This window comes from Planococcus citri, chromosome 4 (assembly GCF_950023065.1).
Source record: "Planococcus citri chromosome 4, ihPlaCitr1.1, whole genome shotgun sequence".
NCBI classification, from domain to species: domain Eukaryota; kingdom Metazoa; phylum Arthropoda; class Insecta; order Hemiptera; family Pseudococcidae; genus Planococcus; species Planococcus citri.
In genome coordinates, this window is record NC_088680.1 from 52,940,345 (window position 1) to 53,168,800 (window position 228,456).

Here is a 228,456-nt window from a genome sequence, read left to right on the forward strand (position 1 = left end):
AACGTGCAGTCGTGCAAACGTGCAGTCGTGCAAACGTGCAGTCGTGCAAACGTGCAGTCGTGCAAACGTGCAGTCGTGCAAACGTGCAGTCGTGCAAACGTGCAGTCGTGCAAACGTGCAGTCGTGCAAACGTGCAGTCGTGCAAACGTGCAGTCGTGCAAACGTGCAGTCGTGCAAACGTGCAGTCTTGCAAACGTGCAGACGTGCAAACGTGCAGACGTGCAAACGTGCAGTCGTGCAAACGTGCAGTCGTGCAAACGTGCAGTCGTGCAAACGTGCAGTCGTGCAAACGTGCAGTCGTGCAAACGTGCAGTCGTGCAAACGTGCAGTCGTGCAAACGTGCAGTCGTGCAAACGTGCAGTCGTGCAAACGTGCAGTCGTGCAAACGTGCAGTCTTGCAAACGTGCAGACATGCAAACGTGCAGACATGCAGACGTGCAGACCTGCAGACGTGCGTGCAGACGTGGGTGCAAACTTGCAGATGTGGGTGCAAACTTGCAGATGTGCGTGCAAACGTGCATACTTGCGTGAAAACGTGCAGACGTGCAAACGATCAGGCATGAAGCACAACGTAGCGCGTGTAGCGCGCCGTTTTACAGTGCTTCCCTCACTCTGCCCGCCTATAAACGAAGCGCTTTTGTGCTCATATGTCATATGCAGGTGCGGAGTAGTGCAGCTGTACTATTACATGCTGAAAAATATTTTTGAAGGTGAAGATTAGTGAAGATGCCAGTCTCCTGTATATATTCTTGGGAGCCGGAATACTGTAGAATGACTATTCATAGTTACATATATAAATTTATGTATAAATTTGTGTCACGCTGAACTCGAAAGCTCTGAACTTCAAGTCGAAACTTATGATGGCAAAATATTGCTATGATACTGAAATGGAAAAATTTTTAATTTGGTCAAAATCGATTCAGCTGTTTACGAGATATGAACGTAAACGTTACGGATAAGCTGAAATGGGTAAGCCGCCCTTATATCTCGCAAACGGCTCACCCCCAATAAACAGATGGGGTGGTTAGAGTGTGTAGGTTGCAGATCGGTGCGCCGGAGGTCGGGAGATCGAATCCCGCATGATGCATGAGGCATAACTTTTTAGTCAATTTTTTTTTTAATATTACCTACTTAAATAATTTTTTTGCAATCAAAAATCAAAATTGTTTCAAAATTTCGAGTATTAGCATCGCAAATTAATAGTTATTTTTGGTGAATGGTAATTTTTTTCAAAACAAAACGTAGAATTTTTGACAAATTTCCACTAACTTTTGATAATTTTTTTTCTGGTAAATTAATATTATTTGTAATTTTTGTATTGTAATACCTACCTTGTAATTTTTGGTAAAAAAAACATCCAACTTTTGGTAGATTACTGGTAACTTTTGATAAGTTTTTAAAAATAAATTACTGGTAGTTTTATTTGGTAATTTTTTTGGTGAATTACTAGTAATTTTTGGTAAAGAAAATTTTTAATTAGTAAATTATTACTTATTTTTGGTGAATTACTGGTCATTTTTGGTAAAAAACGTACAACTTTAGCAAATTACTGGTAATTTTTGATAATTTTTTTGATTTATGAATTACTGGTATTTTTAGGTAAAGTACCAGTAGTCATTGGTAAATTACCAATAGTTTTTAGTAAATTACCGGTAATTTTTTGTAAATTACAAAAAGTAAATTACTGGTAATTTTTGGTAAATTACCGACAGTTTTTGGTAAATTATCGGTAGTTTTTGGTAGATTGTCAGTAGTTTTTAGTAAATTGTCGGTAATTATTAGTAAATTATCAAACGTTTTTGGTAAATTACTGGTAATTTTTGGTAAATCAACAGTAATTTTTGGTAAATCACCGGTAATTTTTGGTAAATTGTCGGTAATTTTTAGTAAATTATCAAATGTAAATTACCGTAATTTTTGGTAAATTACCTGGTAAAATCAGTTTGATAGAGAAAAGTTGGTTGATCTTGCGCGCTGCGCAAGATTTTATTTCTAACTACTTTTTTTGTGTTAATTTGAAGAAACACGTCCATCCAGAAAGCGACTTTGAAAATAAGTAGGTATAAATACCTATACTTTTATACCACTCAAAGGACTAATGAATTTGAAATTTCCCATCATCACGAGTAATTTCCTCCATTCAACGTTCAAATACCGCCGAGAAAGCCACTATCAGAAAATTTTTTACGAGAGTTTAAATTGAACTCATCCTCCTTTCGTTAGCGTTTATTGAAACGTTGATACCCTTTCAGAGAACCATAAGCCACTTAAATTATTAAGCCCAGCTAAACTTGTTACATCGAAGTAGGTAGTATTCGATATCTATACAGTATTCATTGGCCGTCTGTCTATAGGCTTACCTAATGAAACGGCTCCGGTGTGCTTCCTGTTAAAACGTCGTAGTATTACAACTGTGTTCCGGGGGTAATAAAACATGATCAAAGGTAGGTTGACTTGAGACTACACAGTACGTATAAAATCAGTCGATCCTTTGAATAAGCCATAAATATACCTATACATATGTAAATGGAGGACTTTAGCGGGTTTTTGTATTGAAATGTGTGCCTGTGTAGTATAGGAATTTAGGAAAGTTCAGGTTCGCGGTGTGATACGATAGATGAGTAGGTACACTACGCAGGCGTTCTGGCACCGTCTACGGTTCGAGCAAGTCGTTATCAGTACGATTTATCGTAACGTTTCGAGTACTATTTTACGGTCAGTAAATCGCCTGAACGTATCGTGTTATGCAACATTTTCAACGCGGTGAGTATTTTTGAAAATTTTACTTACGTGTTTTTATTTGCCTTTTGTGTACTTCTCTTCGTTGCTTGTATTTTTATTTTAAGGTTATAGAGAACGTCCGGCTATATTTTTTTCTCAATAATTCTAATCGTTTTAAATTTTTATGTATCTATTTTTATGATAATTTTTCGATAAAATTTCAAACTGGGAGGAAAAAATTTTGTCGTGAAATTGGTCGTTGTCGGCGGCTCTGTTCGGCCGGATGAATTTTATTAGCGTCTCGTTTCAATTCATTGTGTACTAACTTGTTGATTTGCTAAGACTTCGTGACGTAAAAGTTCTTATGAAATGCTTTTGCATCTGGAGTAGAATCTCATATGAATTTTAATAATTTTTTTCAACCTAATTTTTTCATTAAAATAGTGGAAAATTATCACATGTGTTTCATACCTATTGCTGATTCAATAATATTATCTAATCGTATAAATTCTTGATGACTCATTTCCGCACATTCGTCATTTTTAGATAACGAAAAATTCTCTCTCGGTCAATTTTTTCAAAAAAATTTACTGAATCCTGCTTTGATAAAATAAAGCTAATTATTTTTCAACTTGTTTCAAAATATGACACCTTTATTGTCTATAATCCTATACGTATTCCCTACAGCATCCACAAATGGCCTTTTTTAATCATTCTACGTAATTAAAGCGCGTCTATGTGAAGTTTTTTTTTTATCGGTCGATAGTATTTTTCCATGTTCGTTCGTTATACTTAATTAATATGCTATATTGATCGTCGTCATCTTTGATAGGGTACATATAATCGTCAATAGACTTATTTGAAAAAAAAAATCATATACTTTTACGTCGGTGTCGTTATATAGAGTGAACCAACGTAATATACGATATTCGATGTATCGCCTTTAACCATAGCAAATCCATCACGAGACCAATTTTTTGATTCATCTTAACATTTTTTGTGTAAAAAAAAAAATGGCTAGTTTTGAAACGCTGAGAAGATTTTTCGTTCGTAATGTGAGTACATTTTGTTTTTCCAATCTACTGGTATTCGACGAGGAATCGTCCCATGTAAGTCATATTTCTTACATCGAACGATCTCGATTTGGGTTTTTTAAGTGGCTGGACTCGGAATTTCCACTTTTTAAATAGAACTCAGCCCTATAGTTTGACAAATATATCGAGTAACATTCGTCTTACGCGTTTTCTTTTTTCACTTCACGAGTGACGAAGACGAGACAATTCTTGGTAGTAGGAATATCATTTTTATATGTAACTTACACATACACATCTTCCTTAATGGATGTTATTCGTGCGAGTGTTTTTTTCTCTCTCATGATGGTGAAAAAAAAAACATTCTTGAAATGTTTCTGAGATACATGTAATGCTTTATGACTAACAAGACTCCTTTGAGTCTCTGAGTTTAAAAAATATGACGATTTTTGCATTTTAAATTACGTATTCATTTTGGTATACGGAGTGATTCAGAGGTCGCGTGGTTCCTTGCGCGAAGCAAGTATGCAATATATCATTCATTCATTCGTTTGTATTTATATAGCACACCAAGCACCATGATGGAGGGTAGGGGTACTATGTGGTTGAAAATGTAATAAATTAAACCACCACGATGTACCTATATTAAAACGAGTGTCGAGTAAGCGACCTAGAAAAAGCCTCTTTCATAAATAATGTTGGCAACGAATTCATATGTACTGATCTGATGACTGCATGTGGAATGCAGTTTATTTCTTTGACCTTCGAGCTGTCACAGTGGTGATGTATTTCAGTAGAATTTTCAGTCGATTTGATGGGGAAGTAGTTTTGAAGAAGAAAGTTGAAAGTTTATTACCCTTAAGTCGGATGCCAAGGAACATGAACAGGTTCCGTGGGCTGCGGCTGTAGCTTGATTTAAAGGAATTCTATTGTTAGGTTTAAAAATAGGAGAATTTTTTCCTCAACTTTTTTATTCGAGATTCACGAGTGATCGAAATTTTTTATTTTTAATTAACTCACTCGAAATATTGCTATTGTAAAAATGAAATGAAAATGAATTAAAATACTCACTCACTTTTGCTCTGCATTTGACGAGTCTTCGAAGCATAGAAAGGCCCTGTTTTTAGATACAGACGACTGAAATTGGTAGACATTTAAATTGGGGTTTTGTTCATTAATTCTTTTGGCATCCAAATTAGGTAGATATTGTATTATCCTTCGCCAGAAGAATCGTCCTAAATAAAGTAAATGTCATCGATGAACTCTTTATAAAATATTTGTTCGTGTTTTGATAAACTTTTGGTACCTTACGAGTATAGCTCTGATGATATTTTCTGACTTACTTTGAAATTTGAAACTGAAATAATTACACATTAAATAAAAAACTAAAATTTAAACAAAGATTTAGTGGTCCTGTTCAACTTTCGAGGTAATGGATGTGTTTTTTACTTCATCTGAATGTACCTACTCATATGAAAACTCTTCAATTTTGCAAGTACATACATACATTCAAGTAAGAATTGAAATGGCCAAGGGTGGAAGACTAAATTTATGAATTATGTATTTCTTATAAGAATTCTTTTTTAATCAAAAAATTTTTTTTTCAATTTCTTTTTGAAAAAAAATTAAATAAAGAAAAAATGTATATTTTAATGCCTGTCGTGCCTCTGGCTTTTATAGCAGTGAAAGCAAGTTAATGGAAATAAAATTTAGTTTCAACTTTTTGTAAAATATGCATTTAAATTTTGCAGTTTAAAAAAAACTTTTTCGAGCCTTTCTTTCAACCCTTTTCAAAATTATTTTTATTTTTTTTATAAGATGAATTCTTCATTTCTTAAAGAAATATTGTATGTATTGAAAAATTGTATTTAAAAAAATGAAGACCACACAGAAAGAACCAAACAAGTCAACAATTTTCAAAAATGAGTTCAATGGTCAAAATAAATTCACACTGAGAAGTAGGTAAAAAAATGCAGTCCAAGTAGATTTTGAAAAATTTGATTTTTGTAATAAAAATGGCCTTTAAAAAATAGATGAGGGGGGAGAAAAGAGCCGAGACCAAATCTGAGGTGAAATTATGAATGTGAAAATTTTTCATTATGTCATCTGATAATCGATTTTCATTGAATTCACGTTGTTGCAAAACATTAATTTTTCGAGTTTTTGCTCAATTTTTTCACGAAAAGAGTGACTTTTCAACTCGTAAGATGCGTATCTTTTCATTTTTTTTTCTATTATACCTCGTGTTGTGATTGTGAGATGTTGTGTGATATATTTCCAGTCATTATTTTTCTGAAATTCAAATTCAATAGGTAGAAAATTTGAGCATTTTGATACTTTAAAACGACGTGACACAAAAGTTTAAAAAATTGACTTGTCTGGTTCTTTCCGTACGTATGTACTTTTTAAATATAAAAACCTGATTGTTCAGTATTTCATTTTTATTTTTTTAACCCAAGATTTTAAAAATCTCTAAAATGCTTCCAATTTTTGAACGTTTCAGTATTGCTTCAATAAATGAAAGGACTTCCTTTCTACACCCATCCCCTCCTGCGGCGCTATACCATCAAAAGCTAAACGTAGTCCAGGGCAAGTGTAATTTTTTGTCCCCTCTAAAATCCTCCTGAAAGAATGAGAATTTCTGAAATAGAGGATCACAGTTTGTAACTTGTGAGTTTTTGAACAAATTTTTAATTTTTTTTCATTTTAATATTCCTACTTACTTATCTAAAAATCGAAATTTTTGCGGTAGCTAATTTCAAGTATTTTAGGTTCTTCAGAGAAACCGAATCGTAGGGAAATTTTCACCTTTGTCCCTTCTTTTTTTCTAGAGCGAACTTTTTTAATAACCTAGCTCTTTTGGAGGTGAGAAATTATGAAAAAATTGATTATCTAGATAAGTGGAGTTCTGCGCCAGAAGGGGTCATTCTTTCTGATGGTTACTTACGTTAAACTCGCGTTCGGTCAAAAAAACAGTGTGAATCATTTTTTGGTGCATTCATCTCATTTTGTGGATAATTAACAACATTTTTTCAGAATTTTTTATTTCGAAAAAGGACCTTTAAAAATGTCAAATATATTTTTTTCACGATTTTTCCCACTCTTAAATAAGTAGGTACACCATCAACCTTAATCATAATAAAATATGATGCGCACATTTGAAATAAAAGATGTATTTACACGAATACAATATAATAATTAAAATATGTACATTAATTCAAACGAAAATAAAATTGCCATAATGCGAATGGAAAACGTAATAAATTCAAACAGAAATCGGATATTCGAATAGAAAATTAGAAAAGTCATCGGAGGTTTTTTGTTGACTTTATGATCTCAATAATACTACGAATTACGAGTAATTACCACAAAATAATCGAATACAAACAATGAGGCGAATTTTACATTATTTTCAACACTTTCCCTAATTTGAGAATTATCAAGTAATAATCTAAATTCTAAAACTACTCAAAAATCTAACATGATGAACGATAATCATGTTTCCTCAAATTCGGTTGATGTTAAAAATGCTTCGATAGCGGTGATGAACTCGGATAAGCAACTCGACAGCTACCTGGATCCACAAATCACCGCGTCAGCATTTTCGAATAGGTACGCCAGTTGTCGAGTGAAACGGACTCAGACATCCGGCAAATTCAGCAAAGCTGGAACGTTGGAGCTGTCTTTGAATTACGTGATGTAGACAGCTGACGTTTTCGGTGGTAGGATTTTCCAGAGAGATTTTGACATGTCTCTGGCGATGCAACAGCAGCTTGTTTGCTGCTAATCAATGATCGAATGGAAATATCAGACTTATCAATGTCTGATGACTTTCCCGGAGATCTAGAACGCAAATCCAAAGCGTTGTTAGCGGCTATGGAACGGATCGCGGTGTCCATTGGGTCTTTCGAATTAAAATGATTTTGGCTTCGAACAGCTTCCCCATACAATTTCAGTGAAGCTTCTATTTCAGCCGTGAAAATCTCAATCTCAACGCAATTAGCGTGATCATTGACATCTTGAGATTTCAAACGATTTTTATCGCGTGAATTTCTTCATCTAGACAGAAGCTCAGTTTCTTCTAGATCATCGTTGATAATATCGTTAGCGTCATTGAATTCGTCATTCTTGAGCAAAGAACTATTCGATGATTTCGGTGAACTTTTCGGAGTTGATTTGGTAGAAGATTTTGGCGTAACAGGCGATGACTTCAACGTAGAAGGTGCACTTTTCTTCTCATCACTTATTTCGGTATAGGTATCGTTATCAATCGGATCTAGCAAATCTCGATTGATCGGTAGGGTAACTTGTTGGTCTCAATCTCGAAGTTTCTCGTTGAAGGTGACTTCTTTCGAAATGACAATGTCATATTTTGCTGGTATGTAAACTCGATATTGCTTGTCACCATCGTATCCGACGAGGTAACCTTCAAGTACTTTTTTATCCAGGTTTCGACAAGACTGGATCGTAACGTTGATGTAACATTTTGAACTAACAATTCAAAGATGTTTTATTTGCGGTGGTATACCAAACCACATCTCGTAAGGAGTTGAACCATTGATCGATGATTTGCCTACTTGATTCAGCAAATACGAAGCGGTGGTAACAAGTTCAGCCCAGATTTCAACCGGATATGTAATCTCTGGATTAGAATATTTCAATGTTCTCGCCATCTCGACGATCGCACTGCTACCGTCAATTTTTCCAAATTGGAAAATATTTAGTAGGTATAGGTATGGGAGTAAAGCCTCCTCCTTAAGGAAATTTTTAAATCATGGATAGGTCCTGATTTCTATATTTAATATCTACAGATCCTTACAAGACGAAAACAGTCGCTAATTATGCTCCTTCCTTCAATTTTTTCTCATGAAATTCTACTCAACAACAGAATCACCTCAATCACCTCGTAAAAAAAAATTTACCCACACTATCGCAAATAACACCTATTAAATTAAACGGTACCAAATTCCAAGCCTGTTTTCCTCCTTTTTTCATTTTACAGCCGTTGATCGCATTTCGAACCAATTTTCCTCATAAAATTATTTTCGCATTTAGCCGACTCGACTCCTCATAAACAAGTCCCAATAAACAAGTCGAAAGCGTTGTTCGTCAAAACACATGGGCTAAAGCTAAATTGTTCCTCTCTCTACAACGACGACGATGTAGATGTATTAAATTTATCGAACCTCGTACCGAAAATTACAAACAACAACAACATCGTCAACCACCATCACCATCACCATCACCGCAAATGAACTATACTACGTTAAAGCACACGACAACGATACGAGGAGAATTCCTGCGTACTGTTTCCACGAAAAACATTTTTCGCCGAAATGCCATCAAGTTGTATACGATGAAAGGTGGATGAAAACAAAAAACTCATTTGGAAATTCCTCATCGAACGTGATACCTTTTTTATTCAGGCTATAGTTTCAAGTGCAGAGGGAAAAAACCGAGTATATGATGGTCAAAAATAGCAAACATTGTTACAAAGTTGACGAGACAAAAAACTCAACTTTATATAAAAAGCGATAAAAAAAGCTCAATGCAGGGTATACCGTAAATCGTGGCGAAGATTTTTTTCAAGGTTAATCGAGGAAAACATCTAAACTGATTTGTTTTTCGTCTTCGATATATTACTTTATATATACGAGAACCTCATGTGGATTGGGAATGAGAATGGAATAGTACACAATACACATACGTATGTACGATACAGAGCGAGCGATACAGAAATAATAGTTATTTATATATCGTTAAAATCGTGACGCTTTCACGTCGTAATATTTGTTTATTTCTTTTGGCGAGATGGTACCTACGTATTTGTTTGATGGAAAGAGAGAGATTGAAATCGAGGTGGTAATTTTTTATCGATATGTCGAACTGTAAATTTGATGAAATGTGCTCTAACCGAGATGCTGAACGAAGCCAACGAAGGTTTTATACGCGTGTTAATTGTTTCCGGCTCGTGGTGTTCAATATTTGTTATTTTGCGAGTGTAGGTTGAGGGTTTTTTTTACCCTGATTTTTTCCCCGAGTAATTTGAAATGACGTTTGTCCTTTTATCATTGGCATTTGCCAATCCCCGTGTGTCTGCCTGTGTGTTCTACAATGAGAAGTAAATTCCATTTAAATTGTATTCCATTTCTACGTCGCACATTACCACATCGAATTGCGCGTAATTCGTTCACCTACGTACCAATTTATTGACGATTTAAACCTGTGCATACCTATAGGTGCATTTAAACGAGCACTGCAATATTTTTTTAATTGAATTCGATTCGATGGAATTAAATTCGAGTACGTAGTCGACAAACGAACGGTAAATTTTACACTTATATCGATTCTGCAGAAGCAAATTACCAGATGGAAATTGCTGTAGAGCTTTATGCTGTATGTTTTCTATGTTCCTCGAATAATAACGTATGTAGGTAGTATGAATATCGAGTGCTTCACCATCATACGTCAAATAATTTAACCCACATTTTTATACCTACGTAACTTTTGAGAAAAAAAAATCTACTTCGTAGCACTTTCACACTAAATAAACCTTTTTTCTAGTTGAATGGAAATGGGAACACTATTCATAACGATTTTAAAAAATTCGTACAACCATTGCACGACGACCGCGACCGCATCGCGGTAAGAAAAACGAGCACTTTTTCCTTAATAATTCAAAATTTTATTGTTATTATCGTATCTTACGCGCCATTTATTCCCCATTCCGCGTGCAGAATACTCAGCAAAAAATACGAATACGTGAAATTTTATTCAATCGACGCGGTACAATTTGAAAAAAAAGATAATTGAAAATGATCGTGATGTCGAGAAAGTAATTGCGTACCAAGTTTAATGTTACGGTACGGTGGGTAGGTACTTGTTGTAGATGAAGATTAAATCGGGGGTTTTAACGATGGTCATTTTTGTTTAATTTTTATCCATTTATTGGTATTGGTAAAAGTTTATGGGGATTGAAGAGATGAAAGTTTTTTAATCGATTTGAGCAATGAGTAAATGAAATGTTAATGCATCTATCCTACTCATTTGTGAGAGCAATTTCCACCGTTCGTTTTATTGTTTAATAGACGATTGAAGTAGAAGGAAGAAAACAAGGAAGTTATTCGATGTACTTTTCGTGAAAAGGAAAATTCTTCGATGTCTTTCTCTTTCCTATAACTTATCTTTAGAATTTGTGCGAATTTGAATGAGCAAAGTTCCGGAAATAAGGAAATAAACATTTTTTATTAACCTGTTGACGTTTTCAGATAAAAAAATACTTTGAAAAGTAATTCAAGTATTGGAAATGTTCGGTTTGAAAATTTTCATTCGAGTGCCTGCCTGTTTAAAATTTTCAAAAAATAAAAAATAAAACTCTCACTTGTCAACAATTTAAATTTCAGTATGGGAAAAATAAAATGTAGAAATTTCAAACTTCGAACTTCCAAATCCCTTATTTATTTCAAAAATTGAAAAAAATACCGTTTTTAATTTTGGAAGGCTTCATTGTTTCTCTATAATTAGGCACATATTTTTTAATTTATTCTGAAATTAGTAGGCACCTATTGTATAATTTTATTTGAAACATTCACAAATTTTTTCTTGAGGAAAAAATGAACCTCACAAAAAAATTTTAGCTCGCGAAAATGTGAAAAACCGCTCATTATGAGGTTTGAATTTTTCAAAATGACATAAGTATCATTCGTGAGGTACCTCTACCTGCCTAGTAGTATGAAGTCATACTTCAAATTCATGAAAAAAGATTTTTGAAAAAAGCACCGAAAAATTTTTCTGGAAAAAATGTTAAAATCCTCAAGTTAAACAATCTCTTTATTATTTATGAATTTTTGAAAATCAAAAATTGTTCTACATCAAAAAGGTCTAACATAAGGTACCAACTTTCAAAAATTTTCAAATCTGATGCTTTACAACTGGTTTGGTGTAAATTTTTAGTAAAAAAGTAGATTTCAAAACTTTGAGGGGGGGGGTTGCCTATTGAAATGGTGACAGCAAATTTTCAAAACTTAGTTAATTGAAAAAATCAACTTGGATGATTGGAAATTTGATTTGGAAAATTTTTGTAATCTTTTTCTAAGAATCCAAATTTTAGGGATCTCAAAGACGAATTATAGGAAATTTCCTTTTCAACAATTGAAGAAAGTTGTGAAAAACAATAGGTAGGTAAAGGAGAAAAATTATGCCAGGTGACTTTTTTATTTGTAAAAATATTTTTCGGGACAGTTTCTTAATTTTTTTTTGAATTTGAACAATTTTTGAAACTTGAATCAAAAATAAAAGACGGTTGAATTTTTTGATTGATGGCATCAAAATTATTATTCTCAAAATTGTAACCTTCAATGCCCATATTTTCATATACACTGTTTTTTTTCAGTCCAAGTTTGATGCAATGAAAAAATTGGCGCTGACTCGAAAAAAAACCAAATTGAATCCAGAAAAATTTTCGAAAAAATTGATATGAGTAGATGAATTAATTTGATTTTTTGAATTTGTATGTTAAAGTTGATTTTTTCGACTTTTCGAAATATTATAGGTACCTTCTACTTACCTACCTCAATATTTTGTAAATTTTTGTAACTTTTAAACTACATATTTATGCCACATTATTTTAGTTTTTTTCAACGTTCTTTTGGTTGAAAAATGTATCTATAATTATTTATTTTTCGAATGGGTACCAATTAAAATTTTGCTACGTCAGAGGTGGTTGTTTTTTAAAAAATGCTTTATCCACTTTCAAGAAAAAAATTTCATCTCTTCAGTATTATGATTTCTCAATGCATCCAAATTATTTTTAGAAATTCACAGGGGGCGGTAAAGGTTCCACTTTTTCATCATTAAAGCTTTTCTGATCAAAACGGAGCAAATTCAAGAATTAGGAAGTGAAAGTGTTAGCATTTCACTTTTTTGATGTTCATTGTTTTTTGAGGGGCCCAAGTTCTACTTTTTAAAATTATTTTATTAAATGAAAATTTTCAGATAAAAATGGATTAAATTTTAAGAATTCAAATATGAAACTGTAAAAGCTTGATTTTCTTGATTTTTTCGATTTTTTGAGAGCTGTGGAGGGGGTTAGTGTTCCATGGGATGATTTACTTATTTTTACCTACATTTTCACAGAAGTATTTTTCATAAAAACTTACAACTTTAGAATGATGAGATCTAAAAAAAAAGGTGCATATACAATTTAAATTAAGTCCACTAAAATCCATATTCTAGGTAGTTATGAGTTTATTTTTTTCAAGACGTAGGAACTAAACTGAGCTGTTGGAACTAAAAAATTTTCCATTTTGAAAATTGTACCAACCCAACTCACTGATTTCTTCATATTTTTCAAAAATTGGTGTATCTGACTAGCACCAAATTATTTTTCACCGAAGAAACTGAAAATTTCATTGCGTGGTCTTCTCATCCGAAGTAACAACTTCAGTTCAGGGAGATGGATGGGAGCAAAAAAATTGAAAAAAAAGTTCTATTTTCCAAATATGTACATTTGATATTGGTTTCGGTGCCTTTCATTAACATTAATTCAAATTAATGTAAGCCTACTCAATTATGATACATCTTGTACACATGAAAGGATTATGCATAAACTGTTACAATACTAAGAATATCTTTCAATGTCATCAGTCTGCAATAAGATATGGCTGTTTACACAGAGCACAGTTGCTTATTGTATTCTCTACTAGGTAAATCAGTTGGAATGTTGAATTTCTCCACAATAATATTCGTACCATTGTACGTGAAGCGATTCAGAGAGATATGTACCTACCTACTACCTACCTATATCATTCTACTGAGTAAATTTCAACCTACGCCTGCCTAGTGGATGGTATCATTTTCGGGTTGAAATTTAATTTTCCATACGATTGTTAACACACTTTTATGATACGAGATGTTTCTGTATTTCTACGTATAGTCGTACACTGCTGAAAGTCGATCTTGAGGAAATTATGGGCCTGGTATTATAATACTTACAGAGATACATTAATTCATGTTTAGATATGATTTTTATGCGAAGATATTCTAACACAAATATTTGCCAATTTACCGCGACGACGTAGATTCAAGGACCGATATTTTCAAAGGCCGTTGTATCGAATCGTTTGCAGCCGAATGCCGAAATAACCGAGACAATTTTCACGTGTTCGAGCGTTGATGCGTAGGATGGTTGAGAATTTAGTGTCGTCTGCGGTAACGATTTTCAACTTGGGAGCGTATTATAACTAATAGATTAGCCACAAGGGGGAAAAGAGAAAAGACTAAAAGTAGGTATAACACCTTCGAAAAAAAAGCTAAAAATTCAGTTAATAATTTATAACGTATGTACATGTTATCTGCGAATTGTAACCGTTGCGATGACAATATAACTTTCGTGCTGTGTTTTTGCCACATGTATCTAGATAGGTAACCTTAGACCTATATCTATTGAAAATTTGATGTTTGTCGAAAAGGTTTCGGTTATATGTAGTCAGACGCGATGTGATTGATAAGATTGATAATCCTTTCGTCCCAATTCGTGAAAAAGACGTTTTACCATATAACACATGTTATGCAAATATACGCCTTATGTGAACCTTTTCCATCATCGGATTTCCCAACACGTTTCAATACGTCGTAAAGATCGGAAATATTCTGAAATGACAACGACAAGATGGCATATCGCAGCACAGCTTGCACTCCTCATCGCAAGCTGCGTTTGCCTTTGTCGACATAATAAAACCACAAAATCGTATGTATATTTTTGTTTAACCATCAATCACACTGCAAATGTGTGACGAAATGTTGAGTATAAGTTTCGTATTTGTTTCTTCTTTATAATTATTGTACCTACCTACTTATATGACCCATTCGTTTCGTGATTTTTATCGTACTAAATCAAGAAGCTTGGGGTCGTTTGATGAATTTCATTTTATGGGACTTATTTATTAGTACAGGTAAATCAAAATGGAATCAGAAATATAGGAACGTATTTTATTCGCAGTAGAGATGTCCAATATCGAGAAACGTTCTTTTCTTCTCAGAATCCAAAATTACTATTCGTGAGAAGAAAGTTCAAAAGATATTCATTTCAAAAGAAGTTATTCCTGCTTACCTAAGTAGGTACGTACAAATACAAAAAGGAATGCCGTTTTGATTCCAGAATAACTCAGTCTCAAAATCTTAAAACAGGGTGTGGATGTTTTCACAATAAAAGAGGATGATTTCTCTTATAACATGTTCTGTTCTGGTACCTATCAATGCACAAATATATTTTAACATCTCCCCTCCACCATTATTACCTACTCTAAAAGTATAACTTTTGAAATGGAAAATCGACAGAATAAGTTGAAGTAGGCATTTATCAATATAATATCAAAAATACTCTCAAATCAAGTCCCAAAAGTGAGCTTTCCGATCAAAAGTACATTACGATCAAAAATTTATTAATTGAACCCAAAAAATCAATTTATTCGGGATTTCTAACCCTACTTATGATCAACCATATTATTCAAAATGAGAAATTGATTTTAATTTTTGAAATAAATTCCGAATCAAAAAATGGATCACGATTGAAAAATGAAAATTGATGAATCGATCCCAAAAATCGATTCATTTGCGATTTTTGACTTCATACGATGAGATATGCTCGTACTGAAAAATAAATATCAGCTTTGAAAATACACTTTTGAATCAATAATTTGATCACAATCGATAATCGATTAATCAAATCCTAAAATCGATTTATTTGCAATTTTTAATTCCACATAGGTACTTCCTAATTAATTATGTTGGAATTAAAAATCAATTTTAGAGACTTTCGGGTAGAAAATTTATCATAATCAAAAATCGATTGCCTAATCAAGTCCCAAAAATTGATTCATATTTTCGATTTTTAATCTCAAAAGATCGAATGTGTTGAAACTGAAAAATTTGGACTTAAACGCAGACTTCCGAATCACAAATTGATCATGGTCAAACGTCGATTAATTGAATCACAAGAATCGATTAATCGAATCACAAAAATCGATTAATCAAATCACAAAAATCCATTAATTGAATCACGAAAATCGATCAATCAAATCTCGAAAGTCGAGTAATTGAATCACAAAAATCGATTAATCGAATCACAAAACCCAATTTATTTGTAATATAATTATGATCTCTCATGATGGAACAGCCTAATATGATTAAACTGAAATCAAAAGTCGATTTCGATCGAAAATCGATTAATCGAATTGCAGGAAATCGACTTATCTGCAATTTTTAATTCCATGACCAATAAACTTCAAACTTGAAAATTTAGCATTTAGCAGCTTAAACATGGACTTTCGGATCGAAAATTGATCATGGTCGAAAATCGATTAATCGAATCACAAAAATCGATTTATTTTCGATTTTCGATCTCTTCTGATGAAATATAGGATTGAACTGACAAATCAATTCAAGTCTCAAAAATAGACTTCCAGTTCTGAATCAAAAATCGATTTATTTGCAATTATTTTTAATTCCATGATCAGTCATGTTTGAAATGAAAAATCAATTTTTTGAGACTTCTGAACCAAAAATTGATTCATTGCGATTTTTGATCTTGTATGATGTAGGGCAGAAGAACATATTCTTTGGCATATTTTTTTCTGTGCTATTAGGTAGAGAATATCCAACACATCTTTGCGAATCAAGAGATTTCGAGTCGAATAAGCCAATGTTATTTGGCATATTTTAGCATATTTTGACCATAAATGCACGTTTTAGCATATTTTTACCTGTTTTAGCGCATATTTCAGCATATTTAATCAATTTTTACAGTTTTTCCCTCTTTTTGGGGAATATTTTCAAAAAATTTCAAAATTTCACTTCTTTGTATATTTTTGAACACAAACTTTTTTGGGTGGATTTTTTTGTAATCTTTTGTAATTTTTTGAACACACATTTTTTTGAATGTAAAATGTCAACACTGCATAAAAAACTGCCTCAAAATATAAGATTTATCACTTTATCAAAATTATTATTGTTACCTTCGAATTCACTTTGTTTTTCCCTGTAAAATGATACCCATATTGTGTAGGAAATGATGGGAATATTTTGGCATATTTTGACTTTTTAGGGAATTTTTTGGCATATTTTTGACAAAATTAGCGCATAAAATATGCGCATATTTTCAGTTTTTTTGAGCATATATTCTTCTGCCCTAATTTGATGAGATATGCTCAAAATGAAAAATATACACATATTTTGAACCTCAAAAATATATTTTCAGCTATAAAAACTCGATTATGATCAAAATTTGATGAATTTAATCACAAAAAATCGATTCATTTGGGATTTATGATCTCGTATGGTCGAATATGTTTGAACTGAAAAATCATTTCGGTTTCAAAAAAAAACTTTGATACGAATATTGTTTATGATCAAAAATCTACTGATTGAAGGTTAAAAATCGATTCATTTTATTATAAGTAGATCATGTTTGAAATCATCATTCAATTTTGTTTCGTTTCATTTTTGTTTTTGCTCGATCAGATCGTCAATTTTTATATGTGATAGATAAGATTTTTTTGATCACTTCCAAAGAATTTCACAAGAGATACTTACGCTTACGCATAAAAAACCACCACAACTCTTCCTCTTCTTTCATCTTTTGTCTGCTTCAAAAAGCTAACCTTTTGAACAGTATTCTTCTATCCTGACCTACACACCATTTTATAAAACAGAAAGTAGGTATAGCTTCGCAGAAAATACCTAAATGTTAATCGTGAAAATGTTCGTAAGCCGACAGAAGGACCTATTTCCCTACATTTAAACATATCTCGAATGTATTATACCTTTATTTGGTTGTTTACACTTTAAGCAGAATATAAAGGTCGTAGTAGTCTGAAAGTGGTTTGCCATAAGTATGTCGTAGTCTGTATCGGTATCATCTCTCCACCGCCATCTTTTTTCCAGCCAACTGCGCGTAAACTTTTGCACGAATGTGGAAATACCTTCGAGATTTGTCCTATCAGCAGTTTAAACGTTTTATAACTACTACCGGCGCGCCGTCAAAATATACGGAAAATACTTCGAATATTCCATTATGCTTGTATTTTGCCAGCGAGATGAACACGTCAGCATTATTCATTCGTTACATTAGGTAAAATAGTATGTAACTGCATGCGAAGAAAATTTCGCGATTTGAACTTTGAAGGGATAGCTTCTATAGGTTCCTGGAAGTAGTACCTATACACCTACATAATATTATGACAATGTTAATAATAAATGCGTGTTTTATGATTTATTTGTTCACTTTTACGCATATTTTATCGAAATCCAACACAGAGAGGTGCGGAACTTACACGACACCTTCTTATTTATGTACGTATTAATTCGTACACGATATACCTACTGCGTAGTTTCGGTTTTGGTGGTTGTGGTATGAGGTAATTTTTATCGACGTTTAACGTGTGGTAGGTATGTACACTACATCAATTTGAGAAAGTCTCGTTAGTTCGCCTTCGTCGGTTAAAAACTTCAAAAGGAACTAAGATATAATATTTCACCCGACTTAAACGTAATTTGAAGTAAATTACTTACCTTCGTGACGACATGTTTGATTTATTAGGATAGGATGTTATACTGTACATATCGATTTTGAAAGCACGTAATTCCAAAATTTTAGCTTTATGTAAGTAAAGGATAGATAGCGAAGATTTCATTACATTAATCGATTTTGAAATGTTATACTGTGTGTTTCACTCGACATACCCGATATTTTAACCGATGATGTGGCAACACTAATTAAATACGTGTAGGTAGGTTCGTCGTCGAGTTTCAGCTTCGAAGGGGAAATTATGCTTTCTCGGTACGAATTTGTATTTTTTTTTTCAATTCGCAGTTGTTGTAGGTGCTTATAATCCGGCTTCTACAGTAATTATTCAAATTGGTGAGATGAAATGTAGGGAATAGCAGGGATGTATTTTACCTCGCGATTCTGTGAAAGGTGACTGACCTTTGTCGGTGTATTTACAAATGTAGCGAGTGGTGAATTAGCGAGCTGAAACTGAAAGACGGTTTTGATTTTAGTTTTATTTAACTAGCGAGAAGTTTTCTCGAGAAAAATGTGTTCATTGGGGAAGAGCTTGGAAGAGTGTTTATTCAGGATTAGCTTATATTTTTGTATACAGGCAGCCCTTTCTGTGAATTATTTCATTTTTGATGCTGTATTTCAGAAATTTTTCAAAATTATGAATCTTCAACTTTTTTTAAGGAATATGTTTTAGAGTGTAAAATTAAATGGAGCTACCAAAATTGAAATTAATGAAAATTTTCATTTTTTCCTGTTTTTGAGACGAAGTTGTCGACTTCGTTCTGCGATTAAATTCACTCCAAGATTTTGTAATGAGTAATATGACAGATATCTAACTCTGGTCATGTATTTTAGAAACTTGATTACCTAATTTCATGACGCTGGAAACGTACCTATACCTATTTCACTTGTAGGGGGATGTGAGATCGCGTCGCGCATATGAGAGCCTTTACATTTACGTCATGTTCGTCATGTTTTCGTTGCACTGGTTCGATCTACCTAACGGTACCTTATAACGGAACTCTCATATGTTGGCGCGCATCTCACATCCACCCTTATACTCATAGCTATGAATTAATGTATGTGTTTCTTTTACTTGACCATATATGGTCATACGTTTAGTTCTGCCCTGGCTAGATTTTATATAAATACAAGCTCTAGCCAGGGTAGAAAATCAGTCTTGTACATTTTTCTAATCGAATAACATCTCTTTTAAACTTGGTGTTGCTCTTTGACTTGACTCAATCACGCTATCGTTTAGTTCTCGCGCTCTCTCTCTCTGTCTCTCTCGCTCTTCCTTCCCTCTCACGCTCATTCATCTATACGCAGGCCGTGGGGTATGTGTATATTTGTACAAGTGTGTTCTCTCTCCATTCTTTCTCTCTCGCACCTGTTTAACTACACGAGGGCCCCGTGGTACTTGTGTAGTTGTAAAGGAGCGACGTCATTATTTCCTTTTCTTTCGCGACTCGTAAGAATCGCGCTCTGTTACATATCCGAACGGGCCGCGTGGTACGGACGGATATTTTCCTAATTCTCTCGCGATTCGAACGGGCCTTGTGGTACGTACGAATCACACTCTCACCAATACCTGAACAGGCCGCGTGGTACAGACAGGTATTAACCCTATCCTAGTGATCCGGACCACGGTACGGGTCTCCTTGCGATTTGGATGGGCCTTGTGGTACATACAAATCGCACTCTCACCAATACCCGAATGGGCCGGGTGGTACGGACAGGTATTAACCCTATCCCAGCAATCCGGACCACGGTATGGGTCTCCCAACTTTTTAGAGACATCGTAGGTGTTATTTGGGGTTACTGGGTACGCAGTAGGTCGCGTCAAATTCGCGGGCATTGCGGGAAATACTCTGCCATATAATCTACGACCGCATAGGTCGACCAGGGCCTCAGTAGGCTTATCGTTACCGAGACACTCACTTTCCTACATTCATACATTCGAGTATATAACTCAAAAGTAGGATGTGCAGTGGGGTGGGGTGGTTCTTATTTACACTGATATACCTATAGTGGATTTTTTTCCTCGATTTTTCCTGCTCCCACTCCCCAAAGTTGTTCCATTTGATGAAAAAATAAATTCTACGAAGTTCCAACCTCCTGTAAAAAAAAGTGGTGCCAGAATGCCCCCCAATTTTCCAAAAAATATTGAAGTATGTTGGAGATTGTGCGTTAAAATGACCCCAAAAAAATTTTCAGCCTTTCACGTGCTCCTGCAGTGGAACTGTGGCCCCCCAAAGTAGGACCATTTGGGGGAAACGTTGTTTTTTGAATTTAAAAGTATCAATACCCATTTTTTTCGAAAACGAGTAGCACTCAAAAGGTGCGATTTGAGATTATGAATCGAATAGCGCGATTTTTTGATTTGACCCTAGCTAACCCCTCCAAAAACGCTTGAAAAGTTACGAATCGGCGTTTTTTCCGCTAGGTATTTTAATTGAAAATATACTTGGTCGATTTAGACTTTTAACGTGATTTTATGATTGATTATTTTTTTTTGGGTGTTTATAATTACAAGATTATTCCACCCGTAAGGGGGGGGGGGTTAGATTTGGTTTGTGAGATTAGTTTATTACTTTTCACATTGAAACAAGTGAATATAGACCATATTCGAACAATATTGTCCATATCTTAAAAACGTAAACAATTGGTAAATTTCGAGCCGTTGTCGCTTCTTATCAGTAAATTTTGGGGCAAATATCCTGAAAAAAGTATTACTTTTCGGTTTTTTTCTCGCGAGTAAATAAATTTTAAATTAAAATACCGAAAAACTGAAGTATTTTCGACCGAGAATTCATTTTTTCTGGTTAGTTTTTTAAAATTTTACATATTCATGGAGAATTCTTTAAAAAGTGCCGCTTTTACGTGATATTTGCCCCAAAATTGAAGAAAAAGGTACTGATAAGGACCAAATCCGCCATGTTGTGACGTCAGTCAAATATGGTCTATTCGGCTCGTATTCCAATCTCTACTTCTCTCCCTTTCCTGAGGTCGCCCCCGCCCCATATTCCAAACTTTCCTACCACCTTGAATTCCAACAAGAAAAATCATGGAATAAATGTTGTTTCTTGGAGAATTTTCTAAATTTTGGTTCTCACAAAAATTTCATTCGGCGCTACCCATGGGCCCCAGATTACCAAAAACAATTTCCAAAAAAAGTTGAAGAATGATGTTTTTTCATTTTTTATTTTAAGCTGCCATAAAATCTTGCCTTTGGTCAAAAAGGCCAAAAGTCTTTCCCCTTATTCGCCACAATTGTCTAAAATTCTCGCTTGATTTGCGAAAGTTTTCAAAAATCCTGCTTTTCTGACAGAACACCCATAACATTTTACCTTTGGTCAGGATTCCTGTTCTTCATGTTATTTTTTTTCAAAGGGACACAATTTCTTTTGCCAAAATTATGTGCTTTCAAAAAAAAGTTGTGATTTGTTCCCAAAAATGAAACAATGTGCTGATTTTTTTTTAAATTGAATTTTCAAATTTTTCTTTCATTTTTTCTAAGAGTGAGAGTTTTGTTTTTCCGCGATTTTTTACAGTTGTCTCTGAAAATAAGGATTGTGGACCAGAAAAATTCCAACTTGAATGAATTCCCAAAAAAAAATAATCAATCATAAAATCACGTTAAAAGTCTAAATCGACCAAGTATATTTTCAATTAAAATAGCGGAAAAAACGCCGATTCGTAACTTTTCAAGCGTTTTTGGAGGGGTTAGCTAGGGTCAAATCAAAAAATCGCGCTATTCGATTCATAATCTCAAATCGCACCTTTTGAGTGCTACTCGTTTTCGAAAAAAATGGGTAATTCAAAAAACAACGTTTCCCCCAAATGGTCCTACTTTGGGGGGGGGGGCACAGTTCCACTGCAGGGGCACGTCGGAGGCTGAAAATTTTTTTGAGGTCATTTTAACGCACAATCTCCAACATACTACAATTTCAGCGAAATTGAGACCATATACATAGCAAATTATTGTTTTATCACAGGGGAGGTGATAAAAAATTTCTGGGGTGTGTTTTGGTTTAAATGGGGAATATTGGGGTGCAATAGATTGATAACAATCAAAAATTTAAAAAAATTGCATCATTTTCTATTTTTCAATTTTTTGAAAAATTGGAGGGGGGGCATTCTGGCACCACTTTTTTTTTACATAGGAGGTTGAAACTTCGTAGGATTTATTTTTTCATCAAATGGAACAACTTTGGGGGGTGGGAGCAAAAAAATCCCAACTTCGAAAATAAGGACCACCCTAAATTGTGCAGAGTTCTTATCTTTGACATTGTTGTTCTCCTTTTCTTCACAAATCACGAATATGTCTCTCAAGCAATAAATTTCGAGAACCTTGTGTGTCAGTATAAAGTGCACTTACTGATAACTCTGAATAAGAAAAATCTGTACCATTTTGTATAAAAATACTCATTTGATGCATTTCAAAAATGTAACTTGAATCAACACACTACACATCCTTCACATCCATTCATGTGTAGGATAACTCGAAGTATCTCTACGATATTTTCTCAACTTGATCAAGATACCTACGTTTGGTATCTACCTACTCTCTTATGTAAGCAATTCAATGAGATCGAATTCCTCGTCTCAAAACGACCTTGAAAAAAAATTTCAAATTCCATGTACCAAATTTCTATTCGAATCTTTCGATGAATCTAGTACACACATACATAAGTTATAAAGTTCTCTATTTTTTTGTACAAGTATTTAGAAGAAAGAAAAAAAAATAACTCGAGCACCACTACAGTCTGTTCATCCGTTATACATCACTTGGCATTTCACGTTCTAAATTCCGTATGCTACCCTCGCTTACATAAACACCGTGAACTTATCACGTTAAAAACATCCTTTCTTCCACTTCACAGCGTTCTTCTTTTTAAACAAAATATTTTTCTAAACACACGTCGTGTTGTGCTGAGGGTAAAGGTTTAAAGGTAAATTAACAACGTATGGTTGAATATTCAGGTCATTCTATTTATTTATTGCTGAAATATGTGTGCTCAAGTATTCACCTTCATTTCTTCCCTTTTAAGCAGAAAAGTCGAGCTAATTTTGCCAGATGTTTGTGAAAAGGGAACACGTACCTATTTCTTCCTATAAGCATTTTCTATTGGTACATATGGTTAATGAAATGGATGAGATCTGAAAGGTATGACCTTGTATGTAGTTTGAAAAATGGCGTTAAGCTCAATGTATAAGGAGAATTGTGCTGACCCAAAAATATTTCTGACCTATTTGATTAGATTTTTGATCAAATCTGGACTTTCTCTGAATTCAATTTGATGCTATGGTTTGGCCTTGGGATATTTTACTGTTGATGGGGGGAAGGGGGGAGTCGAAGACTCGACCAGGGACCAGGGAATCATGACCTACTTGATTAGATCTTTGATCAGATCTGGGCATTCTCTGAGTTCAATTTGATGCTACCGTTTTTCCTTAGGTAGGATAATAAACTGTTGAGGGGGAGGGGCAAATACTCGACCAGGGACTAGGGAATATAACCCTCATCCCATCAAATTAAAAGTTTCCAGAAGTATAAGTCGAGCTTAATTCTTTTGAAAATAAATTCATCAGAGAAATGATGGAATTATTTTTACTTTATGCAAATTTTTGTGTTATTTTTCCGGGTTAAATGAAACCAAATTAGCGAAAGCTGAATGATAATTGAAAATTTGCAATTATGATTTAATTAACTTATTACGTTGTCGGTTGTAGAGATTCGTTAGCATTAAGATGAAAAGTTATTCACTTAGCTTCGAGCAGATACATTGAGAATATATTTAACTTCATAGATATCCTATGTTAATGTACGTATAGGCTATAAAGATGCATTGTTATCGATAATGTAAATGGATCCTTTTGATTTGAATCATTCATTCATTAAGTATTCCTTTGAACGGGTGGTGTGTTTTGTTTACTCGTATATTTTGATAAAATATTATTCCATCATGTTGTATTAGCGAAGCCTAAACATTCTCGAATCTAATCGTGTAAGGGTAAAATTTCAATTCGCGTATATCAAGTCGGAGAGTAGGTAATTTATTTTCACTCAAAAGGAAACCCACTGAAAAAAAAAAATCACTAATAAAATATAAAAACCAAAGCATTAAAACATACAAATTTCAAGAACTTTGCAAAACTTTGATATAAAACAAATTTTCAGTTCGAGTGTTATACGTAAATATATACCTAGTGAAAAATTGAATTTACAGCTTATGTTGAAGTTGTTAAACTCGAACGCATTTAATATCAGTTTATTCACCCCAGATGAATGAAAAAATTTTCCAGTTGCCTTAGAGACTTTAGACATAGCTAAACGGCGTAATTTAATTTACATGTTTTCCCAGTCGAATTTCGTTCTAACCAAATATTCAAGATGTTGGAAAATTTACCAGTGAAAAGCTTAAAGAAGCGACTATAATTCGTATCGTATGGTTTTAGTCACGCGTTCGAGATCAGGTGTCTGTGTACACGATATGGTAAAAAATTCGGCACGAAATCTCATTTGGGTCATACCGAGTCCGGTTAAAATAATACATTATTGCAATTTCCATTTAGGTTACAGTATGTGGAATGGATTCGGATTTTAAATTTTCCAAGGATGTAGAGAAAACACCGCTGCGTACCTATATAAACCCAACAGAGTTACCGTCTTCAAAATCAATGATCCGGTTAAGCTACAATGTTTTTGTTTTTAACTTGGAAGTTGGAACTCTAAGTAAATAAAATCTTTGATGTTGTTAGGTCCACGCAAGTTTGAAAATCTTACTGCTTAGCGTGTTTGTTTTGTTAAGAAAAACACGCTCATCCTATAATCTCCATAAAGTTTTCAAGTTTATTCCACACCTGTCAAAAAATCGATGGCGCGGATGATTCGTTTATTTGTGCAATTCCTACTCCCAACTCAAAAGTGTGGCAGTTGTAACTTGGATGGTAATTTATTATAAAAAGTTGAAAATGAGTTTAGGGATGTTCTCGCAAAAGGATGGTTATTAACACTTTTCTATTCTTATTCTAAGAGGTAAAGTTTTCCGCAACGGGCACGGGCTTGATTTGAATTTCAATAAGAGATGCATCCGGGAAATGGTGTGATTTTCAATATACGTAGGTACTTTACCTACCTATTGTCATTGTTTATATGGAATCTGTAGTTTGGTTTAATTTATAATTTTCTGCGGAGGAGTGAATTTGTAAATTCCGATCTTTCTCGTGAACTTCAATGGTGGAGGGGGGGGGGGGGGGTGTGAATGATGCAGAGACATGCCCAAGTTGACAGAAATATTTCTATTCCAAACAAAACGACATCGCGAAAGAACATGACATACCTTAATATCTCATTGATGGTCAAAATTTTAGGAGATGAAGTTTATTTTTTGAGGTTTTGAGAAACCAAGAAATTAAAAACGAAAAATGAAATCAAAATCTGAACACGAAATTCAATGATAATGATAATTTAAACAGTTTTTTAAAAAAACTTACAAAATAAAAGTGTAGGTACAACCAGTAAGTAGGTAATTCTAAAAATAAGTTTAAAACTTAAAATGAAATTAGAAATTGAAACTGAAATCATAAATTGGACGAGGAATAAAAAATTGAAAATGAAATAGGAAACTAAATTTAAAATCTAAAATCGAGAACGGTGCTAGAAATTCTGGATATTGATTTAAAAGAAGAAAATTGAATCAAAAAAAGCGAGTGAAACCCAAAAATTTTAAAAGTAAGCCTAAAATCAAAAACTGAAAATGAAATCAAAATATAAATAATTAAACAAAAATCTGAAAATAAAATTGAAAATTCTGTAAATTTGACTTAGAATTTGAAATAGAATGAAAAAATGGAACTTGGGAGCATAATCAACATCTCAGAGGATGAAATCAAAAGCTAAAAATGAATAGAAAAAAATCAAAGTAAAACCAACAGATCGGAAATAAAAAACTCAAAACTATCGATTGAAAATTCTTGAAATTTGAAATAAAATCAAAAAAGAAAGAAAACCATCAACCCTGAAAATAAAGTCAGAAAATTAAAACAAAAATTGAAATCAAAACCTGGAAACGAAAGTTGAAATCAAAAACTGAGAATGGAAATTGAAATTAAAACCTGAAAACGAAAATTGAAATCACAAACTAAAAATAAAAATTGAAATCAAAAACTGAAAACAAAAATTGAAATCAAAACCTAAAAACGACAATTAAAATCATAAACTAGAAAATGAAAATTCAAATCAAAAATAAAAAATGAAAATTGAAATCAAAAACTGAAAATGAAAATTGATATCAAAAACTGAAAATGAAAGTTAAAATTAAAACTTTGAAAACGAAAATTAAAATCAAAACCTGAAAATGAAAGTTGAAATCAAAAACTGAGAACGAAAATTGAAATCAAAAACTGAGAACAAAAATTGAAATCAAAACCTGAAAATGTGAGTTAAAATTAACACCTGCATTAAAAAATTGAAATCAAAATCTGAAAACAAAAATTGAAATCAAAAACTGGAAATGGAAATTGAAATCAAAAACTGAAAATGAAAGTTAAAATTGAAACCTTGAAAAAGAAAATTGAAATCAAAACCTGAAAACGAAAGTTAAAATCAAAAACTGAGAACAAAAATTGAAATCAAAAACTGAAAATGTGAATTAAAATTAAAACCTGAATTCAAAATTGAAATCAAAATCTGAAAACAAAAATTAAAATCAAAAACTGGAAATGAAAGTTAAAATTAAAACCTTGAAAAAGAAAATTGAAATCAAAACCTGAAAACGAAAATTGAAATCAAAAACTGAGAACAAAAATTGAAATCAAAATCTGAGAACAAAAATTTGAAATCAAAAACTGGAAATAAAAATTGAAATCAAAAACTGAAAATGAAAGTTAAAATTAAAACCTTGAAAAAGAAAATTTAAATCAAAACCTGAAAGCGAAAGATGAAATCAAAAACTGAGAACAAAAATTGAAATCAAAAACTGAAAATGTGCGTTAAAATTAAAACCTGAATTCAAAATTGAAATCAAAATCTGAAAACAAAAATTGAAATCAAAAACTGAAAATGAAAGTTAAAATTGAAACCTTGAAAAAGAAAATTGAAATCAATACCTGAAAACGAAAGTTAAAATCAAAAACTGAGAACAAAAATTGAAATCAAAAACTGAAAATGTGAATTGAAATTAAAACCTGAATTCAAAATTGAAATCAAAATCTGAAAACAAAAATTAAAATCAAAAACTGGAAATAAAAATTGAAATCAAAAACTGAAAATGAAAGTTAAAATTAAAACCTTGAAAAAGAAAATTGAAATCAAAACCTGAAAACGAAAGTTGAAATCAAAAACTGAGAACGAAAATTGAAATCAAAATCTGAAAACAGAAATTTGAAATCAAAAACTGGAAATAAAAATTGAAATCAAAAACTGAAAATGAAAGTTAAAATTAAAACCTTGAAAAAGAAAATTGAAATCAAAACCTGAAAACGAAAGTTGAAATCAAAAACTGAGAACGAAAATTGAAATCAAAATCTGAAAACAGAAATTTGAAATCAAAAACTGGAAATAAAAATTGAAATCAAAAACTGAAAATGGAAATTGAAATCAAAAACTGAGAACAAAAATTGAAATCAAAAACTGAAAATGTGCGTTAAAATTAAAACCTGAATTCAAAATTGAAATCAAAATCTAAAAACAAAAATTGAAATCAAAAACTGAGAACAAAAATTGAAATCAAAAACTGAAAATGTGAATTAAAATTAAAACCTGAATTCAAAATTGAAATCAAAATCTTAAAACGAAAATTGAAATCAAAAACTGAAAATGGGAATTGAAATTAAAACCTAAAAACCAAAATTGAGATCAAAACCTGAAAACGAAAATTGAAATTAAAAACTGAAAATGGAAATTGAAATCAAAAATAGAAAACGAAAATTGAAATCAAAAACTAAAAACGAAAATTGAAATCAAATAAATCAAGTGAAACCAAAAACAAACTACGAAAATGAAATTGAAAACTAAAACTAAAATCATAAATTGAAATTGAATTCTAAAAACTAATAATGAAATCAAAGACTAAAACTCGTTTAAAAAATTAAAAATCAACTGAAAAGAAAACATTGAATCAAAACCGAAAATGAATGGAAACTTCTGGAAATTCGATTGAAAATGAAATTGAAATTAAAAACGAATAGTGAAACAACAACTCTGAAAAAAAATATCAAAAAATCAAAAATAAATAAAAAACTGAAATTGAAATCAAAAATTGAAAATAGAATCCAAATCTGAAAATTGAGTGAAAACTGAAAATTAAATCAGAAACTAAGTAAAATTCATAGGTACACCCAACAAAAATTCAAAATCAAATCAAAAACAATAAATTGAATCAAAAATTGAATGTAAAATTGAAAATTTTGAAAATTTGACTGAAAAATGAAAATGAAATCAAAAAATGAGAGCAAAACAACAACTCTGAAAGTAGAATCAAATCTGTATACCTACTAGCATTGTAATCAAAAACTGAAAATAAAGCTTTAAAACGAAAAATATGATCAAAAACCGAAAATGAAATTAGAAATTCTGGAAATGAGATATCTAAAAAACTAAAAATGAAATCAAAATACGGAAATGAAACTAACAATAACTCTAAAAATAAGTAAAATTAGAAAACGATAATTGACAACCCTGTAAATAAAACCAAAAACTGAATAAAATGACAGAAAATTTTGTAAATCAGGTGCATTGAAAACTGAAAAAAAACTGGAGACTGGATATGAAATCAAAGTTTCTGAAAAAAATCCAGCTTTATACTTACTTATCCAAAGTCACGTGGTTTATTTAAGGCACTCTCAAAAATTAAAATTGTTGGCGAAATATGGCAAACCATCGTCCTCTTACAGTCTTACGAGTAGTAGAAGAAGAAGTGGGGAAAAGTTTTGACAAACATTTTCAAATTTTTCCACTTACACGAATCGTGCTACTCCGAAAAATCTAAAAATAATTTCGGCTTCATCCAACAAAATATGAATAAATGCTCACGTACATATCCATAAATTCGTCAAATACCCACCTATATTTGGAAAATATCTCATTTCGCGACTTTTCCTAGAGTTAAACCGGGACAATTTTCGCACTGCAAAATATAAATAAATCGTTTATTAATTTACCTCGGAATCATCTTTCATTTACAAAACGTCTCGTTGACACGAGTAGGTATTAGATAAATTCATCGAACGTGTCCAGAAATGGTAAAATTCTACGTAACCTAGAAACTTTTCCGAAGATAAAACATTCGGACTGAATCGTCGATTAAGAAATCTTCTCGACGGATTGGATTTTTAGGCCACGAACAAGACCGATTTTGAAATACTTTCGGCCGCCTAAAAACCCCCCTGGTGATGATTGTAATTCGTTTAGGGTATTATTTTACTGTATTTTTTTTACTCCGGCTGTTTTTCTGTCTCTGGAGTATCCAAGTTTTTGTTTATTTAACTTTGGCTTTGGAAATTCGTCGGCGCAGCAATCGAATAACGAATTGGAGTCACGTTTTTTTACGCTTAAATTGTTTTATTCGATTGAGAAAACTAAATAAAAATATTCTCGAATACGATGGCGGCATCCTCTTGTTTGACGGATATTAAATTTTTTACAAATTGAATTTTTTCTTCTCTCGGTTGACGTGTTTTTACAAGATGACAAAACGCTGACCCGATTAATGAAACACCAACCGAAAAGTATTTAATACGGGTATAAAAGAGAAAATCAATATAACATAAGCCGACTCGGATAATATGCTTTACCTAAAAACCGATTTGTAACGAATGTCTCTCATGTCCTCTTCGTACAATATAGATTATAAAAATGCCATCTTTCTTCTCTCTCACTTAAAATCTGTCCTAGAGAAGGACGACGTAGGTAAGTAGAGGAAGGTACCGGATGATGATAAATTTCTTCTCGTTAATTATAATTTTTCCGTGGCTTGTTTTGTAAACAATACTCGTGAATTGTTGGAATACGCGATAAGAGAAACAAAATATTCAAGTGGGGAATAAGTAGGTAAGGTACTCAAAGCTCGAGAATTTTTTTTCCTTTACTCTTTCGCGTACGTTTTATTACGCGAAGCGACGCAATTTAATTAATTACAACCTTATCTCGTTCGCAGTTTTCTTACATTTTTTTTCTCGCCATTTTATGATTAATGCTGCTTAAAAAAATATATTTCGAATCGAGTAATTTTTCTGTGTACGTTTTCGTATTACTCGTATTTTTGTTGTTTCTTCAGCGCAAAAGTTTTCTCATTTTACGCATTTTTTTTTCCAAGACGATGACGAATTTTTACTATATTGGGAAAAATTCGAGTGGGATAGGACAAAGTTATGATTTATGCGGAAAATTTTCTTTCTCAAATTAGCACATCGGTTCTCTACTTATGGCAAATTTTCTCGTTATCGTAATGGAAAAAAATTTCAAGATGGATATTCGTGTCTAAATTTAATGTAACGAGATATACCTACCCTAATTTTCACACACCAACAAGTATCTAATTAATTGTCAAATTTCGCCAACGTTTGTCTGGCTTCCGAAGCGTCGAGAGCTAATAATTCCAGTTACTTTTTCGTTCGAGTTGTACGAGGGAATTAAAAAAGCGAAGGAGAAAAAGACATCGGGAATAAGAAATATTAAATAATTACATTATCCGTGTCTGTAGTCGTTCGTTATTTTGAAAAATCTCACTTAAATTTAATCATCTTATTTTTTTTTCAACAATCCTTTGTATGCAGATTTTTTAATAAATATAATCAAACTGTCTGAACGTATTTATTGTTAATTGATTTAGTAACCGTTTAGTACCCTCTTTATTTTCTCCAACATTTTTTTCATTTTTTTTTTTTTTTTTCAAGAGCAAGTTGAACATTTTTATGAAAAAAAAAATGGCATCCCAGAACACGAAAGTACGAAATCCTTTCTTATGATGGACAGTTGGAAAAATGAACACCAAAACATTTTAATTCCCCTCAGACTATCAATCTATATTTCATTTTATAGATAGTTTTATAATTTTCAAAAAGTTATTAATCAATTTAAGCAAGTATTTTTTCTTCAATGAAATGCCATCCCATAAGCTTCTAAACAAGAATGACGAAAAAATTTCGAGAGGCAATTTTTTTCATTCAACAATTTTATAAATGGTATGAGAAATTGTTATAGGTACTTACCTACTTATTTTAATACTTAGGTACTTTTCTATTTGACTTGAAAATTTCGATTCGGGGAGGATACATTTTCAGGAAAAAAATTGAAAAATCAAACAACATTTCGTCACCAGTACTCTAAAAATTGCTAGAAAAGTTTTTTTAAAAAAAGCCAAGTAATTTTGAAATGCGCACCCATAAAATATTTTTTACAGAATTTTTACTCAAACAGAATGCACGTGTCACCTAAATTTATGAAAATAATTTGTACACGTTCTAATAGAGTTGAAGTACTTTGCAGACTATAAAACTGCGCTCTCGATCCATCGAGAAGAGCATTTGAAAGTCGATAAATTCGGAATATTTCGACGTAATCTCGACAAAGAATTTTTTAATTTGCAAATTCTATAAATGGGAAAACTTGTATGGCTACTTTATTATATTATTATGGCTAATAAAGAGATAAGTTTGGAATACGATGTACACACTAAGACGACTATAATACCTCGAGTCCTTTCTCAACAAGGATCACTTTATGAGGAATTTTTTTTTAATAACCTCGTAAAATTTTTCATACCGAAAGGTTCCGTTTTCCGGGAGCAATATTAATAATGTTGTAGATGGCACCCTGATAAACAAAGTGGATATCTGTGGCCATTTTTTTTCCTTTTCGAAGAAACCCTCGAGTATATCCTCTCTACTACTGACTTTTGTTACTACATTACATTTTAACTGTTAAATGGAGTGTTACATTTTCGCTACTTCGAGTAAACATTTGACCAAACGTGGTGTAAGAGCACCAGCGTACGAGTATAACCTCGTATATAACTAACCACATTGTAAAAAATTTATCACTTCTGGGTTCTTATTTCGCTGGCTTTTCCGGGATGACGAATGGGTAAGATGAGAGAGAATCATTGAGGCAAGTTTGTTTTGGATTTATCACGTTATTAAAGCGTGTTTATTGGCGGGATTGTTCGTTTAATACGTCCCATTTTCATTTTCGAATTGCCTGGGATGGTTTAATTAAGCCGCACTACACGTCGTTGTTTATCCTCATATTACCGCAATGGGTTTGTTTACAACGTATTAAAATGTTGCGATAGATATAGTGAGGATGTTCGTTCTTTGTGATCCATACTAAATTCACAATATATTAATGGAAAACTTGTATTGCAGGTTTTCCACAAGATAATTTATTTTGGTGGCGATTTTTGAGCTCTAAGTTCTTGGTATTCAGTGTTTGTGATGATAATGATATGATAGACTAAATTTTACATACCTAGATTGATGTAAGCTGAGAAATGAATTGAATTTTTCCAACAGAATTGAAAGTCCCAAGTTTTTCTGGTCCAAAAAAGTTGGAAAATCCATTTTCATTTCAGAAATTTAATCTGAATGTTCAAAATTCCAAGAAATCGAAAATCGTGGTGGAGGCTCCAGAATAGCTTGAAATTGTAAAATTACAATTTGGGAGGGGAGCATTCATGCATATGGCAGTTCGTGTCCATATTTGCCAAGTTCTCACTACATGTGGCCTTCTCCAGATCCGACCATCTTTTCTCTCTCCCCTCCACCAGGTCTACATTCATCACATGTGTCTCCCTCATAAAACTCCTCCTGGACTTTAGCCTTGGGGTCACCTCTTTTACACAAAAAAAACTTCTTTTAGAGTAATATTTTGGAAAACTCCAACAAGAGAATCTTGCAAACCAGTCTTTACTGAAAATTATATGGTAACAGCGCCATGTGAGTACACAGTACACACCTACCTACTTACTACATACAGGGTGCGCAGAAATATCATGTACCTACCCCTAAGAAAGTTTTCTGCTAAATACTTCGGTTGCTCACAGTGAATGATAATAATGATAGCACATTATTGGTTGTTGGACTGAGACAATAACATTCCACCAATCATAGGTATGCATCTACATATTTCACGTTGCCAACCAATATTTTTAATGAAAAACTTTATTAAATGTTTGTTTATTTTTCTTTCTCCATAGGCAATTAAGTAAACATCAGGTCAATTTTCACTAAGTACTTAATTCATAAAAATAATGTGAAAATTGATTCAAAATTATCCTAAATGTGTGATATCATAATCTTAAATCTATGCCTTTTTCAAATTCTGAAGTTGGATTGATTTTTTCACTAATTTTTTGCTCAAATGAAAATATGTCAAAAATCAATTCAAAATTGTTGCAAAATGGTAGTAAGTAAGTACAGTAAAAGCTTGTTATAACGCTTTCAGTTATAACACTGATTTCTTCCTGTCTCCAGACAACCCCATTTAAAGCAATGTAAAATAATTAATCGCTCTATAATGTTCATGAGTGATTATAAATCGCGTTTTAACGCTCTAAAATTCAGGAAAAATCACATTTTTTTCATAATTTTAACGACAAAAACTCAATTTTTTACGAAAAGGTTGATTTTTGTCTGACTTGGTTACCTACCAGCCATGCCAGATATATCACGGTGATACCCTACTGACAAGAAAAACGCGGTTAAACGCTTAAAACTGAGACCGCGTTTTTTAGTGCCTTTACACCCGGCGTAATCGTGTTAACGCCGTGCGTAATTGCTTTTATGAAAGACCCCCTGGAGTGTGAGATGGCATAAACGCAGTGCGGATGCAGTGGAAAAACGTGGTCTACTTCAACAAAACTGGTTTCAGGTAGAACATTGTGACAGCGGATTTGAAAAAAGCTAGCGGATTTGATAAAACGCGGGCGTAATAGCTGAAAAGTGAGACTAAAACGTGTAGGGTAGGGCTGCTATCTAGGCCTCCGCGCTTGCCTGGTCCTCTTTTAGTCGCCTTTTACGACAGGCAGCGGGTACCATAAGGATATTCTTGACCCATCCCTACACTGGGGTAAAATTTTAACAAAAATCATTTATATCATTATTGCAGACATCAAAATCAAATTAAAATTTCAGATTTTTTTATTTCCAACTGGAACAGTTGTTCAGATTTAAAAAGTTCACATTTCCGCTTCTTTTATATCACTCTTCTTGCTTTAAAATGAGAATTCGCGTTATTACACTCATCAGTGTTAAAATGAGACTTTTGCTTATAACGTTTTTCCGCTTATAACGCTCTTTTTTACCAGTCCCTTGAAGAGCTTACAAGCTTTTACTGTATTATACAGTGGACTGGAGTCTCGATAACTCGAAACTGAAGGGAGAAAGAGTTGACTTAAAGTTATCGGAGTTTTTGAGTGATCAGAGTTCGAGTTATGAAAGATCGTTTTTGGTATATTTCGAGTTAGCAAAGTTTGAATTAGATGACTTAAAGTTATCGGAGGTTTTGAGTTATCTGAGTTTTTGAGTTTTCAGAGTTCGAGTTATGAAAGTTCGTTTTTGGTATACGAGTATTTTGAGTTAGTAAAGTTTGAATTAGATGAATGTTTGTTTTTTTTTTTTTTTTACAATGGAATGAAATGGAAACACGTATTATACCCGCGTGTATTTGACTAAAATGTACATCTTTATGGACATAAAAATGTACTTAGGTATAAGTAACTCCGATGAGTTTGTAAAAGAGGTTTGCATCAATGAGATTTGCATTTACAAGTTTTTTCAACAAGAAATTCGAGTTATAGAGGCAAAACGTTACCAACATTCGACTTACAGGTTTTTTTCGAGTTATTGAAGGTTTTGGGCTTTTTACATGAGTTAAAGAAGTGAATTTTACATATGGGGAGTTGAAGGGAAACAGACTTTGCTTCAAGTTAACATAGTTTGAGTTATCGAGACTTCACTGTACCTAATTGATAATTTTTAAATCAGAAGTTGGATCTATTTTTCATCTATTTTTTACTTTGATGTGAGATATTTATCAATTTTTCCTTGAAAATAGACATCATTAATTCAGCATATAAGCGTTGAAGTTGATTTAAGCCGATTATCACTCAGAAATGAAAATGGTGTGAAAATTGATTCAAAATTGTTATTTGTGCTGTTATAGTTAATCAATAGCATTTTTGAATTTAAAAATTTGAATCAATTTTTAATCAATTTTTTGTTGAAATGAAAGTAGTCAAAACTTGACACAAAATATTTATCAATTTTTTTCTTAACAATATAAAAATTTTTCTGCACATTGAAGTTGAATTTGATTTTGACTATTTTTTGCTGAGAAATGAAAGTGACATTGTAACAGAGGACAGATATCTTGAGACACCTTATACGATTCTGAAGATCTTACTCAATTGTTCTACCAATATCAATAGATGATGAAAACCAATTTTTCAGGTACCTAAAACATTCTAAAAAGTTGTAAAGAATTCAAAAGATCTAATATTATTTTCTGTATTCTTGCAAAAATGGTATTTTTATTTTTTTAAGGGTTCGATACATAGATGATAATATCATTAGTACGTTGGCAACATGGCTATTGAAAAAAAAAAAAAAAAAAAAAAAAACATTCCAAAAAGAAGAGACTTTTATTTCATCGAACATTTGCGAACATTCTCAAGAAATTTATTAATCTGACCCTCGACCAACTTGACTACAAATTACCTCGGTATCTCTATAGCTTGAACGAAAGATAGGTTGATAACTTTTTATCATACAAATATTACCTACCTACGCAGAACTTGCAGTTTAAATTGCTCGTAATAATATGTATTTTCTCTCCTATAAATTTTTCTTCAACGAGTCTATATACCTACTTGGTGTAAATAGAATTTAAAATTAAATGAAAAATAAAAATTCACAAGAGGGCGAATAGGTATAGGTATGATATTCAATGTATGAATCCCATTTAAATTTTATCCTAGAGATAAGTTGGGTGAAATTATTTTATGGCTTGTATGAAACGGCAGGAAAAAATGTAATTTTTATTCAGACTTCAGGGGCCAATGAAAAAATTATTTCAGAATTTTCGCTTTAAAATATAAAATTGAAAAAAAGAGCGAGCAAATTGATTACCTATTACAATGTAATAGATACCTACCTAATGTAAGTACAAACTCGCAGCAAGTTTTTCCAACGTGAAAATAACTGCCTGAGCCTTTGCTTTTATAAAATGATATTTTATGTGGGTGTACGTTGAGGTAGGCACTATACTTAAGTAGATGGTTTAGGTATCTCATTTTACGTACTATGAAATTATACTGTGTTCTGAAAATGTTCTCTATATTAGATTCCTGAATGGTAATGTACGTAGGCTCTCATACTATGCATGCTTATTTGTGAATAAAAAATAGAACATAAGGTACCTATCTATTCAATATTCATTTTCAAGGAACTATTTCTTGATTTTCGTTCCTCCCTTTCGACTACAAAAATATTCGTAGGCAGACATCATGAAATAAAATTTGTTATTTTATGCCTTGAAAATATTTTTTCACCAGTCTAAATAATTTCATCAGTGGCAGAAGTGTCTTTAAAACGATTTATTTCAAGAAATTAAAGCCATCCATGAAACAACATTCGCGGCGTTCTCCCAGACTAAACCTTTACAACTAATTTCAACTCATAAGCTGATTATACTTACATTTTAAAGCATAGACTGAATCATTTTAAAGGAACGCTTAAACTATACATGCTGAAAATTACTCATTATTGTTGTTAAGTAGATTACATAAAATACCTACGTAGTCTCGCTCTATGTGGCAGATACTTTGTTAAATATACCTACTCAAGCAGTCATTCTTATAAACTCCCAAGAAAATTAAATATAAAAACAAAATTTCACTCTACTCCCCCGTTTTTTTTTTTAAATTTTTGTGCATCGGAGTAACATAATATAGGAGTTACAAATTAAAAATACTTACTCCTTTCACACTCCAATGATCGTTTTAGCCGAGATGAATTGTTTTCTCAAGCTTAAAAATTACCTACACCTTGAAATCTATACTGAAGAACGATAAAGATGTCGCAAAATAAGGTCCCTAATAAGAAACCATTTCGGTATTTTTTTTCTCTCCTCAAAGATCACTGAACCCATAAGAATCGTATATGAAGGTGGTATAAATCTTGGCAGTGAGCAGACAAACGTCTTTGAAAAGGTAGCGAGTTGCGAGCTTTTTGTATTATTTGTTGCGGCGATGGAAATGGCAAAACGGTATGTTGAATGTTTTTTCTCTACTCGTATTTGCCAATCTCGCGAAAGCAAAGGTATTAGAATAGGGGATAATTTATTTAATGTGAAACTAGCTCGGAATGAGCTACGTTTTCTCATTTGTGTGTGTGTTCTTTCTTCATACGTTGGTCTAGACCATTCAACTCTTTGGACTAGAAAAGTGAAAGTTTCAAATTAACTGATATCTTGGGATAGTTTGGTTCACGCTGTCGACCATAATTTTATTTTTTAAATGGAAAAATACCGAGTTCCAATGTTGCTTTTTCGATAGAATTGAAGAAGAATATACCTACAAGTAAGATTACTGAGAAATTTTCCATTTTAAACTGTCTGGTATTTAATTAAAAATTCTTATCTCGAAGACACTGGAAACTGATGAGATTCTCAAAGTACCTAAGGAGGTAACTGTGTTAAGAAAATCGATAGGTTTTTTTTTTTTTTTCGTGAGGCATAAACATTTTTTCTACTTCATTTTTATACTTGATATTTTTAAAGAGACTATTTAACGGCTCTCTCAGTCAAGTTATGGATTTTTAAGGAGAAAAAAATTTCTCCGAAGAAAGTTCTACTGCTATAAAATGTCGGCTATAAGGTCGTTAATAAGAGGTAAAAAGTCGCCACAGTGTCAGCCCTTTACTTCTCTTACTTTCCGAAAATATCTGATAAGTACATCCATTTTCAGTTATTCTACCATTTATTTCAAAAATATAGAAATAAAAAAAAATTATTCAATAAAAAATTGATTCTCGTAAAATTTCTTTTAAAAAAGGTTCGAGCCCAAATTCACTTTAGTTTCTTACCTTCTTACTTACGTTATAGTTATGATGTTATATGTATTGCAGTGCTTCGAAATTGTGAGGTCTAAATGTGATGATGTGAAAATGCATCAACCACTTGAATCAAAAAACAAAAAAAAATGCAAGCAAATTTTCAAAATTTTGAATTTTTTAAACATTGAGCTTTTATTTGAAAGGGGGGAGGGGTTAAACATTGACCTAGAATTTTGAAATTTTTCTTACGTCTTGATGTCAGTTGTGGTCATTTGAACGCGATTACTTTCAAGGGTGTAAATTGAAAAACGACCCATCCTAGTAAGTATCCACTCAAGTATAAGGTACTTAACTCACAGTTCCATTATCTACTAATCAAAAGAAATATTTAGTTGGATTTTGCGCTCCGGAATGAGCATTGTAAGCACCTATTATGTACAACAATGATCAAGAATTCCAGCTTATTTCTCAGCACTGCAGTCAGCTTCGACAACAATGTTACCATTAAATAGCAACTTTTTGCGTGTTTTACAATAGGCTAGGCTATTCGAGTGAAAATTGGCCAGAAAAAAATTGCACGTGGTGAAAGATTTACCCTTGAAGATTTACAACCGATACTTAATAGATGTTTAAAAGCACTAGCTGCGTAATTCATTCGCAAAAACATCATTTTATCCAAGATTTTCTAGCTCAGTAATTGCTTTTATCGTGATTTTTAACGACAGTGATGTGAATGTGCGTGAAAGTTTTGTAAAATGTCAAAAATAACTATAAGCTTACATATTTTAAACGTTCGGAAAGTCTTTTATTTTTTCGCGATAAAAGTTACGAGTAGTTTCTGTGTGAAAAATTTTGTCGCAAGGAAATGAGATTTTAATATTTTTTCCCAGGTAGGCTACTTTTAGAGTAAAGAGAAAGTACATGTTTGTTGCGATAAATTGCAAAATCGATTTTCTTTGCTTACTGATAAAGGTGTTTTGTAAAAATAAGATGCGATAGTTGCAATAATGGCATTTAGTAGGTAACCTATTTCGCCATAGAATTTTTCTCTTTTTGGTCAGAAATAATAACAAAAGTTACCACACAGAAAATACCCAACTTGCTCCATCATTTAATCATATTTCACATTAACATTAAAATAGGTCAGATAAATTCTAGCTGAATCATTTGAACTTTATATAGGTCTAGGTATTTTCCGAAACGCTTTTCATTGGTAGGAAAAATCGAATAAAAATTTATATACTACGCGGAGAATAAACGAAACAATTTTTCATTTCGAATAAAAGATTTTGGCGAATTCGTTTTAAATATTCTTATATTGTGAAATATTACAGGTGATGTGTTTAAGGTCATGGGCAAAAAAGAGAAATGTAATTTTTACCACATATATAAAAGATTTAATATTTATCACGTTTCGCTGGACTGCTCGTGTCGAAGATATCCCAAAACCGTATTTTCTTTCTGAGAGTTTCGCAGCTGTCCCTTTCCTGCTTAGGGGTTTTTTTTCTATAACCAATATATCATTAAAATTTACAGCTTAGGCGGTTTAGAATTCTATTTTTTTCCTCGATTAGTATTGAATTTAAATTTATAGTCGTGATAGAGTTTGTAAAAAAGCCAAAAAGGCGTTTCTCGAAAGGGTTCTTGATCTCAAGATGAACTAGGGTCATTAACATGCCATCTGGTGAAATATGTATTAACGTTTCAATATGTTGGAAAAAAAATATAAGAAAAGTACAAGTTCGCGTGAATAATTCCAAAGTATAATGTACGAAAATTCGCGAAAAGTTCGCTTCCTCGGTATCGTTGATCGAGCATCATTGTGTCATGCTATTTCAACGTTGTCCTTTTACGACTAAGTATAGGATACTCGAGCTAAAAATACTCTTCGTTTCGCGATGCACGTTTACATTTTTGGTTTTATTAAAATTTTTCATGCGGTGAGCTCGTAATGGAACCGAATATTTTCTCGAATGAGACGCGAGTTATGTAAATTTTCCCTTTCAGTAATAAGGATGCATATATTTCATTTTTACATATTTTATCCACGAATTGTATAACAATCTGCGGTGCAATACGTAGTCTTTATAATTTTTTAAAGATTTTCTCAAAGAACTTGCAGGTGAAAGAAAGGAATAAAATTTTTAGAACGTTGTGAAGGGTTGGTAAGAGATCGAAAAGACGAAAAATATAACTTTGCATTGAATTTTTTATCTCCTCGAGCTCTCCTTGCAGGCGAAAAATTCAAAAATGCTCATAATAATTACTTTGATAAAATGACAACAAATTTTAAACTTTCGTACTTTTTTTCAAATAAAATTATATCAGTTTCAGAACACTGTCAAGAGCCAAAATTTGGACCCGGGACAAATTGTAAAGATTTTTTGGGGGAGGGGGAAGGGGTTCGACTGGAAATTTGCTGACTGATATTGGGGGAAAATACAAATTTTGACAATAGATACCATCTAGCTAGGCGATGTTTTTTTCAAGCAAGGAGTTTATTTTCTGGCTTTTAAAATTTTATAATTTAAAAGATTTTTTAGGAGTTAATTTTGAAGAATAAAAGAGAAGTGGTCCAAGTGAGGGTGAATAAAGCTCTTCAAAATTTGTATTTCGAGAGCTTTTTCCCAATTTTTCAGAGTTTGCATGAGTGGTTATCAAAATAGGTGAAATAAAGACAAACCAAATAAACTAAATTGGGAAGAGCAAAAATAATTCATTTACTGCTTTGCAATTTCTGAAGACCACTAAGAGTAGTTCTCCGAATAGTACTATATAGGCAGGTAAGGCATATGTGGATATAACATATGCCCCTCCAAGGTTTGCTGTGATGTGGCATCTTCATCAGCCATCAGAGACAACCTGTACAACAATGACCATGCTAATTTTGATGTGAATGTCGACTTATCCTTATTGGTCACTTTTGGATGCCACATGTCGATGTGAATTTTGACCCTATGTCGAGCCAATTGTTGATGCAATTGTCGACCAATGCTGATTAGGGTCAAAATTTACATCGACATGTAGGATCCAAATGTGACAGATGTGGATGGAATGACATTTTGACATCAAAATTTACATCAACCTCCTGCTACATAAAATTATGAAATTTTAGTTTCAAAATTGAACATTTTTTTCCAAGAATGATTAATTCTTAGGTAGCCATTGCTTGTGGTGAAAGCAGCATCAACTCAGAGGCTATCTCCGAGAAGTACAGACAGGAAATATGTACAATCTAGAAGTTGATCATGGAAGTGGACTAGCCATGTAGATAAGCTTACAAGAAAACTATCATCTTACAACTACCTTCTCTATCAATTGAAAAAAACAGCATCAATCGCTACACTAAAAGTAGTTTACTATGGGTTGTTTTACTCTAATATGTCATATGGACTTGCATTCTGGGGAGGAAATAAAACCCTTCTAGATAGGATATTCCTTATCCAAAAGAGAATAATTAGGACAATGTTCAACTTAGCCCCTACCCAATCCTGTAAGCAAACCTTCATTGATGAAAAAATTATTACAACACCATCCCTATAATATATACTGCAGGTATCAATAATGATAAAAAATAATATTATTCAGCCTTCAATACTGACCCATAACTTGTAATACCAGAGGGATAAACTCAATCTTTGCAGATCAGATGAGGACTAAAGTCAACAGGGAAGGAATAGATACTATGGCAGTCAAAATCTGTAATAGTCTCCCTCCTCAAATCAGAGATGTTCATAATACTAAGTTATTTAAAAAAATTCCTTCAAAAATGGCTATAATCAAGGAGGCATTTTATTGTGTAGATGAGTTCCTGGGCAAACTATAACCCTCTATTGAATTATGTTTATATTTATTACTTTATTTATATTATTTCATTTTGTTTTGTTTTGTTTTATATCATTCATTTCATTTTATTGTATTGTTGATCATTGTAAAGTTGCTCTGTAGGCTCTATCGATGTAAATGACCATGTAAATGCCGCTTGCGGTACCTTACAATAATAAACTTGATTTGATTTGATTTATCTAAGAGTACTAAACTAATACATTTTCATGTCAACAACATGTCAATATTAATGTTGATGTGAAATTCGACATCAACAATTACATCCATATCAACATAATTTTCCAAATTTGAGAAATCTTTGAAAATTTTGTCGATGTTGGTGTTGATGTATTTGTGGACAATCAACTTTCACATCGACATGACATTGACAACTCCAAACTTGGGAAAAGTGAATATTTTTATCAATGCCATTAAAAATTTGTTTTTCTCTTTAAACAACATAATATTTTTAAATGTTTACCAAACTTTTAAATACTAAAACAGAAATTTCAATTCTGAAAAATTGGTCGACATAGTTGTAGATGTAAATTTCAAGCATCAAAATTAACATCTACATGATTGTCAAGATAATATGTGAGGGCGCATACGGAAAGGGACAATTCGACCAAAAAAAAAAAAAGTTCTCTGAAATTGTTGTAGGAACTCTAGGGTTCCTACAACAATTTCAGAGAACTTTTTTTTTTTTTTGGTCATAAGGACCCTTTCCGTATGCGCCCTCACATATGCCAAGGTATTAGAAATAATGAAAATTTTTTGGAGATTTTCATTAACCCGACTTCTTAATAGACAGAAGATTCCTACCAAATAACTAATTGGTTACTTTTCCATCATTATGTTGAAAAAAAACGTAGTTGATGCAAATGTTGACGTCGACAATTATAGTTGTATGGGAAGCACAGATAAGTAGCTGTGTCTAGGGGGCAGCTCCGAGTAGGACGACATAGGGTTAGGTACCACAAAGAGTAACTCCAAATAGGACTATATAGGCAGGTAAGGCATATGCGGACATAACACTTTCCTTCAGTAGATTTTTTGATTTTGCAGCTTTGGAAAAATAATTGTAAAAAAGGAACAAAATAAAATTCAGCATCTTTTCAAAACAGGAAAATGAAAATATAAAAATCTGCTGGAAGCTCTGAAAAGACCTAAAACCTCCATCAATCGATTTGAAAAGTCAAAAATTAGGTATGAACCAAATTCTAGCTTTTTAACTCAGTTTGATCAAATTTGGATTATTTCATAAAAACCAGGCAATTTTGGATTTTTTCAACTTTGCCAAAAATTTAGAAATGAAATCCAGAAATTGAAAATCTGTTTCGGTGGTGTATTTTTGTACATTTTTTGGCTTTGTTGCGTTTGATCCAAAAACTGTCTGCTTTTTGGGAAATTTTTTATTGGAGAGGGGGGAAATAGCTGCAAAAAAACGTGCAAACGTTCTTTTACTGGGCAAATTGTCCCCTTAGTCCCCCTCTCAACGGCTCTGAATTCAGTTTTAATAATTATTTCGTTTCGACCTATATTTTTGAGCCACCCCGGAGGCTTCAAAAAATTTTCAATTTTTTCCAGAAATTTGAATCACACTTACTTTTAAAAGCCCCAAAGAATTCGAGAGATTTCAATTTTTGTTCTAAATGCATGGAACTGGAAGTGAACCAAAACTCCACGTATAAAATTTGCTCCAACACTTCGTCAACTGGATTCGTCGATAAATTCTACCTGAAAATTTGCTTGCCAAAAAAGAAAGAGAAAGCTTTCTAACCTCATCTTCTTTCCTTCCTATCAAGTTTTTTATCGTACTTATACTTACTACTTAGTCCCTACGAGTGAATTCATGATCTTATACGTAAGTGCCTTAGGGACATTAATACTACTTGGAAAGCGAATTAAGAATGCTTTCTTGAGAGATTTTTGAAAAATACGATAAAAAAGGCGATAAAATGTATAAAAAGCATTCGGAATGGCCATTCGATAAAATTGTGAAAACATATAATTCGAAGTTAACGTCGTATATCTGTACAGCTCTCGATCCGCAAATACCTCGGTATAATGTTATTTTACAGTTTGTTCTCTATAAACCAAAATAGGGTAATTTCTGGTTATAAGGCGATAAGAGAACGAGAAAAGGTAAGTTTGGCCAAAAGTAGATACTTTTTATGGCGAGTAAAATGGAGAAAAAGTATAGCTTTTCTGTAAAACGAGTCCAAATTACAGAATAGGTATAGATAGAGATGACCTTGATAACACATGTAACGCTGAATGTACATATATTTTATAGGAGCTTGCGAATAAACAAGTAGAACTAAATTACACCGGTAGATAATTATTCTATGAATGTGGCGCGAAAATACAATTGGAGAATAGAATATGTATCTCATAGGTAGATACAGGATAGGTGCATATAGTACCTACCTGAACTCGTGTTTCAAAAGCTAGAAATTGTAATAGAATAAAATTCACTTCGCTTTGATTTCTTTTTCTGAAATTTCAGACACCTGCTTTGAAATTTGGTTTATAGAAAACTTCGAGGTAGGTTTATAATTAAAAATCGTTTAAAATACACCTCCAAGTGAGTAAATAACAGTTACCTTTATAAAAGCACAAAAAGGTAGCCAACGCAGAAAATCTGTTCGCCTTCGCCTTGAAAACTGTATCAGTAGGGCGCGTGGACATTGAAGATAATTAATGGAGATGGCCGAATGGTCGTATCACGCCCGTCTCTTCTTGTCTGGGGGACCAGGGACTGAAAAGCGAATTTCTCTTTTAAGAGATTGATGATACGAAAAACGCCCACCTGATTTCGTTGATGATGATTCAAATTGTCTACTATCGAATTAAAATTGTCGAAATTGATTTAAATTCTGGCTAAACATCAAGTGGAATGGAAACTGCGCAAAAAAAAAAAACCATACGCAACTTATCGAAAATTTCATCATTTTTAAAGCCTTCTGTCCACTATGAGGAAAAATCAGCCTGGCGGCCTATAGATAATTTCGAACTATCGTAAAGTTCGGTCTTAATAAATTACATGGTGTTTTATGCAAGCGATAAATTCACGTGTTGCTTTTTGCGTGACCGAACGCAAAGTTTTTATTGTTTTCTTTTACTACATTTTACAAATTGAGAGATTTGTTTACGTCGTACACGCTTATCAAACGTATCACTAAACTTGTACCATATACGAGTTTAAGTAACGCAGCTCGCCGAAATTTCAATAATTAATCTTTTATACGCGGAAAAGTTAACCGCAGCATTAAGAACCACACAGGCAAGAATTTCGATTCATGTTGCATTCATCACTTTCGGTGCCCCATGAGGAATAATTTTCCGTGTCGAAGATTCTCGTCGACATTGTTTTCGTCGATGAACGTGAAACGAAATCAGTTCGGCAGATTTGACGTATTGTTTTTCTGCCCCTTATATTTTGTTGTGCTGTGTAGATACTTACTATACTATAAAATCGCGTGTATAAAATTCAAAATCCAAACAAAACTTTTTGTTGATGTTTACGTCGTCGTGAATTCTTATTAATTTAAAACGCCTTTTACGCTTATATCGGCAACGCGTTCTGCATTAACGTCGGAAAATATTTATTTATAGCATTATGTTGTCTAATTTCCTCAAACATAGGTCCAAAATTACATTACGTTGATAGTAAGCATACACATAACGTTAATGAGATGAGATACTTACTCGTATAGTCGAAGGAAAAATATCGAAAATCCGAGAAAGGGCTAGAAATTTATGGAATATAGCGTAAGAAAATACGAAAAATATGTCCTCAAGGTTAAAAAAAAAATATCATGGAACACAGCATGTTTTCTTTTCTTGTATTCTCATTTGGCGAATGTATAAAATTTCGAAGGAAGTGAGAGGAGTCATCTCCGCAGGGTGTGCAAATTTTGAGGCGGATTGTTTTCAAAAATAGACTACAGGGTGTCTCATGTGTTGGCAAGATTCTAGTAAAAAATTAAGTGCCTACTCGGTAAAATTGAGCTTTCTATTTTTTTTAAATTTCAAAAAAAAAAAAAATCAATCGCACTTTTTAAGTGAGATTTTTTACATAGTGTGTATAATTTTGTCTATTTGTTTCGCAATATCGTCAGTTTTCCCCAAAAAATCTATTTTCTACCATAACGAATTTGAAAATTGTAAACACAAATTCTTTCGTTGTTAAAAATGTATGGGGGGAGGGGGGTACCAAGGGCTCTGAAAAAATTAAAACAAAACAATTTTCCATCAGAAAAGTGCAATTCAGTATGTTAGACATTCTTCCAAGAGAGAATACCCGAAATAAATGTTTTCTAGAATTGTCTTTGATGGTCCTGCAAGAGCAACATAACCACATTCTGTTTCAGGTTTTTTGATGCATAAATCGAAAAAATTACAGCAAAGGGCCCTTTTTACCTATCTTATTCTGAACGAACTGATTTTCAAAAAATGAGATATAAGCATCTCCAAGAGAAAAAAAGTGAAAATTTTAAATTTTGTTTAAAAAGTTGATGAAACCTTTTGTAAAAAAAAAATCATAGCCAAGTGACTTCAACAAGACGTGAGAAAAAATACAAATTTTCAAGTCAATGTTTGCTCTCCCTCCTCCTTCCCCACACCAATAAGAGCTTAAAGACGTTTCGAATAAACGATCAGCAAGCTTGGCGTGCGTTTTATTGGCAGCTTTTGCAACCAGATATTCTTAAATAAATCTGTATCAAAGTTCTCACCTGCCAAGGTACGAAGTTTGCCAATCATTTTTTGGTTCAGCGTTTTTCTATATTCTATGAATAGATTTTTAAGCATGTTTCAAGGGTTTTATGAATATTGAATGTTGACAAATTATTGTGCTAGAATTTCACTAATATTATTGGTAAAAGTTTCAATGTTATTGTCTTTCACTTGTTTTTGTCATTTTAAGCACATTTTCATAGTACATTATGCAATTCTTGATGAGCTATTGACCAAATTTTTTGCCCTCGGATATTTTTCCTATATTCTAGAGACTTTCAGCTGTCAATTAAAAAAAAATCAGCACTCCAAGTGCCATGATCAGACTCTGGACTGTTTCCAATTGTTCGGGTAATTAAGTATAAAATTCAAATTTTTCTTTCAACTTTTGAAGCTCTACATTTTCTTATCTGCTGCTTTGGCAAGTAGGTAATCACCTTTTATTTATTTATTTTTTTGAAGGTTCTCTGTTATGTAAAGTTCAATTTTCCACCTCACAGCGAGTTATTTTCATATCAACTGGAAGTGCTGAAGTTTTGAAAATTTAAAATTTTGATTTCCTAATTCAACTTCAGATAATAATCCAAAAGGTAGATATGAATTTAAAGATAATTTCTTCTTGTTCATTGCCTTTGAACTTTCCATAATTTATTCATATCTGATAGTGTACATCCCATGCAGAAAAATAGTACTACTAAAGTAATACTAAAAGCAGTACTACTTTCAGTAGTACTAAATTGAGCAATTCAGTTCTACTGACAGTACTACTAAGAAGTATTATTGTAGTAAGTACTAGGTACTGAAAAAGTATTACTGCAGTATTACTAGGACATATTACTGCAGTACTACTCAAAAGAACTGTACCTAGTACTACATTTAAAATTTTTAAATTAATTTTTAAAAATATTGAGTACATTTGGCACGATTCATGTTATTACTAATCGTTTTACATTTTATCCATCGAATCATTAATTCATATACCACCCAATTCCATTAACGAAAATTTCCTACCTAACCTGAGATTCGAACCTGCGACCCTACGTTCCTAACTGCATAACCTTAACCACTAGACTATGGGGACTTCAATGGATATAGCACATTTTGAACAACATATGCACATTATCCTTGTTATTCTGAAATATTTTCATTTTTTTAAAAATTGCAGTACATTATTAGTAAGGAAATTGTTTTAATGATATCAAATATTTTTTTTGCTGCATCAAATACCGCAGATAGCAATTTTCTTTACGTTTTGTCAGTTTCATGCAATTTTGAGACAAATGATGACACTTTATAGCGCATATTTTTGCATATTTTTGGAATAAACAAATGCAAATGCTTATTTCAGTTTAAAAAAACGTTGATTTTGAGGTTTTTTTTAGGTCGTTACAGCTTTTTTGTGGGGGGAAAAACAGCAAAAATCAGTTTGAAAAATGGGAAAAAACAAAAATTTTAAAATTGTCAATACAAAAAAATCAATGTTTTTTTTATAGCCCATAATAGGAAAATTAAAAACGATGATCGATGCATTTGTGTTTTAAAAAAAATTAATGTTTGACGTTTTTTTAGGTTTTTTGATAGCTCATTGAAAATACATACCTACATTTTGATACCTACCTATAATGGAGCAGTTTTATAGCACTTATTTCTGCTGTTTTTGGTTTCTTAGCACAATAATATTAATGAAATGCGTTTTTTTTTTTTTTTTTTTTTTAGATTGTAACCACTTATTATGAGCGCTTTTTTTTGCTGTTTTTCGAGCATATAGAAATAATTGCCGTATTTATTAGCTACTTAATTTTTTAAATTTCAGAAAAAACGTGTGCTGGGCAGGTATAATTGAAATTCGAACTCACATACCTATTTTTAACAAACAAGTTTAAGCTTGAACATTGACCATAAAATGAAAAATTTGTCTAAAGTAGTATTTAGAATGGTACTATAGTACTACTTGATACCACAATAACGAAGTAGTACTGAATAGTCTTACCTAAAGTAGTACTGGAATAGTACTATCGCATTACTTGGTATCCCAATACTGAAGTACTACTGAATAGTTATACAGAAGTAGTACTGAAGTAATACTAAGTACTACTTAGTTCTACAGTACTGAATTAGTACTCAATAGTTTTACAGAAATAGTACTGAAGTAGTACTATAGTACTACTCATCTATGATTTTCTTGCATGGGATGTATAATGCTCTTATTTGTATTATTTCATAGACCCTTTCAATGCAGCCTCTGATAGAATCGAACTAATTTCCTTTTTTTTCTATCTTTATCAAGTTCTAATTCATTTAGAGATTTTACTAATTGAGTACCTATGTACTTGAATTTATCATTCCACCTGACTATTTCTCAAACAGTGTTTAGGTATTTTGAATTATTCTAATACGTAATTGAATCATTTAGGTACTGCACTACATTAATGTAAACTTGTGATTTTATGCAGTCTTGTATGTGTCTCACCTATGATCGTTCATATGATATCAAGAGGACAAATAGAAGAGTATAAGGCTTAGTTCATCACATTATTCATTGGAAATTATGGAAACTTAGCCAGCTGTGCATTGCGCATTTAGAAAAATGACGTTTCTCAAGGGTGAAAATTCAAATCCTTGCTAAAAAATTTGGTAATACAACTTCTGGAAAACTCAAAGCCAATTATGAGAATCCTGCTCATGGCCGGAAACAATCAGTCTTGATGTAGCAATTGTGAAAATAAAAGTCTCATAGCATGCTATTTCAATCAGTACTTCTACATACTTACTGTTAAGGCTTTTTCCTTCTTCTCCTTCTTCTTCTTCCTAGATAGGTCGTTGTTTCATTTCAACATCGAGGGTAGTTTATCCTTGATTTTTGATTCGGAATAAGAATAAGGTAGGTACCTGTACAACAATAACCATGCTAATTTTGATGTAAATGTCAACCCATCCACATCCGTCACTTTTGCATGCCACATGTCAATGTGAATTTTGACCCTGTGTCGAGCTAATTGTTGATGTATTGTCAACTGATGTTGATCTGCATTTATGTCAACCATTGGCTCGACACAAGACCAAAATTCACATCGACATGTGGCATCCAAAAGTGATGGATGTGGAAGGATTGACATTCACATTGAAATTTATGTCAACCTCCTGCTTTGTAAGGTTATAAAATTTGGGTTTAAAAATTTCAATTTTTTTTTCAAAAATGATTTCCTCTGACGTGGCTATTGCTCGTGCTGAAAACATCATCGATGCAAAGTCCACTTCCGAAGAAGTTTGGACGAAAAGTCTGTATAGTCAAAAAGTTGAACAGAAATTCCTTATATCAAAGATGGTGCAATACTTTATCTAAGAGTACCTACTAAACTAAACCATTATTCATGTCGATGTTAATGTTGATGTGAAATTTGACATCAACAAATACATCCACAATATCAACATCATATCATCTACAACTCCAAACTGTGGGAAAGTGAATAATTTCATCATTGCCCTAAAAAATTTGTTTTCCTCATTGAACAAGATCATATTTTTGAATGTTTACTAAACTTTTAAACACTAAAACAGAAATTTTAATTCTGAAAAATTGGTCGACACAGTTGTAGATGTAAATTTTGAGCATCAAATTTTACATCTACATGTCGAGATGGCATGTCAAGGTATCAGAAATAATGAGAAAATTTTGACAATTTTCATTTACCTGGCTTTTGTGAGGACAGAAGATTCCTACTAAATAATTAAGGTGCACTGGGGCAAGTCAGAATGATTTTTCGCAATTTCAACTTTGACCAGCTGTTACTCCCCTTCTAATGAACCAATATGAATAAAATTTATTATGTAGGTTTCCATAAGGGTTCTTAACCTATGGTGAAAATTTGAGCGTGATTGACACAATAGCTTTCGCTCAGTGGAATAAAATATAAACTGTTCTGACTTCCCCCAAGAGGTAAGTCAGAGCAGGCTAAACTTTGCAGAGGCGTAGATCACAAACGGAGTGTCCTAGAAAAATTGCATGAAAACAAAATTGTAGAGAATTTAATTCTTTTTGAGATTACTCTCATAAGATTTTCACTAGGATGCACGGTTCGTCCGCTATATGTGAAAAACTAAGAAGTAGAAAGTCTGTACTTTAGAACAAATTCAAAACAAGTTTAAAACAATAACAAAATACAATTGAACCAAAGACATCTAAAATGAAACTGAATCGCGAAAATTTTTATGCCGTGATGAAGTAGGGGTAGTACCCTCAAGTCACCTTTAGTGGCACTTTGCGAGATATAAACCTCTAGGCGCTAGAGCAAGTTTTCTAACTTACCCCGAATTCCAACTTCCCCCGGTGCACCTTAATTGATCAGTTTTCCATCATTATGTTGGAAAAATATGTAGTCTATGTAAATGTCAACGTCGACAATTGTTCTGCAGGATGGACTATTCTGATAGTAAATAAGTCAAAGAATCCGTTTTTGAGGGTTTCAAAATTGTTCGCGAATATTCAGTCACATTGGTACATGCTTCTTTGATGAGGTATGAAACGTGTGATAATTGAGCATGTTTTCAAATTTGAAGTAGGAACTAGTGTGGCTTAAACATTACTTATTTATGGTGTAGACTATATTTCAGGTAAATTTTTTTCCAAATTTGAAAAAAATGTCTATCCTCAAGCTGGACCTATCCTCAACCGGGCTTTTATTTTCTTGATTAATTTAGAGAAAATAGACGCATTTGGGCGCTACCTATGGCCAGTCGAAATTTGATGTTCATCATAGACAATGCTGATTTACTCACTTATTTTAGTGTTGCAAAAACAATTTTTCTTGATTTTTTTCAAGTTTTCATAGCCTTGATTGTTATTTGTAATTTTCAAGTTGACTTCGCTCAAACGTTCACGATAGGTAGGTACCTATTTCTATTTTCCTGAAAACTTTGAACACTCCCATCATCCGCCTTGCAATTGTTCTTCGAAAATTATGGATTGTACCATTCTTCATTTCTCGTTGAGGTCTATACACATAAAAAATATTTTGAAAAATCGCCGACCCCGAAGGCAAAAAGCTCGACGATTTGACATGGAATGAACCACAATGTAAATAGCCAACCAATTAAATAATATAACGCGAGGGGTCGTCTGATCTCAAATAAAATCCGACAAAAAAGTACCATAGTAAATTTAAATATCCTTTGTGATCACCGAGCTGTTAATTTCTGCTCGATTTGAGCCTATTGCAGCCTATATTATACCTACGAAGAAACCTCAAAATTTTCCGGAAGCACTAAACAATGGACTGAAAAATATTCCGAATCGATCTCACTGCTTATACCTACCTAAATTTAACCCTGCAGGTATGCTGCTTTGATAAACGAACGAGCTCAAGGCTGATGATATTTTTAAACCCCTAAAAACTCGTCTTTATTGTACTCGTATACGAAAGAAATCGAAAACGAAGTTTTTTGATTCGCGGTTACCCAAATAAACCGCATTCTTTTTACACAGAGGTTTCGAAAACTTCTTAGTAAAATATTTAGGTAGGTATAGGTATTGGAAATATTCTCGAGTTATGGGCACGTGCGCGTTTTCGTTTTCAAAGTTCAAAAAGAAATTCGTTTAAAAGCAGCGAGATCGTTATCGATGAGTTTTAATTTATAGCACTACAGGAAATACCTTCTTCAAAGTTATGCTCGCTGGAATGAGTAAAATTCCTCCAATTACCTCTCCAGCTACGTATACCTACAAAAACCAAGCGCATGGCAAACTGGTCGCTTACTTTTGGCACTTTTGAATACGTATAATCCTTTTTCAGGTACACTAGAGAATGGAAATTCTCCATTATCAGTTCATCTAACAATGAAATTAAATTTAATGTACTTGAAAGCAGCCAACTTAATCCGATTTCCAAGATAAGTTTTGCACAGAGTTGACTGTTGAGAGGCAAAGCAAACTGCGCACTAGATTTCCAACTGCAGGGAAAAAATTAATTAAAATCAACTACGCGATTTTGTAATTAAAAGTTGAAAATTCAAAATATCCTACCTGCCTGTTCGTGTTAAGCTTTTCGTCGCTGGATAAGCGACAAGCGTGTATAGCGAGGAAACAGAGAGTAAATTGTGCAAAATAAGTTTAAGACAGCATAAACAACCCCTACGACACGATTTTAGTCTCAAAATATAGAAACGAGCCAACGAAACTAATAAAATTTTATTATCGTTTCAAACCACCCTCATCCTGCTAAAAAAAAACGAAAGGTCGACATTTATCACCGCGAGGGTGAAATTTTCATTTTCTCAGGTGAAAATACGAAAACATTATGAAATCTTTCACGTGCTTGATGTTTGAAATGGCAATTTTTGCCACTTCGATAGATGAAAGTGCCTGCCATATTTCCATCTCCTTTAGTAATAAGGTACCTTTGTAGTACGCAATAAAGGTGATTGGCCGATGTCAAAATACTTTTTAAATTACCATCGTGTTTAATAGTCGGGTTCTTTGGCCCCCTTTTTTTATTCGCAATTTAATAAAATGAAATTGCTCGAATGACGTTGTTTTTTTTTGTTTTCTCGTTTTACAGAAAATGACATCGGTCGTATTTATCGATAGTTGGAGTACAATTTAATGAATTTCATCCATCCGAGAAGCTAGTAAAATGACCCAACTGACTTTTACCGAAGTGGAGCAATGGCTGGACAAACATACCGATTTATGTCAAGATTATTTCCTCCGTAAAGCAGAACTGATTCTAATAAATAAATGGCTCTCGGCTCACGGATTCGCCACCATCAACGATTACTTGAGCGACTCTCGACGTAATTCCAACGACGCCACATCGAGTAATTTTTTCAACAATAACGCCGACGATGTTCACTATTCGAATCAGCAAATACCACATATTCTCGTCAATGGCAATGCAAATCACCACAAACGAACCAATTCCAAGAAATGCCTAAGGCACGATTTCGCCCGATGTAAGAGCAGAAGTTTCGTCAAAAGCAGCGATTCAGGAAACTGCATGAATAACAAAGAATCCATTTCAACGAGTCGCAGATCGTCGCTGAAAGATATGAGAAAGTAAGCTATACGCTCTTTTCATTTCATTAACACGCTCGTGTTAACATCGCGATTCTCGCTCAAATCAAAATAATAATATGCTAATGCGATAAAATTTTAATTTTCGAATCGAATACAATGTTTATCTGCGTCGCCGTACTCGTCGTTCAAATTATATCTACACGCTTTTCTCAACATCAACAATCCAGATTAATTTCAAAAATTGAAACTCCTACCTTACTTACTTACATACTTATTTTATGGCTTATATTCGAGCAGCACGCTAGGACGATTTTTCCCACGATGAAAAAATCTTAACTCGAGAATTTTTTTTTCATTCGTATCACGATTATTATCTGCTAAATGGCAGAAGTTTTCGAGAGAAAATTTGACAATACCTGAAATATACGGCAGTTTTTCAAATCTTTTAGCAACTTATGAAAAGATATTTTTTCATTGCTACTTTTCATCGACGATATTTCAATTCTGGAAAAATATTCGCTTTTTTTGTGTGCTACGTGTACGAGGTGTACAGATATAACTCGAGAAGAACTAATTTTATTAAAAAAATAAATTTCATTGTAGGTAGGCTAACCTTTTCCAAAAATAATATTCTTTTATGATGGAGGAAAAACTTATAACGTGGAGCCTTCCAATGACCTTGGACAAATTTCCACTTTCGACGATTCCTTTTTCTTACATTCTCAGTTGTTGTGATGGTAAAAAATAACAAAAAATTTATCGAAGAGAAAAAAGCATAACTTAAATGCTATCGAGAATTTTTTAAATTGAGATTTTTTTCTCTCATAATTTTGTATTATTGCAGCGAAAAATTGTATGTACGTACCTATCTACCTACACATATTTTAATTTAGAACCCAAACTTAAATGAGCAAAAATTATGATATTACGTAAAAACGTGTATTTTTGAGGGGAAAAAATATAGTTAAAATGGGCGTAAAGTTTCCTTCTCAAGGAAAATTTTAAATCACGGATATGTTTCGACTTGAGTATAATTTGAGTACCTAATTCATTGATCACTAGGGCAACCCAAAATATGCTCTCATTCAATGTAAAATATTCAATATAAATATATTCGATTTTTTGGGGTGAAATATTCGACAAAAATATTCGATTACCCCTAAAATATTCGAAAATATTCGAAATCAAATTTGGTATCGTTTCACTCGCCTTTACAAGCACATTACAAAAATGGCTACATCGTTGGGTTTTGTTTCCGAAATCACATGCACTATTCGCAATTTCGCAAAATGGAACAAAATTGTTCAATTAAAATTCTCTTTTGATCGTCAAAAAAAAAAAAAAAAAAAAAAATCGAAGCTTAATTTAAAATTCAATCTTCATCATCATTTCATCAATCATCAATATCATCATCATTAAAAAGAGCCATTTTTTTCATCTTCAAAATTCTGTGAAAATGACATTTCCTGTGTTGTGATTCTCAAAATGCAAAAATTTCCAAAATATTCAAAAATATTCGATAAATTGCGAAATATGTGGTAATTTTAGACAAAAATATTCAAATAGCAATCAAATATGTAAAAATATTCATTTTAAGGCAAAATATTCGAAAATATTCGAAATGAAGTAGGTCTTAAATGAAAGGCAATTTTCTGAAACGTAAAATGATTTTGTTACATTTGTAATCGGAGTGCAACAAAAAAACATTCAAAAAAATATATTGGGTTGCCCTATTGATCATCCCCTCCCCTAAGTCTAGCACAATATCAGAAAATCAACGAGATTTTCCCCATATGTTTTCAAAATTCTGATATAATGTCAGGAAGTAAACAATATTTTCAATTGTTTTCAAAAGTTAACATCTCAACTCTCGAAATGTCGATCGATGCTCTCCAAAGTTTTTCAAGTCTGGCATACCTAATGTCATAAGTCAACTGAACTTTTTTCCAAGCTTTCAAAAGTCAACGTTGATTTGCACTTCTTTTTGAAAAATTGATCGTGACGTATTTTGTGAAAGGAAAAGCTCGAAAATTTTGATGCATTTTGATAGTGATTAAAGAAAGAATTTTGGAACAAAAATCATAAGGATCGGAATATTTATATAAAAGTGAATTTCCGGTCATTGAGGTGCCATTAAAGTCCCTCGGTGGCGTAGTATGGTAGAGCCGCGGACCTCCGTTCACGAGGTACCCGGTTCAAACCCAGCTACAGAGGCAAGCTTGTGCGTGTAATTAAAAAATCTTTCGTGCAATTATCAAGATTACACGCCAAGTACTGGGGGACTACCAGTTTAGCCGAGCTAACAGATAATGCACGCCATCTGTTAGCAGAATCAAAAAGCTGAAACTGGTTCGAGCGTCTACATATAGAGGTCAACACTGAGGAGCTCGGGGTCTCTAAACTACCCGGCTAGCTCCAAGGTGCTTGTGTAGATGTCACTACAAAGCAACGGGAAACTACTAGTGGAAGCTCGAAACAATGTCGATTCCCCAGAATAATCGCAGTGGCAATAGGCATTCGCCTCACCCTGTTAGGGTACCACAAAAATGCGATTTCCAATGTGCTGTAAAGGACAAGGAACCACGACGACGAGGTGCCATTAATTTTTTTTCAGGAGGAGGCATAATTCCTCAAAAATGAAGCATTTCCGAGACATTTGTCAAAAATTGTGAAATTAATTCACTTTGACTGCTCAAGTTTCCATCAGAAACTTTAGTTCTTAAATCTACAAAGGTATTTTTCAAAAAAAAAAAAAAAAAAAAATGAAATGAAATGAAATAAAAACATTTTTTGAATTCTGTTCACGTTTACTCATACATTTTACATAATAATGCAATTTTCGTTCATTCGAGATGTTATTTCAAAGTTCCTTTTCATTGGAATGCAGTTTTTGGTAAATTTCCTAAACGGTCCCATCGTTGTAAAGGGTTTCCAATTTTCTTGAAATGTAATAGGTACTGAAGCAAAATATGACTCTCAAGTTGCGAAAATAGAAAAATATGGATTAAACATCTACACCGAAAATATGCAAAATTTCAGCTCCATTTGACCTGTGATGGGAAGGGGTGATTGAGGAGGGACAATAAGTACGTAAGTACTATAAAAATCAGAAACGAAAATGTGTCCAGTTCAAGAATCATTAATGGGCGATGAAAGGCTCATTTTTTGAAATGAATGAAATACTCGATAAATTTCCAAATTTTGAGTCCCCTTGCCCACTTCCTCTCTTTACCCCCGATTCACTTCAGGTTCCTCATAACTCAACTATTTTTAGATCAGTTGTCTTAATTACCTAATTAAGTCGTAAAAAAATCTCTAATTGGGCAAATTTTTACTGTTTTCAAATTCTCCCTTCCTCGCTTCAATTTTCTGATTTTAGTGCTAAAATTCTGCTTTCCTTTTTTCTCCACAAATGGGGTCTCATGACTTCAATTATCATGATTTTTGTGTCCAAATGTTTCTAGTTCATTTATTTGGAATTTAAATTTTGTATTCACAACAATAATTTTGTCGATGAACGAATTTTTACTGTTTTCAAAAATTTTGGGGACTCCTTTCCCTCATTCTTCATTACAAAATGGGATCTTGTGAGGTCGATTTTCTGATTTTATGATGGACAATCGTAAAAGAATTGAATTCGATGAATGACTTCTGCCTTACCCTCTTTCTGTCACCTACTTCTGATTTTTCCTGACTAGATTTTTTTCGTTGAATTATTTCAATTCAGCAGCTTAAAAAATTCTTTCATGGAACAAATTTCGACTGTTTTCAAAATTTTTTGAGCAAACACCCCCCACCCCACACGTTAAAATTGAGCATTTATGAGGTCATAAGAATTCTTTAATTCATAGGTGGGTACCTACCTAGTTTTTATATGTGGTTTTTGGCTCAAAGAAGTACCTAAATGTGACAGTAAAATGTAGGTAGGTACCTATAAAAATGTCTGGAATTTAATTTTCAAAATTTTGAAGAATTTTAACCTTATCTCCTCCCCTTACCTCGTATTTCTGAAGCCTCTCCAATTGACTTTGAAATTACCTAGGTATTCAAATTTTCCAGGCTAAAAAATTCGTTCAATAACCCCATTTTCAGAGTTTTTAAAATTCCAAGGGAAATTACCTCATCAGTATTTCTAACAGCATTTTATTGAAAATCTGGAAATATTTCTGAAATGAACCTATCTTCTCGTTTTAGTATCTAAAAATTTAATGGGACGACAAAATGCGCAAAAATGACTGAAATACTGATTTTCAAAATTTTAGGAGCATTTAACTACTTGTCCTTCTCTGTCCTCCAGCCCATTCCTACAAAGCTCTTTCACTTCACGTGATTGCGAAGTATTTATTTCAGTTTTTAGTCGAAAAAATGTTTTAAATCAGGCAACTTTTCAGTCTTGTCAAAAAGGGGCACATACAAGATGTCTGGTGAGTGAATGTCAAAACTTCAGATTTAGATATAACCGGGCACGACTTGAAATAAACGTTATAAATGGACAAGTTAACTATTTTTGAAATTCGAGGGGCAACTGAGCTTTGAAAAAAAATCGAGAAAAACGTATTTATGACCTTGGGAATGGGTAGTACTTTGGAAAATGAACAAATTTTATCATTATGAATTTTTGATCAACTTTGAAATCAAAGGTGCCAGAAATATTTGTTACTTTAAATTTTTTTTCAATATTGGGCTTTCTCGTCAATTTATTGACAAATTGGGGGAGGGGAGGAGGAGATTTTTTTCACATGTCGTCTACATATTGGTGAAACATTTAAAAAGTGCAAATATATTCATTTTTTAGGTTTCCGCTTTTGTTTAAAACGGCGGCGAAATTTTTTCAATATGTTTCACTCTTAAAATTATTGCACGAAAAATGGCATTTCTCGTCAATTCGTTGACAAATTGGAGGGAGAAGGATTTTTTCACATGTTCGTTTACATATTGGTAAAATATCTCAAAAGTGCAAAAATGTTATTCATTTTTTAGGTTTTTGATGGTATTCTTGCAATAAAGTGCAAAACTTGTAATTTTTTTCTCGAAAATGAAGAAAAATGCAAGTCTAATTTTTTGATATGTTATTCTACATAGAAAGGACTAAAACTGAGAATTTTTCAGAATTTTTACTCGCCAAGATCATGGTTATATTCAAACTATGAGTTTTTAAGTCGATTTTTTTAGATTTTTGAAAATGGCAACACTGATTTTGACATCATTCGTCGATTACCCTCTCAAAGTACTACAATATGAAAAAAAGGTCAAAATTCTATACCACGTACAACCCAAGCGAATTTGCAGCTGAAATTTTCCATTTTTGGCCATTTTGGAGAACTTTGAACTTGAAGCCTCACAGCTCCGCCAAAAAGAAATTGAAAAAATGTCAGGTTTGCGTCATTTGTCATCGTTTGATGACCTCGCATATGATCTGATTTTGAAAAAAATTGAAGACCCCTCGAGCAAAAATCTACCAATTTGGCATGGAATGACCCAAAGTATATTTTTTTACTATTTAAAAATTTTTCAAATTGAAAAAAATTCCAAAATTTTCAATTTTTGTTGTAATATGTAGGTAGTTACTCAAAACTTAATAGACCCTCCATCTAAAATTCTTCCACCTTCAACAACAACCCACCGTCTTACTATAATTTTTTAATTTCCCAAACCTTGATCAAAATCACATAAGCCTAATATTCTACTTCTCCTTCCACAGGTACACATCTCTACCGCCAAACTCCGTTCACATGCTCTCCTTACTAATCGAATCAAAAGTCCACCTACCAAAATGCTCATTACGTCAAAGTGTGAACGCCAAACGTGAAATGCTACGACTACAAGGCGAACGCGAATTCTTCCTTGGCATCGTACGCGATATATCAACCGACTTGGACGTAAAATGCTTATCGCAAAAAGTCGTCGATAATCTAACCGTTCTACTGGACGCAGACGGCGCTTCATTGTTCCTGGTCGACGGACCAAAAGGCAAACAAACTTTAGTATCGAAAGTTTTCGACGTACACAGCGGTGCGAGCAGATTTTTATTATCGGGCGCCGGTTCGAATGCTGATAACGAAGTGCAATTACCTTGGGGAGTAGGAGTTCTAGGACATGTGGCCGAAACAGGAGAAACGGTTAATTTACAAGTCGCTTGCGAGGTAAGAATGAAATTTCATTTGTATTTATTATACGTATGTGAGGAAAATAATTTCACTTACGAGCTTTCTACTTACTACTTACTTGGCAAAGCAGTCGAGCATCGTGTTGGTTTTTTTTACTCGCCGACGAGATGTGTTGTCGTCTGTCGTCTTGTACATGTACCTAATACATACGACGAGCGACGTTGGTACTTCGCAAAATGTATGTAATTTGTTAAATACGAAGTACTGCGAACTTTTGTGTACCTAGTCGCATTTCCCCGGAGACTCGTGATGTTTGAATTAGAATATTCGTCGTGTTCAGTTCATTCCGTCGTCCGGTTTTACTTTTGTCTCCGCCAATGTTCTTTTTGTAGCGTGAAATTCAGGTCGCATCAATCGATTTTCAACCCTGGTGCATTTCATTTCAATGGTTAATCTCGGTCTCGATGTTTGCAAATAATTTAATACAGCGATGGGATTTAATAGTGGAAGTGGAATTAATTAAAAATACTTTCGAGATATGTCCGTTGTATACGTTTTATAGCGAATCTAAAATACGTACTGTAGAATTTTAGCCTTTTACGAGCTCATCTTATCTTATACCTACTAAAATTAATATTGGTAAAATTGGGGCAAAATATCAATTCAGAACGTTTCAACACATCAAAATTTACATTACGTACTGACTCATCATTCTATTGATAAAACTTGCATTAGATATACCTACACATTTGAAAAAAGAATAAACTTTACCAACCTTTATCCAAGACCTTCACCCAGATTCGCCCTGCAAAATCACCATTAAACCTATTTATCTTCTATGCTATTCCTTTTTCTGGAATGAAAGGAATTCAACCAAGATACTCGTAAAATCTACTACACAGATATATAGATATAGGTAGATAGGTGCCAGGCAAAGCACACTGTACCTAGACCTAATACAGCTCGCAGTCTCGTGTCCATTGACGTTAATGTGATTTTTGTGTGGAAAAAGTTTTCTGTGCACAAGTTTTCATGTAATTTGACACAAGGTCGAAAAGAGAATAATTCGAGAATAAATTTTACACGTTTTCCGACTGGGTTACATTCTGTACCAGTTCCATTGTGTACAGACTCGAAAACTGTCATTTATCTTGAATGGCGATTCTTATGTGTTGGTCGAATTAATGATGTTCGCGCAGCGGCGAAAATCACCGGTGATTTATAACGCTAAACAGACTTATTTTATTGGCATCGTTGCCGCGCGAGTCCATTTACATAAACTTCTTGGCGTGAAAAGAAGGGCTTTTCTGGGTGGTATTTGCAATTTTCTGAGTTATAACGGTTGGTTTAAAAAATTTGAAATATAGCTGAAAATGGTAGAATTTTGACCCGTTATTTTTTATAATTTTTTAATCTTCTTGGTTCTCTGAAAAATTTAAGCCGATGTGGCTCCATCAATTTTAAATATGGACTATTTTGCGAGAGAATTTTTTCTGCATGCCTTGGTACGAGTATGTATTCAAAAATGTTGAATGGAAATATATGGAATATTTCAACTCATTTTCTATTGAACTTTGTTGTCAGGCATATTCTAGACAGTTGAAATGTGAATATGAGAAACAATCGAAGTTTCATTTCAATCGGTTGGGGGAGGGGAGGACTGGAGGAGGGTGGTTGGAATGATCGTTTTCAGGTTAATTCATGGACTTGAGAATTGAGAGTTCCTTGAAATTTTGTTGGAGGTTCCTAAACATTTTCCTCGGTAGTTCATTTTTTATGGAGTAAGAATTAGATCCAAATTTTAACATTTTTAGGTAAGAATATACTAAGAATGGCCAAAAAGATTATAGATTTTTCGCATAAACTCAAATTTCATAATTTCAGGGGTTCACATTTAATAGGAGTCAAACATTTTTAAAGTCGAAAGTATATCTAAAATCATTTTCTGCTTGTATTAGTTTAACTGAAAATGCGAAGATTAAAAAAGTTATTATGAGAAAATTCAGCACTACAGACTCAAATTTTAAGACGGTTCAGAATATGACAGAAAAATTGAAATTTGTGAAATTTTTTTGATGACTTTTTTCTAGCTTTCAACGTTTTCTAAAATTGTGGGTTATGAAAAAAAGAAGGAAATTTTAACCTCTTTAACGATATTGAAATCTCTTTTCTTTTCATAATATGTAACTCCAAAAGTAGGCAGGTTTCAAACTTTTCCATTAAAACTGCTCGGTCTTTTCTTTCTTAATTGGAAATTTTCTATCTACAGTTTCAGATCCTAAATTTTTGTTTACTTACGATTTTTGGTAAATTTTTGAAAATTCAAGTTTTTTAAATTTACGAGGTGGAAAGTTAAAATTTAATTTATACCTAGATACCAAAATTGTGACCTACTGGATCAGTTGTTGTTGGTTTCAAATAGTTTTTAAGCCTCACTGCAAAGAGCTGAGTATCGACAAGGCAATTTTTTGGCACCAGAAAGTTATCGACTGGTCGGATCCACTCTTAAAATATGTTGTAATAAATGCCACAAATACGAATCCGTGGTTAGTTGACCCAGTATAATCATTTTTTGGGCTCCAGTGGTTCCCAAAAGTTGCGAATTAAAAAAAGAATTTTAGGAACCACTGAGAGTATTATTTTCAAAACCTTTTTTAGCTCAAAATATCTGTTTGAACCCAGTAAATACATATTATATACGAGGCGATTTTTCTATTTTCGACCTTCGGGGGCAGAATTGGAGGGGGGGGGTTAATTTTTGGAGAATTTTGGAACCACTATTTTGAACCAACCCCTTTGAACCCCGCTAAAAAGAATTTTCACAGTTTATTAGTATCTGAAAGACCTACATCCTGCCAAATTTTGAGCTCAATAAAATTTTGCGCTGGTACTCAAAAATCCAATTTTCCAATTTTTAGTAATTTGGATATTTTGGGAACCCCTGGAAAACTAGAAAGCTGCGATTTGCGCCAAACGTAACGTTTTGAGTCATATATTCAATTATCTAGGTGAAAGCGTTTAATTAAGCTCCTTGTACATTCGTAATTTTGAACCCTTTTTTTTAGAGCCTCCTCCCCACTTTGGACACTCCTAAAAAAGACGTTCATGCATATTTTTTCAAATGAATTGAAGAATTTACATTTAAAACACACTAGTAAGTGCTCGATAATGTTTTTCATTCGATTTTTCCTGTAACTTTCATAATTGATGTTTTTTGGGTCAAATACTGAGATTTTTTCGCAGAGTAAAATCTCAGAATTTGGCCCAAAATAGCTCAAATGTATTTGGGGCATTTATTACAACATCTCAAGAGTGGTCCAGTCGATAACTGTCTGGTGCCAAAAAATGGCCTTGTCGAATACCTACTCCTCCTTTTCAGTTTTCAGATTCTTTAGTTTTGAAGAATTATTGTCATAATGAGATCCAAAATACGAGTAAAATGCAACCCCTAAAAACTCAAATTTATACAGTCTTTGTGATCTTCTTAATGGATCCGGTTGCGATTTTTGAAAATTCATATCTTTCAATTTTTTAAATTTTTTTCTAGGATGTGGATTTTTTAGGGAGGAGGGGGGTGGAAATTTTTTTTTTTTGGCAAAGTATCGATATGGAAAACTGAAATTTGGTTTATAACCCATTTTTGGCCTGAATTATTGGTCGGTGGTTCTTTCAATCTATTCTCAAGTCTCCAGCGAATTTTTGTGAATTTCCAAATTTGGAAAAATTGACATAAAATGTGCTAAAATGAAATTCAGTTCCTATAAATCAGGATATTCCATCTAATTTTGATATCGATTTTGGCACAAATTTTCAAAAATCTGTTTCTACTTATTCAAATTCAAAAATTTCTGCAGTGATAACTGTGATAAGTTATGAAGAAAAAAAATTCTTTCATGAATTCATTCACGTAAAACACTGTAAAATTTGGTTATGCTTTATTTTCTACGAGTGTACTTTAAAAATGGATTGGTGGTCCAAGAATTATTGAATTTTTCAGTTCTCGAATAACAAATGAAGAGTGATATTCCAAAACTCGCTTTGTCCATTTTCAAAACTTTTCAGGAGAGAGGAAAAACAGTTTCCCTTTAAACGGGTAAATTGGCTTTTTAGGCGAGTTTAGCACTTTATTTGGGTGGATTTATGATGTAGGAGTGTAAGTATACATTTCATCTACTAAATACTGCTGAAAAAAATTTCAATAAAAATGGACAAAACGCGTTTTGGAACGTTATTTTTTTTTAAATTTTTAGTGAATTGGCTATTTAGGTGAGTTTAACACCTCATTTTGGTAGGTTGATGATGTAGGAATGTGAGTTAATACTTCATCTACCAGGTACCACTGAAAACCCAACTTTGATAAAAATGGACAAAGCGAGTTTTGGAATATCACTCTTCAAATACTTTTTCAAAACTGGAAATTAGATAAAAACCAAATTTTAGCTAGAAAAATGGTTTGAATTTTTAAAAAATTCGCCAAAAAACCAAAAACAAAATTCAATGCTAGAAATTCTTGCTTGCTTGTGAAGTTTTGGGTCCCCTTTCGATTTAAAATTTTCAAGAGTGAAAAAAGTAAATAGGTGTCTAGTTTGTTGAACCAAATGACATTTTTTTCAAAATTCTCATACTCATGACGTCATCAATTTAAATTTAAAAAAATAAGTAAACAGAACTAAAAAATTGTTCCTCATTATTTTCGTGTTGAGAATTTTTAAACAGCCATTTAATTAAGTATGTGAAAAGAGTAACAATATGCTCGATTTCGATCAAAAATTTTCCATTTTTGGTGGTATTTTTCAATGGTTTAATCATTTTTGCCTTTTTTTGAACCATTTTCATTCTTCAAGTTTTGATTAAGTCATTTCTGCTGCGTCAGGAGGCTATTTAAATTTAAAAATTATTCCAAAAAAGACCTTATTTATCTCATGTCGTTTCTGCGCCAGGAGGCGATGGTAAATTCAGAAATCATTCTAAAAAAGCCAGGTTTTGATCACTTTGTTTCTGCGCCAGGAGGAAATTTACCTTCGAAAATTATTCCAAAAAAGACAACATTCATCTCATGTCGTTTCCTGCTCCAAGAAATCATTGTGTATTAAAAAATGATTCCAAAGAAGGCTAAGTTTTTGAGAAGACTTTACCCCCTCTCTTCCCCCCACCGACCCCGATTGAAATGAAACTTTGATTGTTTTTCAGTGTCACAATTCAACTTTTTGAATATATGTCTGACAACAAAATTTGAAAAGGAATGAGTTGAAAATTTTCTATGTAGAGGACAATAAAATGCTCCTAAATTTCGAAAATCAGCATTTCAGTCATTTTTGCACATTTTATCAATGTCCAATTAAACTTCATTGTATTTTTTTCGATCCTCCCTATACTTAGGCACCTATCGAAAATTTGAAGGAAAAAATTTTGGAATATGTCAATTTCAATATTTAAAATTTTTTTAAAACATCTTTTTTACTATTCTAAAAAATATCTATTTAGATTTCGAAAGTTTATGATGCATAGTTCAACTTTGGCTTTAATAAAAAAAAACAAAAGTTTCTATCCAAAGTACAAAAAAATGCATGCAAATAAGATTTCAAGTACTCAAAAATCCAACTTGAAATGCTAAAGCAGCCCTTCGTAGCTTCAAAATCAAAAACTGGCTTCTCATATCATCCTTTTTCACGTATCTCTGTATCATACGTATAATGAAACCTCACACTCGAAAAAGAAATTTAGAACGAGTACGACGAATAAAAATATATTTATCAAATCGTAAAAAAGTAAACAAGTAATTAAACCTAACGAGAGCGCAGAGCAAAGAAAATTAAACGAAAAGAAAAAGTAAACATGTAATGAATAAATACCTACCTAATGCTAGCAATATTAAAGTTGTAAAATTGAAAAAAGTAATTATTACGCTTTATTCATTTTCAAAGGAAGCAATTTAAATTGACATACCATTTAAGCCTTTGATATACCTCCCTCTTTCATTTAAAAATTATTCCGAAACATCCTCCTCCTTTCTCTACCCATCGCTTTGCCAAAGTGTTAAAACAGGGAACAAATTACCAGGCGGAAAAAATTTCCTAACGAGGCTTCCACGAGGAAAACACATCTATTTTAAAAATTACGCAAAAAAGGAAAAATTGAAATACCCACGAGGAATAATTTTTTACGCTGCCATTTGGGCGCCAGTTACACATTGTTTACTCTGAATATTTATTATTCATATTTAAACACCACGGTTAAATTTGCCAGTAGTTTTAAAATAATTAAAATTCATCCCAACATCAATGACGCGACCGAAGAAGAATTTTTTAAATTATTTACTTTCTGTACTTATAGAGAAAAATTCCTTCTTTAAAAAACGTAAGTTGGGCTATTTCTTTCATTTTTCACTTTCTTCTTCTTCTTCTTTTTTTTTGAATACACCTTTTGAGTCCGAAATCATGCCCGTGCAATTCCAATTCGTATTGTGTGATGTACAGGTACAGTGTGCCTTGTACCTCGATATGTGAAAAATTCTCCGAGCTTTTTAATCTACCCACATAGTTGAAAATCAGGTAAGAAAACAACCGCACGTCTCGGTTGGCTGAACTCGTAGGTGGTAAAAGAGAGGTCGAAAACCGCGAGGTTAAATTTTTACATCGCCGAACGTTGCCCGTGTGAATTTTAAAATTATTTTGCACCCTTTTTTTCTCTCGCAGGATCCGAGGTTCGACGATGAAGTTGATAAGATTACCGGTTACCATACCGATTCGCTGCTTTGTATGCCGGTGAAGAACGCTTACGACGAGGTAATTGCCGTCGCTCAAGTGGTTAATAAGAATCTGGATAATGATCAAGGATATTTTACTGCCAAGGATGAAAAGGTAAGGAGACATTTTTTTTTCACACTAACGAACGAATACCTACGAAAAATCAGCCGTCGCTGGTCTCTCTTTATAAGGTAAATGAACGGAAATAATGCCACTGACGTCACCGTTTGTTTCGATGTAGAATTCGAAACGCCAGCCGTGTCGATGACGAATAAAAAGCTAAAAGTTGCGAGTCGATTTATGAATACGAACGAAAGCTCTACTATTGTGAATTTTCTCGGAACTAGGCTATAGTTAGTATTGAAGGGGTATTCATACCTCTGATGTTTATCTCGATTTTAGCACGTCGCGTTGTTATCGCGAACGTGTTTTCAGACTGTTTTTAATTTCAGTTTGCTCGCCGATTCATCACTTTTCCTCGAATTTTGAAAATAATACCTACGGATACGCCTACGAAACTCGAGTATTTTTATATCTACGGGTTTCCTATCTTTACGACCGCCAGAGTGAATGGATGTTTTCGAATTGGTGATTTTTAATTTTATCGTATTGTTATTGCTGTGTGGCTGGAAAAATTCAATCAGACTTTCAAACTGCTATTAAACCATGAAACCTGCTGTTCCTATCAAATATTTTTGTAAAGTTTTTCAATTTTGATAATAGGTACATACTTATTTGATCAATTTCTCGTTGTTTTCGATCATTTTTCGGGTAATTGGGCATTTTTTCAAAAATTTACTTCGATTTCACATCACTTTGTAGGAAATAATTTTCAGCTGTTTTTGGTAGATTCTTCTTCAATAGTGGTTTCAATCATTTGAGGCATCAGCAGGATACAAATTTTAAAACACTTTATGCAGTTTTGATAAACTTTCATTCAATTTTGATAACATCAATTTTTACCATTATTTAGTAATCAAGAAAAGGCAATGCATCACAACCTGTCGAACATTTTTTTAATTGGGTGGAGGTACATCAAAAGAGTTTACAAAAGTACAAAATCAGCAAAAATTTCAATGCCAAATTGCATTTTGTGACGAATTTTTATTAATCAAATTCGAACAAAAAATTTGAAAAAATCAAAATTTTACCAAATTGATCTACAAAGCTGAAATTTGGTAAGTTCCTTATTTTAGATCCCCGAAATCAATTGTAAACGGTTTTGACCGTTTTTTAGCATTTCTGGAGCCTGCATGGAGATTTTTCAAAATTGAACATTTACACAAAATTTCACCAAATAAAGTTTGAAAGCAGAAATTTTTGGAATACTCTGATTTTAAGATTTATTAGTTGATTTTGGGTGGTTTCCAAGCATTTTGAAATTCCCAGTTCTATTTTAGGAATTCCAGTTGCACAAAAAAATGTTATAAAATCGAATCAGTAATTATGTTGAAATTACAATGCAAAAGTGAGTTTTAGCTACTCAACTTCATTGAGTAAAATTTTATACGTATGTACTTACCTCAATATTTAGAAAACATCCAGAATTTTCTAAATTGCTCAAAACGGTACGAAACAGTTTTAAGTCGATTTAAAAGGGAGGTGGGTCGAAAATATGGTTTTCAGGTTTCTTCATAAATTGAAGAGTGATATTCCAAAACTCGCTTTATGTCCATTTTCACAACTTTTCAGGAAATAGCAGGGATGAAAAGCTAGCCGAAAGCTTAAAGCCGAAAGCTGAAAGCCGAGCAGATTTTCGCACTTAGCCAAAAGCTAAAAGTTTGCAAGTTTCATTATTTCCAAGCCGAAAGCTAGCCAAAAGTTTCATTCTTTTGGCTTTTTTCAAAGGCTTTTTTGCAGAATTGAATTCTCTAAATTCAGAAGAAACAAAAAAATGAAAAAATTTCATTCAATTTTATTTTAATGTGATTTAGTGAAATGAAAAAAAAAAGGAAAATAATTCTAGCAATGAATGTTCTCCACTATCACTAATTATGAAATCAATGTACTTGATCTAATTTTCAATTCCATTTTGTTGTAAATTGATGGCGTATCAGCTAAAAGTTTAAAGTCAAAAGCTTAAAGCCAAAAGTTAAAAGCTAAAAGCTTAATGAAATATAGCTGAAAGCTGTTGAATTGAAAATGTAAGGAAAAGCCCTTGGAAGCCGAAAGTCTGGCTAAAGCAAGCCTTAAAAATCGAGATAGCCGAAAGCTAAACCCAAAAGTTTCAATTTTGAAATTTCAAGCTAAAAGCCAAAAGCTGAAGTTTCATTTTAAGGCTTTTCATCCCTGGGAAAGAGGAAAAACAGTTTCCCTTTAAACGAGTAAATTGGTTTTTTAGGCGAGTTTAGCACTTTATTTGGGTGGATTCATGATGTAGGAGTGTAGGTATACACTTCATCCACTAAATACTGCTGAAAAAAATTTCAATAAAAATGGACAAAGCGCGTTTTGGAACATTATTTTTTTTTAAATTTTTAGTGAATTGGGTATTTAGGTGAGTTTAACACCTCATTTTGGTAGGTTGATGATGTAGGAATGTGAGTTAATACTTCATCTACCAGGTACTGCTGAAAACCCAACTTTGATAAAAATGGACAAAGCGAGTTTTGGAATATCACTCTTCAATTGTGTTAAATGTAGATTTTTTGGAATTTTTGGCTCAAATTTGATTTTTAATAATTCGCCAAAAATCGAGAAATGAACATTCCTATAATGTAGGACTTTCAGCACGATCCAAAAGTTCGCAGGTTTCGCACGTAATCGGGAACAAAATTGAGCTTTTTGTAATTTTCATGGGGTGACTTTGCACAAAAATTCATTAAAAATTGAATTTCTCAGTAACGGTTGAATTGATTTTGATCAAATTTGAAATTTCACAACTAGGCTATATGCCGGACGTTTCGGCATCATCAAGTTCCAAAAGCTCAAAGCTTCCAAGTTTATCGAGCGACTAAATTTTTCTCAACATTTTTTAAAACTCATCACCTAGAAAACAGCTGAACCGATATTGATGAAACTTGAAATCTCACTAAGCCTGCACGATTCCTACAAAATACCAATACGACCCTCATAATTTTTGGTGAATCATTCGTGAACGAACTGACAAATTTTTGGAAAGATCCATTAAGCCAACGAATTTGATCAATTCTTTAATTTATGAATCAATTCGTTCGCGAATGATTCACAAAAAATGATTCAATTCGTTCGTGAATGATTCACCAAAAATTGAGTAAATGAATCGATTCGTTCGCGAACGAGTCATTTATACAAATCAATTCGTTCGCGAATGATTCATCAAAAATTGAGTAAATGAATCGATTCGTTCACGAATGATTCACAAAAAATGTAGCAATTCGTTCGCGAATGATTCATCAAAAATTGAGTAAATGAATCGATTCGTTCGTGAACGAGTCACTTATACGAATCAATTCGTTCGCGAATGATTCACAAAAAAAATTCTATTTGTTCGTGAATGATTCACCAAAAATTGAGTAAATGAATCGATTCGTTCGCGAATGATTCATCAAAAATTGAGTAAATGAATCGATTCGTTCGCGAATGATTCATCAAAAATTGAGTAAATGAATCGATTCGTTCGTGAACCAGTTACTTATACGAATCAATTCGTTCGCGAATGATTCACAAAAAATGAATCAATTTGTTCGCGAATGATTCACAAAAAAATTCAATTCGTTCGTGAATGATTCACCAAAAATAAAAAATTGAGCAAATGAATCGATTCGTTCGCGAATGAGCCACTTATACGAATCAACTCACTCGCGAATGATTCACCTAGAAATCAATCAATTTGTTTAATCACCAATCGGTTGTGAATGATTCGATTCGATTCACTTAGCTTGAAAACTGATCAATTTCTGTATATTATTTATAATAGTTTCACAAAAACCGAATCAATCGTAAATTAATTGATCCGTTTGCGAATGATTCACCAAGACATCAATCAATTCATTTAATTTCCAATTGTTCGTAAATGATTCGATTCGATTGTAAACAGATTAATTGCTATACAAATGTTTCAAAAAAAGTGACTCGATTTGTTCGTAAAAGATTTTTATTTGAAGAAAAGTCGGCCTGTGAGTGTTTTTTTATTCTGTTCGCTGAACTGTTTCAAATCGCACTCTTTTCGCGATTATTTTCCCAGTTTTTTAAATTCGTTTTTTGACAATTTTTTGTAGGAATTGACTTGATGAACCCAAATTTGGACTTCGGACAGCGAGAAATCAGAGATGCCGTTTTTGAAATTTCGAAACTGATTTTCATGATAAAAATAGGTTATAAAAAAAATCTCAAAAATTGGTGGAATTTATACTGAAAACGTTCACATTACGTGTTGAAGGGACCCGGGGTATGAAAACGTGGTCACTTCGGTCAAAATTTCAAGAAAAATTAACAAAATATTTAAATTAAAAAAAAAAAAAAAACTGAAAACGCGAAATATTTTTGAAGAAAAAAAACGTAGAAGGAGAAAGGGTCTTACAAAGAAAGTATCCCAATCCATACCCAAACTTTAGAACCAGACAGAATTAGGGAATCAAAATAAGACCTCAGAATACATCCACAGCAAAAATTTCAGGTGCTTAAATTTTTGGCAAATTTTAGCCTTTAACGTCAATTTGAAAAATTTTGATTTTTTAAAATGAGAAATAAACCAAAGAATTCGCCAATCCTCTAAAAATGAATTTCAGCATTTAAAATTTTCATTGGTGGTGTATTTTTTATGCTCTTTCGATTCTCTTTTGTATGATTCAAAAATTTTTGTGCCGGTTGAGATAGCTCTCTTGTTACCTATATGTAGATAAAAATTAATTTTTTTAAAAGCAACATATTTAGGTAACCCAAATAGGCTTTTTTAATCTTTATACGTTTGCCCTAGATTTTGAAAGTAAGTCATAAAAATACTTTTTAAACTTGAATCAAGCGGAAGCATTTTTCACCTCGGTTACGCCTACTACAATTTATCGCAGCTTTTTCGAAAAACATTTTTTCTTTCTCTCTTTTTCACTTTCACACGCATCGTATCGTATCGTGTATCGTCATCCCTCATCTACGTTCGAATTTTCCTCTTTTCTCAATCAACAAGGTTGAAAAAAATAAAGGGAAAAAAGGTGTTAGACACGTGCCAAGTAGAACAGATGCTCTTGTCGTATATTCGATACATAATATTTCGGTGTAGCTAGTGCGAATGAAACTTGGAGCAAGTTTTACTCAACAGATTATCAAATTCGAAAAACTCTTTTAATATAAGCGAAATACATTATGTACAAGTACTCGTATACTATACGATGACGCTGACACGGTAGAAAAGATTTTTGCGAATTTCTTAATTATCGCCATCTCGGTGACGACGATGACGACGAGTAAACATTTGTGAAAAAGTTGGCAAACTTTTTTAAGCGTACACCTTGCGCCATTCGCGCAATATTTTCAACGTTGACGTATTCATTCAAGCTTATATTGAATGAAAAATCCAGCGACAGCGAGATAACGCCATGGCGCTAATTATGCTATTTTATTAACGTCCATTGTTGCCACAGCATTATCGCGTCTTTTTTTTTTTTTAACAGCTACGGTCTGGCCTTGTTGAATGATGAATTGGTATATTTTGCGGTATTTTTTTACTCGGTATTGTTGGTTTATGATGCATGGTGGACAGCTAGAAGTCAAGATGACTAATTTTTTATTCGTATTCGCTCGTCTGTCGAGTTGTGATAAAATGATAGAAATATTTATCGCTGGAAGCTTTCGAATAGGACGTTGGACGGTTTTCGGTGAACTTTTATCGAGTATTCGGATGAAGAACGATGTTATTTTACATTTTGGTGGATTGTGTAAAGGATTGTGTAGTTGATAGGAAAGAATTTTGGACAGTTTCGTTTCTTATTTTTTGCCTTCTTCTTTAAGCTGAATGATGAGTATTTGGAGTGCTTCTTTATTAATTACGTAGTTCATTTTTAAATCTGAAGTTGAGTTAATCCTTTAAATGGATGCTACTTAAGATCGGCTTGGAGACAGTTTGAAGATATTTTTATCATATAGTGATATTGCTGTGGAAATCCACGAGAAAATAATATAAATCCATTGGCCAAACTTTTCAAGTTTGTAGGGGAGAAGGAGAGTTTAATCCGAGGGAAAAAATTAGAAAAATTAGCATTTTTAATCGAGTGTCTCTAAATTTTCGTCATTTCTGGAGGAGTTTTAAAAATGCAGACAAACTTTATTAAAATGATAAGGAATGATCGATGGGGCAGGTCATCGAAATCACCTCTCCTCCCTTCCTAAATTACGAGTAATGTTTCAAAATGGTGTAAATCAATTCAACGCAGAAACTTTATTCCTCACACCAGATTCTCAAGAGGGCATCTCGAACCTCTAGTTCAAAACTTCCTAATGAGAAGAAAACTCGCTGGCAAGAAGCATTATTGCATAATGGTCTATTTGTAGGCATAAACTCATCGTCAGGCTGTATCTAATCCGAGATTAATTAAGTTCACCGTTCTCGTTGTACATCTTATCTAATGCTAATGGCACAACGGAAAGAACAGCTATAATCCAATTAATCGCACGAGTTGCTCTAGCTCACAAATATCTGCCATATTCAACGAGCGAGAGGATTTTTTCCATTCGAGAGAGAAGGCAACAGACAAGAGATTTTGGCCTTGAGCTGTGTAACTTTTGAATTCGAGCATGACTCGCAGATATCTTGTCAAAGTTTTGATTTCTCTTTGTCGGACTGTCAAAAAAATAGCGAACGTCTCCGGCGGAAGAAGAGTTGGTCGCGAGGGATTCAAAGTACATACAAAACGAAGAACAAGCATCTTGGCTATCCCTTTGGCTAAATGTTATACGAACTGCGAAAGCAAAAGTCACAGTCTATCGAATAAATACGAAACCAAAACAGCTCGTTGAAAGAAAATACTGTACGAGATAACAATACCAGCGCGATAATAAAGTTATAGCATTTTCTCTTCATCTTCGTTTCCTGTGTACGTTGGGCAATTGCTTTATAAAACTATTTTCAGTTTATATCCGCGGATATTTTGCGAGCTATAACGTTATTGTTACCCAATCAGGATTCTGTGTGGAAAAACAATCATCCCACGCGAATGGCTAAATTACACACATGCTCGTATATAAATACGATACGTGTATCTGTACACGACGTGAGGACGCGACCGTCGACGTGGTCGTACCTTGATAGATGAAAATGGTGGAAAATTTGATTTCAGAAATTTCTTCTCTAATTATACCTACATCGTTCTCGTTGATGGCAAAAATACGTGTATCCATATCTACTGCGTAGTTTGGTTTATAAAAAATTAAAATGTGTATGGAAAATCTCTCCTATAAACATCTTAATCGTGCTTTTTATTCGTCTAGACACGTAGGTATAGTGTAAACACAAAGTTTTTAAAATGAAAGAGACGATGACGTGACCTTGGTAATGAATTAGCTCGAGATTTAGGTACCTAGTTCCGTAAAATCATTGGAAAAAATTTACGTTGTTGTACGTAAATGTTCAAAATACTTAAGTTTACTTGGGTATTTATACTGTTATGTTATGTCACGAGTAATGTTAAATTAGCTGTAAACTTTTAAATCAAATCGCATTTTATACGACTAGAATGCCAAGTAGTAAAGGTTTATCCTATAGGCATGTAATGGGCGTTCAGTGCAAAACGTGTTATTTAAATTTATTCCGAAGGCATTTGGAAATTCGTTTTATTTTTGTGAAATCCCATCCATAAGTTGATACGATAGTAGTGTGGGCGAATCGGAACCATGTTCAAAGGACAACCTTTTGAACTGACATTTTTGCGATTTGAAAGAAACCATGCTTGAAAGCGACTGTCTTAAAACTCTTGTAACCAAAATTTTAGATGCTGTAATTGACTTTTGGATTTTTTTTTTGAAAATTTTCTCCTTCCAGGGAGATTGAAAATTTCTGGAAAAAATTGAGAACTTGCTGGAGGCTCCAGAATGACTTAAAGCTGGTAATTTTTGAAAGTTGAAGATAGGAGGGCGTTGAGTTGGAATGGAGGGTTGATTTTTGATCTTTCGAGGACAATTTGGAATTTCTGAAGAAAAATGAAAATTTGCTGGAGGCTCCAGAATGCCCTAAAAATTGATAGTTTTTCAAGAGTGAGGAACGAGAGAGGTGGATTGAGATGAAAATTTAGTTTTTGTCTATACTGGAATTTCTGGGAAAAAATTAAAAATTTTCTGGAGGCTTCCAGAATGCTCTTAAAATGGATAGTTTTCCAAGATTGAGAAACAAGAGGGGCGAATTGAGATTAAAATTTCATTTTGGTCTGTTCAATCGATGGCAACTGGAAAATGGGAAAATTTTTAAAACTTGCTGGAGGCTCCAGAATGGCCTAAAACTAGTATTTTTTGAAGATTTTTGTCTTTTCCAATGAATTTCCAAATTTCTAGAAAAATTTAAAACTCGCTGGAAATTCCAAAATGTCCTAAAAAGAGAAGGTTGGGGAGAGCAGAAGAATGAGTTGAAATTAGTAATATGAATTTTCGCCCTTCCTAAGCAATTTGAAATTTCTGAAAAAAATTGAAAAATCACCGGAGGCTCAAGAATGGCATAAAATGATAAAACTGGTCATTTGTGAGGATGAGGCTCATGAGGCTGAGAAAAGAGGGTGGTTGTGAGAAAATTAACTAGAAGTTTGAGAGGGTAGAAAATGATAATTTTTGAATTTAAGGAGGGAAGACGAGTGGTGTGTTAAAATATAATCTTTTGGATATATTTGGAGCTCTAATTATACGAAAAAGTTGAAAAATTGTTATGAAAACATTTTTTCGAACTCTTTAAAATGCCTGTTCAAAAATTTACAAAAATCCAAAAAATGAACTTTGGCACCCAAAATTTTTGTCAAGTGTGGTTTCGGGCATGCTATTTTAGTCTAGTTTTGTTTCGTTCAAACCGGAGAGTGTCATGTTATACAGAAGTTCCATTGTCAGATTGAATCGATGAGAAATCACGAGAAAATCTTAATTCGATAAAATTCTAATTTTCAACACCCTTTCAGGCCCCCCCTCCCCATTGAAAAAAAAACAATAAAAAATGTTGAAATATGATATTTTAACATATTGATTCCCATTCCCAGAATTTCCCACGAATTTGAACTCACTGGATTGGAATATCGATGTATTTTTTAAATTTTTAATCTCTCTGCAGTGTCCTTTCATGATTATGTATTCGAATTCGGTGACCTAAAATTGAGTAGAATAAACCTTTCACCTTTCATACCACGTTTCTATAAAATTTTCCAAACTTTTTCAAATTGTTGTTTGGGTTTTCCAAGACTAGAAAATTCAAAAATCCACTGAAGGATCCAAACAATTCGAAGCATTTAAAATGTGATGTACCTACTCACAAACCAAATTTTAACTTTTCCACGTCCATTTGATCAAATTTCGAGTTTTTCGTAGACAATGCACTCACAAAATTACATAAAAAAATCACCAAAAAATGAAAAGTAAAATTCAGCGGTTGAAAGACCTGGAGCTGTACTTTTAAACAGGTACTCGTATTTGATTGATTTCATTTTTTAGCATGCTCATAAATGATTAATTTACGAAAATCACTCAGATGTTCACAGATGGCTAAAATTTTAAGAATTCTGTTCGAGTAGCTTTCATCAAAATAAAACTCATACAGGAATACATTCTTTTCCTACGTTTTCGTAGCACGTGTTTGTAAAATATTCGAAAAACATTCTCCTAAAACATGATCAAAGAATACACGATTAAATAAACAATTTAAAACACACGTTAAAAAAATCTCGTTGAACGAAACAGCTTGGCTGTTTCATTTTTTTGAAGGAGAAAACCGAGAAATTTCACATGTCTTGTGTAAGGTAATGTGTAAAATATTTAAATTTTACACCATTAAAAGCCGTCATGAAGGTTACAAATTTTCCTCAATGACGTGAACCTAAATATCTTGTACGTACTTACCTACTTTGTAAATTTTGTACCTACGTAGGATATACCTAATTATTATCAAAGGCTCGAAAACTACATATTGCTCCAGTACCTCTACCTACAGCAGTAGGTCTCATTTTTAATATCTATTTTCTTTCACGAACATCTTGCTCATATACACGGGACGATAGTGGGTAGTACTACAATTTATAGCGAAGAATATACGAATAAGAATCGCGACGCGGGCGCGGGCGGGTTTTGTGATCTGCGATGTTAACTTTACAGATTGTACTCGAATAATATTCAAAAGACGATGATGGAATTCGAGATTATAAAATTCAATTTTACCCACAGCTTTCGGTCTCGCTTTTGTAAATAAGATTAAAAATTGAAAATTTTCAAATTTTCGTCATCTTACGTGTTGCCTGGTGCTTGCGACAGTAAGTAGATGTTACGTGAGAATCGTGTCGTGATTTTAATTCAACTTTTTAAAAAAGCTTTTCGACGGATTGCGGATTATTGTGATGTTCAAAATAGCCATTTTTTTCGCTATCACGTGCTCTTCTGTAGGAATATATCTAACCGTGTGGAAATTTATCAAAATGACAACTTCGTCAAACATCATATTGGGTGATAAACTTTTTCGTTTAAATGTGCAGATTTTGAGAAAAGAACCGAACGACGCGATGGTGAAAATAAAATATATGCTCGATTTGAAATGATCTTGAAGCACCCTCGTGGGTACTTTAGGATATACACTCATGTGTATGTCTGGTTGTCGAATAGAAATTTAAATTCGAATGGAAATTTCAATATTCTTGCATCATTGATAAGACTCAAAAATATCTCAATTTGACCTCTCCCCCCCAAAAAAAATTATTTTACTAAAAATAAATTTCCAAAATTCGAATTTTTCTGTGAAAAGGAAAATTTTTTTTCCAAAGTAACCCGTATGATACTACTAGCACCTGTTGATTATCATTTCTGACCCATATATCAACCTACAATAATTTTTGAAACCGATCGGTCAATTAGAAACATAGCCTGCAGACAAACCAACTGCTAAGGCGTTTCTACCGAGTATTTCTCTCTCATCTGTCTCCATTCATCTTCAAGAAATTACGTTATTAACATTGGTCTACATGTTTTCGTGACGTAATTTTTTATTTTTCTGTATTTCATATTTTCACAACTTTATCCAATTTATTTCAACAATAATCCATCAAGTAAAAGACTGTTGATAATGAAAATGTTTGATTAGACTTTAAAGAATTCCGAGAAAGATTTAAGTATAATATGTACATGCTTCAAATTAAATACGAAATAGACCTACAAATATAAATACTTAGGTAAGCATTACATTACCTCACAGAGGACGAGGGGCGTAAGTGGCATAAAAACGAATTGAGATAAAAGTTTCACCTCCAAATCAGAGTATTCTTGTTGTATTACTTGGCGACAAGTACGTCCTTGAGAATCTTTTTGGAAATCCAAGTCAATACCCGAGCGTTTGATTAATACTTCTGCAACTTGCACGTTGCCTAAAAGTAGAGCCAGGTGTAAAGGAGACGGATTCAGTGGCGTACTCATATTTATGTCAATAGGAGACCGACACTTTTGACAATTTTTTAGCAGAATTTGCGTAGATCCAACTTTATTCTGTACAACAGCGACATGTAACGGTGTATTGCCATCTCGATCAGTAATATTGGCCGAATCGAAATTCTGATGCTTTGTTAAAACCTTGAGCATTTTTCTATCGCCGTGTTGGAGTACTTCGTGGATTGGAGCTTTACCGGTAATTTTATTCAGAATATTTGGGTTGACTGCAGATTTGTTCAGAAGGAATTTCACAACTCTGCTGTTTCCTTTGAATTTACAAGCGATGTCGAGTAATGTACCATTGAAAGGATCTGGGTAGAAGTGAGTGAAATCTTGGAAATTATTTCTCGAATTTGCTAGTTGTTCGAAGTGGGCGAATTTTTGTTGCTGGAGTAGAATCAGTAACGTTTCTCTGTTTTGTGACTTGACTGGAAATTTGGTGTTTTTTGAGTTATCGTCTTTTTTTATCAGTGGACTTTTGTCAGTTTGAAGTGAATCCCACGATGGTGCGATCTGAAAAAAGTTAATACCTATCATGTTCACAATATAATATTTTCATTTTTGATTTGGTACCTACGAGATGGATTAGTAGACTGCAGCTGACTTGGCCAATTTTGACCCATGACCGATTTGAACGAACCTACAAAATATTTCCTGGACTTAAGTTTAAACTTACCTACCGTTGCTTTCTTCTCAATTTCCGAACAACTCAAAAATGTATCCATTTTCTTTGTACTTGCTAGCATTCACGAAAACTCTATCATTTGATCATCGAAGTACGAAGTACGTAGGTACATTTGAAAACAAAAAACACAAAAAAAACACGTAAAACACTTGTTAAATTATTAGTGAGATGAAACCGAATAATTTTTATTGTGAATGCTTCAAATGAGCAAACTTTGTGCGAAAAATATCGGTACTTTTTTTCAAAGTAAGTAGGTGTTTATATCTCGTTGTAATGATGTAATGAGTCATGATGAGTATTTCCATAGATTATTATGTATCAACTTATTGTGTAATTTTTCTCTGAAAGCATGAAGTTTTACGCTGATCTGATCCTTATCAGCTATCACGGCACCTTGTGTTGATAAAATGTTCCACGATACATCATTCATAGTACCTGGAAATGCGAAATCAGGAAACTCGTTATCACAGATGCTCTCGAACATAAAAAAGGGAAATTTTCGTGACAAAATTTCAAGTATGTAGGTATTCATCGGGTTTACACATTCAATTGGGAAAAAACATCACATGGACGATGTCCTGGGAGCTTGGGGTCGATTACGAAAAAAAAATATATGACGGATGATTTTGACCAAATTCAGTGGAAGCATTTATTATGAGTCGAAAGTCATCCAGAAGAAATTTCAGCTTCATGAGGTTCCTTCGGAGGAGAGATATAGATTTTTGAATGAAGCGTTATTTTTAAAAAAAGTGATTTTTTTCGCCCTAGCTCCGGTCTATCCTGCTTTGGAAAAAATAGTGCAGTTCCAAAAAGTAATAGATATTTGAAATTCTGCGTCAACCTAGGCCAATGCCATTGAAATCCAAGACCACCTGTAGGTAGCAGGTTCTACTGAGAGGTTAAAAATTGGCAAATCGCTTAATTTTGGGTGAATTCCTGTTTCAAAAATTTTTTCCTCTCAAATTAATATTGTAAAAGGTATGTATTGAAAATCAAGTGTTTCAAATAACAATATCGAGAAATTACGCCAGGAAAAGCCATTACGAACTAAACGAGTTTTAATAGCTAAAGAGAATAGGCAATTGTCAGGTAAAATAAAATGTCAAAAGAATGTTTGCGAAGTATGCAAATTATCGATCTATACGATCTAGTTAAATATTGAAAATCAATCAATCAATTGAGGTTGTCAGGTCCGGAGTTCTGGCTTGGCTGGAACTTGGATGGATGATAAGTGATCTGTAATAAAAATAATCGCTTTTGAGTACACACATGTACTACTGATTGATCATGCAAGGCTCGTAAATTATCGTAATCAGCCTCAATAAATTCTAATACTTCCAGCTACTTTTAGGAAATTTCAATTTTCCAAAAAACATCATACAACCTTTCAAAAAGTTGCTGGACGCTCCAAAACGACTTGAAATTCACCAGCAGTCAACTTTGTAGCGCATTGAAATTAGTTTGCAGAATGAATTTCGACTTTCCATCTTAGTTTGATGAAATTTTGGAGAAATCTCAAGTTTGGAAAATCTACTGGAGGCTTCAGTGATTTTCAAAAAAGTCGTTGGAGGCTCTAAAATGACTTGAAATTCACCAGAAGTCGTTTTCAGAGGGTGTTAGAATGGGAGTGTAGAGTAAATTTCAGCTTTCCATATCCATTTGATGAAATTTTGTGAAAATTTAAAGTTTCAAAAATCTGCTGGAGGTTTCAAAAACTTTCAAAAAGTCGCTGGAGGCTCCAAAACGACTAGAAATTCACCTGCAGTACTTCGTAGCGTATTGAAATTAGTTTTTAGAATAAATTTTAGCTTTACAACTCCAATTTGATGGAATTTTGTGGGAATTTCGAGTTTCAAAAATCTGCTGGAGGCTCCAGAACTGCTCAAAACGGGTTGAAACCGTTTCCAATCGATTTGGCATGTCGAAAATAGGGTATATCCCAAATTTCAGCTTTCTCGGTTAATTTGGTAAAATTTTGATGTTTTCCCTCATTTTTGGCCTATTCGATTTTCAAAAATTCACCAAAAATCGAAAAACGCACTTTAGCACTTGAAATTTTGACAGGTTATAAATTTTTGCATGATCTTTCGATCTACCTTTGTAAAGTTTGAAAAAGTTCGTGCAAGTCCTATGTTAAAACGCAAAATCTGTGATTTCGGCTGACCTGCCAATCAAAAAATGGCCGCCATTTTGTAAGTAAGGCCAACTCTTTTTTTGGCAAGTTTGTTTCAAAATGTTCCTTAAGATGTACCCTTTAAGAAAAAAGTTGTCCCGGAGGATCGGCGGGGGGGGGGGTGCAATTACTCCTATAAAAATAAGGAAATATTTTGGAGTACAGTAATGACAATTTTTTGTTCATTAAGTACTGCAAATTTCAAAAAATGAAAAATAAAACAAGAAATTTTTAGCCATTTTTTTAGTTTTTTTTTTGAATTTGTAATATTATGAATTTTCTTTTAGGTATTTGAAAAAATAAACTCATCACAAATAAAAAATTGATTTTGAATTCCTTTGAAAATTGAATTAATAAAGTGTTTCGTGTTTATATTTTTTTCAAAGCAATTAGGCATGAATTTTAGTCCGATTGGTCGCCCAAAAAGGGGGGGGGGTCAGACGTTCTCAAAATTGCACGATTTAATTTTTAATTAATTTTGCTCAATTTTGTCATTCGAAAAAAATATTGAGGAGTTCACAAAATTGCTCTGTTCAATTTTCTAATTAAAAATTATGAAATGCCAAAAAAAATTTTTAAATTTTGTTCAAATTCCAGCTGTTGGTACGTTGCAGTTGAGGGTCTTCCATTAATTGTCAACAATTACCCATTTTTTTTGGAAAGAAAATATAGAAAAAAAATCAATTTTTTGAATTTTTGAAGGTCTTATCATACTGCAGTATTGGAGGCGATTTGGACCAAATTCAGCGAACACCTTCATCTTGAGTTGAAAAAGAATCAGAAAAAAATGTACCTCCGGAGATACCCCTGGAGGGAAGATGAATTCTCAAAATAAAGGCAACTTTCCAAAAAAAAAAAAAAAAAAACGAAAGAATTTGATAAAAATTTGATAATAATTCGATTTGATGATAATACTCTGCAGACGTAAAATTTATACGTAATTCCAGTTAAAATTCCATAAACGTGACGTATTGTTTCGACTTATTCTACATAAGTGAATAAACGATGATAAATCCTAGCGAAGGCGTTTAATAAGGTTTACAGTTACGTATCTTTACTATATTTACTCATCTAACTAACCGTAAAACAGCTTAGATTTTTGAACGTCGCGACGCGTTCAACTTTCCTTTTCGTCTGTCTCTGTGTACCATACTTACGAGTATCGCGGCGAGCCGAAATTTTAATTCAATTAATTCGACGAGCAACGTCAGATAAATTATGTCACTTTAGCTGAAGTGAGATTATATAACAATGGCCGAGGGAAAACTTTACCAACAATCGTAAAAGCACTCGAGAAAGTGATGAGTTTAACTGACAAAACGCTTAACTCGGCGCAAAAATACCCTCCTCTTATCCAAAAAAGACGAAAAGAAACCAACTGTTTAAAATAAATTAAAAGCTATTCGACGAAAGCTTCGGATTATTTTATCACATCCGGAAAATCTTGACGTACGATGAAAAATCTCCCGTTCGGTATTATTTTCGGATAAAAACTTAACGAATTGGAAAACTCGCGCGATTCATTCGATTGTACTACTTACATTATAGATAGGATGTAAAATTTACGCAAAATGTAGCTATTACCTCTCTTCCTTATACTTGTTTTTTGGCGAGTTCTTTATACAGAGAAAGAAAACAAATACCGAATAAACAGCCCAAAGATGTGAAATTATTTTTTTTGGTATAGATTTTCCACTTGGTCGTAGCGAAAAACTCGTTACGTTTACATAAATATTGCATATTGTGCTATTTTCGAAATATCGTATTTTTATATTACAAATACGTAGCTTGGAAAATATTTTCCTTTGCTTTTTTTTCGACTTATTTTTCAAAGGAATATGATTCGCTTCGGTGCATTTGAGACGAGTACAATAATAGTGATGTGCTTTTTTTCTTTTGTGTTTCGACCAGCGAATAAATATTTTTTATTATTTTTTGGAAAATTAATTTTCTTCTGATTTATATATTGTAGATATCTGCGAGACGTGTATAATGATTTGAACGTTTTTGTCGAAATCTTATATTATTATATTTTATCGTCGCTGAGCATTGAAACGTTTAAATATATTTTTATCCAGAGATGTATGACGTACGTAGAATAGTATTTTTGGAAACGTGTACGTAGAATTTCGGTATTCTCTCTGCGCTTTGAGAAAATTTAAAAATTAATGTTTTAAATGAAAGCATTTTATCGTATCCTTGTGATGTTTATATGGAGATAAATTACATATTTTAACGATATTTAATATCTTTTCCAAACGAAACGTTTCTCGTCAAGTCGTCATGAATGATTTTCTTGTAAGAAATAAGTAAGTAGGTACCTAATTCCATACCTACGTATGCTCGTATACCCCTTTGATATAGGTATCTAGGTATAAGATTTAAATCTTTATACGTCAGTGATGTAAGTGCTTATTCTAGTCTCACAAAGAAAAAGCGCGAAATTAAAGAGAAAAGCTTTCGTCGTCATTCGAGACTGAAACTGAAACCAGCTGCGATAATGAATCCACATCTCGCAGCAGTTTGGGGCGTATCACTCACGCGTGACATTCCAAAAAGAAACACGCTATATGAAAAAAAAAGCTTCCATACGAATAAAAAAAATGTTCCTCGAGTAGAAATTCAGCATTGAGCGATGCCAGAGAGATGTAAATGTCGAATATGTTCACTGTGGTGTGACGCATTATACACTTGCTTTCGTTAACTGTGTGTAACATGGTGGTTGGGTATCTTCATCGAAGGTGGAGTGGTGTGAAACCCGTGCTTTATAAAATTGCCATTCTGTTTTGTGATTTGTTATACGAAAATTATACGAGACTTAATTTTGTTGTTTTTTTGCTCGAGATGCCAGATTAAGTAACTCGTTTTCATCTGGCACCGCATAACAAAAAGCTACTTCATTTTTCCTACACTAACGACGACGATTCTACGCTCGATTAAGAAATTGGTTGCGTTGTATGCTGAAGAAGGCGCGTTCTTTATACGCAGAACTTACATGAATAAGTGAATCAGTGTGTAGGCCCTTTTTCGAGGTTGTATGATTGTTTAAACGTTTGCTTGTATGCAGATTAAATGTTTCGGAATGTGCTATGGTACAGTTGGGAATATTTCGTTCGTGCGTAATAGTGGATGTTTTGATGGGAAAAAAACTAAACCTTTTTCATCCCTCTCCTGAAATTGTTGATTAGTCTACCTATTATGAAAAAAATGATAATACCTAATAAAATTTTAGTCTCCAAATTGAGAATAAAGTGTCGCACCAGGAAATCTCCTAAGATCTTAAAAAATACTTATTGAAATTTTCTCATTTTTACATTCTGACTTTGGGATTTGGTCACTTTTTAGTAGAAAAGTTGATACTAGTTACCTGCATTAATTCTTAAACGTTCAAAAATAGGAAATTATTATAAAATTGAATCACGTTTTTGATGAAAAGTTATGTTGGAAAATTTTCATTATCCTTATAAATTCTCTAAAAATATTTGAAAATACTGAAAAGTGACACCTTTCAGTTACCGATTTTAGCCAATTTTTTTTCAAAAGTACCTAGGAGAACTCCTAGAGTAGTTCACAATCACCACAAAATTTTTAACTGCCCAATCAAAAACTGGGTGTATCATAGGAAGGCCAAAAGTCTCAAAATTTTGATTTATAGTCAATTCCACCAATAAAAAGTGAGAAAAATCTACCTAAAGACTCAAATAGTGATTCTCAGGATATGAAACATGAAAAAGTCATATCGATGGCTTGGTATAAATACCATGTAAGTCCAAAATCCTAAATTTTTCAGGAGAACACAAAAAACGTTTAAAACATTCATATTTCGTTATTTGCAGTTTTAGATTGCATTGTTATATGTTTTAGAGGTCTTAATGGTACGGCCTGATGATATTTTATAGGTTGATAAAATATAATTAGTTGATTAAAGCGCTTTGGAAGGACATACGAGGTTTCTAGAGACAACATACAAGATTTTCATCGTACTTACATACGACTTACGTGGTTTTTAACAAGGACTTACCGAGGTTTTCAAATTTACAATTGATGAAATTCATGTACTTACCTTGTAAGTCGGACTTACATGTTTTTCAATGTTGGATTTTTGCTGATTAGAGCGCTAGGATGCGTTTTAGACTTACAAGGTTTTTAAATTCAGATTCCTCGTTGTTTTTTTTACTAAAGAAACCACAAAAACAGCATTTTCAAAAAAATCTGGACTTACAAGGTTTTTATACCAAGCCATCAATATGGTAGTTATGAGGATTCCAGTACATTTCTCAAATCGATTCCCCTGAAATATATTTTTGCTCAACTACCAAAATCCCAAATTATAAATACCCTAAATCTTCTTCTTATGGTGTCTGGGACATTCGAACTTCTTCATACTCTACCCTCCCATCTCTGCATCAGGTCTTCAGTGCGGCTATTCATTTCTCCCCGCAGCTCCTCTCCAGTGTATGCAGTGCTAGTGCCACACACTAGAAGGTGGTCATCATTTTGTACCTGTCTACAGTCCAGACACTTCACATCATCCTGGATGCCCTATCTGGTATGGTTTACTGCCATCTGGGCGCATCCAGCTCAGATCCTGTTCAGTGTGAGCCACTCTTCATGCGGCAATTTGTGTCCATTTGCCAAGTTCTAGCTACATGTGGCCCTCTTAAGGACCGACCATCTAGCATCTCTCCCCTCCACAGGGTCTACATCCATTACATGTGTCTCCCTCATGAAACTCATCCTTAACTTCAGTCTTCTCCATTGACCTTTTATTCTCCTTGTCTTGACTGCTATTATACAATGGGACATTCTGATGCAAACCTGCCAAATCAAGTTTCTAAAGAATGTCTCTGTGCATTGCGCAAACTCATCTCTTACTTTACCCTGCATTAGTGTTGAGGAGCGGAATGAATTTCGTTCCGGGTGCAGGGTTCGGCTCCGGCATAAAAAATAATTCTGTTCAGGTTTCTTGTATCGTTCCGCTCCGCTTAAAAATATCGTTCCGTTCCGGTTTAGTGTTCCGTTCCGCTCCGACTTTTCTTTTTTGTTTTAGAAAAGGTTGCATTCAAAGTATGTCAGAATTTTCGTGTCCGTAGCAAGAATTTGAGGTTGAAATACCCAAAATTTTGAAAAAATGGTTGAATTCAGAGTGTTTCAAAGAAATTTAAAGTCCATCTCACATAATAGAAGCACCAAAAACACCTAATGAAATTTGGAAGGTTTTACTTGGTGTTTTGACTGTTCAGGATTTGAATTTTTATGAGGCTGAAAATGGTCCATTTCCTGTCATTTACCCAGTCTTTTTATAATTTTCTGGTTTATGGAGGTAAAATTTCAGCAAAAACACATGTTATTCACACTACAGTCTTGCAAAACGTTCAATAAAGGTCAAAAAATGTTGTGAGGTCAGAGCATTAAAAACCCATATTTTTATTCCGGTTCGGTTCGGTTCAGTTTGGTTCCAGTTTCGCTCCAGTAAATTTTTTGTAAGTTGCTCCAGGTTCCATTCCGCTCCACAAAAATTCTCCCAAAAGTTGGGGGTTTAGTGTTCTGGCTTGTTCTGGTTTGGTTCCACTCCGCAACACTGCCCCACATTGATCAGATTTGAAAGTTATCATCTTCCACATGCAATTATACACGGGGTTACATAACCGCATGTTGAGGGTGCCAACTTGAAGGTTTGAATCAAATAATCATGTGATTTCCGATTGGAATCATCGACTTTTATTAACCTAGACCGCTAATCATATGCAAAAAAAACTCCACTGGTTATGTCGCCAACTCTGAGTAATAAACAAATGCAACAGCGCATGCGTCAACAACTGATGATATAATGTGTGTGTGTGTGTGTACATGTGTGTATATTGCTGATAGTAGTTATGTTATGCATGTGCTATGGCCTTTGTTTATTACTCAGAGTTGGTGACAAAACCAGTGGAGTTTTTTTGCGTATGATTAGCGGTCTAGGTTAACTAAAAGTCAATGATTGGAATAGCAGTCCAGATAAGGAAAATAATATAGGTCGATAGTCTTCTCTGGGGGTTACCTGTTTTTGGTGGAACATGACATTTGGGGGGGGGTCTCGTTCTGTTGTTTTTTTTTATTCTTTGTCCTTTCTACATCAGCTGCTACACACCACCTTATCCCAGAAGGTGTGATGCCCCAGTCATTTTCTGCACCTCAGGAAAAAATGACTGCTGAAAAACATGCTACAAGAATATTTTGTAGTGTATTTTTGTCATGTAGGCCTCTACGCTTCTAAATTAAGTGGTGTATTTCTGCATGTTGAAAGAAACCAGCTACAAAATATGCTACGAGAATGTTTTGTGCAGGGCTTGCAAACCGAAACCAAAACCGAAACCGAAACCCCCAAAAACCGATTAAAATTGCTCAAAACCGAAACCAGGAGTGTTATTTTCCCACAACTAAAACCAAAACCGAAACCGGGAGCGTTTATTTCTCAAATTCAAAACCAAAACCGAGAGCGTAACTGTTGATGGGTATGATAATATTTGTACTGTTTTTAGTTTGAATTCGATTAGTTTGTGGTATCGAGTGCGCCACTGTTGTAGCAACGCACTCTAGCTTGCTAGTTACGATATCTAGTTCGAATTGTTGTTGTTATGAACTTGTTTATTATGTATTTATACTCAAATTATATACAGTCCACTGTTCGTGTTGAATTATTTCAAATTTTATATTCGAATATTGAGTAATTATTTCGCGAATAAATAAACATGGTCCTTCGGGCCGGATATAATTCCGGATAAATTGTGTAGTTCGCGAAGTAAAATTCATAAAATTCGTAAAATTCGTAAATTTCGTTCGTTATGTTCGAAATAAAATTCGTTGTAATTGTGCAATTTCGTTGATTGTGCAAAAAATTCGATTGGTTCGTATTCGTATTCGTAATCGTATTCGTTGATTTTAACGTTCGTTGAAAAATGGGTGAATCTGCTGCCGAAAAACAGCAGAGACTTGCTCGAGAAAAAGCTGCTAAAGACAAGGCTGAATATGAAAGGGCTGTCAACAGCAAACGAAGACTGCTCCATGCCTGTGAACGGGATAAAGCTCACCTACAAGCTCTGGTTGAGCAAACAGTATCGAATGAAATGATTTGTCAACTCGAAGTATTTATCGATTCGTGGCGTAAAAACTTGATTGAACTAGAAGCTGTTGATGAAGTTTTGTTCAAAAATGTTGGTACTAGTTTAACTGCCGACGAAATCTTTGAGAAGGAAAAGGAAATCATGAAGGATCGTGATGACCTACTTTATGAACTTAATTTAATCGTTGCTCGAGCTAAAACGTTCGCGGAATCATTGAAGCCTCCGATCGCTAGCAGTACTCCTTCTCGCCGATCTGGTCCAAATACTTCGTTTTCGGATCCAGGTTTTGGATTTTCTCCAACAATTCGATTGAATGGTATTCCTCTACCAAAGTTCGATGGTAATTATGGTGAATTTATCGATTGGTTTAATGAATTTTCAAGTACAATTGACAAAAATGAAGCCTATGATGACTATCAAAAATTGTATTTGTTGAAAAGATGTATGGTTGGTAAAGCAGTCGAATCGATGAAGGACGTTGGTACTGAGGGAAAACTGTATAAACCTACGTTGCAAGGTTTATATAAATCGTTCTTTAATCGCAGGCGAATAATTGCTGAACATTTCGTCAATATCGTTGATCTTCCTGCGATTAAAAACACAAACATTCGAGAAAGTGTCGAGAAATTAAAACGATGTCTACGTGGGTTGAATGCTGCTGGATTAGATACAAATTCGATTTCGCCAATGGTTACATTTTTAACTGCTCGAAAATTGCCAGACAAGCTGAGAATGGATTGGGACACAAGTAATCACGATTATTCAGTGTACCCCTCGTTCGAATCACTCGCATCGTTCCTGATAAACAGAAGCTTTGCCTATGAAACTGCCAATCTAGGCGAGCCAAAGGAGAAAACAAACTCGTCACCTCCTGGTAAACAAAACAAGTCGTCCGAAAAATCGAATCAAGGTGACAAGAAATCATTAGCAGCTGTGAAACAACCTTGTAACATCAAATGCATTGTGTGTGGTGATCCACATTTTCTAAACCAATGTAAAGTGTTTGGTGGAAAAACTGTCAACGAACGCTTTAGTATTGTCAAAGGAAATCGATTGTGCCTGAAGTGCTTCAACCCTTTTCATGGCATAAGCGCTTGTAAAAGACCAAATTGCTCCAAGTGCCAAGGGGCTCACAACGTTTTGCTGCATTGTGAATATGTTGCACCTTCGTCACTCAACTCTAGTGCTGAAACCAATTCGAATTCGTCGTCTCAGCAGTCAAATAATTTGACCAACGATCAAACTGGATCAACCTCAACTACTATGTGCGCCACTTCCTCAGCTCGGAAATGCGTATTGTTATCAACTGCGGTGGTTAAGGTAATTTGTGGAAATAAAATCGAATTAGCTCGAGTATTGTTTGATCAAGGTTCTGAAATTAGTTTGGTTAGTAGGGAGTTTTGTATTTGAACGAAATTACCTATGTTTAAAAGTGAAAACGAAACGTCTCTGGTAGGCATAAATAATACTTCAACTAAATTGAATTTGTCAGTTCGTTGTGTTTTGAAATCTCGTTTTTCAGAATTTTCTATTGCTATTGATGCCGAAGTAATTGGTAAAATTCCATGTAATGTTAATCGTAATGATGTAAAGCCTATTATTGATAAGTTTTCACTCGAATTCGCGGAAAATTTCGAATTACCTTACGATAATGTAGACATATTGTTAGGTAGTGAATATGTAGAATTTATTTTAGGTGAACAACGTCGTTTTGTTGAAGGTATTTGCTTGCGTGATTCTCAATTCGGAGTTGTAATTTCTGGTTCCCATTCGAATTCAAAATCTGCCTTTTTTGTTCAGCAGAATACTTTTTGTGGTTTTTCTAATGTAGAGTTGTCTCGTCAGTTTGATCGGTTTATGAAAATTGATGAAGTTTCTGAGGAAAAAACTTTGCATGATGAAAAGATCGCCGAATTCGAGTTAATTAACAAGCATTTCGAAGATACAGTTGAAATTGACCCTGAGTCAAAACGTTTTGTTATTTCGTTGCCTTTGAAACCAACTGTAAATTTATTGAAAGGTTCGTTTTCGAAAGCAAAATCGATATTTCTGAGGTCAGAAAAACGTTTGTCTGATGTTGCCAAAAAGGCATACGACGACATTTTTGATGAATATTCGAAGCTAGGTCATATGCAGGTAATTTCGAATGTACCTAGACTAGATGCGTATTTTATCCCGCATCATTTGGTCACAAAAATATCTCCTGGTTCTGTAAATTATCGTATTGTTTATAACGCATCCTGTAAGGATGAGTCTGGTACTTCGTTAAATGACCACCTGTATGCTGGTCCAGTTATTCAAAAGGATCTCTTCTCTCATTGTATTCGTTTTCGCGAATTTATTTGGGCTATTTGTGCTGATATTTTTCGCATGTACCGTTCAATTTTGGTACACAAAGATGATAGAAAATTTCAATCTATTGTTGGTAGGTTTGAAAGAGGAGAGATTAGTATTGCTGAACTGACCACTCTTGTGAATGGTATAGGTCCAGCTGCGTGGATAGCTACGAAATGCTTAGAAAAAACGGCAGAATTTACTCGTTATTTCCGGCCAATAGCGGCTGATTCGATCGCGAAAGAGTTTTACATGGATAATTGGATGTCTGGTGCTCGCAAAATTGAAGATTTGATTGAGTTACAGAAAGCTGTACATTTTTCTCTTGCGAAATATGGGTTTAATTTGACCAAATATCAAAGTAACTCGCCTGAAGTTCTTTTGACACTTGATTCGTCACTTGTAGAACCCTTGAAAACGAAAATAATTGGTGGTACCGATTTTGTGTATGTTTTAGGGCTAATTTGGTCTCCAGAAACTGATTCGTTGAGTATCAATGTAAAAATTGATGAACTCCCTGAAATCATCACAAAACGTGTGATGCTTAGTGATACTTCTAAGCTATTCGATATTTTGGGTATTTTGGCACCTGTTTCGGTGAGAGCTAAATTAATTTTGAAAGAGCTTTGGTTAGAGGGGAGAACTTGGGACGAACCTGTGTCAGATGAACTGAAAGATGCATTTTTAGCCTACAGGGCTGATTTGCAATTACTTGATCGATTTTCTATACCTCGTTGTTTGTATCTTCGTGTAGAATACCCTGAAAATTGTACTCGTCAGCTTGTTATTTTTGCAGATGCGTCTACAAAAGCCTATGCTAGTGTCGTTTATTTTTGTTCGATTGATCAAAATGGTCAAATAAAAGTTGCGTTTGTATGTTCAAAGGTGCGAGTTGCGCCAGCAAAGAAAACGCTACATATTCATCGTCTTGAACTTATGGCCGCTGAGTTAGCTTCAATTTTGGGGAAGCGTATTGCAGGAGAATTGAAAATTGAAGCAGGGAACGTCTTGTATTTTTCCGATTCTCAGGTAGTACTTTCGTGGCTGAAACTAGATCCGCTTAAACTTAAAATTTTCGTCTGTAATCGTGTGAAAAATATTGGTAAAAATTCGAATTTGCAAAACTGGTACTATGTACCTACCAAAGAAAATCCAGCGGATCTAGGTACTCGAGGTATTTCGGCTAATGAGTTTTTTGAACAAAATTTGTGGGTTTTTGGGCCAACGTGGCTCAACAATTCTGATGAATTTGAAAAAATAACCTCATGTACGTTCGATTTGGTACGTGAGATACCTGAATTAACCAAAGTAGGTATGGCTATTTTTATCAAGGATGAAATATTCCTACCTATTTTGAGCCATGGTTTATCTTGGTATAAAATTATTTCGGTTGTTGCTTTTGTTCGTAGATTTATTTTTAGATTACGATCTGAACGGCTAAAAACGATAGCCAATCCAAACCGTAAAGATAGGATATGTGATCGTAAGTTAGTAGGTATCAAGCTGATCCTACCTCTAGTTGTACCGTTAGAAACGTGTGAACGCAATGACGCCTTTATTACCCTTGTTAAACATGTTCAACGAGAACATTTTCAAATTGAAATCCAGTGCTTATCTTCTAGTGAAGATAGTCACGTAGATAAGAAAAGCAAGTTGTTCGAATTAGCTCCGTTTCTCGATCCAAATGGTATTATGCGAGATGCAGGTCGCTTATCAGCTGCTGCATTATCGTATGAAAGTAAGTTTCCAATTCTGGTTGATGCCAGGTCTAAATTTGTCGAACGCTATATTGAACATTTGCATCGAGCAAATTATCATGCCTCTCGTTTGTATGTCTTGAACGTTTTTCGTACACGTTTCTATGCAATTGGTAACGTTATTACGGTTATCAAAAAAGTAATTCGTAAGTGTGTTTTATGCACACGTATTCGAGGTGAAACTTTGCGCCAATTTATGGCGGATTTGCCAAGGAGTCGAGTTGAAATAGGTAGACCTTTTGCTAAGATAGGTGTCGATTTAACAGGTGCTATCAATGTAAAATGCACTGCACATCGTGCTGGTAAAATGAACAAGGTTTATCTTGCGTTTTTCGTTTGCTTCGTGACACGTGGTGTTCACATAGAAATTGTCGAAGACCTTACGGCTGATGCGTTTTTAAATACACTCGAACGGTTTATTTATAGGCGCGGATTGCCTAAGGCAATTTACTCGGACAATGCTACGAATTTTATTGGTGTTCGTAGGTTTTTAGAACAGAGCAAACTCGAACGTTTTTTGAGTGAACATTTGGTCGAATGGCATACAATTGCACCTCGCAGTCCTCACCAAGGTGGAATTTGGGAGGCTGCAGTAAAATCTGGTAAGAAAATACTCGAAAAGGCTATTGGTAGCCAAGTTTTGAACATTTTAGAACTCTCAACGATCGCTACAAAGGTAGAGGGTATTTTGAACTCTCGCCCTATTTCATATCGACGTGAAAATAGTCTCATTGAACCTATCACACCTGCCCATTTTTTAATAGGTACGGCGTTGATGGAACTTCCGATTGTTGAGGATTCTAGAACTGTTAATTTACGTAATCGTTATCGCTTATGGACAAGCGTTGTAAATACGTTTTGGTCGTTTTGGAGAAAAGATTATCTCAATCACCTTCGTTGTAGATATAAGTGGAAAGTTGAGGAACGTAATGTTGAGATCGATGATGTTGTCCTTTTCCGCTCGAAAACTGAAGGTATTTTTCAATGGCCTATGGCTATAGTCATTGACGTTTTCCCAGACGAGTCAGGTCTTGTTCGAAATGTAGAATTGAGGTTTGCGAATGGAAGTACTCGAAAAACTTCTGTTCAGAATCTTATTTTACTACCTGTTAAGGATGATTTGTAAAATTTTTTGTAATTCTCGGATTTGTAATTTTTCTCCTGATTTTGTCATTTTTTTCTCGTAACTCGTAATTATGTCAATGTATCATGTAATATGATTAAATTTATGATTGATTTTTGTCAATTGTTAACTTGTTGATAACTTTAACCCGCCGTGCAAAGCAGGAGTGTCGAATGACACTTTTTTGACGTGATAATTTTGACAGTGCGTTTGACACTATTTTGACAATTTCCAACCAATCAGGAAGAGGCTGAAACTGTCAAAAACGCGTCAATACTGTGTCACCAAACCGGTTTTGCGTTAGGGTATCTGACGAGCGTTTCACAACGTCGCATTGTTTTGTCAATTCCTTGGCAAATACCTGACAATATTTTGACGATGTTTTGACCACTTTTTGACACTTTTAGATAATTAAAATGAATTTTTAAAAATCGTGTAATTAATTGGCGAATGTATTTCAACTTTCATTGCCCTTCTGCTACAGATAGGAATTAAGTAGCAACATTGAAATTTGAATTTATCTCCGAAAATTCCTTACCTAACGGGGATTCGAACCCACGACCCTATACATTTCCATCTATCCCTACAACCTACACCTAACCTAACGCATGGGCTACCGCGACATGTTTGTAATGCATGCGTTAAAAGCAATATTGTAAGTGATGCTAGATAGGTACTCATAATTTTTTATGTGCATTTTAAAAACTCTGCGTGGCAGATAAATAAATTAAACCTACCAATTTCCTTAAAAATTGTTGCATGAATAATACCTAAAACGAAATAATTAGGTAGGTATTAATTTTTGATTTTGAAAAAATTAATCAGTTTTCTGTGTCAAAATAAATACGTATATTAAAAAACATGGTAAATAAATGCTCAAAAAAATAAACCCAAATTTAGAATAAATGCACGTAACATTTTTAATTTATTTTTAGGCCTAATACATATGATAAAATACTTCGAAATGAAATATTCATGGATTCCGCAAAGTTACCCTTTTGTGTATATGCATTCAAAATTGATTCAATTTTGTGCATAAATATACCTAAGTACATATTAATCAAAAATTTCAAAGCAGGTATCATTTTTTTTTTTTTACAAAGTACCTACCAATTTACTCCCAATTTTTAAAATAATTTTTCAAAATGTTGGTAAGGTACATAAACATTTTTTTACACAAATCTATTTTTTTAAAAATTTGATGGGCATTAGAACTCAAGAATTATCACAAATCAAAAAACTGTTCAACAAATTGCGATTTTTAATAGGTATACAATAATGTCACCAAAGTGTCGAATAAGGGTCAAAATCACGTCAAAGACCTGTTGTAGTTTCACTACATTGTATGAATCAATTCAGTGTCCTTGAAAAATTGTCAATAATATGTCACATTTGTGCCAATTTTGTGTCATGGATTTCATGACACGAATTTGACGGAAATTTGACTAAGTATTGACAGTGTCAAATCTTCGCCAAACCTGAAACTGGAAAGTAGGTGGAGCTACCTCTATCCCGATTGGTCGAAATTCTTTGACACAGAATTGACGATGTTTTGGCGCGTCAGTTGACAGTAAAATGACACTAAATGTTCGGCGGGAAGTTGTTTAGATTAATTTAAAAATAAGGTGTACCTTATTTTTGAGGGGAGGATGTTGATGGGTATGATAATATTTGTACTGTTTTTAGTTTGAATTCGATTAGTTTGTGGTATCGAGTGCGCCACTGTTGTAGCAACGCACTCTAGCTTGCTAGTTACGATATCTAGTTCGAATTGTTGTTGTTATGAACTTGTTTATTATGTATTTATACTCGAATTATATACAGTCCACTGTTCGTGTTGAATTATTTCAAATTTTCTATTCGAATATTGAGTAATTATTTCGCGAATAAATAAACAGTAACCTATTGAAAACTGAATTGGTTTTGGTTTTGGAATTTTTCAGGTAATTAGCCTGCATTTTTGGTAAAATTAAAGTAAAAACTGATGCTAAAGGTGAAAAGGCATGAAAAATAAAAAAGTTGACAAATTTGGCACTACCAAAGTGCCGCTTTCTAGTCACATACACAAAGTTTTTGAAAAAGTGATCACTTTCTTGGCCTTCTTCCCTCTAAAAAATGAAGAAAAAAGGAAAAAACCAAAACCAAAACCAAAACCAAAACCGATTCTTTTAAAATCAAACCGTTTCAGCAAAACCGGAACGAGAGAGATAATATTTCAAAAAACCTAAACCAAAACCAAAACCGAAACCTTTACTTTTTCAAAAAACATAAAACCGAAACCAAAACCGAGAGCGATATCTATCCGGTTTTCAAAGCCCTGGTTTTGTGGCATGTTTATTCACGTACTCGCTGAAAAACACGCGTAAATGTGGTATTTTATGTGTGTGTTTTAGCTTAGTATATAAATATTTATTCTCTTGACAACATCTGCCCTGATGGTTAGCGTATGAGAGTTCCCCTTCTCGAATAGGGAGACCAGAGTTAGATCCCCAGCTGAGCCAAAATTTTTTTCATCAACTAACAGCAATGGCAGATTTTTACGCTTAGGGGCAGAAAAACCAAATATGCGCTGATTAATGGCCAGATATGTATTGGCGTAAAGTGCCGGAATTCCTGCCGGCGTTTTATGTCATATAAGGGCAGATTTTCACCCAATTGGGACCACATAATTATACTTGGTAGGTGTTTAACACTGGATAGTCTGAGGCATCGGACACAATTCTCATGCTGGTGTTGAGGGCAAAGTTGACCTTCTTGGTGTGTGCGGATCTGTTCCAAGCAGCACGTTCATACTCCGCTATAGAGTAACACGGTGCCATGGCTGTTCTCAAATTTAAAAATCCGAATGTGGTAAAATCTTCAGTGGATTATAATTTTTTAATTTTTCTCCATGTCATGGAAAATGACAGATTTTTTTCATATTTTTATTCTATCCACACCAAGATTAGTTTTGATCAGAGTTGAAAAATTTTGAAGAAAATTGAAAAATTGTCCAAAATTGTCACGATAATACATATGTTAGTTATAACTTTATTCGGTTCGTTATTTTTTATTTAAAAAATTCAAAATTTATGTATTCGTATATTCGTTCAACATTACAGTTATGAACAAACAAAGTAATGGCTGCGCCAACTTGCTCCAGTGAGCTAAATTATTTCGATTAATTATTGGCTATTCACCGTGAAAAAGTTACTCAAAAAGAAAAAAAGGTTACGAGAACTGTTTAAAAACAAATAAAAAATTCTTAGGTGCCTAGGTAAGTAGTTCTGCAGACATATTATTTACAGTTGAGCGAATGTAAACATGGATGTCATTTCATGTGACACGGTGGTGTATTTTTTAAATTTGCAGTAAGTTCCTTATCTCAACAGCATTGAACTGGAATCTGAAAAATATCTGTTTTTGAAAGACATCTCGTAGGTAAAGCTTCATTCGTAGCCGTATCATGAAATTTGTAATTTGCTCTAATTCTCCAAATTCATATTGACAGATGACAGATACATACCTACTCATATCATTACCTATTTAATATCTTATTTTGTTTTCCTTTGTTCTAAAACTCAAATTGTGAGTGGAACAAAAGATTTCCAAAATTGTATCTGTCTAATCACATTTTTCAACAATATTTTGGGTAGTTTTTTGAAAATTTTGGGGCCAAAAAGATACCTTTTTGGATGTGCAGACTCAAAATTGCGCACAAGCTCAGGAAAAACTCAACTTGTAATAAGTGGAATGTATGATTCCCAGAGTTGTAGTTGCCCAATCACATTTTTCGATCATTTTTGAACAATTTTTTGAAAATTTTGGACCTAAGAATACCTACCCTTTTAAATGTGCAAATTCAAAATTGCGCTCAAAGAAACTTCAGAACACAAGAGTTGTGACTATAGAAAAGACGATTACCAAAATTGTATTTGCCCAATCGCATTTCCCAACTTTTTTTTGGGCAATTTTGCAAAAATTTTGAACAAATAAAAACTTGAATTAAAAATTCTGTATTTTAGGTCTTTTTTGGGTGATCTTTCTTCAAAAAATTTGTCTAAAATTTAAAAATACTGTGTTATTAGATCTCCAAACTGATTAGATCAAATCAGAATTGGACAATTGGTTATTTGCATGATCTACCTTTTCTCTCTGAAATTCTGTGGACACTTTTGTCTCGGATTTTAATCAATCTTAAGATATGAACTTTCAAATATTTAAAATTTTGCAAGAAGTAACCTGCATGTAAAAATTTTATGGTCTACTCTCCCCCTCACTTTGTAGCATCAGGATATGAATTTTGTCGGTTATTTCATCAGACCATCGGAAAGAATTCTTTGCAAAATCGAATCATTCTTGATCAAATGTGAATGAATATAAAATAGATCAGCAAATTTCATAGACTGTTGGTGAGTAATTTTGAGACGTCAAAAACTTCACTTACAAATTCTGTACTTTTATGACCAATACTCGAGACATCAAAACTTTGAAAATAATTTCCAAAAACGAAATAAAAAAATTAAACCACCAACCTACTTTTACTTTTTATGGACCGAAGCAATAAAATTTGAAATTATACCACTTGACAAGGGAATTTCCAAAATATCACTATTATGTATAAATTTAGGTCGGTGTACAAAAATCTGGAAATTTAACAAACAGTTGAATTTCTATCACAGGAGTACGATTATTCAGCCATTCGCAATGTTTAAAATCGTAAAGCTGGAAGCCTATTTACGAGTTTTTTTCTCGTCTGCTTCATCCTAAATCCACGAAACGCGAATGTCTTCAAATTAAACGTATTTTTTCTACAGAAAAGAAAATTCTCCTTTTGCTCTTATTTCGGTGTGTTTTTCTTTCACCAAAAATATACCACTTTGAACTCACACGTCGGATTCCTTTTTTCAGGGCTGGTAAACATCGGGGTGAAAAAAATTAACGTTCTGGTTCGATTTTCCAACACGAGACTTCAAAGTACCGCGTATAACGTAATTTCAAGCAAATTTTCAAAGCTTTTTCATCAGGTAACGTTTATAAGACTTTGCTCAAAGGGAAACGTTTCTCGACGAACAAACACTTCAATCAGTTTCATATACAAAAGATCTCGCTATCTGGTCTCCGATTATTATACCACGGTAGGTAGTTGAATTAAAAAATGTCCCAGTTTCGACGATGACGGCGAGAAAAAGAAATAGATGCGAGGTGGGTGTATCTTCGCAACCACTCAAGGGTGTAATTTCGACATCGTAGTAAAACTTAAGGAGATATTTTTGAAATTTGAATACGAGCCAGAGAAGCAACCGAGAGCTAGGGGTCGTAACCTGTGTCGAGTACTACGTCACAAAACGGCAGCAATTTTTTGTCGAATACGTTTTAGTAAAAATTTCTACGCCACGGGAGGAAATTTTTTATATGAAAATTTAGCCCTTATTATGAAACCCTCCCACGTAATTTTGCGGTTTTCTCAATATACGAGTACATATGTATAAAACCACGGCACTGACGTAGGTATTAACATCGTACTGGTGATCTCTGGACCATATCCAATGACTGCGTTGATTTATTCCTTTTGTAATACTATGAGGCGAATTCCGCGTGACCCATAAAAAGAAAAACCACCGCCACGATAAACAATGCGGTCTATATCGTGTAATGTTTCGATGCGTAGTTTCCGTACGTAACGTAAACAAATTGCATAAGTACCCTTTATCAGGCGTAATCCGTTTGGTTTTTTTTGGAAGGTCTGGTCTGTTGTTGTGTAGGAAATCCGCCACGTCGTTTTTTCCCCTTCTGTTTCTGTGATTGCGATGACCTTGTCCTTTCGTTGGATTCACATATCTTGCTTTTTGGACGAGCCAATGTTTTCCAAGAGAGTTTTGTTAACAGCTCGTCGTTCCGTTTAGGGGGAGTATTTTTCATCGCGAAAAGCAACATAATTTGAATTTCAAATATTACAGCGGGTATACCTACTTTGTGTGTTTCGTGTGGTTAAAATGTAAGCGTGCGATGTAGGTATATTATACCTGGTATGGATAGATATGTCCGGTAATCCGAATAAATAGCCGAATTAATAATGGATTGGAATGTGAAAAAATCGACGTGAGGTATTGATCGAAAATTCTACGATGTCTGTGGCATTATAGCTTAAATACGAGTAGTATTTGTACGAATTATGTCTGGTGTTTCGAAGTGAAAGAATAACCTTCCAGCTGGTCACTTCATAGGGTGTACCTTATTTTGCAAAGTGGGAATTTTTTACCTCCCACCCACCAAAGTCGTTACCTCGGGTTAGAAAATAATTCCAATTTCTTATGTTTCCCCGATCTGCAAAAAATTGGCGCCAATACTTAACCCTCCGAAGCTGAAAAAATGAAAAAAAAAGAAAAAAATTAAATTTATCAAAAGTCGTTTTTTATGCGTCAGAATTTTTCTAAATAATTCCCTTTTCAAGAAAAAACTTTCTCCGGTCCTTCAAACTATATTGGGTCCCTATTAAGGAGTCACTCAATGTTGAAAAATCACAAAAAAAATGAGAATAACTCGAAATCAGAGAACATTTTTTAAAAATATTTCATTTGCACGTTAGAATTGTTTTGCTCAAATGTGACACTTTGGGAACAAAAAGAGGACCTTTCAAACAGATAAAGCAAAAATCAATTCTATTTGGTGGTTTGAGGTGGGGAGGGGGTACAAAAAATTTTGGACTTACAACTTTCGAGAATTGGCGTGGGCACCTCAAAAAGAGTGAAAAAAGGGGCTGTCAAGAAGTGTTCTGCTCGGGGATGAAAATTTTTAAAATAATTTGTACCTGCAGACATCAATTTTACATAACCCCTTTTCAAAAAAAAATCCATCCCCAAATAATGTTGGCTCTCTGTATGAAGCACCCAAAATTGGAAAAAATAAAAAATATAGGTATAAAAAATTGATGTCTGTAGAAATTTTTGGAAAATTTTTCAATGTGCAGAATTTTTTCTGAATATAAGCATATTTTCAAAAAAAAACTCTCTTGGACTTCCAAATGATGTTGGTCTCCTTATATGAAGCTCCCAAAGTTGAAAAGTATAAAAAAATATGCGAAATTGATGTCTACAGGTACAAAATTACCTATTTGCAAATTTTTTATCTCTGAGCAGAATACTTCAAAACAGGCTTTTTTCAATTCTTTTCAGGGATCGCCAATTCTCGAAAGTTGTAAGTCAGTAATTTTTTGTACCCCTCTCCACCCCTCTCCACCAACGAGAATTGATTTTTTTGCCTTATCTGTTTAAAAACTCCTCTTTTTGTTCCAAAACCCATATTATTTTTTTGCCAGACTTGCTTAACACGGTGCTGTTTTTTTTTCTGCCAAATTTTCCCAAGTCAAAAAGTGTCAAAAGCGTCAAAAAGTGTAAATTTTTGGAAAAATAGTAAAGAAAAGTGTCCAATTTTGTCAAAATTGTCAGAAAATGTCCATTTTTGGTAGAATTGTCAAAGGGATTCATTTTTGCCAATATCGTCAAACAGTCCTAATTTACTCAGAATGCCCAAAAAAACCACTAACTTTGTCAAAATTGTCAAAAATTGTCGTTTGTTGTCATAATTGTCAAAAAATTCCGTTTTTTGTCAAAATTGTCAAAAAATGCCTTTTTCTGTCAAAATCGTCAAATTGTCAAAAAATACCGTTTCTTGTCAAATTTGTCAGAAATACTTTTTTTTGTCAAAATTGTCAAAAACTACCATTTTTTGTCAAAATTGTCAGAAATAGTCAATTTTTGTCGAGTTGACAAAAAGTTGTGATGTTTTTTCGTCAAAATTCTCGAGAAGTAATTTTTAGATAAAATACTCCAATAGCCGTTAATTTTTGAAAAAATTGATTAGAAATTTTTGAGTTTTTGTCAAAACGTTCTAAAAGCATTGATTTTTGTCGTTTTCCTATCTAAAAAGTAGGTACTCTTTTCGTTTCAAAGTTTGTCAAACAAAATCTCTGTTTTTTACAAAATTACTTAAAAAGCCAATTTGTTTTGTCAAAAAGCCTTTCAAATGTTGACGAAACTCGCCATTTTGATGTTAAATAATCCCAAAAAATGTTTGAGTCGACCACTCTCCACCCCATCCCAAAAAATGTGCCCATACGTGCACAAAATTCAAAATTCTCGTTCTCCGGAGAGGGTAGTCCAAAAATTTTGAAACTTTCATAGAAAATAGTCATTAGGTAGGTGCGAATGTGGAATTTTTTTGGAGAAAAACTTCCATATTTAAGAGGTGGGGGGTTAAAAATCTTAAAAAATTTTAGTAAAAAGTGGAAAGGTCCCCCTCTGTGAAACTTTTTCAAAAATTTGAATTCAAAAATCTGTACAACATGCTTAAAAAATCAAAATCTTACAAAAAAACGCTTTTTTGTGATTTTTTTGCCATATGTTTGGACTTTCAAGGTCAACATTTCGAGAAAAATAAAATTTTAAATAAAGTACGTGAAAAGACACAAAAATGAAAAAATTCCATTTTTGAGCCTCAAATGTAGGGAAAAACAATTCATAGTTCACAAACAGCAAGTAATTTGCATTTCATGAGAGAAGCATGAGATTTTGCTTGGTGCACATAGGATCCCAAAACGAAATTTTCGAGCACGGGAGACACTCGCCAAACTCCATAGGGCGGGAGGGTGCGGAGGAGGAGGGGTCGGAAGGGGAGTTGGCCCTTCGTTTTTCAAACCTGATCAGATTAGATTAGATTATCTCAGATTCAGACATTCCCATGATCCTATTCATTCGATCAAAATTTTGATTTGAAGAAATAGATCTTGCTCCTGCAATTTTAAGATTAGGCAAACTTATCTGCATAAGATCATTAAAAACTGCATAATTACTGGAGAGATTATTTATGTACTTACTTTCATTTATGCTGAAACATCCTGTCAATTGTAACTGTTGAATATTAACGAAATATTATCATTTATTTTTTTCAGTTATTCGAAACATATCTACAATTCGTCGGTATCGCCATAACAAATGCACAAATCATGGAAGACTCGAGAAAAGAATACGAACGCAATAGAGTAAGTACAGACATATATAGCATACTTATTTACCCTTATGTATTTCCTGACTAACCTAAAGAGACGGAATAAAAGCCCCGAAAAAAAAAAGTCATCGACCTATAAGAACCCTGCGACTCTCGAAAGTCGCCGTACCATATACAATAAAACACGTAACTGGAAAAGTATAAAATTTCGTTTGTTTTGGCCAACAAACTTTCGCGGGCGGAAATTTAAAAAGAAATTTTTTCTTAAAAGATAAGCATTGTGTTAGCTCTTCGGTGGCATTTCCGCCACAACGACGGAAACTTTTTCGTAAAGCGTATTAAAAGATTTTCATAACTTAAATTTACAAGGTTTTAAAAACTTTGCCGGAGGCAAGTTTATAAAAACCGACGATAAAACTGATTGATAGTTTTTATTTTATTGTCCCGCCTGAATTTCGCATTATCCTCGTGACATACTCTTCGAAAATAGGTACTCGAATCGTACCCCTTGTTCGTTTAATTTCGTCAACGAGCATCGAACTCCTCCAGACAGATAATACAAAAGCTTGTAGTCGATGATACTTGATATCATAACCAGATGCAGAAAGATTCGAATTCGAGTCTCGGTGTTATTTTTTTTCCTGCATTCTGTGCGTATTCGTATATGCTTTTTTGGCTCATTGTAGATATAAAAATGCCGCATGATTTGCAGCTCTTTGATCGCCTGACCTATAAACTTTATAATCTACGTTATGTTCTTGGCACAGTTAACCTCGTTAGTTCGCTATCGTCTTTAATTTCCGATTCGTTATACAATATACTATATTTCTCACAACCCTCCTCTACAGCCCCTTTATTCTCAATGTACGTATATTAATTTTAACGATATTATATGTTATACGCGAGAAGACGAATTTTATTTACAATTTTATATTTATGCTTTTTAATACAAACGAACCGATTCTAGGTCTCTTCGGCAATTTCCTGGATACAAAGCTAAAATAATCATTTTTTAAATATGTATTCACGTCGAGATGAGATGACGACGATGGCGTCATGTTGTTTCAACGCCATGAATATCTTATGAAAAAGTCTCAATTTACGCCAAGTTATACTCTTGTTTTACGAATCGGTTTCCATATATAAGTATACGAAAATTTTTAAAACTGATGACGTCGTTGTTTTAAAGGGTTATTACGTCACAGGCGAGAGTTTTTCCCGAAATTTTACACAATACGTGTAGATAACCAACAGCATAAAACTCTTGTCATATTGTTTTGAACATACAACAAACCTCGACCAAAAAACTTTTAGCCCAAATAAGGTTCTTTCTCTTATTTTTATCATGTTTTTGTTTTTCTATTCGATGCGAAGTTGAGAGGAAAATGGATATGATGGAGGGTAGAAGGGAGAAATATAATGCTGTACGACTCCTACACCAGGCATTTGAAATAGAGATGGGAGAATTTATATGTCCTTGTGATGAGTCTTGAAGAACATCAATGATGAAATGGATGGGAAGGTTTTGAAGTGAAGTTTATTTCATGATCTTCTAATCTCTCTTAACCCCCTCTACCTCCTTCCTCCAATTTCATTGTTGTGGGATAATATAAAAATTCAAAAAAAAAAAATGTTTCTGAAAAAATAATCACGCAAGTGAATTTTCTGATAATATAAAAATTCAAAAAAAAAAAATGTTTCTGAAAAAATAATCACGCAAGTGAATTTTCTAAGTCGGAAACTTGCCCTGTTGTAAGATCTTATTTTGATTTTAATAAATTAAAATTTGAAGAAAAAGATGAAAATTCTGACATTGTCATGCCTATTTTAAATTAATTCATTTTTAGCTCCTTTAATTTTTATGATAGGCAGCAAGTTAATAATTATAACATTTTTGGCAAATACATTTCCATATTTTTAAAAAAATGTCGCATTTCATAATTACTTAATTACAAAATTTTTATTGTGCTTTTTACTGCAGGCTTTAAACTCAAAACTTGAAATTAAAATTTTAGTACCACCTGAATCACTTTTCATCAAAATTCTCAGAGGATAGGTTCAACAGATTCCCTATTGGGAGAAAAATTTTTTTTGGGGGGCGGGGCTTAAAGAGGAAAATTAACTTATTCAAAATCAGTTATTAAAATGTGAAAATCTCAAAATTGAAAAGTTGGAAGCTACCTACCGATTAAGAATGTGAATAAATTACAGCAAAAGGCTTTTTTAATGACTCATTTCAGCCAAATAATTTTCAAATGGGTATATTCTTATCACAACATTTTTGGTAATTTTAATGTTTTTTGGGTTTATGTACATGTTGATTAGGTACCTAACTTTTTCATTCATTTTTGGTGGTTTTTTTTGTTGTTGAAAATTTCATCGTTAATTTGCTAGTTCACAGTGTTTTTAATTACTTGTAATAGTATAGATGGGAATAAATACGAATAGGTGAATTGATGATAATTACATCGAGGGAATCATTGTAAGAATTATTCCTTAGAGAAGGAATAATTTCCTCTTCCGAACTAGCTCATAAACATGGAGAGTGGTCACCTTTCCTAACCATACTATTCATTTAAATAATAAAGAATGTTAAATAAAACACTCAAGTGAACATTTCATGTCCCAAAAGTTGATGTATTCATGAAATATTACAGATAGGTCGATACTTTCTAAATTATATAAGAAAATATTTTTAAACAGTGCAACTTAATAATACAAGCTACCTAGACATTACTCCTGCGTCTATGTAAGCTTGGTTGCATACTCTAAGTTACGAATTACACATTCGTCTACAAATAAGCATAATCAAGGAGATAATTAAAGTTAATAGGAACGCCTGATGAGATTGCGCCCTTCAGCGTTCCACCTATGTCCATGGTTCACGCTAAATCCCCACGTCTGCAGGCAGATATTTTTGATCAACATATTAATAAAAGTTAATCTAAAAGAAGCATTTGATCGGGGTAAAATCCCATTATAAGAATGTACGCATTAATCTACTCACTTGTGGGTCCCCTAATACTAGGCCCGAGCGTAGATTCTAGTTTTAGAAACACTTTTGTAGGGTTGCCACTTCTCCCAGTCCGGATTCTGGTGAAGGGTCCAAGAGATAAAAAGATAAATAAATGATCCACATTGGGGGTTACGTTAAGCATTTGAAATAAATAGTTATTAACCACCGAAGGTGGATTGAAATAATAAAAGAACTAGCACAACACATTCTAAGTTAAATTGAGTATGATAGAAGACAAGACCCTGTCATTGCGAGTAGCAGAAATCAAGTAAGGAGGCGAGCTCGACGTTCTCAGAGAGATACCTCGAGTTTGCGAATCGTCTATGACGTCAATAGTTCACACATTGTCATTTACTGCTAGGGTAGAGGGATGCCCAGGGGAATCGTATGATCGAAAGATCTAGAATAACCATAATAAGATGACCTTCATGAGGTACATCTTCAAAATGTTGCTTATGCAATATGTATGACATGGACTACCTATGGCAGTCAGGGCATATTTCCCCATTACATGATGACTTCTTGGTGGATTCTGGTGACTTCTGGTGACTCCTTGTGATAGATTCACCAGATGTCACCAAGTGAGTTTTTCAATTTGTTTTAGGCAAATTTATGATGAAAAAATCAGGAGGATGTCCTCAGAGCCTTTGCAATTTTTTTTGAATGCCTGGCGTCTCCTTGGTGTGTTCTGGTGACTTCCGGTGACAGATTCACCAGGAGTCACCACGTGCGTTTTTGAATTTTTTTCAAGCAAATTTATGATGAAAAACTCACAAGGATGTCCTCAGAGCCTTTGAAATTTTTTTAATGCCTGGTGACTCCTTGGTGGATTCTGGTGACTCCTTGGTGGATTCTGGTGACTTCTGGTGACTTTTGGTGACAGATTCACCAGGAGTTACCAAAAGAGTTTTTGAATTTTTTTAAAGCGAATTCATGATGAAGAAATCACGGGATGTCCTCAGAGCCATTGAAAATTATTTTGAATGCCTGGTGACTCCTTGGTGGATTCTGGTAAATTCTGGTGACAGATTCACCAGGAGTCACCAAGTGAGTTTCTGAATTTTTTTTAGGATAATTTATGATGAAAAAATCACGAGGTTGTCCTCAGAGCGTTTGAAAATTATTTTGAATGCCTGGTGACTCTTTCGTGGATTCTGTTGACTTCTGGTGACAGATTCACCAGGAGTCTACAAGTGAGTTTTTGAATTTTTTTTAGGCAAATTTATGCTGAAAAAATCACGAAGATGTCCTAAGAGCCTTTGAAAATTTTTTTGAGACCAAGGTATTTTCTTTTTTACTCAAAATTTCTTTTTGAATTTTTGGATGTCTGAATTAGATAGTTGAAGATTGTGATTAGGATTCCACTCCTCTAAACACCCCTCTCTTCCCTTTCCTGTTATTTCCACGTACCTAATTAAATTTATTCATTTATCAATTTTATAAATCTTCTGTAGGTACAATAAATTTTTTCTAAAACTAAGTTTTCACGTACTTACCTACCCGTAATTTCTTTCCAGAATTTATTAGAAGTGGTACACGATTTATTCGAAGAGCAAACATCATTGGAGAAAGTAATCCTAAAAATAATGCAAAGAGCCCAACGTCTTCTAAAATGCGAAAAAGCTGCCGTCCTGCTGGTGGATGAAAATTCAGACGTGAGTTGATTAATGAACGATTTCACGATATATTTGATTCAAACTCTTAACCCTTTTCTCTTAATTATTATTGATACAATTCCACAGGCAACGAATTTCTCCAAGCTGTTCGAACTCGATTCGCAAATAAGCGGTAAAAAGAAGTAAGTGATATCTGTAGAATAAAAAATAGGAAACGGCTCGAAAAGGCTGACATTTGAAAAACAGAACGTCATAGCAATCGTTTCTGCTTACAGCGGTCGTAAAACAGTAGACGAATGCGGATTAACTAGGTATTTGGCGGGCTTGGCGGAACGAGTGGCCGAAACCGGAGAACCTATCAATATGGGAGAGTATACGATCAACGGCGTCGAGAATGGAATAAAATCGCCGCCTATCAAATCACTCCTTGCGATGCCTATAAGGAATAAAAATTACCAGATAATTGGTAAGTGAAGTTGACGTTAAAAATAGTCTCTCGTTACGTCATCGAAACCTATGTACGATCGTAAAATATCAACGAATTTTTGACGTAATTTTGCGTGCGGCTGTGTGTTTTTTTTCCTTTTGCCATGCCTCGTATTCGTATTGTAGGTTTCTCGACTCGTCGACATCACAATGTAACGATAAATTTGTAGTTTGGCTCTCGGCTGGACGCGAAATTTATATAGTGTAGTCGCGGTAGTTTTCATTTTAGTTATTCGTCATATTTTGACGGTTTATATTAAACGAGTAAATTTAGCTACATGTGATAGAGATTAGCGACGACGACGCGCTGCGAAACTAATTGTATTTTAATGTCAACTTGATGTTCGGATTTATGTGATAACGTTATTTGAAAACTTTGCCCATATTCGAATAGTTGTTACTGTTACGTAGTCAGGCTGAGTTTAGATGATGAGGGGGGAGGGAGGGAGGGAGGGAGGGAGGGAGAGACGCAAGCGACGCTTTCAAATTCTTAATTTATTCGCTCGTGTACCTACTTACTTACACAAAGAGCATTAAATTTGAAAATGCTTCAAATGTCGAGGTGTTTACGAATTCACCTTCGAGATTTATTATTAGGTGCTTTAAATTTTCTCGCTTTGGTAGGTATTAATTTCAATGAAAAAATTCTCTCATTGAAACGCATGGTATCTCTCAGTTTGAAATTTACAGATTTTTTTCCTTGTGTAAGATTTGTAGAAAATATTTTTGTAAAATTTTTTCATTACGAAAGAACCTTTTCGTTTCCATTCCTGGATCGATTTTTCTTCAGATGAGTTTTCGCTCTGAAAAATATATTTTAGTATATCGATCTCTATAAAGTTATGATTTTTTTTTTTTGAAGTGATATTTTGTAGGTAGCTGAAAATAGATGTGCCTATTACATTGATGTAGGTATATGAATAATAAATTTTTTTAATTTCAGGCGTAGCAAGCATTATAAATAAATTGAATTCCACTCATTTTGACGATAATGACGAACAATTGTTTGAGGTAGGTTAATTATTTATACAAGGTGTCCCATTTCAAACGATTCTACGAATTAAAAGGTACCCAAAAAAAGGAACAAAGTGGCTCTGTTGCGTCACAATTTGCAGGGAAAGTTTTTGAGAAGGTATTATTTAGCCTTACACAGATTTAATTTTTCAACGTGAATTAAAATGGGGGGAATGAAATTTTTTAATTCTTCATCATGACGATTTTTATGATCAAATTTCAAAACGTAGTTTCGGGAAAAAGGAAGCCACAGTTGAAAATATCGAATCCACCTTCTGTGTTACAAGTATTTTGACTCAAAACTCAGTGTCGATAACTTCCAAGTTGCAATTGAAATGAGACACCCTGTAATCATACGTAGCTTTACGAATGAAATTTTTGCAAGATTATCAATTTTGCATTATTTACAGGCGTTCACCATTTTCTGTGGTCTTGGTATACACAATACTCTAATGTACAGCGAAATTGAAAAAGCAGTTGCCAGGCAGAAAGTATCAATAGAGGTAAGTCTGCATATCAATCTATGTTGTGGTATCATTGGATATTTTTTTAAGGTTATACCTATTCGTGTTTCTCTAAGACGAAATTCAATTCATGTATATGATCTTTCGAAGAATCGAGAATGCAAATTATAACATAACAGATTACTTTTTGGACATAACATGGTGTAAATCATGTGATATTTAAAACAGTTTATATCCCCTAGATTCATTAAAAAGAGCTTCAGATTTCATGAATTGACAATATATTACAGAAAAGAGAACCCTTCTCATTTGCACGTAAAAATTATCAAAGGTTTAATAGGTTGCTTTAGTGATGACGGGTTTGGATTTGAATTCATAAAAAATATAAAACTGATGAAGTGGAAAGACACTGCATGGATTTAAAAACGTTTTTTATAGTATAGTATTTCTCAAAGAAGGGACCGGTGGGCCCAGAGTGTGAAAAATAGTTGTCTTTCTATTGTAAAATAAAATATTAAAGTTAATTTTAAAATTTTCAGTGAGAAATTTTTTCTGAAAATTTTCAAAATTGAAGAGTAGGTAATAAGGGAAAAAATTAAAAATAATTAAGTTGTTGGATTTCTTAGAACTCAAAATTTGATGAGTACCTATTTAAATTTAAAAAATTATTTATCGAAATTGAAGGAATGTATTGAGGGGTTCCATGAAAAAGGGGCCTTGGTCAATCATTTTGTTGTTTTTTTTTTATATTTACAATTATGTACTTGAAATTATTTTGTTTTTATTACCTAATCAAATCAAATCAAATCAAATCAACTTTATTTTTTGCAATAGACAGCGTTGCTGCATTTACAAAGTCGACTTATGTACTAACATAGGAAATAATCAATACATAAAAGAATGAATAATGAAATTAAATAACATGAAATAAAATGAAATAAATGCGCCATGTATAGCACCATACAGGCATAGGATCAGCACAGATATCCAAATAGACGCATTCAATGAAAATAATAGAAACCAAATAAGAAATAAATAAAAAAGAAAAAAAAACAACATAATTACATGAATCAGAAAACAATACATTATAAAAAAAGTGAGATTTCATGTACATTTATAAAAATTCTTAGAATTATTTACCACATAACATCCAAAAATTATCCGTTATACATAAAAATAAAAAAAGAAACAATGACGCTAGATGATAAATCAAAATTACAAGTAGTTGCTGAAAGTTCAGTTGCTAATGTACTCAGTTATGTAACAGTGTCCATATACTCATCTATTGAATAAAATGCTTTTTTTAGTAGCCATTTTTTCAGAGCTTTAGAAAATAATTTTGTGCAATTGATAATTTTAATTTCAGTTGGGATTTTGTTATAAATTTTTGCAGCCATGAAGTCTATACTAACTTGGTGAAATTTAGTCCTGAATTGTGTGCTATGTAGTTGTTGGCTATTTCTAGTATAATGACTGTGTTGAGGGGTATGTAATTTCACTATGCCTTTCTTCACAATTTGGGATATCAGATATATGTATAAGCAGGGTAGGGTTAAAATTTCATTTGAAAGAAAGATAGTCTTGCATGATTCTGTGACTTGCATTCGATAGATGATTCTTATTGCTCGTTTTTGTATTACAAAAATTCTCTGCATAAGACTGACATTACCGCCCCAAAACACTAAGCCATATGACATATTAGACTGGAACATTCCATAATATGCCATTTTTAATGTTTGCACATTGGTGACACCTTTTAATTGCCAAAGGAGATAATTTATTGATGATAGCTTCCCAGCTAAATAGTCTATGTGATCAGTCCAAGTAAGAGTGGAGTTGATGTACACTCCTAAAAATTTTAGACTTTCAACTTTAGTAATTGGCAGTGCCAAATTTAAATTTTGTGAGCTGTGACCAAAATATATCAGGTTTGTTTTCTCAACATTTAATTTCATTTTATTTATTCTGAACCACTCTACCAAATCATCCACTACCTGCTGTACTGAGATACCCATATTCATAGGAATCAGTGCTGTAGTGTCATCTGCGAATAGGATCAGATTACTCCTTACATTTTTTGGAAGGTCATTAACATAATAGATAAAGAACAAAGGTCCTAATATTGACCCCTGTGGAACTCCTTGCTCAACTGGATATTGATCAGAGAAATGGTATTCTCCATTTATATCTTCTATCTTAACAATTTGAGTTCTATTTTTGAGAAAGGATGTGGTCCAGTCCAAAGCCACCCCTCTAATGCCATACTTTTCTAGTTTACCTAGCAATATTTCATGATTAATCATATCAAATGCTTTTGAAAGATCACAAAAAATCCCTATAATGTCATTTTTGCTGTGGAGATTTTCCAAGATATTGTGAATAAGTTGGTAAATGGCACCTGTTGTATTTTTATTTTTGCAAAATCCAAATTGAGAGCTGTGTAACAGATTATTATCGCTGAAAAATTTAGATATACGTTTATAAAATAAGCTTTCTAGAACTTTGGAAAACACTGATGTTATAGATATGGGTCTGTAATTATTCATGGCACTTCTTTCCCCCTTTTTGAACACAGGTGTCACAATATTGACCTTAAGGATATCAGGGAAGGCTCCTTCCTGAACAGACATGTTGAAGAGGCTGGCTAATGGTTCAGCAATGTATGGCGCTGCTATTTTCAGTATATAGGTATCAAGCCCATGGTAGTCTTTTGAATAGGAATTTTTGAGTGAGTGAATTACATTCACAACCTCAACTGAATTTGTTGGTGCAATGAAGAATGTGGAATTATTGGATGGGTTTAAATTATTCAAGGGATTTTCATCATCTTTCAAGTTTTCAACCTTTGGTAAATTACAAAAGAATTTATTTAAGGTAGAGGCAATTTCCAGTGGATTGGTTACCATACGGTTTTGGTCCATTATATAATCTATACAGTTATGTTTTGTTTTTGTTTTGATAAGTTCCCAGGATGTTTTGTTCAAGTTTTTGGCATTTTGGAGTTTTCTATCATTTGCAGATTTTTTTGCATTTTCAATCAAAGTTTTATATTTTTGTTTAGTTATTTTATATTTTTCTTTCAGGTATGGAGAGTCAAAAGTCTTCTTCATGCTATGTAGGTCCATTAAATTTTGCTTAACAGTTTTTATTTCAATTTTGGTTGGTAGGGGGAATTTTATAAAATTTTTTTGTTTCCTTTTCACTATACCAAATGGGAATGACAAATTATAGTGTGATAAGAACACATTTAGGAAACTCTGAAAAGCTGAATTAATGGTATCTGTTTCACTCCAGCAGTTACTCCAGTTTTCTCCCTCAAGTAACCTGAGAAAAGTTCCCCTAGTGGTATCATTTATTAATCTTTGTTGAGGTTTTAAATAATTTACTTCTTGTACCTGTTCAGAGATATTGAGCATGAACATTACTCCCTCATGATCTGAGATATGTGTTTTACATACTTCAATTCCAAAAGGGGCATCTATATTACTCAGAAAATTGTCCAAACAAGTTTTAGATCTTGTAGGTTTGTTGCATAGTAAGTTCATTTTATAACAAGAGCATAAATCCCGAAATGTTGTTGCAGCTTGGCTATTTGATAGTGTGTTTATGTTGAAATCACCACCTATAATGTTGAGAAAACCATTTTTGGATACAATTTTCATCACAGTTTCTAGATTTTTGAAAAATACATCTATGTTACCTTGTGGTGGCCTATATAGAGAGATAACATTCAATTTTCCCATGATGGATGTCATAGCTGCAACCTCAAAGTCCCCCTCCTGTGATATACAAGTGATATCCCCTCTGTTTTTAAATACAAGTTTCAAATGATTTGATATTAGGATACATGTACCACCACCCCTCTTTATTTTCCTACAGAAATATGATACAACCTGGTAATCACCAATGTGCACAAATGGGATGTTCTCAGCAGATATCCAGTGTTCTGTAATGCATGCTATATGGACACTGTTACATTTCAGAGTATGGCTGAGTAGATGCACCTTGCCAGACATTGACTGCACATTCTGCGTAATTACATTCAGATTAAACTTTGGTGTGTGGGGGGGATTGGATTTCAGGGTAGAAAGGGATGACTTTGTGATGGTATGATATGATTTAGTATTAGCTAAAGGAGGGTGCCGTTCAGCCTCAGAAAGAGGGTTTTCGTGGCTTAGTAATGAAAAGGATAGGTATTCTGGGGATGTGGGATGGAATTGGCTGGCAAAACTGGGATATTAGGATGAGATTGGGTATATGGAAAAGAAAGCTGGTGAATCGTAGGTGGAGGTTGGCTTAGATAAGTTTGGAGGTCTGATAATACAGGATGCATAGGTAGGTGTGCTGGTGTGACAGGATATGTAGGCTGTGCAGAGACTGTATTTTGCACATTCTGGTTTAGGCGCTGTGGGTGAAACTGGCCTGTTCCAGTTAGTGCAGGAGCTGAAGGAACCACAGACATTTTGACAGTAGTGATGCCATTTTGGATACTAGGAGTATGAGGGAAAACGTTCCTGTAATTGGATGGATGAGGTTTATAAGAGGTATCCCCACACAGAGCAGAATTCCTATTAACATGAACATTTTTGGTATTATTCAGGTTACTACTTCGATTTCTAGAATTATTATAGTTACCATTATGATTAGTAATTTTAGAGCTACTAACACCAAGATTAGTTCCATTATGACTACGTTTATAATTAACATTAGATCGGATGTAGGATTTATTATATTTAACACGACGAGGTGCTACACATTCACCTACTCCGGAAAGTTTCATCAACATGATATGCATATTTTTACGAAGTTGAAATTTACCTTCATAATTCAAGTGTCGTCCATGTCTCACATAATGGTAGGTTGGAGGTTTGTAGCAACGGTAGTGTACTCTAGCATGATTCATTACCTGAATGAGGGAGCGCATGTGCAAGTTGACTTTACTAATTTTATCATCAAGGGAGCGTTCCTGGTAGGTGAATGGTATTTCGTATTGTATGATATTTGTCCTTTCAGCCACATTTCTAACTATCTGGATATGCCTATTAATTTCATCAGTTGTTGGAGAGTTAGAACCACCGTATATTATTACAGCATCATTTTTGGTGTAATCTTGAGTGAGAGTGTCTAGGTCACTTGTGCAATCCACAAGTGAATAACCTGGCTTGAAAAGCGCCTCCACATGAATAGACGGATCTACGCGCTGGAGAATCCCTTTCAGTCTTCGTACATGACTGTCTCCGACCAAGAGTACATTTATTTTGCCATTCGACCTGCGCAGCTTTGCTCGGGGTGGTGTAATTACATCATTATCGTCATTTTTAGTAGAGATGTCACCTTGATTTGGATTACATATGATCACATTTGGGAAGATATGCTCAGGTGTAGGATCTATTTTTTTCTCCAGGTCACTGAGTTGTTTTAGCGCTAATTTTAATGCAGCCTCTAGGTCAGCCACTCTTTTCAGCAGATTAGGCAATTCCTTGACGTGTTGATAGTCATTGAACTCTTCAATCTGAGACAGATTTGAGTATTCTGCATCAGAGTCAGTACTAATATCGTCAGCAACGTTGATATCATCAACCAACTTGTAGTTTTCTATGGGGGGAATCGGAGTTGACGTAGCTGCACCAGCGTTGGGAAACCCATCAGTAGTATCAACAGTGATAAGATTATTATCCAAAGCACATTTTGGCTGCAATGAGATATTCACATTCGTCGCAGCAGTTTCCTTTTCAGGTTTCAGTTTGGATGGTAAGGAGATGTTCTTTTTAGTATTAACTGAAACAGAGACATTATGATCATGTTCTTTTCCATTTGAACCAACTAGTCGCGATTTTCCAGGAGAGATCTGGATTGAAGCTGGGCATTTTGAGACTGTGCACTTATAGGTGAAATTTCCATTGACACATTGACGAACTTCTCTATATTTATTTCCACTGTGGTGGAAGTAAGTTACCATTTTTGCCTTTATTTGCGTAGCTGCAACCCAAACAACACATGTATTCTGCTATCCCAGTCTGCACTCTATTGGTCATAAGAGTAACTAATCAACCACAGGACCAGTTCTGTTTAGTACGCCATAAAATGGTCGCGGAGCTTTCTGGTACTAGTATTGAACTTGCAATCAATAACAACACGGCCTTTTGTGGGAACGAGTGTGGTACAATGACTCAACCAATTTTGAGAAAATAGCTCAAATTACGATCCACTTAAGTTAAAACACCCGAATTTCTGCTCACCGTACACACCAGGAAGAGTGGGAACGTCGAAACGATATAAATATTCAGGATCACCAGAAAAATTAGCCATTTAAGTCACTTTTCACGACACACTCGTTATCAGTAAACTATCTGCCCGAGTTCACGAAATAATCGAATTATTTATTGTTTATGCATTAAGAAACCGCCGAATAAGCTACTGAGTAATACACGGACACTTCATGCATCTATATAAACCAATTTGAGTTTAAAAAAATCACGTTTTTTCAGAAATATACGCAAATTATTACGGAGCATAAAACACGCATGACATTCAGTGATATCATTGAAGTGTTCTTCCATGAAAAAAAAAAACGAATTGGAAAATGTTCACTTGTAGAAAAGATTTCAAGTCTATTTGAACTTGTAAAAATCAGTGAAAAAAATTGACCAAGGTCCCTCTTCCATGTAGGGCTCAAAATCCCAACAAAATATCTCCAAAAAGCTTCTTTTTGATCTTTCCTCTCCTCCTCCTCAAGTTTACAAATTTTAGCTCTCAAAAACATAAATTCATAATTTTTATCTCAAAATTTTTTTGCAAGTTCCTTTTGATGATTTAGAAAAGTAACCACCATCATCTTTTGTACTTGGTACTTCAGGGAATGAAAATAAGGGGAGGGAGGCACTTGTATCTTTTAACAGTTGCGATTCAATTCCCCAAGGGGCGCAAGCCCCCCAATTTGGATCAAAATTGAAAAATAAATGAAGAGTATTTTCTAAAACCCTCTGAAAACAAAATATCAGATGTCAAAGTTTAATGAAAATAAAGAAAATGAACCATTAAACTTGAAAAAAAAATTATTTTATTTTTGATTTTGATTTTTGTGATTTTTTAATAAGATGATTGAATGGTTCAATGATCATAAAAAATACACATAAGGTACGAGTTGAAAAATTCTAATCGTTTCTCAACTTCAAACATGAATTAAAAAAACTCTGGGTCAGGATCAAGGTTGCTCTTTAATGTGTTCGAATGCAACTTGAAAGAAAGAGAGTAGGTAAGAGAGAGAAAACAACTACCTGGCTTAACATAGTTCCACACCTCTGTGTTCGTGTGCTCCGCGTTAGGCAACTTATTCAACACTTCATCAGGAATCTCTGTATACAGTTTGCGATCTTTTTTATATGCATTTGGAGGTCATTTTAGGATGGATTCTGGGCCAGATAGTGTCCCAAAAGTACCAACATGGCCCAGGATAAGCCTTTTACATCTACTATTGCCCTGGATTTTTACTTGATTATTATTAGAAAAAATTTTGAAAATACAGAAATTAATTTACAATTTTGTGATTGAGAGAACCTTGTATGAATGATCTCATATACTTACTATTGAGGTAGAAGATATCCAATCCGTGTTATTTTCGGATACGACTCTTACAGTACCTAATTTAGAAACTCCAGCAACCCACACAGATGATATATCTGTATCATTATAAAACTTCTGAACCAAAGTTGGTGAATCCTTTAAATTCGTTTTATGACGTCAATGGGACTTTACAAGAAAAACATACGGTACAATTTTCAAACCCATAAATATCGTTGATTAAAGCAATTAATTTTTCAGGTACTATCATACCATACAAGCGCTTCTAACAAAGAAATAGAGAAATTTTTGGTAAGTAGGTATATATCTTACTTTAGATTAATATACCTACTTTGTACATAGATAGGACAACATATACGACTACACGTAGCATAGTTTAAAAAATATGTATTTTTAAACGGCACAATTCAGCTGTATTGAATAAGTTCTCTGCATAAGAATAATAATTAAGCGAAAGTTGAGCATTATAAATTTAGAATGTAGAAAAGTTTTTGTTTCGTTTAAAAGTCAATGAACCGTTTCAGTACAGTAACTCGCTAGTATAGTATTAATAGTTAAAAACTTCCCTATATTGTTTGTCGTTGCTAATGGAATTTACACTCGAGACCGAATCGCTGTCTCTGGTGTATTTTTTTCCTCGCCCAAGGAAGAATTGGTAACTCGATTTCCAATTCTCGTTCCTATAATCTCGAACGAATAATATTATATGAGTAGGACTAGATTTTTTCAATTTTAGCGACATTTTTCTGATTAATTTTGTACGATTGTGTTGCAGAACTTTCGTGTTCCGTGTGCTGACGAATTGAATTTGTATTCGTTGTCTTTCGATGATTTTTCGTTAAATGAAGATGAAATGCTGTTGGCGTCCGTTACTATGTTTATAGAATTAGGATTAGTTTCAAAATTTAGTATTGATAAAAAGGTATGTAGGTATTTGCAAAATTTCAGGAGGAAGTTTGAGATTTTCAAAGTTTATTTGTTATTTGCATTATTACGTGTATTTTTAAATCATTTACAGGCATTGTACAGATTCTTATTGACTGTTAAACGTAATTATCGAGATGTACCTTATCATAATTGGAGACACGCTTTCAACGTAGCTCAAGTCATGTTTGCAATCCTCATGGTAAATACTTATTGTCAAATTTCTAGATTTACTTTTATAGGTACCTACCAATTTTTCAGCCCAAATCATTTCGGTGCATTTTTAAATAAATTACCTACGACCAGACTCGAGGTTAAAATTTGGATTCAGTTTAAATTTAAAATTAAATCACATCTTGTCAATTCGTGACTACCTACCAATGTAGATGTATTATTTCAAGATGAAAGCGTCTCGTTAAAATTAGACCTTCAGCTACTGCTCGAGAAACCTTATTTAAACAAAAAAAAACCTTTATAAAACTATGAACGTGTAGGCAGATCGAACTTGGCTGGGTTTTTTTGTCACATGACCTACTGAGTTGGATATTTTTACTCGAGTAATTTCACCTTTATTTAAACCTACCAAATCTAGGCTGGTCCCCGTCATTTAAAAAATTATAAAATTGACCTCACGTGCTCAATTTTTTACCCTTAAGAGAGAAATTTACTACGTGCAGTTAGAATTATTTGGATAAAATACAATAGGAAATTTTTTACTCCGTTGGGCAGGATTTTTTACGTATTAGTCGAGCCTGCTTCAAGTCGGTAAATTTTTCATCATTATTCTGGTCACGTTTTGGTCAAATTGAAGGATTTTGTCATTTTTATCTCTGTAGAGTTAAATGATGTATCGTTTTGTTGCTAGAGAATTGTGACGTTTTCAAGGTTCGATTAATGTAAATTTTTAAATTTTTTTACGATATTGTTAAACTTATAGTGGAGATTTTTTTTGTGGATGTCGAATGGGGAATAAATATGGTATAGGGAGCATTATTCACCTTGTTTATATTCAAGGTTGGATTATTGTGAAAAATTTTTAATTTTTTTTTATTTGTGTGAGTTACGTTTCATCGTTAGGTAATGATAATATAAATTATATTATAGAAGTCTACTACGAGGGATTATTTTTTTCTATCCCGCATTTTGTATGAATAATAGATTTATTCTCACAATCAAAACTAATGCGAAAAATAAACTTTACAAGTCTGCCCAAAATCACATGAGATGTCTCATGATTATGCAATTATCTACCTATATCTATTTTTTTTTTTTTTTTTTTTTGAGAAATGTTGCAGATTTTTTACTCACTGTTGAAAATTATGTTTTCATTTTCAGGGTTGCGAAATGAAAGGAACGTTTAGTGATTTAGAAGTATTCGGTATGTTTGTTGGCTGTCTCTGTCATGATTTAGATCATCGAGGTACTAATAATGCCTTCCAACAAAAGTAAGATATTCAAAAATAGGTACCCTATTTTGTGCATCAATGAAAAAATAATTTCAGTTGAATTTGACCTAATGTATTTTATTTTATTTTATTTTTTTTAGAGCTGGATCAGCATTAGTTCTCTTATATGGTAGCACCAATACAATGGAACACCACCATTTCAATCAAGCTGTAATGATATTAAGTTCGGAAGTAAGTCAAATCACTTTTACAATTCGCCATTTAAAAAAAAAGAAAAGAAAAGAAAAAAAGGAGCCTTCTACGGCTTACCTTACATTTAATTACACAGAATAAAAATGTAATTAATTTGCTGTATAGAGTAGGAGGTGACTTTCGCACACGTTAAAACTTCAACAGTTTTTTTCCTCTCGAAAAAGTTGAATGAATATTATTTTAAGTCTCTGAATTTTTTTTTATTTTATGTGATAGGTACCCTACTTTTGTAAAGTTTGCTCGAGTTATTATATAATTGTGGGAAAGTTTATTAAAGTTGAAAACTTGTACAATGTACGTGAAATACGATAAAGAATTTTTTTTTCTCCTTCGCACTGAATGGTTACTGACGAATGAAAACTTTAAGTATAGGAATACATTCGTATTGTTTAAAGTATAAACTGGGAGCCAAGAGGAAAAAAATTCGCCCACGATTATAATACTTACATGTTTTGTGTGGAATTGCGAGAACGTGTGCGAAGGTAGGTAGATGATATTCTTGTGACGAATACTTACGTCAACTTTGCTTCAAAAAATAAAACAAAAAAAAAATGAAAAATAATAAAGTTTAAAGTTGTTGTTGTTGTAGGCGTACCTGCCTAGTTGGTTGGTAAGAATAAAATATACGCGAATTATTGAAACGTTGGTGTATTTTTTGCAGGATTTGAATATCTTTTCGTCATTGTCAGCTGAGAATTACTCCTCCGTAATGAAAGTATTAAAGCATAGTATTTTAGCAACTGATCTCTCAACTTATTTTCTGTAAGTATAAAAATAAACGGACGTAGTAGTTAAGAAAACGTAATTTTAAAATGGTCATGACAGGAAAAAAAATTTAAGGGTCGAAAAGGAAAGTGTATGGATTAGAAAGAATTTCATACCAGGGTGGATCGCGAAAATTTTTTTGAAAAAAGACCAAATTCAGTGGATAGGTACTTTTATTTGAGTTGGAAGTCACTCGAAAAAATTTCAGTTGCGGAGGTGCCTCTGGAGGGAAGATATGGGTCCTCAAAGATGAAGAATTTTCAAAAAAACATGATTTTTTTGCTCAAGCTCCTACTCAACCTGTTTTTGAAAAAATGACCCAAATCCAAAAGATGGTATTTGAGATTTTTCGTCGACTTAGGACATTTCTTCAAAATCTAAGACCACTTTTAGGGTTCTGCTGGGTGGCTGAAAATTGTCAAATCGCTCCTGGGTGAATGCCTGTTCTAAAAATATTTTGAAAAACTGCAAAAATTGTAAAGTTTTTAGTTATTTTCCTCAATTTTCTGAACTTGGCAATTGTAACCAAAAAATTGGCAGCACTGAACTCAAAAATATTTCTCCAGAAAAAAATTCAAAAACACGAATTTACCCAAAGATAAGCAATTATTAGATGTGTTCTTTTTACACGGATTTTGGCAGATTTTCGAGAATCTGGATTTTGGAAGATTTAGAATCCCCCATAATCTGCTTGGGTAGCAGCTTTTGAAAATGGATTTTGGATTCTACTTTGAAAAAGAAGGCTCGAGGTTTTGAAAAATTGGTGAATGTAATCTCAAAAGTGTTGAAAAAAAGAGATTTTAAAAAACGTCCAAAATCCAGATTCTTGAAAATCTGTCAAAATCCGTGTAAAAAGAACACATCTATAAATTTTCAACCACCCAGTATAATCCTAAAAATAGTACACTTGGATATTTAGGGCAATGGCCAGAGTCAACGCAGAATCTTAAATAATATCTTGAAGAACTGGACTATTTTTTCCAAAACAGGCTGGGTAAAAGCTGAGGCGAAAAAATCACGAATTTCCGAAAATTCCTCCCTTTTTGAAGACTCATCCCTTCCAGAGGTGCCTTCGGAGCTGAAATTTTTTCTGAAAGACTTTCAACTCAAAATGAAGAAAGTCTCAACTGAATAGGGAAACATTTTTCTATGTATTTTTTTTTTCGTAATCCACCCTAATCTTTCGTTTTTTTTTCTCAAATTTTTTAAAAATAGAAGAAGGTTTTTGATGATTCTAAAAGGTATTAAAATCATGTTTCAGATTACGTCCACAATTCTTCTCATTGGTCGAATCACACAAATACAGTTGGGATGTGGATGAACATCGCGATATGTTACGCAGCATGTTGATGACAGCTTCGGATATCGCTGCTTCTACCAAGCCATGGTTAATACAACAACGTGTAGCCAGACTAGTCACTGATGAGTTCCTGGTTCAAGGGGATAAAGAACGTAATGAATTGAAAATCCAACCACAAGCCCTTATGGACCGTGAACGTCAGCACGAATTGCCTCAATTGCAGATTCGATGGATCTCAGATATTTGCCTACCTTTGTATACGGTAAGAAACCCTATAATATGTGCATACCTCTTGAATAAAACTTCATTCCTTAATCATATCTCACATTAATACATATTTCCATTTCTACTCTGCAGTCTCTTGGAAAAATGAATCCCAAATTGAACGTTATGGCTGATGGAGCCACGAACAACATGAAACAATGGGCCAATTTAGCAGATGAACAAGCCAACAACCCTACCAATAATTCTTCTTAAGTAGATATGCTCCATAATACCTATATATTTTTTCTTGGACCAATTCGTGGTTATCGATTGGATCAATTGTATAGACGTCACTTAGGCATTTTGTAGTTTGAATGTATGCCACAGTTTTGTACATTTAATTTTCATAATATGTATTAGAGTGCTCCATTTATCTTAATTGTATCTATCTTCATGTTTTTTATTTGAATTTTTTGAATGTTTTGGGGGTTTGTACGTGTACATTAGGTTAGGTTATGTGTATGTATATTGTATATGTGTTGGTTTGGTGGCTCTTGTATGTATAAGTAATCCGACCTGGATTTCTATTTTTTTTTTTTTAATTTTTTTAAAATGATTTTTGTGGTGCAGATGATACGAAATTGCGTTCAATTGTGAAAGCAGTGTGGGAAATGCAGATTTCTTGATTTGGAACATTATTTACCTACTTATCTATCTAGATATTTTTAGAGATCTACATAATGATATTTTTACCTACTATTACCTATAATTTTTTTTATTGCTCAAGATTCTAGATCATAAAGTTCATTATTTTACTTTAGATATTTTGTTAAAATTATCTATAGTAGAAAAATCATGAAGACTTAAGAGCAGATCAAAAAATATCTCAACAATAAATGAGTGTTTTAAATAATGAGAAATTAAAATAGACTATAAATAAACACTTGTCTGGCTGTCGAAAGATCTTCCGGTGTGATATAATCAGTTGAGATGTAATTAAATTAGGTAAATTATGAGCAATTTTTCATCTTCTATACAATTAATTTAAAATTAAAAGTTTTAAAATTCAAAAAGTTTCTTTGTTGGATCAAACGTAGAATTATTTATAAGTAAGTATTTAGATGAATTGTATTTGGTCGTTGATGTCGTTTTTACGTAAAATTATGCCACTAAACTTTTATCAGTGATAAATGAACAGTTTTAGAGAACACAAAAGTAGAATGTACATTAGTTTTTAATTTTATATTATTTGTTTTATTATGTTTACACGAAGTTAAAGTCAAAATTTAATAAACAATTTTTCCATAATATTTTTCATTTCATTAAAAAAAACTTTAAAAAAAACTTTTGACAATTAGGTATTGTTGTTAACTTGTTATGAATGTCCTTTGAAATAATTTCAGAACGATAGGGATTCGAACAGACAACTGTCGCACTCTAGGAAAAAGTAGCTCAAAACGTAGGAACCACGTGAAAAAAGGATTAGAAAAAGGAAAGTTTTTAAATGCGATTATTGTATGCATAAGGATACATTTTCTTTTTCAAAAATTATTTTTGATTCCAAAAGTAGAATATTTCAGCTTCAATAATTAATCAAAAAGTCAATCATATACTCATAAGATAATTATTTACTTTTTTAAAATCTGTTTAGTCTCGCTTTTTTGACGAAAATTTTGAAAAAGCACGAGTAGGTATCATTTTTGTGCTCATTGTCAAGAGAAATCTTGCATTTTGCTAATATTATCGAAGTCTTGCTTTCTGCAAAAAAATACAAAATACAAAATACAAAATCTCTCGCTTTTTGGCAAAATTGCTAAAAAAAATTCACTTTATTTTCTAAAAAGTTACAAAAAGTTTGACTCTTTTTCAAATACCTATTGTACAAGTTTTTTTTTTTTTTGATAGAAAATTCACAAAAACTTGTTTTGATGCTTAACTTTACAAAATATTGCTTTTTACAAAAAATTGTCAAAAATTCTTGGTTTTTCACTGACGAAAAAATGTTTGCCATTCATCAATAAAATAATTACAAACTATAGCTCTCTTGCAAAAAAAAAAATCCAAAAAGTACCTCATTATTCCAAAACTTGTCCAAAAGTCTCGTTTTTTGTCAGAAATTGAGAAAAGTGCCAATTTTTGCCACTAATTACTCACAAAGGGATCCTGTTTGTTGCTAGATTATCCAAAGTCTTGTTTTTTGGCAATACTCTCGCTTTTTAGCAACATTTCTAAGTTTTTGTTTCTTCAAGAATAGCCTAGTCTGTGCTCTTTTTCCACTAATTAACCAACAGCTATACGTACCAAAAGTCCCAGCTTTCTGCTTAAATTTTTAAAATTTTTTGCTTTCTCAGAAATGAGAACAATTTTTGCTTTTTAGCTAAAAAACTAAAAATTTTCTCAAAAAATTCCAGAAAATCTTATTTTTTCCAAAATTATTCAAAATATTCGGTTTATTTCAGAAATTGGCAAAAAGAGTTTCCTTTTGTTAAAATTGTCAAAGTCTCAATTTTTGCAAAAAATTGTATTTTTAGCAGAAATCGAAAAATTGTCATCTTTGTTACAAAAAGCTGCCAAAATATGTTGTTATTTTTGTTGGTTTTTATCGAAAAATTGCAAAATAAGGTACCTAGTGTATCTATGATCACTTGGAAAATTGAAAATCAGAAGATTTCACCTCGATCAATTTTGATCATGTGGCCTTAATAAGAACTTGAGAACATCTAGTTCCTTATGGACTTGAGTATATTTTCTGATAGGAAACATCTGTGTGTCTGGCGTAGTGAATTTTTAGGGTCATCAAAACTTATCAAAACTGATAAAAATTGTTAGGTATGGGCTACTTCATTAAAATTTTATAATTCAGTTTCTCTGTGAAAATTTTAATCAGATGTGTATATCCTTATCAATATAAATACAGCATGGTAAATATCTTACCCTACTTACTGTGAAATTGAAATCATTTTTCATAAATTTATATTTTAGATGAATTCCTAGTTAACTGTAGTGAGTGCCTACTTTTATTTCATTAAATTTACTTGTTGTTACAGAGCCTTCTTTCAGTGACGAAGGTTCGACTAAAGTTTTTCCTCGCGATTTTATAGGAAGTCTCGTATAATATTTTGTGACTATACAACATAATTCATGTTGAGTAAAGGGATACCATCGAAGGTAGTAGTCTTCATAGAATGCATCCTGTTATCATGCTGTGTAAAACAAATTTCATCCAGTGTATTCGAAAAATCAATATCAAGCCCATATTTCGTAGATAAGACAGCGATGATCAAAACATTATTCGAAAATTGTAAAAATACTCCAAACATTATGATCACTTGCCCAAAGTTATTTGGAAAAAGCCTTAATCTCGATATGATCAAACGATTCGCCGAAATCGAAGTTGATAAAAATGGCATTCCAGTACCAAAGACCGAAACTTCAAATTATAAACTATTTTCAAATTCTTCGCTCAAAATATCTCAACATAAAAACCTAATCGATGCGCATTTAGCCGAATATCCAGTTATTTTATTCAATCTGAGTTTAAATGAGATACAAATGGAAAACACAACTGTTGAAAGGATACTTCAAGGATTACGTGAGGCATTAAAAACAACCACCCTGAAATACGAATGGTTATTGAATAAACTGGTTGAAATACAATCAAACGTTGAAAATTCAAAACTTGAGGAACAGATCAGTTTTTTGCAAAATGTGTTGGATATGAATTTGAACCGAGATGGAATAACTACCAGTTTATTACGACTGACCGAAATCGTATACCAATGTTTTCTGAAAAAGGTAATCGTTCTGATCGATGATTACGATGCGGTCATTAATAAGGCCATTTTAACTCCTAATTTGGACTCGGATGCGGTAATCAAAGTCATAAAAACGATGATTGGCAAATTACTCGAACCCTTTTATCCATACGTTAAATTTGCTGTGATCACTGGAATGAATGGGATTTTATACCATTTTCATTTCCTTGAAATGAAAACAATCAGTCATTTCCTTGAAATGAAAACAATCAGCCATCATCGTTTCTCGAGTTCTCCTCTATTCAGTTTTTATTTCGGTTTTACCAATGAAGAAGTGAATCTTCTTCTCAATCGTTTGAATATTGGCCAGAAACAGTCGGAACGAGATCAAATAGAGAAATATTACAAAGGGTACACCGCTCTGGGAAATCTACCCGTTAAAACGTCGACAGAAAAAACAATATTCAATCCTTATTCCATCACGTCGTATTTAGCTGATGTAGTGGAACATACCGGTCCTTCAAAGGATCTAAATTATTGGGCTGAAACTGAACCAAAAGCTAGGTTTCTCGAGAAATTCGTGAAAGCCAGCGAATTTCGTAAATTTATGATGGAACTTTTGCACGATAAAATCATTTTCGTTAAGCATATGCATAATTATTACGAAAATGAACTCGTAGCTTTTAAAAATCTAGTCGATAGAGATTTCGAGGATATCAGTAGTTTCGACGTTTTAACTTTTCTGGCCTTTATGTTCGAGTATGGGTACCTGAGTTATACTCGAGAACTCAATTTTTATCGTATTCCTAATAAAGAAGTAGCTCGAGATATTCGAAAATATTTGTTACTATGGTATAGAAATTCGGTCGCTATTACAGAGGAAGAATTGAGCTCAATTGGAGATCATTTATCAGATGTAATTAACTTGGAAGATGCCCCCGATTCCAAGTTCAATCAGTTCGTGCAAACTTCAAGTCGAGTATTCGAATCGATGGTTTCGAAACATGAAGAGCTTATGCCTAAAAGAGGAGGATTGCAGTTCGAATTACGTTCAATTTTGTACTTAGCAGCGACTGGTAAAGAACGACGAGCTAAAGTAGGAGAAAAGCTCGATAGTGATTTTTATGAAAATTATCCGGATACAGCGAAATTAGTCGTGATTAATGATGAAGGCACAGCTATGATAATATTGATCATGTATGAAGACAGTGAAACCTTGCAAGAGGCTATGCAGTATGTAAAGACCAACAAATTGAATCTGAAACAAACCATCAAGTGTAAGAAAATTTTATCCGTCAATTTACTCAAAGATTTGACTTGGGAGACGGATTATGAAGTAATATTTCTCCAGAGAGAAACGGGTTGGTGATTTGTTGATTTCGTGTACGAGTAGGTACCTATCTTAGAGTACCTACTGAGTACATATGACCTACATTGGCAGAATAAATTTTGACCTTGGGTGAGCTGTACGTTTTTAAAAGCAATAAAAACAAGAAAATATTTATTACACGTACATAGAGTTATTTAAAATTACAAATATTTCGATGGTGTAGGTAAAAACATTACCTACTGATGAAAACTTATCCAATAAACATCCTTCAATCTTATTTCTTATTTTATAATTATTTACATAGGTACCTACCTAGAATTGAAATCCAGCAGAAAAGGCTAGTACAAGATTTAAGTGATCTACATTGCTACATATTCGTTCGTATTCAACTCGTCATACTGTTGCCTACCCCAGTTTCTAACTCTATCGTAATATCTTTGCAATATTCGATTCCGGTACATAAAATAACCCAAACCAGTGCCCAAAATTATCAGAACAATAAACTCGAGCACAAGTGCAAAAGTACTCGTCCCTTTAGTTTTTTCCTCGGGTGGTACTTCTAGAGGTAAACCTTCGTATTCTGGTTGATCGTGTTGCCATTCGACTTGTGCAGAATGATTATTACACCAGTATTTTGTACTCGAGAGATCAACATTATCACATAAACAGGTGTAATTCAGTTGTGGCGATGACGATGAGGGACGAAGTAAACACATGCCTTTGCAGGATGCTTTTTTGCAAGGATTAGGAATCTGTAAAATTCAAATTATTTATGAGTATAAAAATTGCAAGTGTTTTAAGGATCTGGACTAACTTAAATGATCAAAACGATAATTTAAAAAAAAATATTGCAGGATTTTTTCTAAATTCAGTGGGGACGTAAATTTTTCAGTTCCATAGTTCCAGATATGCCCCTGGAGGGAAGATACGTATAGGTTCTTAAAGCGGGGACATTTTCGAAAAAATTATGGGTTTTGACTCTAACCCCTTCAACCAATCTACCTATTTTGAGAAAAATTTCTCAGCCCCAAAAGATATAGTATTTTAGATTCTGCGCCGACTTAGGGAATTTCCATCAACATCATAGACCATTTTTAAGGTTTCACTGGGCGATTGAAAATTTGCAAATCGTTTATTTTTGGGTTGGTTCGTTTTTTGGAAATTTTTTCTTCTGAAATATTTCACATTAATCAAGCTAAAACAACGAAAGATATTATTTCTAAAATTGGGAGAATATTTTGGAATACAGTGATGCCAATTTTCTGGTCATTATTGTAAATTCCAAAAAATTGAGAAAAAGAGCCAAAAAGTTTTCAATTTTTTTTGATTTTTTGAAATTCGTGGTAATGACTAAAATATTATCTCAATTTCAAAAATAATATCTTTCGACGCTTTAGATCAATTACTTAATGTGAAACACTTCGGAATTTTTTTTGTTTCAAAACAAATATTTTCCCAAAAATCAAAGTTTCCAAAAATGAGCACCTTAAAAATTTTCAACTGCTCAATAGAGCTCCACAAGAGGTCTTGGATTTTGATTGCAATGGTTTAGGCTGACGCAGAATCTGAACTACCATCTTTTGTAACTGGGCCATTTCTACCACAACAGGTTGGGTAAAAGCTGGAGCGAAAAATAAACCACATTTTTTTTCAAAAATGTCCACACTTTAATAAGGACTCATAAATCTCTTCTCCAGGGACACCATGAGAGATACAATTTCTTCTGAGAGACTTTCAACTCAAAATGAAAGCCTCGCTGCTCGATTTGGTCAAAATCCTCATACTTTCATTATTTTTTTGAACCAACAATAAACTGTCATGCTTACTTTAGTTTGTTGCACTTTTGGGTTAAATGCATTCAAGTATTTCACTGACGATGCATCTAAATCAGTGATAAACTTTGGGTTGTCTTCAAAATTCATGTAAATGATATTTTTTTTCTCTTCTGTCCAAAAGACATTGCCTTCGAATGTGCTCATGGTGAAAATATTTTTTTGTGATTCTGAATACCAAATCTGAAAAAAAGGAGGAAACTTCATTGTACTGCAAACTTTGATACGAATTGGGTGCCTATTTTGAAATGAGTACGAGTCTGAAGGAGTCATGATTTTAAAAGTTTCAATCTTTAAATGCTGAAATTTAATTTGTACTAAACCTTTGAAATCTATCGTTTGGAATTTCTGATCATTTTGAGAATCCATTGACAGAAAATCAAAATATTTGTAGCTTTTGATTTTTTCTGAATAAAAATGATTTTTTTGGTTGAAATTCAAGTTTTTAGCCCATTTTTGATTGAAAAGTTTTGTTTGGACTGTTTAAAAATGGAATTAAAAAAATTATTTTTTTAATTTTTTGAACTTGGGAAGAGAGCAGCAAAATTGTTACGCATGCGACTAAAAATTTTTGAGATTCAATTTTCATTTTAGAAATGATTAATTCTAAGGCGCCGCAGAACAATAAATTGAGTAAAAAATTATGGATATCAGCGAAATATAAGATTTGAACTGATTTGTGAATTACCTTCCTATTCATTCCATTAAACTGTATGGATTCAATTTCACCCAAATCGCAATCCATCCAGTAAACCCTTTGCGAAGATTCGTCAACGGTCAAAGACATTGGATGACGAAGGCCTTCATGGACCAAATCTGTTTCATCTGATCCATCCATCGACGATTTTATTATGCGAGAATCTTCATACTGATTATGCAAGGCTCTCAAAGAATGGAACAACAATCTGCAGAAAAAATCATTCGTTTTTAGTCTTGATGGTTAAACTAAAATCTACTTTCAGAACAATGAGCAGCCAGAATTTTTCCGAGGGGAGAGCAAAACAATATTTTTTTAGTTGAAATTTGGGATAATTTTTGATAGATTCCTGATTTTTGTTTGTTTACAAAATTTCCATTTGCAAGAGAAGGGATGAAGGGCATTGCCCCCCCCCCGGCTTCTTGACTATACCATTGTCTCAGAACTTGAGATTTACATTACCCGTAACGTGGAGCTAAAGCAATATGACAAGAATCAGTAAAACTCAAAGTTTTAATCAGAGCACATAATTTCCCATCTTTAGAACACACTCCGAGCGCCTTATCAGTTGAAAAATATATGTTACCAGTCAGCCAATCAACATCGATGGAAAATATAATCGGCGAATCTGCGTTAGAAATAAAATTTTGAATTTAGCTTAAAATTTGTTTTAGTTATTATAATGACGAAATTCAATAGGTAGAATATACTTATTCATACGTGTCTCGAAAACTCGACTCGATGCACCGGAGGCAACTGTTGTTTTATACACATAACCTGTCTTTTTATCAGCCACACCATAAAGTATATAGGTATGAGCTGCAGATAGACCTTTACATTCGACATTTTTCTGTATCAGTGAAGTCCTGTTGGTGGCTAAATTGAATGATTTAATATCGCGCTCCGTCGAATATATGAGAACATTTTCGTACGCCACTGAAAAAAATCACCAAACGAATTAATTTTTCAACATAACTATGCGGAAGAAGTTCCACAAGTGATAAGATATACCATTACCGTAAGTCAAACAAGAACGACCCAAAGTGTGAGGCTTGGATTTATAGTTTTCCCCACACGAACACCTCTCTATACCTTGATATTTAACGCACCTGTGCTGACAGGTAGCATCTTTACCACATTCTTCAATCTCTAAAAACCAATCGTCAAATTCATTAGTCAGTTTTTAAATTCGTTTGGGAATCTATAGGTAAATTATCGAAGTATCGTCACCTTTGCATATAGAACTGGATTCGGATTCGGGGATTGAGGCATTACAAAAACATTGAGGACCGCTTGGTGTTGTTAAACAAGAATGGGTACACGTTCGACATTTAAATTCGTCTGAAAATTGATCCCAATTACGAAATTAATTGACCCAGAGGCCTATAGAGAATCCAGAAACACGTTTAGTGAAGTGTTCAAGTACCTACCATATTTCCAACATAGTTCATTCTCATCGGAGCAGTCCCAGCAGTGACATTCACCATCGCAGGTGTCTTTTAAGTCGATGCATTTCATCCTATCTTTGCATAAGAATTGACCTTCTTGATACGTGCAACTTGGGAATTCTGATCGAATTCCTGTAAAGTCACAGAAAATTCGTTCAATAAATTTTTTTGATAATTCAAAGCTTTGAATTCAATTACAAGATATGGCATTATTGTAACAGTACCTTGACGTCTTTCGAATCTAAGTCTTTGAACTTGAGAAAATCTACAAAAAAAAAATAAATTATTATAATTGTAGATTTTTTGTAAGAAAATTTAATTTCCTACTTACTTCGTGTCATTTTCCAAACTACAAACCATATTCGCGAAAAGAAACGGACATAAAATCAATGAAAGAAATTCCATCACATATTTTATAGGTAGCCTAGGTACTTTATAATGTTGTACAATTTTTTGGTATACTTTCAACTCAATCGTCCATTTTGAAAATGTAAAAGCACACTGAATTTATTTTCCTGATTGATTATATTTTAGGATATTCCTTATCCATGTATTCCTATCTAACAAGAAGTAATTTATTTCATCAGTTCTACCGCAAGAAGCAAACTATCTTAATGACCTAAAGTAATTTGATGATTGATGGCAAAAATTGGTAGGTACTTTTACTCAAATAAAAATAAGGTTCATAGGTATTTTTTGATTTGATGTAGCCAGATATTGTAAGATTTCTTATTGGCGACATTTTTGCAAGTTAAAATTTAACCGAGTCAACTGTTGAGAATGTAAAATGATCACCTATTATCAGTCCAATGATATATCCAAATCATTCAGCTGCTTCATAGATAATTTCAAAATTTGATTCGACTGTTATCTGTGATTCAGTTATAAAAAATGATAAGAAGAATTGATTTTTGTACACGGATATCATCAACATTGGCCAATAACCCGCACCCATGAGATAGATCACTGTGTAGTATGTTGTGTATCTCCCCTTTCCCATTTCGTTTGAATACCTATCCGAACAGGGACCAGTTGAACTTGATACGTGAATTAATTGGTGGGTTTTGAAAGGGATTAGGTACTTACTTGAAAATTTAAAATCATTCGGTAATTAAAATTAAAAAACTCAAATTCAAACTTTAAGAGCGAAAGCTCAACTTACCAAGATGAGTATTTACAAAAGTTGAGAAGGCTTCCATTTTTAAAAATTTGAGAAATCACAATGAAAAAAAATTTACAAGGTGTTTTTTTGTGATAAATTTATTTGAAATAGAATCGAGTATCAGGTTCACATCACGTTTTAAGTATCTGGATATTGTTTTATAACTACGAGTAGGTACATCGCTTAAAAATTCTGGTTCATAATTTTATGGGCAAGGCTGAGCTTCACATTAAGCCCACGCATCAAGTTTGAATTCCTTGATTATTTCTGAACAAGGTTTTAACGGATTTGACCTGAAAATAATGGCATATTTTAATAATCGATGTTTCTGAATAACGAAAATTGAAAATAAATATTGCCTACTTGGAATCGATTTTATGAAAACCAGAAGGTTGAGCGGATTGTAAATTATCGCTGGTCAAGCAAACAAGCATTGAGTAGGTAAATTTTCGAACACTGTCCAATTGCGCTATACATGAGGAAAAAACAGGAGATAGAGGATTAATGATGAAATATTATTCGGCTATTATAATTTTCGATCAAGTTCAAAAGAGAAATTCAGAATAAGTACCTGAAGTGAAAGCACCCGGATGTCCGTCGAATTCGTAGAAAAATCGGTCAGCAAATTTATACCTGTAAAATGCTTCGGCAATAACGCAATGAAATGATGGACTGGTCAGCGTTCCAGGTAATTTTTTCTCAAGTAATCCGCCAACGAAGTAGTCTATGTCGTGGACACTGGAATAGACTTGAGCGAGTTGCGAAATTTTCTGGAATTATTATTTTTTTACATGAATAAATTAGGTACAACAAATTTGAATCCTAAAGGTACGAGCCCATTATACTTAGTTGAGAATTTATTGAAAAAAAAAAATGAAATACTTCAATTTCTACGAATTTTCATTCCAAAACATGAATAGAATTTTCAAAAAACTCAAAGGTGCGAATTTTTTTGAAAAAACTAAAAAATTCAAGCAAAAACTTAGGGCACATGTTGAGAACTTACATCAGCTTCCATGACATCTTTCAAATCTTCAAATTTATTCACAGAAGGTAAACCACAGACACGTCTCATGGTACTGTAAGGAGGGACTCCATACTCTCTTCCTCTGTGTATATCAATACTGACCAAATCAATTCCATTGCGTTTAGTAGAATCTTTGTTTTTAAGATGGAATATTGAATTTGTAATCTAGCAAAAAAAAAATACAAAAATTTGGCTAAAAATACATATCATTCAGAATTCATTTTAGTCAGTTTTTATTACCTTTTCAAGGATATACTTATGAAAGACAAAAAGGTGACGAATCTTGATCAGTAAATTTTGAGGATGACTGAGGGTGGTCAACATTTGGCACTTTGCCTCACATGCAGATATGATTTTTTTCAATTTAATCCATTACAGAGGAATTAAAAATTTACAACATACCTCCGCAGTACAAAATTTATCTTGATCATTTTGGGGCTGTGAAATTAAACCTCTCAAGAAATAATCAAAATTATCTTTAGTTTGAAGAATTATACCGGCTCTATCCGCATGATCAGCCAACTGTACTGTACTGGAAACTGTTCTATTTTCTCTCATCATACTGAAATTAATGAACAAAAAAAAAAAATGTCAAGGAAATAAACTTGAAATGTTGTAGACTTTTGAAAAATCAAACTTAATTGTAGAAAATTGATGTGAAATCTTGTAAAGAAATAAAAAAATACTTAAATACCCATTGAAGAAGTCAGAAATTTGCCAAATCTTGTAAAATCAATTGTAGGTAGGTATACTCACTCTTGTAAAATATAGTGCGTAAGTAGGTATCACATATTAAAATATGTATTATACTTGACAAAAAATTTGGAATTCCACATTGATTTTTTTGGGAGGGGGGGGGCGAAGTACTCGTATAGGTACAGATTGATAGATCTATCAGTCTGCTTCACCATTTTCATTCAAAATCTTGATATCAAAAAAACTGACCTGATATTTCCTACAATTGTACTATGAAGTGATCGAAACGCAGCTGCCACAAATTCACTGATTGAGGATGGATTGATGCTTGAATTATACCCTTTGGCATATCCTGATTTCTGAGGAGCCAAGTTATTTTTCTCAACATACGTAGAACCTGATTGGAAGTTACAAATTATTATAAGAAAGGGGAAAAAGTGAGCAAAATTTGATCAGATGAGTCTTCATCTCACTAAATCGAGGGGACTTATTAGTGGATTTTATGAAGAAAAAGAATAGGTATTGCAATAAGTATATATAAAAAATGAATCAAGAAAATGAATATTTCATCAGAAATGAACAAATTGTTTGCTCAAGTGCGAGGTTTGAAAAGTGAACACATAAAGTGAATTGGATTTCTCGAATTTGTATTTTTTTTTTTTTTGTTGCAAAATTGAGTCCTAAAATTTGAAAACAAAGAACAAAAAAACTTGAAAACATTGAGGTAATTAATTGGGGTTCTTAATCTGATACAGTAAATACATTTTGGAACTACCTACATATAGTATGACACAAAAGTAGTGCTCGATGGCTTTTATTTCTAAAGTAGAAAGAGCTAGGAAGGGAGATGAATGAAGATGCGTTGGGTAGGGAAAAATAAGGGCTTTCAAAAGCGACTTTGAAAATTCCAGGTCCATGCACAGGGTGTTTACAAATTTTTTTTTTTTTTTTTTTTGAAAGCCGGTTTGTCAAAAAATTCAAACTGGTTTTTACTGACGCAATGTATTCTACACACTAAGGCGATAAAAATGTGATATGAACTTTTTGAAACCGGTTCTTTAATTTGCAACCAGTTAACAAAACATACCCAAAAATTATTGTAGATAGAGAAAAAAGCTTGAAATACAAGTTGTAGAACGTGAAAAGTTACACAATTTTGTCTAATCACATTTTGAAACTGGTTCATTGGTTCGCATTTAGCAACCAGTTTTTGACAATCACCTAAAAATTGGAGACAGAGAAAAAAGCTCAAAACAAAAGTTGTAGAGCATAAAAAATTGAACCATTTTCGCTGAATGTACATATTTTGAAACCGGTTCATTAATTTGCAGCAAGTTATCGAAAATTACCCACAAATTGTAGATGGTGAAAATAGCTCGAAGCAAAAGTTGTAAGGCTTGAATAATTACACAATTCTGTTCAATCATACATTTTGAAACCGGTTCATTGGTTCGAATTCAGCAACCAGATTTTGACAATCACCTAAAAATTGAAGATAGAGACAAAAGCTTGAAACATAAGTTGTAAAGTGTGATAAATTGAACTATTTTTGCTGATCGGATTTTGAAAATTGCTAATTATAATTATAGGCTAGCTGCGAATTAATGAACCGGTTTCAAAATCTGATTAGCAAAAATAGTTCAATTTTTCACACTCTACAACTTATGTTTCAAGCTTTTGTCTCTATCTTCAATTTTTAGGTGATTGTCAAAATCTGGTTGCTGAATTCGAACCAATGAACCGGTTTCAAAATGTATGATTGAACAGAATTGTGTAATTATTCAAGCCCTACAGCTTTTGTTTCAAGCTTTTTTTCTCAATCTCCAATTTTCAGGTAATTTTTGATCACTGGTTGCAAATTAGTGAACCGGTTTCAAAATACGTTCAGCGAAAATAGTTCAATTTTTTATGCTCTACAACTTTATTGTTTTGAGCTTTTTTCTCTATCTCCGATTTTTAGGTGATTGTCAAAAAAAAACTGGTAGCTAAATGCGAACCAATGAACTGGTTTCAAAATGTGATTACTGATTACATAGAATTGTGTAATTTTTCACGCTCTACAACTTTCATTTCAACTTTTTTCTCTATCTCCAATTTTTATGCATTTTTTGTTAACTGGTTGCAAATTAATGAACCGGTTTCAAAAAATTCATGTCACGTGTTTGTCGCCTTAGTGTGTAGAATAATACATTGCGTCAATAAACACCAGTTTGAATTTTTTGACCAAACCAGTTTTTCAGTTGGTGGACACCCCGTGCATGAGCTTGAAATTTTCAAGGTCGCTTTTGAACGCTCTTATTTTCCCTACTCAACGCCGCTTCATTCATCTCGCTAGCTCTTTCCACTTATAGAAAATGTACTTGAATAAAAGCCACCGAGCACTACTTTTGTGTCATACTGTAGGTATACTACTAATTTAGCTACCTACCCAGCAATACAGGTAAATATTCGTTATAGGTTATATGCTGCACAATGGCGATAACGATTCTTCTAGCTTCTTGGAAAATAATCTCATCCGACCAGTTAGCATGTAAACGATGCAAATCGGTAGCTAATTTATTATGTAATCTCAAAAACATAATTTGCGATGCTGCGATTTCCGTATTCAGATTAACTCTCGCTGCGTCACCTGAAACATATTTTTCCCGTGAGTAAAAAAATGAAGTAGACATGGTAAATATTAAAAAATCTTATCTATTAATATCCGGTGGTGGTGGTTACTGATTATTTTATATCCCTTACCAGCTAAATAACATACATCAGAGGGCTTGGGAAGGTCGCAAACTCCCGTCGAGTTCTGTACATTTATCAAGAAAGTCTTGTTATTTTCGTTCGTTTGAGTTTTTAATAAACCATCGCGGAATGATCGAAGCGAATTCGACTTCTCTTTATCCAAACCATAGATGAATGATCCATCCAAGTAATGAGTAACTGCTGCAATCTTTTGGAAAAATTCATGGTACTCTTATTGCTTGTGTCATATTTTTATTCAAAGATAGGTACCTACTTGAACTTACCTGTTGAGGTACAGATATATTACACCCCATGTTGCTTGTAGTACTGACTCGTTTCATGTCAACACACAGTTGTTTAAATTTTGAGTAAAAAGTATCATTTGACGGGATGGCAATGGGCAAACAAGCAGGATGTGGATTCAAACTTCCATCTTCATTACAACAACTCGCTGCGGGTGCTAAATTAATATAATAAAGGACAGTTAGTAAAATGTAATGCTATTAGCTCAAGAACTATGCTAGAAAACACACAAGTTTAATCTGCTACCTTCCTTCCCCTTTCTTACAGGCCTACACACAGATCTGATTTTGAGTTCATAGAAATGATTTTGCACCTCGTGAATTCAATGCAGAGGTGCAAGAATAAAAAAAATCGTACATATTTCTCAACTGAAATACTTAGCTAACAAAACTAATTATTTTAATATAAGCACCTTGCAGTGTCGCTCGCATTGTGATATCGTGTGCGACCATTTGCCCCCAACCCACGACAGCAAGTGTTGATTCTGCATCTGGGACATCACCATCTGGAAGTAAAGTTGTTCGAACAACTCTGGGATTCGGTAATGGTTTTCCATCTTGACTAAGTCTCATTTGACCTTTACCTAAATATCAGTGAATTACATCAGAATCAAATACCTATTCCCTACCTATTTTAATGCAGTAGGTACATACATATTTGTATATAGTGATCATTTTAAAAAGTAAGAAAATGAAATACGTATATTTTCAGTTTAATCTTGAAAATGGCATTAAATAACTACGTATACTAGATAACTAATTATCAGTATGGTATCCATATTGTATGTATCGTGTAAATTATTGTTATCAGCTTGATTTTTTGCAAGGCTTTCTGTGGGTGTTTTCAAGTTTATCGCGAAATATTTCGGCGTAGCCTTGCAACAAATTGATTGTAAGAATTTAAAACGATAAAAAAAAGTATGAATCACGTGAATTGAAAGTTATCCTAAATTACACTTATTCGACGTCGTTTTGTAAATTTTTCTCAATTAAAGAATTTTTCAACTGAATTCGATTATCTATATGCTTTATAAGTAGGAATTTTGGAAAAACTTGGAAAATGAGAGTTGAATGACGTCCAATTTTGAAACTAGAATTCCCTCCATTTTCGAACATTTCATCTCCACGTTAATTTTTTTTGCACTAAAACAAGATGGAAGGTTGCGTGCATCAGAATTTTTGAAAACTACAAAAATTTTTTCAATCAAGAATCTTTGAATTGAAATTTTTTAAAAATCAATGGATTACTAAAATCATGTCACAGACGATTGATATTTTGTCGACTTATTATTTTTACCTATTTGAAATTCAGATGTTTTGGGCTGACTTTCAGCAAAAAACATACCCATCCATTATTTCAACAATATCCTCGAAAAGGAGACTTTACTCTCATTTGTTTCTACTTTTTTTGTTTTTGGGTCAGGGTCAAAAAATTCGGTACACGAAAATATCCATAAAAATAATCAAGATCCTCATCAAATAAAATTTAGGAGGATTTACACCCCCCTTCCTCCAATGTTTATTTCAATATCTTGACTTCAAGTACCTAAAAGAATGGTTTTCACTTCAATTATTGTATCCAAAAAAATTCCTGAAATGAAACGTTTTAGCAATAAGAAATGAAGTGATACTTACTTACTTAAATATGGACTTATTAATTGAAAAATTCGCCACTAAGGACGTTTAAAAAAGTTTGACCTTCCCTTCTCCCCTCTCTCCCCTTTATTTTTAATGCAAGTAGTAAGTATTTAATGCTTTGAAAAATCTGTAAAATTGAGAAAGTTTGTCTGTAAAACTGGAAACCGTCGGATAAATACTTACCATCTGCGTATGAAGGTGGAAGTAATCGAACTACTGGAGTGTTTGGTGTACCCCAAGCTGGCTTTTCTAAATTATTGCACGAACCATCGTAACTTCTGTACTTTTCAGAAGCATTGCAAGAGATCTTTGGCAAACAAACATCGGCTGAGTTTTGCTGTGCTGTTGATAAGAAGCCTGTGAAATTGTTTTTTGAGTCTGAAAAAAATCAAGCAATTTTCAAAAATGAAACTTCATTGATCAGAAGACGCAATGATATAAATTTACTTACCTGAAAGTAGTGATCTCTTGCTTCTATGAATATCGATTACATTTACATTCTAAAAACCAAGCAGAAACAAATTAAAAACTGAGGTAGGTACCTACTTATTTGGTTATTTTTTAATTCAGACGATTGAATTAAATTAATGAAAAGATTGGTAAGGATCGTGAAAATATTTTTCATAACGTTGAAATTTTTTTTGAAAATGATGTAAGTAATTTATGAAAATGTGAGAAAAATTGTATCAAAAGTTATTGAAAAATGCCAGTACCTTTTTTATAAGATCTTTTGACTGATTGTTTTCTGCAAAGTGAGTAAGTAAGTATATACATCAAAAATTAAAAATTTTTTCATATTATTTAGAAACATTTTAAAACAAATTTTCCATGATTTTTGGAACACATCAAGTATAATTTTACTTATTTTTATGGAATTAAAAAAAAATTGACATAAAACTCGAAATAACTAACATTAAGATATTCCAATACTCTGGTAAAAAAATTTAAGATGAGGTATGGTATTAAAGACTCCTTGAAATAATTTTAAGAAAACTTACCAGTAGTGTAGAGCAAAATACAGAATCGTGAACTAGCAAAAAAGCTGTGACCAAAACAGCCCATAAAATTATTTTAACCATGGTACTTGAATTTTTACCAATTACACGTTTGTCAATAACACTTCATCTACGATTATTAATGCCAGTCGTTGTTATTCAGAATATCTAATGTGAGATTATTCGTCGCGCTTTTTATAACGTAGGGCGTAAGTAGTTATTTCCCTACACTATAAGTATGTATCTAATTGGAGTTCAATATGATTCACAGCTGGGATTTGCCAATTTTATATTTTAAGTCATTACTTAGCAAAATTACTGAGATACGGCAATCAGAGGTAATGAATTCGTTGAAAATATGTTTCGCATTCTTAAAAGCTGATAACTTCGCGTTATATTGTAAAGGAAAAAAAATGTTCAATTCCTCGAATAATTCTTACCAAGACTGTCGTATGACCATTCGGTATCTGCTGCGGTTGTTAGTGAAGTAGGTAGGTAGGTAGGTATGAGATAACAAGAAAGATGAGAAAGCACAACCCGCGATGATTTAATCACACTCGCGGAGGATAATGTTTCTTGTAAATGATGAGATAATCGTTAAAGCAATATCGGCGTTGTTCAGAGAAAATTGTGTTTTACGTATGAATGGCAAGTAAGGGATTGAAATATACACCTTGCATATATCTAGAGGTACTCAAATGATTTTTGAGACAAAGTCTCATCAGTAATTCGATTCGATGAGTTACTAAAATTTGTAAGATCTGTACTCTGGAATTGGCCAAAACTTTGTGTTAAAAATGTAAATAAGTTTGTAGGTACCTATTGTAGGTACCTATACTCGCTAAAGACTTACAGTTTGAAATGTTAACAATCTTGGGACATTATCCCTTTTTTTGCGTTTAAATGTTCAGAATGAGTGAGCTGTTGTAAACATTTCCGAGATGTGGGCAGTTTTTTCAAAGAAAGAATTTCTATCAATTTGAACACACAGTATGGTTTAATAATCGGTTGAAGTGAGGTTTCGGACACCGCATGCACAAATACACTTAGGAATTTTCATGTATCAAAGGGAAAGGGAGATCATTTGTGCTTAAAAAATCATCTAACGTATAAGTCATCGTGAAAATAACGTCATGTTGAAGCCTCCCTCGGAACAGCTTAGGAAAAGTCTTACACAAGATCTTACTCTGCCAGTTCATTAACACAGCTATAGATACGTAGTTACTTTCTGCAAAGATGAACTTTTATCACTACTGCACGTGCCATCACTTTTATTAGATAAATCAAAAATATCTCACGTTACGTATCTCTGAATAAAAACGTAACAAATACTTCCTATTTTTATTGCTAATAAGTACTTATAATCAAACATTTTGATTACAGTAGACAAGAATGTATTGGCTGTGTCTGAGAGTTAAAGTGACCTAAGTACATGCTCATGATTACATACGTAAATGATAGGTATAGCTATTGGATTTACACCTACTTCTAATTTTAGACAGTTGCATTATTCAGACATCTTATATGTACCTATCATAACGTAAAGATGATAGCAACTAAATTTCAAAAATTTCTTCACATGTCCATAAGTTCAGTTACATTTACTTCCCTATGAGGCTTTCTCACATATTCTCGATAAATGACGTAAAAAGTGTAAGACGAGATGACAGTCAAAATACTCAAAATAATTACAGAAATTGCTCCTTCCACGACCAAAATACTCAACATGCTCTCTGCGCGCGGGTCTAACGATAATATTGTGGAAATCGTAGGTTTACCAATTGGAATTTGAAGCTCGTCATCTTTTTTCGTAACAAAACTCTGAGGAAATTTTGTGGCCGGATGAGATTCAGTTGCAGGTGAAACTAAAGCAGGCTTCTCAAGTGCCAAGTTACACTGATGGTTCAATGGTGATCCAAAGTCCGAAACAGATGATGGTGAATGTTGACACCAGCGATTACTATTTGAAGGGGTGAAATTTTCACAAATACAGGAGTAATTCAAGCCACGTGCCGTTGATGAGCTGCTTAATACGCATAAACCATTGCATGATGCCAATGCACAAGGATTTTTTACCTAGTGAACATTGAAAAAGATTTAAGATTTACGAGGACTGAATGATTAGTTCAAAAGTATTTTACTGAAAGAAAAAGTTGTGCGGGTGGATGGCCGCGTATATTACTTTTCCAGCGTGCAGCAGAAGTGGATTATAAGCAAAAATAAGTTTCACAGTTTTGGTACTCCCATCATTATGATATATTGGCCGAGCATGGGTGTTCCATCTAGACTTGTAAATTTCATTGTCGCCTATACTTCCAAACAAATATCCTTCAAATGCGTTAAACGTAACGAATAATTTCCCAAATACCTATGGATACCATGCAAGTTACTTACATTCGTTCGTGAATTTTTTTCATGTGTTTAGGTTACTACGTATAGGTACCTTAATATGTAGCCTATCTATGTAGGTAATGTAAGTATGCAAGAGTGAGGATACTTCGGTCAATTTTTCTTCTTTCTGTAATGGTATCTTTCAAACTAAAAAACCCTAGAAGTTAGGTTTGGTCTCTTTATAACGAGCAATCTTTCCCCCATTCCCACAAATTGGTCACACTAGAGCGAACAATTTTGTTTTTCTACATAATAATCAAAATTAAACCACACGGTTGCAGCTAGTTTTATAAAAGTGGACTACCTATACATTGAGCACTAGAGAAACAAGCGAGAGGTCCGCGGGACCTGGCAAGAGGGTTCCCCAGATTTGGATAAAAAAATAGGTACAGAGATTAATTTGTTTTCACATTAAAATCCTGTTTTACTCTACATAGGAATAAATATAAATCCAAAATCGTTAATTAGAGTTTTTCGATTAATCAAAAATTTGAAAGCAAAAATTAAAGAAATTAATATTTAATTCGGACATCTAGTTTTTTCGGACATTGTTTTTAAAATTAAAATTCTATTTCACTAATAAGTCTCTATAACCCTACAGGAATAAATACAAATTCAAAATCGTTGATACGAGTTTTTAAATGCAAAATAAAAAATATAATTAATTCAATTCGGACATGTTTTTTGGTTGTCTTTTCTTCAACATCATAGAAAAAAAAAATTTGTTATCGTGAATATCTTCGATTTTAATTGTTGGGATCCTAGAAATTGTTGGCTGATAAAACCGAAGTTGAAAACGCTTAGCAAAGAGTGTTGTTGAAGAATGCGAAAGTGACTTGGCAGTACAAAGGTGTCTTATGTGTAGCGTAATACGCAACACTTAAGACACCTTTCTAAATAACGTGGTGCGGCAAAGAATTGGGAAAAATGTGGATCGATTGCATACACCATTAGTCAATCAGCAATCAGCATTCACAGTTCTACAAAAACTGTTGTAACTATTACTGGGTAATTCTCAAAAAAAGGTAAAAATCGTGTACATGGCTTTCTCAAAGGTTTTAGCATGACATTTTTTATTTATTTTTTGGTCCATTCGAGGATCATCCCCCACACATTTCACATATGGTATTGAGATTTTTAGCCCCTCCTTTCATTGGTGTACATTCGATTTTATACCCCAAATGTCCTTCGACTTGGCTGTCACACGCCATGTTTTTGAAAATGAATGTTATAAAGTGTCATGAACTTCATTTTTTTGGGAAAAATTGACACATTCTCATTATCATAGAACACGAAGGTCCATTATTGTGCAAATTGCAATTGCAATAAGTCCATAGGAAGCTCACATTTCACATTTGAAAACTGTCACACACTTTTTGCGCAAATTTTAGAGCAATTTTCAATTATTTTTGCTAGCTTCCCAATCCAACATTTTTTTCTGGTGAGTGGCTGCACTGGTTCATTGTTCTCATAGAAATCTTATACCCCGCACCGTTTTTTTAAAAACTACATTACAGCTCGTTCTGATCGTACTTATCTGTGGAGTTTTGATATTTCGCAAAATCTGTGTCCTTCGGCTTGCCTTTTTATTTACCCTGATGAACCCGCCAAAAACGATAATTGAGAAAGGGAAGTTATTCTACATGATAAGTATACACATTTATTACGTGTTAAAAATCGAATAATGTCCAGTAGGTAAGGCTAGAAACGAAAAAACGTTGAGATTGTCCTTCGGCTTATCCAGCGCCCATTTGTCCTTCGACTTGGCCAAATTTCAGACAGCTGTACTTTTATCGCGCTAGTCGACATATTACACGATAATACAAGCAAAATTTTACATTTTCTTCCTTCCCACACTTCACCTCTACCCCTACCAAAAAAATAAGTCCAGATTCGAACTCTGCGGCCTGAAAAACATAAATCGACATATTACACGGTACCTAATATAAGCAAAATTTGACATTTTCTCCCTCCCCACGCCTCACCCTCCACCTCTACATAGAAAATAACTCCAGATTCGAATTCTACGACCTCGAAAACATGCCAATCGACATATTACACATTGATGAGGGTATAATCCTAATTATCGCCGTTTTAGGGAGGCCGGGGTCCACAGTGGGGGGATTGAATTGAGGCCAACATTAGAAAAGGGATCTGGGACACATATACAAATGATTCCCACTTGAAATTTTCCAAAAAACTGATTTTTGTTTTTCAAAATTATGCACATCAAAATTGACCTTTTTTTTGAGAATTGCCCTACTATTAAGTAGGACGTTAGTGCTTTATATGTACATATAAGCAGTTAGCAAAGAGGCTGTTTGAATGGTCAAAGGGATGCTTACGCTACCCAGTTGAATCATTAAATTTGTATACGATTGAAGCCTATATTCGAATGAGTTATTTCAACGTTTGTATGAGCTTAATTAATTAACGTGCAAAAAATCAAAATTATGATTTCAAAAAAAAAAAAAGATCAAAATCTTTTTTTGAATTAAGTTCTCACTAGCCAAAGTATCTCAACTCTCTCCCCACTTCCGTATAGATTAGCTATTTGTAGAACATGACGAACAATAAACAACTAGGTATACCTAAGTACATTAGAGATAAATTTGTCATTTCATTTTTACCTGTTTCCTGGTCCCCTGGAAGGAAGTCAAATGCAACCTCATTGTTATCGTTTCATGCCAATATACAGTTTCTGTTATTTCGTCGACTGCCAGTACTACTGGAAACTGGTAGCTTCCATCTGTTAGAATTCTACGGTCTGATCCGTCCATATTAGATCTTATGATCAATCTTTCATCAACATAATCGGTTTGTTGGGAGAAATACATCCATCTGTACACGGAGAGAAAAAAAATAGTATTAAATACTATTTCAAAAATAGTAAGTGCGGAACAGGTCGAAAAATAGTATAATTCACTACAAAAAATAGTGATTTTTCATACTATTAGAAGTAGTACAAATCACTACGAAGAATAGTAATTTTTACTGGTTCAAAATAGTAAAATGTACTATTCTGTGTAGTACTTTATACTACTCTTGATAGCGTTTTACCATATTTCATGTTGTTTAATTTCACTATTCTTCAGTAGTACATTTCACTACTTTGCACTATTCCCAAATAGTAATTTCTACAGTGTTTCTTCTTATAGATAAATGTACTGATGATATCATCAAAGCATTTGATCACAAAGAAACAATACTGAAGAAATTACTATTAAAAATAACGGTAGATACCTAAGGAATAAAGAAATACCACAATTTCGTAAATGATTTAAGCATAGAAAAAAATACAAATTATGTAAGACTATCATTGTACGTAAACGCGATGTATTTAAAATCAACAATATAAAACATGGCCTTATAATCACAAAATGAGTACCTACATATGTAGATAGATGCACAAGAAATAAGTATCTTAAAATCAACATCTCAAATTATATCTACAATAATCAACTTGACGTTTTTAAACTGCATACAAAATGAAGTTGAAGTGATTATCCTATTGTACTTTGATTGATATTTCTGCCATATCCTATTTAAAACAAAAACAAACACACATAGGCCTAATTAATATTAAATGAATCTACTTCATCTATGTGTATAGTTTGCACTAACAACATGGCTGACAAATATTTATTAACGTATCTAAGTAGATAAGTAGATTTCATTATTTATATTTTGATGAATTTGTACATACCTTGATGTGATGATGTTGATTTGCAGGAACTATTCAAACCAAAGTTTGATTGTTACCAAAATAATCACTTAAGTATAATCATTAATTATCAAAAATCGCACCTTGAGAACTCACAAACACTAGCACTGATATCCAAAAACCGTTAGATAACTTCATATATAAATTACTATTTATAGTAGTAATTTTAACTAAACAATAAAGTAGAATGAACTCTGATAAGAAGTGAAATTTACTATTTTGAAATAGTGAAATTCATTTACTACTCCATATGGTGCATAATACAGAAGCTCATAGTATATTTTACTATCAATAGTAGTAGGTTTAAAGTACTATGAAAACATAGTAAAATATACCAATTGTGTATAATAAAATTTACTATTTTGGAATAGTGTATTTGACCATTCGAAATTTTTACTATTTTTAATAGTATAAAATGCTACATTCGATTAGTAATTTCTATCAGATGGTTATTTTCACTACAGTTATAGTAATTTCAACTTCAACTGTAGTGATTTGTACTATTCCTTTTTCTCCGTGTAGAAGCCATTTTCATGCAATCATTTCTTCTAAATCACAATTTGAGTTGTGCATACCTACTTTAAGTCGAGGTATGGTCTCCCTTTGACTCATTTTCGACTTTCCGAGCTGATTTCCCAGTTTAATTGAAATTGATTAAAAGCCCTTCATGGCTTCTTATTCTATCTGACGAGTTTTCAAAAATTCAACTCAAATAAATAGAAAAAAATGTCTATAACAGTAGTAGGCCTACTACCTAGGGCAGCTCAAAATTTAGTTCCAAGAAATTTTCCTCACGTCGCATTTCTAAAAATCCAAATTTCTTGCATGTTGAAACCAGTGGGGTTCGAAACGTGCTCTTGGTTAGTCAACATAAAACTGTTTACATATGTACCTACCCAAACTCTGGAGCTAATGCAACATAGTCCACTTTGCAGACATTAATTTCAGCACATATCCGACCATTATTTGAACAAACTGATAATGATTCATTCGTAGTGAAATATATATTGTTAGTTATCCAATCCACTGCAATAGATGTAACGTATGAACCTATGAAATGAAAACTTACAATTAGAGTTTTTATTTTTTGATCCCGAATTCCCATTAACTATGTTAGGTATTTAACGCTATGAAACCAGAAGATACTCGTAGGTATGTATATAATCAGATAAATGTAATTTTGATATTGTTATAAACCTCGCTGGTACTTTGCCAAAATCTCTTGTCTTTGTCAAAAAAAGGAAGTTGAAAAATACTTACGAGCTTTAATTAAAATTTTTTCAAAACAATTTCTTTCAAAAATAAGTAAGTAGGTACTTGAAGGGAAAACGTTATAAAAAAAATCATTACCGATTATAAAGTTTTCTGTATTTTAGACTTCCACTTCACAGGAGAGAATTCGTCGGATCGAAATAACTTCAGGTTGCCCCAAAAATCAAATTTTCGGCTTCAAAAATGAGTTTATTTTTTGTGCATTATCGCGGTCGTAATTCGTAATTCGAAGTTGACGAACAAGTGTTGCACTCTGGTGGTGGAATGCATGAAATATATGTTGACATGCTGAAAGGGGGACATTTCCATACTCACGCACGCTTCCAGCCTTCCACACACGCACAGCTAGTCCAGTAAATAAAGCACTTTTTGGAGGTAAACCCAAACAAAATTGCGACAAAAGATTTTTTTGCTTTAAAAGGTCTAGGATGATGTCCTAAACAACATATCCGGAGCCGCCCCCGATCCACCTGGTGCGTTCCCCCCCACAGTGGATTTTAGCCCCCCAAAACACGTTTTTCGCTATTTTCTCCCCCGCATTGCATTTTAGCGAAAAATGTGCGGATAGATTAAAAATCTACGTCAAATTTCCGATCTAATGATGTATCAACTTCCCTTGTTGGTACAAGGGGGGTGGGACTACAACCATTTAAAGAAGGGGGGTTTTCTGAAAAATGCGTAAAGGCAATAGCCGCCTAAGAGGGGTGAAATGGTCTCCGAGAGCGTTTAGATTGATATTATCATGGAAGGTGGGTACCATTGAGAAACTTCCGCGTGGAAAATTTCAGATCCACTGCCCCTCCCCTTTTTGGGGAACCCCCCTTTTCTAAAATTTCAAAACCATTTTTCTCAGCCCCATGTGGACCGATTTTGAAAATTTTTTATTATGTTGTACACATCCTTTGGAGGTACACCCACAAAAATTTTCAGCCTCCTCCCCTCATATTTACCCCACAAAATGGCGTTTCAAACTTATTTTATGCTTTTTAACAATAGTCAAATTTGAAGGGGCTAAGTGCTCTGGAGAGGTCTAGATGAGGGTAGGAAAAAAGCTGACGTCATATTCGTGCTCAGCGGTATCGAATCATAAGAGAACAACACCCTATTTATTGATACTTAGTTATTTTCCGCAAAATTCCCATTTTACCCCAACCCTCCTTACGACACATTATTACATCATTTTGAGGGGCAAATATGAGGGGAGGAGGCTGAAAATTTTTGTGGGTGTACCTCCAAAGGATGTGTACAACATAATAAAAAATTTTCAAAATCGGTCCACATGGGGCTGAGAAAAATGGTTTTGAAATTTTAGAAAAGGGGGGTTCCCCAAAAAGGGGAGGGGCAGTGGATCTGAAATTTTCCACGCGGAAGTTTCTCAATGGTACCCACCTTCCATGATAATATCAATCTAAACGCTCTCGGAGACCATTTCACCCCTCTTAGGCGGCTATTGCCTTTACGCATTTTTCAGAAAACCCCCCTTCTTTAAATGGTTGTAGTCCCACCCCCCCTGTACCAACAAGGGAAGTTGATACATCATTAGATCGGAAATTTGACGTAGATTTTCAATCTATCCGCACATTTTTCGCTAAAATGCAATGCGGGGGAGAAAATAGCGAAAAACGTGTTTTGGGGGGCTAAAATCCACTGTGGGGGGGAACGCACCAGGTGGATCGGGGGCGGCTCCGGATATGTTGTTTAGGACATCATCCTAGACCTTTTAAAGCAAAAAAATCTTTTGTCGCAATTTTGTTTGGGTCAAACTCTTTATTGACTGGACTAAGCACTCTACTTGTCGAGATGCGATTCTCTACAAAATGTCCCCCTTTCAGTAAGTCGATGGTGGCGCTGCCACGAGATTTCAATTCCGAATACGAGAACATAACCTATCGATACATTGAAGTTCTTACCTAAGTAGGTAGGTAACTTACCAGACTCAAGTACGACATCTGATTTCGTTGTACGGATCAATGATTTTACTACGTGCCCTTTTCTATTTTTACTATCGAAGGTCGCAAAGTATATAAAATCATTAGCAGCAGTTAAAGCAGTGCAGTTGACTCCATGTTGTAATACTTGAAGTTGGGCAGAAGTTTTATTCAAAGATTTTATTTTCGTTGCCGTTGAATAAATTAAAATATTTCCGTAAGAAACTGTAGCATATCAGAAGGAAGAAGTACCTAGGTAATCAAACTGAGTGTCTCTCATACACGTATTACTTGTATAAAGGTTATAGTAGAGGTGTTCACCATTGGTTCGGCATTCGTTATGGGCGTCCAGATAGTAATCTTCATGACAAAAGCACTTAGTTCTGGAACGGTATTTAGAACAAAACTGATCACATCTGGTGTCGGAAAGCGTGCAATCTTCAATTTCTGAGGAAAATGAAGATGGTTTTTATACGTATTCAAGATTTTCTGATAAGGTATACCCTTACTTATGTGTATGGTAGGTATTTAACTTACGTTTGCATAATTCACTTGATTCATAAGTGCTTGAATTACAAGCGCATTCGGGTCCATTAGGAGTAGGTACACAGAAATGAGGACAAGACGCACATGAATTGAAACCTATTGAAACATGTAAGTATTTACCTTAGAGAAAAATTAACTTTTTTGAAATACATTTATCTTGGTAGGTGAATCCTTGGAATCATGTCAGGTAGGTAGCTATATATAAGACGCAGCAAACACCGAATTTTATTGACAATTAAAAAAAAATAGGTAGGTATCCTAGTTTCAAAAATAAATCAAGAAATATCATCTCAGTTTTTTAATGTTTCATACTTATTACCCACATTAAAAAAGGATGTTTTCAGAATTTTTTCGAAACTTTATCTCAGTGGTCAGTGCCTTCATATTTTTATTTCATTTGAGGAGAGATATACTGAAACGGTCTCTAACCATTTTTCAAAATTTTACTCGTTTGATGACCTCGTCTACCTACCGACCTACTTGCAAAATATTTAAAAAAATCAATGACGACTCATGATGCAAATTTTGGCTGACTTGACATAGGTATACTGAGAATAATCCAAGCAGGTACCTGGTACCTAATGCTGTGAATGCTGTTTTTTTCGAACCTCATCAATTGATTCGCTCCACACTACTTTTAAAGTGAAAGTCAGTTCATTAATCATTTAATGGTATTACCTATTTTCATGAAATAGTCTGTCGCATGCAAATATTGAGCTAGCTGTAATAAATTTGCTCATCTTGCATTTCGCGTCAACTTACTTGACTCATATTTTGCACAATTATCCTGATTTTCATCGGAACCATCATCACAATCAAGTCTGAAATCACATGTGTATTCGAAATCGATACATCTTGACCTATCCTTGCACAAGTATTTACCATTGTGTATGGTGCAGTTTTCAATCGTTATTTGGTCACCTGCTTAAATCACCAACAGAGGGCATTTTCATTCAAAAATAATTGCTATAAGGTAATGTACGTGAAAAGTATGAAACCAAATTATTAGGTATGGTAAGTACCGCAGTTTCTCTCATCGGATCCATCTTGACAGTCAGCCTTCATATCACAGCGCTGGCGTATAACAACAATCGTGTAGTGGTCTTGTTCACAACGAAACCAACCTGTGCGGGGGCTCTATAATTGATAAATGTACTGCTTTGAATACCGGATAGGTAATTAGGTACATATTAAATGGCTTGTCTTGATTATTTACATCAGAATCACATCCGAAAGTTTCATCACTCAAATCTCCACAGTCATCAATTCGGTCACAAAACTGTTGGTCTCCAATTAACTTTCCATTATTACACCGAAATGCCTCAACATAATATACCTGAAAATTCCAAAAAATATAAATTACGTAGGCCTGTATAGCATTAGATAGGTACTAATTCATTTGTTAATTTTCTTGTTTCTGATTCATTGTCATTAGCTATCAATATTCATACGATCTCATTATTAAAAAGTTTTTTCATATCAGTGGTAGATGTAAATGTGTCATTGAAAAATAGGGAAATTATCACCAATTGTCATTGAGTTATGTACCTATACGAGTATGTAGCTTATTGGAACCAAACATTCCTACTCAAATGGTGACTATGAATATGAAACGAAAAATGAAAGCAAAAGAAATCGATTTGCCTGATCACTGGGGAATTTTAATTATTGAATAAGTATGTACAATGCTTTCTCCTTTTCCACCTCTTTATTTTTTTAATTTTTCATAAAAATTATTCAAATAAAGAATGAACTGAAAACTGAGAAAAATTAAAATTTTCTACGCCAAGATTTTTTAAAACATTCTTTTGACAGGAAGCAGCGTTTAAAATTTTGTACGGTTACAAAATAAGGAATTGAGCTGCCAAAAAAAGAACATTGAATTTGAAACACTTTGAACCTTACTTAGTAGGTAGGTAATCAATATTCTTAAAATATTCCCTGTTGATGTGAAACACACTGGAACATTATAATGGTAAGCAGAAGTGCAATTTTTCAAATTTTTGAGTTTCAAAGTTTTGTTAGTTTAGTTGTTTGATTGATTGGAATTAAGAATTCAACGAGCATTAATAGGTAAGTACGTAAGAGTTGCGCAGGTGTCATAACTAGAGGAAAATTGGAATTTATCATTTTTATTTGAAATCAATTTTTGAGTAAAATTGGATCAAGGGTTCACTCACCTCAGAAATCAGCCACACGAATAGTACTACTTTACCCACACCTGCACAAACCATAGTTAAAGTACTTATACCCAATTCAAAATTTTTAAATTGTCACACGAAACTAATTTATTAAGCACATAATTATAGGAAACATAGTGGTGTATAACCGTTTTGTTGATAATTCAAATACACATAAATGTGAATGGCCTGTGATCTTATCATTTCTCGATAAAAACTAGCTTCTATTTCCGTTCAAACAATGTAAGAAGGTACCTATGTACATTTTAAGCACTGATATTTTGAAATCAGACAAATGCATAGCCCACTCATTTTTCAATTTTATGAATATTGCAGGATGTACTTTTTATTACATTCATTTGACGTTTACCCCTATTGGTTGATAAAAATTTGTTCTGTTTCTGGGCCAAAAGGGAACAGAATGAAATAAATTTATAATATATTTTCAATCGTTGCCTATTCTTATTTTATTTTACTCGTAGGTATTCTAGAAAGTTTGCCACTACTTTATGTAGCCCATTTTGGGTCATGGATCCAATTTGAATGCCTTTGTGATTTCAGAACAGTTTTTCAATGGGTTCGATCTAGAAGATTATTAAATATCCACAATCATATAGGTAGGTACAAATTCACCATTGAAAAATTTTTCAAAATAAGGAAAGGGTAAAAATTTCTTACTTGGGGTCGATTCTTTGGAAGCCAAAAGATTGAGCAGATTTTATTTGATCGATGGTCAAGCAAATTAACGTAGAGTAAGGTTAGGTGAAATTCCGTATGCTGTCCAATTGTGCTAGATACCTATGTACATGTAAAAGGAAACGTTAATTCATGATCCAATTCAAAAGTCAACTTGTGAGAGGTAGGTACTTACCTGACGTAGATTTTTCGGGATGACCATCGAATTCGTAGAAAAATCGGTCACTAAATTTGTACCTATGAAATGCTTCGACAATAACGCAATTGAAAAAATTGACTTTCCTTTCCTTTAGATTCATTATGAGTATAATGACTGATAATCTAAAAGGTACTTTTTGATTGAGCTGTAATTAAAAGAAGAGGCTCGGCAGTCGTAGGTAGGAGAAAAAGAGTTAGATTCAGAAATTGGGAACTATTATTTCTTCAAGAAGCGCCAAAGCATTTTAGGTGGATCAATAATTCGTTAAATAAAGTGCATAAGTTAAGTACCTAATTTATTATCAGACTTAACCTGTAACCATTACACAAATGTAGTCTAGCGATATTATAGTTCACTTTTTTTTTTACATATCCATAAGTTCGGTAACATTTACTTCTCTATGACGTTTTTTCATGAAATCTCGATACACGATATATAATAAAATAATACTCAAAATGATTACACAAATTGCTCCCTCTATTACAGCCACAATGTTCAACGTATTTTCGCTATGAGAATTCATCTGTAATATTGTCGGCATTGAAGATTTATCTGCGGATATTTGTGATTCATCTCGTTTCGTTGCAAAACTCCGAGACGATTGTGTTGTTGAATGGGATTCAGCTTGGGGTAGGACTATAAGAACTTTCTCAGATCTGGTATCACACTGCTGGTTCGATATTAATTCGGAATCCGAATCAGACGTCACTGAATGGTGACACCAGCGATTTAAAATGTTCGCAAACGCAGGAGTGAGTTAATCCGAGGGTGGTTGAAGATCTGCTCAATAAACATAACCCATCGCACGATGCCAACGCACAAGGATTCGATGCCTAGTTATAAGAAAAGATTTCAGATTTAAGATAAGTCATTCTCTAGTCATGAAAATTGAAAGTTGATATTACTTTTTCAGCACGTTGCAAAAGAGGATTGTAAGGATAAATATGTCTCACTACTGTAGTGCTTTCATCTGTGTGCACTTGATCCGCTTGGTTCCGATATATGCTGCCCGTCTTCCACCATGATTTATAAATTTTATCGTCGTGGTTTAGTGTAAAGTATACGTATCCTTCAAATGCTTTAAATGTGAAGTACGGGTACTCGTGAGAATCCAAGAGATGCCATGTCTAGCAGTACAAATAGGTACATGGTAGATATTCATGAAACTCATGTCTAATCAAAAGAACCTGTAAGTAAGTGATACCTACCTACTCCACATTTAGTTTTATCATCGTAAATTAAACATTGCCCCCTACTTACTTTTTTTTTGGTTCCAAAGAATGAAACTGAATGCAACATATCTGATTTTGTTTCATACCAATATACCATTTCTACTATTTCGTCAACCGCTAGTGATAATGGAAACTTGTAGCTTCCATCCGTTAAAATATTTCTGTCGGATCCGTCCATATTCGATCTTATGATTAATCTTTCATCAATATGATCGACTTGTTGAGAGAAATACATCCATCTGTCGTGAGCATTTTCATGCAATTATTTTTAATTTTTAAATTATTAGACATGTGTGAATGAGCTTAAATGTGTCCAATACCCATTGCTATAAAGGGAACCTTTCGAACCTTCAGGTTTCAAAATATGTTTTAATCTATAGGTAACGTGGATTTTAAACGAGGCCCTAAGAATAAAATGTACCATTTTCCCATTTTCTACTGCCTTTGTTAATTTATTGATTGTCATTTCTGACGTCTTGATGCATATCTATGTACCTATTTTATTTTTCTGAAACTACGACGTATCTCGTGTTTGATTAAGCTGAGTGTATTGAGCCTGATGGATGAAAATCAACTCGGCAACTAATGACTTGCAAAAATCTCAGCCTTAGGATTGAAATAAAACAAGATTGAAAATGAAATGTTCATCTACCCAAACTCCGGCGCTAATGCAACGTAGTCGACATTGCAGATGCCAATTCGCGCACAAATCTGACCATTACTCGCGCATACTGATAATGACTCGTTCGACGTGAAATATGTATTGTTGGTTATCCAATCTACTGCAATGGATGTAACATATGAACCTATAGAATTTGAAAATTAGTGTTCTTAATTATTTTTGATTATTCTACATATGAAGAAAAATTTTTCATTTGTTTTAAAGGTATGACTTTTCGAACCCACCAGCTAGTTCAATGAACGAAATATTTGCTTTTTTAAACTCTCATTTTCATCACGTTGCATTGGAAAACTCGAAAATTTCCAATGTTTCTGAAATTGCACCTACCTATTTTGAATTGATATTAGTCTAGATACCTACGGATTTTAGCTCTTAGTTTTACTTCTGCTTACTCCTTTTTTTGAAAGGCTAAGGATGATTGATCCATATATAGCGACCTAAAAATTTTACCACGAAGGTTTTCGACCATAAAACCCAACTTCCACTGATCGATTGTAAAATGGAGCTGACTCGTTGTTTTCAACCCATAAATGCCTTTTTATAATTGCAAATTACCTCTCATAGGATGAAATTTTAGACGTTTCAAAATCCAATAATGGGAGCCACTTAATCTATCTAACCCAGTGATTCTTCTAACAAGAAGAATATTAGGCACCTATTAAAATTTCATTCGTCAAACTACGTAAGTACCTACCCAAACCTCATAGAAGTACGAGTAGTTAAGTTCCTACCTGACTTAATTATCTCATCCGGTTTTGCTGCACGAATTGATGTTTTAACTATGCGCCCTTGTCCCTTCTTACTGTTGAAAGTCGCAAAAAGCACGAAATCATGGGCAGCGGACAAAGCGGTGCAATTTACGTCATTTTTTAAAACTTGCTCAGAATAATAATAACCGATCCGAGCTTTTATTTTAGTGGCCGTAGAATAAACCAAAATATTGTCATTGGAAACTGTAATTTAACATGAAAAAGGAGGTATATAGTTAAAAAATAGCTAGATGTATTAGTCGGTGGGGCACGAAAAAAAAAGTCCGCGGATTTTGACGCAGAGACCTTCATTTTGAATTGAAATGAATGCATATAAAATTTTAGCTCCGGAGGAGCTTAGAGGGGAGATTTGAGCCTCAAAAGAGAGGGCATTTCCGAAAAAAATCGTAGTTTTTTCGTTCCTGTCGCTACGCGCAACCTGTTTTGAGGAAAATGACCCAGTCCCAAATGAAAATAAGTACATTGTACATTATTGAATTCTGCGTCGACCTATACTAATGCTGTCAAAATCCAAGACCACTTTTAGATACCAAGAAAATGTTTTCAAAACACGAATTTATCCAAAAATAATGCGATTTGCAAATTTTCAACCGCTCAGTAGAACTCTAAAAAAGGTGTTGGATTTTGACGGCAATGCCATAAATCAACGCAGAATATTTCAAATGCTTTCATTTGAGACTGAGCTTATTTCCCCTCAAAACAGGTTGTTTAATGATAAGAGCGAAAAAATCACGATTTATTCAAAAGTACGATCCTTCTTTGAGGGCTCAAATCTCCCCTCCCAGGGTACGGAGCTGGAAAAATTTGTGCGAAACTTTCAACTGAAAATGAAAGTCTCTGCTATAATATTTGATCAAAATCCGATGGATTTTTTTTTCGATCCGCCTATATAGGCAGCTAGTATTTATAGGTAGGTACGTAATAAATCAGTGAACTAATTTTATCATGATGTAAGTATTTTGTGAAAATTGTATAATTACCACGGCTTTGACATGTTTGACCATCATCCCTAAGCAAGTAATTTTTATTGCAGAAACATTCAACTTTGGAACGGTATTCCCCACAAAATTGATCGCAAGCATTACTCGTAGATAAGCCAGTGCAATCTGAAAATCCTGTAGAAAATTGTGAAGATAGTTTTTTATGAGCTACGTTTCGGCTATTTTTTTTTTTTTTTTTAAATTCATAGTGTGTATTTTTATTCAACTTACCTCTACATAATCGGCTGGATTCGTAAGTAATAGAATCACATGTGCATTCAGGTCCATTAGGAGTAGGTAAGCAAAAATCTTTACAAGACAAACACAAACCGCTATCTATTGAAACACGTACACAGTATATATACAACTTGAAATAGGTATTCAACTTTCTTCTGAATAATATAATAATTACAAAGAAACAAATTTTTTAGAAAAAACTTTCAACAGTTTTGCTACAAGTTGTATACCCATGTACTTACTAGCATATCTTGTACAATTGTCTTTATTTTCATCAGAACAATCATCGCAATGACACGTACCATCGCAAGCGTATTTGAATTCGATGCATCTCGATTTATCTCGACACAAGTATTTACCATTGCGTGTTACACAATTATCTTCAGTCGTTAAGTTACCTGTTCGTATGTGCATAACAAGGATCATTTTGTTATCTACCAAATGATCAGCAGGAGTGAAATTAAATAAATAGGAATGGTACCTACCACAGTTTATTTCATCAGATCCGTCCCTACAGTCGCCTTTCAGATCACAACGAAAGCGTACATCTATACACGTGGAAGCATTACAACGAAATTTACCAGCACCGCAAGACTAGAATTGACAATAGTTGTATTTTGAATCAGGTAGGTACTTCGTAGTTCATAAGAAGAAAATACTAATAAGTATATTAGAATCAAGTAAGTATGAATAGTGATCAAATTATACTCATTTTCATTTACATCACGATCGCATCCGTAGGTTTCATCGCTTCGATCTTCACAATCATAAGCACCGTTACAAAACGAATAATCATTCAGTAACCTCTCATCTTTGCATCGAAATGCCTCGATACCTACCTAAAAATTTCAGAAGATAAAAAGTAGTCCTTATTCGTTTATTGATTTTCAATTTTCATATGAACCTTTGAAAAAGGTATAGACTTGAAGTGATTTTTTTAATGGGGAAACGATTCATCCTGCATACCTATCTAGCTTTTCCTACTAGAAAAGTTGGAATTAATTACAGGTAGGCATGTACCTGATGTCTCTGAGAATACAATCATCAAAAAAAAAATTATATCTACTCGTAAGAAAAACATGTTGGTTTCAACTATTTTGAAGTTCTTCCCGAAAATAGTCTTAAAAAATATTTTAGAGCAATTTGTGATTTTTTTTTCAACTACATAATATGTAGATAGGTATCTACATAAGAAGTTAAGAAGCGGGATCATTTCTGAGAAATTAATTTAAATTTCCTACGAAGATCCCGATAAAAATGGGTGTGAAGTCTCCTCTTCGAGGAACGTTTAAAGTCATGGATGTGTTTTTCGGTCCGGTTAAGTATGTATAACTCAATGTTTGGAATTATTCCAAATGGACAGAAAAGTTTGGCTATAAATATCCGAATGCTATTTTTGAAATTTTGACATAATTTCAACAAATCATTAATTGTTTTCAAAGTTTTTAAAATTCAGACTTGATAACTAAAAGTCTACTTCGATGTACCCACATAAAAAGAAATTTCTGAAATTGACAATTTTTTCAAAGTTTTTGATAGTTTGACATTAAGACAAAAATTCATCAACATTTTTTCCAAACATCAACTTTTCTCCAAAATTTTCAACAGTTTGATAACATTAAAATGTCAGAAACTGTGTTTCTTGCAGTTTCTTCCAACTTTTGAAAATCTTACATTATGTCAGAATGTTGAATAATTTTTTTTTCAAGTTTTCAAACGTCAGGGTCACGCAGATTGGCGTTACATGGATCAGTGTCTCGCAAATTTCGGGAAGACCCCCGGCACAAAAATTCATCCATGTCAAAAGCAATTATTGAAGATCTCAAAATTTTAATCACACAGAACGTTTAAAAATATCAAGCTTTAATCCCAAGATTCATGCCTTCTGCCCCTAAATAAGTAGGTAGTCAAAATCGCAATAATTTTGAAACAATGTTGAAGTAAATTATTTCAGTATGTACCTATTCCTAAATTTTTAGTTTAACAAAATCATTATAGGTACATTTAAAATTTAAAAAAAAAAATCACGTTAATAATTGAATAAATTTCAGTGAAGGACCACTCACTTCAGAGATCAGCCATACGAAAAACACTACTTTTCCAACACTTGCGCCAATCATGATTTTAATTATTAACCACCGAAGTTTTCGCATAAAAACAGAAGAGACAGTGTGGCACGAATAACTGTTCATTGTTGACATTAAGTGCATCTATCTACATTTCGGTAACTTTTATCACTCTTTGATAAAACTCACTTCAGTTTCCGTTTGAATATCTTATAACGTTGTAATTAGGTAAGTACATACCTATATTTCGGTATTGAGAAAAGGCATGTACAGGGTTCCCCAATAATATCGAGCTGGGATGGCGAGAATTTTCGAAGGTTAGCAGCATTGAATCAATGTATATATTTTGATTTGGCTCAGCGCTGCCAACCCATGGAAATTGTCGCCAGCTATGCCCGATATTATATATATTATTTATAGGGAACCCTGTAAAGTAGAGTACCTACCATAGAAGTGCCTATTATTATTATTTTTTGCAAAGTTTTCTATGCGCACAATTTTGAGATTCCCATAAGTAGACGACTTTTTTCGGCGATTAGCTGATGAATCCAAAAAAATGTTGACCCAGAATGGTGCGCACACCTACACAGTTTCTATCTTATGTGAAGATGAAGTGTTATCACTATTGACGCACGTGTCATTACCTACTTTGAATAGATAACAAGTATCCTCTGTACTTATCTCTGAATAAAATCGCACTTCCTACTGTCTATGTTAATAATAAATGTTGCATCTGGTGTGTATGCACCTGCGAGAATCTCTGTTGCAATTCTCCTGGCCTAATCGACTAAGGGCAGTAAGGGCCACATGTTCAATATGTCTGTCAATGAGAAGCTCACGAAGCATTCGCGAGTTTATTTGTATAAAATACAAAATCGGTTTCGGCGAAGATAAAAGTAGGTATAGAAGTATTTCGTAAAGAGGTGCAAATTGACACAATTAATTTCAACTCATGGCAGGTGCCTGAAAACAATTTGTAGAATTATAAAATAGAGCTGAAACATATTCTATACTATGCCCAATTGCCCATGGATCCAGTTTGAATGCCTTTGGGATTTCAGAACAGCTGTTCAATGGGATCGAGCTAGAAAATGATTACATATTCACAATCGTACACTTAAGATGAAATTTCTTCATTAAAAAATGAAGGGAAAAAAGGAAGTAGGTAAGGACTGCTTACGCAGGATTGATTCTCCGGAATCCAAAAAGTTGGCAGATTTTATGTGATCGCTGATCAAGCAAATTAACCTAGAGTAGGTGAAATTTCGTATGCTGTCCAATTAAGCTAGATATGTACCTAAACGTTAATTTCATGATCCAACTTTAAAGTCGAATTGTGAGGGTAGGTAGGTACCTACCTAGTATATTTTCCAGGATGTCCATCGAATTTGTAGAAAAATCGGTCACCAAATTTGTACACCTATGAAAGGCTTTGGCAATTACGCAGTTGAAAAAAATGGCTTTCCTTTCCTCTATTCATTATGAGCAATGGCTGATGAGTAGTTTACGCTTTGAAATCTAGAAGGTACTTTTTGATCGAGCTGTAATTATAGGAGAAGAGACTCAGCAGTCGCGGGTACAAGAAAGTGGGTTAGATTCAGAATCTGAGAGTGAGAGCTATTATTCTTCAAAAATTACCAAAGCATTTTTTAGGTGGATCAATAAATTTTTAAATAAAGTGTGTAAGTAGGTAGGTACCTAATTTATTATGAGACTTAACCATTACCTACACAAAAGCAGTAGCGATATATAGTTCAATTTTTGTTTACATATCCATAAGTTCGGTAACATTTACTTCTTTATGACCCCTTTTCATGAAATCTCGATATATTTGTAAGATATAAAATAAAATAATACTCAAAATAATTACACAAATTGCCCCCTCTATTACAGCCACAATATTTAACGTATTTTCGCCATGAGAATTTATCTGTAATATTGTCGACATTGAAGATTTATCTGCGGATATAGTTTGTGATTCATCTCGTTTCGTCGCAAAACTCGTAGACGATTGTGTTGTTGAATGGGGTTCAGCTTGGGATGGGACTGTAACAGCTTTCTCAGATCTGAAATCACACTGATCGTTTGATGTTAATTCGAAATGCGAATCAGATGACACAGAATGGTGGCACCAGCGATTACTAGTATTTGTAGCTTTGAAATGTTCACAAACACAGGAGTAAGTTAATCCGAGGGTGGTTGAAGATCTGCTCAATAAGCATAAACCATCACACGATGCGAATGCACAAGGATTTGCTACCTACATAGTCATAGGAAAAAATTTCAGATTTATGATGAGTCATTAACTTGAAAAAAATTTGCTAGTCATAATGAATTGAAACATTGATATTACTTTTTCAGCACGTTGCAAAAGAGGATTGTAAGGATAAATATGCCTCACTGCTGTGGTGTTTGTATCTATGTGCTCTGTCTCTATATACGATTCTTCATAATATATTCTGTCCCACTTCAATTTGTAAATTTTATTGTCCTGATATCGTGTAGAGAATAAGTATCCTTCAAATGCTTTAAATCCTTCAAATGCTTTGAATGTGAAGGAACGAGACGAGAGTGACCATGTCTAGGAGTTCAAATACATTTAGGTATATTTTCATGAAATTTATTTCCAATCAAAAGAACGTGTTAGTGACTCTTAAATATGGGCATCTACTTACTTTTTTTCTGGTTCCAAAAAATGAAATTGAATGCAACATATCTGATTTTGTTTCATACCAGTACACCATTTCTACTATTTCGTCAACCGCTAGTGATACTGGAAACTTGTAGCTTTCATCTGTTAAAATATTTCTGTCGGCTCCGTCCATATTCGATCTAATAATTAATCTTTCATCAATATGATCAACTTGTTGAGAGAAATACATCCATCTATCGTAAACATTTTTATAGAGTTTTTTTTTTTCATTTTTAAATTAGACATACGTAAATGAGCTGAAATGTGAACAAATAGGTAAGGTATACCCATTGCTGAAAGAGAACCTCTCGAACCTTCAGTTCCAAAATGGACCTAAATCTAGTTAACGTGGATTTTTCAGTAAGGCCTTAAGAATAAATGTACCTACTCTCTCTCTGCACTTTCTACTGCCTTTGTTGATTTATGAATTGCCTTTCTGACTTATATATATACCTTTCATTTTTCTGAAACGATAGGTACCTACATATATTTGATCATTTCAAGCCGAAACATTTTCATCTTTTTGGATTGTAGCCTGATTGGATGAAAATAAACTCGGTGACTAATGATTTGCAAAAATCTCATGGTCAGCGTTAGAATTACTTAGAATAAAATAAGAGTAAAATGTTCATCTACCCAAACTCAGGAGCTAAAGCAACGTAGTCGACATTGCAGATGCCAATTCGTGCACAAATCTGACCATGACTCGCGCATACTGATAATGACTCGTTCGACGTGAAATATGTATTGTTGGTTATCCAATCTACTGCAATGGATGTAACATATGAACCTGTAGAATTTTAAAATAAGTGTTCTTATCCAGGAGCATTATGTAAGAAAGATTTTTAAATTTTTAAAGTTTCGTAATATGACCCTTCGAACCCATGGATTGCAAAGGACGAAATCTTTGATTTTTTTCAACTCGTTTTCATCGCACCTTGTATTAAAAAACTCGAATTGCTGAAATTTCTATGAATAATTATATCCTACCTGACTCAATTACCTCATCCGGTTTTGCTGAACGAATTGATGTTTTAACTATGCGCCCTTGTCCTTTTTTACTATTGAAAGTCGCAAAGAGCACGAAATCATGGGCAGCGGACAAAGCGGTGCAATTTACTTTACTTTTTAAAAGTTGCTCAGATTTATGATAATCACTCCAAGCTTTTATTTTAGTTGCCGTAGAATAAACCAAAATATTTTTATTGTGAACTGTAAGTAACACGAAAAGGAAGGTATAGTTAAGAATAAGTAGGTACCTACTTATAGTACATTATGTATATTAGCAGGTGGGGCGCGAAAAAAGTCGGTGGATTTTGACACAGAGATCTTCATTTTGAGTTGAAAGGAATGCATAAAAAATTTTAGCTCCGGAGGAGCCTCTGGAGGGGAGATTTGAGCCTCCAAAGGGAGGGTATTTTCCAAAAAATTGTGGTTTTTTCGCTTCTGCCATTACACGCAACCTGTTTTGAGGAAAATTACCCAGTCTCAAATGAAAGTAAGAAGATATTTGAATTCTGCGTCGATCTATATTAACGCTGCCAAAATCCAAGACCACTTTTAGGGTTCTACTGAATGGTTGAAAATTTGCAAATCGTAGGTATTCGAATAAATATGCTCTTTAAGGGCCCAAATCTCCCCTCCAGCGGCATCTACGGAACTAAAAAGATTTTGTGGGTAGGTTCCTGACTCGAAATTGAAAATGAAAGTCTCTGCTGAATTAGATCACAATTCAATGGATTTTTTTTGATCCGCCTATTAGGCCTACCTAGTATTTATTAGGTACCTACTTATAGATACCTACGTAGAACAGTGGACTCATTATTATTATAATAAGTATTTTGTGAAAATTGAATAATTACCACTGCTTTGACATGTTTTCCCATCATTGCCAAGAAAGTAATTTTTATTGCAGAAACATTCAACTTTGGAACGGTATTTCCATTCCCAACAAAATTGATTGCAGCGAAAGTCTGATAAGCCAGAGCAATCTGAAATTTCTGTAGAAAATTGTGAAGATGGTTTTTAATGAGCTACGCTTTAGATATATTTTTTTGATTCATAGTACATACAAGTACATATTTGTATTCAACTTACCTCTACATAATTCGCTCGATTCATAAGCAATTGAATCACACACACATTCAGGTCCATTAGGAGTAGGTAGGCAAAAATGTTTACAAGACAAACACAAACTGCTATCTACTCGTATTGAAACACGTATCGTTATACACAACTTGAAATATTCAACTTTCTTTTGAATAATATGAAGTTAGAAAAAACTTCCAAAAGTTTTGCAACAAGTTATACTTACGAGCATATCTTGTACAATTATCTTTATTTTCATCAGAACAATCATCGCAATGACACGTATTATCGCAAGCGTATTTCAATTCGATGCATCTGGATTTATCTCGACATAAGAATTTACCATTGCGTGTTACACAATTTTCAGCCGTTACGTTACCTGTTCGTAATATTAACAAGGTTCATTTTGTTATTTTATATCTACCAAATGAACAGCAGGACTGGCATTAAATAAATATGGTACCTACCGCAGTTTACTTCATCAGATCCGTCCCTACAGTCACCATTCAGATCACAACGAAAGCTTATACGTAAACACGTGGAATCATTACAACGAAATTTACCAGCACCGCAAGACTAGAATTGGCAATAGTTGTTATTTGAATCAGGTAGGTACTTCGTAGTTCGTAAGTAGAAAATGTATCAGAATCAAGTATGAATAATGAATAAATTATACTCATTTTCATTTACCTACATCAGAATTGCATCCGTAGGTTTCATCGCTTCGATCTTTGCAATCAACAACACCGTCACAAAACGAATTATCATTCAGTAACTTCTCATCATCATCATTGCATCGAAATGCATCGATACCTACCTAAAAATTTCAAGCAATAAAGATTAGTCCTTACTCATTTATTGATTTTCATATCAACTTTTTTTGAAGTAGGTAGATAGGTAGACTTGAAGTTATTTTTTTAATGGGAAAACTATTCATCCTGTAAGACCTATCTAGCTTTTCCCCCTATACCTATAGTCTAGTAGCACATGTAGAATTAGACAAAAAAATGGGCTCATTTGGAAAACTTTGGTAGAAAGCTGAATTCTGGTATACAGGTACAGTTTTGTGCCCTAATCAAAGATGTGAGGTGTCCGGTCGTGTCCGAGGTGAGCGTTTCCCTAAATTGTGGATCCTAGCCCGCCAAATTCATTTTTGGCATTTTTCTCCTCAAATATTGATCCTAGCTTAAAAAAGTGAAGTTCATTTTAATCTACAGAATATTTCCTACAAAATGACTATCCAATGGTTGCCGTAACCCCAAAGGGGGGGGGGGTGGAGCTGTCTTTGTTTAAAGAGAGGTTCCTTCAAAGTGATTATAATTTTTCGAAAACCGTTTCTCATGCTGGTATATATTGATAGCAAGTGGATCTGCTCAGATATGAATGCTGACCTCATCCATAATTACCAGTGGACTTCAGACCCACCCCTCCCTCTCCTATTGTCATTATACTTTCACCATATGCATGAAGTGAAAGTTGTTAAGAATGGTGTCATAAAACGAGAAAAACAATGTTGGTTTCAACTATTTTGAAGTTCTTCCCGAAAATAGTCTCAAAAAATATTTTAGAGCAATTTGTGATTTATTCAGTGCATAAGAAGTTAAGAAGCAGGATAATTTCTAAAGAACTTCATTCAAATTTTATACTAAGATCCCGATAAAAATGGGTATAAAATCTCCTCTTTGAGAAACATTTCAAGTCATGGATGTGTTTTTTTGGTCAAGTTGTATGTAACTCGATGTTTGGAATTCCAAATAAACAGAAAATTTAAACTTTTAAACATAAGAATGCTATTTTTGAAATTTTGACATAATTTCAGCAAATCATTAATTTTTTTTAAAGTTTTTAAAAGTCAGATTTGATATCTAAAAGTCTACTTCGATGTAAAGAGAAATTTCTGAAATTAGCAATTTTTTTCCAAGCATCAACTTTTCTCCAAATTTTTCAAGAATCTGATAAGTGATAACATTAAAATGTCAGAAATTGTGCCTCTTGCAGTTTCTTATAACTTTTTGAAAATCTTACAATATGTGAGAATGTCAAATCATTATTTTTGTTTTTCATGTTTTCAAAGCATCTTGCAAATTTCGGAAAGACCTCCTGCAAAAGGAAATATTATTGAAGGTCTCAACATTTTAATTACACAAGAGTTTTTAAAATATCAAGCTTTCATCCAAAGATTCATGCCTATTTTGATTTACCCTTAAATAAGTACCACCATGGGTAGTCAAAATTGCAATAATTTTGAAACAATGTTGAAATAAATTATTTTAATATTCCTACATTTTCAATTCAACAAAATCATTATAAGTAGGTACATTGAAAATTGAAAAAAAATCTTGTTAATAAATGAATAAATTTTAGTGGAGGGCCACTCACTTCGGAGATCAGCCATACGAACAACAATACTTTCCCAACACTTGCACCAATCATGATTTTAACCACCGAAATTTTCGCATAACTATAAACAGAAGAGACAATGTGGAACAAATAACTATCTTGTTGACATTGAGAGCATCTATCTACATTTTAGTAATTTTTATCACTTTTTGATAAAACTCACTTCAGTTTCCGTTTGAATATCTTACAACGTTTGTATATTATAGGTCTATATTTAGGTAGGTATTGAGAAAAAACATGCATAGGGTTCCCAATAATATCAAGCATGGCTGGCGAGAATTTTCGAGGGTTGGCAGCATTGCATCAGTGTATTTTGATGTGGCTCAGCGCTGCCAACCCATGGAAATTCTTGTAAAGTAGGTACCTATGTATGTAGGTACCTTAGATACCCATATTTTTTTGCAAAGTTTTCTATGCACACAATTTTTAAAGCAGACAACTTTTTTTGGCGATAAGCTGATGAATCCAAAAAAAAAAAAAAAAAATGTTGATCCAATAGTGCACACACCTACACAGTTTCTAGCTTATGTGAAGATGAAGTGTTATCACTATTGACGCATGTGCCATCTGTACGAGTTTATTTGTATAAAATACAAAATTTGTTTCGGCGAAGATAAAAGTAGCCATAGAAGTACATACATATTTCGCAGAGAAGTACAAATGACCCAATTAATTTCAATTCATGGTGGGTACATGAAAACAATTTGTAGAAGTAGAATTATAAATTAGAGCTGAAACATATTTTATACTATGCCCATGGATCCAGTTTGAATGTTTTTGTGATTTCAGAACAGCGTATCAATGAGTTCGATCTAGAAAATGATTACATATTTACAATCATACACTTAGGTGAAATTTCTTCATTAAAAAATGAAGGGAAAAAAGTAAGTAGGTAAGGACTGCTTACGCAGGATTGAGTCTCCGGAATCCAGAAAGTTGAGCAGATTTTATGTGATCGCTGGTCATACAAATTAACGTAGAGTAGGTGAAATTCCGTATGCTGTCTAATTGTGCTGTGTGAAAAAATAAATGAGATCGATGAATAAAATACAATTTCAATTTATGACTCAATTTTAAAGTCAACTTTTGGGGGGTAAGTACCTGGTGTAAATTTTCCTGGATGTCCATCGAATTCGTAGAAAAATCGGTCACTAAATTTGTACCTATAAAATGCTTCGGCAATGACACAATGAAATGAAGGACTAGTCAGCGTACCGGGTAACTTGTGTTCAAGTACTGCACCAACATAATAATCTACGTCGTGAATATCAGAGTAAACCTTAGATAGCAATGAAATTTTCTGAAAAAAAAAAAAAAGAAATGGGTAGAGTAGGTTTAATGTTATTGGCTCAAAATAATGAATTTATAAGTTGAAGAACAAAATTTATTCTATCTTACATCAGTATTCATGCCATCTTTCAAGTCCTCGAATTTATTTATGGGGGGCAATCCACAGAAACGTCTCATTTCGGAGTATGGTGGTACTCCGTATTCTCTTCCTCTGTTTATATCCATGCTAATCAAATCGGTTCCATTTCGTTCAGCAAGAGGTTTCGTTTTATTTCCTGTAAATTTATTTGTAATCTGAAACAAAAAATTGATAAGTATTCATCTTATCGTCTTTCATTGTATGTAAATAGGGAGATGAGGAGTTAAATAGGTATGTAGTAATAAAAACATTAAAAACTGTGGTTCTTCAATCTTCGGCCAAAAATGTCGCTCACTCAAGGAAAATGTTACCCTGACCACAGAACCGAATTTTGAGCCATTTTTGAGTCGATATGGAACTTTCAGCCAAAGTTTTACAGTCATTAAATTTTCAACTACCTTTCTACTTCTGAAGCTATTTATGCTGCAGGCTTCAGATCGCCTTAAAAATATGGTCACAATAGATTTGGGAAGTCGACTTTAGGGTGTAGAAAAAGTTCTGAACAAGTTATTGCAAAAATTTATGATTTTGGATTTTTTCAAATCGGAGATTTCTATATTAACTTGCACAAAAATAGCCTACACTTTTCAACCTGTCACCTAGGATTTGCAATTCGTGTGTCCTAATTGATTTGACTTTTTAAATAATTTTTTATCTACTTTTTTTGGTTCCCCGACACACAAGGTGCCAGGGGTTTTCTCTAATAAGCATATTTATTAACATCTTAAATCTATGACCATAAATCTAAATAAAATGTAATAGTTTAATTTATCCCTAATCCAAGATTTAAAATGCCAGGGGAGGGGGAAAAGACGGGTTGTCCACCATGACCCATACCCCCCAGGCGATTGCCAAGGGGCTTCCTTATTCACGCGTGCCCGTCCGGTCAACTGAGTCCCCCCAACCCGTCTCGTCTTAGGGAAGGGATTTTATTAGCATTGACTTTTCAGATATGCACTGCTAGCAGTGCAAAAGCCAATGGTCTTGAACATGGTTCATCACTTGGTTGAGGTTTGGCTTCTATGCATGCCTGAATCTGAAAAATTTGCACAGTGATGTTATACCTCCCTCTGTCCATCAATTAGCCATACCATGGAGGTATAATGTCATAACAGAGCTGGCGCATGCGCAGATTCCAACCCTTGACTAACTATGTTCAAGACAATGGTGGTATGTTAGGCTTATGGGCCGCTAGCAATCCATATCTGAAAAGTCAATTGATTTTAGGGTGGAGAATTTGGTGCCTTGGGGGAGGGTCAACAAGTGTTGGTCTTCCAGCTTCCCTTTGCATTACAAGAGTTTTGGATATGGGGGGCGGGACTTTTGTGAGGCAGCAGGTGCACTTGCTAAGGGCTTCTCACTGGCCACTCACATTGGACTTGAGAGTATAAACTAATAATTACACTAATTAATTTAAGCTGAAAAATTTACGAAAATAGGTACAATTAGTTGAATTGTCCCATTGGATGAAAATCTGTTGATGATACGCCACAAAAAAACACAGCAGGAATTCGGACTGGGCTCTCACAAAGAGGGCGCTAGTGTGTCCATTGTTCTAGAGTTCAGATGGGTCTTTTTTCTTAACCCTTTCTTATCAGTCGAATTTTACCAAAATGTTGGATTTACGAGTTAAAAATGAAAATATGATTCGGTCATGATTAATATGCAATAATAATGTGATGGTAGGGGATGCGCCCACAGCTTCCACCTAGAGGGAATATGTGTTCCCCCGGAGTGGCAGCACTGACTAAGTAGTGCACTCTGTCGGATTAGTTCGAGCTTTGCCACTCCGCCATCAGAGAAGTGTAAAAGCTTTGAGTATATTTTCACTGGTGCTAGCCTTTGGTTGCATTTCGGAGCTTCCACTTGGAATCGTTATTCCAAGTGCTTTTTATAATGTTTGTGTCTTTTATGTGTAACATTCGCGATATCGTCAAGTTGGATTTATATCAGAGAATTTACAATAAAAGTTCTACTTTCATTTGTGGTCATCATTGATCTATTCTGCAGTATTTCTGTACCATTGCAATAAGTGATATCTTTCGTAAGGATATCTGGCAAGACTAGGTTCCCTGGGCTTAACCATATGTAAACGTGGTTTGGACTTTCCCTCTGAGTACCACGGACTGTCCCCCACACCACAATAACCATAAAAACCATGGTCCCCCCATGATTCGAATCCGGATTCGAATCAAGTTTTGTGATTCGAGAGTGGAGTCGAATCCGTTCCCAATTTTGTCATTTTTATTCGAATCTGTCGACGGATTCGTCTTCGGATCCGGAAAATTTTGAAATTTTCTTTAAAAAATCGTTAAAACATCCAAAAAAACGCAAAATGCAAAAATAAATAAAATATTCGAGTAATAATAACATGAATGAGATGAAAAACAGAATCAAATTGTCCCTATTTCTTTGTTTTCAGCACGCTTTTCAGTTTTACCTACTGGATTCAAATCAGATTCAAATCCAAATTCATTGACCCGAATCACCCGATTCCAGCTTCAAATTTGAAACAACTGGATTCGCCCTGATTCGGCGATTCAACAGATTCAAATCCGAATCCAATGAAGGTGGATTCGTAATCGAATCCAAAAAACAGCGGATTCGGATGCATTGGATTCGAATCCAATTTTAGCTGATCCGTGGGGGACCATGATAAAAACAATGTACATCGAATTATTTTTTCAGTGCTAACCCTTGAAATTAATGCTTTTGTAAACGCTGATAAGAATAGCCCCGTCTGAAAAATGTAAACATTCGCCAGCTCACTAGCGCTATTTACATGAGTGTCTGGCCTAAATTGCAACACTTTTTGCCAATACTTTTCTGCTCATGAATTAGCTTGCGTATTTTTTTACGCAATAGATTCTGCCAATTGCGCATATTTTTTACGCAATAGATTCTGTCAATGTCCAATATTCATGAAAATTTTTTGGCTCTGCCTGAGATTGAACCCGGGTCTATGAGTTGGAGAGCGACTTTTCTACTTACTTAACTATTGGGACATGTGATGGAATGAATGCAAATATTAATGAGAATGGAAACAACAAGAATACCAGCCAGGAAAAATGAAAAGAAGATCAACACAAGAGCCCTGGATGACCCAACCAACCAATGGCTGTACCAAAGACGGTTGAACATCATTAGTCAAGAGATACCAACAAGCCAGGACATAGAAAAAGAATGGAAAAATATCAAATCCATTGTGACAAAGGCTGCAAAAGAAAGCTTAGGAATGGTTCCTTGCAGAATTGGGGCGAAAAGAATAAAGAATTGGGACAACGAAATCCAAGAACTCATACAAAAGAAAAGACAGGCATTTAGAAAATTCATGAGCACAAAAAAATGTCATTCTTGAATATGACAGGTTTATATTTTCAGCTGCCTAAGTTGATTACAACATCATCTAGAGCAATTTGAAACTGTTGGAGAAAAGTCCATCTCAGTTTTTTACAAGAGGCTTCAGATCAGTTTGAGAATGGTTGCAATCGATTTGAAAGCCGATTTCACTCTACAAGTGGATTGTCAGATTTTTATCTCTATTATTTACTCATTTTCAGAAAATGAATAATTATGTCAGTAGCAAATTCCCCCATTTAAAAAATTTGCCAAAAATCGAAAAATCAACTTCAGCAGCTCAAAATTTGGTTCTGAGGTCAGGGTGACATGCTCTTTCTGTGAGCCAAAGTTCGACTCAATCGAAATTGACTGTTTGAAAGGTTCTCTTGGTTTTTACCTGGTCCGTGAAGTGGGAATCTTGTTCACTTTGTGGTTGTGTAATCAATCCGCGTAAAAAATAATCAAAATTGTTCGAGTCTTGAATAATACCAGGTTTGTTTGTATGATCAGAAAGCTGTATTGAATTCCGAACTAACCGATTTTCACTGAATAGTCTGAAACAACATGAGTTCAATTGAATTGAAATTGAGATGAGGTCAGGTGTGAGCTGGTAAAAAAAATCGTCATCGGTGAATTTTTTTACTGAAAAATTGATCAACTTTGAATAATGCAGACATAACTCTATGTGGATTCACTATCACTGTTCAATGGGGTGGAAAAATTGTCATTCAGGTAGTACAACTTTTTGACTTTATTAAATTTAAAATGATGTAGGTACTAACTGAGGGCTTCCTACAATAGAACTGTGAAAGGAACGGAATGCAGCCGATACAAATTCGCTGAGTGATGATGGATTGATACTTGAATTATATCCTTTAGCGTATCCACTTTTCAGAGGTGCCAAGTGATGACTTTCTACGTACTTTGGACCTGTTTCGAAAAGAAAAAATTATAAATTTATATAAAACTCACTGCTCATATTTAAAAAAAAAATCAAAAATTGAAAATATCTCCCAGTGAGGTTTCCCAAAGAAGTAGTCGGAAACAATTTTTGATACATTCAGATTTTTCATGATGAGGATAATTCAAATCGAAATATAAATTTACCTACCCAATAACAAAGGCACATATTCGTTATACGTGATATGCTGTACAATGGCGATAACAATTCGTCTAGTTTCTTGGTAAATTATCTCATCTGACCATGTAGGGTGCATACGTTGCAAATCTGTAGCGAGTATATTGTGCAGTCTCAAGAACATTACTTGTGTAGCTGCAATTTCAGTATTCAAATTCACTCTTTCCGGATCACCTGAAGCATATTCGAGTAAAAAATGACATTATATTTTTGAAAATAGGAGCCGAACTTGATACTATGAAGTTTTCTTTACCGGACAAATAGCAGACATCGGAGTCACTAGACACGTCACAGACTTTGGTAGGTTGTTTAGCGTTGATCAAGAATGGTCTACCATCTTCAGCTGAGCGAGTTTTCAGTAATCCGCCTTTGAATTGTCGAAGTGTGTCGGAAGCGTTTTTATTCAAGCCATAGATGAATGATCCGTCCATGTAATGGGTTACCCCTGAAATCTGTTTCAAATTTTCTTAACTCCCTGCTAATTTTTATTCACTTCACAAGAATATGAGGAGAGATGTCTTACTTGCTGCGCTGGCTTTGTAATACATGCTGAATTATTCGCTGTACGAACACGTTTCACGTCCATACACAACTGGTTGAATTTAGAATAGAAATAATCATTTGGCGGAATTGATATAGGGAGACAGTTGGGATCTGGATTGAAACTTCCATCCGGATTACAGCAGGATTTTGGCGCTAAAAGATGTAAAGTAAAATTGGTAAGTATACTTATTTCCATTACCTACGTAGGTAGGTATCTATGTGCAAATTGAAAATAGATTACCTTCTGGAGAAATTGTACGAAAAGCTACATCATGGGCGACCATTTGTCCCCATGACATGACACCAAGTGTAAGATCGGGATCAGGACTTTCACCATCTAGAAGTAGAGTTGAGCGAACATGCCTGACATTTGGCAATGGGCTCCCATTTTTACTTAATCTTATTTTACTTTTTCCTGCAAGGAGAAGGTACTACGAATTAATACTTCGCCACCTATAAGTATTTATGTGCCATAGACTTGACCTTGAATTAATTTCAAAGGGGGAAAAATGCTCGAGTTTAAAATTGAAAATTTCACAAGATCTGGATGTTCAATTTTAGATTCTGATCCGATTTTGTAGTGAATTTGGGATTTTTAAGGATCCCCGGCCATCAATTCAAATTACCTTGATGATCATAAAAATTTCAAGATGAAACTCCACATCTTGTTTTTGATAATTTTTGAAATAGCTTCTACATTTATGTAGATTTTCATGTGTTTAAAATTCTTATTATTGTACTACCTAGATACATATTCCACTTTTTCGAATTATCAGTGATACCAACCGTCTGCGTAAGATGCAGGGAACAATCGAACTACAGGTGAATTGGCAATACCCCACTTGGGGTTTTCCAAGTTATTACAGGAACCATCGAATGTTCGGTACTTGGCAGAAGAATTACATTTACAATCGACTTTTGATAACGAGTCATCACTTCCGTTTTCCTCAGTCGTTGATAAAATGCCTGCAGACAATCATTTTAATAAATGAATAAGTGTAACAAAGCAGACAGGATTTTCAAAAACTGCAATATTTGTGTTCTCATTGTGGGTAAGTAGGTATAGGTTTTGTACTTACCAGCGAAAGGACATTTCTGGGTTTTAAACATTTTCATCTCATCTTGGTCCTTTAAAATAACAGAAGATATCAATTTTTGGTATTTATATGTTCATTGCAGGAGGGTTATTTTTAATTTTCATGAGTTTTTTAAATATTGTTGCTAATGTTTATAGGGATATCATTTCGAATAATTTATGAATATCGACTTACCGAGCTTTTTGAAAACTTTTTCATGATAGTTTGTTTTGATTAATAATTCCTATTTTGGGATTTTGAAAAGCTTTATTTTATTCAGAGCAACTTTTTGGTATTTTTTTTTCTTTTTTTTAAAAAAACAATGAGCATTTTGCAGAAATGTTTGTTTCAGGAAACAGAATAAATTTTGAATGCTCAATATGCTTATGATATTAATGCAATTGTGTGGGTCTTTTTGGTACATATTTTTTTTTTCAAGTTCTGAAAAAAGGGAGAAATTGAGGTGCTTCAGATGCTTGATGGAAAAGGGGCCTTGGTCCATTTTTTTCCACTGATTTTTACAAATTCAAATGGACTTGAAAATTTTTTCCACAAGCAAAAATTTTCCAATTTGTTAAAAGTGGAATAAATTGAGAAAACCCCCTGCAATAATCAAACTTTTTTTTTGCTTGAGTAAAATCATGCACGCATTTTTGAAACCACTGAATGTTGTTTTTGGGAATTTTTCAGCTATTCTTATTTCTCTAGAGAGTGGACTTTAAGATTAGTTTTTATTTATTTATATTTTTAATATGAATAATTATGAGTTTAAAAATTGAAAAAATATCAAAATTAGCATAGGTAGGTGTAGGTAAGTATATAGCTTATTTTTTCATAGAAGTTGCGTTTTCTAGAAAAGTTAAAAATCTGACATTTTTGCAGGATCATTTGAGCCCATTTAATCATCGTTGATCAAGACCCCTGCATTTTCCAAAATTTTGAAAATACCTGACTGAAAAACAACCCAAGCTGTTATCTCGATCTATTATGGGTACCTGACCTACTCTAATATTTCTCGTGAGTCGTGATTTATTTGTAGTTTTAAAACATCCTATTCATATCTATATTTTAAACTCTATTTATACCTACCTATCATTTGAAATAAATTATGGAATTTTCTTTCTACCTTGTCGGGCAGTCCGACCAGACTGCTTAATTCCGACGCAATTTTAATGATATATAATAATAGGTAGGTATTTGAAATTTATGAGTCATTTTTCATAACAAGAAAGTATACATTTAGCATGTGGGTGATAACAATATGGTGATAACGTTATAATACATTTATGACACTTTAATGTGCAGTGGTTTTGAATCATTCTGGTCGACGAACTGACCGATAATTCCTTATTATTCGCTCTTGGCCTCCACCTATGGCCAGTGCACATGTTTCATATTTCTCAATTCCGAATAAGGACCTCTAAACTAAAAGAGGGCCGAAAGGACACCGATAGATGATTTTCTTTCAAATAAATCGTGATTTTTCTTCTTTACAAATTTTTTTACAAATTAATTGATACAGTAAATGTGGCCCATCTTCCTACGTAGGAGGGAGGGAAATTATTACTTGGAGGGGACTTCTAGTTAATGTAACGTTGGACTAGTAAACCATGCCCAAGACCTAGTTCGTCAAGATATGCTTAGCATTGCGGTTAGGTATAGGGCTTACTGGGAACGGTAACGTGTATTCAAATTTATAGAATAGGTTAATGTGGTCGATTTATACTAACGGTATACTTCTTTTGCGAATTCGCGTAAATGTAAATGTGTTGTGCGTTATATTGTTTTAAATATCAATTACAAACAGTTCTGTCTGAAACGTGTTGTTATTTATTCGTTATATCGCGTGTCTGAAGATAGGTAAACGTGTAAATAGGTCTTCATGAGTATCATTCGCGAGCTTAGATAGGATCGGGACCTATTTGGACTATTTCGAGTCAAGTGAACTAAATTACTAGTCGAAGGTGTCGACACAAAATTCCTTTATCAGTGGCGCCCAAACGCGTGTCTCCTCGTGTGTTCTACGATTCGCGATTAGTAGAACAGAAGAATTCTTCCATTTCATCTTTAGAAGAGTTCCGGAGGTGACAAGAACCTACTCTGGTAATACGGTAATTTGTTATATAAAAAGAGTAAGTGTTTTATCCGGTTCGGAATGATTGGAAACAGTCATTCTGATCAGTTTTAACCTTATTTTTAAGTTAAATAGGTAATACCTATTAAGGTTTTACCTCGTAGTGTATATAAATAGTAGTTATTGTGCTAGGTAAAAATTTCACCGTATATTCTAGTGAAAATTTTTGTAACCTTAGCCATAAGAAACGTGTTCGACGTGTGAAAAAAGTGTGCACTGTTGAACACGTTCATGTATCTAGTTTATGACGTTTTATGACCTTCAGTTGGGTAGGTACTTGGTACTGGCGCGTGTCGCTATTGTTCTGCTACGAACCATCTCGTTTTGAACGTTGGATTGTTCAAGTTTGAGCTTTGTCTTCTCTTCGTTTTGCTGTTCTTGTCCTATTCTGAAAATTTTTTTTTACTAATTAGTGTGGTTTCATCGTATGTCACAACGCGAACCTTCGCCGAAAATTAGATTATTACATGAACATCTTGAACGAGTTGTACAGTTACGTTCTCAAATTATAGCCACGAATCGTAATTTATTTCCGAATAACAGTATTTCTAATTTTGGCGTAAGTTTAGATTCGGATAGCGAAATGGGTAATGAAAAGTCTGATCCACCGACGGGTGAGAAAACTTCTGAACCAAACGCTACAGGTGATGTGAATAAAACAACTAGTGTTCATTTGAGACCTACTCCGCCTACGTTTGATAAACCATTTGATCAATTGTCACCGGCGGAAAAATATATGGTAACTCAAACTCAATGGATCAAATCCACTACTGAAAATCTACAGACTTCGATTAATACTTTAAATGACCAACAAAAAAGTACTCACACGTTAGCGAAATCTAATAGTACAAAAATTGCAACGATCCAAAATGAACGAAAAACAGAACAAGAAGCTAGAAAGAAGTTAGACGAGACGGTAAAGACAACTTTGAGTACTCATACCACGGCACTTACTACGAGATTAAATGAACATGCTTCGTTAAAAAATGAATACGAGGCATATACTAGAGAAAACAATTCGACTATAAGTACTTTACGAAATGAATTCAATACGCATCGCCAAAGTTGCATTGATAATGTTACTGCGAATGTCGAAGTTGTGGGTAATTTTGATGGTCGAATAAAAAGTTTGGAAGAGTGGAAAAACAATTTGCCTGAGGTAGGTATGAGTGGAGGAGCTATGGTTCAAACGAGATCTGTAAAATGCAACTCTGAAACTTTACGTAACGCTAATGTACATTTTAGTAATTCCAATAAATTTCATCCTCATCATCATATTGAGAAATTTAAAGTTCAACTTTATGGTTCCAACATACCTCAAAATCAAAAATGTTCATTATTTTTAGGTACAATTGATGATAATATGGACGGGTGTAGATTATGGAAGGATAACGTTGATACGATTAGGGATTTCGCTGTGTTGGAACAATCTTTTTTACTCCAATATTGGGACAAAAAATGTCAGTCGAATGCGCGGAAATATTTTGGAAAAAATTTAGTCGTATGTAGTAGTCCTAGACAGTTTGCTCAATTATACAGAAAATGGCTCGAAACGTTAATTCATTGTGAAGAATTAACTTTAACTAAAGTTCTCGATAACATGACTGAAAAAGCTCCTGAAAGGTATAGATACATGCTCGAACCTGTTAAACACGATAAAGCTCAGTTTGAAGCTATTCTTAACAAGATTTCACTCATACAAGAAGATCCTGACTCTTTAGTCCCAATGGAAATTCGACCTCATGGCACAATCCCTAAACCACCTCCCAAACAACCTCCTAAACCACCTCCACACACTCCTTCGAAGAAACCTCCTTTTGTTCCTCCTAAAGTAAATAAGGAAATGCCTAGAAATCAAGAGCAAGCTTTCTTACATTTACAATCGTTAATATTAGCGTTCAATGAGATGTATGGTCCTGGGTCCTCAGGAACTGATGAAAATCAGGGAGACGAGGAAACAGAACAAAATAACGATAATAACGGTGACGGAGAAGAAGAAGGGGGGGAGGAAAACTGAAATCGCTAGAAAAGAAAGGAGCGATTTCTAGCGGCCAGCCAGCTCCGAGCCTAAAACGTCTAAAAGATTACGAATGGATTGGAGAGGGGATTTTACATTTTCTGAAATATTGTGAAATAGGTCGCACTGAAAAATTACCACCTTATTTAGAAAACCAAATCTCGATCGAAGATTTATATGCAAAAGTTAAAGATGTAAAATTCGAAAAAACTAAATTTTTGATTTCGATTGGTCAAATGGAAATTAATCATTCAGGTAAACCATATGATGTAATTTTCGAAGAATTAAAAAAATTAATCGATCTTATTTGTAAAAAAGGGGCGACTGAAATTATTCTGATTTCTCCGGTTGAAAAACCAACCTTAAAAAATGAACAAGGTGTTTCACTTTCTCGACATATTGCCTATCGTCAAATGTTAGGAAAATTTACAGTCGATGAACGAATTTCGGTTTGGAAACAGCCCTCGTTATTCTTTTTGGAATGTGAAAAAGCTCTTGGTAAAAACGGTTTAAAATATGATCGCGCAGCTGTAGGACCGGATGAAAAAACGATTCCGTGTAAATCTAAATTCTATTATAATTCTAAATTACATAGATATATGATTGCCTACAAAGTATACGATGAATTACTTAATGTTGTACTAAAAGAACTTAACCGTCACGAAAAAGTGGCTGCCAAGAAAACTAGACACCAACCATCCAAAGGAGGCCTTAAAACTCTAACAGAAGAACATCCTTGGAATAGAAAAGGTACTAGTGAGGAACGTAAAAAAGAAATAATTTTGGAAAGTGGGATTCCCCTCCCGCCTTCGAATCAAACGAATACGGATACTGTAAATAATGATTTAAATACTACTGTAAATAATGAGTTAAATACTACTGTAAATAATAATATAAAAAATACCGCTCATACACATACCGATACCGTTAACGATTCGACCCGCCCTACGATTAACAAGGTGGATATCTTGAAGTCCAGGCACGATGCTTCTGAAGATTCAGGCATCGGCTCAGACGAAGACTCGGACGACGACGAATGCATTTTACCATGCAAGGAATTAGGGTTCATTGACCCCATCGATAATGCTAAATTAGAAAAAATTCGTATTAATCCATTAGTGTTTGAACAACTCGTAATGGAAGGTAAAGTAGATGGTCCTTCTTGTGTTATTCCAATGCACTTAGATACCGAACGTATTGCAGTGCAATTGGACACAGGCGCTGTTCCAAATGTTATTTCAAAACCGCTTGTTGAACGTTTCACTCGAGACCACAAAGGCTTTATCGATTATCTTCCTCTCCGTCGTCCGGTTCTTCTGAAACTAGCAGATAACTCTTTAGTTCGAACTATGACTAACATCGTTCAACTCGAACTAAAGTTTGGAAAAATAAAATTGAAAATGCCTTTTTATGTATTGGATTCTCCAGGCGAGACTTGTATTGTAGGTAGAGTTTCAATGAATATTTTAGGAATTCAGCCTATGTTAAAACAACGCCACGCTTACTGCACAGGCAAAAAAGGAATAAAAACTCAATTTTTGAACTTTTTGGAACCTGATGAATATCAAGGAATTAATATCTTTCGATGTCACGTTGATAGACCTTATACACACGAAGTTGTAGGTAAAACGTTAAAATCAACTGGTTTCAAAAGTGAATTTAGCGAAGTTGAGCCTGACCGAGGTCCTGAAGTTTTTATGAAAAATTTTAGGAAACAATGTGATGATATGGTAAAGGCTGGCATGACTTCAAAAGAACGAGCCGATGAAGTTTATAATCATATAACAGGTCGTTGGAAAAATCGTTTCTCTTACAATCCTGGCTTATGTAAGGGTCGTGAAGTCAAGTTTCAATTTCAAAATGGTGAGAAAATTGCAACTTACGGTGAAAAATTTAGGCCGTCTCGTCATTTAAAACAAGCACTTCGTCGAGCGATTGCTAAAATGCTCAGACTTCGGCTAATACGTCCTTCGCACTCTCAATACATAAACACTATGGCGCCAGTAGTAAAGAAAACTGGTGACATACGTGTATGTCTTGATGCTTGTGATCTGAATAAATTTTTGCTGAGTGTTCTAACAGAGGCACCACCTCTAGAAACATCGGTATTCGAAGGTGCAAATGGTAAAGTATTTTGCACACTCGATTTCACCGCAAGTTTTTGGCAAATTGCGCTTTCAGAATGTTCGAAAAAATACACAGCATTCCAATTCGAAGGACCAGTTTTTACGAGTTCAATGTTTTACCTTTTGGTTTAAAAATTTCAAGCGGCGAATTCGTAAATATGATTAACGAAGTCTTGCCTGATAAAGATGGCATTAGCAAATTTGTCGATGATGTTAAAATTTGGGGTAATGATTTTGAAGAATGTTACAAACGATTATGTTACGTACTGGAACGAATAGAACTGTACGATTTAACGTTAAACCCAGATAAATGTGTTTTCTTCACGACTAAAATCGAACATTTAGGATTTATAATTAAAGAGAACGAAATAGCTAAACATCACGATAAAATTAAAATTATTAATAGTTTTATCGACAAACATAAAGATAAAAATGGTAAATTTCACCTCGTATACAAAAAACATTTGCAACGCCTGATAGGTCTTACTGGGTTATACAGTAGATTCATTGGTAGGTACCAACAAATTTTAGCGCCACTTTACGATAAAACTCGTGGAGAAAGCGATAAAATTGACTGGGGACCTGAGCAGGAAGAGGCATTTGAAATTTTAATGCGGGAATATCGAAAAGACTTTAAATTAGCCCCGCCAGACGATGATTTGGATTTGTACCTCGATACTCACGTCACTGAAGACGCGATAAATTCATGTCTGTTCCAGATTATAGACGGGGAATATAAAATTATATTGTTTGTGGGAATTACGTTAAAAGATCATCAGAAAAATTATACGTTATATGATAAGGAGATGTTGGGATTAGTCAAAATTGTTAATAAATTACAACTTTGGTTACACGGGAAACGTATTCACGTACGTCAAAATTTGTTACCTATTGTAAATAAATTCAGGAAATTAATGCAAACACATAGGAAAGCGGCGGGGTGGATTACTGAACTTAATTGTTACGATATTATCTACGATATGTCTATGGGTGTTAAAAGATTATACGAAATTCAAGCACCTGAAATTACTGTAGGCCAAGTAGGTGTTCAGTTTTCAAATTTGCCTCCTCTTGCTGTTGAATTTATCCAAAACAATATCCCAGAGTTGATTCAAAATCTTGAAAACATCGACGCTTTTCAACAATCTGATAAATTATGTTGTGAAATTATCGAAGGGTTAGAAGCACGTATTCCTGCAAATAACAAACAACTGTTAAAAATACAAAATACGAAAAAGAAAAATTACTGCTTAGAAAAGAATATCTTAGGTAAACGAATCCTGTACAAAAAATGGTCTGATGGAACGAAAGTACCAGTTTTACCAGCAGTTTTGTTTGCAGATACAGTAATGTACCTACATTCCACGTACGGGCATATTGGACCAGCCAAATTAGAGCAAAATTTTCGTAGATTGTATTTTAGACCTAATCATTTACAATACATGCGTGATTTAAGCAACTCATGTATTGTTTGTAAAATCAATAAAAATTATGCAATGCATAAAAAGCTCGAATATGCGCAAACCGAAGCATATTCGATTGGTGACGTGTTATGCGTCGATATATTTGGTCCTATTGCTAACGATGAAGGTAAACCAAAATACCTACTCGTTGTGAAAGATGTATTCACATCCCGTACGTGGATTCGTACCATGACTAACATAAAACAGCCACAAATTAACAAGCATATGGAAGAAATTATTAAAAGTATTCACGAAAAAGGCATCGTTATAAATAAAATAATAACAGATAACGGTACCCAATTTACTTCTGATGCGTGGCATATTTTATTGCAAAGTAACGGTATTAAAGTAGGACATACTACAGCCTATAATCCTCAATCGAATATGGTTGAACGTACCATGAGGATTATAGGTGATAAATTAAGAATAAAAATGAACTCTAGTTTTGATCTTTATCGTTCACATTTCGGTTGGCACAAATACGTGCAAGAAATCGAAGATGAGTTGAATAATACTCCGACTTCTTTTGGCTTTAAACCGAACGAAGCATGGGGTATTAAAGACAAGTTAATTATTCACTTGCCTCAACCTGATGCTCCGTTTGATTTTTATTATAAATTAACTGAACAACAAACGAAAAAAGATCAAATGCAACAAAAGTCAATGATAACTGCTGAAATTATGGCTTCTCGTATCGAAAAAGACGAATGGGTTCGTGAACCTGATGGCTGCGTACGGGTAACCGCGGATGGAGCTTGCTCCAGAAACGGTGCACCGGATGCAATAGCCGGAATAGGTGTTTGTTTTTCGCTTACAACGCACAAAAATATTTCAGAACGTATTCAACATCAAAAGTATATAAATTCGAACAATTTAGCTGAAATCATGGCTGTAATTACGGCGATGGAAGTATGTCTTGATCACGACGAAACAAGAGCTCGTATTTATACTGATTCTAAGTACTTAACGAATGCAATTAACGTTAACATATCTACGTGGAAACTTCGTAACTGGAAAAACAGTAGAAAAAGACCAGTACACCATCGTGAATTGTTCGAACATATTCTAGAATTAAAAAAAGATTTTGAGTTTTTAGAAATTATACATGTTTATGCACGTAAAATCGACTACACCAATATTATAGCTGACACTTTGGCAAAAAAGTCAGTTTATACTAATGAGGTTCAACATTTGAAAATCGAAAAAATGTCTTTAAAGCAAGTAATTGAAACGTATATTCGTGAAAAACGTTTAGAAAAACGAATGCACGACGAGTACCTTTTCAATAAGGCACACGTCGATCCTACACCGTTGAATCCCGGTGATTTGGTATTATTAAACGAACATCGTTTAAGTAGTTTCGATAGGGGTACTTCTCTGAAACTATATGCTAAAAGATCAGGTCCTTACAATGTCATTAAAAAGACAAGTTTCAATAGTTATATGTTAGTACATACACACGATACTAATTACTGTACGATATCAAATATTCGACAAATTACGTTATATTTAACTATTGAACAACTTGAGGAGTTACGTACCAACGATTGTCTTAAATCAAAGCTCGATGCACGTACCATTGAGGACAAAATCCGTGATTTTTTAACTGCTCACACTTTTGAGGCAGAATTCGAAAATAACGACGATGTCGAGCTTGATTTGGACGAAGATGTTATTCATCGAACAGCTGAGGATCTTCTTGTCTCCACCAGAGCTCAACGAGCTGAACGTAGACAGGCGCTTAAAGATTCCCAAGATAACGAAGATGCTGAACAAACAGATGATTCTAACAAAGCATCAGGTTCATCGAATAACGATACTAATAACGTAACAAACAATACGATACCTGACCCAACAGCATCCACTTCAGGGGCAAATCTGCCACCGAAGCGAGGTAGAGGTAGACCACCGAAACAACAACCACCGAATACCGAACCACCGACGATCAAACGACCAGTAGGTAGACCTCGAAAAACACCACCGGTGAATACAGGTCCATCGGTTTCAGATAACAGCGATACTGAAGATGATCCAAATCCGCCGGTGACTGATCAAATTTCAACTACTTCTGAAACAGATATTCAAAAAACTGATTTTACTCAGGCAGAAATTTATGAAATTGTTACACACGGTCTTTCAAATGAAGTTATTAAAAAACGTTATCCGAATCGAAACTTTAAGACATGTGATGAACTTATTGAACTTCAAAAGGCAAAGGTCGATGACACTGTTCTTCAGAGTAATTTTATTATAATTACTCCTGATCAATGGTTGTTAAATTAATTAGATATTTTAGAATACACTCACTTTATTATGATATCGTTCAAAGTAGAAATATTTTGCGTTTGTGCTTTTGTTAATATTTTTCTTGAGTTTTGCAGGTTGTTATTTTTCTCTAGTCTTATCTGGGTTGTTTGTGAGCTTCGAGGTATATACCTGAAGAGTGACAGAATGGATAGAAACGTGAGATTACAACGACATGTAAAAGATGCAGGGTATAATAATGAGAATATTCTAATTACAATAAATTTTCAGTCTAACGATAGATCGATTCAGTGGGTTCGAAAGATTCAGCCTAATATTTGGAAGTTTGTAAGAGAACTTACTGAGGAAGGATTACATGATTACGTTGACAGCGCTTTTCCAGGTCTTCGTCGGGAGTTATCACTTTGTGATAATGGTCCCATTACGTCGACTGGAATTGAACCGTTTATATCATGTAATGAAGAATCGGTAAGAGGTATCAAACTTTTGGATTTTGATAAGATTGAAGGGAAAGGCAAAATCAGAAAAAGAGGGTTCAATAGGTCGAAAAAATTGGCAATTAAAATTCCAGTTCACACGACGATTTACTCTTTAAATGATAGATTTACTAATAAAATAAATGAACAATTAGTTATAGATAATTTAGATCCTAGAGAATTCTACGCTGAGTATTTTTACAACTTACCGAATTATCATAGATTAACGATGAATCAGGTTTTGCAGCGTATCGTACACGATGACCGATTTTCACAAACGTTGAAAGATAAAATGTCAGTTTTCATTTCGCAAACAATTGAAAAAAGAATTGAGGAAAAGCGAAATCGAGTAGATGAACCGAAGATATGGACTGAGGAAATGCTCGAGACTGAACAACGGATAAGAGAACAACAGGAACGAGATCGTCCTGCGTATAATAAAAATATGAATTTGATTTATAATGATCCGCGCTACGCTCACTTGAAACCGAGCAAAGATCAATTTAAAAAGAAAAATTATCGAAAAAATTAACATTTGTATTTTAATCAGCTTATCACTACTTTGGTTTCGGGCACCTCATCCACCGTTAGTTTATCTTACAAATTGCACCACATCGTCAGCTTACTGTACAAATCACATGTTCGAACAAGCAGATGGTATAGCGTTTATAGGTACCCTTCCCACCCTCTTTCCATCCACACACTACATGCGATAACATACACCTCGAGTATTCGGTAGCTATCGTTTGTCTTGATGTTTGCTTGACATTTTGAGGCTGTTAGTATTGTACCATTACAGTGATTTCTTTCTCTTTGATAATTTTTACAATTTCGTTTCGTTTACGTGCAAATTTATAACGTCAAAATGTCGTTTCATGGTGCCGGCTGTTTTTTGTATTCGACCACTCGTTCGTCCCACACCGGCGATACATTCGGTGAACCATTCTCTTTTAGTGTTGTTACCGAAGAATGGATGTCAAAATTGCTAGATTGTCTGGATGGGGATGATTTCACAGAGGAGTTCGAAAATTTCGAGAGCTTCGTAGGCAATACGACGTTTCAACTTTGTAAAGGGAGGAATTGCACCATTTTCCGTCGCTTAGGTGAGGGAAAATTGTTCTCCTTCTACCTTTCGCTCAATTCTCTTACGTAACCACGCTATCTAGCGGTTTAGTTCGCGTTAGTGAAGTGTTTCATGTTATCCGATCACAACTTCAGTCAATCACGGACTCACTAAGCGAGAGCTTAGTTTCCATTCGATAGATAGGTCGAGGTGCGGAGCCCTATCAGTACGTTCGACGTATGGAGCACGTACTTTCCACCTTATAATTACTGGGATATGGAATATCTTTTACGTAATGGACTATCGGATCGGATCGTGGTTACTCAAGAGATGAACTGCAGCATCTCTAAATTCTCTTTTTAGAGTCATTCATACTGGACCTGCCCTATCCGGCATGAATGCCCTTGTCCCTGGGTGGTGTTTTCAACACACATTTGCGACTACATGTACTCGCTTCCTTTAAATCAAATCGTAATTCTATTTACGTAATATATTCAGACTATTTACATATAATGCTTAATAACCAATAAAGCTAATGTAACGTTATAGTCGTCCGAGTATTCATTTATATTATTCTATGTGTATAATTTCTCATCTCATATTTATCTCCGAAGAGTAGGTATACGAGGCGGTAAATCGCCAGTGCCTATCTGTGCATAGCACTAGGTATAGGTCTAACTAAGTCGTTAGGGTGAAGTTAGACCATGTAAGACATTAGCACCGCAGGTGCAAATAAAAAGTAAACACAGTCTTTACATTTGGCGCCCAACGTGGGGCTCGAGTGCCATAAATGCCATAAAATTTCCATAGAAATCACGAAGATCCAAGGACCAAATACCATCAACCAAGGTCAACTTCAACACCCATACCTACTTTTCACATGTGTGTGTTTAGTTCATAAGATGTTATTCAATAAGATTCTTGGACCATAAATCACCATAAAGAAGTCATTTACGTAAGGATTTGATCCAACAGTCAATGGATGGAAATATGGTATCATTTATGGTTCGCATTTATTTCATGTGTATTTTTACGTAATGGAAGATGAACCAATTATTTCATCAGTTCGAGAAAAGTTCATGTTTCGAGAAGATAGGAATGCGAGTTCATTACCTATTTATCAAGTATTGATATGGCAGTATACAAGTTTCATATTTCTACTGCACGAACGTTTTCGACTTATAAATAGATGGGAATTTTGACATTACATTATTTTAATGTGTTCAACAACGCGAAGTAGGTACCTACCTACGAGTCGGCGATTACATTCGAGTATTCAGCATTGTTACAACGGAATTACGTTCAAACATGTTACCACGATAACGGAGAAACGTGATTTTTGCTGAATTTAATACAATAGAAATTGTGTTCAAGTTTTTATGGGAAAATACTAATTCTACAGGCATTGTACTCTGGCCTATAATCCCCACCTCCGAGATAATTTATCTCTCACTTTCAACGGAGCTCCGAGCAATCGATACGATATTCGAATCATTATGTCTATTTCTCTCGTATGAAGAAGTTCTCAATATCGTTCCACTTTGCGTAACTTAGCATTTGCTTTCGTTATACTTCCAAACTTACGTTTTTCGTTAGTTTTGTTACAGATACATTGTGTCTCTTGCGTAATTAATTGCATTCCAGTTCAATTCCAGTTCCAGTCAAACGGTTCAATTATTGAAATGGATTCCAACCAATCTAATAACGTGGGAAATGCCAGCGGACAATCCAATGGTCAAAACCAAGGTAACGTTCCAGTCAATCCAAACCAGTCTGGATATTATGTTCAACCTCAAGTTTTCAATCCAAACGTGACTCAGTGGCCTCATCCTCAATACTTTGCGAGTTCCACTCAGATTATGCCTCCGAATGGTCAACCTCCGATACCATATGGAACCCAGGTTTCTACTTTCCAAATCAATCTATGGTTTATGGTCCACCTCAACCAATCCAATACATGGCTCCACCTCAAGGTAATTCTCAGTCGGTCCAGTCAGCACGAGGCACTGTTCAATCTAATCCTCCAAGTCAAACTCCGAGTCAAGCCAATAATTCGATCCACTCAAATAGCAACCAAACTGGCAATACTACTGTGATTCCGAACCCAATTGTTTCTCAACCTGGTACCTCAACTCAAAATATACAAACGAGTTCGAGTACTCAGGGGCAGAATACAAGTACCGACCAAGCCACTCAACCTCAACCAACTAATCAACGTATAGTGAATGGTCAGGGCCATCGCTTTCATCCTAAATCACGTAACTTTACTAAGTATCGAGAAGATCTGAAAGCCGTTAATCAAACTATAGATCTTCCAGTTACGAAAGCTTGTGCGAGGTTTGTATCAGCTCGAGGGTATAAAATAGGAAAAAACGTTTCTAAAGTTCTAAACTTACGTAATAATGAAGAACAATCTCGTACCAGTCGTGCACATAATAGTTTATTAGAAGAGTTACACGAATCTATGAATAGACGCCCACAGAGTCAACCTCCTCAATACCAACCTCCTCAGCAGCAACATACTGCTACACCACCTAATATTTCCAATCAAGAAGAAAGAGAAGAAAGTGCTTTTACACTTGAGCAAACTCTGCAGTGGTGTGATTTTGACAATAGGGCTGCGTGTGAAAACATAGGCAAGGATGTCTCCAACAAAAATTTATCAATAGCTGCTATTTTAGATCCTCCTAGGAGAGAAGGCCAGGCAGTACGTCGAGTTTATAATTTTGATGCTCTTGATCATTCAATGGGATTTGATGGCGTTGAAATAACGGTTCCGACTCCAACCGAGAATACTGAGCTACAAGATCATATCAAATGGTCATTAGAATGCAATGAGGATCGTATCAAATCTACTGAGGATATGCAATTACGGATACGTTCTCTTGAAAAGGAATTGTCAGACACTAGAGAGGATATTAAAGATGTATATAAGAGACTATCTACCCAAATCGAAAGAGGATTTCTATACTTTCGCGAAGCCATGATCAAAGATACCCGTACAATAAAGAATTTATTCCACGAATCATATAAACAAACGCAACACATTAACCATGTAGCATTAAGTGGTATGAGATTGGGCCTTGCTGCTACGGACGAAATGGCAGAAATCAGACCTATGTGCGAAGATTTGTTGGATGCTGCAGCTGACACTTATGAGGTCCTACAACCCATGATTAAACGTTTCAATGAGATTAGTCCAGTCCCATTATTTACATCAAATGGTATACCTAATCCACCACCAACTACTCCACAACCTCAAAATACCAATCCCCCGATTCCAGCAATTATGTACCCACAACCGCCACCAGTATACAATAATACGATTCCATCAAACGCTACGACATCTAACGTCACGTCAAACATTACACCAACTGCTACTAATGTATCAACTCCTAATAACGTTAACACCGTCAACAATGTGGTTGATTTAACTCAAGATCAAACTCCACCAGGTATTGAAATTCTTAAGGAAAGTGGAAGGTTAGCTCAGACCAAGGAAGTTATGGAAAGTATGATTAATAATTCGGGATTAATTTATAAAAAATCGAATGGAGAAGAACAAATTGTGGAATTCCAACTTGGAACGAATCATCTCATGAAGACACCTGATGCTAATCCCAGGCAACGGCAATTAAGTTATGACTTAGACATTGCAGAGAAAAATAATTATAAATTGAAATCAAAGAACATTTTCGACAACAGACACAGGTTGACCAACACCAACTTATTTGAAGTAATTTCCTTTGTCCTCAAATTTGAACAACAAATGTGTAATAAAGGTGCATCCAACTCTCAATATATTGAATTTTTCAACGAACTTTTAATTAGTGAGGCTGCCATCAACTGGAAAGATTCACTCAAAAGATCATTTTCTTTTTATTATAATCATCGTACATCATTCATTTTAACTATGTGGAATCAACAACAACACGAATGTGCAAAAGCACACTTCCGTACGATCAATTTAGCTACCGATTCAACTAAGAGCTGGGCTCTAGATTTTCTAAAATGGTACACTATCCTTGGAGATACTAATATGACCGATGACGATCTTATTTCTACCCTACATTCAGTTGTACCTAACAATATGCAACATCATTTTGGTCTTGAAATCACTTGCAATAGAGTAGCATTCGAAAAACGTATCCGAGATCTAACTATTCGACAGTTACCTACATCGTTACGACAACCCAATTCGTTACTATACCAATCTACCCCAATTCTGCCTGTTAAGAAAAACAAGAAATTCAATAAATTCGGCAAAGGTTTACAATCCAACTCTAAACCCAATCAGAACACCACTGGGGCATCCAATCAATCAGCGGCAGGAAATTCTGGTGCTCAACCGTTTCGAACACAAGTTAATCACACGGAAATCTCCCAGCCGTCATCCTCTCAAACACAAAATGACGGAGACGATTTCCAACAACACCAAAATGATGAAAGTTCAAAAAACGGGGAAGACTCCGACTCCTCCGACGCAGAGGAGGGGACGGGGAACAACGATCAAGAATAAATAATACATTACGTAAGAAAAAAGAATTCCCATTTTCGGAATACGAGTTTTTCGGGGATTCTTTAGCACAAAAATTATCTGAAATAGCCGAATGCGATATTACGTCTTCTTCGATTTTACGTAACGACATTGCAATTCGCGATTTACTACACCAAATCAAGAACAACAAATATAATAAAAAACACGCTATTATTTCATTTGGTCAACGCGAATTAAATAGCAAATTCGTAGATTTCAGTCAATTTGCTAAACTCTCAGATCAATTAATGGCTACTCTCATCGATAAGAAATTCCAAGATATTATTGTTCTATTTCCATTAGTCTTACCACCAAAGAACAATTTGCATCATGTACAAACCACACGATGGCATGCGTTTCAGAAATTATTTTCTGCTTTATCAAAGTTACGTAATGTACGGGTCATTTTCGAAACCTCATTAATTTTCACATCAGTTAATTCACATCCTTCCATTGATGGTAGTTATATCGTCGATGAAGATATGCATGGTAACGTAAAGCCTGATATAACGAAATTCTTCAAAAACAATGCCGGTATATTCTATCCAATACAGCAACTGAACGAGAAGTTGAAAGAAGTTTTCACAGATGTAGCTTCTGATTCCAGTCCGGTGATTATTCGTCCCAAATCCACGAATACCTCTGAAAAAGACAGAACCATCTACAATGAATTATTTGAAGCCAATAGGCCTAAGGAATACGATTATTCAAAACCTAATAATTACGATCCAACGTTTGATTTACCGGTAAACGCTTTCACTATTGATTTTCGGCCACCTATACCAGAACCCGAGTATGAATCTGATTACATTATCAATGCAACACGTGAACAATTAGCAATTTGGTACCACACGTATAAAACAGCTCATCTTAACGCAAAACGAATCCATAACAAGATCATAAATACTGATGAAGATAATATCGAAAAATTAGTCGACATTGATGATCTGGAAATTGGTATCTACGATAACTCCGACGGTTTCTTCACACACGTACCATCTTCTAACGTAATCGACCACAAATACAAGCACGACGGGAAACGTTTCATTAAATCGAAAGATCTTGAAGATAACAAACGAGTACCAGCTTCTGAAACTTTAATCGTAACGAAAGAATCAAGAGTTTTAAGTGATTATGACCTGTATCTTAAGTGTAAAAATATCAATATCAACGACTTTGAATTACCTTACACCAAATTAGTTCAAGGAGTAGCAGGTTGTGGCAAAACGACGTACATATTGAGCAAAATACTCCACGATGGATCCGACTTAGTACTATTTCCAACTAAAGAAGCTGCTATCGATTTCCGTAACCGATTAGCTAAGAAATGGGGACTATCAATAGATGATGTCGAGCTTTTACGTAATTATCGAACTATTGACTCATATTTAATGCATGGGAATGATTATCAATATAAACGTATCTTCATAGACGAAGCTTTACTCGTTCATTACGGTGCAGTTTTATTCGCTATGATGAAGTCACGAGCTAAACGCGCGGTGTTGATAGGAGATGATCGTCAAATTAAATACATTAACCGTTCACCTTTGAGGAAAACACAGTACCAATTAATACCCAATCAATTAATTGATGAAAAAGAACATCTATCAACATCTTACCGATGTACACTTACTACAGCTAAATTACTCACCGATTTATACGATGGCGGCATGTATTCAACATCTGTGGTTCATTCTGAGATGGAAATCTTCGATTACTACTCAGTAGACACTATTCCACGGGTCTCTGGGGCACAATATCTTGTTTTTACGCAACACGAAAAAGCTATATTGGAAAATAGAAAGTTCAAAGTCAATACGATACACGAGTATCAAGGTAAACAAAATGATCACGTTATTATCGTACGCCTCAATAAACACCGCAATCCTGTTTATGAAAGTTTATCCCACGTAATAGTAGCCCTAAGCAGACATCGTAAAAAATTGGATTACCATACCGTTGATTCTAAAGATCTGTTATCATCATTCATTCATCGCACGAGTAACTTTACAATTCACGACTATCGCAGCGTTAGAAAAGGTGATGGAGAAATTCCATGGAAAAATCATAATGAACACACGTTAGATTACCGCAATTCGAACATCAATTATATTCTAAATATTACCCAAAAAGGTGCTCAAAATGATCAATCCGTGTTATCTCAACTGAACCGAACCGAAGTAGAGATCAAAACAACAGTAGTCAGTGTAGGCATTGGGAAAGGTAGTTATCCCGCACAGCTCGACACTGGGGCAACCCCTAACGTAATCTCTGAAGAAACGGCTAAGTATTTGATGGAAAATCACTCCGAAGATATGGATTACATTACATTATCTGAACCAGTGAGTTGTGTATTAGCAAATGAACAAATCGTAGAAACTGCTCATTACGCATTGGTACCAACCATACGATTTGGCAAACACACCTTGAAAATTCCCTTTTATGTGATGAAAAATTGTAATCAAGTATTCTTAATTGGAATGCAAACGATGATTCAACTCGGGATTGATCCTAGAATACACGAAGGAGTAGCTTACTGCCAGCCTACACCAAAACATGATATTGATTCAATACCTTTTCTAAAACCAGAAGAATACGTTACGAAATTGAAATTAAATCATGTATCAATTCAACAATCTTATCTTCCAGATACTTACATGCTATTGAATCGAGCCAATACGTTACGAAAATATTATAAGCTGCCTGAGGGTGTTACTGATACAGGTCCAGAAATTTATCTCAATCGATTACGAGCTGACTTAGATGAAGCTGTATCTGAGAACCGAATCACTCTTCAACAAGCGGATCATGCGTACAATATTTTAGCTCCATTTAAAGACATTTTCAGTAAATTTCCAGGTCGTTTCAAAGGAAAAAAGGAAAAATTGGAATTTAACATACCCGAAAAAGAAATCATTTATAAATGTGGAAAATACAATCCCTCGAAAAAAATGATGGAAGCTGTTAAACGGGAGATTCAAATTATGCTAGCAATTGACGTAATAGAACCTTCCAACTCGAGATATATCAACCCTATCGTAATCAATATCAAAAAGAACGGTGAAATGAGGATTTGTTTAAATCCGGTGGATCTCAACCCAATTTTAAATGAAAATTACAACGAAGCAGGTCTTTTGGATCGTATTATAACGGAATATGCGGAAGCCAAATTTTTCAGCACATTAGATTTTGTTGCTGGATTTTGGCAAATAGTACTTGAGGAACATTTTCGTAAATACTGCGCATTCCAAATCGATGGTAGAGTATATCAATTCATAAGACTCCCATACGGCCTAAAAATATCTTCTGCATTGTTCGTAAATCTTGTTAATGATATCATTCCAGACAGAAAGGGTATAACCAAGTACGTCGACGATATCTTACTTCGTGCAGATACCTTCGAGGAGATGTTGGAATTAATGGTTGAAGTCTTTGAGATATTACGTAAGAATGGACTCAAACTAAATGCCACCAAATCCAGATTTTTCAGAAGAACAACGGATCATCTAGGATTTGATTTGGAACCAGGCATCATCAAGAAACAATCGAAGAAAATATTGAAATTTTTAGAGTATGTCGAAAAACATACAAACAAAAAGACCGGTAAATTTGAGTTAAAAAATGCCAACGAAGTACTAGAACTAATTGGATTAACAGGACTCTACAGGCGTTTCATTCCTTGCTATCAGCAAATTTTACGTAATCTTTACAAACTAACCGAAAAAGGGGAAGTATTCGTCTGGGGACCTGATCAAGAAGAAGCTTTTGAAAAATTGAGAGCAGAATATATCAAGGACTTTGTTTTAATTTCACCTCGAAAAGGATACGATCTATACCTAGACACTTACACGTCATCTGATGCGATGAATGCAGTATTATACCAAACTGTAGAAGGTCAAGACGAGATCGTTATGTTTACAAGCTTTAGCTTTAAGGAACACCAGAAATCGTATACGTTAATCGAACGTGAGATGTATAATTTGACAAAAACAATTCGCAAACTCCAACTGTGGCTACATGGAAGAACAATACATGTAAGAAGTGACTTAAAATCAATCGTAGCCAATTTTGAAGTAATGGCCGAAATACACCGAAAAGCGGCCATCTGGATTACACAACTAAACTGTTACAATTTGATTTACGACTTACGTAAGAAACATAAACGCTGGTTTGGAATTCAAGCTCCGGAAATTACGTTAAATTACTGCAACTTTGCCAATTTAGTATCCATCGAACAAAATGTTGGAGATAAAATCAGAGAACGTCTCATATCAAGCTTACGTAAAATCGATCAATTCCAAAAGAAGGACAAAACTTGCAAAGGAATAACGTATCGATTAAAAGTCCCTGATGAAAGATTAAACCAACGTGATTTAGAAGCTAAGAAAAGATTAGCTATGCGATTCTCAATACATACTCAAAACGGCAAAGAAATCTTGATGTTCAATAACAAAGATGAAACAGTAGTTCCAGTTCTCCCTGATGAACTTTTTACTGATACGATGACACATCTACACGAAGTATTTGGACATGTAGGTGCGAATAAACTGGACACTCTATTCCGACGAATGTACTATTCTGCGAACTCAAAACATTACGTACGTTACCTTACTAGTGCATGTTTATACTGTAAAGCAAATAAGAATTACGGTATGAAGAAACCAATTGAATTTGCTTACGTTAACGCATATCGACTAGCAGACGTCCTATCAGTTGATTTATTAGGTCCTATTGCCAACGAGTCAGATGAACCAAAATACGTATTCGTAGCCAAGGATGTTTTCTCTGGAAAAATATGGTTGCGGTTACTAATTAGTATTAAACAAAAAGCAGTAGCCGATACCATGGAAGAAGTTATTGAAGAAATCATTACGTTAGGACATAAAATACGAAAAGTAAACACTGATAATGCAGTACAGTTCAAGAACAATATCTGGAAGAAGTTACTCAAACGTTATCGTATACAAAATGGAAAATCAACTCCATATAATCCTCAATCGAATATTGTAGAAAGAACGATGAGATTAATTGGAGAACATCTTCGAGTAAAAATCAACCTTGATAGTGATGGAGCTTACACTCACCATGGTTGGCATCAGCATATCAAAACCATCGAAAATGAAATTAATCATCGTCCAAATGAAGTTGAAATAATCCCAGATGAATTGTGGCAATTACCAGAATTTGAAACCGGCCTACCTGTAAATTATGTACCCATCAATGCCAAATTTGAATTAAAAGCTACCAGACGTAAAATTAAAGAAAAGATTTTACCTTCGGTAACCAGTGCTGAGCTTATGGAAACACCATTAGATATGCTAAATGATGTATACATTGCCAACGATGGATATGTGTGGATTTTTGTAGATGGAGCTTGCGCTGATAACGGAAGCGAAGACGCAGTAGCCGGCATCGGAATCTGCTGGCATCCAGAAGGTACTAAAAACGTATCTGAAAGAATCAATCACGAAAAATACATCAACACGAATAACTTAGCCGAATTAATAGCACTGAAAACTGCTATGGAAATAATGTTACGTAATAAAGTCACCAAACTATTGATATTTTCGGATTCGCAATACCTTACTACTGCAATCAACACAGAATACAATAAATGGAAAGCTAATCAATGGAAAAATTCGTCAAACAAACCTGTGTATCATAAAGAATTATTTGAAGAAATTGTAGCATTAAAGATACAATTTGAACATTTCCAACTCCACCATACGTATGCAAGACAGACCGACTACGGAAATTGCATAGCTGATCAGTTGGCTCGTAAAGCTGTATATACAGATGATTTTGACGATTCAAGGATTGATGAGATGACAGATCATCAAGCACTAATCAATCTAAACACAGAAAAACGTAAATTAAAACGACAACAAGAAGAACAAAAGTTCAATGATAAACGAGGAGATTTACGATTACACCAACCTGGTGAACTGGTGATGATCACGAATCACAAGCAATCTTCATCGGATAAAGGAACAACCGAAAAATTGTATACAAAACGTTCTGGTCCATATCTGATCGTCGTACGTGCTGGAAAAAATTGTTATGAATTAGTACACATCAAATTTAGCGAAGATAAGAAACTGATAAGCGTTCGACAAATTATATCTTACCTAACGTTACATCAACAAGAAATGCTGCGTAAAGAACCTAAACTCCGTTCGAAGTTCAATAACAGAACGCTGGAGCAAAAAATGCTGGAATTCACGAACCAAAAAGAACTACTAGAGGAATTTGTTGCTAAATCTTCAACCAAACAAGCCAAAAATAACAACGATGAATTCAAAATGATAAAACGAAGCTTACGTAATAATCTGTCGACTGATAAGCAAGCTGAATTTGACTCAATCCTGAAAGAAGTTGTCAAAAACGACACAGAACGAAACTTGATCAAGTCCACTGCTAACCAAAGATACAACCTACGAAAACGGAATAAAAAACTAAATTATGATGAAAGTATTGCGCATGTTTCAACCAAACAATACAGAAAGCGGTTTCTAGCTATCAATTATCTCGTTGTTAAAATCCTCTCTGACTCTCAACGTACTAACTTCATCAAGTTATATTCATCCGTGCGAAAACCTGAGTGAATTTTTCAAAATTGATTTTGTTTTGGTGCTCACTTACGTAATACCGATTGAACGTGTTGAATTTCACTTGCGAAGAATTCTTCCAGTTTCCAGTTCGTTATTATTTACGTAAATTGTTCCAGCAATATCAAGGTAACGTAATCTCATATACATATAATTAACATCGTCACAATTATGTTATGGAAGTTTGACCGCATGTGTAAATCCACAGATGGCTGACAACTCGACGAATGATTATTCCATCTCGCTTCCAACATGTGGCATTTGTAAGTTTGCCCTCCTGCCAACTCAAACACTCGTAAGGACTTCATCATGTTCTCATGTGCTTCATGAACGTTGCCGTAAGGAAATAATTTATGACTTCGGACCTGAATTCCGCATTCCTACGCCTTGTATGGTGCCTATGTGCACTGGGCAGTTGGATGATCGAACCATTTATCCAGTGACTTTTACAGTGCAACGGTTTCCTCTATTGATCGACGAATCGGAGTACCTAGAAAACATGATAGATCTCGAGCGACAGCTGTCTGAACTACATGTTGAACATACAAACATCCGCAGAGAGAGAAGTCAACTAATGATAGAGCTTCACGAAGCTAATCATCGAAACTTACTTACTGAACGTAGAGAAGCTAATACGATTAACGAATTGCGACTACAGATTGAGCAGTTATCAATAGAAGCACCAAGAACACAACGTAACGAAAACAGACCCTGTGACAATCGGAACGTACTTGCCGAATGCCATCATTTCTTACCAAGGACTTTACGTAATGTAATGGAAGTAATCCGGGAACTAGATTTACATATCTGTACAAAAATACCTCAGACGTTAATGGATTCCAACTCATTCGAACGAGATCACGATTACGCTTACGTTACGAGATACTTAGCAAATTCGCCATCTGGCAGCACTACGACTTACTTCCTAAACAGCGTCATGTGTATGGGCGATGGCCTAGTACACGACTTAGTGGATTTAGCGATTACCAATAACCAAGAAAGAAGAAAAAGATGGAGGACTAACTCATTATCTAGAGCCGGAATCACAAGAAAAACATTAATCGACAACATCGACAAATATTTGATCAGAATACCGCGATCGATTCTAATTTCTTTCGGCGAAGCGCAAATCGACGATGCGGCAAGAAAGCATGAAACCTATGACGACATCAAGGCGATAATAAAACATCTTATCTACCGCGGCGTTAATCAAATATTCCTAGCACCTATACCGAACAGAAGAGTTGGATCAATTAATCACCGTGCGAGAAATTGCTACAGGGCATTTCTACAAAATCAAGCAGATGGTGTTATCGTACACTACCTACAAGGGCTGGAAGAAATCATTGATGAGCAAATTCCAGATTACGTTATCGGGTCCCAATCTCTAGTATTGTCACCAGAAACACATCTACAGATAGCTTTATTCTTAATCGAACGATTTGTTGCACACACAGACTAAAGAAATCTCTCATCACTTTCACGTAATAAATTTAGCTCAATAATTAATCTAGAAATAGAAATATCATATTCTTTATGTTATAAATACCAACTGTTTACTCTATGTTTTATTTACTTTGTAAAATGGATGATATGAAGACACCGGGAAAATATCGATTCACATTACGTAAGATATACCTGTAATAAGAAGAAATATATCAATTTTAGTTATGAGTTATAATCTATATCAAGAAGAAGAATAAAATTATCATTTTCCTTACCTGTGTCGAATTATTTTGAAAACATACGTGTTCAACTTATAACCTGGGTAAAGATGACAAAAGTCGAATATCACTCTCAAATTAAGGAGAAGTAAATTTTAATTCATCACTGCAAATTTCAACAACCACTCGTAAAACAAAAATTGCAACACACAAAAACATTCAAAGTAGTTATCAGCTGAGAAACCATTTTCCAAAACACATGATAGGCAGTGGTGGGGATCTTTTCCGTAAACCAATCAGAAATGTCTTCTAACACATTTCAAAAGTAAACAACTAGTTGAATGTGTTTTGTCCGAATTTGAGTAATTGCTGTACCAAAGTAAATTAAAAAATTATCAAAACACTGTGTTAACCCATAACTGGAGTATTCTAACCGGTAACATCGTTTATAGTGGCGATTTTAATATCGTGTCGACATGAACAGAGACAAAGAAATGGACCGAGAAGGTAAGCTTCAACAATCACTAAGATACCAAAGTAAATGATCAATAAACCAACATTAAACACGTGAAAATGTTCAACAGACGTAAAGCCGAAAGTATACCGCGAATTAATGTCAGCAGCCGAACCAATTCAAAATCTAATGACCGAATATGGTAGAAGAAATATCGAACTAGAAAAATCAATCGCAATGAAGGATGATAAAATCGCGACATTGGAAAAAGACCTAACCCGAATGGAAAAACGGTTCCACCTAAACGATCAAGAGCTACGTAATAAAGAAAAAGGTTACAAGATTTTAGCAGACGATTTCCGAAAAGAAAAAATGTTCCAAGAGAATTACCGTCAACAATTGGAGAAGAAGCTAAAAGACAGAGACGAACGTTTACGTTACGAAGAAGGGGAGAAAATCAAACTCGAAAAGCGAATTGCATACCTAGAATCGAAGTTGAAAGAAACCGAACGCGAATGTAATCAATTAAGACAACAATTCAACGCTGAGTGTACAAAATCACGTAATACAAATCGAGAAAGGTACTCACAAGAAATCACGTCATCGTCGAAACAGCATCATGAATCCAGTAAGAAAAGAAAGATACATAGCGACGAAGAATCCAGCCGTGAAAACCATAAACGCAAAAGCGAAGAAAATCGAGAAAAGCCACGATTACGTTATATTAACTACAACCCGGTGATGTACTACGAAGGAATACTTTTCCATGACAGTAAAGTAAAGACGCAGATGCCTATCGAAATCGACGTATTTTCTTTAATGAAAGACTGCAAAAAGCGAGGCTTCCAGTTTAATCAGTCACTATTACGTAACGAAGTAGAAGACTTCCATTTCGAATGTCAATGGGATTACGTATCTACGTATCTACACAAAGGTCCAAAAGGAAACATCATACGTTTATTTTACATCAACAACTACCTTACAATTGGCGACAGTTTTTTATATGCCACAGTACGTCAAGGTTTACACAAGAATAAAGTTATGCAATCAATTTACGTCGGTAGCGAACTAGGAGGAGGAACTTTGTCTCCAGGACAAATCAAAAGACAATTAGCAGAAAACCTACGTTATATTACAAGCAAGGTGATGATATCATTCGGCCTACACGACATCGACACGGAAATTTACCAAAATGCATTGAATAACACTCGACAAACATTGGACCTAATCATCAAAATGGGAGCGAAAGAAATCATTGTATTCCCGCCAATCGAACCATTTCAAGATGAAGAAATGCAGAAAAAAATTACGTGGTTCAAAGACTGGTGGAGAAATATTGGAAAAAAATATACAGATGTAAAAATTGAATATCTTGAAATAGTAGAAGAACTTAACATCAAATATCCAAGGCCGATTTTCATAGACTCTCGCCGAAATGTGTTTATTATGCCGCAGGCATATTTCGAAGCTGTAAAATACCTCGCACCAAAGATTCATAGGTAACTAACGTAATAAAAAGGATCGAAGTTTACTATACGATGAATATATCCAAATGGCTCGTTAAACCAAAATTCAACATACCACCTGTTAGGTTATCTTTATACTAATGGAAGAATCAAATTTTACGTTACAAAAAATCACTACTCGAAGAAATTCGGATATTCTAATTACAGAAGTCGATTGTAAAATAAACATTTTTTTTGTAGCCGAAGAAGAGGCATTTCATGTAACGTTTGCTACATATGATTTAGTCGTAAGAATTTGTTACCACATTTGTTCATTTATTGTTAAACCGAAGATGTATTATTGTCATTACGTTAGAATTTATTTTGTTTGTGAATCATTTAACCATTTATTTACCAAACATAAAATAATCAAGAAGATCAACAAAATTCAAATTATTTCATAGACACCACACCCACCAAACATAGGCAAACGAGATATTCACCACAACATCACCTCTCTAGATGAAATAGACAATAAACAAAACATTGAAACACATTGTGTAATCAACCGTAAAGAAAATAAGTAAGACATAATGTGCTTTGCGATGACATTTAATTAATTCAACGTGAAATTTTAATGATATCTGACGATAATAACAAAGAAGAACGACAAAAGGTGAGCACCACGCCATTACAAGTTTACTACGTAGAAATTGATTAACTAATTACTGACCATTGTATAATTTCCAATAGTGTGACCGAAGAAAAAGCTGATAATTCAAGAATTTAATTCGAACGAATACGACAAACTTTTCCAATCTACAGAATAAGGTAACTCAATTTATTACGACAATACATAGGATAAACCAATCAAGTATTTACAACAACATATCTATTTGTTGATTAGAATGGCGAGCAAAATGATAGACGATTCGTTAGACCTAACCGAATATGAAGCGAGCGTCAAGATGCCGATATGTGCAATATGCTTACTACTGATACTGGACGATGAATACTCAAAAGGCATAGCAGTCCTCGATCGGTGTCGACACATTGCACATCAACGATGCGTTAACCTGATGACCTGTGTAATCATTAGCTGCGAGGAAAAAGAAAATCCAGGAAGATGCCAGATTCCTAAATGCAAAGAAATCTTCAAAGTGGAGAAAACTCGTGCAATTAGGATAGCAACCGACGATATGGCAAGCGTCATTGCTCGATATGTAAATTACAATCGTAACCTGAAACTCCAACTTAATGAATTAGAACAAACAGTTGAGGACCTACAGCAGACGATTAACACCCAAAGCAATGACTTAGACCAGAGAGATTTTCGGATACGAAACATGGAAGAAGATTTAGAAGGATTTAGAAAGCTTTTGTTCGACAAGGAAATGAAACGCGTCTACGAAGAAATGAAAAAAGAAGACGGAGTCAAGCTAGGAGATGAGTTGAAATTCGAAGAAGATCAATTCGGACACAATCCTCACCTACGAAACGTGATGAAAACCGAAATTACGACTATAACGTTGGAAAACCCTCAACCATCAGCGTCAGGATTAAATAACGTAACGCAATCAACTTCGGAACGCTTGCATCAGTCCATTTTGAAACCAAATAATGTAATAACAATTGAAAACGACATCGAACCCATCTATATCGAACCATATCAACATTGGAAAAACTTAAAGGACAACAACAATTTTTATTACGTAACGTTCAAAGATCCGATTGAAATAAGACCGATGGTGATGCACAACAGAAAAACATACGACATACCGATCGAATACAACATCAACGAATTACGAAGAGAATATTTCAAGAAAGGATTTTATTTCAACAGTGACGTAACAACACGATATTCTAAACGATTTACCGACAAAATTCAAACCGATTTTATCACCCAATATACGTACAAACACCCTCGCGGATATAACGTTAAATGCTACTTCATGGGAAACTATATGATGATCGGCGACGGGGCACTCTGCGCCATGGCTTGGGAAGGCCTATACGAAAACAAGCCTCTACGGACAACTATGATGAATTCATTACTACTGACAGGCACCCTATCCCCGAAGAAACTGAAAAACCATCTTATACATGCTATTAGACAATTGCCTCCCATGTTAGCAGTATCCATCGGAAACCACGACGTCAGAAAAGAAATCTATCGTAACGTAATAAAAAACACGAAGCAACTATTACACCTAATGATCAGCAAAGGTGCCAAGAGGATTCTACTGATACCCATGATCTATTCCTATGCAGCCATGGAGAAATATGCGCTAAAAGCAGAGCAGTTTAATAAATGGTTAAAAGAAGAGGCGGTGAAAATAAAAGGCGCAGATCTTATTTATATGGAGCAGTTCGAAGAATTATACCAGAAGCACCCGATTCCATATTTTATAGATCGTCAAGAAAATATCTTCCCAACATATACGGCGAACTACGAAATGGTTTCTTTGATAGCAACAGATATACACGATGAAAGCGAATTATTCCTGACTCAAGTACCCGAACAACCTGATACGATAACAGAAGAAAGATACAGAGAATACGAAGAACGCATCGGTATTGAGACATTACGTAATGCATAATTAACGTAATAAAGTATATCCAAAACGGGAATATATCGTGTAAACCTAAATGAGAATGTGTATATGCTATAAGACTAACGTAACAACTAAGCAATTCCAGCAGTCGTGGAATAAACTATGCGATTTATATTTAAAGGATATCCTGCATGTATACTATTAATATAGTAATTATTAAGATAACGTAACGCATCTAATAAGTCCAGCAGTCGTGGAAATTTCAATGATGTTCCTTACTAATGTCCTAAGTATTCGTCGAAGGTTTCTTTATGTTTTTACTCGTTACTTATTTTATAGGAAATAAAATAAAATTTATCATCGTGAGAGCAAATTTCATTTATTTAAAGAGCAATCTCATTCGTTAGCACAACTCTAACAACACACAGCAAAATCGTACAAAGTGTTCGAACAAAATAAAAAAAACCAAACATGAAATAACGTGAAAAATAAAACCACAGCTAAAGAAGTTACAGTGAGACATTGAGATAACAAATGGTATTTTATTTCGTACAGGTACAACAGCCTAGTAAAGTTCAAAAGTTTAATGCTACCAAGAAGTTATTACAAATAACACATCAAAAATAATCCACCAAGACAACAGTTACACGTAAGTACAAAACAATACATCAATAAAATATGTATACAGTACATTGGATTACAATATAAAACGTCCAACAGACTCTCAGACACGTGTAGCAAATCGTCGTGCTTGGCCAAAGAAAAACTTTCATCTTACGTAATCCGAATTCGATTATTACCAAGCGTATCCAGTTCCGTTCAATCCTGGGCTCCAGATTTCATCTTCGTAATGTAATTCATGGAAGAAAAGCCGTATTCTGAACCAACTAGGAAGAAAATGGAAGCAATACGAGTAAACATCATTACTTGCTCAAGCTGCAACAAATCACTTGGGCAAGGCCCAGACCAAGACAGGACAAATACGAAATTAAAGCTAACTTCGTGTAGACATATCTATCACGAAAAATGTCTAACCAATCTGTATATGGCTTACGCACCCGGGACTGAAAAATGCGTATTCTCTAACTGCAATACATCACTGATTCTTGCATCTGACGTCGAGATACAAGCAAATAACATCCAAATTACGACCGTAAAAGATGATTCAACGTCACCGGCGACTTTAGTAGAACAACTATGGAAGTTACGCAAAGAGAACCAAGAGCTGAAAATAGAAAATAACGATTATATGAACGAAGTCGCTAAGTTAAACTCCGACGTAGAACATCTAAATGATCGAGTAAAAGCATCAGTAGAAAAAATCATATACCTGAAAAAATGTGAACCAATCGATAACGTAACACCGGAACACAAGTATGACAATCCGATCGATGAATTTATACAACCTTTAAGCGATGAAGAACAGAACCCGGCAGAATCAACATCTAACGAAAAAGAAATCGATGAATCGCAATTCGAACCGAAATACGAAGATACATCGGACGAGGATACGAATTGGAAACATGAACATCTACAAAAAGAAAAAACAGACGAATTCAAAATCCCGCTGGTTAAATCAACTATTACGAAAACAGCAACATTACCTGCTAAATCTTCGCCGAAGAAATCACCACCGAAAAAACTATCATCGCCAACCAAAACCAGCAAGACTATGATTCAAATACGCCGCAGGTCTCCTGAAAGAAAACCGATTAATACAAAAAATCTAAAAGTAATACTTAAGCCATCAGGTTCACGATATGTACCAAGAACGCCTTTACGTAATACTCACCGACGAAATGCTATCAATCGATATAGAACGAAATATGAACAGAATAAGTTCGAGTCCATTATAGATAACAACCAAACTCGTAGCCCTCTCAAGCCAGGACATTTTGGAGCGATTCGTGACGTAAAAAACTACCGAAATCGACTAACAATCTCGACCTATGACAAAAAAGAACAAGTAGTTCACTTACCGGTAACCAGAAAGATTTTTCAAGAAGAAATCAGAAGAATGACACTAAAAACATCCATACCTGATGAATTCGGTTCGACGTGTAGAAAGTTTCGATATAACCTATACACAACCGGAGCTACACTTACGTTACGAAATAAAGGAACAGAGACTATTTTCTTTTTGCAGCAGTATTGGATGCTGGGCGATGGCCTAGTACATCAAATGGTCCATTTTGCGATAGCCGGTGATCAAGCTTATACTGAAAAATTAGAATATAACGATTACGTAAATGGTTTTATATCAACAACAGATCTAAATAGATCAATTTCAAAAAACGTAACAAAATTACCTAAAAAGGTGCTGATATCGATAGGTCATAAAGATCTTCATGAAAACGCCAACGAAGAAAAATTGAGAGACGATTTTAATGCGCTGATCAAGACGTTGAGTACTTCAGGCGTAAAGAAAATCTATGTCATACCACCTATAAAACACACGGTACATAGTGATAAAACGAAGAAATTTAGAAATTGGCTAGAAGCTATCAGCATTTCGAAGAAAGATACACATAACACAAACTATATAAAACAGCTTGAAAGCATACTAGATCGAACGTTACCGGAAAAGATAGTCGATAAGTGTCCTTTTCTTGATCACCGTATCATTCTGGAGGCTGTTCTGGGTTTACTACCTCTTCTTGCTGAGTAAACATCTGTAAATACGAAATCACGTTACAAAGTATCGAAAATCTAGAACCTTATCAACCTTACGTAATTCATACTTCCCGGAATGAAACAGACATTGCAACATGAAATCGAACTACAGCTCATCACATGGAACCTGAAACAATAAATAAATTCATGTTAGTCATAGAATAGAATAACGTAATAATGTACGAAATTTATACATACTGTAATAGTCAATAGTTTTCACCAATAATGTATGTCCATTAAGCACTTTTGATGTGCCTTCGGTACTTTGATTCAGACGATGTAATGTGACTTTTCTTTATTTTATACAGATATACTGTTTAGATATTATTTCACTTTATTTTACGTTTATAATCGTTAATTTTCCCAGAAGTTGGATACATTTTTTTTTATCTTCTTCTACAATTTTTTTATTATTACTGCTTTTTACTGTATCACAGTTGATAAGAAGATGTTTATTTTATTATTTTGTTTATTTTATTTATTTCAATAGCAACATGTAAACACCCGGGGCAAAGGATAGGGCACATAGGACATTCTCCCTTTTTAGTTGTTAGAGTGGTTACATATTCCTATAAGTAATCACTCGGGGCAATGTAAAGGGAGGAATTGCACCATTTTCCGTCGCTTAGGTGAGGGAAAATTGTTCTCCTTCTACCTTTCGCTCAATTCTCTTACGTAACCACGCTATCTAGCGGTTTAGTTCGCGTTAGTGAAGTGTTTCATGTTATCCGATCACAACTTCAGTCAATCACGGACTCACTAAGCGAGAGCTTAGTTTCCATTCGATAGATAGGTCGAGGTGCGGAGCCCTATCAGTACGTTCGACGTATGGAGCACGTACTTTCCACCTTATAATTACTGGGATATGGAATATCTTTTACGTAATGGACTATCGGATCGGATCGTGGTTACTCAAGAGATGAACTGCAGCATCTCTAAATTCTCTTTTTAGAGTCATTCATACTGGACCTGCCCTATCCGGCATGAATGCCCTTGTCCCTGGGTGGTGTTTTCAACACACATTTGCGACTACATGTACTCGCTTCCTTTAAATCAAATCGTAATTCTATTTACGTAATATATTCAGACTATTTACATATAATGCTTAATAACCAATAAAGCTAATGTAACGTTATAGTCGTCCGAGTATTCATTTATATTATTCTATGTGTATAATTTCTCATCTCATATTTATCTCCGAAGAGTAGGTATACGAGGCGGTAAATCGCCAGTGCCTATCTGTGCATAGCACTAGGTATAGGTCTAACTAAGTCGTTAGGGTGAAGTTAGACCATGTAAGACATTAGCACCGCAGGTGCAAATAAAAAGTAAACACAGTCTTTACAACTTGGTGTTCAGTTCCGGAAATTTAGGGAAACACTGGAGGATAATGATGCGGTAGATAAGTTCGGTAACAAATTGAGCGTATGCTGGTTTCCTCAATCGGGATTTCGATTCGTCAATTCGGCCCGTGAATCTGATTATCGACAGCGACTGATCCCTATAACTAGTTTAGCGGCACGGTACTCCAGAGACGTGATTTGGAAAAACAAGAAAGTGGCTTTAAAAGAATACGCTTATCCGTTACGTCACGAAACTACACGCAAATTTGGATTCCAAAGAAACCCGCGAATTCATCCGATCATCAATGCGAAATATCTCGTACCTCTGAAACAAAATACCATGCCGCTAATCTACCAAAAAATGACACCGCCGGTGACCTCAAAACAACTTGACAAATTGGTAGGTGATTTTCCTGAGTTTCGTCAGACTACGCTACAGATGAAGGCCGATTTCGATTTCCTAAATGCGAAGATAGAGGCGATGAAAATTTTAGGTTAAAAAATGGTAATTTGACGATATTGTTTCAGATTTTTTTTTCTCCCTCTCTCACTCTATGCCGTTTCGTCCTTTAAGTTAAGTAACGTTCAAGTGAAAAACGCGACCTGTTTAGTAATAATTAGTTTTAATCAATCATTGAGTTTTGTTATATATTTTATTTGGATAAGTTTAGTAAAAAATGTCTGGTTGAATTTAGAAGTGCAAAATTATTTGATTAGCATTTAGAACAATCTTTGATTTTTTTGGGAACTCACTTTAGATTAGAATGATAGATCTTACGCGACCTGCTTAGTATGCAGTAAAATAAAAAATGAAAATTTTGAATTGTGTAAATTTCAAGATTTTATTTCGATTAGTCTCTCTAATGATAGACGAATAATTATTCAAATAAATTGAGTTTCATCGTTTCGTTTCATTCCTTTTGTCATTTTTTTTTTTCTCTCTCGCTTCGGTTTCACATCAGTTGAGTGTAAGACAGTTTGAACGTATTTGTGCAGAAGCCTGAAAGAACCGTACATAGGTTTACATAAGGATGATACGTAGATACTAACTCGTTGGTTATCGCATGAAATTACTAGCATTATTATACTCGATGAAAAGTGCATGAAAGTACAAGCAAGATATTGCTAGATTTACAAACGCTCGATGTACTGAGAGGATGGGTACGGGTAAAACCCATGAAATAAAAATGGTCGAAGATGAGATAAATATACAAAAGATCTTCGCCATTTTCATTTCAATTTAAGATAACAGCCACTTTTTGGCTAAAATTCATCGTACAGATATTTTCACGCCTCATTAGATTGTTATGCTTTCATCTGCAACGTTATATGCGGTCTTTGTACGATTTGGTGTAATTTGGTTCGAATTTTTCGCTTGTTTTCAACGTATTTTTACGAATTTTTACGTCCACGAATTCGTGTTGGCTACGCGAATCACCGATTGTTTTCTGGCGGAAAATTGCGGATATTTTCGACGTTTTCTACGACGTTAGGGTTGTCATCGTGTACGAATTCGTTCATATAGTATATCTACTAATTACAAGGTATGGTTTATAATATATAAATATACGATTAATAATATACATCGTCGTGTGAATGGACAGAATTGTGTATAAATGAAATGAATTGAGACATAGTAATATTTTACTCACCACAGTGACTTGAATGTAGGTCAAACTAGTGGATTTTTGAAACGTCATGTTTACACGTACAGAACTGCTTTTCTCTTGTCCAGTCTAAGTAAAAAAATTACATTTTGTTTATTTTATTTTTTTTTAAATTCAAGAGTATTATTGTGAGATACATGTAAAATACGTACATCTAAATGATTCCATATTGAGGCTGGTCAGGGGCATTTTTGCTTCGAGTATAATTACTAAACAACCGGTTACTTTGTTTCAATTCATCATCGTCAAACTACGTCTGAGTTTCTTTTCGAATTCTGTGAACATTTTATTCAAAATTAATTATGCAATCATACGACGAATAAAATTTTGACATGCTATTTAGGTTTCTATTTTCTAAATAATTTCGATCATTTTTTGTTCTAAAGGATGGCACCGTACGTCACCGTTCGATGTGAGAAGTGTGGTGCAAACATTGCGAAGCCCCCTTTGGACTATCAGGACGATCCAGATCCGGAGGATTCGGTCGTTACGATTTGTCACCATTTGTTTCATAGGCGCTGCGTTGTTGATATTTTGTCTACGCGAGATAGTCTTTGTACGGCTCACAGCTGTGATGCTGTTATCAAAACCAATGAACTATGGCGCGTGAAGTTATTAAAGGGACAGGTCATGATGGTGAACGAAGAGATTGAGGCGTTGGAGCAGCGGGTGCGAGTATGCGAGGAGCAATTGAGTGGTACTATGTTGGATATGGAGGTTCAGCGTGAGCGCTATCTTTCTCTTCAACGGGCTTATAATGATGCCATTAAAAATCAATCTTCGTCTTCTTCGAATGATACGGTTAGAGAGTCGAGTGTGATTCAAGGGTTGAGAGAAGAGAATGCTCGTTTGGAAGCTGATATTGCGAGAAGGATCGGCGAGGCAGGTGACTTGAACGACCAGCTCCAGGAGGTGCTGGCGGTACACCAGGCGGCGACGGAAGCGCTTCAAGAAACAGAGGATCGAATCTTAGATGCGTATCGAGAAACTCATCGGCTCCAGCATCGTGTTCGAGAGCTAACAATAGATAATGAGCGATTACGACACAAGTACGAGCCCGGCACTGCTATCCGTCAACCGCCGCCTGGTCTACTCAACCTGAAGCGCGCTGCAGCCGAAATGGCTGTAACGCCGACGACGCCGACGACGGAAGGTAATGTAGGTATAACCAATCAGCTACAAATGCTGGAGGAGGAGAGGAATTTGCGGCTGGCGTTACAGATTAGCGCCCAAGATTACGCCCAAACCAATCCTCAGCCAGGGTGTAGCTCTTGGCTGGTATATGGAGCCAGTGCAAACAGTGATTTACCTGTTGACATGTCGTCGGCGACTCTGGGACCTCCAGCTGACGTACGTAACCAGCTGTTGGAACCTGCTAATCGTCCGGTTCCGATTACGTTCGAAATCACTGGCTCCTTCAATGCGGTTCGGTCGGTGGATGCTGCAACGATGGGTACGACAGTTACTTTATGTAGTGACAGGTCTACTCAGGATACAGCTCCATCCCAAACGCCGGCGATCAATACGACTTCCAGAGCTACGGTAACTGAAACTGAAACACCGAAACAAGTTTTAGGTGAATTATGCTTCGAAGATGAAATCAGTACTACCACAAGTACTACCGTTACGACTACAGGATCGTTAAGCTCAAGCCCAGCTATTGGAAGTACGTTGACATCGCGACCGAGATCGCTAAATTTAGACTTATCTTTACCTTCTAGTTTGCCAGAGCCATCGAACGGTATTCCTATAACTACGTCATCGTATATTATCATTCCTTTTGCTACGTCTTCCCCCGCGGTAACTCCTACTACGACTTTGATTTCCGGTATGGTTCCTGTGACACGTTTGATCGTTGGTCTGACTCATCGTTCTCTCTCAGTTCCATCTACGACAACAGCTACTACGTCCGCGGGTACGAATACTACGACAACAACGGTTTACGTTCGTCCACAAGCCACGCATGCAGAATTAGCAGCAATGCCACCGCCTCCCTTTCTCGGTATTGGTAATTTTCACCGCTCTACGCTTCATCACACGCTGCGACAACAACAAGTTGATGAAAATAATGGACCACCGAGGCGGTATGGCAACCACCGTTTACCTGCAAACCGCGGCGTAGTAGCTCGTGACCCTCGTATGCGCAATCTCATCGGCGAACCTCTTTCACCTTTTATGCGTACCTGGCGAGGCTTTTCAAACAGTTATTCATTCGAATATGCACAATATTACCGCAGGTACGGTACACGTCCTAGTGATCTTCGCCCTTTCGTGCCAATGGCTCTTTTTCCTAACGGTATGGTTATCGCTGGTCACTTCGACAGAAATCAAATTCTGCGTCTGGTTCTTTTTGCTCATAACACCCTGTTAATGGGTGATGGATTCAGCTACGGAGTTGCGGTATTGGTAACGAATAATCGACCGTATGCGCCGGATATAGATATGGAGTTGTATCGGTATGATATGACGATCGTTGAGTTCCATAATCTAATCCGAAGCTACTCACAGTTACCTTATCGTATAGTAATCAGTATAGGAAATACTGACGCCTGGAATAATATGGAACCGGTCAGGTTCGAACAACTGTTTGGCTCGCTTATTTTATCGTTATATCGTCGAGGAGCTGAATGTATTTCCGTATTACCGTTGTTAGTTTTTCCAGGCATGGACCGGTTCCGCGAGGGTATTAACAACGTATTAAGACGTGACTGGGTGCGTTTATTGGAAAATGTTGCTCCACGATTATCGTATTATGTGCTGACTCGCCAGGTGCAGGTCGCGATCAATGCAGACATTCCTCAGATCGAACGTGGTTCACCGCGCTTCGAACCAAGGGTATTCCGTAGGATGTTGCTCGAAATTAAAAATCTCTTTGACCACGGTCGTGGCAGAGATAACCGATAATCCTCTACCCGACGTCTATTCTCGATTACTGCGAGTAGCACTTACACTCATCATCATTTTTTATTATTTTTTTTATATGATGATCACAAAACTAGTAGATATAATCACGATTAATTAGAATATCACTATGATTGAAACTTTGACTATTTGTTTTGAATTTTTTTTTACGTCAGTTAGTGATAAGACAACAGCCAGCTACTCGCAGTTAGGTAAGAATATGATCGATCTCGCCACAGCAAATGTCAAAATTTTTGTTTTTAATTTTTATTGAAAAGTATTGAATGTATTATTTAGAAAGTTCAGAGGAGTTTGATTTAGACGATGAATGACTATTTATTTTCTGTTTGCATTTTTTTTTTTAAACCCGATTATGTCTTTATTTGAAAATTCTATCAGATCGATCGATTTTTCGAACTTATTGAGATTCTCCGCTCAGGAAAACAAAAAATACCCGATCATGTCTTGTTATTTTTCTCGTTCTCTTCCTTTTTGTCACAAATTTGTCTATACCAAAAGGAGCTAGCGGACTCCTAGTCATTTTTTTTTATTATTTTTTTTGAAATACTAACTTACCTGGGCGCAAATGCGTTCTATTTTACCTTCCACAGCTTTCAACGTGCAAATGGAGCACGGTTATTGTCGTTCCGTTTCCAAGCTCAAACATCGTAAGCTTTGAGCTTGAGTAGTCGTTGTCATCGCTCCGTTCGTCGACTGGTATCGTAAAATCGACGCAACTTTGTATCCAGTTAACTTGGTATTTCTCCGCATAATATACATATTTGTCATTATTGTTGTTATTTTTGTATTTTGTTATTTTTGCTTTTTGTATAAAAAAATGAGTCGAATACGACATTATAATTTTTTTTTTCTTCTATGATGAACTGTTTGATATGTATTTCTCTTATTATTGTTATTTGATCGTATTTGCAATACGAGTTATTAATTTGTTAATACTTATGCTTTCAACGTTATAATTTGATGTTTCCCCCTAAACTATTGTTCCCTTTGAATTATTGAATTTTTTCACGAAGTAATTAGTAGTCAAGTCTGCAATTTTTATCACCCCCCTGTTCATTGTTATTCCCTATTCATTCTATTACGTCTTATTCTTGAAGTCTATCGATTTTTACCCAACGTATTTGCAATGCGTTTGAGGAAATGAATAGAAACATGGATTTTTTTTTTACAATAATTCAGAATTTTTTCGAAAAATATTACATGGGATTATTATGTGGTAGAATTGGATCTTGAACGGACTAGGCTTGGAAAAAACTGGTTACAATTTTGGAGTGGGTATTTGAGGTTCTGGTTTTTTTTTTATTACATGTCAGATGAAATATTTCGATAACATGGGTTTTGAAATTTAATTTATTCGAGAGCATGAGACTTATGGGATTTTAGAGTTGCATTATTTTGAAGTTTCGTGTCAAATTGTGAGAGTAGGTTTTTGGGGAGTTTCTGTGCTAGTAAGTTCAACTGCCTATGCTCTTGGAGAAATCCAATGGTGTATGGAGTTGGGATACATAGCGAGAATTCTTCAATACCTATTTGTTGACCAAGCAAGCTTTCCCTTTGTTCCCTCCCACTCTCTCCAAGATGGGATACGGAGGGGCAGAGGGAATGGTTGCACCATTAGACCGAAGGTACCAATTTACGTATTTTTGAAGATCCGTGTCCCATTTCGGGGCTCGCAGGGGTTACCTTGTGGGTCACGAATGGGGCATATGATACAGTAAATGTGGCCCATCTTCCTACGTAGGAGGGAGGGAAATTATTACTTGGAGGGGACTTCTAGTTAATGTAACGTTGGACTAGTAAACCATGCCCAAGACCTAGTTCGTCAAGATATGCTTAGCATTGCGGTTAGGTATAGGGCTTACTGGGAACGGTAACGTGTATTCAAATTTATAGAATAGGTTAATGTGGTCGATTTATACTAACGGTATACTTCTTTTGCGAATTCGCGTAAATGTAAATGTGTTGTGCGTTATATTGTTTTAAATATCAATTACAAACAGTTCTGTCTGAAACGTGTTGTTATTTATTCGTTATATCGCGTGTCTGAAGATAGGTAAACGTGTAAATAGGTCTTCATGAGTATCATTCGCGAGCTTAGATAGGATAGGGACCTATTTGGACTATTTCGAGTCAAGTGAACTAAATTACTAGTCGAAGGTGTCGACACAAAATTCCTTTATCATAATAGCACTTAAAAATGTATGTAACGACTTACCAACGACGAGAAACCGCAAACCAGCGCGAAAGCTGTGGTTAAAATACCGTAAAAAAATATCCTACCCATGCTGGGCTCCGATTACACGATTTAAATGCGAATCAACACGAGCTTCAAAAAATGAAAAAAAAAAACTTTCTCGAGAGTGAACTAAAAAATGACATAATCAAATCACGTGAAGCATTTTTATACACTCGGCGCTTGTACAAATACGTATGATTCACAATCAACTGTGAGCTATCCCCTTCCTATACATTTTTTTTATTATGAAACAAAATCAGATAAAATCGAAATTATTATCGTTATTCGCTTTTCTGAGGACTGAAATAGGAAGAACACAAAATTCTATGAACTGAATAAGAAAAGAAAACTCGTGCAACGGTTGCAACTAATTAGATGAAGATAAAATTGCGGAATCCGAAGAAAATTTTAAAAATGACATTAAACTGAGGAGTTTGAAATAAATATTATGACGATTTCGCTCGTGTAAACTAGATTCAAAATTATTAAAAATTATCAATCTCGTCACTTGCGATGAAAAAAAAACAAACAAACAAATTCGTACAATTATCATCAGAAATGGTAGGTATGATGAGATAGCTAGGTGATACATTTGTGCTACTTATCAGTATTTTTGAACATTTATATTCATTATCAGTTATCATTTATCAGTAAGTATCACTATTACATCTGGGCGGAAATTATGTAATTTAATAATTTTAATGACTAAAATTTATTGAGGTGGGTTTTTAACACGACGGTCTTTTTTGATTTAAAATGTCTGATGTAATATGATTTTTCATGAGAAGTACATACGTTTTGCATACCATGGTGATACTAAAATAATCTAAAATACCTCCCAAAGTACTGGATAGGTAAGGAAAGTACCTACGTAACATGACCTCCAGGTTTTCATTTTCACAAAGGTAATGTAAAACTAGTCGAGATATTGTCAATGTATATTTTTCCAATATTATATTAGGGTCAGCACGTGTTGAAGAATTGAACTTGACCTTCTAATTAATGACTGTTAGAGTTCAATAAACGTATCTACGGATTATATGCGATAATTACACATACCATCTTCATAGATAAAATGAAAAATTATTTCTAATAAATACTCGTAACTATAAAAATACTACGTTTCGCAAACTATAATAGCTAGGTACCTATTCGAAATGTTGAAATTGTTAAAATATTTTGAAATTACTCTCTTCCTGAATTTCTGACAATTTTCACTCCGTGAAGCAAACATTTTTTGGGAAGAAATATTTCAAGATTTTGTCCTTATAATGAAAATGATCGTCCAAACGTTGAATGTAATTTAATAAGTTTATTGATATGGAATATGGATACCAACAAAATGCATTTTAAGGTAGAAGTAAAAAAAAGAACTAAAATTTAGTCACGATCGACCAATCAATTAGGTAATCAATCATTCTTGGCCCATGGATCCAGTTTGAACGCTTTTGTAATTTCAGAACAAGGCCTCAATGGGTTCAATCTGAAACATGAATAAAAAAATGCCACATTGAAAAATTATATAGGTAGGTACCTACTTGAACAAACAACGAGTAGGTACTTGGGTAACAGTGTCGCTTGTAGCTTACTTGGAATTAATTTTATGGAAACCCATAGGTTGAGCGACTTGAATATGATCACTGGTCATACAAACGAGCGCTGAATAGGTGAATTTTCGTATGCTGTCTAGTTGATCTGTTCGAGAAGAAACATTATAAATGAAAATTTTGGAACTAGATTTAATTTAAAAGTATGTACTTATCTATGAGTTGATAGGCATACCTAGTGTGAAAGTTCCCGGATGACCGTCGAATTCGTAGAAAAATCGGTCTCCAAATTTGTATCTATGGAACGCTTCGGCGATGACGCAGTGAAATGAAGGGCTGACCAGAGTACGAGGTATTTTTTTTTCAAGCATTCCACCAACATAATAATCAATGTCGTGAACACTGGAGTAAACCTCGGATAGCAATGAGACTTTCTGTAAACAAAGATAAATTGTTAGGTAGATATAATTATCTAGTCTATCAACTGAAGTTTTCAATTTGAAATAATTTTTTTTGAAAATACATGATAGGTAGAGGTACCAACACTCAAAATTAGTCATTCTTCGGTTTCATTTCATTCTCAAAGTTGAAAAAAAAATTGGGAAAAAATGGTGTATTTTTCAACTCTCATTGTGTTAATAAGAGAGATAATTTTTTTGTAGGGATTGAATGATTTTAAGAATGCAGAAAATTAACATAAGTATAAAATGCTGAAAAATCTCACATCAGCATCCATAAAATCTCTCAAATCCTCGAAGTCATTCACTGGGGGCAATCCGCAGAGAATTCTCATCGTAGTATAAGGTGGTACTCCGTATTCTCTTCCTCTGTGTATATCAATACTAATCATATCAGTTCCATTACGTTCAGCGATAGGGTTCTCTTTATTTCCGAGAAATGAATTTGTGATCTGAAATAAAATCATGATAATTATTTTTATCTCAGCTGTGATTAATTATTTTATTAATTATTACATAGGTTCGTAGAAATACAACAATTGCAAATAACTTGATAGGTAAGTTAGATAAAATGTAAAAAAGAAATATTTCTGCCCTATTCCATAATCCACATAAGTTTTAAATCAAAATCTTATTTTTATTTATTTATTTTATTTTATTTTTTTTTACAAATTCCATTCAATAGGTACAGGTAGTCAAGTCTAGTCTAGAAAAACAACTGTCGCTGTCGTCATTTGCATTCTAATTTTCCACTTCAATAATCTATCAGTTTAGAGGGATAGTTCAAAAGGGAAAGAGTAAATCAAAATTTATCATCTTACCTGTTCGGTGAAGTGATAATTTTTATCACTTTGTGGTTGCGAAATCAGACCGCGTAAAAAATTATCAAAATTATTAGCAGCTTCAATAATACCAGGTCTATTTGTGTAATCAGAAAGTTGTATTGAACCTCGACTTAATCGATATTCGCTCACTAACCTATAAAATAGAGCAACGAATAAATGTTTTCCCCCTCAAAAATTAGAAGTTAACGATCTCAAAAGCAGAATACAATAATTCTTGAATGATAAATGAACACAAAATCAACTTTTTAAGTAGATCGATGACACTTATTTTAGAGAAAAAAATAATACCAACTTGGGGCTTCCAACGATGGCACTATGTAGCGAACGGAAAGCAGCCGACACGAATTCACTAAGGGTAGAAGGATTGATACTAGCATCATATCCATATTTTGAATATCCTGATTTTTGAGGTGCTAATTGATGGTTTTTAACAAACGTCGATCCTGTTTGGAAAAAAATGGTAAAATATTTGTATCAGCGTCTAACTTGAAAATTCATTCACTTTGCAAATAGGTAATTCATTTTGCTCCCAACTTGTAGAGAATTTTTTGTACTGGATGAACACAAATCGAAAAAGCATCTCAATAAATACCTTCAGATCACCTTTCAAGCTGATAAATGTATATAGGTATTTCATTTTGTAATTTCTTGGTAAATTTTCAAAAATTCAAATTTTAAACAATTTTTTGTGTATAGGTACTTAGGTAGGTAGGTAGGTACTAAAAAATCAAAATATGATCAAAGTGAGCTGAAAAACCAATATTTGATTGATACTAAATTATATGTGCTCAAATTGATTCAACAGAGGAACCTTTCAAGATGTTCCATCTTTGATTCGAACGGGATTACGATTTTCGGAAAGAGCATGATCTGAAACCTCTATTTATAATTTCAGCGATTCGTGTTTGTTTCTCTCTAAATGGGTATATTTATTCAGTAAAACTGATTAAAAGTGGTCCTGAAATGAAGCACAATTCAATTTTCATGTCCTCTGGAGAAATTCAAGAATTCGTGGAAAAAAGGAAAATCGTGCTCGAAGCTCCAAAATTGCCCAAAATGGTCAAATTCGATCCGAAGAATAAATATTAGGTAATTTCAGGACTAATTTTCATCACTTTTACTGAATAAATACACAGGTAAGGTACATTATTTTTTTTCTTTTTATAAAAAAGGGATACCTAAATCGCCAAAAATGGTCAATTTTGGTTTTTTAAAAAAAATCACCAAATATCGAAAAATATGTAAGTTTGGGTATCCAAAATTTTAGTTATGGGGAGGGGGGTGGGCTCCGATTATATTCTTGTATTTGCTGAATTTCACTCATAGGCTTTTTTAATTATTGGAAATCGAAAAATTTACTGAAAGTTCCAAAATTGACTTGATGTGGTCAAAAATGAAGTATATAAATGAAATTTCAGTTAGACTCTACCTTAATTTGATCAAGCTGTTTTTTTTTCATGGAAAATGCGTTCAAATTTAAATTTTTAAAAATTCTACAAAAATCAAAAAATGAAATGCAGCATATGAAGTTCTGCTGGTAGAAGCATTTCAGGATGCTTATTCGAGTTTTCTTGTTTCAGTCCAAAAAAATTGTTGCTACTCGTAGTTTGGACGCTTGACCAAGAATGGGTGTTTCTGTATAATTTCAAAAGCATATTAAATGCATATTCACATACCCAACAACAAAGGTAAATATTCGTTGTAAGTAATATGCTGCACAATTGCGATAACAATTCGCCTAGTCTCTTGGAAAAGCATCTCATCAGACCAGGAAGGGTGCATATGGTGCAAATCTGTAGCCAATTTATTATGTAATCTCAAAAACATCACTTGAGTGACTGCAATTTCTGTGTTCGTGTTTACTCTATCCGGATCCCCTGTCATACAATTTTTACGTATATCAGTATTGGTATAGGTAATGAAACGATTGTATTTTAATTAAGGATTAAGTTTTAAATAGGTAGGTTTTCTTTACCAGCCATGTAGCAAACATCGGTGTCACGAGGCACATCACAAACCTCGGTGGGTTTTTGAACATTGATCAAAAATGGTCTACCATCATCAGTCGTTCGACATTTCAATAATCCACCTTCAAATTGTCGAAGTGAGTCAGCAGCTTCTTTACTCGAGCCATAGATAAATGATCCGTCCATGTAATGGGTAACTCCTGAAATCTGTTTTTGAATGACTTTACTCTATGGTATATTCCATGATGATTTTTTTTCTCAAATGACGTAGCATACTTGTTGGACAGGATTTATTAGACATCCTAAATCATTTGTCGGACGAACTCGTTTCACGTGCATACACAATTGATTGAATTTAGAGTAGAAATTATCATCTATGGGAATAGCTATAGGGTGGCAAACAGGATCTGGATTGAAACTTCCGTCTGCATTGCAGCAGGTTTTTGGTCCTGAGTATTGAGAAGAGAATAGAAATATATTGCATAGGTTATACCTATAGGTTACAGTATTTCCTATACTACGAAAATGTCTGAAATAGCGAGTAAAAATTAAGAAATAATCACCCTCGGGAGATGTTGCTCGAAGAGCTACATCGTGAGCTACCATTTGTCCCCATGACATGACAGCAAGTGTCAGTTTTACTCCAGCATTTTCACCATCAGGAAGTAGAGTTGTGCGAACATATCTGGCATTTGGTAACGGATTTCCATCTTCACTCAGTCTCTGTAGACTTTCTCCTGTAAAAAAAAAAGTTTCGATTTTCCAATTTTTTAGTTCAAAACTACAATTATGTAAGTAAATATTATACCAACCGTCGTCATAGAATGCTGGGAACAATCGAACGACAGGAGTATTTGCAACGCCCCAAGCAGGGTTTTTCAAGTTATTGCAGGAACCATCAAATGTTCGGTACTTTTCATAAGTATCGCAAGAGACTTCTGGTAAACAGGCATTGTTCACGTTTTGTTGCGAAGTTGATAAAATGCCTGCGACAGTAATTATTTTCATAATAGCCGAAACAGATGAGTGTAGAGTAATTAATTCAAATTGATAATTTTGAATTGCACTCTTCGATTTGAACGAAACCTTCGAAAGAGCAAGTCCTAACCACCTAACCAAAATTTCCGGGGCTAAAGTCTTTTTTTGGGAGGGGGAATTTTTGGCAAATTTTCGAAAATTAAAAAAAGCTGTTTGAAGGACGATTAATAACCTTTTTCACAAAATATACATTTTTTCGAGTTGAGTGAAACCAATGTGAATAATTTCTTCAATTCAACTGGATCCCACACATCAGCATCAATAACCATTTTTGAACAATTCTGGAGCCTCCGGCGATTTTTAAATTTTCTCAACTAATTGCTCTGGAGGGTTCAAAAATAAACTTTAAGATTCATAACTTTATTGGTTATTGCTTAGTGAGTTCTCAGATTTTTATAGAAATGTCAAATCGCTCCAGAGAGGTCAAATAATTCCAAAAAATTGCATTTCGTGAATCTCCTTACAGTAGGTAGGTACTTAATCACGTGACTGGATATGATTAATTAGGTACACTTATACTTACTATTTAGTGGAGATTTCTGGATTTTTGGAATTCTGGTACCAGTCTGACTCTAAAATAAGACAAGAAGTACATTTTTGTAATTTTTTTTTTTAAATTTACAAACATTTTCATTGTTTAGCAAAATTGCTAAAATTTGTCTTTTTTTTGCAAAAAATTCCAAGTGTTATTTCTTTCAAAAATTTACCAAAAATCTCGCATTTTACTAGGAATTACCAAAAAGCCCTTCATTTACATTAAAATGTTTTGCTCTCGTTTTGTCACTTTTTTGTTAGGTACCTAATTTTTGAGCTTTCTTGGGTAGGTACTATAAAGTTACTTTTTGTATGAAAAAATTCAGTTTTTCTTCCTTACTTTTCTACAAAATATGTTGGCATTTAAATTGAGAAAAAAAAACGTACCTGCGACGAGCAACCAGAAACCAGCAATAAAACCGTCGTTATAATACCATATAAAATTATTCCACCCATGATACACTCCAGTTACACAATTAAATACACCTAAGTACGAATCAACATTATCTTCTAAAAATTAAAACTGTAATCGAAAGCGAACTGAAAAATAATGAGTTGAAATACAGACTAACAATTTTATACCAACACCCAGAGTTTCTGCAAAACCTGAATACAGAAAACCAAACGAATGGTTTATCATTCAAAAAAAAAACTTGCGGTGTTTTCGCTCCAAAGTAGTAGTTGGAGTACCTACTTATTTTCCAGTGAAAAATTGCTAATAATGTGATAATGCATGAAAAATGGGAAATCCGTGATTTAATTGTACAGTAGGAAGTATCCTGAGGCGATTAATACATATCAGAAAAAAATTGAAAATTCTACGCAGACGGGAATTGAACTGGTGACCTCGTAAGTTAGGTACCATGTGCGCGTCTTCTTAATCGGTTCGGTTAACACGAATATGTAACTTTGAGACGGAGTTCTTTTATATTCGTTTTTGAATATAACAACAGGTAGGTAACTTGAAGCTTGAAAATTTTCATAAATCTTCGTCTGTTTTCGTGTATCATCGAGACACGAGACTCTGGTAAACATTTATGAATAATTTATGATAGGTACCCCTTATTTTTCGTCAGGTAATGATATATTTGGGTGTTTAAAAAACAAAAAACAAAAATTATTCTCCAATTAAGTAAGTAATTAATACTGAAATTTCGAGCGAGGTTTTCATTTTTTGTACATAGATAACTGATTAGTACAGTCTGTGTGGAAGATCAATGTAGCTAGTTGTAAACACATTATATGTAGGTAATTGTAAACATTATAGCATGTAGGTATTCAGCTTCTGCATGATGAGAGATTGGTCAATGGTCATTCACTTCCACATTTTAAAATTATTATTTCATTGAAGTCCTACGAACTTTCAAGCAATCATCTGCAGCATTTTTCAAACGTAAAATAAATAGTTCTTGAAAGTGTTTTCAATACCTACATAAGCATTGTGTATGAGTAACTTTTAAAAAACACACAAGCGCAAAAACAAGAACATATTTTTGAGCGATGAATTGAACTGGATGTGTGCGTATGTGATTGTCCATGTAGTGGTAAAGCTGTCTTAAAATGTATATTTTAGGTTTATTTTGAGATACGAAAAAGACAGGAAAATTGTAAATTCCAAGTACCTTAGGGCAAAATTGTGTGTTTTTTTTTCATCGAAAATTTCATTTGGGATTTACCTATTAGTTTTTTCCTGATTTATGTCGAATCTTAATTACTACAAAATATCTGAATCGAAATCAATAGGTAAACGTGAAATATTTCTATGTATAAATAAAAATATTTATCTAGTTTCTACGATGAAATCATGGGGAAGAAAATTGTGAAAGCATCTAAAAAATATGTACCTATGAAACTTGAATTTCATTTATTTGGTCTGTGGTGAAAATAGGTACGTATACACCAAATTTCAGCTTTCTGTCTCAATTTAATTTAAATTTTGGCCTTCTCATAAAAAACGAGCTAAGCTTAATTTTTTTTTCTATTCACCAAAAATCGAAAAATAAAATCCAGCATCTGAAATCCAACTTGACGATTTCATTTTTATAAATATATTGTAAAACGATGTTAGCTGCATTGAGAATGTGAACACCTAAAGTGGTTTTAAATAAAGTGCAGCGAGGTATGTATGTAGTTATAAAAATTACGACTAGTACGCAGCCCTGCTGGCTTACAAAATGTAAGAGCGTGTTTTTTTTTTTGAATAATCGTGAAAAATTAAAAAAAAAAAAAGTCAAGGAATACTGAAGAATTAGTCACTAGGTAAGTACTCGTATTTGCTTGAATTTTCAGGGAGGCGTGTTATTTTGATGCCATCAAGGCATTCTTTCATTTAGGTACTTTAGAAAAATGCGAAATTAGGGTAGGAAATGAAAAAAATTGAAAATACCTACTCCGAAAATTACGAAGTTCAAGTTGAAAAACCAGTCTTCACAATATGAAAATAATATTCATTCGAAGTTGAAAAAAACTTATCAACGACTTGTTTTCATTCCCGTATCAATGTTCAGAATTTTCTGAGTACCTACCTATTTTCATAAAAATTTCTACAAAAGTTGTTTGAAATTTAAAACCTTCCAAAACAAATAAAACAATCCATATGGATAATAATTTCAATGGAAAATGCCGAAAAACAGTGATTTTTTATCTGAAAGTTCAAAACATTACATTTCGATGATTTCAAATTTCGATATTTTTTTTTTTAAATTCCCACAATTCGCCAATTTTTCTGAATTTTTTAGTCATTATACTTTTAAAATTAAGGTAATGTTCTAAGGGATATGAATTTTGCGCAATACATACCAAAAGTCGGTTTTTCAAAAAAAAGTTATGTCAAATTTTGCAAAAATTAAAAATTAAAAAAAATTGAATTTATTCGTATTTCAGTTTGAAAAATTGTAGAGTAGTTTTCATTCGATATGTTGTACAAAATATTCCAGAATAAGTACCCCTGAATGTTTCACACAGATTGGTTGCTTACTTTTGGAATGAGTAAATTATACTCAAGAAGAAATGCTAGTCAAACTTTTCTTATCGTAGAGTGAAAATCAAGGAATGTTGTTATTTTTTCAGAAAGAAAATTCTCTATAATTTCTTGCTTTTTTCCTCCAAATTTTGCTGCCCATCAATTCGTCGCTCCAGATGGCCACTTAGTCTCGCTTATCGGGTAATGTGGTCCTGACGTCATCACGTGTATGAAGATGAAGAATTATCGTCTGTTTGGGGTAGTTTATGAAAAACAACGTTACTCAGACAAGAATTGTAACCTTTAAGGTGGTTTTGTTATTTTCTGTTTGAATTATTCGATATTTTATTCATTTTTAGACGGTTTTAATTGTATGCTGTATTTACAAAAGTCAGCTTTTAAATAATGAATGTACCTACAGCATTTAAGTAAATCATAGCATAATAGGTGGAATTTTGTAAGACTTATACAACGTTAAAACAGCAATAAATATCTATTGCGTTGTGGAAAATCTGTAAACAATTAATTGTATTTTCCGATATAATTCTTCAAAGCTCAACTCTAAAAGAGTTCTTTTTAAAATTGTTTTTTTGAATTTTCAATTAGTTATTTAATTACAGACAACGCATTATTAAAACATGTTTTATGCAGAAAGCGAAAGCGTATTGGAACATTCGCTTCAAAGTATCATTTGTAAAATATTAATAGATATATCAACAATTTCAAAGAAAGAAATCATATATCTACAGCAGTGTCAACAAATCAAACAGCTTTAATAAACTTTCATTTTCATCACTCTTACCTACTCGCGAGTCTACTCGAGTTTCGATGATGGTCGTAATCAAAAAACCAAAACTTTCAATTAGTTCAATTTTGAAATTTCTTTTAATAACGACCGGAAGCATACCTATCGAATACAGAAAGATACAACAGACTTTTGTCATTTTAATAATAATAAGTTATGTTTTATTATTTCATTCGGTGATCTGGTCGGCAGTGAATTCATCGAGTATTACAGTAATATCCGAATCGTTATCCATAATTCTTATATTAATTTCATCTTGTGCCATGTTTTTAGTGTGCGTAGCACACTATTGGTTTCGTTCCGAAAGTTGAAAAATTCTTTGGCTCGAATGTTCTCTTAGAGGAATGGGCCGATTTTTTTGAATCTTTCGTAGGTAGGTGAGGCATAACTTGAGGGAGGGAATGTCGTAATTATAATTGCAATTACTCAATTAGCTTCTTGAGTAATTGCAATTAATTACGAAAATTTGTACCAAAAAAAGAATAAAAAAGGGAAAAGGGCCATATCAAAAGGGAAGCCGACAAAAGTGAAGCCGACTTTAAATTTTCAAAATTGAACAATGAGAAAGGTATCAAAAGGGAAGCCGACATCGGTTTTAAAATGAAACACTGCAGGGGTCCTAAAATATTCTTATCTACAGTGTTATCTTTCCCATTGTTCAATTTTAGACTAGACGCCGAAAGCAGGTGGTTACCCTTTCGGAATCAAAACCCACCAGTCATTTGTGAAACACCTGCAGGTGTTTCATTTACACACATAGATGCTGAAAGCAGGTGGTTACCCTTTCAGAATCAAAACCTCCAGTCATTTGTGATTTTGCTGTGCTCCCAAGAGGTTCTCTCACTCTCTCAGTACTGCAGTGCTTATGCTTTCCTGATATATCGCGTTGTGCTCCGGAGCTTTCAGAATAGCATAGCATAGTGTATTCGGAATCGCGTTGTGCTTTTTCTTTCAAAATCGTGTTGTGCTTTTTTTTGAAATCGCGTTGTGCTTTTTGTTCAAAATCGAGTTTTTTTTGAAAATCACGTTGTGCTTTTTTTTTCAAATTTCGCGTTGCGCTTCTTTTTTAAAATCGCGTTGTGCTTTTTTTTCAAAATCGAGTTGTTTTTTTTAAAAATCACGTTGTGCTTTTTTTTCAAAGTTCACGTTGCGCTTCTTTTTTAAAATCACGTTGTGCTTCTTTTTTAAAATCGCGTTGTGCTTTTTTTTAAAAATTGCGTGGTGCTTTTTTTTTCGAAATCTAGTGCTTTTCAATTCCTAACATTTGCATTGTGTTTTTTTTCGAAGTTCGCGTTGTGCTTCTTTTTCTGAAATTGCATGGTGCTTTTTTTCGAAAACGCGTTGTGCTTTTTTTCTAAAATTCGCGTTGTTTTTTTATTTCAAAGTTCGCGTTGTGCTTTTTTTTCAAAATCGCGTTGTGCTTTTTTTTCGAAATTGTGTGGTGTTTTTTTTCGAAATCGCGTTGTGATTCTTTTTGAAGTTCACGTTGTGCTTTTTTTTCAAAATCGCGTTGTGCTTTTTTTTTTTAAATCTCGTGTTTTTTTTTCAAAATCGCGTTATGCTTTTTTTCCAGAATGGTGTGGTGCTTTTTTTCAAAATTTTGTTGTGCCTTGATTTTTGAAGTTCGCGTTGTGCTTTTTTTTCAAAGTTTGCGTTGCGCTTATTCTTAAAAATCACATTGTGCTTTTTTTCCAAAATTTGCGTTGTGCTTTTTTTTCAAAATCGCGTTGTGCTTTTTTTTAAAATCTCGTTGTGCTTTTTTTTCAAAATCGCGTTATGCTTTTTTTCCAAAATGGTGTGGTGCTTTTTTTCAAAATTTTGTTGTGCCTTTTTTTTGAAGTTCGCGGTGTGCTTTTTTTTCAAAGTTCGCGTTGCGCTTTTTTTAAAAACCACGTTGTGCTTTTTTTCTAAAATTCGCATTGTGCTTTTTTTTTCAAAATCGCGTTGTGCTTTTTTTTAAAATCTCGTGCTTTTTTTTCAAAATTGCGTTATGCTTTTTTTCCAAAATGGTGTGGTGCTTTTTTTCAAAATTTTGTTGTGCCTTTTTTTTGAAGTTCGCGTTGTGCTTTTTTTTCAAAGTTTGCGTTGGGCTTTTTTTTTAAAAATCACAACTGTGCTTTTTTTCCAAAATTCCCGTTGTGCTTTTTAAAAAAAAAATCGCGTTGTGCTTTTTTTCTAAAATTTGCGTTGTGCTTTTTTTCCTAAAATTCGCGTTGTGTTCTTTTTTTTTGAAGTTCGCGTTGTGCTTTTTTTATAAAATCGCGTTGTGCTTTTTTTAAAAAAAATCTTGTTGTGCTTTTTTTTCAAAATCGCGTTAGGCTTTTTTTCCAGAATGGTGTGGTGCTTTTTTTCAAAATTTTGTTGTGCCTTGATTTTTGAAGTTCGCGTTGTGCTTTTTTTTCAAAGTTTGCGTTGCGCTTATTCTTAAAAATCACATTGTGCTTTTTTTCCAAAATTTGCGTTGTGCTTTTTTTTCAAAATCGTGTTGTGCTTTTTTTTAAAATCTCGTTGTGCTTTTTTTTCAAAATCGCGTTATGCTTTTTTTCCAAAATGGTGTGGTGCTTTTTTTCAAAATTTTGTTGTGCCTTTTTTTTGAAGTTTGCGGTGTGCTTTTTTTTCAAAGTTCGCGTTGCGCTTTTTTTAAAAACCACGTTGTGCTTTTTTTCTAAAATTCGCATTGTGCTTTTTTTTCAAAATCGCGTTGTGCTTTTTTTTAAAATCTCGTGCTTTTTTTTCAAAATTGCGTTATGTTTTTTTTCCAAAATGGTGTGGTGCTTTTTTTCAAAATTTTGTTGTGCCTTTTTTTTGAAGTTGGCGTTGTGCTTTTTTTTCATAGTTCACGTTGCGCTTTTTTTTAAAATCACATGCTTTTTTTCCAAAATTTGCGTTGGTTTTTTTTTTTTTTAAATCGCGTTGTGCTTTTTTTCTAAAATTCGCGTTGTGCTTTTTTTCCTAAAATTCGCGTTGTTTTTTTTTTGAAGTTCGCGTCGTGCTTTTTTTTAAAAATCGCGTTGTGCTTCTTTTTCTGAAATTGCGTGGTGCTTTTTTTCGAAATCGCGTTGTGTTTTTTTTTAAAATTCGCGTTTTTTGATTTCAAAGTTCGCGTTGTGCTTTTTTTTCAAAATCGCGTTGTGCGTTTTTTTTTTTCAAAATCGCGCTGTGCTTTTTTTCCAAAATCCGCATTGTGCTTTTTTTTAAAAGTTGGCCTTGTGCTTTTTTCAGAATTCAAGTTGAGCTTTTTTTCAAAGTTCGCATTGTGCTTTTTTTTCAAAATCGTGTTGTGCTTTTTTATCGAAGTCCTCATTGTGCTTTTTTTCCGAAATTGTGTTGTGCTTTTTTTTCAAAATCGCATTGTGCTTTTTTTTGAAATCGCGTTGTGCTTTTTTTCAAAGTTCGCTTTTTTTTCAAAATCGTGTTGTGCTTTTTTCCGAAATTGTGTTGTGCTTTTTTTCCAAAATTGTGTGGTGCTTTTTTTTCAAAATCGCGTTCAAAATCGCGTTGTGCTTTTTTTTTGAAGTTCGCGTTCTGTTTTTTTTTTCAACATTTGCGTTGTGCTTTTTTTTCCGAAGTCGCGTTGTGCTTTTTTTCAAAATTGGCCTTGTGCTTTTTTGAGAATTCGCGTTGATCTTTTTTCAAAGTTTGCACTGTGCTTTTTTTCAAAATTGCGTTGTGCTTTTTTTCAAAATTGTGTTGTGCTTTTTTTTCGAAATCGCGTTGTGCTTTTTTTAAACTAAAATTCGCGTTGTGCCTTTTTTCAAAATCGCGTTGTGCTTTTTTTCCAAAATCGCATTGTGCTTTTTTTTAAATCATCATTGCGTTCTGCTTTCAAAATCCCAATTGCTTTTTTCCAAAGTTGCTTTGTGCTTTTTTTGAAAATTGTATTGTGCTTTTTTTCTCCAAATCACGTTGTGCGTTTTTTTTAAAATCATGATTGCGTTCTGCTTTCAAAATTCCAATCGTTTTTTTTAAAAAGTTGCGTTATGCTTTTTTTTTCAAAATCGTATTTTGATTTTTTTCGGAATCTTGTTCTATTTTTGAAATTTGCGTTGTGATTTTTTTCTAAATCGCATTGTGCTTATTATTTTGAAGTCGCATTGTGCTTTTTTCGAAGTTGCGCCTTTTTTTGAAATTTTGTTATGCTTCTTTTCCAAAATTGCGTTGCGCTTTCCAAACTAAAGAAGCTACGCACACTGTTACAGCTGCGCTTGGCGCAGCTGTCTAGTTTACAATTATGCTGCGTAAAAGTGTTTTTATTCGGGTGATAAAATGTATAGAGAATGAAACAAAAAATTTCAGAGCAGAAACCAACAAAAATTTCTTCGACTTGCTCAAGAAGGTATTCAAGTTTATATTATTCTGGGAAACAGTTTACTTTATAACTAGCGTGACTGCGTCATCTTCCACAAATAATGTTGAATTGGGCACGCCAGAATCCCTGTATATGCCAGGATACATACCTTGGTGATATGATACTCCAATAAAATACTGTCTGGCGGTTATGTATCAAGTTTTGATGGCACTTTATCCATTGTCGATTAGTTATGTGACCATGGCAGCATTAGTTGGTCTGTACACTTTCATCAATTTTAAATTCGTACACCTTCTGACTTCTGTTTACAAATTACGAAATGATGATGCAGTAAATTTACGCAGTTCGAGAGGAAAGCACAATTCTGATATAATTGGAGTGATCAAGAATTACCAAGATTGGAAAAAGTAAGGAGAATTTCAACGTTATTAATTATAAATGGGTATCTAACTGTATTATATGAGCAATCTGCGAATTCAAACTGTGCATGAGGATATGGATTCCTTGTCAAATCAAACAAAAATTGCATGAAGAGTCATCGACTTTTTTAATATTTTGTATCACTCTTCAGTCTTCACTCAGCATAAAGCTTAACGTCTGATCCGAACATTAAGTAGGTGTTGCCTATCTTTAAGTTTGAAGAGGCAAATTGCATTCTTCAAAATTAACAGTCAAAAATTCAAAATTCATTTTTGATCTTGGGAGTGCGTGCAAGATTGAAAAGTAAAAAAAATCACATGATATGACTTTTTGCCTAACTCGAACATTGGAAGGGTTATGAATGAATTTTAATTTTAAAATAGTAATTTACGCGTATTTTTATTTGAAGGAACAAAAAGAAAAGCAATCTGTTACAAAATAGTAACATTTAGTAAGCACACGATTAAAATTGAAATCTCACAGGTAAGTAGGTCCAATATGTGATATCCAAGCAGACAGTATACATTTCTTCATCAGGATTCAAAAGATTTTTCACTAATACACTCAGGGCCAAACCCTGCAATAATACTGAGCATAAAAATTCATTTAGAAATTTTTTAAGCGGCCCAGTTCTTACCTCATTGGCCCAAATACATCATGACCCACTGAGATTTTACCCTGCATTTATAAGTTTTCTTAGAATTTTGTCCTGGAATCTTTTGATAATCAAAATATTGGAATCACTAGCTGAACCCAGTAGTTTAATTCCACAAGTCCAAATTGGTTTGAATAAACATTTTTATATTAAGATCTTGTTTTGTTGCGTTGGTTCAGCATATTAGTTCCAAGAAGCCAATAATGTGATTTGAGTTTTTTTGTTGAGGTGAGTTCTTTTCTTCTGAATATGTCAATATGATCTCTCTATGTGAGATAGTTATCAAGGTGTAATCCCAGATATTTGACGATGTTTGTTTGAAGTATTTCATTGTTACCTATTGAATATTAGTGAGCAAGTTGTTACAACTTTCCTTCAGGGAAAAGGGATATACCTGTAAAGCACACGTGGTGCCAAAGTTGATGGAAAAGACTAGATCTCTAATCCGCTACTTGTCGACACGACATTTGTTGACAACAATGTTGATGC

The 228,456-nt window shown here is 34.0% G+C and overlaps 10 protein-coding genes across 14 annotated transcripts; 3 read left to right on the forward strand and 7 right to left on the reverse strand.

The window, feature by feature from the left end:
* The first annotated feature begins 2,649 nt into the window (after positions 1-2,649).
* Positions 2,650-208,552, forward strand: LOC135843109 (dual 3',5'-cyclic-AMP and -GMP phosphodiesterase 11A-like). 2 transcript variants are annotated; one of them, XM_065360857.1, is made up of 18 exons: positions 2,650-2,763; positions 53,490-53,986; positions 59,649-60,090; positions 66,750-66,914; positions 102,473-102,562; positions 107,062-107,199; positions 107,287-107,342; positions 107,436-107,626; positions 108,590-108,657; positions 109,071-109,163; positions 116,946-116,996; positions 117,481-117,627; positions 117,724-117,831; positions 118,965-119,074; positions 119,176-119,266; positions 119,949-120,049; positions 121,314-121,614; positions 121,710-122,864. In XM_065360857.1, exons 2-18 carry the CDS (start codon positions 53,565-53,567, stop codon positions 121,827-121,829), a joined length of 2,694 nt encoding a protein of 897 aa, XP_065216929.1. In that variant the 5' UTR covers positions 2,650-2,763; positions 53,490-53,564; the 3' UTR covers positions 121,830-122,864. The 2 variants fall into 2 exon arrangements, with proteins under 2 accessions (XP_065216929.1, XP_065216930.1); XM_065360858.1 differs by lacking the exons at positions 121,314-121,614; positions 121,710-122,864 and adding an exon at positions 208,504-208,552.
* On the forward strand, positions 124,447-126,918 carry LOC135843421 (uncharacterized). Its single transcript, XM_065361302.1, has one exon. It carries the CDS (start codon positions 124,698-124,700, stop codon positions 126,678-126,680), a length of 1,983 nt encoding a protein of 660 aa, XP_065217374.1. The 5' UTR covers positions 124,447-124,697; the 3' UTR covers positions 126,681-126,918.
* LOC135843422 (vitellogenin receptor Yl-like) lies at positions 126,796-131,359 on the reverse strand. Its single transcript, XM_065361303.1, has 10 exons — positions 130,950-131,359; positions 130,843-130,883; positions 130,601-130,750; positions 130,401-130,511; positions 130,188-130,319; positions 129,891-130,106; positions 129,633-129,798; positions 129,162-129,378; positions 128,468-128,656; positions 126,796-127,393 (listed from the first exon to the last, which is right to left on the reverse strand). Exons 1-10 carry the CDS (start codon positions 131,021-131,023, stop codon positions 127,001-127,003), a joined length of 1,689 nt encoding a protein of 562 aa, XP_065217375.1. The 5' UTR covers positions 131,024-131,359; the 3' UTR covers positions 126,796-127,000.
* Positions 131,855-139,359, reverse strand: LOC135842548 (peroxidase-like). Its single transcript, XM_065360055.1, has 13 exons — positions 139,175-139,359; positions 138,628-138,676; positions 138,360-138,554; positions 136,952-137,122; positions 136,521-136,696; positions 136,246-136,444; positions 135,932-136,132; positions 133,753-133,900; positions 133,210-133,369; positions 132,787-132,972; positions 132,352-132,550; positions 132,144-132,249; positions 131,855-132,073 (listed from the first exon to the last, which is right to left on the reverse strand). Exons 1-13 carry the CDS (start codon positions 139,253-139,255, stop codon positions 132,010-132,012), a joined length of 1,935 nt encoding a protein of 644 aa, XP_065216127.1. The 5' UTR covers positions 139,256-139,359; the 3' UTR covers positions 131,855-132,009.
* Positions 140,499-151,428, reverse strand: LOC135842547 (prolow-density lipoprotein receptor-related protein 1-like). Of its 2 annotated transcripts, none has more exons than XM_065360053.1 (11): positions 151,213-151,428; positions 150,249-150,368; positions 150,055-150,169; positions 149,795-149,956; positions 149,024-149,128; positions 148,808-148,933; positions 148,490-148,711; positions 146,183-146,336; positions 144,193-144,403; positions 141,354-141,539; positions 140,499-141,247 (listed from the first exon to the last, which is right to left on the reverse strand). In XM_065360053.1, exons 1-11 carry the CDS (start codon positions 151,264-151,266, stop codon positions 140,747-140,749), a joined length of 1,956 nt encoding a protein of 651 aa, XP_065216125.1. In that variant the 5' UTR covers positions 151,267-151,428; the 3' UTR covers positions 140,499-140,746. The 2 variants fall into 2 exon arrangements, with proteins under 2 accessions (XP_065216125.1, XP_065216126.1); XM_065360054.1 differs by having other exon boundaries at positions 149,795-149,953; positions 151,213-151,427.
* LOC135842550 (low-density lipoprotein receptor-related protein 2-like) lies at positions 152,382-158,347 on the reverse strand. The gene is made up of 11 exons (XM_065360056.1): positions 158,075-158,347; positions 156,731-156,847; positions 156,494-156,602; positions 156,251-156,406; positions 156,003-156,107; positions 155,772-155,906; positions 154,753-154,974; positions 153,992-154,145; positions 153,368-153,578; positions 153,013-153,234; positions 152,382-152,940 (listed from the first exon to the last, which is right to left on the reverse strand). Exons 1-11 carry the CDS (start codon positions 158,216-158,218, stop codon positions 152,806-152,808), a joined length of 1,710 nt encoding a protein of 569 aa, XP_065216128.1. The 5' UTR covers positions 158,219-158,347; the 3' UTR covers positions 152,382-152,805.
* LOC135843110 (low-density lipoprotein receptor 2-like) lies at positions 159,753-165,669 on the reverse strand. Of its 2 annotated transcripts, none has more exons than XM_065360862.1 (11): positions 165,234-165,669; positions 163,549-163,671; positions 163,322-163,430; positions 163,081-163,233; positions 162,864-162,968; positions 162,629-162,766; positions 161,757-161,978; positions 161,403-161,556; positions 160,750-160,906; positions 160,428-160,655; positions 159,753-160,334 (listed from the first exon to the last, which is right to left on the reverse strand). In XM_065360862.1, the coding sequence occupies exons 1-11, from the start codon at positions 165,285-165,287 to the stop codon at positions 159,840-159,842; spliced, it is 1,938 nt and encodes a 645-aa protein (XP_065216934.1). In that variant the 5' UTR covers positions 165,288-165,669; the 3' UTR covers positions 159,753-159,839. The 2 variants fall into 2 exon arrangements, with proteins under 2 accessions (XP_065216934.1, XP_065216931.1); XM_065360859.1 differs by having other exon boundaries at positions 160,750-160,960.
* On the reverse strand, positions 165,816-212,773 carry LOC135843113 (peroxidase-like). 2 transcript variants are annotated; one of them, XM_065360864.1, is made up of 13 exons: positions 212,407-212,773; positions 172,783-172,831; positions 172,490-172,669; positions 171,945-172,118; positions 171,684-171,856; positions 171,414-171,612; positions 171,134-171,334; positions 170,805-170,952; positions 170,420-170,576; positions 166,653-166,838; positions 166,356-166,554; positions 166,162-166,267; positions 165,816-166,066 (listed from the first exon to the last, which is right to left on the reverse strand). In XM_065360864.1, the coding sequence occupies exons 1-13, from the start codon at positions 212,473-212,475 to the stop codon at positions 166,003-166,005; spliced, it is 1,905 nt and encodes a 634-aa protein (XP_065216936.1). In that variant the 5' UTR covers positions 212,476-212,773; the 3' UTR covers positions 165,816-166,002. The 2 variants fall into 2 exon arrangements, with proteins under 2 accessions (XP_065216936.1, XP_065216937.1); XM_065360865.1 differs by lacking the exon at positions 171,945-172,118.
* LOC135843388 (uncharacterized) lies at positions 194,731-196,930 on the forward strand. Its single transcript, XM_065361255.1, has 2 exons — positions 194,731-195,597; positions 195,677-196,930. The coding sequence occupies exon 2, from the start codon at positions 195,677-195,679 to the stop codon at positions 196,928-196,930; it is 1,254 nt and encodes a 417-aa protein (XP_065217327.1). The 5' UTR covers positions 194,731-195,597.
* A 951-nt stretch (positions 212,774-213,724) lies between the features above and the next one.
* On the reverse strand, positions 213,725-219,458 carry LOC135843112 (peroxidase-like). The gene is made up of 13 exons (XM_065360863.1): positions 219,204-219,458; positions 218,806-218,854; positions 218,057-218,230; positions 217,808-217,981; positions 217,521-217,693; positions 217,253-217,451; positions 216,954-217,154; positions 215,570-215,720; positions 215,254-215,410; positions 214,699-214,884; positions 214,210-214,408; positions 214,017-214,122; positions 213,725-213,910 (listed from the first exon to the last, which is right to left on the reverse strand). The coding sequence occupies exons 1-13, from the start codon at positions 219,270-219,272 to the stop codon at positions 213,838-213,840; spliced, it is 1,911 nt and encodes a 636-aa protein (XP_065216935.1). The 5' UTR covers positions 219,273-219,458; the 3' UTR covers positions 213,725-213,837.
* Positions 219,459-228,456: the final 8,998 nt, after the last annotated feature.

Coding starts and splice junctions, on each gene's coding strand:
- LOC135843109 (XM_065360857.1), top strand. CDS start 53,565: ATGACCCAACTGACTTTTACCGAAGTGGAGCAATGGCTGGACAAACAT. Junction 107,200..107,286: donor TGGTGGATGAAAATTCAGAC/GTGAGTTGATTA, acceptor ACAATTCCACAG/GCAACGAATTTCTCCAAGCT. Junction 119,075..119,175: donor AATAATGCCTTCCAACAAAA/GTAAGATATTCA, acceptor TATTTTTTTTAG/AGCTGGATCAGCATTAGTTC.
- LOC135843421 (XM_065361302.1), top strand. CDS start 124,698: ATGTTGAGTAAAGGGATACCATCGAAGGTAGTAGTCTTCATAGAATGC.
- LOC135843422 (XM_065361303.1), bottom strand. CDS start 131,023: ATGGAATTTCTTTCATTGATTTTATGTCCGTTTCTTTTCGCGAATATG. Junction 130,320..130,400: donor ATCCAGTTCTATATGCAAAG/GTGACGATACTT, acceptor ATTGGTTTTTAG/AGATTGAAGAATGTGGTAAA. Junction 129,379..129,632: donor GCTTTAGCTCCACGTTACGG/GTAATGTAAATC, acceptor TTTTTTCTGCAG/ATTGTTGTTCCATTCTTTGA.
- LOC135842548 (XM_065360055.1), bottom strand. CDS start 139,255: ATGGTTAAAATAATTTTATGGGCTGTTTTGGTCACAGCTTTTTTGCTA. Junction 137,123..138,359: donor TCCACCTTCATACGCAGATG/GTAAGTATTTAT, acceptor ACTGATATTTAG/GTAAAGGTCAAATGAGACTT. Junction 133,901..135,931: donor ATATTTACCTGTATTGCTGG/GTAGGTAGCTAA, acceptor ACTTCCAATCAG/GTTCTACGTATGTTGAGAAA.
- LOC135842547 (XM_065360053.1), bottom strand. CDS start 151,266: ATGGTTTGTGCAGGTGTGGGTAAAGTAGTACTATTCGTGTGGCTGATT. Junction 144,404..146,182: donor GCATTAGCTCCAGAGTTTGG/GTAGGTACATAT, acceptor CTCCGTGTACAG/ATGGATGTATTTCTCCCAAC. Junction 141,248..141,353: donor TTCTGCTGCACGCTGGAAAA/GTAATATACGCG, acceptor AATGTTCACTAG/GTAAAAAATCCTTGTGCATT.
- LOC135842550 (XM_065360056.1), bottom strand. CDS start 158,218: ATGCACTTAATGTCAACAATGAACAGTTATTCGTGCCACACTGTCTCT. Junction 156,108..156,250: donor CAATTGTACAAGATATGCTA/GTAAGTACATGG, acceptor GTGTTTCAATAG/ATAGCGGTTTGTGTTTGTCT. Junction 152,941..153,012: donor TTTTGCAACGTGCTGAAAAA/GTAATATCAACT, acceptor TCTTATAACTAG/GCATCGAATCCTTGTGCGTT.
- LOC135843110 (XM_065360859.1), bottom strand. CDS start 165,287: ATGATTGGTGCAAGTGTTGGGAAAGTATTGTTGTTCGTATGGCTGATC. Junction 160,961..161,402: donor GCTTTAGCTCCTGAGTTTGG/GTAGATGAACAT, acceptor TGTTTACGATAG/ATGGATGTATTTCTCTCAAC. Junction 160,335..160,427: donor TTTTGCAACGTGCTGAAAAA/GTAATATCAATG, acceptor ATGACTATGTAG/GTAGCAAATCCTTGTGCATT.
- LOC135843388 (XM_065361255.1), top strand. CDS start 195,677: ATGGCTGACAACTCGACGAATGATTATTCCATCTCGCTTCCAACATGT.
- LOC135843113 (XM_065360864.1), bottom strand. CDS start 212,475: ATGGGTAGGATATTTTTTTACGGTATTTTAACCACAGCTTTCGCGCTG. Junction 172,119..172,489: donor CCCTGCATCTTACGCAGACG/GTTGGTATCACT, acceptor TTCTCCTTGCAG/GAAAAAGTAAAATAAGATTA. Junction 170,953..171,133: donor ATATGTGCCTTTGTTATTGG/GTAGGTAAATTT, acceptor TTTTCGAAACAG/GTCCAAAGTACGTAGAAAGT.
- LOC135843112 (XM_065360863.1), bottom strand. CDS start 219,272: ATGGGTGGAATAATTTTATATGGTATTATAACGACGGTTTTATTGCTG. Junction 217,155..217,252: donor CGATGTTTGCTACATGGCTG/GTAAAGAAAACC, acceptor ATTGTATGACAG/GGGATCCGGATAGAGTAAAC. Junction 214,885..215,253: donor ATTATCACTTCACCGAACAG/GTAAGATGATAA, acceptor ATTTTATTTCAG/ATCACAAATTCATTTCTCGG.